At 50.4% G+C, this 279,345-nt stretch overlaps 11 protein-coding genes, 1 long non-coding RNA gene and 1 pseudogene across 20 annotated transcripts; 9 read left to right on the top strand and 4 right to left on the bottom strand.

Annotated features, from left to right (window-relative positions):
* The first annotated feature begins 24,297 nt into the window (after positions 1–24,297).
* LMNA (lamin A/C) lies at positions 24,298–42,563 on the top strand. The gene is made up of 12 exons (XM_061183312.1): positions 24,298–24,893; positions 36,293–36,449; positions 37,784–37,909; positions 38,170–38,340; positions 38,543–38,668; positions 39,217–39,437; positions 39,531–39,753; positions 40,184–40,291; positions 40,400–40,519; positions 40,950–41,039; positions 41,831–42,100; positions 42,376–42,563. The coding sequence occupies exons 1-12, from the start codon at positions 24,538–24,540 to the stop codon at positions 42,400–42,402; spliced, it is 1,995 nt and encodes a 664-aa protein (XP_061039295.1). The 5' UTR covers positions 24,298–24,537; the 3' UTR covers positions 42,403–42,563.
* An 11,444-nt stretch (positions 42,564–54,007) lies between these two features.
* On the top strand, positions 54,008–73,888 carry SEMA4A (semaphorin 4A). The gene is made up of 16 exons (XM_061185902.1): positions 54,008–54,048; positions 54,138–54,197; positions 56,470–56,640; positions 58,267–58,427; positions 60,008–60,070; positions 60,331–60,429; positions 60,661–60,766; positions 61,583–61,699; positions 62,077–62,201; positions 62,364–62,536; positions 63,593–63,743; positions 69,068–69,248; positions 71,449–71,567; positions 71,677–71,834; positions 72,116–72,216; positions 72,609–73,888. Exons 3-16 carry the CDS (start codon positions 56,499–56,501, stop codon positions 73,199–73,201), a joined length of 2,289 nt encoding a protein of 762 aa, XP_061041885.1. The 5' UTR covers positions 54,008–54,048; positions 54,138–54,197; positions 56,470–56,498; the 3' UTR covers positions 73,202–73,888.
* A 2,231-nt stretch (positions 73,889–76,119) lies between these two features.
* On the top strand, positions 76,120–76,582 carry LOC133088111 (large ribosomal subunit protein uL23-like; annotated as a pseudogene).
* A 6,423-nt stretch (positions 76,583–83,005) lies between these two features.
* Positions 83,006–103,472, top strand: SLC25A44 (solute carrier family 25 member 44). Of its 3 annotated transcripts, XM_061183308.1 has the most exons (5): positions 83,006–83,140; positions 84,567–84,753; positions 88,497–89,134; positions 97,341–97,468; positions 100,842–103,472. In XM_061183308.1, the coding sequence occupies exons 3-5, from the start codon at positions 88,510–88,512 to the stop codon at positions 101,031–101,033; spliced, it is 945 nt and encodes a 314-aa protein (XP_061039291.1). In that variant the 5' UTR covers positions 83,006–83,140; positions 84,567–84,753; positions 88,497–88,509; the 3' UTR covers positions 101,034–103,472. The 3 variants fall into 3 exon arrangements, with proteins under 3 accessions (XP_061039291.1, XP_061039290.1, XP_061039292.1); XM_061183307.1 differs by lacking the exon at positions 84,567–84,753; XM_061183309.1 differs by lacking the exons at positions 84,567–84,753; positions 100,842–103,472 and having other exon boundaries at positions 97,346–97,450.
* Positions 103,473–103,699: 227 nt separating this feature from the next.
* PMF1 (polyamine modulated factor 1) lies at positions 103,700–128,422 on the top strand. 3 transcript variants are annotated; one of them, XM_061183303.1, is made up of 5 exons: positions 103,700–103,860; positions 123,897–124,002; positions 124,757–124,857; positions 126,255–126,389; positions 127,906–128,422. In XM_061183303.1, the coding sequence occupies exons 1-5, from the start codon at positions 103,700–103,702 to the stop codon at positions 127,943–127,945; spliced, it is 543 nt and encodes a 180-aa protein (XP_061039286.1). In that variant the 3' UTR covers positions 127,946–128,422. The 3 variants fall into 3 exon arrangements, with proteins under 3 accessions (XP_061039286.1, XP_061039285.1, XP_061039288.1); XM_061183302.1 differs by having other exon boundaries at positions 126,194–126,389; XM_061183305.1 differs by lacking the exon at positions 103,700–103,860 and adding an exon at positions 120,534–120,616 and having other exon boundaries at positions 126,194–126,389.
* A 516-nt stretch (positions 128,423–128,938) lies between these two features.
* On the top strand, positions 128,939–131,201 carry BGLAP (bone gamma-carboxyglutamate protein). Its single transcript, XM_061183306.1, is given in 5 exon segments — positions 128,939–130,187; positions 130,446–130,484; positions 130,689–130,758; positions 130,912–131,029; positions 131,031–131,201. Coding segments are annotated over 5 exon segments (447 nt in total). The 5' UTR covers positions 128,939–130,123; the 3' UTR covers positions 131,187–131,201.
* Positions 131,202–131,839: 638 nt separating this feature from the next.
* On the bottom strand, positions 131,840–136,216 carry PAQR6 (progestin and adipoQ receptor family member 6). Its single transcript, XM_061185901.1, has 8 exons — positions 136,141–136,216; positions 134,637–134,712; positions 134,064–134,191; positions 133,726–133,931; positions 133,477–133,603; positions 132,987–133,083; positions 132,630–132,780; positions 131,840–132,292 (listed from the first exon to the last, which is right to left on the bottom strand). Exons 2-8 carry the CDS (start codon positions 134,685–134,687, stop codon positions 132,018–132,020), a joined length of 1,035 nt encoding a protein of 344 aa, XP_061041884.1. The 5' UTR covers positions 134,688–134,712; positions 136,141–136,216; the 3' UTR covers positions 131,840–132,017.
* A 1,102-nt stretch (positions 136,217–137,318) lies between these two features.
* Positions 137,319–165,719, bottom strand: SMG5 (SMG5 nonsense mediated mRNA decay factor). Of its 2 annotated transcripts, XM_061183310.1 has the most exons (22): positions 165,499–165,719; positions 161,065–161,163; positions 160,417–160,540; positions 159,894–160,050; positions 157,873–157,962; positions 156,827–156,916; positions 156,040–156,118; positions 152,601–152,726; positions 152,427–152,495; positions 151,756–151,964; positions 150,915–151,052; positions 150,151–150,750; positions 147,975–148,150; positions 146,726–146,801; positions 145,843–146,018; positions 144,640–144,798; positions 141,488–141,547; positions 140,922–141,081; positions 140,413–140,503; positions 139,510–139,584; positions 138,937–139,075; positions 137,319–138,755 (listed from the first exon to the last, which is right to left on the bottom strand). In XM_061183310.1, the coding sequence occupies exons 1-22, from the start codon at positions 165,570–165,572 to the stop codon at positions 138,672–138,674; spliced, it is 3,051 nt and encodes a 1,016-aa protein (XP_061039293.1). In that variant the 5' UTR covers positions 165,573–165,719; the 3' UTR covers positions 137,319–138,671. The 2 variants fall into 2 exon arrangements, with proteins under 2 accessions (XP_061039293.1, XP_061039294.1); XM_061183311.1 differs by lacking the exons at positions 137,319–138,755; positions 138,937–139,075; positions 139,510–139,584; positions 140,413–140,503 and having other exon boundaries at positions 140,994–141,081; positions 146,726–146,851.
* Positions 165,720–167,466: 1,747 nt separating this feature from the next.
* TMEM79 (transmembrane protein 79) lies at positions 167,467–172,484 on the top strand. The gene is made up of 4 exons (XM_061183301.1): positions 167,467–167,550; positions 168,342–169,143; positions 169,424–169,637; positions 172,087–172,484. Exons 2-4 carry the CDS (start codon positions 168,384–168,386, stop codon positions 172,298–172,300), a joined length of 1,188 nt encoding a protein of 395 aa, XP_061039284.1. The 5' UTR covers positions 167,467–167,550; positions 168,342–168,383; the 3' UTR covers positions 172,301–172,484.
* Positions 172,485–173,419: 935 nt separating this feature from the next.
* On the bottom strand, positions 173,420–176,380 carry GLMP (glycosylated lysosomal membrane protein). Of its 2 annotated transcripts, XM_061183299.1 has the most exons (6): positions 176,282–176,380; positions 175,513–175,770; positions 175,109–175,309; positions 174,766–174,984; positions 174,037–174,293; positions 173,420–173,922 (listed from the first exon to the last, which is right to left on the bottom strand). In XM_061183299.1, the coding sequence occupies exons 1-6, from the start codon at positions 176,357–176,359 to the stop codon at positions 173,757–173,759; spliced, it is 1,179 nt and encodes a 392-aa protein (XP_061039282.1). In that variant the 5' UTR covers positions 176,360–176,380; the 3' UTR covers positions 173,420–173,756. The 2 variants fall into 2 exon arrangements, with proteins under 2 accessions (XP_061039282.1, XP_061039283.1); XM_061183300.1 differs by lacking the exon at positions 174,037–174,293.
* A 7,283-nt stretch (positions 176,381–183,663) lies between these two features.
* On the bottom strand, positions 183,664–197,658 carry CCT3 (chaperonin containing TCP1 subunit 3). 2 transcript variants are annotated; one of them, XM_061183297.1, is made up of 14 exons: positions 197,505–197,658; positions 195,570–195,631; positions 194,809–194,859; positions 194,657–194,719; positions 193,863–193,959; positions 191,452–191,569; positions 189,850–190,036; positions 188,776–188,925; positions 187,874–188,006; positions 187,614–187,695; positions 186,159–186,339; positions 185,146–185,391; positions 184,739–184,870; positions 183,664–183,995 (listed from the first exon to the last, which is right to left on the bottom strand). In XM_061183297.1, exons 1-14 carry the CDS (start codon positions 197,533–197,535, stop codon positions 183,891–183,893), a joined length of 1,638 nt encoding a protein of 545 aa, XP_061039280.1. In that variant the 5' UTR covers positions 197,536–197,658; the 3' UTR covers positions 183,664–183,890. The 2 variants fall into 2 exon arrangements, with proteins under 2 accessions (XP_061039280.1, XP_061039281.1); XM_061183298.1 differs by having other exon boundaries at positions 189,859–190,036.
* A 186-nt stretch (positions 197,659–197,844) lies between these two features.
* On the top strand, positions 197,845–211,110 carry LOC133088109 (uncharacterized). 2 transcript variants are annotated; one of them, XR_009700492.1, is made up of 7 exons: positions 197,845–197,931; positions 202,219–202,341; positions 202,511–202,798; positions 203,291–203,332; positions 206,053–206,222; positions 208,759–208,810; positions 210,634–211,110. It is a non-coding gene; the product is annotated as an uncharacterized LOC133088109 (long non-coding RNA). The 2 variants fall into 2 exon arrangements; XR_009700491.1 differs by lacking the exon at positions 202,511–202,798.
* Positions 211,111–225,549: 14,439 nt separating this feature from the next.
* Positions 225,550–236,790, top strand: RHBG (Rh family B glycoprotein). Its single transcript, XM_061185900.1, has 10 exons — positions 225,550–225,800; positions 230,828–231,014; positions 231,514–231,664; positions 231,787–231,934; positions 233,611–233,777; positions 234,080–234,217; positions 234,301–234,434; positions 234,995–235,116; positions 236,118–236,191; positions 236,393–236,790. The coding sequence occupies exons 1-10, from the start codon at positions 225,614–225,616 to the stop codon at positions 236,459–236,461; spliced, it is 1,377 nt and encodes a 458-aa protein (XP_061041883.1). The 5' UTR covers positions 225,550–225,613; the 3' UTR covers positions 236,462–236,790.
* Positions 236,791–279,345: the final 42,555 nt, after the last annotated feature.

Here is a 279,345-nt window from a genome sequence, read left to right as displayed (position 1 = left end):
GGGGCGCGCCGGGGGCGCCCGGGGCATGCCGGGAGTTGTAGTTTCCCGCCCTCGGGGGCGCGGGGACGAATTCCTTGACCCGAGGAAGATATGGATGTGCCTTCGGTCTTTACCCGCGGCTGGGAGGCGAAGCTGGGGGTGGGATGGAAGTCAAGGTCCCTCATTTTTCCAAGAGGCGGGCACCAGGAGAGGAGTCAGTGTACAGAAACGGAACGTGTTGAAAAAAGGCTAATGGAATGTGCCCCTCTCCCAAGACGGGCTCCTTCCCGATCCGGGCTGGTCTTTGGTCCCTCTTTCTTATGGTAATGAGGTGGGGGCGAGAGGGCGGGGAGCGGTCCCGGCTGGGTCACTGCGGCTTTCTGTCGCTCTCTCTCTCTCTCTCGCTCTTTCTCCCCTCTTCCCCCTCCCTGCCGCGCTCCCTCTCCGCTCTCAGCTCCCCCCTCCCGCTCTCCCAGAGTCGATCCCGGCTCTGGGCCGCGGGGAGAGGTTCTCCGCAGAGCAGACAAAGCCCGCAGCCGCGATGCGGGGAGAACACGGCTCTGCGCGCTGGGGGGGCCGGGATGGGGTGCCGAGTTGGAGGGTGGGACCCCTTGGCAAAAGACGGGGTCCCCTCATCCCCAAGCGGCAAGCCATCCCCCCTCGTCCCCTCCCGCTCCCCCAGTCTCGGAGATCTGAGAGGCACCGACTGGGAGGTGAGTTAGTTAACATCCTTCTGATCAGTAGAGGGGAGCTGGGAGGGCTGTGGAGAGATGAAGTGAGGAGGATGAAGGGGTGGAGGGAGAGGAGAGAAGTGGGGGGACAGAGAGTGAGGAGGCAAGTAAGTCTTAAAGGCATGATGTGACTTAACAGTTTCGGGTGAGAGCCAGGAGCTTTGGGTGCGACAGAAGGAGGAAAGAGAGACTGGATGGAATGGAGACCCAGACTTCTTCAGGCCTGGGCCATACATATAGCTTGGGGGTGATCTTCACCATCATCCCACGTTGTCTCACCCACCTCTCCCCCATTGAAAACCCATTAATTAATTCAGCTCCTTTGACTCTGGAAATTTGGTGAAAGTAAAAATCAGTTTTTAAGGCATGAATTGGACAGTTGGGCACTTTTAGGGGAGTTTGTGGAAGTTGGAGTATAATGCAATCTTTTCTCCCCTTACCCCATAGCTTCAACATTTCTTTTGTTACCCTCTTTATGCCTGGGTCTTTCCCAGTAGGAGAAGGGATGGCACTGCAGCTTGAGGGCTTGAGGTCAGACTTTTAAGAACTTCCCAAAAGAGTTTTATAAGAATGGGTGGGTGAGCTACAGTGGTAAGGTGTCCTTTTCTGGAGTGCCTTGGAAACCAAAAATCTGAACTAGTTTGTGAGGTAAAGTCCTGCTTGGAGGCAGGGGAACAGAGGAGATGACCTCATAGACCAGGCACTGTGAGGCCGTGAGGGCTGAGCTGCAAGCCCTGTTCCCTAAACTGATTCTTGGAGAGAGTAAATTTGCACACCAATGGGAGGGTGGGAGCCTGGGTGGAGGATCTCAGGAGGGGTTGGGGGTTGGCACACTGCGCGGCTCTTGCTTCTTTGCCCGGCAGAAGATCCAGGGAAGGGGAGCCATGACTAAGAAACCCCGGAAGCCCCCGGAATTGGAGAGGGGTGCCCTCTGGATCGAGGATTTAACATAAAGTTAACAATAAACCTTCTTGGATTGGGCGCTCCCGCCTCTAAGCAAGAGTGGGCGAGGAAGAATTGGAGAGACATGGCCCTGTGGGAGTGGCTGTTTCCTGCTCTTGTCCCCTCTCCTTCTGCCCCAGGAACCTGGATTGGGGGAACCAGGAGCTATGGGGAAAGCCTCCTACTCTGTGGACCAGGTGACTGTTTTTCACATGAACAGAAATCACAAACAGTTGCATAGGATGGATTGTGTGCCAGGCCTTTTTGTCACCAGCTGGTCTGAGCATTCCTGTCCCCTCTGAAATGAGATTCCCCCTAGACACCCACTCCTGAATTGGCCCTGCTTCCACTTTCCTCCCCACTAAGCTAATTAAAGCAGGAGGTTAATGACCAAAGAAGCCTTGGGGGTTTGGCCAGGGAGGAAAACAAAGGACAGAAACAAGTGTGTGCGAGTGGGGAGGGGACAGCTGCTGAATGGGAAGGGACAGACTAAGGGGCAGGGTAGGGGAAGCGGCAGTCCCTGCTGGACCCCCACTCACTGATCCAACAAGGACTAATCAGCCCCCCTGGGTGTGTTCATGTACCATGGGTCCACCCTCAGGCTCCCACTGACTCCAAATAGCCAAGGTGAGAGAGGCAAACGTGAACCTGGCACCTGGAGGGCAGGATGTGTGTGTGAGCGCACTTAGGTCTGGGGCTTGGCTGTGCACATAGAGGCATGTGCCTGCAGATTGTGCGGGGTACGTCCACCCACGTTGGGGGGGGGGCCTGCCAGAGTGCCCAGTGGCAGCGGAGCCTGGCGATGGGCACCTTGAGGAGCCAGGTTCTCAGGAAGTTTTTTTTTTTTGGCTGCAGGATCTTAGTTCCCTGGCCAGGGATTGAACCCATGCCCTTGGCAGTAAAAGCTCGAGTCCTAACCACTGGACTGCCAGGGAATTCCCTCGGGAGGGGTTTTGATGAGTCCTTCCCTCACTCCCAGAGGCTGGTGCTGTCCTTTGTTCAGGGGACTCCCCTCCTCCACTGACATTTGTGTTGGCCAAGCTAAGTTTCTGTCCAGGGGCACTCCTTTTCCTCTCTCCCCCTGCCTGCCCATTCTAGAATTAGGCCCATGAGGGCTGAAGGCCTTACTTAAACAATTTTGCTTAGAAATAGGTAGCTATGCCCGCCCCGCCCCCCCAGCCCTCACTCTGCCCATGACCAGAAAGGTGTGTAGGTGGCATATCTCTCCCCTTCAGGACCTTGGAGGACAGGACTGTGGGTCTCATCTTTGTCATTGTCTCCCACCCTGGTCCCCCAGTACCTAGCACACGGCCCTGCCCAGAGCAGAAGCTCAGTAAGGGTGTAGTGAGTGTAACTGCGCATTCCAAGCTTCATGATGTAAGAGGAAGGAGCAGACCTCTGGAGCCAGACATGCTGGGTGTTAGTTCTGCCCCTTGAGCAGTCAATTACTGCTGAGCCTCGATTTCCTCATCTCTCAAATGGAAATAATAAGCCAAGTTCCTAGCACAGTGCCTGGCTCATTTAAGGTGTTCAGTCAATGTTAGTTTGGGGGCCCTGGTTGCTCTCCCCTGGCAATTGACTTTACCTAGACTGTGGTCTTCATTAATTAATTTTAATTCATTCATTCAGCTAACTACTTCCTATTGAGCTCTTAGGATGTGCCAGGCACTGGAGGAGATCCTGACCCACTGTGAGTCATTTGAAGATAGTTCTAGATCTAGACTTGCAGAAATAAGATCATCCCAAACAAACAGCAGATAAATCCAAAAATAATTCCTGTTGAGCACTGGAGTGCAGGTGAACTCTATACGTCTCTAGCACACACACAGCCTCAGGCCTGAGGAACAAAGGACCCTGTGGAGTCGTTGAGTTGGCTGTATGAGCGTGTGTGTCCATGTGCAAGTGTATCTGTGTGTGTGTGTGTACACACAGGTCTGGCTGCAAGGCAGGAAAGGTGACCCAGTTGAGAGTGGGATGGCCCAGAGCTCGAGTGGAGGCTGAAAGACAGGAGTGGGATGGGTGATCCAGACTGTGCTTATCTGTGTGTGGAGCTGTGTCCCTTTTCTTTTTCCAGCACACCTGGGCACCTATTATTGCTGTCAAGTACCAAGGGATGGGGCACAAACCTAACACCTGCCCCTCCCCTGCCCTATTCTCAGAGCCCCCAGGGAGGGAGGCAGACACAGGAGGCTACCACCAAGGTTGCCCTAGCAAGCTGGCTGGCCCTTATAGAGGTTATCTCAGCCATCTCCCTACTCCTCTCGGGATGCCTTCTCCATCTGTCTTAATCAGCTGAGCCTCCCCTCTCCTGTGCTTTATGGGGTTTATGTTTTCTTTTCTTAATACCCCTCCCTTATGGGAAGTCTACCTTGTGATCTAAACACCATTCTTCCTGCTGAGAGCGCAGCCAGTTTTCTCTCTGTTGCTCGAATACACTCAACTCATTAATTTCTTTCCTTCTTTCTTCCTTGCTTCCTTCCCTCCCTCCTTCCTCCCTTCCCTCCTTCCCTCCTTTCTTTCTTTTTCTTTCTTTCTTTCTTTCTTTCTCTCCCTCTCTCTCTCTCCCTTTCTTTCTTTTTCTTTCTCTTTCTCTTCCTTTCTTTCTTTCTTTCTCTCCCTCTCTCCCTTTCTTTCTTTCTTTCTTTCCGGCCACACCACACGGCTTGTAGGATCTTAGTTCCCCGACCAGGGATTGAACCCAGGCTATTGGCAGTGAGGCAGTGAGAACACGGAGTTAACCACTGGACCACCAGGGAATTCCCCTCAACTCATTAATTTCAATCAGTGACAATGTATTGGGTAAAATTCTCTAGGACACACAAAAGAAGTAACAGACTTGATCTCTGCCCTCAGCAAGACACAGAAACTAGCCTACATGACCCAGAGAACATGGACAAACAGGATTAAATGTGAGGGCAAAACAGTCTTTGGTATTTGGAGGGCTACAGAGATTGGAGAAGAGAGGAGGTCTCTCTGGGTCCTTCCACTGTTGTGGGCCCAATCTCCAAGGGCTTTGGACCTGGACAGACAAACACCTCTCTGCTCCTCCCCTGGGACCACTCCAGCACTCCCCCTAGCAGGTCCCCTGCACTCTCTGATTTCCCTAGGGAGAGCAGCTCAGAGGGGCTGGGGCAGAACTAGGGTCCCCCAGGACAGCTGGCTGACAGGGCCCCCCTGGGATTCAGGGCCGGACCCAGGTGTCCGGGAGGCAGGTGATACCAGAGTTGTGACAGTTGGTCCCCAGATTCCTCACCCAGTGGCGCCAGCTCTGGTTTCGGGCTGAGGCAAGGGAGGGGGAGGGGCACCTGGTGCCAGGCAGGGCTGGGTGTTCTCTTGGGGCAGGGAGAGGGAGGCAGTAAACATGCCCTTGCTAGGTTGTTGGGGAGGGATTTTCCCAGTGTCCTCTCTGTGCCAGGCACTGTACTGGATACTAACAGGGGATACTGAAGCATAAGACACAATCTGGCACAGGTGAATTAATGGATATAAAAGACTGTATAGAATGTCATAGGTGGACTAGAAACTGAATGAATGAATGAATAGGTTCACCAGTTATCTAATGGCCTTGTTTTACAGCGAGGAAGATTGAGGCCCAGAGAACTCAGGTCCTATGACTCTCTTGTGCCTTCTGTTCCATCATGCTTCCTTTTTCAGGAAAGGGAAGAGGAAGTTAGAGAGAGAGGGGTGGGAAGAGGGACTTTCCAATTCCTGAGTTCCCTTATTTCCAGGCTCTCTTCTTGGTGTTTACAGACTTGATCTCATTTAATCCTCTTCACAACTCTGTGAGGCCGGAATTGCCATCTCTGCTTAACATCAGGGACCTAAGGCTCAGAGAGGTTAAGTAACTTGCTCAGGTCACACAGCTGGTAAATGGACACTCCAGTGTTCAAAGCCAGATCTGTCTGACTCCAGAGCCTAGGACCCCAGAAGTGAACAGTGACACCCAGTGAGTAGTCTGGAGGCCGAGGAGAGAGTGATCACTGAAGTTGGACCAGGAGAGGCTTCCTGGATCTGGAGTCCCTGAAGTATGAGTGAAGTTCATTCAAAGGGAGAGGACTGGAGATTGATGTCAGAGGTGCCCAGGAGGCTTGCTGGTTGGGAAAGTGGCCTGATTGCCTGGATCCTGAGGAGCGCCAGGGACAGGTGGAGGAAAAGCACCTTTGAACTTTGGCCACGAGGTGGCGCTGCAGGCCAGCTACTGGGAGCGGCTCCAGCGTGGGCTTGCACACTAGGACCCAGAGGTTTCTTCCCTGCCAGTTAGGGATCCACGCCCAGTCCTGCCTCCTCAAGTGTCATCTCAAGCTTCCACCTTTCCCTTTTCTGGAGGGGCATCCACCAAGTGGGAGACAAGGAGGCTACCAGTCTATTCCTGACTAAGGACAAAAACCCAGGTGGCTGTGACCTGGGCATCCCCATGGTCTGACCAGCTCCCCAGGTCATCCTGAGCCACCTCCAGCTGCTTAAGACTGGTTCATGTCCAGTTGCCCTCCTGAGTCCCTGGCAGACACTGATCGGGGCCAGGCTAACCAAACAGACATTTGAGTACAACCGACCTGGGTCTGAAGCAGAATAATAATAAAACCTACCTAATAAGGAGTTAAAAAGTTTTCATCCAATAAACACATATTGAACACTTGCTGTGTCAGGCACTGTTCCAGGCATTGGAGATACATCATTGAACATGACAAAGTCCTTACTCTCATGGACCTGATATTATGTGGGGGAGGGGAGACAGAGTAAACAAGTATATCATGTAATTTCTGGTAGTGGTAATCACTGTGAGGAAAAACAAAGCAGGATTTGGGGGTAGAAAGGTGTGAGGTGGTTAATTTAGAAAGAATGGTCATGTTGTGAGAATTTAACTGGACATATATAAAGCACAGTGCCTGGCATTGAGTTAGCAATTGTTACTATTATTTTGTTCCCTTTGCTTCCGCCCTTCTCCATCCCCATGTTCCCCTTCCTCTGTCTCACATTCTCCCTGCTTTCTCCCAGTAGTCCCCCCAGGGAAAACAGGTGCTGGCTTGGAACCAGGAGTCCTGAGTTTTTAGTCCTGGCTCTGCCACAACAGTCCAAACCAGCTCTCCCCTCCCCCGCTTCTGGTAAATGACATCACCCTCCACCTGGTTGCTCAAGCCAGAAATCTGGAGCCATCTATCATCCCTGCCTTTTCCCTAACTTCCTCCCATCTAGTCCTTCAACCAATTCTGTCAACTACCCCTCAAAACACTTCCCAAATCCATCAACTTCCCACCTCCACTGCTACTCTCCTGATCCAAGCCATCATCCTCTCCTGCCTGCAGTAGTCTCTAGCTGGTCTCTCTCCTCCATTCTTGTCTCCCCTGACCCCTCCAATCCATTCTCCACATGGTGGCCAGAGAGATAATTTTTAAAAACCAAATATGATCATGAAACTCTCCTTAAAACACTGTATTGGCTCCCCATTGTCATTAGATCCAAGACCAAACTCCTTAGTGTGATTTAGAATATCCTTCCCATTCTGGCCCTTGCCCAGCGGTCAGCTGATCGTGCCCTCCCTCTCACCCTCCACTCCAGCTACATGAGCCCTCTTTCAGGGCTTTGAGCACACCATGTTCTGCCCATCATCCAGCTTTGGCCTGTGCTGTCCCATCTGCTGTTCCCTCACCCTTCACCTGGCTCATGCTGGTTCATCTTGTGGGACTCAAATTCCAGGTCACTTTCCCTGGGAAATCTCTCCCGGTCATTTTTGGATATCTCTTACCATTCATCACACTATATTGTAACTGTCCGTTTACATTTCTGTCTCCCCAAGTACCCTGGGAGCCCCTTGAGGACAGGGGCTGGCTCTAGTCCACTTCTGTATTCCCAGCTCCTGTGCCGGCACACAGTAGGTGCTCAATGTTTGCTGGTTGGAAGCTGCGTGTGCGTGCTCATCCATACTTCCCTCTTGAACAGCCTCTTCCCTTGACCCCCATACCCCACCAAATATTCAACTTCTCCCTCTGCTTTTCCACCATACCTCCTACCCTCCACACCCAGCTGCATCTCTCCCCTCCCCTCCCAAGCCCCACCCCTGGGCCCTCAGAGCCATCCCTCATCTGATCTCCAGAGGGGTGCCGTTTGCATGATGCTTGGCATATACCTTCACTGGGTTGGAACCAGGAGTCCTCCTCTTGCCAACGCCTAGTCCGGAACTCATTCACAGCAGGAACTCCATAATGGTGCTAATTCACTGGTGTGACTTCTGACTGATGGCTCAGAAGGGATCTCTAAGCATGTAAACCCCTCCCCTCAGTCACTGCTGGTAAAAGGAGTCTTGGACCCAGTAGGCCCTTGAGAGTGCAAAGAAGTACACATAGATCATGTGCTCCTGCCAGGTCTTCTCATTCCCCTATGCCTTTGCAGGTGCTATTCTCTCTGCCTCCAACCCTCTCTCCCCCATCATCTTGTCTATCTCCCACTCATCCTTCAGAGCTGAGCTCAGGAGTCATGTCCTCTGAGAGGCCTTCCTGACTGTGCTGATGGACTTCAGTGCTCCTCCTGAGTCTGCCGTGGCACCGGTACATACCCCTTTGGTGGTACTTAGCCCACAGTGCCGTCACAGCCAGTGTACATGTTCTGTATGCTACTCCAGACTTCAAGCTCCCCCAGGACAAGGGACATGTCTTCCCAAAGCCTAGCGGAGGGGGCACTCAATAAAAATTTATTAAGTGAATGATTAATTGAATGAGTAAGAGGAAGAAAATTACTGTGTGATACTGAATAAGTCACTCCCCATCTTTGGGCCTCAGTTTCGTCTTCTTTGAAGTAGGGACAGGAGAGGGTAGAACAGAGATGTGCTTGCACATGTTTAATAACAGGGGTGGGGTGGGGGGAAGTCCTGGTTTGTGGCAGTTGTCAATTTCCAAGGTGTAAATTCTCTCACCATGGCTGATTTCAATGTAAACAATGGGTTCTTACCAGCAGGCATAAGCTACCTCCAGCTCAGGACTACAGGTGGAGTGGCTTGGGCCAGAGGGACTTCAAGGCACTTTCTCATTCCAACATCCTTGCACAATGCCCCTTCTCCAGAGCCTGAGGGAGGTCAGGCTGTTCCCCAGTTGTATCCAGTTCCAGGACTTGGCCAGTTATACCCAGGCTGCCAGTTATACCCTTATTGCCAGTTTTCTAGAGGCGCTTCCATGCCCATTCCAGGTGGGTAACTATACATGTCTCTCCCAGGCAGCCTTCCCAGACTGCTCCAGACCTGTTGGTTGGCCCAAGCCCTGACATCAGACCTGTGCAGAGGGATTACCTACCCTGCTCTCCTGGTGTTTCTGGGTCCCACCTTCCCACACTGATGGGCTCCCTTAGAGCAGGGGCTGAGTCCAGTCTCAGTTTTTATCTTGCTGGACCTCTGACCTCTGACCCTGCTGGCCCCTCCTTCCTTCTCTATACCCTTTATTTCCTCCCCGGCTTTTCTCCTCCCTCCCTGGGTGCTCCTTTTCGGTCTCCTTTGCCCGTCTCTCCTCCTGTTTCCACAGGGCCAGTGATTTCCAGGCCTGTAGTTTCCTCCACCTGGAACACACTTTCTTCTCCCTTTCTGCCCAGCTATTCAAGCGGGAGCCCGTAGTGTCCTCCCCACCTGGGCTACAGGTGGGCAGGTGGCCTATTACCGGTGAGCTCTATGCAAATTACTTAATGTCTCTGAATTTGTTTTCCCCATCTATAAAATGAAGATAAGGGTAGCAATTACTTCATGGGATTGTTATGTGATTAGTGGCAAGAGGCATGTAAAGTACTGACATAGCGTCTAGTACACAGAAAGTGCTTAATAAATGTTGGTGATTATTATTCAGGACTTAGCTTGGTCACCCGTTACTCGGGGAACCGCAGCCTGGGTTAGGTGCCTGGTTCTCTGCCCCCGCCAACCCTCGCATCCCTAGCTGCACCTTTTGAGGCACTCATGACAGTTTAATTGCTTGTTCCGCTAGGACAAGAGCTATTTGGGGCACACAGATGGTAAATATCTGTGAATGAATGAATGAACGAATGATGTGGATGACTGTCTCTCCTGGCAGGACACAGCCAGGGCCTTCTGCCACTCAGGACTAGCCTGGGCACGCCCACCCGTGAGGAGGTGGGGCTGGTACCCCCGGGCCAGCAGGTGGCGCCAGCGCCCGTCAGTCTCTGTCCGTGGCCACCTCCCTTGCCCTCGCTGCTTTTACAACCCCACGCTAACGGAGTTTGAAATGGGCAGGAAAGGTGAGGTCCTGAGGCCCGCGGGGGCAGCCGGGGCTGAAGTTCAGTCATACGTCATGGGCAGACGTTTTTCCAGGAGGTGCCCAGACTAACTTGGCAGGGAAGGGAGTGGAGGCCGCTGGGGAAGAGGGCCCTGCTGAGGGGCTGTGGGCACAGATCCTGAAGTGGGGACAAGGTTGATGGTATCCTGGGGACATGAAATGAGAAGCGGTTCAATCAGTGAGTCAAAAGCTGAGATCTAGGAACCAGACACAGTGTGGGGGACAATGTGGTGAAATCAGTCAGTGAGAGAGGAAGAGGAGGTCTGGTTTCTATGACAATGGTAGTGTTTGTGGCAAGCTGGGGACTCCTGGGACCCCAGGGCCTGTGAACAGTGATTCTCCGCAGGAACGGGAAAGCTGCAGAGGGACTGGATGCTGGGGACCGGATGCCCTGTGGTTCCTTCTTGGTGCTCAGCACACGTTCTCCCAACCACAGCTCCCGAACCTGTGCTCTTTCAGGTGCTGCGAGGGGAGCTGAGCCCTGACAAGAGGCAGGCCCTGTGCTTCTCACCGTACATGCACATTTCACTTATTGCTCACAATGGCCCTCTGGAATTAGTGTTACCCCATTTTACAGAAGAGGAAATTGTCAGGCTGGCCAAGGGTGACACAAGTCGGACATGAGTGGTAGAGCCAGGATTGGAACCCAGGCTAGTCTGACTCTAACCATCCTGTGAAGACCCAGAGAGCAGAAAAAGAAGAACAGGGGCATGGAAGTTAGAGTGTGGCTAAGACCCAGGAGGAGACAGGAAGGGGCCCCTCCATCTCCCCCAGCCTCCCTGCCTGCTCTGCCCTGTGTGAATCCAACCCTGACAGGGAGGGAGCTTGGCAAAATGTACAGCCTGAGGTGGGCCAGAAACTGTGCATCCAGCCTGCCTCTCACTGTCCTCCAAGCCCAAGGAAGCAGGCCATAATTCTGGCCATGCAATTTCCCCTACCAATTTTCCTGTATCCTGGTCCTTGGGGCAGTAGTGTATGTGTGTGTGTGTGTGTGTGTGTGTGTGAGAGAGAGAGAGATCATCATGTTTGACCCCCTACTCTCCACTCCCAGCCCCTGCTAGAGCCTGGGAATTCCCAGCATCCTCCAGTCATTGTCAGGACAGTTTCATTCTTGTTTAGCCGTGGGGCCCCCACAATTTCAGTATGAAAGGGGGTATCCCTGTCTCATCCCCTAATGACATGCAAGAAGGAACTGTAGCTCTTCACCATCTCTTCCTCTGCAGCAGAAGGGATGGAGGTTGGAAGTGCCTTGGAAATCTTCCAGTCCAGTCCACTTGTTTTGCAGATGAGGAAACCGAGACCCATAGAAAGGAAGCAATTTCTCCAAGGTCACAGAGCAAATTAATGGAAGAGAGAACTAGATCCTCTGTCTTCTAAGTTCTGTGATCCCAGAAAGAACCTTCTTGAATTTGGCACTGGGTTCTTGGATCGGAGTCAGGCAGAGGAACAGAGGGAGGACAGCAGATTAAATGGGAAAACCTAACATAGTATATAGCCCGTGGAAAGAAGGTACACAACTCATGCCCCACCTGTCTACCATGTTACAACAGGAATGATAGTGGGGGGATCATCAGAAAGACTTATCACATATGTATGTCAGGGGGTAGAGGATCTTTGGTCAAAGTGGACTGCGTAATCTTTGGCAAATCACTTACCCTCTCTGAGCCCCAGTGATAATGTGGAGTACCCTACCTCCAGGGTTTTAGGGATGATGGATGGGATGGTGGGCAAGTTCTTATGAATTATGGGGTGACATGAATGTTCTTGGTTGTCAGGGAAGGCAAGTCATGTATAGTGGGACTGGAGACAGAGTCGCCCCGGAGTGCAGAGGTAGGGGATAAGCTGAGGTGCTTGACCCTTGATCCTTAGGAGAGCAAGGAAGCCATGTGAACTTTTCACATGCTCACTACAAGTAGCAATTCTCTTCCCTGGGGGCAGGGGGAGGTGGGCAGCAGGTTCCTGCAGACCCTGGGGGTGCCCAGAGGCTGTGGGAAGCTGAGGACTAATTAGCTCTCACTCCCTAATTGGACTTAATTGCCTGCTTGTGATCAGCAATTAGGAGGCTCCATCAATTAGCACAGGGAGGGTGATGGCTCAGCTGGGGCTGGTCAGGGCTCCCCTTCAGGAGGGGAGGGCGGCAGGCAGGTGGAAGTGTGGTCCCATGGGGAAGTTGCCTCACTGCCCAGGCCCTTACCACCCAGCCCCTTCTGCCCCTGTGAGGGAGGGGCCGGGAGCTTTCAGGCCTCCCACCTGGACTGTGGCTTCTCTGACCTCGGTTTACCCACTCTCACCGGCTTTCTGACTTGTGTCTAGAGGAGATGGCATCTGGCTGGGCCTGGCTCCGCCACTGGCTCCTTTGCAACTTTGGGGTTGAGAGTGTGCTCTTCCAAGCCAGGTCTCTGGGGTTTGAATCCCAGCTCCACCACTGATTGGTTGTGTGACCCTGGACCCACTGTGCTGTGTTTTCTCCCGCATAAAATGGAGCTGATAATAACAGTCCTTCCCATGCAGGGTCATGGTGAGGATCGGGTGAATAATGCACCTGCTCTATTTAGAACAGTGCCTGGCATCGTGAGCACTCAGTGTTAGCTGTTATTATAATCCCTACTCCAAACCTCAGCTTCTCCATCTGTTAAATGACAGACTGAAGTAGTGTTTACTGAAAAATGCCAGGGTCCCACCCTAGATGAATTATTGAATCAAAATACCCAAACTTTGGGTGCTGGCAGTTTTGAAAGCCCCCTCCCCCAAGCGATTTTGATGCCCAGTGAGGGTTGAGACCACAGGGTTCCCCCCAGCCATGACCCCTGAAAACCCTCGAATAAATCCCACCCCACCTTCACCCCCATTCTGGACAGCGGCTCCCTGTCCTGTGCCACACAGGACCCCCTGCATGGCCCTGGAGTTTCTGCCATTTGGTTGAGAGCCACCTGTGTGGCCAGAAGCCGGTCTCTCCCCACTCACTTGGACCAAGTCCCCTTCTATAAAATGAGAATAATGACCTTGCCCAGCTCAACTCCCAGGGCTGTCCAGAGGTAATGTTTCAAGAGTGATAGGACCTGCTGTAAATGTAGGCAATTATATTGTTCCTTCCCTCAGTAGACATTTATTGACGGCCTAGTATATAACCCATCTCCTTTACACACTGTGATGACAGAGTTATAAGCTCCTGGAGAGATTGGTCCTGAACCATCAGACAAGTCAGGTTCTTGGGCCAGTCTCTTTTTTTAGCTCCTGCTGGGTATCAAATGAGCCAATGAATGGAAAGAACCTAGAACAGGCCCTGTCACATAGCAACCGCTCTGTAAACAGTAGCCGTTGTTACTACTGGTATTGGGACTATGCCCTGGACTGGGTGTGGAGAGAGGCCTGGTTGCAGAGCGAGCACACGTAGAGCTCCGATACAGGGAGGCAGTGAGGGGCACGTGGGAGGAAGGCAGGGCTACAATTAGGTGCTGAAGAGCGGGGTGTGTGGACAAAGTAGAGGGAGGAGTTGAGCTTCGGGAGTGCTGGTTCAGGAGGGGGGTCTGTTGAGATGCTCGGCTCACATGTGAACAGAGAAACTTCTCTGTCCCAGGCACTGTGCTGGGTGCTGGGAATACAGGGGAGGGCCAGACCCACCCAGCCTCTACCCTCAAGGAGTTCCCCTAATGTGGGAAGACAGAGGCGAACACAGACAGTGTCAATTTCGTGTGACAGGAGATGTTGAGGGCTTAGCGGGGCACCTAACCCAGACTTAGTGGCACTTTTTAGCTGAGCCGGGAGGGTGAGGAGGAGTTGGTCAGAGGGCAAAGCATGTGCCAAGTCCAGGAAGGTTAGCTTAGAAGAAACGAGAGAGATCCGGATTGCTGGAATCTAGAGGGCAAGCAGTGAGGCTGGAGATAACAAGCAGAGCCTGGGCCACGGAGGGCTTTACAGGCTAGCTCAAGGAATTTGGACTTTATCCCAAATACAGTTTGGGAAGTGCTGTTAGTTTGAAGTCTTGTGGAAACATGCTGAGGTTTACATTTTGGAAAGATGGCTGCGGTTTAGGGAGGAGAAAGGATCAGAGCAGAGGCAAAGGTGGAAGCAGGAAGACTGGCCGGGAGGCTCCTGCAGTTACTCAGGCGAGGGCTGCTGGTAATCAGAGCCACGGAGCTGGGGAGTTCCCTTGCGGTCCAGTGGTTACGACTCCGTGCTCTCACTGCCGAGGGCCTGGGTTCGATCCCCGGTCGGGGAGCTAAATCCCACAGGCTGTGTGTTGTGGCCAAAAAACAAAACAAAACAAAACAAAACAAAAAGAACCACGGAGCTGGAGGCAGAATGGAGAGAGATTCTGGGTCCACAGAATGTGGGGGGTCACTGGCCAGGGGAGACAGAGGGGGTGAGGCTGAGGAAGGAGGAACAGAGTGGAGCTGGGGTGGTGTTGGGGAGACATGAAGAACTCCATCTGGGACATCCAAGGAGGGGTGGCAAGTGTGGAAGCTCGGGAATCACCCCTGACCTGGGAATCCTTGGAGGCCTCTTCCAAGAACTCTCTGGAGTGGAAGGGCCCCTCACCTATGGCCCAGTGCCAGGCTCCCCTTTCGCTGGCCTCTCCTGGACAGGCTGGGACTTCCTGGCCCAGAGACACCGTGTTGGGGCAGGCCTGCCTGGATCCTCTCCAGCCCAAAGGGAGAGAGGTACCCATGTGCCAGCTCCAGGACACATGTTTTGGGGAAAGAGCAGTGGAGGCAGTGCGTTCAGGGAGCTCCACTTCCTATCCCACCTTCCCGGGCCTCTGGCCTCTGCTGTGGCCCTGGGAACAGATTCCGAGGAGGAGGCCAGAAGGCGAGCTCTCTGGGCTTGGGCTACACAGGGCAGCAGGGTGCAGCGGCCACACTGCAGTTTCGGCAGTGGTTGTGTTAATGAATTCTCCTTCCTCCATTCACTTGAGCATCTAAGTGTTTGGAAGCTGAATTCTCCCTGACCCGAGGTGTTCCCAGTGGATGGATCACCGCACGCTTGTCTGCCCCAGGCCCCACGCTCATCTCCATTTCTAGACCCCTCCTGCGGAGCCTCTCTGCCTTCTTCAGCGTGCTCTTTGCCCTCCCTCATTAAGCGTGGTTTCTGTAGAATGTGATTTGAATTAACTCTTGGGAGAAAAATCACAGAAACCAGGAAAGGGGGGCCATGGGGAGGGGGCAGTGAGTCATGTTTCCGTGTGTATTTTTCAAACTTTCCAATGGGAGTTTGGAAAGCAACACTCTTTCGATTGCCAGCTTGGACCTGGCTCTCCAAGGGTCCCTCGGTCTGTTTCTATAGGGCTGTGCCCTGGCCCACCCTTCAGGTCGGCTTTGTTTCCTGGGATCTCAACCCCTTCTCCCTCTGGGCCGGCTCATGCTGTGGATGGGCTCGGGGAAGTCCCTCCCGGTGTGGAGTTTCAGTCTCGCCTCTGTGGTCATTTCACAGTGATGGCCCTCCATCTACCTCCATTTCAGGGTGGACCCATGGGGCCTGCAGCCACTCTGGCCAACCCTTCAGCCCTCAAGAACCTCCATCAGCACCAGGGAACCTGGGCTCCAAGAACCTCTTCTCTGCTGTGGCAGCTTCCTCTTTGTGTCCTTCCCTCCCATTTCTGCACCCCGATTTCCAAAGGGCCTGTGGCCGAGGGTGAGAACCCACTGACCCCCAGGGAGAAGCCCTGCAGAGCAAAGACCTCACCCTGAGGAGGTGGGTAAAGAAGAGAACCCCTCTTGTGTGCTGGGCCCTGAGCTGGGCCCTGGGCACATCTTCTGCCTTGGGAAGAGGTGTCAGGATGTCCATTTTGCATATGGAAACCGAAGCTCAGCCAGGGAAATGGATGGGAACCTTAAGGGTGGTGGGGAGGTCACCTCAATCCCTTCTTGCAGGCCCGGAGCCCTTTTACCCTCCCCCAAAGCTCCCATCTGCTGCTTCAGGGGTCCTGGCCTAGCTGTCCCTCTCCCCTGCCCCTCCCAGCTTCTGACTAATACTTCCTGGCGGCAGTTGTATGTCCTGCCCCCACTGTGCCCATGCCAGCGACAGCCCACATCACATGGGCCACATCTGGCTCCATTTGAACACACCCTCCCCTCCTTTGTCCCTCCCCCTCCTCTGCCCAGGCGCCAGATCAGGAAGGACCCCTGAGAACCTCTCTTCTCTGGATCCATCAGCCCTCCTTGCCTGCCCTTTCACAGCCTCTAAGGGAGTCACTCCTTCCCCTCCTTTCAGCCTCCTCATCCTCTCTTCCAGCCTCCACCCCCTGGACATCTTGACTCCATCCTTCAGCATCCCCTCCCTCACTGTATCCTGACTGCTTGGACCACCTCCCTCTCCAGCCCCCACTGAACAGCAGATTGGGAAGGGGAATTTTGCAAGGTTTGAGCCCCCAGAGCTGTCCTAGGGTGAGGGGAAGGCCGGGCAGCCCAGGGATTAAGTTGCCTCTAGCCCAGCCCTCTGTCCTGTTACCAGCGTGGGGCTGGGGCGGGGGGGACATTGGTAGAGGTGACTCCAAGATATGTGTGCATGGAGGGATATAGCCGAGCCTGCGTGGAGTGGGTGGAGGGCTGAGGGGAACGGTATGGCTCACCCCCTCTGTATGGCTCACCCTCTCTAAGTTGTCTTTTGTGAGAGATGGGAGGAGCCTGGAAGGCCCTCTAGCTACTGGCTTCCCTCCTCCTTCCTCCCTGCTTAGCAACTGTTGCTGGGTAAATATTTGCCCCACCAGGATCTGGGGCTGGAGAGCTGGCGTCCGCCTGGGCAGCTGCCCCTCTCCTCAGTTCCTGGGCCTCCCCTCTGCCCAGCTCTCCACTCCTTCTGGGCCCCCTGACCTGGACTCCAGATGTGATCTCCCCCACACTTACCTCAAAGCTCAGTTCTTCCTCCCTCACGGTAGACTTCTTCCCCAACCTTCTTCCTCTGCCCACTCTTATCTCTCCCCCATCCCCACTTAACCTCTGTGCTCAGCTCTCTCTGGTCCATCCTCCACCGCTGGTCCACTAAAGTGAGGCCCCACCTCTGAGCCAGACAAGTCCCTTGCCTCTACCCCACCACACCCCACCTGGACCCCAGCCTGGCTATCGCATCTGGTACATTGCTGGTGTTCACTGAGCCCCAGGACCTAACCTCCTCTGCTCTAACAAAAAATATGCCCCCACCCCTAAACCTTATCTGAGCTCCCCGAAGCTCCAGGCAGAGGGAGGAGAGGGGATGCGGGATGTTTTGATGGACACCCCGTCCGTCCTCCATTCCCAGGCCAGGCAGCTCCGCTTCAGGAAGCCAGCACCATTTTCACCTCCTCTGGGGGTGGCATGGAGGGAATCCTGGCCAAGAGGAAACAGATGCTCCCTTGGCCCCTCCCTGGGCAGCCTGAGGGCACACCAGCCTCAGTCCATGCATCCTGTCCCTCCCAGCCAGTCCCCTGCTGCCCACCCCTGCTCCCGTGGTTTCCCCATCACCTATCACTGTGATGAAGAGCCCCTCAGGGGTCGATGGCCAAAGTGAGGTGGGCTCTCAGCGTGCCCTGTGAGCTTTGGATTTACTGGACAAAGAGGGCAAATGGGGTGCTACTCTGGGGCAGACCTGTGGGCGGCTTAGGGATAGTGGGATGGGGAAATCTGGGAAGTTGGACCAAGGCAGGTCTAGAAATGAGGGGGGTTGGTCTGTATGATGTCCTAACTCCTCCCAGCTCTGAAGTTCTGGCTTCTAGGCAATGAATGATGAAGCACTGGCCCAAGGCAGTCCCTCCCCATCCCATGGGCCTCCCTCCAGGAGCTCCTGATCTTGGCAGAGATGCTGCCCATCCACCTGCCCCACCTGGCAGTCCCAGCCACTTCTCCAGAAAGTGCCCTTTGCTCCATCCACCCATCAGGAAATCTCCTGCAGATTAACCACCATTCTCCTTTTGAGAGTTCACTTTCCCAGTTGACCCCACTGGCGTGAGTGCTGGGGGTGGGGTGGGGTGGGTAGTCTTCAAAGCGGGCCCTGAGGAGCTTAGGAGCGGCAGGGGCTGGAGCCTCAGGGGGATTTATGGTGAAGGTAACAAAGGTGAAGCTCAGGGACCCTCAGTTGCACAGGCCTTTCCAGGACCCTCAGAGGAGTCTGCCCATGTTTGCACGTGGTCATATTTCTGTGTAAAATCTGTAAAAGATATTCTCATATTTTAGAAATAAAGCCTCCCCACAAAAATTGGATGAACACTTAGGGAGACCGATTGTCCGGTTTGCCAGGAATTGTCCCGGTTTGAGCACCGCAAGTCCCGTGTCCCTTGTCTTAGGAAACTCCTCAGTGCTCTGCAAACAGGACAGGTGGCCACTCCAGTTTCAGGCCCCACATTTGGTAACGTTTGGTCCTCACGTGGATGAGGGGAGGGGGACAGGGGATCCTCTTCTACCTCACTTTCTGCAAGTGTACCTGTGTGTAGGGCTTGGGGACCCTTTTCTCCAGCCCCAGTCCTGGAGTTGTGGAGCTTCTGTTTGTTTCCTTGGCAACAGGGAGAGGAAACCTCCATTTAGGAGACCCGGGAGGCCCCAGCAACCCCACACACAGAGACACACAGACTCACAGGCAGCCGCCCACACGCAGGCGCCTGCGTCAGCACTAGCCGTCAGCACTGCCCGCCTACGGGCCGGGGCGGGCGCTGGAGGGAGGAACAACCTAGTCGGAGCCCGAGTCACACTACAGCCCCAACTGATCTGCCGCTCCACATGGCTCCACCCATGTCTCCGGTGCCCTGCCCCTTCCCACTCCTACCTCCCCTCCCCCACCCTCACCAGGTGGGGAGGGGCCATAGCTGGGGGATGGAGAGGAGAGAGGAAGAGGTCACTGCCGAATTCCTCTTTGCGCCCTAGTCTGGTGTGTACTGTGGCAGTATTGTGTATTGTGGTGTGTATTGTGACAGTTCCGGAAACCTGAGGCTCACAGGTGGGGCGGCTCTCGTGGTCCAGTAGGGAGGGGGATGGGGTTTGGAATGTTGGGCAGGACCTCCCCGGCAGACTCTCCGGATTTTGCTGTTGGATTGGTCTCCTCGGGGCCTGGGCTGAAGAGAGGTGGGATGTAGTCAACCTGGAGGCAGACACCTGGGGTTTGGGGCCTGCTTCTGACACTTGTGGGCTGTGTGGCCTTGAGCAAATCAGTTAACCTGCCCAAGCCTCAATCTCCTCATCTGTATGATGGGGGTAATGGTGTTTGCTTTTTGCATCTCTAAGAGGTTGGCGAGGGTTACGGTAGTAATCTTAATTGTGAAAGGATCACACCTGGGAGACCTGCCCAGCCAGGTATGAGGTGTAAAGGGTTAGTTCTCTGTCCATCATCCAGCAGCCCCTTCTGGCCAGGCTGGAGCCCTGAAGGAAAAGAACCGCGCTCTGGCTTAGCAGCCAGCACCCCTACGTCACAGTGACGTTAATGCCGGTCTCTTGAGGTGGATTAGCCCCTCAAATAGGTCCAGGGTGCTGTCCTGTCTCCTGTGGTAGCATGCGATGGGGTCAGAGTGCTATTTCGGGGGTTCTGAGTGACATTGGGCAAATCTTTCCTCCTCTGGCCTTAGAAGCCACTTGTAAGAGAAGGGCTTATTCCCCAGAGCCCTGGGGGCCTCTTGGGAGAGGCGCAAGGGATCACCAGGCAAGAGTCCCCAAATCTCCCTACTAGAGAGGCTCTGCCTCTGTCATTTAGTATCTTGGGCTTTTTGGGTGAGATTTCATTCGAATGAGGGGTTCTCTGTCTTTCCAAACGGCTGTCAAACACGCTCCTTCTAAGGGCCTTCCTGGCTGAACTAAGCTAAGCTAATTGCCCTGAGCCTGCATCGTTCCAACTAGCTGAGTCTGGGTAGGAAGAAGGCAGTCTAGTCAGCTGGGCTACCTTAGGTCAATTAGTCAACCTCTCGGAGTTTTGGGGTTTTGGTATATATTGATAAAATGCAGATAATAATACCTCCCTCATAAGGCTAAGGTGAAGATTAAGTGGGATCACCCACACACAGCCCCTAGCCCAGTGCCTGGTACATGGCAGTCACTTAAAGAACAGGCAAGTCCTTCCACTCTCAAGGTTATAATAATCACCTGTGCACAAGTGACTCAGCAGTTCAACAGGTGTTTAGTACTAGACCCTGTGATCAAAGAATGAATAAGACAGGGACCCTCCCTGAAGAACTCACTATAAAGGGATCCTCAAACCATGGCCTTGACTCTCCAAATTAGCCCCCACTCCCTAGACCCTCCTCCAAAGAGTTACCTCTTCCCACCCCTATGGGGGAGTATAACTGTCTCCCCAGTGGCCTAGGACCCATTCGAATCCTCCTCTCTCTCACTCCTACCTGTCCAGGATTATAACCGGGTGGGTAAGTGCTTGGCTTTCAGAGTCAGGTCCACCTGTATTACAATCCCAGTTCTGCTGCTTACCATATGAACTTAGATAAGTGGTTCTCAACTGGAGGTGATTTTGCCCCACAGGGGACATCGGCACTGTCTGAAGACTATTTTTAAAAAAAAATTTATTTATTTATTTGGCTGTGCCGGGTCTTAGTTGCGGCACGCGGGATCTTCGTTGCTGCGTAGAGGATCTTTAGTTGCGGCATGCGGGCTCTTTTAGTTGTGGCATGCGGGCTCTTTTTAGTTGCGGCATGCAGGACCTAGTTCCTTGATCAGGGATCGAACCTGGGCCACCTGCATTGGAAGTGTGGAGTCTTAACCACTGTACCTCCAGGGAAGTCCCCTTCTCTCCTTCTTGACCCCAGGCTTATCAAGCAGCAAGAATCCTCTCTCGCAGGCCCCATCCCTGAACCAGGCGGCTGCCTCCATCTCCCCCTTCTCTGGTCCTGGTCCTGCCTTTCCTCCCACACTTTCCTGCCTCACCTCTAGTGTCTCCCTGCTCAGCTCAGCTGTGCACCCTCCTCAGCTCTTTCCCGCTTCAGCACCTCTACACAGACTTCCTCCCTGCACCAGTCCACCCCTACTCCTCCCACACGTCCCGACAAAGTGCCATGAGGTAGTGAAGTCCTGGACCTGGCTGCCTCGTCCAAGTTCTGAGCTCGGCCTGTTACTGTTTAGTTTTGGGAAAGTCAGCCTCAGCTGTGAAACAGGGAAATAATCTGCAGCCCATAAGGTGGTTTTGTGGAACGAAATTGAGAATGTATGTGAAAACATGCAACTATAAAGAGCGTCAAAGTGTAAGTTACCCAGTTTGTTGAGCATTATCCCACGTTATATTTTATTTTCATAGCACTTAACCACCTTCTAGCAAACTATAATTTTGTCTTTTATTTATGGACCATCTCCCTCCACTAGGACGTCAGCCTCATGAGGGTAGGGATTTTTGTCTGTTTTATTCACTGCTGTCTCCCAGTGTCTAGCTCAGTGCCTGGCACACAGTAGGTGTTCAATAAATGTTTGTTGGATGAGTGAATTCACTATCTATGTATAAGGCACTTCTGTAAAGCCCGAAATCTACCTCCTCCAAGAAGCCTCCCTTTAAATGCATGTTACTTAATCATTGCAGCATCCCCATGCTGCAATGGGGAAACTGAGGCTGAAAGAAAAGAAATAACTTGCCCAAAGTCAGTCACCTGAAAAAGTGGCAGGACCAGATGCATTTGTTCATTTAAGAAACACTGAACACCTCCAGTATGCCAGGCTCTGGGCCAAATGTTAGGGACACAGATGGCCAGGATTTGGTCCCTCCTGTCCCTCACAGCACTTTTGGGAGGCAGGGTCAGAGGAAGGCCCAGGATGCTATGGGAACAGAGGAGGGTCCCCCTCCAAGGTCATTGGTCTTCAAGACAAGTGCCCCTCCACTGCCCAAACCACCCCTTGGACTCAACTATATTCTGATATCACTTATTAATGTTCCAGCTCCCAGCTTCTGGGATCCATTTGGAATTCATTATCCAGTTAAGGGTTCTATGCTGCTCTTTAACCACTTGTGCTTGGTTTTGCCTTGCCCTCTGTTTTCCCTACCAGTGGGCAATTCCCTTGAGAGCAAACATAGTAGCTCAGCCCCCATGTCTTTGATAGCCACACTACCCATGTTACAGATGAGGGAACCAAGGCCCAGAGAATTCAGTAGCAGACCTGTCATCACATAGCAAGTGAGAGATAAGATTGGAACCTGGTCTCCACCCAGTCACAACTCCCCCCAATCCTCACCCCCAGCAGGCTCCGCTCCTCTGGACCTGGCCTTCCCTGCTTTCTCCTGCTTCTTCTGGGACTGGTGATCTACACCTGGCAGCAAGAGAGCAGATGATGACATTTGGGATTCAGAGTTAGGATTGAATATTCAAGATAAAGTCCCTTTGAAGTTCACGTTTAGGATTGAGGCCATTGTGGTGGTGGTAAGGTGGGGGGACCCTTTGTAAAGGACCTAGAGTGAAATTTAGGGTGAGTTCCCCCCCTTCTTTCTCCTGCCTCTTTTCTCCAAAGATGGGGAGGTCTGGGCTAGGAAGGGTTAAGTGTGGTTTTGCTTCCCCAGCCAGGAGGGGAAGCCAGGCCAGGCAGGGACTGGGGGCGGGGGTGAGGGGGGGCGGGGGGACGCTCAGTGGAGTGGGGGCTAAGGCAGTGGGAACAGCCAGTGTCCCGCATGTTTCATTGGCACACCCACCCCGCCTCTGCTTTTGGTTTGGAGAGCACAAGAGGGAGAAAGAGAACAAGGCTTTTTGTTTTGTCTGGGAAGCTGAAGGTGAGTGCCATGCCCTGGGGGAGACAGCTGCAAGGAGGGGAAGCCATATCCTGAGTCCCTCAACTGGGTGCATCCTGGATACTCACCACACTGCCAGTCACCCCCCTAGAGATGGGAACCTAAGCATCCCCTTCCCGGTTCCTCTCCCTGAATACTCAAGAGTCCCTGCCTTAATCCCACTCCAGCCCCTTGTCCCTCTGAAGCCAGCTCCAGAACCCAGAACAGAGGACCTGTCCAGCTCTGCTTCTCTTGCGTATCCTGATATCCTGGAGCTGTAGGAGTCAGCAACATAATTTAATTTCCCCAGCTGCTCATCAGAGAATAAGCTGTGGAGGCCACAGGGGCAGGGCAGGAAAGCACATGGGTTCTGGAGCCTCAGCCACTGCCACCTATTAGGATGAGATGGTTGGTGGGGCCAGGGCCAGGATAAGGGGAGGGGAGTAGAAGGTTGATTAAAGGGGTCTTTGGTGAGTCCTGAGGATGGAAGCTCCAGAGCCTGGGGTGGGGAAGCCTGGGGACTTGGGTGATCCTGTTTTGTGACAAGGCCTGGCCCCTCCCCAGAGCCAGTGGCAAAGCAGACCTGGCCAGAGAGGAATGTAGAGATAAGTGCAGTGCTGGCCCTGCAGCCAGCAAGGTTGTGGGAGTCTTTGCTGTCCCTACCTCCCACCACCCCTTCTCTGGCTGAAACCGGGATAGAGACCCAACATTGGCTGTCCAGCCCCCAGCCCTGCTCCCCCTTTCAGGCCCCTCTGGGAACCACAAAAATCTGGGACCTGGTGTCCTGGCAATGTGATGAATGCATGCACAGCTCTGGTATCTGTTTTAAATTATCCATTAAAATAAGTACAGTCCTGGAAAAAAAAATAAGTACAGTCCTGGAGTTGGTGGGGTGGGGTGAGGAGTAGAAAGGGACTGAAGGGGGAGGAACCCAAGGCAGGCTCTTTTTCCAATTGCTTGAATCCAAAGGAAAGGGGCAGGAGATGGGCAGTGCCTGGGTCCAATTCTTGGCCTTCTCTGGGGCCTGTGGCTTGTTCCTTGGGTCTAAGACCCAATGGTTGGTTTTGAAGGCAGATTAAATTGGGGCAGAAGATAGGAAAAGAGCGACTCCAAACTCCTGGTCCCCACCCCAAGTTTGAGGGTGTAAAAGGAACTCAGGATCCAGAACTTTGCTGCAGCCCTCCCTCCAACCACCCCAGGGAACCCAGGCATTCTTCCCCACCCCACCCTGGCATCCTGAGATGCAGCTTTGAATGGACTGCCCACATGTGGGGGGGGGGCGTGGGGTAGGGGTGACTCACTATCACTATGGGGAGGAAAGGGGGAGCCAGTGGTGGAAGATGAGTGAGTCACCCTGATGGTCACCAGCCTTAGCCCTCCCCCTACTTTCCTGGATCTGCCTGCCTGGCACCCTCCCTTGCTTTACACCCACTTTCCCTCTCTCCCCCGCCCTTTGCCCACCCACCCTCACCCCTTGGCTCTGCCCTCTACCCCCGAAGGCCTGAGGCAGTGGGGGCAAGCTTGCAGCTTGGAGCGCTGAGCAGATAGGGACCTAGACGCGAGCTTCAGCTAAGCCTTGGGCACGCGGGGGTGCGCGAGAGAGGGTGGAGCCCTACTCCGCCACCACCGCCGGGTGGTCCTCTCCCCTCCTCACCCCTCCCGCCCCCCCAACCCCCCGTGGGTATGCGACGGCCCCTTTAAGAGCAGTGGCCCCTCCTCCCATTCCCTAGACCTATTAGAGCCTTTGCCCGGGCGCCGGTGACTCAGAGTGATCGCGGGAGCGCCGCATCCATACCGGCCAACCCAGATCCCGAGGTCGGACAGCGCCCGGCCCAGATCCCCACGCCTGCCAGGAGCCAGACGAGAGCCAGCCAGCCGGCCGGCGCGCTCCCACCCCGAGCAGTCTCTGTCCTTCGGCCCGAGCCCCTTGCCCTTCCCGGGACCTCTGCCCCGCGGGCAGCGTTGCCACCCTGCCGGCCATGGAGACCCCGTCCCAGCGGCGCGCCACCCGCAGTGGGGCGCAGGCCGGCTCCACACCGCTGTCGCCCACCCGCATCACCCGGCTGCAGGAGAAGGAGGACCTGCAGGAGCTCAATGACCGCTTGGCGGTCTACATCGACCGTGTGCGCTCGCTGGAGACGGAGAACGCAGGTCTGCGCCTTCGCATCACCGAGTCTGAGGAGGTGGTCAGCCGCGAAGTGTCCGGCATCAAGGCCGCCTACGAGGCAGAGCTCGGGGATGCCCGCAAGACCCTCGACTCGGTGGCCAAGGAGCGCGCCCGCCTGCAGCTGGAGCTGAGCAAAGTGCGCGAGGAGTTCAAGGAGCTCAAGGCACGGTGAGTGCGCCCAGGTGGCGGCGTGGGGCCGGGAGAGGCGCAGAGAGGGCGGGCAGACTGTCGCCCTTGCCGAGCTCCAGGCGGCTGATAACTTTGCGTTATAGTCTCCTCCCTCACCGGAACCGCCCCCAGCGGGTGACTGGCAGTGCCAAGGGAAGTTGTCAGGACAGAGAAGGGAGGGATCTCTGGGAGAGGGTAGGATATATAAGGTAACGGCGCAGGCAGCAGGGCCAAGTAGGAGCTGGTGGCAGGTCCACATTCTGTCAGGGTGGGATTTGCCAGTCATTTGGGGCCTGGGGGAGAGTCTTGGGCAAAGCGGAAATGGCCCTGCCAGGTCTAAGAAATCTGGGCACCCAGGACACTTTGGAGTGGGTGAAAGGGTCCTGTTAGAACTTTCTTGGCAGGCTTGGCACTGTGCCAACTTTGCCCAGCCTGGCTCTGAACACATGACACCCACTAAGACAGAGCTCCCAAGCTGGCAGATGTCCAGTGGTTCTGGAGAGAGGTCACCAAAGCAGGGTGACCCCCTTTTTCCCCTGCTGGGGCATGGCGATGGCCCCCTCGGCACGACCCTTACCTGGGTTCTCTCTAAGAGTTGGGAAGCTCTCCTTCACTCTCTACCTGTCTGGGACCTTCCCTGGACTCTGACAGGCCCACCAAAGAGCTCCAGGAGAGCGGCTTCCCCACAGCTCTCACAGCCCTTGGCCTGCTTGGCCCAGGAATGCAAGGGAGGGAGGGAGACAGAGGGCAGAGGCTCCCAGCTCAGGAAGTTGTGCTATGCCCAGGTCTGCCTCCCCCCTTCCCCACCTCCCCCCATCCCACCCTCACCCTCTGCCTGGAGTCTTCGAGGGTTGGGGGCTTGTCGCTCCCTGCCTCCCTCCTTGGGGTGAGCCGCTTTCATTTTCCCAGCCAAGCTGAGCAGCCTTTGCTCTGGCCCGTCCTCTCAGCTGCTGACTTTTTGTTGTTGTTGTTGTTCTTTGCCTTGTTCAACTACCAGAATACAGTGACATTTTTGAAATCCAGCCGTTGGAAGCTTCAGGCCACTCCTACCTTACCCATCCCTGCCCCACTCTACCGCACCCTACTTGGCTCCTCCCTCTTTTCTAAAAAGGCCTTTGGAGCTGGGAAGTTTAGGCCCTCTTCAGCTCCCCAAGAATTTGTTTTCTATGAAGACCTCAGCCAAAGAGCACTAAAGGTGCTTGGAGATCCCTGGCTGGGGTGGGGTATGGTTTGACTTTCCTTCTTTCCCTTGGCATCATCTTCTCCAGACTCATGCTCTTCTCAGGACCTCTGTGTATTCTGTGCTCTTTATACCCCTTCGCGAGCCCCTAGCCCCAGGCACGGTGGGTATGGCAGATCCATCATCCCCTCGTGAAGATTAGATGGAAATTGAAATTGTGTGGAGAGGCAGGGTGACTTGCCTGCCGCCCCCCACTCTGGCTGTGGCTTGTGGGGATCTCAGTTCCCTGGCCAGACCAGGGATCGAACCCGGGCCGTGGCAGTGAAAGCCCAGAATCCTAACCACTAGGCCACCAGGGAACTCAGGGTAACTTTATTTCTGTTGAAAGGGATCACTGCTGTCATTGTCCACTAGTGATATGCATAACTTAGTTAGCAGGACAGACAGGAGGCAAGCTAGGGGAGTCCCAGAGAATTAGTGTTCTAAACTAGTCCACTCAACTACCAAACTGCTACCTTGCAGATCCCTGTGAAGGGCATTGTTAGCAGATCTTTTTCTGGGGAAGGCGTTGATCAGGGAACAGAACAAGTGGAGTCTATGGTCTCTCGCTAACCCAGCCACGCCAGTCTGTCTCCTCTGCCTCCTGGTGCAGCTGTCCGGGCCTGGGACACCAGGCGGGTGTGCACGCACGTGGGGCAGGGCCGGGGGTGGTGTGTGTACTTGTTATATTTAGCCACCTGCCTCTCCTCTCCCCCACTCATCCTGGCTGGGGAGGCTGGGCTTCCGGAAAAGGAAAAGGGGGGGGTGGGTTTGCACACCTGGATCCTAGGCTGATGAGAGGCAGGGTGGAGACAAAGAGGGCTCAGATTGGGGTTTCTGTCCTGTTCTATGTCCTCAGTGGGAGGAGCAAGGATTTGTTGCTCCCTTTTGCGTCTGCTGTGCTCAGGGTGAGGTGCGGAGTAGAATGAAGAATTTGGGAGAGGAAGAAAGGCATTGTCCTAACTCCTCCCACTAAAGCCTAGAGAGAAGGTGTTGCCTGGTTTAATGTTTAGTTAGAGCTCAGAGTTCAGGGCCAGGCTTTGGGTTGGGATGCAGAGCTTTCTGTAAGATCTTGTGGGAATCCCTGGCCCAGCCTGGGTACCTTGACCACACCCAGGGGTTTGGGGCACCCTCTCATCAGGCTGGGTTACAGGCTGCAAGCAGAAACACTACCCCCACCCACAAACACATACACACATCCTCTCAATTCTGGAGCCCCAGGGATTTGGACACCTAAGTGCGGGAAGAATGAGGAGGTTAAAAGCATCAGGGAAGGCCTGCCTGGGGTCCAGGCTTGGAACTAGGCCCCACCCCAAGCAGGACAGCTGGGTGGATGACTCAGATGCTGCCCCCCTCTCTCCCACCCTGGTGGCTTTACAAGAGACAGCAAGAGACAGGGTGGAGACAGCAGATGTCTTAAAGGGAGGGATGGGGGCCTGAATGTCTGCATCTTCTGCTCCCCGCTCCCCACTGCATCCTGGGACCCTTTTCTACCTCCTTCCTAAAGTTGTTCTGGTGGTGGTCTGGAACCGGGACTCCTGACAGGCAGTATGCACAAGTAGTTCGAGAGTTGAGTCTAGAGTTTTGGGCTTGGGCTGCGGGACGGTGCCAGGGTCTGTGTCTTCCCACGCGGAACTGGTGGAGGAAGGCTGAGTCAGAAGTGGGGAGATCCCAGCCCCACAAAGCAGAAGCGTCTCTTCCCCCGCAGACAAGGCCTGGGTGCTCGACGACTTCCTGAATTGCCCGCCTTTTGCGGCCCTGGTTGGCACAGGCAGGGACCTGCCAGGCCCAGGTTCATCCAAGCTCTCATCAGGATAAGAAAAGCAAAAGCCAGAGAGGTGCAGAGGCTTGTGCCATGTCACACAGCAAGGGAGTGACAGGTCAGGACTTGAGCACAGGCCTTCTGATTCTTAGTTATGTGCTCGTACCATTAAACCTTAATTCTCTAGCTTAGGGGACAGGCTGGAGGATCTGGAAGGCAGGTTGGCATGACTGAGGCGCACTCCTGCAGTCTGGAGATTCTGCTCTGGGACCAGTGTTGTCTTAACGTTCTGCTGTCCTGCAGGGCCTGTTAACACTTGATCAATAGCGTTTGCCACATCCCATGCCTGGAAAGACCCAGGACCCTGCCAGGCCATGGATCATGAGACAGAGCTCAGGGAGGCTGGTGTTCCTGTCTTGAGACTGTCTTGGGACTTGTCATGGAAATTGTCTACCTGGATCTGCAGGAGGCTGTGCCCTTTGGCAGATACATAAGGATAACAGGGACGGAGGCCTTCGAGGACACCTGGGCCCCAGTCCTCACCTGAGGGAGCTCCTGGTGTCATCTCTTCCCCCACCCCCACCCTGAAGTCCACATTCTTATTCAAACGGAAAAAAGAAGGTACAGCTAACCCTGGGGGCTGAGCAGTAAGTACTTAAGGAGCCCAAGAGAAACAAGAAAGACAGTAATTCCTGCCAGGGCCCCTGATTGCCTTCCCACGATTGATGCCCCTGGCCTGCCCGGCCGGCACATCCCCTGGCCTCCAGGAATCTGAGACTTACTCTTGCATGGGACGTGCCCATTGTCCCCACTCCCAGTCCCACCCCCAGTGATTCAGTAGCTCAGTGTCAGGGCTGAAGGCAGGGACAGCTGTGGGGACAACTGGTAGGAGACGCCTTTACCTACCAACTGTGCCCTGTGCTCCCCCTCCCTTGCCTCCCTCCTCCCCAGGCCCTGACCACCTCTAGCAGCTGCAGCAGGCAAGACCAGGTCTGGCTCAGAGGCCCAGGGCAGTTCATTCCACTCTCACCTCCCTGAGCCCCACCCTGTGTACTGAAGATGACACAGGCCAAGCTCTAATATTCTTGGAGATAGCAGGAAAGAGGTTCTTTGGGGAAGGTTGCAGCATCTCCTACCGCTTAACAAGAGGCAAGTTGGTCCACCAACAAAATGACAGGTAGCAGGAGGCAGCGGAAACAGCCCTGGCCCTTGGTGTCCTTAGTTCTAGGCTTGGCCCTGCCGCTAAATTGCTGTGTGACCTTGAGCAAATCACCCCCCATCTCTGGATTTCCCTAGCTATAAAAGAAAGGGGTTAGGGCCGAAGGTCTCCAGAGATCCCTCCGGTTCCAAAGTAGTACAATGACCCACAAAGTGAGAAAACAGTCCTCTAAAATACCACGCTATAAGTATGAAAATCGAATATAATTAATAACCAATGCTATTCACAATAGAAATATTTCCCACAAGCTTGGAATTAAAAGTACTAACACCCTCCTCTCTTTCTCAGAGAAAGTTTGTGAGAAACAGTTAACTATTATGGCATTACATCCTTGGCTTATGCTTTGTTTTTACTGCTAGTAGAAAAGGACACTACATTTTTAATGTGTCTCCCTTCAGGACATGTCATGTAGGCAGTATCATGCAGGAGAGGGAGAGTCCCATGGACCTGTGTTGGGGAAGAAGGGAGGCTCTGGGTCAGGCAGGACTGTTACCTTAGTGCTGGCCAGGATTAGACAGCATGAGCCCGGAATCAGACGGAGGTGCAGGGGTGACCTTGAACTGCCCATCTTCTATCCTTCCTGCACCCGCAACCTGAGGCTGGGCTGTGAGGAAGTCTTGGCCCTTAACAATCTCTCAAGGAAGGGGACAGTTTGGGAAGGAGGCGGGGCAGGGTGCGTGGGGGCAGGAGCTCCCCCTGCCCGTTTGTGGGAGAGGAAGCTTGAATCCTGCCTGTCGAAACCAGGAATAATTCTGGCTGGAATCCCAGGCCCAGCAGAGGAGCTGAGTCACAGTAGAGGGCAGAGTAGAGAGTGGACGGGAGACCCTGAACTTGTCCAGTCAGAGAAGAAAAGGCAGAGGGATGGCCTTTTATTGAAAACTATGCTTGGTGTTCTTGTTAAGTGGCAGCAAGAGGGATGAGGGTCTGAATCAGACGAGGGACAGATGGAGGGGAGCAGATCACAGGAGTCCCTTTAGGGACTGGCTCAGGGGAGTTAGAGACCCTTAATGTCAAGGGTCCCAGACCTGGGCAGTTGAGAGGGGGCTGTTTGGGATTGCCAAGGCACCTCCTTCCTCCTCCCGAAGCTCCAACGCTGCCACCCTCTGCTGGCTGGGAGAGAGCATTGCATCTTCCCAGGCTGGAGCTGGAATGCAGTGGTATCAGAACTCCTCGGCCCTCCCCCATTTCCTCTCTCCATCTTGGGGTGCGGCTCCCACCCCCTTCCCGCTGTTGTCAGGGTTAATAACCATGAGCTACCAGGTGGAGGGTTAATACGTCCTAAGAAGGGACTGCTGAGTCGCCTTCTTGTAGGGATCCCCTAAATGTCCCACCTTTTGGCCAGTGGCCTCCCTCCCTCCCACCTCCAGGACATCCTACCTCTTCCCAGGCCTTCCATCTCCCCTCCATGCCCCTACTTCTTTTGGTCTGTCCCCAGGCCTCAGCCCTGCATTTTTATGACAACACAGGAATAATTTCTGGAGAAACAGGCCAGGAAGAAGGAAAGTGGAGTTTGGCACGGGACCTGGAGGGAGCGGTTGGTCAAGAAGCCCGCTGCCTGTTGTCCAGGACCCCAGTGCCCTGGCCTCTGGCCGCAGGCCTCTCCTGCCTCTGCACAATGCCACGTTGATACACCCAGCAGCTGTGACTCAGGCCTGGCCCCCTGCCAGTCCCAGCGCCTCTGCTGGAGTTGCGTCTGAACGTGTCAACAGGCCTCCTGTCCCCCTTCTCAGCACCAGTTTCCCCATCCCAACCCTCCCTCTGCTTGGAATTAGACCTGGCTTTGTCTGGGGCGAAGACAGCTGGGAGCCTGGTGGCTCTGGAAGGGGATCTGAGGACCCTCAGACACCGAGCATATGTAGCAGGTGTCACGCCCAAGGGAGGCGTGCGGAAGCAGAGCCGTGCCTGCTGTGGGTGCATGTGCCTGTGTGGGGAGGCCCATGCACCCACATACTGGGGGTCGACCTCTACCATGTGCTTTCCAGGTGCAAGACATTCAGAACTTCACAGGGTGGCGTTTGGGGGAGGCTCAAGGGGCTTCTAAGTCCCTGGAACACCTGCCCCCCTCAGTTCCTCTCTTCAAGGTCTCCTTTCCAGAGAGGGCTGGTGCCTTGAATGCCAGAGTGGGGAACCAGATGTCCCAGCCTATCCATGTCCTGCCCATACCTGAAAGTGATGGCAGACCCACAGACCAGCCAAGAACCCAAGCAGTGGTTACTTTTGGGGGTGGGGGACCGTCGAACTTCATGGCTCCACACACAGCTGTGGGAGCAGCTGTTTGAGGGCTGTTTCACTAAGTCTCTGTATCATCACCCTCAGACTGGGGTGGCTCCCAGCAATTGAGCAGAAGTCGAAGTGTATTCCAGGCTCTCTTCCTGGGTGTCTCTGTCTACTTTCTGCGCCCCCTGTGTGTGTCATGCCATTTTCTGTGTCTGTCTCCATCTGTTGTGAGTGTCCTCAGGTGACCGGGTGGGCAGGGTTTTAGGGTCTGAGCCTGCTCTTCTCCAGGCCTCGGTTTCCCCATCTGTAAAAGGGCAGGAGTTGGTCCAGGAGGAGGTCCCCCTAGAAGCCTTGAGCTCCTCCTAGTCTCAGGGCATTTGGGGACATACAGAAAAAGCCCCGAGACACACTTATTACTGGAAAGAGAATAAACCAGCAGATAAAACAACAGCTGAACGCACTTGGAAGAGGAGAGAGGGCTGGGACTGGATCTGGAGGCGCAGGGCTGAGGCGGGGCTCAAACGGAACTGGGGGCGTGGATTTGGATAGGTGGAGGGAGGGAAGGATACATTTCAGTGGGGGGAGCTGCTGGAACAAAAGGAGGAACGTGCGGCCGGCTTGGGGTGGCCGTTGGAGACGCCCCATCACCTGGCAGGGAGTCAGCCTGGGCAGAGGTCTAGACCCCTGGGAGGAGAGGGGAGAACTCTCGCCAAGCCAGGGGGGCTGGGACTCACTGCTCTGCGCCCAGCCCTGCTCTGCCCTACCCAGCCACAGGGGGCTCCCTTTCCTGTGAGGCAGGAGACGCTCGGGGGCTCAGGGCCCTTTGTGCGCCTGCCTCCCCTCCCCCTCCTCCCGTCTCCGACCCGCGGCGATGGGGAACTCGGAGGGCCGGTGAGGCTAGGGCGTGGCCAGTGAGGGGACAGGGGCGGGTCTGAGGGAGCCCCGGCTGGGCTGGTCCGGCTCCTCCACCACCCCCTTGGCCATCTGCCCCTCCCACTTCTTATTTTTAGCCCCAGCCCGTTGTCGCTGCTCCTCTTGTCTCTTCCTCAGCCCAGCGGAGGAAATGGGGGCCTCTCCCTCAGGCCTAGCAAGTTGCTCCCGGCAAGCGGGCCCAAACAGGCCTGCGGCCGGCCCTGGCTTCCATATCTGGCATCCGAGCTGGGCTGAGGAGGGTGACTCAGCGGGCGGGTCAGCGCCTGGCCCAGTGCCCATCTCAGCCCCTTTGCTGTGCTGCGTGCCTTTCTTCCCCCCCCCCCCGCACTCCCCCCACCCGCCAGGGCAGCCCCCAGAGTCCTGGCCTGCAGTGGCCCTGGAGCCTGGCTTCCCTATCCCACCAGCCAGCCTCAGCGTAACAGAGCCCCAGCCTGGGGCCACACACGCGCCAGCTCCCAGGTCTCATTTCTACCTTATTCTTTTCCTCTCTGCTCCCCTGCCCTCCCCCACCCCACTCTTCCCTCCTTCTGCGATCAGATTTGCCAGACGTGGGAAGAGTTAGAAACAGGATGCCCAGCCCTTCTTGCCTCATGAGCCTGATGGGATGGAGCCACTCCTGTGCGGGAGGAGCCTGGCGGATGGGAGGGAGAAGCTGGCAACCCACTGGCATGGCACGGGGCCTGGGGCAGGACGTGGGTAAAGCCAGGGTCTCCCCTGTGAGCACCAGAGGATTTCCCGACCCCTGCCAGGGTATTGTGTGCTTGAGGATGAGTCACCTGTGGAGCCCCTGGTTCCCACCCTTCCAGCTCCCCTTGCCTGCCCCACCCTGTCCTAGCTGTGGGGCAGCAGTCAGCATGTGCCCGGCTTTCCCACCGCCAACCCCCAGTGGACTCAGGCACTGGCAGCAGCACCACTCTGGGGCTGAACGCCTGGCCGGTGTCTGCTTGGGGTCCCTGCTAGGGCTGAAGACCCCAACTAGGGAAGAAATGGCATTTGGAGCTGGTGGTCAGGCAAGAATGGGGAGGAGGTTGGAGAGGCACTGGGTTCCGCACTGCCACCCCCAGCCATCTCTTGGGGAGTGCTTGTGGCTCCCTGGCCACAGAGCTCCTGAGGTGTGAGTCATGAGCCCATGGGTGATAGCAGCTGCTTCCCCACAGAGGGGAGCTCCCCAAACACGGCTGAGAAAACCACAAAGGCTCTTCCTTGCTTCCCTCTCTTTGCTTGGGGTTTCCCTCATCTGCAGGGTGTGTCTTAGTCCTTTCATCACATGTCTTTTAAGCGCTAATCAAAGCCTCCAAGAGGGGAAGGAAAATCGCCCCCTTAATTTCTCTGGAGGCCATTATAGCACGGGAGGTGGAGCAGTGCAGCAGTGATTTCCGGCTCTGCTCCCGACTTGCTGCAGGACCCTGGAGGGACCCTGGACGTAGCTCTCTGTGCCTGTTTCCTCAATCACGTAGTATTAGCACCTATCTCAGTAGGGAAGCTGTGGAGATTAAGTGAGTTAATATTATAATATTTAGAGCAGTGTCTTGTACGCAATTAGGTGTGTTTACTGTCATTATATGATTATTAGTATTAGTCTGAGTATTAGTATTAATATTAGTATTACTACCACCCCACCTTTGGGAACAGTAGGAACTGAAGAGGTTATACTGAAGGACAAAATCCTGCAGTTGTCAGGCTGTGAGCCCCCGAGGGCAGGGACCATGCAGCTCCGTTGTTTTCCTCTGTCAGTGCTGCGTTGCACTGCCACAGGAAAGGTATTTCCAAGGAGAACTTCTGAAGTTCCTCTTCTGGTGTCTGAGGAGGCCAGGGAGGCGGGACTAGGGAAGAGACACCCTTGAGATGCCTTCTGAAAGCATCACGGCGCTCCTTCCTGCTTCTCCCAGCTCAGGCTGGCTGGATCTGGGAGCCCTCTTTCTCCTGCTGGCTTCTCTGCTCTCTCTAGACCTGTGGCTTAGGAGGAGGATGAGGGGGAGGAGGGAGGGGAGGGGGAGGAGGAGGAGTCCTGATCAGCAGCCAGAATTGACTATGACCGCCCCCCCCCCCAGTCTCCATAGCTGCTTGCTGTGCTTGACACTGGGTCACTCACCTTCCTCCTCTGTGCCTCAGTTTCCTCATCTGTACAAGGAGGGGGTTAAGCTGAACATATGCTCAGCTCCTTCTAGTTCTCTAAATTCTGAAAGCCTCCCAGGATGGCCAGCTGCAGCCGTTAGCCTGCAGGGTAGAGAGGCCTCTTGGCTGGGAAGTCCCTGCCAACATTGGAGTCAGCCCAAGGGGCTCGGAATCTATGTCTGCTGCATCGCTTCGCTTTACCAGCGGTTTTTCTTCTTTTTCCCTCCTCCCCCTGCAGCTGCCTCAGCTTCGGAAAAGTTCTGAAGTCATGGAAAGTTGGGGCTATGCTCCCAGCCAGGGGCTGGGCCGGATGGCAGCCAAAACCTGAGCTGGGTTTTGACTTTATTTTTAGCTTTTCTGGCTGAGACGGAGGAGGGGAGACATCCTCCAGATCTGGAAGGGCCTCTTTTCACAGGAGACAGACACTGTTGCATTAAACAGCTTGTTCTGAGATGGGGCCAGAGGCCTGGACAGAGCAAGCGTGCAGGCTGGGGGTGCTCCCCCCAGGTCTTCGGGTCCTTCCCCTGCCTGTCTGGGCGTTGCTCTGTCCCCCTCCCAGTGGAGCCCAGTTGGAGGGGAGGTGACTCCTGTTTGAAATCTAAGCTGGTGGCAGGAGAACACCGGCTCAGTCTCGGGCCCTCCCTCCAGAGCTGCCTCCAGTCTAGCCTTCTCCATCCTGCTTCACAGTGAATTGTTGGGTCTCCTGGAGCTGAGGGCTTTGGTGGCAGGAGAAAAATGTTGGCAGGGCCACTTTTCTCCTTTCCAGGATAGAATTTTTTCCCCCTGCCCACGTTTGGTTTTCCTTTTTTCCATCTGCCATGGTGGGTTCATGCTTGAAGTCTGATGAGTTACAGATGGCAACTGGGACCAGCCCCCTTGGCTCTTTCCTTCCACTCCCTGGGTCTAGTGGTTTCTCTCACCACGCATTGCTGAAGGGATCATTACAACTGAAAAGTTCTTGGGTTCCCCAGAGGTCTTTAAGAAAATAGGATCCCTCTATTTCTCTAGGTCACTCTCCAGCAAAAATCATCAGCGGCCCAGAAAGGGAAGGGAGGTGGCAGAGGCAACCCCTGTTTGGTTGGTTCTAGCTAAAGCTTTACCCAGTTTGAGGAGTGGGGAGGTTCAAGGCTGGAACCCAGATGGACCTGGAGGCCTGGGGGTCACATCTGGAGCCAGATGCTGAGGCCTGTGGTCGATGCGTCAGGCTCAGCATTCTCAGGCTCTAATGAGGCCCAGAGGGAGGGAGGCTGGAACCCCTGTGCTCTGCCCAGATCAGGGGACCCACACTGGGTCTGAGAAAGGGAAGGGTCAATACCATGCCTGGGTGTCCTCATCCCAGGTCTCCCTGAGCTTTAACCAGACTTTCTCTCCCAGCAGTCCCCGGTGTGTAAAAGGGACTAGGGGAGGTGACAGACACCTTTAGGTCTCAAACTGATAAGTGTTAGGGACACACAGACCCAAGGCCTAAGAGCCTGGCTGGCTGGGTACCCACAGGGAAGGAGGCTTGGCTGAATGGAAGGTGGGTGGAGCCGGGGGAGAAGGTTAAGGCCCTCTGTGGGAAGGGGCAGGAGACAAAGGTGGCTCTGTCTCTTTGGGAAGGAATGGGAGGGGAGAGAGGGAAAAGCATTCATCTCACGGGCTCGAGCTTTGCCCTTGGCCTCAGGCACGTTCCTGAGCACTGAGTCATGGGAAGGGTGGAGAAGCAGGAAGGGGGTTTTGGGGACCTTGGGGGAAGTGGGAGTCCAGCCCCAGAGGCAGGCAGATGCAAACAAACCAAAGCCAAGGATGCCCTCCCCTGGCAGTTTGAGGGATAGCAGAGCCAGGCCCCACAGCTGACCTCCCGGAACCTGACTTCTCCCTCTCCCTGGGGGACCTGGCTCTCTCTAGGAACACAGACTCCTCCTCTTAAACCCACTCTTCCCTGGCTTCTTTAGCAATACCAAGAAGGAGGGAGACTTGATGGCTGCCCAGGCCCGGCTCAAGGACCTGGAGGCTCTGCTCAACTCCAAGGAGGCCGCACTGAGCACTGCTCTCAGTGAGAAACGCACGCTGGAGGGCGAGCTGCATGACCTGCGGGGGCAAGTGGCCAAGGTGAGGCCCGCCCGTGATGCCACCTGACACCTGTCCCCCCTCCCCTGCCAAATGCACACTCACTCTTCCACCCCAGGCCCCCTCAGGAGGTGCCCGGTCTGACCTGTCACATGGCATCAGAGCCATTCCCACGTCCTACCATCATTGGCACCCATCCAGACCATATTGCATCCTCCTTTGCTGCCCATGGTGTCTAGCATGGTGAATTTAAAAGAATCCACAAGCCATTTCCATTTAACTTTGCAATGAATTGTGCCTGGCCCTGGATCCCTCCCGGTTTGGCCCTGCTGTGGAGAGCCATGACCTCTCTGGGAGGCAGGAGAGGATGTAGACTGTCCTCAGAGCCCTGATCGGGAGCTGATGGTCGATCACATACGGATGCATGTTCTCAGTGCTCAGCATGTAGACGATGGTCTTTATTTTCAAAACACTTTGCTATCTATTCTAACCTCTAATCGCTCATGTTACAAGCTAAGGAACAGAATTAAAGAAGCTGGCTTGTTCCCAATCTCACAGCCACATCTGCTCAGAGCAGGGCCAGGACTAGAGACAGTCACCAAGCTTCTGTCCTGGGCTCTCTTCCCTCCCAGGCCCTGCCGCCACGGTACACCGTGGAGAGACCAGGAGAAGCCAGCAGGTTGACAAGAAAACCAAGGCTGGGCCATTCTCCTCCCAGGTCCTGCCCCCAGCCCTTCCCAGCTGCACTGCCCAGCTTGTGCTTTCTAAGATGAAGATCTAAGACAGGTGCCCCCCTGCTCGAGCTTCAGAGGATCGTTTCGTGGCAGATAAGGGCGCGTCTCTCCATGATCAAGCCCCTGCCTTCCAGTCTGGCCACCTCTGCTGTCGCTCTACCCCCTGAGCCCTGTCCTTCAGGCTTCAGCAGTACTGAGCCTTCTGGAGATCCTGAAGTGCATGTGTGTGCCTTCATCCCTCTGTGCCTTTGCACTTGGCTTCTGTCTGCCCCACTCACCTGTCCTTCAGATCTCAGCCTCTTGGAGGCCTTCCCGGAAGCCCCCTCTACCACCCCAGGCACACTTCGGTTCCTTCCCTCATATTCCTTCTGTACTCTGGACACACTTCCTTTATAGCAATTGCTATGTTGTGCCAGAGAAAGGAGGCACTATCTTTTTTTTTCTTAGCACAGTACCTACCTAGAATCATTACTGTGAGGGAATAAATATATTATTACCTCTGTGGGTATCCAAGGCTCTCACTCCCCTAGACCTGTTTCTGCACATGTAAAGGGATATGCTGGACACAGCCCACTTCTCAGCTTCCTTCCAGCTCTGATGTCCTATGATCCCTCTCCCTGACCTCTGCCCCCTTCCTCTCAGCTGGAGGCAGCCCTGGGTGAGGCCAAGAAGCAACTTCAGGATGAGATGCTGCGGCGGGTAGATGCTGAGAACAGGCTGCAGACCCTGAAGGAGGAGCTGGACTTCCAGAAGAACATCTACAGCGAGGTGGGAACTGTGCCCTGCAGACCAGAGGACCAGGGCTGGGTGGTGACAGACGTCAGGGCTGGGGCTGGGGGATCAGCTGTGTGCAGAGCTCCCTGCCTGACTCCCTTGTACTAGTGGATGGGGAGTTGGGGGGTGGCCAGCCCCCAGGTTAAAGTGGGGCTTTACAGTGACTCCGTTCAGGATTAGGATTGGGCCGGGAACTTGGGTTTCATCCTTGAAGGACTAGTTCTGATTTTGGTCTCTGGGTCCAACCCTTCCAGGAGCTTCGTGAGACCAAGCGCCGCCATGAGACGCGCCTGGTGGAGATTGATAATGGGAAGCAGCGTGAGTTTGAGAGCCGGCTGGCGGATGCCCTGCAGGAGCTGCGGGCCCAGCACGAGGACCAGGTGGAACAGTACAAGAAGGAACTGGAGAAGACCTATTCTGCCAAGGTGCTCATTCTCCCGTGGCTCCCTTGCTGCCTCTGCCCCCAGCAGCCCTCCACCCGCCCACCCTGAGATGTCCTGTGGGAGATCAGGAGGACGGTGGCAGGAGCTCAGGGTACCCGGGACCTGAGGCTGCAGCAGTGATGCCCTTCTCAGGTCCCTCCCGCCTTTGGTCGCTGCAGCCCTAACCCTGTGTCCTCTCCTCCAGCTGGATAATGCCAGGCAGTCAGCCGAGAGGAACAGCAACCTGGTGGGGGCCGCCCACGAGGAGCTGCAGCAGTCCCGCGTCCGCATCGACAGCCTCTCCGCCCAGCTCAGCCAGCTCCAGAAGCAGGTGATGCCCCCACCCCGCCCCTCCCCCATCAGCCAATAGTCTGGGCAGGATGTCGGGTGGAAGTCCTGAGGAGGGGAGGGTAGTGGACAGAACATGCCCCCAGGACCGCAGGCTGAGTAAGAAGCCTAGGATTTGGAGTCAGATGACCTGTTTGCTGTTCCAGGACTACCTCTTATCTCGCCTGTAAGACCTTCGCTTCTCAGAGCCTTGGTTTTCCCATTTGAATATGGAGATCATTCTTATCCTCCCTAACTCCTAGATCTGCCACGAGACCCAGTGTGAGGTGTTAAAAGCATCAATATTCTTCTAGCTGGCTGTGCCACTTGTGGCAGAGGAAATAGGTTCTAGCCTCAGATTAAGAGATTTCAGTTGGATATTGAGAAGGACTCCCCAGTCATCGCCAGTCAGCCGAGGCCACATGAGAGCCATAAAAGGCTCTGATGGGAGCCTGGAGATCCTGGGGAGGATAGCTGGGTGTCCCCTGCCCCTTACGTCTCCATACTTGGGGCCCTTGGGAGCTCATCAGACCCCTGCCCCCTGTCACCCAGCTGGCGGCCAAGGAAGCAAAGCTGCGGGACCTGGAGGACTCGCTGGCCCGTGAGCGGGACACCAGCCGGCGGCTGCTGGCGGACAAGGAGCGGGAGATGGCGGAAATGCGGGCAAGGATGCAACAGCAGCTGGACGAGTACCAGGAGCTGCTGGACATCAAGCTGGCTCTGGACATGGAGATCCACGCCTACCGCAAGCTCCTGGAGGGCGAGGAGGAGAGGTGGGCTGTGCGGGAGTCGGGGAGGTGCTAGCGGCCGCCTCCGGCCTGCCACCGGCCTTGACTAGGCCCCCCACCCTGTCTCCCCTTCCGCAGGCTACGCCTGTCCCCCAGCCCCACCTCGCAGCGCAGCCGCGGCCGGGCCTCCTCCCACTCGTCCCAGACACAGAGTGGGGGCAGCATCGCCAAAAAGCGCAAGCTGGAGTCCACGGAGAGCCGCAGCAGCTTCTCCCAGCACGCTCGCACCAGCGGGCGCGTGGCCGTGGAGGAGGTGGATGAGGAGGGCAAGTTCGTACGCCTGCGCAACAAGTCCAATGAGGTAGTCCCCCAGGTTGGGTCTAAGAGAATGCATCCGGGTTAGGGAGAAAACCTGGAAAGTGAAGGGATGGAGTTTGCGGGGAGGGCCGTGCCTCCCATCAGAGGCAGACCAGGGCAGTGTGGGTATCTCCTCCGCACTCTCGTTCCAGTCCTGGCTCCAGGACTCATCGGTGGCAGTGAGACCTTCGGCAATTTATTTAACCTCTCAGAGCATCGGTTTCCTCATCTGCAAAATGGGCATAATAATAGTCCCTAACCCTTTGAATTCTTGGGAAGATGAAAGTACTGAGTGTGTTTGGCACAGCATAAGAGCCCATAGATGTACCTATTATTTATCCTTGAGGGGGAAGGCAGTGAGGGGCGGAATAGAGTGAGATAAACCCAAGAGCCTGAACGAGCCTCCCCCAACCTTCCCCTTTTCTCCCTGGCAGGACCAGTCCATGGGCAACTGGCAGATCAAGCGCCAGAATGGAGATGATCCCCTGCTGACCTACCGCTTCCCGCCAAAGTTCACTCTGAAGGCTGGTCAGGTGGTGACGGTGAGTGGCAGGGTGTTTGGGACTCTGGGGTGGCCTTGGGTGGGGATGGGTTGGCCTGAGGATGGGAGTGCTGGAGTGAGCACCCTTCTCTAATTCTCCCTCCCCCAGATCTGGGCTGCAGGAGCTGGGGCCACCCATAGCCCCCCTACCGACTTGGTGTGGAAGGCACAGAACACCTGGGGCTGCGGAAACAGCCTGCGCACGGCTCTCATCAACTCCACTGGGGAAGTGAGTATGCTGCAGGCTGGCCCCTTACTGGACAAAGCTCCCCTGATGGCCAAAGTAGGAGCCAGCTGCCCCCAACCCAAAGGGGCCAATTCAGGGCCACTTTCTCCCAGCTCTCCTGTGCAGTCCCAGGCCCCAAACTCTCCACCCAGTGTGCAGACCCAAAGCTGCCTCCCCCAGCAGCAGGAGGGGTGGAGGTTAGACAGTGAGGATTGTTAAGGCAGACCATGCTCCTACCCAGAGAGTTTGACAGTGTCACCCTGGGGTAGAAACAAGTTCCTTAGCTCCGGTACCCCAGAGGACAGAGTAAGCAGCAGGCTGGACAAAAGGCAGACCACTCGAAGGTTCTTAGGTGGTCACTGGGTTGGGTATGCTGCACACTCCTCCCCTGGCCCTGAGCCCCTAACCCCTGGGGCTCTCGTATCCCCGGCAGGAGGTGGCCATGCGCAAGCTGGTGCGCTCAGTGACTATGGTTGACGATGACGAGGATGAGGATGGAGATGACCTGCTCCATCATCACCATGTGAGTGGCAGCCGCCGCTGAGGCCAAGCCCACGCTGGGGCACCCAGCCAGGCCTGGGGACAGCCTCTCCCTGGCCACCCCGTGCCCAAAAAATCTTTTCATTAAAGAATGTTTTGGAACTTCACTTGCTGCCCTGGCTTTTCTTCTCTCTCCTCCCTATACCTTGAACAGGGAACCCAGGTGTCTGGGTTCCCTACTCTGGTAAGGAAGGGAGTGGAACTTTCTGATGCCATGGAGTCTTCCCATGGGAGCAGTGGACAAGGGTCTGGATTTGTCTCCTGGGACAGGGATGGGAGGACAGATGTGGGGCACCCAGCCCTGCCTCTCTCCCCCAATTTCTGTTGCATGCATCTCCTTTCTTGTCTCCTCCCCATTCCTGTCACCTGCATGGCCTCTCATCTCCCCGATTTTTCCTGGGAGAACAGTCTCTCTCACCCACCCCACTTCCCAATTAATTTTGCATGCCTGCTGCTCTACAAGCTTGCTCACTCTCTCTCCTTTCCCTCTTAAGGTCAGAGTAGCTAGGACAGAGTCAGAGCCACAACTCCCATTCCCTGTCTTCTGTCCCCAAGTCTTCCTGACCCTGCCCCCTTTCGTGTCCTCCCTTCCCAGCCCCGGCCCCCTAAGCCCTATCGCCCACCCGCCGTTAGGTTAGGTTAGGTTACTTGAGCGCAGAACCCCACCTTCCCGCCTGGCAACTGGGAGCCTGCAGCAGCGCGGAGCCTGGGTGTTGGGCCTGAGCAGTCAGTCTCAGACTCGCCGTCAGGCCTGAGCCTTGTCTCCCTCCTCAGGGCTCCCACGGCAGCAGCTCGGGGGACCCCGCCGAGTACAACCTGCGCTCGCGCACCGTGCTGTGCGGGACGTGCGGGCAGCCTGCAGACAAGGCGTCTGCCAGCAGCTCGGGAGCCCAGGTGGGCGGATCCATCTCCTCTGGCTCCTCCGCCTCCAGTGTCACAGTCACTCGCAGCTACCGCAGTGTGGGGGGCAGTGGGGGTGGCAGCTTCGGGGACAGCCTGGTCACCCGCTCCTACCTCCTGGGCAACTCCAGACCCCGAACCCAGGTGAGTTGTCCCTCTGCCTCCACACCCCCACAGGCAGGGGGCCCTGGTCCCTGAGGATTAGGGTGGCCCTGTGGGGGGAGAGCCTTCTCTTCCGCAGCCCGGGGGAGTGGGAGCCTCCTCCCCGAAGCCCAAGATCCTAGACGGTCGCTCCCGCGTCCTGCCCCTCCTGTCTGAGCCCCAGATTGGAGGGCAGGGGCGGGGCGGGGGGTAAGGGGAGGGAGGGTACCGGCCAGGTGCTGCCGCTCACACCTCTCCCCTTCTCTCTTCTCTCTTAGAACCCCCAGAACTGCAGCATCATGTAATCTGGGACCTGCCAGGCAGGGATGGGGGCGGAGGCCTCCTGCTTCCTCCTCACCTCATGCCCACCCCTGCCCTGCCCCTCCTGGGAAGGGGCTTGAAGCCAAAGAAAAATACCCCTTTGTTTTTTCTTCTATGTTTTTGTTTTTTTCTAAGAGAAGTTATTTTCTACAGTGGTTTTATACTGAAGGAAAAACATAAGCCCCCCCCAAAAGCGCATCTATCTCAATCCCCCCCTTTTTTTCCCTGCTTCTGGGAAGCTCCGTATCTGCCTTAAAACCAAAGAGGGAGCCAAGGGAAAGGGATGCTTTTTACAGAGCCTAGTTTCTTCTTTTCTGCCCTGCCTGCTGCCCCCATCCCGGGGACCCTGTGACATGGTGCCTGAGAGGCAGGTGTGGAGTCTTCTCCGCCAGCCTCCGAGGGAGTAGGGCTGAGCCAGGCCCCTGGGCCATCCCCCATCGTTCCACTACACCTGGCTGAGGCTCCTCCGCCTGCCCCGCCCCCAGTTCCCCCCTGCCCCCAGCCCCGGGATGACTTGATTCTCCCAGGTACCAGCTGCGCTTGCTTTTTATGTATGTTATTTAGACAAGAGATGGGAATGAGGTGGGAGGTAGAAGGAGGGTGAAGAAAGGTTAGAATGAGCCTGCCATCACCCAGCTTCAGAGCCAGGGGTGGGCTCTGCCCAGTCACTGGAGGTCGAGGTCAAGTGGGTGTAGGGGAGGAGGGAGAGGGAGGCTGACTAGAAAGGGGGAGAGCCTGCTGGGGCCCCACCACAGAGGAGGAAGATGAGGAAGGGTGGAGGGTGTGTGGCAGTGGATTTTGGCAAACACTAAGCCCCTTGCCTCCCATTTCCCATCTGCACCCCTTCTCTCCTCCCCAAATCAATACACTAGTTGTTTCTACCCCTGGCTGCTGTGGTGTCTGTCTTTGTTGGTGGGCGTCACTGTGTGTTCTGAGGGGCAGACAGACACACACAGACACACACAGACACACACACAAATGTCGCTCAGTCACCGCATCCTCACGCCACCCAGCCTTGCCCCTGCTCTAGGGGAGATGCGACAAGGCCCTCAGAGCTTCAGATGCACATCTTCAGATGCACATCAGCGGTGGCTGATGGGGAGAGGCTCTGACCTGAGCATTGTCCACCCAGTGCAGGGCTCTCTCTCCGTGAGTCCCTCAGAGAAGCAGAGCCCGAAGGAGAGCATTTCCTTCCAAGCTTTCTTCAACCAGCCAGCACTTAGCGAGCACCTTCTTCATGCTGCACCCTGAACTCAGCGTGAATACTGAGACATATGATGATATGGACCCAGTCTGAGGGTGGTGACATCTCAGGACCTGGGGCAAGGACAGATGGGGAGGAGGGAATAGAAGCCAGTGAGAGCAGCAGGAAAGGGGCAGAACTGACTTCGCAAACAAGCAGTTAATGTCCCTCTGCGCCACACTCCGTGCTCAGCTCAGGGACAGGGAAATGGACAAGACAGTGTGTTCAGTGTCCTCAGGGACCTTACAGTCCACTGGGAGCCAGGAAACGTGGACTGCTGTGGACAAAGGGACGTGTCAGGCGGAGTAGGAGCCTCAGAGAGGGAGGCCTATCATCTGGGGGAATGAGGAGCCCAGACTGAGGGAAAGGGCCCCAAACAGGGAAAATGAGCTCTAGGAACCAAACTTTCTCTGGCCCTTTATAAATTCCAAAGCATCTCTGTGCTATTTCATTTGACCCTCATACTGTCTTGACAGGTGGTTGTTGTCCCCTTTGCCCCTGGAAATGGGGACTCAGAGTTAACTCGACAAGACCACACAGCTAGTAGATGGCAGAGAACCCAGGGTCCTGGCTGCAGACCCCTACTTCTGTGACACTATTCTCCCCCTCTGAAAAGAAGATAGTGATGATAAAATATAAGTTTATATTCCCTGGGACAGAGGAGTTGAGCCTGCAGTCAAAAGTCAGTGAGAAGGGGCTTCCCTGGTGGCGCAGTGGTTAAGAATCTGCCTGCCAATGCAGGAGACACGGGTTCGAGCCCTGGTCTGGGAAGATTCCACATGCCGCGGAGCAATGAAGCCCATGCGCCACAACTACTGAGCTTGCGCTCTAGGGCCCGCGTGCCACAACTACTGAAGCCCACGCGCCTAGAGCCCATGCTCCACAGCAAGAGAAGCCACCGCAATGAGAAGCCCATGCACCGCAAGGAAGAGTAGCCCCTGCCCGCTCGATGCAACTAAAGAAAGCCCGCGTGCAGCAACGAAGACCCAACGCAGCCAAAAAAAATAGTCAGTGAGAAAAAGAGCATGTCTGGGTTTGTGGGAAAACGAATTGGAGAAAGCAAAATGAATGAGAGGAGAAAAGCCTCTTAAGTCCTGCTGGAAAGTTCTGGTTCCCCATGGGCTGAAACCAGGTGTCTCTGGGAAAGGGATGCTGAGAGGATGGGGCGTGGGCTTGAGGAAGCGGTCCCTTTATGAGGTGGGCAGCTTCGAAGAAGGAAACCCTTTCTCAGTCTCAGGCGAAGGCCTCAGGGGTCCCAAGTGGGTATGGCGTCTTGGGCATCATTGGAGTCCGGTGTCTCTTCTAAATGAGGGCGTCCACATGGACTTCCCAGGCTGGACACCTGGGGGCGCCAGAGGCCCACCCACGGTGTGGGCTCCCCCCGCCCAGCCCAGCCGGACCCCGATGGATGGCGCGGACTCTGAACATAGAAGGCTACGTGGGCACTGTGGGCTGGGAAACCCCAGGACCAGCCGGCAAGGTCCCGGCTCTTGAGGAGGGCAGAGCGATAAGGCAGGTCCGCAAAAGCTGTGGCAAGCCGACCATGCAGTCGAATTGGTAGCTACGACTCAGCCCAGCGGGTGCGTCGCACACGTGGTTACTTCACATGACACTCAGCGGACCACAAATGACTATTAAGAATTTTCTTGCTGTTAATAACATGTAACACATACTCTGTAGTAAAACGGAAAACACAGGTAATTACAAAGAAGAAAAAGATGTCATCCCTTTCAGTCACCCAGAGGCAACCCCGGGTGGATTTCCTTGAAGATTTTTTTTTTCCTGAACATATACTTATTGATAGTTTACATAGTTAAGGTCTCACCGTGGTTTAAACTTTGATTCTGCTTTTCTCAGTTAACATGCATAAGCACTTTCCAATGTTATTTCAAAATAACATTGACTTGGGACTTCCCTGGTGGCGCAATGGTTAAGAATCTGCCTGCCAATGCAGGGCACATGGGTTCAAGCCCTGGTCGGGGAAGATCCCGCATGCCGCGGAGCAACCGAACCCATGCCCCACAACTACTGAGCCTGCGCTCTAGAGCCCAAGAGCCACAACTACTGAGCCCTCGTGACACAACTACTGAAGCCCGCGCACCTAGAGCCCATGCTCCGCAACAAGAGAAGCCACTGCGAGAAGCCACTGCAAGGAGCCACTGCAAGGAGAAGCCTGCACACTGCAACGAAGAGTAGCCCCTGCTCGCCATAGCTAGAGAAAGCCTGCATGCAGCAACGAAGACCCAACACAGCCAAAAATAAATAAATAAAATAAGTAAATTTATTAAAAACAATAATAATAACATTGACTCTTTTCCTATCATGTAAGTAATACTTGGCCATTACAGAGAGGGTAGAACAAGAGAAAGAAAAAAATTATAATCATCTGTGCTGCCACTACTCAGGGGTAAACACTATGGACACTATGGGGGAAGGCCTTCAAGCATTTTTTTTTAAATTTTCAAATATATACATATATTTACAATTTTCTCCTGGCTCTTGTAAATAATGTGTCCTGGAACAGACATCTTTGCACACATCTCTGGGCATTTCCAAGAAATAAATTCCAAGAATGGGACTAGCTGAGACAAAGGTATACATGTTATAGAGGCCATTGATAATATTGTCAAGTGTCATCCAGAGAAACTGGGTCATTACCATTCTCACCTGCAGCAGAGCCCACTTTTTCCCAAACTCTTCCCAACACCAGGATTTTTGTCAGTTTTAATCTTTTCCATCTTGTTAGGAAAACAATTATAGTTCATTAGTGTTTCAAATTGCATTTCTTTGAAGAGAAGTTGAAACCTTTTTTCCATCCACATACATTGGTTTTTTGCATTTCTTCTGGTGTGCATAACATGTTTCTATCCCTTTTGCTCATCTTTCTATTGGCAAGATTATCTTTTTCATATTGGTTCTTAAGATAAGGGAGAAAGTTTTCCCTCTTAATTTTATCTATAGCTATTAAGTCATATGTTTTGCAAATGTATTGTGTTTTGCAGCCATTTTTAATGGCTGAATGAATATACACCACTTCATTTAACCACCCCCTCTGGACATTTAGATTAATTCTCAATTTTATGATTGTAAATAATGCTGCAGTGAATGTCTTGTCTTTAAATATTTCAGGTAGTTTCTTCGGATGGAATTCTGATGATTCCCCTGCTGACTGGTCTTTAAATTCATGAGCACGCACCCCTGGGACTCCCTCCCCTGCTATTCCTGTCCCTAGTGCAGTCATCCCTTTTCTCCAGATGACTATTTCATACCTGTCCTCTTTCTTCAGACTTCCCCTCCTCACTCTCAGCTGCTGATCTGCTTCCTCCTTCATTCCAAAAAGACTGCTTTTGCAAGGTCCCCATGACCTGCACGTTGCTAACCCAGCTGCCACTTCTCAGTCTTCATCTCCCTTGACCTTGTTTGTCACTGCTCAGCAGACATTGCTGAATCTTCCTCTTATCCCTGACCTCTGATGGATGGAGTGACCCAGGGCTCAATTCTTCTCTCCTCTGTCTATACTTAGGCCCTGAGAGACTTCCTCCAGGTGCATGGCTTTAAATACCATGCATATATTGGTGACTCTCAAGTTTATACCTTTAGCTCATTCCTTTGCCCTGAACACCCGCTTGACAGTCCAATGGTTCTCAAAGTTAACATGTCCAGAACCGATATGCTGATTTCTACACCTCCACTCCACTCTTATCTGCTCTGCCTATAATCTTCTCCACCTCAGCCAAGGACCACTCTTCTTTCCGGTTGCTCAGGCCAAAAACCCTGGAGTTTGTCTTTAACTCCTCTTGTCCTCTCATACCCCATGTTCAATCCATTAGTAAATCCTGCCAACTCCATCTTTAAGATATATCTGGAATCCAGTTCATTCTCACCACCACCACCATCTGTTGTCTGGGTTATGGCATTAGTTTCCTGCCCTTGCTCCATACACTTTATTCTCCACACAGCAGCGGAGTGGTCCTTTAATAGTTGGGTCATTCCTCTGCTCAGAACCCTCCAGAGCCTTCCCAAAGCACTCAGTGTAAAAGCCAAAGTCCTCTAAATGGCATGCAAAGCCAGGCATGACGACCCCTCCAGCTCGTCTCTCACCACTCTCCCTCGTGCTTACTCCACTTAAGCTGCAGTGACTGCCCATGTAATTCCTAGAACACACCAAGCACAAAGCACACGACTGCCTCAGGACATTTGCTCTAGTGGTTCCCTCTGCCTGGACCACTTTTCCCATCAAATATCTGCTTGCTTGTTCCCTCACTTTCTTCAGGTCTCTATTCAAATGTCACCACCTAATAAAGCCTTCCCTGACCAAATGTAATAAAATAGCATCCTCCTCCTCATTCTGAGCCACCTTCCCTGGTTTCTTTTTCTCCAGGGCACTTATCATCACTGGACATATTTCGTTTGTATATTTGTTCATTTTCTGTCTTCCGTACTGGAATACATACACCTGAGAATAGGTGTTTTTGTCTGTTTGAATCCCCAGTACCTAGTGCAGTGTCTGACAATATAGTAGGTGATTTATAAGTATTTGTAAATGCATAGACTCAGAAATAGACTCAGTGTGAGCACTTCTGCAGAACCTGAGACCTTTAGCCAAATTACCTCCGCAACGATAGGGGGCGGACTATTAGTGTTCCCGTTTTCAGTGAGGCAGCTGAGACCCAGAGAGAAGAGAGGTTTACCTGAAGTCACCCAGCTCACTGCTGGTGGAACCCAGGACTCCTGATCTTCAGAAAACGCTGTGGCAACTCAGAATACTGTGGGAGAACCCTGGAGGGCTTTACAGAGGAAGGGGTCCTTTTGTGGGGAGGGCATGGAAGATTTCTATCAGTTAGAAATGAGGAGAAATACCATCCCAGGTAGGGCATAGAGTCTAAACTGAAACTTGAGGAAAGCAGGGTCCAAGAGGACTGGGCGGAGCCTTCCCAGGCTGAAGGGATGAGAGGAGGTCTAGAGCACCAGTCAGGGAGTTTGAAATTAATTCCATGGGCACTGGGGAGCCAGGGGGGATTTTTGAGCAGAGCAGTGATATGAGAACTGAGGTTTACTGCTGGCTCACTGCTGTCTTTCAGTTTCCACTTCTCTTTCCCTCTACTTACACGTATCTCTCAGCTGCCCTCTGCCCATCCAGGGCCAGAAGTAACCGGTTAAGTCATTTTCCTTTTCTATGTCACCACCCTGACAGCTGATCAGGGAGTAGGAGAGGGAGGGGCTGAGCCAGGACCCTTTGTCTCTTAGCCTCCCCAGCACCTCAGTGACCCCTACCCAGGGAGGGGCGGAGGAAACAAGACTTAGAAAGTAGTTGAGAGGGGAAGGTGCCTCCTGCCCTCCCCCACCCTAAATTGACTCTGAGGTGCTGGCCTCCCCTCCCCCGCTGGGGCCAGGCCTCAGGCCCTTACAATCCTTGGGCTGATTCTCCGTGCTTAGTACCAGTCAGTGCCAGCTGGCAGCTCTCACCGGAGACTGAGGTGGCACGAATATGGGGAAGGGGGGAGGAAGTGGGCAAGGGCCCAAGGGGAATAGGGGCCAGGATTCGAAGAGGTGGTAGTCATAAGCTGGGTGGCCAAAATGGGGGTCATATGGGGGGAAGAAAGGGCTAGACTGAGGAGTCTGGGGGGTTCCAGGGGAATAGAGGATGTGTCAGGCCCCCTACTCTGGCCCTCCTGTCCCTGGCAAACCTAATCCTCTCCCCACCACCTACTTTCCTCTACACCTACCCCCTTAAGCTGCCCCTAGCTAATTCTCCTTGGTCCCTTTAAGAGCTGCCTGGGAACTGGGGCACTGGAGGGGGCTGGCAGGGCCCCCACCCCTCCCCCTGCCCTGCCCGCCTCTGCTCCGCCCCCTGCCCGGTACAGACTCTGCTGGAAGTCTTGGACGCCTGGGTTAGGGTCTCCACTGCTGGGCTGGGGGTAAGGCTTGAAAGTGGTGGGGAAGGGGGACCGTGGTCCCTGGGGTGGGATGGGGGGGCGCGGGATGTCAGTTTCCTAGCCCTATGGACATGGAATATCTGTGTGCCAACTTCAGTGGATAACGTAGGGGGCCCTCTGAGTGGTCCTCCGGCCTCAGACTGGGGGAAGGGTAGCCCCAGGGGTCTTGAGGGACAGAGCCTAGGGGGCAGGATGCCTGGGTTTCCTCACCCTTCACTCCCCCCATCTTATTTTCCTGGGACCCTCATTTGCTAACCTCCATCCAGCCACTTCCTGCCCTTCCTGCAATGAAAGACATAGGGCCCTGACGCCGTCTTCCCACAGATGGGGAAACTGAAGCTAAGCAAACCAGAGTAAATGGAATTGTGTGTGCCCCAGCAGGAGAAATGGACATTAGGCTGTAGAAAGGTTCTCCTTCCTTCTCTACCCCAGTGAACTAGACACAGGGGACTTGGGAGTCCAGCTTACCCCAGCAAAGTTCTAACTACAGCCACAGTCGCCACCGGAGACTAAGCCCCTGCTCCTTCGTCAAGACAACTTAGTTCCTGCCTGGAAGTTTTGATTTCCATATGTCAAAGCCAGGAGAGGTTCCCTGAAGCCCAGCTGGGTAACCTGGAATGAAGTGGAGCTGGGGGTAGGGGGCGGGGGCTGTAGACTCCCCCTACTTTACTCCCTTTTCAGAAATGGAAATGTAGTCCCTTCCAGTTCTGCCACAGAGACTGTGACCAATTCCCCTAAAAAGGAAAGAGATGGGGGCCAAGGACACCCCCGGGTGTAAAGTCTTTCTGCAGTCCAACCTGCCTGTTACAGCCCTAGCCCAGTTTCCTCTAATCCCTGCCACCTTGATTCCAAATCATTTCTTCCCCTCCTGCCCTGTGTCCCAGTCCTGGGGAAGAAGAGCCTGTAGGCACCCTCTGAGTTCCCAAGGGCCTTGGGCTGAGGGCACAGAGGATGGCATGTCAGGAAGTGGGGGGAAGTGGTAGCAGCTCTGCTCGGTCCACTTCTGCTTTCACCACAGGCCCTTCTTGCCCTGCCCCGGACAGAAATGCTCACCCATCACCCCAACCCAGACCTAACCTAAAGGGGAACCAGGTTTGGCCTGTGAAACTCTCTGCCCTGGGCCGGCACCAGCACACTCACTTCCTTCTTCCTAAAAATACTAAGTCTAGAGATAAGCCAAGCTGCTCCCAGGTAAGCTGGAAAGCCATCGTTTTACCTATGTGAATCAGAGAGGGCAAGTGCCCTGCCTATGATCACACAGCAAGTTATAGGTATCCAGGCCTGGGATCCAGGGCTCTTGCTCCCCAGTCCCATGGTACCTTTTCTCACAATCTTCCCACAGGCGGAGAGAGGCCAACCTGGAAGGGGCTTTTTGTTTTCCATTTCTTTTTTCCTTTTTGTTATTTTTGGCCACACGGCATGTGGGATCTTAGTTCCCCAGCCAGGGATCGAATCCACACCCCCTGCAGTGGAAGCATGGAGTCTTAACCACTGGACTGCCAGGGAAGTCCCCTGGAAGGGGCTTTTTCAACTCCTCATTTTACCAGTGAAGAAGTTGAGGCCCAGCGGGGACAGGAGGGAACTCTGGTAAACAGTGGCTCAGGATCAGGGCTGGAAGAGGACACCAGGCCCAGCTCCCAAAGCTTCCACCCAGACCCCTGCTTGCCTCACAGATGGGAAAGAATCCAGCTCAGGCTTGTCTCTTTTTATCCCTATCTCATCTGGACCTCTGGAAAGTCCTTCCTGAAGTCTTCCCTTCATCCCTCCTCTTATAGCACAAACCTTCTCCTAATAGGTCTCAGGGGGTTAGCCAAAGAAGGCTTCTGGCATCTTCTTGGTAAAGTGGCTTAGGAAGAAACGGCAGAACCTGAACCTGGCAATGGAGCCCTTGCCATGCAAGCCAGGATAATATCAATAGAAGAGGGCTTCTTAGGCTTCTTGACAGAGACCCTGTCTCTTGGCTTCTTTGCATAGATATTTGTGAGTTCATTTGCATCCTCATTGGCAAACTCAAAAATTTACCTGGGGTCAGGCGGACCAGCATCCAGGTGTGACCCCCTTACTTATACACAGTTCCCGAGAGAATGCGGAAAACACAGAGAAACTGACCATAAAGGAGAATTGGCCCCAACTGACCCCTGAACCCAGCTGGGGAACATTTGCACTGTGGTGCCTGCCTGACGGTGGGCAAGGGAGCTAAGCAAGGACCCCCAGGGGCTAGTGTGCCCCCTCCTGCCTCCCCCCACATCCGGAGCCCTGCCTCCTCCACACATGTGGATCCAGGAGCCGCAGAAGGTGGGGCGCAGGGGGACACTGGGTAGGAGGAGGAAGAATATGGGGAGATTCTAGTCCCTCCCACTTAGAGATGCGGTTGCCATGGTGACTGAGGACAAGTGAGGCGGGATGGGGTTGGGGATGGGGGGCGGGGGTGTGGCAGGGACGAAGGCACTGGGAGACAGGAAGCCTGGCATTCCAGGGGGAGGGAAACACGGAGGCATCTCCAAGCTCCAGGTAAGGGAGCGGGAGAGCTGACAGTTCAGAAAGGAGGGTGCGGGCCATTGTCTGGCGCTGGCTCTGCCCTGAGGAGGGGACAGAGAGAGGGGGTCGGGCCATTGTGTTCAGTACTCAGCTCAGTCTTCCAGCACTAGTCAGACGGAAGGAGGAAACCTAGGAGGCACTGGGTAAGGGGTTAGGGGGGACTGGGCTGGGTGGGCGGCAAGAAGGCTGGGAGACAGTGGGGATGGGAAGAGGTGGGGGGGATGCTGGGGGAGTAGAGGTTTGGCGATATCGCTAGTGCCTTAGACACAGTAGGCACTTAATAATTATAAGTTGATTTGACTTGCTTGTGATTGTAAAAAGAGGGTAACGAAGGGCAGGGCAGGTGGGGCTAAGAAGGAGAGCCAGGAAGCTGATGTTCCCCAGGACTGTGCTCTTCTGGGGCTGTCCCTGAAGCCAGAAGGGAGAGGTGGTGGGGGAAACTGGACCAGCTGGGTCATTGGCAAAGCCAGGAGTGGCTTCTCTCCTGGCTTCAGGAGCCCCTCCCTCAGTGAGGTAGCCATGCTCGCTCAGGGTGCAGAAGAGACGGAGTCCCTGGGGTGAGCATGGGGTAAGTGTGGGAGTGACATCCCCATCTCCCTTCCCACCTCCATCCCCACATCTACATCTCTATCCTGGGCTGAAAGCTGGCCAGAAAGGGGCTACTATTTGATGTAGTCTAGGGGCCGTGGGGGAGGAGTCCCCACTGGGGGGGTCAGGGTTGAACTCAACATTGTTGTCATGGGGGTCCCCAGGCTGGGCCCCAGGGCTGGGAGAGAAAGGAGTTGGGGAACTCCCACATTGGAGCTATGAAATGGCACGGCCCTTACAGCCTGGTCCTGAACCTCTGACCCCTTCCTACCACCACCCCACCTGAACTGCTGCCTGACTCCAACCTCAGCCAAGACACTTCGCCTCCCTGGCCTTGGTTTCCTGGTTTGTACAGTGAGGGGGTGGGACCCTGTCAGCTCTGAGCATTCTTGATGTTTTGGGCAGGACCTGCTACATCATTTGCAGGGCCCAGTGCGAAATGAAAGTGTGGAGCTCCTGGCACAAGATCAAGACTTTCAAGACGGCAGCAGCTGGGCATTAGACCGAGCGTGGGGACCTGCGTGACTGCGCAGGTCACATGCCCAGGAAGCCAGCCCTGGCTGTGGGCTCTGCAGGCTGCAGCAAGGGAGATGGCAGTGTAACTTGGGATCTGACTCCTGAGGCTCTGGTGCAAGACAAGCAGTGGTAGGGGCAGGGTGCCCTTCCTCCCCACCAGGCTCCTCCAGGGAACTAGACCAGAAGGCCCTTGTGGAGACAGGGGGTGGGACCTGTACCTGATGGCCTTTCTTCAGAGAGGTTTCTGTTTCCTCTTGAGTCAGGAATCACCCCAGAGGTACTGTTTCTTAGCCCATCGGAGCTAGAACTTGCCACCCCCCACCCTACACACTTGCCTTCTCCATCCAAGTGGCTCAGAGCTGAGTTTCCCAGACTAGGGCAGGAGTAGGACTCCTGAGAGACAGTGTAGCTAAGGGAGTCACTCTGGTATGAGGCAGATATGAGTTTAACTTGGCTTCTGGCTGTGTAACCTCCTTTGCCTCACTTTCATCATCTTTAAAATGGGATTATGGTGGTACCTAGCAGCTAAAATAGTTGGGTAGACCAAAGCCTGATAATGCAGACTTCATATTCACTGGAGAGGCTGGGGAAAAGGAGACTTGTTGCCAGAAGGAGAATTCCTGGGTCTCTGGAGAAGGAGGAACTCGGCTCAGGGCATTGAATCTAACACTTCCAGAGAGGCGGGGATAGGGTAAGGACTGGGAGGGTGGGGCTGGAACCTCCTCCCCCAGGCCCCACCCACCCTACCAGAGCTCCTCCCAGAGACCCAGAAAAGCCAATCTGTTAAAGCAGAGAGGCCCCAGAGCAGGGTAGGCTCCCACTCTGAGCTTGAGGTGGGGTCTGGGTGGGAGTTTCCCTTGATTCTGAGAGTCTACAAAATGTTCTCTGGGTGGCTTAGACCATGGCTTCTCCCAAGGATCTGGCAACAAGACTCCATGAGAGTCTGGGGAAGTCTTAGGTAAGTCTTGATAGAAACAGTTGTCAGGAGGGGTTTGGCTGAGGCCAGCCCTCAAGGAAATTGAGGGAAATTGAGGGAAAATGGGAGCAGAGGGAAAGGAAAGAAGGCTGAGCAGACTGATAAGAAATTCTTCTAAGGAGGAGCCTAGGCTGTCCCATCACCCTGTAGGCTTTGCTGTGGCAAGAGGGACGGAAGTTACACTACAGGAAGGACTTCCTGACCATGAGGAATGTGCATTTAAGAAGGAGGTGGGTTACTTATCGGAGTCAGATTAGCCCTGGGGTGTCTGTGCTCTTTAACCAGCAGTCAGCTGGGCTCAGGCTGAGTGTGCAGGAAACTACCCACTTTATAGGTCATGAAGCCCTTGGTGCTAGATGCCTTATTAACCCTGCATTATGAGGTTCCCCCTGGAGCCTTCAGGGAGGGGGTGAGCAGTCATCATCAGGTGTTTGGGTGCCCCAGAAGTATGTTCAAGCTCAGATGGGAAATTGTCTGGGTTTCCCACTGGCCTGATGCTGCCGTAAGAGTGTTGGAGATAAGACTACAGAAGGAATTTCCACAGCCAAGCCGTGGATAAGAGCCTAATGCAATTGTTTTATTTATTTATTAGAATTTTTTTTTTTAAATGGATTTCATTCTTTTTTTTTTTTTTTTTTAACTTTTGGGTTTATTTATTTATTTATTTATTTTATTTTTGGCTGTGTTGGGTCTTCGTTTCTGTGCGAGGGCTTTCTCCAGTTGCGGCGAGCGGGGGCCACTCTTCATCGCGGTGCGCGGGCCTCTCACTAACGCGGCCTCTCTTGTTGCGGAGCACAGGCTCCAGACGCGCAGGCTCAGTAGTTGTGGCTCACGGGCCTAGTTGCTCCGCGGCATGTGGGATCTTCCCAGACCAGGGCTCGAACCCGTGTCCCCTGCATTGGCAGGCAGATTCTCAACCACTGCGCCACCAGGGAAGCCCTATTTATTAGATTTTTTAAAGCCATTTTAAAAAATTGAAGTATAGTTAATTTACAGTGTTGTATTAGTTTCAAGTGTACAGCAAAGTGATAGTTATACATACATATATATATATATATATATATTCTTTTTCAGATTCTTTTCCATTATAGGTTATTACAAGATAATGAATATAGTTCCCTGTGCTATACAGTAGGTCCTTTCTGGCCTTTTAAACTTTCTGGATAGACGAGGTGAAAGAGATAGGTGTGCCTCCTTTTAGTCCCCTCCCAATCCACCAACTTCCGCCCAAGCCAGGGATCTGTCACAACTCGAGAGGTGGAAATTCTGGTTTCCCTTGCCCAGAGCTCCCAGTGCTGGCTTTGCCGCTGTGGGTACCTGGAGCGCCGCATGCCTGGCCCAGCCAGGCTGAGCCTCCTGTTCCCTGCCTCTGGGGCCTGGGAACCCCCCTTCTTCATTCTCTTGGATGGCACCCACGCCCAAGAGTCTGGACACCTAGGTTCTGCACTGTCTGGCTCAAGGGTGAGATGAGATGGGTGGCTGGGTGGGGGGTGGCAGTCCCAGGGGAGGATTATGCAGAGGCCCAGGGAGACAGACAGCAGCAGCACAAGGACCAGGGAGAGAGGGGGCAGCTACAGAGGCTGGGAGACAGCCAGCCACTCCCTGCCCTGGGCCACTTTCCGCAAGAGGCTGATAGCCAGCCCTCCAGGCTGGATTCCCATCTCCTCCCTGCAAGAAGAGGCCTGTAGGCCTGAGAGTCAGCGACCTAAGCCCAGCTGCGGAGAGATCAGAGCAGGCTGATTCAGACCTGGTCTGCTTTTTTGGGTCATCAGAGGGTAGGGCTGTGTACGAGGCCCTGGGTATCAACAGATCTGAAAGTGCCAGGAGAGTCAGGGCTGAAGAATCTATACTGTGAGTGCAGGAATCTGCTCCCCAGAAAGTTCCCTGCCCAGGACCAGGCATTGGTTTGGCCTCTGGGCTATGGGAGGAGGGAAGGCAAAGAGTAAACAGCAAGAAAGACTTCTCTGAGAGTAAGGTGAGAAAAGGCAAAGTGGGGCTATTGGTGCAAAGAGATCAGAAGGGCGGGATGGGGAACAGCTGGACTCCTACCCAGAGGGGAGAGTGAGGCGGGATGAGGCCTGTGGGATGATGGAAGTGAGACTCTCTAAGGGCACTCTGGAGAGGAAACTGGCCCGTCTCTCTAACATCCCCCCCACAATACACACTTCTGCTGCCTGGGGCTATCTGATTGGTTGCCAGGGAAGATGTGGTAAAGACTGCTCACCCAGAGAGTGGCGGGTGCCTGTTTCCCCAGAGCCGTCTGGTGACAGCCTCTGGCTGAGCATGGCCCTTCCAGCCCTGGGCCTGGACTCCTGGAGCCTCCTGGGCCTTTTCCTCTTCCAGCTGCTCCTGCTGCTTCTGCCACCACCGACGACCGCACGGGGTGACGGGCAGGGGCCCACACCCAGGGTCAAATACTACGCAGGTAAGTGTCTGATGATCAGGAAGTGTGGGGATGGCAACACCGGGCTGACTGAGAAAGGAGTGAATGATGAAACTCACCTGGGGCAGAGACTGAGGAAAGGGAAGTGAGGGGACCGGGGGGCCAGGGGCGTTGTGCCTTCTGGTTCTCCAGAGTTGGTGATTTTTCTTTCCCTCCTTAAATGTCACTGTTATCAAACTGGTCACCTCAAACCCGTAACTGCTTTCATGCCCTCAAGTGCCCCAAAGCCAAGGGCCCTGCCAGAAGAGCATCTGTGGGCCTGGTGACCCAGGACACACCAGGACACACAACTGCACAGATGATGCTGGACCACGTCATGCCCAGTACTGTGGACACCAAGAATACAAGAACTCAGTGTGGCCTGGCTGGGATACGGACCCTGGGACCCTTTAGGCACAGCTTGGCTGGTTTCTTACTGAGGGTGTGGTGACTGCTGGTCTTCCACCTCCAGGTAAAAGATTCAGGAAGGGACATGGGCCCTGTAGGAGTTGTAGGGGCAGTCTCCTGGGCACAGCTGTGTCTTTAGCATCTTTCTGGGGCAACGTGGTAAAGGAAATGCATGTTGCCCGTTGATGAAGGGGCCTCCTCTGTGTTGGGTGCTGAGATTACAACATAAACAGGACTCAGCCCCTGCCCTCAAAGTGCTGATGGTCCCAAGGGGAGGCAGATGAACAGACAACCACACTTTGGGGCGGTCAGTTCAGTTACAGAGGGGTGTATACAGTTCTGGGGAGGCCAGCCTCTCCAGCACCTTGCCACACGTTTCCCCAACTCCTCCTCTTGGTTGGTCCTAAGAGTCTCGGAGCCTCCAAAGGTAACAATTAGCTAGTCAGTCCTCTAACTAATGCAAAAGTACGAATGTGCTCATGAGAGAGGATTTCAGAAGCTCCTCCCCCCTTGCTGATATGCCAGGGGACCAGGCACACACGCCCCACCTCTGCCACACCACGGTGATGGGGAGACCTCAGGGAACCTCCCACAACCAGCTGGAATCCCATGCCCAGATGACATCTAGGCGCTTGCAGGAAACTTTGGAGAGAAATATTTCCTTTCTGTTCAGCCTATGGCAGTGATTCTTGTGGTGGAAATTTCCTGCAGTAGAGGCGGGGAGGAAAGTGGGGCTGGTGAGTGGGACCCCTACAACCCACAGCTACTCTGACACATAGTCCTATCTACATCTAGCTTTCCTGTCTGTGGCCGCCAACACCTTCCTGTCGTCTCTCGGCCTTCTGCCCTCCCCACGGGTGAGGACCAATGTGTCCTCCCCCCACCACAGCCCCCAGGCCTGGAAGAGCATCCATTGTACCTCACTTTATTTCCTGTCCCTTTGTCTGTCTCTTGGGTACGGGCCACCCTCCCCCAGCCCCAGTCTGTCATTACCCTGTCTCTGGCTGCCTTTCCTCTCTACTGTGAGCTCAACACACAAAGCTCCTATGGCTGCCAGCAGGGTGGGACGAAGCGGGGAGCTGCTGATGAAGAGTGGGTCCAGTTGCCAAGGTCTGGGGAGCACACTCTGCCAGCCCTTTTCTTCCCCTGATTTTATCTCAGAACTCAGCTGCTTGCCCACTGACTTCTCATCACTGTCTCCTTCTCATCACCTCTCAACAGGGGATGGACGCAGAGCTCTTAGCTTCTTCCATCAGAAGGGCCTCCAGGATTTTGACACTCTGCTCCTGAGTGGTGATGGAGACACTCTCTATGTGGGGGCTCGAGAGGCCATTCTGGCTTTGAATATCCAGGATCCAGGGGTACCAAGGCTGAAGAACATGGTGAGAGGCCAGGGGAAGGGCGTGGGCTGGGAGTGAGGAGGGGGCCGACAGCTGCCCTGCGCTTGGGCTTCTTACGCATGAATAACCACCCAATTTGCTGTTACCTATAATCAGCAACAATCAGCAATTCTTTTTTTTTTTTAATATTTATTTATTTTATTTTTTGGCTGCGTTGGGTCTTCGTTACAGCGTGCAGGCTTCTCTCTAGTTGTAGCCCGCGGGCTCCAGGGCACGTGGGCTCTGTAGTTGCGGCACGCGGGCTCTCTGGTTGTGGCTCGCGTGCTTAGTAGTTGTGGTGTGCAGGCTTAGTTGCCCTGTGGCATGTGGGATCTTAGTTCCCTGACCAGGGATTGAACCTGCGTCCCTGCATTGGAAGGCGGATTCTTAACCACTGGACCACCAGGGAAGTCCCCAACAATCAGCAATTCTTCGTAGAGACATATATATATGATCGGTATAACAGACAAGAAACACTATAGTGGCCTCACTGTTCATTGGTACCATGAATACTGGTTGAATAATATTAATTACTAAAATGGCTGATATGGAAATCATTGACACATGAGAGAAACATTGACTCAAATTATATCAATAATATGATATCCACCCACTGGTAGAAATCACTGAAGCTTCTGTGTTAAATTACAGTCACCCTACTCATGGGAACAACGTGAGGGAGAAAGGGAGAGGGAAGGAAAAAAGGGAGGGAGGGAGCTAGCAATTACTGAGCATCTCCATGGTTTGTTTTTCTGAATGTGTGGTCTGTGGGCCACCTGCACACATGGGATGCCAATTAAAAATACAGATTCTGGGCTTCCCTGGTGGCACAGTGGTTAAGAATCTGCCTGCCAATGCAGGAGACACGGGTTTGAGCCCTGGTCCGGGAAGATCCCACATGCCACGGAGCAACTAAGCCCATGCGCCACAACTACTGAGCCTGCGCTCTAGAGCCTGCGAGCCACAACTACTGAAGCCCGTGTGCCTAGAGCCCGTGCTCCGCAACAAGAGAAGCCACTGCAATGAGAAGCCTGTGTACTGCAAGGAAGAGTAGCCCCCGCTCCTCCCAACTAGAGAAAGCCCACATGCAGCAACGAAGACCCGACACAGCCAAAAATAATAAATAAATAATAAATATAATTTTTTAAAAATACAGATTCTCTGAGGTGTGAGGAACTGACATTTTTAACAATTTCCCCAGGAAATGTGGTGTTTTTTTTGCCAACTGCTGCTTTTATACCATGCATGGCATTAGGTCCTTTACATATGCTACCTAGTTGTGCCCTCCAGAAGCCTGTGCAATTGACCAAGATCACTCAACCAGTAAGTGGCTGAGTCTAGATTCAAACTCAGGTCTGATTCCATAGGCCATGTTCTACTATGGAGCTGTGTCCTAATGAATAACAGTATCATCAGAGTAATAGCCAGGGTCACAAAGTGAGGTTATTATAGCCCACCAGCATGTAACTAATCACTATGCCTGCTGGTGATTTCACATCAGAGCCAAGGTGGGGATGGTAGGTCAGAGCTGGAGCTGAAGACCTCATTCCCTTTATCTCCCCTTTCCCAATGCCCCACTTCAGATACCCTGGCCAGCCAGTGACCGAAAAAAGAGTGAATGTGCCTTTAAGAAGAAGAGCAATGAGGTAAGTAGAGGTGGAGATACTGGGGCTCTGGTAGAGAACCCTGGTGTCCCTAGACCATCACTGGATGATCCCAGGTTGGGCAGGCAGCAGAGGATGCTTGTTTGCATGATAATTGCCTGCATCATGTTCTATAAAGACAGACAGGGACTGCCTCAGCATTGCCCAGTCCTTCTCCCTACTAGGGAGTGAGGGAGCAGCCTCTGGGGGCCCAGGAGTTTGGGGCAAGTGCCCTGGAGGCCTGAATTCTCTATCTCCCCCAGACACAGTGTTTCAACTTTATTCGTGTCCTGGTCTCCTTCAATGCCACCCATCTCTACGCCTGTGGCACCTTCGCCTTCAGCCCTGCTTGTACCTTCATTGTGAGTTATCTGGCACCAGCTCTCAGGCCCCAAGCATCCCTCCTCACGTCTACTCCCAGCTCATCCTCTGCAGCTCTGGAAAACTCTGGTTTTCCAGACGCAGGACCCTTGTGAGCTTCCTGGCCCCAGACCAATTTTCCTCTACATCCCCTCCCCTTCCTCCCTCACACCCCTCCTTTCCCAGACATGAGACTCTGGCGTTCTGGCCCCCCAGCCACTCCCCCTCTCTAGGAACGCCAAGATTCCAACCTGTTGCCCATCTCGGAGGACAAGGTTGTAGAGGGGAAAGGCCAAAGCCCCTTCGACCCCGCCCATAAGCACACGGCTGTCCTGGCAGGTGAGTATGAGGTTCCCTGGTCCATCCCAGCAACTGCTTTCCCTGGTCACTCTGTGACATATGGAATCTGACAATTTCCTGAAAAGCAGGGGACAGAGGGAGGAGAAGCCAGGAGGCTCGGAGCACAAAATCAGAGGGAGAATCAGATACCCCAAACACCAGCTCCTGCTGAAACTGCCACAAAGGAGGTGGAGCGAAATGGATATGGAGAGATGCACAGAGGCGGGAGGGTCCAGGAAGGGTCTCAGGCAGGGAAGAGGCCTGAGATTCAGTCATTTGTTCAACAAGTATGCTCTGTATGAATGCCCCCTCTGGTGGGCCAGGCATTGTGCTAGGGACTGTAGGGATTACAAAGAAGAAATCATGGTGCTGTGCCCTCCCGGTCACAAACCATTACAGACTCCCCACCCTGGCTTCCTGAAGGCGGTGGACTTTGAGTGGGACCTTGAAAGATAGGTAGATGGGCAGGGAAGGTGTTCCATGAAGAAAAGGGTAGGACTTAAGGTACGGAAACAAAACAAAGCCGTCTTTGGGCAACAATGAGTGATTCTAACTGGCAAGTGGTTTAGCTGGGCATAGGAGGGAGGAGCCAGAGAAAAGTGCCAAAACACTGAAGGCCATAAGGTTGGCCATTCCCTGTGGGCAGAAGGACCTAAGAACGGTGCTCAGTGGGGGGCTGTGAGCTGGGCTTTGGGATTCCATAGGAAGGTGTAGAACACATGAAGGAGGCCAGAGGCTGATGTGAATGCTGACAGGTCTGAGGAGGGCAGGGGCACCCTCCAACTGATGAGGTCTCCCCTCCTCTCCCCACACTAGATGGGATGCTCTATTCCGGCACCATGAACAACTTCCTGGGCAGTGAGCCCATCCTGATGCGCACACTGGGATCCCAGCCTGTCCTCAAGACAGACAATTTCCTCCGCTGGCTGCAACGTAAGGACCTGAGCCCTACCCAGCACAGGTCTGGCCCCCTTCCCCAAGTCCCGGAGACCTGGCACCGTGAACTGCTGTTAATTCACTCAACTCTCGTTTGTTGAGGCATACAGTGTGCAAGGCAGTACTGTTCGGCATTGGCGGTACTGCAGGGAAGAAGACATAGCTCCCATCCTCTTGAAGCTTTCATCTTACATAAATAATTAAAGACGTACCAGTCGCTCCCCGCCCCCACCCCCCACCCATGGCTATGTCTCGACCAGCTGTGGGACCCGAGAGGTTGTGTCTCCTGTCCTCCAGAGCCAAGGGTTTTCACAAAGGGGAAGCCAGGGCATCCAGGTGCTCCATCTCTTAGCCCATCTGCCCCGCCCCTGCAGCGGACGCCTCCTTCGTGGCAGCCATCCCTTCGACCCACGTCGTCTACTTCTTCTTCGAGGAGACAGCCAGCGAGTTTGAGTTCTTCGAGAAGCTCCACACATCCCGGGTGGCCAGAGTCTGCAAGGTCTGCGGCCTGGGCGGGAGGCGGGGCTGGATGTGGAGGAGCCAATGGGGAGATGGCAGAGGCGGGGCTGAGCGCTTAGGGACCAATGGGAGTGAGGGGCGGGGAAGAGGGTGAGGTCACGTGGGGGCAGGGGGCGTCCCCTGACTCCTCCAGTGCACCTAGAACGACGTGGGCGGCGAAAAGCTGCTGCAGAAGAAGTGGACCACCTTCTTGAAGGCCCAGCTACTCTGCGCCCAGCCGGGGCAGCTGCCCTTCAACGTCATCCGTCACGCTGTCCTGCTGGCAGACAATTCCTCCACCGATCCCTATGTCTACGCTGTCTTCACCTCTCAGTGGTGAGCAGCCAGGCGGGAACGTGGCGGCTGGAAGCGGGATTACGGGTCAGCACCCCTGTTGCCCTGGCCCGCCAGGGAGGGTAGGAACTGATGTGAGCCGAGCACATACTCCACACTTCACATACGAAGGCATTTGATCGTCACCATCTCCCAGGAATTTGACTCATGCCCTTAGTGTAGATGGGAAAAATAAAGCTCAGAAAGGTTCTTATTAGTTTATATCCTGCCTGGTTCCAAAAAGGATAGGAGGCAGCTTACAAAAGGCAAACATTAAAATAAAATCAAATCCATGAGGAAATGGAAATAAAAGGAGAATAAGGGAACCCAGGGATCCGGTCAGCACATTACACATGTGCTTTACAAATGTGCATTACAAATGTGCAGTCCTGGGATGTCGGCACAAATTTAACTCTGAGCTTCCTAATGGTCAGAGCAAAGAGTGAAACACCACCAGCGACATAAGATAAAAATACAGTCATTGCTTAGAGGCTGAGAAAGTTTAACTTACTTGCTGTGGTTTGGTATCTGCTGACAATATGTCAGGTATGAAAGACATCTGTTGTAAGCAGGGTCTGGTATCTATGGCATCCAGAACCGAGAATATGGTGTATGTCACAGGTTAAAGAGAACAAGAGAGACCTTTTGTCTCCACAGACCAAGGCTGAAGGAATAAAAATCGTTGTAGTCAGGCTCTGGTTGGTTATCTGAGGACCAGAAATACATGGGATCCCCAAGGAGTAATACTTCATCTGGAGCCTGTTGGGGAGCTGGTTATACTGCCCCTCCCATAGGGGCCCAGTCTGGGCAGGCCAGGCAGGAGACACCCCAAGGCATGAGCCCCATTTAATTCTCATTAAAGATAATCACACCTCAGATCCTAAGATGGGCTAGAGTCTGGGGCTCTCCTAGCCCTTATCACCACAGCTGGGGCCTGACCCAGCCCTTCATCCTCCTGCCCGTCTGGGGTTTCTCACCAAGGGTGGGCCAGGGCTGGAAGGGGAGTTTCCTGGTATAGCAGAGGAGGTTACAGACAATGTCCCCTTTGGCTTTCTCCAGGCAGGTTGGTGGGACCAGGAGCTCTGCTGTCTGTGCTTTCTCACTCAAGGACATCAAGCATGTCTTTGAGGGGAAGTATAAGGAATTGAACAAAGAGACTTCACGCTGGACTACTTACGGGTTCCCTGATATCAGTCCTCGGCCAGGCAGCGTGAGTACTACCCACCCCACTGAGCAAACTCTGCCTCCCCAGACACATAATATGCATGTCAAAGTACCTATCACGGCATAATAAATGCCCAATAAATGCTAGTGTTCCCCGCACCCCCAGGTCCTGTCTGCTCAGATATTCACCCATTCTGGCTGCCCACATTCCACATGTGTCCAACCCCATCCTAAACACAGAGCAGCACCCCTTCACCCCAGCTGAGTGCACCCCAAATACCTGGGTATATCACTAAGGAAACAAGGGAGCACGGGCTGTGCGAAGGACTGTCTTGGGCATCTTCACCTGCATTTCTTATTTAACTTTTGTTTTTTGATCAGAGTGTATATGTACAGCATTTAAACAATCATATAGATTTACATGGTTGGTTACAAAAAACAGCCCTGTTTCCTATCCTCAGCACTTTTTCCTCTCTAGAGACAACCACCTTCAACTCTTTTAGCTGATTCTTTTGACATTTATCTCTAAATCTTGAAATACTTTTCTTGCTACTTCTTGATGTTTCAGTGTCAGGCAGTGTCTATTGAATTCCCATTCTGGATGGTGAGGATTTAACCATGTCCCCCACCCTCACTCAGCGATGTGCTGGAACTGGCTTGCAGCAACTAGCAAGAACCCTTTGTGCATCTCTTTACAAATCCGAGTTCAGTGACAATACATTGATAGCTTGAAATCAGCCATGGTGGGAATAATACATCATGGAAGTCAGCAAACACTTCAAATCAGAGGTCCCCCCGCTCATCGTTCCCCAGAGCTGCCTTATCAACACACCACTGCACCCACCCCTCATCTCCCAACATTGTTTTACAGTAATTTTGGTTAGATCAATATTTATATTATGATTCATTATTCACAACTGAGCCAGGTAGTAAGCCATGATTATTTTTCCTTTTTGCATAATTTAAAATTTTTCCCTGGGGTTAGTAATTATCTTGATTATTATTATTATTTTTTTGCTTTGTTTTCTAAGCTCTTATCTTTAATTCAACCCCAAACTCTTCCTCAGTTATCTGAATCTCTTTTAAAAACAGATCCATTAGGTATTCTAAGAGTTTCGTCTTCCCGGAGATCCTTCCTATCTGCTGCAGTCTGTACTACATCTACATCTTAACTACATCCGGGACACAACTGCCATCCTGGAATCTCCCTTCCTCATCATTCTGGGCATTCCCTTTGCCACTTTCTTGTGAAAATCTGGTGGTTCTTGCATCCCACAACTTCCTCTCTTTTCTTTTTTTTCACTATCTTATTTTAGTGGAGATTCCCAGAAAGGGATACATGGCAGGTAAATTTTTTTGAGACCTTGAATGTCTGAATATGTCTTTATTCTACATTCACATTTGATAGTTTGCCTAGGTGTATCTAATTCGAGACTAGAAATAATTTTCCTTCCAAACTTTGAAGGCTTCCTCTATTATCTTCTAGCTTCCAGTGCTGCTGTTGAGAAGTCTAAAGCTATTCTGATCCCCAACTCTTTGAATGTCACCTGGTTTTTTTTTTTCTCACTGGAACCTTGTAGTACCTTTTTTGTGTCGCTGGTTGTTTTGAAATTTCATGGTATTGTGCCTTGATGATATCTGTTCGTTCATTGTCTGGACATTCAATTTGCCCCTTAAGCCTGGAATTTTAGTTCTTTCAGTTCTAAGAAGTTTTCTTGAACTATTTCCTCCTGTTCCCTTTTCATTCAACAAATATTTTTTGAGGCCACCTGTCACTGTTGTAGGCACTGGGGATATAGCAGTGAACAAAACAGACAAAAGTCTCTTTCCTCATGGAGCTGACATTCTAATGTCAGAATGTTTTTTCACTTCTTTCTGGACCTCCTGGACTAGTCCTCTACCTTTTAAAATCCTTTAAAAGATTTTTTCCATGTCTTTGGTTTTGTTCTACTTTCTGAGAGAGTATCTCAATTTTATCTTCTGATCCTTCTATCAGATTTTAAATTTCTGCTATCAGGTATTTAATTTACTAGATTTTTTGAGCTTTGAATATGTCTTTTATAAACATGTTCCATTATAGAGAATTTTAAATATATAAAAAGTGGACAGAATAGTGTAATGGACCTCCGTACACCCATCAGCCAGCTTTAACTCATAGCCAATCAAACTGTTTCATCTATACCCCACCCACTTCTCCTCTTATTATTTTGAAGCAAATTCTGGTCATTGTATCATTTCATCTGTATTAGTTTCCTATGGCTGCCAAAACAAATTACCACAAAAGTGGTGGTGTGAAACAACAGAAATTTATTCTTTCACGGTTCTGGAGGCCAGGTGTTTGAAATCAAAGTGTCAGAAGGGTTGGTTCCTTCTAGAGGCTCTGAGGGAGAATCTATTCTATGCCTCGCTCTGAGCTTCTGGTTGGCTGCTGGAAACCCTTGGTGTTCCTTGCCTTGTAGGCACATCACTCCAATCTCTGCCTCTGTCATCACTTTGCCTTATCTCTGTATGTCTCCTCCACTTCTCTTATACAGACACTTATTGGATTTAGAGCCCATTGTAATCCAGAATGAGTCATCTTTTTTAAAAAAATATTTTATTTATTTATTTATTTATTTGGCTGCATTGGGTCTTAGTTGCAGCATGCGGGATCTTTCATCGCGTTGCGCAGGCTTCTCTCTAGTTGTGGCGTGTGGGTTTTCTCTTCTCTAGTTGTGGCGCACAGGCCCCAGGGCGTGTGGGCTCTGTAGTTGTGGCGCGCAGGCTTAGCTGCCCCGCGGCATGTGGGAACCTAGTTCCCCGACCAGGGATCGAACCCACGTCCCTTGCATTAGAAGGCGGATTCTTTACCACTGGACCACTAGGAAAGTCCCCAGAATGAGTCATCTTGAGATTTTTAATTATGTATACAAAGACGCTTTCTGCAAATAAAGTCACATTCACAGGTTTTAGATGGACATGTCTTTTGGGGGACTACCATTCATCCCATTACCTCTCCATAAATATTTTAGTATGTATCTCCAAAGGATAAGGGCTTTGAAAACAACAACAACATAGCCATAGTACCATTATCACACCAAAAAATTAATAATAGTTCCTTAATCTAATATGCATTTAGTGTTCAAATTTCTAATAGTCTCACAGATATCATAAGGGTTTTTAAAAAATATTGTTTGTTTATTGGAGTCAAAATCCAAATAAGATCTGTAAATTTGGATTGGTTGTTCTTTTCAGTCTCTTTTAGTCTGTATGTTCCCTTTCCAACTTCTTTTTTTCTCTTGCAATTTATTTGTTGTGTAGAATTTTCCACTGTCTGGATCTTGATTTTGCATCTCTGTGATGGAGTTTAAGTATTTTCTGTAAATTGGTTGGTGTTTGGATCTACAGACGTAATCAGATTAAAGTTTGATTTTCGGGAGCAAAACTACCTCATAGTGGTAGTGTGGTCTTCTTTCAGGAAGTATGTAATCTCTGGCCACACTCTTTGAAATAAGAACTCCTCTTTTGTAGCATTATGTTCTTGTTTCATGGGTATACTATCTTCATAATTATCTCTCTTAAGATAATAATGATACTTTGCTGTGGTTTTCTTTTCTCTGAATCATTTCTGTTTCCTCTTAGGTTTTTATTTATTCATTTTTTCCATTTCCTTGTTTTGATCTCTTTCATGTTCATGGTTTCACTCACATATCTGGTAATCCTTGGTTATCTACTCATATTTAAGAGGGAGGGGACCATGAAGCTGTTTGGAAACTCTGCACCCTGGGCATGACTTGGCAACTTGAGCTCCGTGATAGCTCCACAGAGGATGGTCTGTCTGGACTGCTTTGTTGGGGACCTTCAATGTCAATATCTTTAAGTCTTTCCTCTTGGACCTCTAGTCAGTTTTCCTGGAGTAGATTCTTCCAGTCTTCTGCCTGGAGGGAGATGGTCTGGCTCCTGGTGTCTGGGAGCCATGGGGAAAGAGGGCTGGGTGTGGGGGAAGAGTCTCAGCAGGTACTGTGTCTACTTGGATTTAATCCCCTGCTTTCATGGTGGTGTCACCCATCTCTGCTGTACTCCATTCAGAGTCCCTCTGTCTTACCCTCTCCAGAGAATAAACCTCCAGTTTGGGGCTAGGGTATGGAAGGGACAGTCACTCAGTGGCATGGAGCTGGGAGGAAATCTGCCTGCTTCTTAAAGAGACTTTCAAATAATCTTCGTTATTCAGCCCCTCCTTTACCCCATTTCCAGAGGTGACTGGGGCCACTAATCCATGAACTTCAGGAATTCTGCCTTATAAATCAGATAGTTTGGGGTTATCCCTGGGCTGGCTTAAGAAGATTCTTTTATCCTGCTAAGTCTTTTCCTATTTGTTCATTTGCTTTCCACCTTCCAAAATGTGGCTGCTTTTGCCTCCTCTCCTGTTCTCCCCATCCCTGTAGGTTTGTGTCTTTAAAAAAAAAAAAAAAATCCCTTTGGGAGGAAGTGAGAGTAAGTGCATATGCTCATTCTGGCATCAAAATGAAATACAGATGTTATTACATCACTTTACAGATGAGGAAGTTGGAACTCATAGAGGTGGGGTAACTTGTCTGAGGACGTATCTTGTAGGTGACAGAGCTGGGGCTGGTGTTAAGACAGTGCTCTTGGAAATGGAGGACAAGAATCGTGACCAAAGATCAGGACACAGGTGTCCCAAAGCCACAGTATGCTGGTGTTGGCAAGTCCTTTCGAGAACAGCCGGTCCAACCCCCTCATTTTATGAGTAAGAAAAAGAAGGCCCAGAATGGAGAAGGGACTCTCCCAGAGTCACGCATCAAATTCATGCCACACCATGATGAGAAGCACTCCCTGTTCACCACCCCTTTCTGTGACATCATTCATTCAATTACTGACTCAGCGAACATTTATTGGGCACCAACTGTGTGCCAGGTCCTGTGTTAAGCCTGGGCTTACAGACATGAGTTCAAGGTGGTCCTCGTCTGCAAGGGACCCTCACTCTACTTCCTGCTGGTGGCCAGGCATCCTTGGTGAAGGTGATGATGGAGGAAAATAATGACAGCTAATGTTTATGAAATACTTACTTTATGCCAAGCACTGTTCTAATTACTTTTCATGTATTGGTGCATTGCATCCTCACAGCAAGCCTGTGATGTATTGGTAATAGGCCCATTACCCTGTTAAGGAACCTCAGGCATGCTGAATTCAGAGGCTGGAATTCAAAGCCAGGCAGTTCCGGAGTCCAGCTTTAATCCCCATCCTGAAATGAGGACTGCCAAGAGGAAAGGAGGCAAAGGATATTAGCCAAGGGGGAGGGAGGGAGGGAAGACGCAATGGGTGAGTTGAAGGAAGGAGAAAGCTGACCTGATCTGCCTCCTCCCCCTTCAGTGCTCGGAGAGCCCCTCCTCTGATAAAGCCTTGACCTTCATGAAGGACCATTTCCTGATGGATGAGCCGGTGGTGGGGACACCCCTGCTGGTGAAGTCTGGTGTGGAGTACACACGGCTTGCGGTGGAGACAGCCCAGGGCATTGACGGGAATAGCCATCTGGTCATGTACCTGGGCACCAGTGAGTAAAGGGCTGAAGGCCACCCCTCAGGGGACCAGAGCAGGGACTGCAACTTGGGTTGAGGAGGGAAACCTTTGAGTTCATTCACTCAGGCATTCATTCAACACATGTTTTCTGAGCACCTACTTTGTGCCTGGCACCCTGCTAGGCTCTGAAAATACAGTGGGAGAACAAAACAGCCCTGTCCCTACCTTCTCTGAGCTTTCAGTCTGGTGGGGGACAGAAACATGCAGGGCTTTGGTGACCTTAGCAAGAACTGTTTGTCTTATGGGGAAGACATGCTAGAGAGGTGAAGAGTGAGGGAGGATAGAGGGGGAGCTGGAAACAGTGAGAGTAGAGATCACAGATCATGCTTCAGGAAGCTTGGCTGTGAAGGGGAAGAGGGGAGGGGGAGGTAACTGGAGGAGGGCGTGGGATCCAGCCAGCAATCTTTTTAAAGATGGGAAAGATCGTCAGGATCCAGTAGAGAGGGAGATGGCGAAGAGATGGGCAGGCGAGGGGCTAAATGGCAGGTGAAGTTGCAGAGGCAGCAGGAAGCCTGGTTCTAGAACCAGGTGGAGGGACTGGTCGTGAGTGGGGGAGGTACAGACCTCTGCTGGGATGGGAGTGAAGGAGTAGAAGGGGGGATAAGACTGGACGGGGGAATGTATAGACTTGTGGGGGAAATGGGCAAGAAGTAGAGGGAGCTCTTTTGTGAAGGCTTTTGTGTTTTCTACGAAGTAGGAGGACACAAGGTCATGAGCGGGGCTGGGGTGGGGGGCGGAGATTGAGAGGTAGAAAAGGTGGGAGGTTTGAGGAGAGAGGAATAGATTGAAATATTCATTGTAGAGAGAAGGAGAGGGACTTCCCTAGTGACGCAGTGGTTAACAATCCGCCTGCCAATGCAGGGGACACGGGTTCGATCCCTGGTCCAGGAAGATCCCACGTGCCGCAGAGCAACTAAGCCCGTGCACCACAGCTACTGAGCCTGCGCTCTAGAGCCCGCGAGCCACAACTACTGAGCCCGTGCTCCTAGAGCCCGTGCTCCGCAACAAGAGAAGCCACCACAATGAGAAGCCCGCGCACCACAATGAAGAGTAGCCCCCGCTCGCTGCAACTAGAGAAAGTCTGAGCGCAGCAACGAAGACCCAATGCAGCCAAAAATAAATAAATTTATTAAAAAAAAAAAAAAGAAAGAAGGAGAGACAGTCTGCGGGGGAGATGGGGAAGATTGCCAAGCATATATTATATTGAGGGCCTGGCTGAGGTGGATGCCCTTGAGCTTTAGTGGAAGAAACCCATCAGGTTCATTCATTCTTTTAGGACATCAGCTGTGCATATATTGGGTATACAATAGAGAACAAAACAGACAAAAATCTAGCTCCTTTTTGGAGTGCGTGGGGACAGACAATAAACATACTGAGGAGTCAATTACTTGGTACATTATGAGATTAGAAAATAAACAGAGCAGTGTGTGGTCAGGAATGCCAGTTGGGGTGGTAGTAATTTTTAAAAGGGTGGTCAAGGGGCTTCCCTGGTGGCGCAGTGGTTAAGAATCCGCCTGTCAATGCAAGGGTCACGGGTTTGAGCCCTGGCCCGGGAAGATCCCACATGCCGCGGAGCAACTAAGCCCGTGCGCCACAACTACTGAGCCTGAGCTCTAGAGCCCGCGAGCCACAACTACTGAGCCCGTATGCCACAGCTACTGAAGCCCACGTGCCTAGAGTCCGTGCTCCGCAACAAGAGAAGCCACCGCAATGAGAAGCCCGCACACAGCAATGAAGACCCTACACAGCCAAAAATAAATAAATTAATTAATTTTAAAAAAAAGAAAGTGTGGTAAGGGTAGAACTCACTGAAGTGCCTTTGAGTAGAGACACTTGATGGAGGTGAGGGAGGCTGGTGACGTGATTTTCTACAGAAGTGCTCAGCAGTCCACTGCCCCATGTCCATGGAGAAAGGGGACGGTTGGGTTCCTCCAGGCATGGAGTTTTATCAGGCAGTTGCAAAGGAAGGGCCGAGAGGCAAGGGATTTCCAGCCATTTACAAGCAAGCTCCATCTCCAAGGCATAGAGGGAAACGGTCTGACAGATCTGTGTCCAGTGCACACTTCAGAAGGAACTTTCTGACAGCTGCGGAAGCCATCTGGAGTCAGAGAGGGAGCATGAGAGGGGTGTGTAGATGGGGTCAGACAATTTCAGCTCTCTCTGTCTCTTCACAGGCACAGGGTCCCTCCACAAGGCTGTGGTGAGTGGGGACAAGAACGCTTATCTGGTGGAGGAGATCCAGCTGTTCCCTGACCCTGAGCCTGTTCGCAACCTGCAGCTGGCCCCCACCCAGGTGGGAAGGGGCCTGACCCTCAGATGGCCTTCTAGTGGGGCAGGCCTTGGGTGCTGGGTCCTTCCTAGGTGTGGCAAGGACGCCCTGACACTCTCCATCTCTCTTCCAGGGCGCAGTGTTTGCAGGCTTCTCAGGAGGCATCTGGAGGGTTCCCCGAGCCAACTGTAGTGTCTACGAGAGCTGTGTGGACTGTGTCCTTGCCCGGGACCCTCACTGTGCCTGGGACCCGGAGTCCCAAATCTGCCGCCTCCTGCCCACCACCATCCCGTGAGTGCCAGTTACCCAGCTTATGGTCTTCCTCTTTCCAGGTGCTACTAACACATTCCCTGTAAGATTCCCCTGGCCTGTGGGGGGCTCCTCCAGGGATGGAGTTGCACCAGGCAGTTTTGAGCTGCTCCAGCCCACCCTGGGCTTCTCTTACCCTCCTCTCTGTTCTACCTAGTCTCCCAGACCCACTTTCTTCCCTCCTGCACTTCACTCTCTTGCTCCCTCCTCCTCCCACTCTTGTCTGTTTCAAGGGATAATTTTTGCTTTCCCTGCCTTCTCAGGAAGTCCTGGAAGCAGGACATGGAGCGTGGGAACCCAGAGTGGGCATGTGCCAATGGCCCCGTGGGCAGGAGCGGAAGGCCTCGGAGCAGCCCCCAAATCAGTGAGTGTGGGACCAGGGGAGGCACAAAGGCTCGGGAGGACTTCTGGGAGGGGGTGGGCATTTCTGCCTCAGTTTCTCCCCCAGCACCTGCCTGGCTTGAGACCTGAATACCCAGAGTTGGAATGGATTGGGATGTAGGCTGTCGGGAGGAGGGATAGGAATTCTAAGCTGGGATTCAGGATTGGGGTTGAAGTTGCTTCTGGTGTCAGAGTTGGAGTCAGATGGACTGGGGAGGTTAGTATAGGGCCCAGACTGGAGATAGGAAAGGGGTCAGAGTTGAGTTTAGGAGTTGAAATAGAAGTTGGAGGTGGGAGTTGGGGCCCACATGTCGGGTAGAGACTCCCTCCTGCCTGCTGTCTCCTTAACCTTTGGCCCCTTTCCCTTACCTACAGTTAAAGAAGTCCTGGCTGTCCCCAACTCCATCCTGGAGCTTCCCTGCCCCCATCTCTCAGCTCTGGCCTCTTACCACTGGAGTCACGGCACAGCAGCGATCCCGGACGTCTCTTCCACAGTCTACCGTGGCTCCCTCTTGCTGCTACTGCGAGATGGGGTGGGGGGTCTCTATCAGTGCTGGGCCACTGAGAATGACTTCTCATACCCTGTGGTCTCCTACTGGGTGGACAGTCAGGACCAACCCCTGGCCTTGGATCCTGAACTGGCGGGCATTCCCCGGGAACGCATGGAGGCCCCGCTGACCACAGTCGGTGGTGGGGCTGCCCTGGCTGCCCCGCGGTCCTACTGGCCCCACTTCCTCACCGTCACTGTACTCCTTGCCTTAGTGCTTTCAGGAGCCCTCATCCTCCTCCTCGCCTCCCCTTTGGGGGCACTCCGAGCCCGGGGCAAGGTCCAAGGCTGTGGGACCCTGCCCCTCGGGGAGAAGGCCCCATTGAGCAGGGAGCAGTGCCTCCAACCCCCCAAGGAATGCAGGACCTCTGCCAGTGATGTGGACGCCGACAACAACCTCCAGGGCACTGAGGTGGCTTAAACTCTGGGTACAAGCTGGAGCTGTCGGGTAGGGCAGGGCGCCTGGCCATGCTCGCTGGGGGTACCGGGAGCAGTGCAGCCCTGACTAGGGTGGGAGTAGCACAAAAGACCACCTTCCTCCCACAAGAGGACCTTCTCCGCCACTCTGTGCCACCGATAGCACTCAGTGGGGCTGGGCACAGCGGCCTGACTCCCCTATGGGACTCCCTTCTACCAAGCATGTGGCCTCTCTAATGGGGGCTGCCCCAGACCTGGACCTAGGCTATGATAGGAGGGCCTAGAGAGGATCCTTCAGTTCTGGCCATTCCAGGACCTTCCAGAAACATACTGCTACAGGAGACCCTAGAACACCAAACACCTAAGCAACTGTAAGATAGCACACCACACCTGGAGACTCCATTCTAAAAGCAGCTGCCACCTTGGACACCAACACTCCCCTCTCCCAAGGCTCTCCAGGACTCTGCAGGGAGCTGCTCCCTTCCTGCTCCCCTTATCAACTCAACCCGGGAGGTCTTTCCTAAAGTCTCACCTCCTTCCATCTTGCTTCAGTTGGGGTAGATTTAACCCCTTCTGGCCTGGCTAGAACACAGGGGTAATCTGAGCCTTGTTCACTCCTTTTCCCTGGCTGACCCCTGGACCCCTTTCCTCTCCCCTCTCCTTTGTTTTGGGATTCAAAAACCACTTGTCGCAGACAGTTTATTTTTTATTAAAAAGACAAAGCTTATGACTGGTGCTGTTTTTGTCGGGGCAGAGTGCTCCAGCCGAGGACCGCGGGAGGTAAGGGGAGCAGGCAGTCCGAGGACATTAGTAGGTTTGTGGGGTGATTGTTCTCTCCAACTCCAAACCACCTCCTTTACCCTGCCAGCTCCCTCCCAGCCCCCAGCCAGCCCCACAGCCCTTTCTTCCACTCCAGGCACTGCTAGAGAGTGCCTGCAACTCTGCCTTTGGGGCCAACACACGTCTGTGTGTCTGCCAGCCAGGCAGCACCTCATCCATCACGGACTCCGTGCCGCAGCCCCACAGTTGCTGTCCCCAGCTGTCCCACACTTCTCTTGGCTCCTCCTCAGCCCCCCTTTCCCACTGCAAGCTGTTGGTTTCAACTCTTGGTGGATTGAATTTATAGCAAGACTGTGCAGTCACCCCCATCCTGGCCACATCCTTCCCAATATCTGACAAACACTCTGTCCACGCCCCCTTATCACCTTCCCCCTCTCCCTCCTGTCACGAAGGCACATGTCCCTCCTCCAACCAAGGCTAACAGGTGCATTTGCCCCTTCCGCTGTGCCAAGACCCCCTGCATCGCCCTCCCCACTTTATTACTCCCTCATCGTTAATCTCCCTTCTTCCACCCACAAGTGTGCTAGGTGCTCTCTGTACCAAAAAAGAAAACAAAGCAATAATCCTTCCCACAGCTCCGCCCTTTCAGTCTACCCCCTCCACCCTCACTAACTCTTTCTTTCCTGTTACCACCAAACACCAGGCAGGGTCCCTTCTTGCTTTCCCCCACCCCACCCCCAGTGTCGCCCTCACCCTCTTTAATGCCCTGTGGTCTGTCTGGCTTTTCCCCCACCTCTCTGCTCAGATGACTCTCCACGATTTCCCAGAAGCCCCCCACTGGCCTTGACCTCTGTGCAGTCTTTACATCTTGGCCATACTATTCTTCTTACAACTCCCTTCTACTATGGCTTTTTCTTAAAAAAAAAAAATTTTTTTTTTAAATTTTCAATTGTGGTAAAAAGCACATGGTGATATAAAATTTATCTCCTTAACCATACAGTTTAAGCATACAGTTCAGTATGTTAACTATATTCACATCGTTGTATAACAGATCTCTAGAACTTTTTCATCTTGCGAACCTGAAAGTTGATGTCCATCAAACACCATTCCTCCTCCTCCCAACCCCTGGCAACTTTCTGTCTATTAGTCTGACTACTTTAGGTGCCTCATATAATCATATAGTATTTGGCCTTTTGTGACTGGTTTATTTCACTCACCATACTGTCCTCAAGGTTCATCCATGTTGCTGTATATGACAGGGTTTTCTTCCTTTTTTGAGGCTGATGAATATTCCATTGTATCTATAGACTACAATTTCTTTATCCATTTGTTTGCTGATGGACATTTGGGTGGTTTTCACTTCTTCACCATTGTGAATAATGCTGCAATGAACATGGGTGTGCAAATATCTCAAGATCCTGTCTGCTAGGGCTCCTTCATTGGCGTTATTTGGCTTCTCTTGGTATTTCTCCCCTTCTGGTTCCTTTTCTTCCTCCCATTACCCAATGCACTTTTACCCTGAGGCTTGGCTTTCACTGTTCCAAGCACCCTTTCCAGACCTTCTCTCTTGTGGCTCCCCATGACCTCTAGGCCAACGGCTGTGGAGTAGTGGAAAGGGAATGAGGCCAGGGTTGAGCTCCTGGGGCCTTTGTCTGCTGTTTATAGGCTTGGACAGCTCTTCCTGTCTGCACCTCAATTTCTTCACCTCTCAGAGGGAAAGGATGCACAGGAAACTTCCTGCTTTAAGCATTATGGATCCCTCACTGTCAAATACATAGCTCCAGAGCTGAGCTTTCTCCTGTGCTCCAACCAGTGCAAGGACAAGCCTGCTGGACGTCTTTATCCAGGTGACCCAAAGGCTCCCAGAACACCTATTCTCTGTTTCCCTTCTCAGCCTCCCACCAACATCACTCTGGAATGTACTCTTTCCTCAGCCTCCCACCAACATCACTCTGGAATGTACTCTTTCTCATCTCCCTCTAAGGTATAATTTAGAGGCTATCTCCTCCGTGCCATCTTCCCAGCCTGCCCCAGTCCTGGCTGATTAGTCTTCTCTAAGATTTCCCCAGCACTCACTGTCTGCATCACTCATGAGGTACTTAGACCCAACCATAAAAATGTAAAACACAGCTTTTCAGGAAGATGGCGCTGAAGGCGAAGAAGTAAGCCCCTGCCCCTCCCAAAGCCGAAGCCAAAGCAAAGTCTTTAAAGGCCAAGAAAGCAGTGTTGAAAGGCGTCCACAGCCACAAAAAAAGAATGTCTGACGTAATCTACCTTCCAACGGCCCAAAACACTGTGGCTCAGGAAGCATCCCAAATATCCTCGGAAGAGCGCCTTTCAGAGAAACAAGCTTGACCATTATGCCATCATCAAGCACCTAGTCAGCCATGAAGAAGATTGAAGACAACAACACATTGGTGTTCAATGTGGATGTCAAGGCCAACAAGTACCAGATTAAACAGGCTGTGAAGAAGCTCTAGGACATTGATGTGGCCAAGGTCAACACCCTGATAAGGCCTGATGGAGAGAAAAATGCATATGTTCGACTGGCTCGTGACTATGATGCTTTGGATGTTGCCAACAAAATTGGGATCATCTAAACTGAGTCCAGCTGGCTAATTTTAAATATAAAAGTTTTCAGTATATATATAAAAAAAGAATGTAAAACACAGAAGGGAATGGCACAAGCAGTTACCCCTGCTGGACTCTCAACATCCTGGGGGCAGGAGGTATCTCAATCCCATCTCCACAGCCTAAAGCATGAGGCACTATGCTCAAGTGAGAGGAGGCACCTGGGAAATGCTTACTGTTTATGAGAGCAAAACCTTGGTCAGTCTCATCCTACCTGACTTCTCTGCAGCCTTTGACACTGGTGACAATTCCTTCTTGTAACACTTATGCTTTGGTCTCTGGCTGCAGTGCTCTTGCTTACCTTCCTAGCTCTCTGGCCACTGCTCCTCAGGTCTTTTAAGCACTTCTCTTTTCTTATTTCCCTTGAAAATTCCCCTTGGACAATATCTTCCATGCCTATTGCTTCCACTCTCACCTCTCAACCAAGGATGCCCATTTATTCATTCAGCAAACATGCACAAAGTACTTGCTATGGTTCAGAATCTGGCCTAGGGACTTCCCCGGCGGTCCAGTGGTTGGGACTCTGTGCTTCCACTGCACGGGGCTCAGGTTTGATCCCTGGTCAAGGAACTAAGATCCTGCATGCCAGTGCAGCATGCCCACCCCCGCCCCGACCAAAAATAAAAAAGAATCTGGCCTAGACAGCTGGGGAGAAACCTGAATCAGACCTGCTTCCTACCCTCACAATCTGGCAGTAGGGACGGACTAGCAACAGTCAGAGCCCAGGGTGGGGTGGGGAAGAGGTATCGTGGGGGACAGAGTATTGCAAGCTCAGGCTTCCTGTCTCCCCCTCTAGCTACTGGTTACAGCCACCTGGATACACCACAACCATCTCTAATGCAACGTGTCCCCAGCTGAATTTATCAACCCTTTCAAACCTGCTTGCCCTCCCTTGTTCCCCATGCTAGTTAACCACACTGCGATGGAGAAGCTTGGGACCTCTTCTCTCTCACCCCCTCCACATTTAGTGGGCCACCAGTCTCATCTCCTCTTCCTCCTCCCTCTCCCTGGAATTCCTCAGCACCTCTCCATTCCCACAGGCCCAGATCACTGACCATGACGGCCAGAGCTGACCCCTGACCAGTCTCTGCCACCTTCTCCTGCTCCCATCCTGCATTCCACTCTCCGATGAAGGGTAGTTTACTTAAAAAAAACCAAAACAAACAAACAAAAAAACCTGCCTAAAACTCCAAATGGCTTTTCATTAAATCCAGAATTAAAAAAATGAAAACCCCTTGGTATGGCATGGCTTGCCTCCAGCTCCTCCATCCACATCTAGGCACTACTTGTAAATCCTGAGCCCCTCTGTACAGCTTTCTGGAAAGCTTTATTGAGTGCCTAGCTCTATTCCAGGCCTTGTGACACAGAGATGAATAGACAGTCTGCGTAGAGGAAGCAACAGTGAGGTTCTTTGGGCATGCTGTGTCTCCCATCTAGAATAGCATCTTCTCTGTGGGTTCTTCTCTATCCTCCCATGCAGAGTTAGTGACCTATGCACACTTCAGTATAACCCTTTTCATACAGTGCTGCTTTTTCATTGTGTTTCTGTGAGCCTGGCGTATGGTAAGCGCTCTCTCAATGCTGAAATCCATTCATTTATTCAACAAATATTTACTGAACACCTACTATGTGACAGGCACTGTTGGGTGCTGAGGCCAGATCAGTGAACAAAACAGACACTATTCTTGCCATCACAGAGCCTACATTCTAGTGTAGGAGAGAGATAAATAAGTAAAATAAATAAGGTACTTTATAAACAACTTTTTTTTTTTTTTGGCTGTGCGGCTTGCAGGATCTTCCCCAACTGGGCCGCAGCTGTGAAAGCCCAGAATCCTAACCACTAGGCCACCAGGGAACTTCTGATAGGGTACTTTATTTTTTAAAAAATATTTATTTATTTGGCTGCATTGGGTCTTAGTTGCAGCATGTGGGATCTTTGTGGTGGCATGTGGGCTCTTCATTGCGGCACACGGGCTCTCTAGTTGTGGCACGCTGGCTCAGTAGTTGCAGTGCGTGGGCTTAGTTGCCCCACAGATATGGGATCTTAGTTCCCCAACCAGGGATCGAACCCACGTCCCCTGCATTGGAAGGTGGATTCTTAACCATTGGACCACCAGGGAAGTCCCCCGATAGAGTACTTTAAATAGAGATGTGTTACGGAGAAAAAAATTTGAGTTGGAGAAAGAAGGTTGAGAGTGGAAGGAGCGTTTACAAGCTTAAATAGGGGATTCAGAGTAGGTCTCATTGATAAGATGATGTTTGAACAATGAAACAATGCAGTAAGTGAAAGTAGGAGCTATGTGGATGCCTGCAGAAAGAGCTTCTAGGCAGAAGCAACAGCCAATGCAAAGGCCTTGAGGCAGGAATGAGAATAGTAGATGAAATGAGAAGGATGCTGTGTGTGCATGGGGGAAGATTGTAGGACCCTGTAGGCCACTGTAGAGACTTTGGCCTTTACTGTGAATAAATGGGGGAGCCATTGGAGGATTTTGAACAGAGGAGGGACATGATCTGACTCAAAATTTAAAAGTATCACTCTGGCTGCTTTATTGTGATTGGTACATAGCAGAAGCAAGGGTGGAAGCAAAGAAACCAGTGAGGAAGCTACTGGAATAATCCAGGTGATAGATGATGGTGGCTCAGATTAGGGTGTTAGTATGTTGGTGATGGGAAGTGGTCAAGCTCTGAACATTAAAAAAATTTTTTTTAATTGAAGTATAGTTGATTTACAATGTTGTGTTAATTTCTACTGTACAGCAAAGTGATTCAGTTATACATATACATACATTCTTTTTCATATTCTTTTCCATTATGGTTTATCACAAGATGTTGAATATAGTTCCCTGTGCTGTACAGTAGGACCTTGTTGTTTATCCATTCTATATACAGTAGTTTGCATCTACTAATCCCAAACTCCCACTCCATCCTCTCCCCACCCCCCCAGCAACCACAAGTCTGTTCTCTACGTCTGTGAGTCTGTTTCTTTTTCGTAGATACATTCATTTGTGACATATTTTAGATTCCACATATAAGTGATATCATGTGGTATTTGTCTTTCTCTGTCTGCCTTACTTCACTTAGTATGATAATCTCTAGTTGCATCCATGTTGCTGCAAATGGCATTATTTTGTTCTTTTTTATGGCTGAGTAATATTCCATTGTATATATGTACCACATCTTCTTTATCCATTCATCTGTCTATGGACATTTAGGTTGGCTAATTATAAATAGTGCAATGAACATTGGGGTGAATGTATCTTTTCGAATTATAGTTTCCTCCAGATATATGCCCAGAAATAGGATTACAGGATCATATGGCAACTTTATTTTTAGTTTTTTGAGGAATGTCCATACTGTTTCCCATAGTGGATGTGCCAATTTACATTCCCACCAGCAGTGTAGCAGGGCTCCCTTTTCTCCACACCCTCTCCAGCATTTGTTATTTGTGGACTTTTTAATGATAGCCATTCTGAGTGGTGTGAGGTGGTACCTCACTGTAGTTTTGATTTGCATTTCTTTAGTAATTAGCGGTGTTGAGCATCTTTTCATATGCTTATTGGCCATCTGTATGTCTTCTTTGAAGAAATGTCTATTTAGGTCTTCTGCTCATTTTTTGACTGGATTTTTTTTTAATTAATTAATTAATTAATTAATTAATTAATTATTTTTGGCTGCATTGGGTCTTCGTTGCTGCACGTAGGCTTCCTCTAGTTGTGGCGAGCGGGGGCTACTCTTCGTTGCAGTGCGCGGGCTTCTCATTGTTGTGGCTTCTCTCGTTGTGGAGCACGTGCTCTAGGCGCACGGGCTTCAGTAGTTGTGGCATGCGGGCTCAGTAGTTGTGGCTCGTGGGCTCTAGAGCGCAGACTCAGTAGTTGTGGCACACGGGCTTAGTTGCTCCGCGGCATGTGGGATCTTCCTAGACCAGGGCTCGAACCCGTGTCCCCTGCATTGGCAGGCGGATTCTTAATCACTGTGCCACCAGGGAAGCCCTATTTATTATTTTTTACCATTTAAAAATCGAAGTATAGTTAATTTACAATGTTGTGTTAGTTTCAGGCGTACAGCAAAGTGATTCATATATATATATATATATATATATATATATATATTCTTTTTCAGATTCTTTTCCATTGTAGGTTATTATAAGATATTGAATATAGTTCCCTGTGCTATTCAGTAGGTCCTTGTTTTTTATCTATTTTATACATAGCAGTGTTAATCCCAAACTCTTAATTTATCTCTCCCCCGACCCCGGCCATGGTGAAGTCTTTTTTTTTTTTTAATTAATTAATTAATTTATTTATTGGCTGTGTTGGGTCTTCGTTGCTGCGAGCGGGCTTTCTCTAGTTGTGGTGAGCGGGTGCTACTCTTCGTTGCGGTGCGCAGGCTTCTCATTGTCGTGGCTTCTCTTGTTGCGGAGCACGGGCTCTAGGCATACAGGCTTCAGTGGTTGTGGCATGTGGGCTCAGAAGTTGTGGCTTGTGGGCTCTAGAGCGCAGGCTCAGTAGTTGTGGCACACAGGCTTAGTTGCTCTGCAGCATGTGGGATGTTCCCAGACCAGGGCTCGAACACGTGTCTCCTGCCTTGGCAGGTGGATTCTTAACCACTGCGCCACCAGGGAAGCCCCATGCTGAAGTCTTGATGCAGAATTTCTTCCCAGAGAAACCTTAGTGTTGCTCCAAACGCCTTTCAACTAACTGGATGAGGCCCACCCACATTATCAAGGTAATCTTTACTTAAAGTCAGCTGATTGTGGATGTTAACCACACCTACAAAATACCTTCACAGCAACACCTATTAGTGAATAACTAGTTACTATAGCCCTAGCCAGATTGACATAAAACTAACTTTCACACTAAGTTTGAAATGTCCATTAGATATTTTGAGGCAATTGTCAGTACAAATCTGTTGTTCAGGAGGGATCTTTCCTAGAGGTATCAAATTCTTTAATTGTAGTAAAATACACATAACATAAAATTTACTATTAGTGATATTTAGCCATTCACAGTGCTGTACAATCATTACCACTATCTAGGTCCAGAACACTTTCATCACTCCAAACGGACACTCTGTACTAATTAAGCAGTCACTCCCCACTCTTCCTCCCCCCAGTCCTTGGCAACCACTAATCCACTTACCTGCTTTTTGTCTGTATAGATTTGTCTGTTCTTCATATTTCATCTAAATGGAATTACACAATATGTGACTGTTGTGTTTGGCTTATTTCATTTAGCATAATGGTTTCAAAATTTATCCACATTATAGTATGTACCCATATTTCATTCCTTTTTTTGTTTGTTTTTTTATTCACTGTGTAATATCCCATTGTATGGGTATACCACCGTTTGTTTCTACTTTTTGGCTATAGTGAAGAGTGCTGCTGTGAACATTTGTGTACAAGTTTTTGTTTGAACACCTGTTTTCAACTCTTTTGGGTATATATTCAGAGCGAAATTGCTTGGTCATATAGTAATTTTGCTTAACATATTGAGGAACAACCAAACTGTTCCCACAGCAGCTGCATCATTGTACATTCCCACCAGCAATGTCTGAGGGTTCCAATTTTTCCACATCCTTGCTAACACTTGTTACTTTCTAGGTTCTTGTTTGCTTGCTTGCTTGCTTTAATTTTAGCCATCCTCGTGGGTGTGAAGTGGGATCTCATGGTTTGATTTGTTTTTCCCTAATGATATTGAACATCTTTTCATGTGCTTTTTGGTCACCTTTTTTGAAGAAACATCTGTTCAAGTCCTTTGCCCATTTAAAAAAATTGGGTTGTTTGTCTTTTTGTTTGTTGAGTTGTAGAAATATCTATTTTGAAATGAATCTCCACCCCCAGCCTCCCAGTCCCTTATTTAAAAGGCTCTGCCTCTTCTTTTAAATCCATGTATAAGCAGATAGTTTTAGAGCTGGAAGAGACCACTCCACCTCCAGGATGTTCCCTATTCCTGCAGTTTTCTGAGTTCCCAAACCTTAAAATTGGTTGTCTAAACTTAGTCCTTCCTGCTGCACACTGGCCTCTGTTTTGGCTCTGTAGATGAGAAAAATTACACAAAAATTTACAGATTAGATTTGAATTTAAGGATTCCAATAAATCGGAAACACAAGGTGACCCATTTAGAACAAGATCTTCAAGAAGCGCCGGGTGACTTTTAATTTCCAAGAATTAGAAAGAAAACGCATGCGCTGTAGAGCTAAGGGCATGTCGAAGCCAATGAAGGCGTGGCCTCTGCCCGAATTCAAGATGGTTCCCAGGACCTTCCACCCTTGCTGCGGGGGCGGGGCGAGAGGCTAAAGGCTCAGAACGCCATTGGTGGAGTTGCACATCGTTCATCCCCGCCCCCCGCAGGGGGCGGGAGTGACAAAGTCCCAATTTCCGGTTCCGTCAGTACCGGGAGCCCGGTCGAGATGGAGGAAGATGCGACCGGAGGCCATCAGTCGCCAGAAACAGAGGATAGCGTGGGAGCTGCGGTCTAGAGGTCCGCGCTTGGAGTTCACCTCAGACGGGGCGGAACCGCCCTGATCTGAGAAGGTAAGAAACCACCGGCTTGGGGTGCCTGAGGACTAAGGTCTCCGAGGACCTGGACCTGTCAGGGAGGCAGCGGGTGTCTGCAGTGCCCGGCTGCAATTCAGTGGGAGCCCGCCACGCAGTTTGGGGTATGAGGGGCGACTCCAACGAGTCATCTCTTCTTGTCGGAGGAGCATGAGTTTCGCTGACAGCGAAAGAAGCATGGCGAGAGGCATGGCGAGGCGGCATCTCGGGGGCCAGGACAGAAGCAGCTTAAAGGGGGTGTCATGTGTAGTAGGTGAAGAGGATTGTCATGTGGTGTCTGTCATGAGGGATCACGTGGGCACCTATGGAAGACCGAAGGAAGGCTGGGTGGAAATCGCTTCATGCCCCAGAGGGGAGGTTGTCTTGAAAGGAGAGGTTGGAGGCATGCCCGGGAACTTCCCTAAGGAAATGCATATTCATTAGGACAGGTGGGCAAGCATGTAAATATATTCACATTCATGTGGTAGATAGCTCCCAGGATGCAAAGCCTTGATGCAGTTGCAGTAAGAAGTACAGAGGAACAGAAGGAGGAAGCAAAGATGTTGTTTGCAGCACAGAAGTGGGGACCAAACCCCACGGATGTCTTGTCAGGAGTTGTAGGTGGCTATTTGATTTGGGGGGGGGTTGTTGACTGAAAAGATTTGAATGAGTCTAGAAGTCATCACTGAGCCCAGTCCTGGTGACAAGTTAGGATGGAGTCAGAGGGCTACTAACCTAGTCATAATGGTCCTGGACTCCTAGAGTAGTTGTTATCGTTGTTATAATACTGACAATCCTTAATATTTAAGGCAATACTTTCCAAACTCTGATATATGTATTAACCACCCAGAGATCTTGTGAACATGTTGGTTCTTATTCAGCAGGTCTATGGAGCATCCTGAAATTCTGTATTTCTAACAAGCTCCCAGATTATGCCCATGCTGCTGGTCTGTGCACCACTCTGAGTAGCAAAGATTTAGAGCAGCACTGTGCAGTAGAGCTTTCTGCAATGATAGAAGTGCTTTGCTGTTAACAAAGTGCTTTCACACGTTAGCTCATGTGAGTTGCACCACAGTGACATAGCTATGGCAGGCTTTATTAGCCCCATTTCACAGATGAGGAAACTGAATTTCAAAGAAGTGACTTGGTTCCAATCCTACTAGTAGGTAATGGAAGTGGAACTCAGACTTGGATCTGCTGACTACTAGTGTTCTTTTCATCGAATGACCTTACATTCCAGGTGACATTGCCTTGTCCTGAACCAGAATCTTATCTCAGAACCTAGTGAACAGTCTGGTGTGGTTTTTCTGGTACAGGGAGAGGGGAAGTGGAGAGGAGGTATACCTACTTGGGCCAGTTTGTCCCTTTCCTCTGATGGGCTCAGCAGTGGGGGTTCTGCCTCTGACATCTCATTTGATGATTTCAGGACATCCTGGGTCATCTGTTGGGTCTCCATATGAAGCACTTTAACCTTTGTGTCTAAGCTGTGTTAAAAGATGGGGGAAAATTCAGAATTGGAGCCATGCACACAAATAAGGATCTGGGAAGGAGCCATAAAGAAGCTGGGCTGATTGAATTGGAAGAAAGGAAAGCTGAAGGAAGTGAGCATACAGGTATCTGCATGGAGGATTTTCCAGAGGGTGAAACACAAGGAACTGGTTTTGATATTTCAGCGGGAAGTTTGGAGGTTAAATAACAAGGAGCATGTTGAGATCCCAACTTTTAGGAGCAACCCACCTTTCAAAGGGATAGAGGGGTTGGGTGCAGTGCCTTCCCCTTCAACTGTAGAGGCTCAGCCCTCTGTGGCATGACCCTTAGTGGCTTCTTCTGTCACCATGGCAATGGTAGAAATTACCTGCTTTGGCCGTGGAGAGTCCTCCCTTCTTTCTGGGAATTTAAAATAGACTGGCACATGTGAGAGATGGAGGAAAGTGGGGAAATGGGGCACTGGGTGCTGCTGTAGGATTTCTCATCAGGAGTTGTTGGCACTCTGTCATTCAGTTTGATAAGTTGAGACAGTGCCCACAAAACCAGGTCCTAGAACAGAGTCCTTCGTGGCTCTGGCTCTCTGCCCTGCTCAGCACACAGTATCCATGAGCTGAGCAGGAGGCCTTGCTTGAGCCCTGCCGTATTTGTCCTGTGATGACAACAGGCCTGCCCAGCCACTCAGCTCAGTCACTCCACAAGCACGCTGGGAAAGCAGAGGCAGCTCTTGGTTTCAATGGAACAAAGCCGAGAGAAATCCCTGGGCATCTGCTGCCAGGAGCTTATGCTTAACCCTTGGGTGACTGGCAGTCATGAGGGCATTAATTCTGCCTCCCAAGGGTGGGAATGACCTGGCTTTATACTGAACAGAGTGATTTGTGCTGGAATGCCTCAACTCCCATGGAGTAGAGGGCATGATGGAGTAGAGGAGCAAACTTGGCTCATATCCTGCCTCCGCTAACCAGCTGTGTGACCTTGGGCCTGTTCCTTTTAACCTATTTGTTGTACCTCAATTTCCTCATTTAGCAGAAGTGTCTTAACTGTGTAGAGGTTAAGTTGTAAGGATTACTTGAGGTAATAGGTGTTCAGTAAATCCTAGTGTCTCTCTCTCTTCTCCTCCTCTCTCAGTGGAAATGGACACATAACTTTGGGACCCTGGATGCCAAACACCCTGTTTGTCAGTGATACAGTGACCCCTTTCTCTTGAAGGGCCTTAAAGGAGAAGATTGCCGCACTGGACTTGATGGGTGTCCTGGGCTGAGGCTGGAGTGCCCACAGCAAGTGGCACATCAGTGTTCCAGGGGTTCTCCTCCTAGAACCCCATCTCTAGCTCATTTTCCATGGCCTAGAGTCTCTGTTCTGGTCAACCCAGTTGTTTCAAGCCATTGTTTCCTCCCTTTCACTGTCCACGTGTATTCCTCCATTCAAGCTGCTTTGTCCTCCTCCAGGAAGCCTGTCTTGGTTACATGTGCCTCACCCATGCCTCACCTTGAAGCTGAGGTTTTCCCTCAGCTCACATGTACTCAGTTTGCACTGCACATATCTTATACTTTAGTGAAAGTGATGCAGTCCAGCTCAGGAAATTCCAAAAAGCTAACCTTGCTTCCGCACTGATGTATATGGTAAACCAAGAGCTACTTAGGCTGGTTGGGACCTTTGGTTGGGGAAGGTGGTTGAGGATGAACTCTGGTTATACACTTGACATGAGATTTGTCAAGGCATTGGTGCTGGGACTGCCTGTGTAGAACATTTCACCTCTCTAGAGTTGTCCTTTTGATGTGGCCACCTCCTTTCCCATCCCTTAAGGATTTCTCTCAGAGCTTAGGGAGCCCCTGATTTCCTGCTTCCTGGACTTTAACTTCCCACTTTCCCCTTCTGGCTGAAAATGTCCAGTATCCTACACAGGAGCACATTACATTGTCACTATGTGTATGTCCAATATATGATGTCCTCTCATTTGACATTTCTTTTTTTTTTTTTAAATTAGTTATTCATTTATTTAATTTTTGGCTGCATTGGGTCTTCACTGCTGCACGCCGGTTTTCTCTAGTTGCTGAGAGCGGGGGCTACTCTTTGTTGCGGTGCACGGGCTTCTCATTGTGGTGGCTTCTCTTGTTGCAGAGCACGGGCTCTAGGCACATGGGCTTCAGTAGTTGTGGCACACGGGCTTCAGTAGTTGTGGCTCGAGGGCTCTAGAGCACAGGCTCAGTAGTTGTGGTGCACGGGCTTAGTTGCTCTGCGGCATGTGGGATCTTCCCAGACCAGGGCTCGAACCCATGTCCCCTGCATTGGCAGGCGGATTCTTTCTTTCTTTTTTTTTTTTTTAATTATTTTATTTTATTTTATTTATTTTTGGCTATGTTGGGTCTTCGTTGCTGCATGCGGGCTTTCTCTAGTTGGGGCGAGTGGGGGCTACACTTCATTGCGGTGCGCGGGCTTCTCATTGTGGTGGCTTCTCTTGTTGTGGAGCACGGGCTCTAGGCGCGCGGACTTCAGTAGTTGCGGCATGCGGGCTCAGTAGTTGTGGTGCACAGGCTCAGTAGTTGTGGCACACAGGCTTAGCTGCTCTGTGGCATGTGGGATCTTCCTGGACCAGGGCTCGAACCAGTGTCCCCTGCATTGGCAGGCGGATTCTTAACCACTGTGACACCAGGGAAGCCCCTCATTTGACATTTCTTAAGTTGAAAGCTCCTGATTTTATACAGTTATTACAGTTGTAAGCTTATTAGTTTTGTTTGAAACTTTAGTCAGTGGATACACTTAACATGAGGACCACATGTACATTAATTTGCCCTGGTTTCTTTATCTCTGTGTCTTACATCCATTCCCCAGAGGGATACTGTGTCCCCTTGAAGAGACTGAGTTTCTCAAAGGCAGAGTCTCTATATCTTTTCTGTCACTTGAATCTCCCGTCATTACCTAGGGGCTGAGGTTATTATTTATATGCTTGGGGATGAAAGAGGCCAAGCATGTTCTCTACCCTGTAGTTAAGACTCTTCAGGGAAACTGCTTAGCTCTCAGGTGGTTCTCTTCTTTCTCTAGAGTGAGTTATCTAATAACCAAAGAGGACTCTGACCTTTGGCTTGTTCCTAAATTTCTAACTCCTTTCATTAGAAGGAAGGGAGGTGGGGGGGGTGCCTGTGGAGTGAAAGCCCCACTTGCCTTCTTCCTCGCACTTTCTTCTAATGCAGACTGGAGAAAGTGTAAGTGTAGTGAGTGTGGGTCAGGAGGAGCTCAGAGGGGCCAGCACAGGAAACCAGAAATAAAGTAAGGTGAGTCAGCTGGTAAATGGTGGTAAAAGAGGCACCGTGCTGAGGCTCAAAGGCCCAAGGCCGAAGGCCATGCCTCCTCAGTAGGCCCAGGAGCGTCAGAAATGGAGCACTTCCCTTTAGCCTTTAGGAATCTCCAGAATGTCACTTAGTGACATCCCATTAGCCCACTTAAAGGCCAGGTGGTTGGTTTGCCCACAGCATCCTGAGCTGTCTGGGTGAGCTAGAGAAGGAAAAGGAGAATGGGCCATGACACCAGGGCCTGGGCAGAGGCAGAGAGACCAGAATAGATGATCTGATAAGCTGGGGGTAGGGAGCTGAGGTGGGAGTGGGCCCACGGGAGTGAGGTGAGAAACAATTTTCAGAAGAGGGGTCCTGAATTGGGACAGACCGGTAAAGGAGAGAGAAGAGGGCACTATCCCGATCCATGAAGGAAGAATCAGGCAGGGGTTGGCAGAGCCAGACTGGGTGAAGTCTAAACTTTTGAGAAGTGAGTACCCCAGGAGCTGAAGCCTGAGAATGGGGTTTCAGAGCCCATCCAGGAGGGGAAAGTGCAAATTCTGATCTCCTTCACATTCCCTCCACCCTGCTCAAATCCCCAGGTCTCCAGGCACAATGGAGGACAAACGTAACATCCAGATCATCGAGTGGGAACACCTGGACAAGAAGAAGTTCTACGTGTTTGGTGTGGCAATGACAATGATGATCCGTGTCAGCGTCTACCCATTCACCCTCATCCGCACTCGCTTGCAGGTTCAGAAAGGCAAGAGCCTCTACCATGGGACCTTTGATGCCTTCATCAAGATCCTACGGGCAGATGGTGTGACTGGCCTCTACCGGGGGTTCCTGGTCAACACTTTCACCCTCATATCTGGCCAGTGCTATGTTACCACTTATGAGCTCACCCGGAAGTTTGTAGCTGACTACAGCCAGAGCAACACAGTCAAGTCACTGGTGGCCGGTGGCTCGGCCTCTCTCGTGGCTCAGAGCATCACGGTGCCCATTGATGTGGTCTCCCAGCACCTGATGATGCAGCGCAAGGGTGAGAAAACGGGCCGCTTCCAAGTGCGAGGGAATCCAGAGGGACCAGGGGTAGTTGCCTTTGGCCAAACCAAGGACATCATCAGGCAGATCCTGCGGGCTGATGGACTTCGTGGCTTCTACCGGGGCTACGTGGCTTCGCTGCTTACTTACATCCCAAACAGTGCTGTCTGGTGGCCCTTCTACCACTTCTATGCAGGTGAGCAGGGACCAGGAGGGTGGGGGTGGAGGATGGTTACTAATGGACAGAGATGCTGTTGCTCTGTGCGTGTTGGAGTGAGGGATTTAATGGGAGACTGGACCATTCATACAGCAAACATTTGAATCCAGGAGGATTCAGAGATGAGTAAGACGTGGTTCTTCCCTTCAAGGAGCTAATATTATAGTGGAGGGAATCAGACAAGTAAAGTATATGACTGTAGGACATAGAGTATGTTCTCGATGCATCAGGATCAACTAAGGTTAGTGGAATATTGGCAGAGAATCTTAAGGTGGGGAGGGACAAAATCCATAGGATTTAAAGATGAAAGCAATGGGTAACGGTGAGCTTTTGAGTTGGATGCCTTTCCTTACTATTTTTTTTTTTACATTTTTTTCTTTTTTTAAAAAATTAATTTATTTATTTTATTTATTTATTTTTGGCTGCGTTGGGTCTTCGTTGCTGCGCATGGGCCTTCTCTAGTTGCAGCGAGCAGGGGCTATTCTTCACTGCGGTGCGCGGGCTTTTCATTGCGGTGGCTTCTCTTGTTGCAGAGCACAGGCTCTAGGTGCGCGGGCTTCAGTAGTTGTGGCACGTGGGCTCAGTAGTTGTGGCTCACGGGCTCTAGAGCGCAGGCTCAGTAGTTGCGGCGCACGGGCTTAGTTGCTCCGCGGCATGTGGGATCTTCCCGGACCAAGGCTTGAAGCCCTGTCCCCTGCATTGGCAGGCGGATTCTTAACCACTGCGCCACCGGGGAAGCCCCTTCTTTTTTTTTAAATAGATTTATTTTATTTGTTTATTGGCTGCGTTGGGTCTTCCCTTGCTGTGCGCGGGCTTTCTCTAGTTGCCATGAGTGGGGGCTACTCTTCATTGCGGTGTGAGGGCTTCTCATTGCAGTGGCTTCTCTTGTTTCAGAGCACAGGCTCTAGGCGTGCAGGCTTCAGTAGTTGTGGTGCACAGGCTTAGTTGCTCCGCGGCATGTGGGATCTTCCCGGACCAGGGCTCGAACCCATGTCCCGTGCATTGGCAGGCGGATTCTTAACCACTGCGCCACCAGGGAAGCCCCTACTTACTATTTTTAAATTAAGTTCAAGGGACTTCCCTGGTGGTTCAGTGGGTAAGACTCTGCACTCCCAATGCTAGAGGGCCTGGATTCGATCCCTGGTTGGGGAACTAGATCCCGCATGCGTGCCGCAACTAAGAGTCCGCATGCCACAACTAAAGATCCTGCACACCGCAACAGGGATCCCTCATGCCGCAACTAAGACCTGGTGCAGCCAAAATAAATAAATAAATATTTAAATTAAGTTCAAGGTGTGATACAATCTTGAACCTCTCTACTCCTGTAATGTATTTTTGTTCACAAGGCATTACTTGTTAAGTATTTCCCAGAAATGGGATTTCTAGGTCAAAAGATAACATTTTTGAGGGCCTCAATAAACATACTGCCAGATTTCCTTCTGAAAGGGCAAAGCACATTGTCAAGAGCAGGACCTGTGTGTGCCTGCTACCCTGCAATATCTGTAGCTTTGGGTAACTACCAAACGCCAGTTAGGGCAGCCTGTGCTTGCAGCCTCCCAAATCCCTGCTGCTGGCTCCTAAGCCTTGGCAGTAGGCATTCTGTCCCATCCCACCTGGAACTTTTCTGACCAAATTGTAATGACTTCCTAACCTATAATCACCTTGTTTCTATGTCACTGTACTTTTCTGGTTCTTTTCTTTTTTTTTTAAGATTTATTTATTATTTATTTATTTTATTTATCATTTTTGGCTGCGTTGGGTCTTAGTTGCGGCACGCGGGATCTTCGTTGCAGCACGCAGGATGTTTTTCTTGCGGCGCGCGGTCTCTTCATCGTGTCACGCAGGCTTCTCTAGGTGTGGCATGCGGGTTTTCTCTTCTCTAGCTGTGGTGTGCAGGCTCCAGGGTGCATGGGCTCTGTAGTTTGCGGCATGCAGGCTCTAGTTGAGGCACGCGAGCTCAGTAGTTGTGGCGCGGGCTTAGTTGCCCCGTGGCATGTGGGATCTTAGTTCCCTGACCAGGGATCAAACCTGCGTCCCCTGCATTGTAGGGCAGATTCTTTACCACTGGACCACCAGGGAAGTCCCCCTTCTATTTTTCTAATTGTACTTTTTTTTTTTTTTGGTAGCTCTGTCTCTTCTTGTGTTTAACACAGTCTTTCATCTGGAGTATTTGGTAAAATTCAGATACGTGGACTCCACCTCGACCCTTTGTATCAGATTCTTTGGGAATGGATGCTGGCAATCTTAATGTTAGAGAAACTTCCTAGGAAACGTGAGCATTTTCTCTGGAGTCTGTCCTCACTCCTGTTTCCTCATTTGATTTCATTTACAGTTAGAGTTGTCCTTTTCTAATATGTCCAAAATTTCTATTTCTGTTCCCAAACTTACCTGTCCAGAGCTCTGGACAGACATCCTGACTGTTGGACCTTTTGACCTGGAGGCATGCACTTACATCTGAAATTTTTTTCAATTAACTATTTTACTTCTTTTTTTTAAGAAATCTCCATTTTAATTTTAATTAATTAATTAATTAATTTATGGCTGTGTTGGGTCTTCGTTTCTGTGTGAGAGCTTTCTCTAGTTGCGGCAAGTGGGGGACACTCTTCATCGCGGTGCACGGGCCTCTCACTATCGCGGCCTCTCTTGTTGCGGAGCACAGGCTCCAGATGCGCAGGCTCAGTAGTTGTGGCTTACGGGCCCAGCCGCTCTGCGGCATGTGGGATCTTCCCAGACCAGGGCTCGAACCCGTGTCCCCTGCATTGGCAGGCGGATTCTCAACCACTGCGCCACCAGGGAAGCCCCAATTAACTATTTTTCATCCCAAGCTGGCTTTCTCTTCTGACTCACTTTCATGTGTCAGTGGCCATGTTATTCTCCAAATCACTGAGACTGAGGCCTTGGGCATAGTGCTTGGCCCCTTTTCCTTGTCCCCACATCTAGTCCTGGTGACCCTGGAATGTCTTGTCCAACTTTCTCTCCATTCCCACTGCCTTTCCTGGAAACCATGCTCTGTCCCTACCCTCTTGGACTGTTGCATCAGCCTTCTAGCTGTTCCAAGTCTCTTCCTTCCTATCTACACACAAGTCCCTAATGGATTAACTTTATTTATTTATTTTTTTAAATTTATTTATTTATTTATTTTTGGCTGCTTTGGGCCTTCGTTGCTCCGCGTGGGCTTTCTCTTGTTGTGGTGAGTGGGGGCTACTCTTCATTGCGGTGTGCGGGCTTCTCATTGCGGTGTGCGGGCTTCTCATTGCGGTGGCTTCTCTTGTTGCAGGGCACGGGCTCTAGGCGCGAGGGCTTCAGTAGTTGTGGCTCGTGGGCTCTAGAACACAGGCTCAGTAGTTGTGGCGCACGGGCTTAAGTTGCTCCACGGCATGTGGGATCTTACCGGACCAGGGCTCGAACCCGTGTCCCCTGCATTGGCAGGTGTATTCTTAACCACTGTGCCACCAGGGAAGTCCCCCTAATGGATTAACTTTAAACTCTGGTTGTGATGTTCAGTAGCTCCCACTGCTTACTCAGTAAAATCCAAACTCTTCAGCCTGGCTTCACCTTCCCTTTTCGGTGAAACATCCTGCTGTTTCCCTATGTATAGTCTATGCTGCAGCCAGACCAGTTCACATACCATTCCTCCACCGTGCATCATCTTTCCCACCTCTGCTGTGTTCATATCCCTCTGCTAGATGCCGTCCAGGTCCACTTACCCTGGTGAAATCATGACTCATTGCCTCCTCTCCCACCCTCTCCATGTAGCTCTCAACTCAGAAATGATCTTTCCCTCCTTTCAACCCCCATGACATTGCTTCAGTCTTAAGACAGTTAGAACATTTGCCTTGATGTTATTTGTATGTGCCTATCTCTTCTATTATTTGCACAGGTTCTTCTTTTTTCTTAACGCTTTTTTTCCCCCAGCTTTATTTTGATATAATTGACTGGAAAGTTTCTTGGAAGGGGGTGGAAACTAACATTTACTGAATACCCACTGTGTGCCACACTCTGTGACACTGTGTGTCTCAGGGTCTGGTGAATTGTAAGTGCTCAGTAAATATTTGTTGAGAGAGTAGACTGGTTTTTGTCACTCCATTTTGCTTAAAATCTACCAATGCTGCCTTATGGGTATTTACAATAAAATCTAATGCTTCTCACGGTCAATACAGGTCTATGTGATCTGGTCCCTGTCTGCTTCTCCAGCCCCATCTTGTGCTCCTCTCCCCTTACTCACTCTGGTCCATTCTCACTGCCCTTCTCTCAGTTCCTGAGACACACCAAGCTCTGTTCTCACCTCAAGGCCTTTGCAGATACTGTTCTTTCTGCCTGGAATACCCTTTCCCCTGTTGTTTGTGTGTCTGGGTCCTTCTCATGCTTCAAGCCTCAGCGTACATGCCATCTTTGCAAAGAAGACTTCTTTTTTTTTAAAATTAATTAACTAATTAATTTGTAAATTTTTGGCTGCGTTGGGTCTTTGTTGCTGCGCGCGGGCTTTCTCTAGTTGCGGAGAGCGGGGGCTACTCTTCATTGCGGTGTGCGGGCTTCTCATTGCGGTGGCTTATCATGTTGTGGAGCACGGGCTCTAGGTGCACAGACTTCAGTAGTTGTGGCACACAGGCTTCAGTAGTTGTGGCTCGCAGGCACTAGAGCACAGGCTCAGTAGCTGTGGCGCACGGGCTTCGTTGCTCTGTGACATGTGGGATCTTCCCAGACTAGGGATCGAACCCGTGTCCCCTGCACTGGCAGGTGGATTCTTAACCACTGCGCCACCAGGGAAGTCCCAAGAAGACTTCTTTACCCAGTTGGAAAGAGGGCTTTTCTTGTTTTCTTTTTTTAATTTATTTATTTTTAAATTTTATTTATTTATTTATTTTGGCTGTGTTGGGTCTTCATTGCTGCGTGCAGGCTTTTCTCTGGTTGCGGCGAGGGGGGCTACTTTTCATTGTGGTGCTCGGGCTTCTCATTGTGGTGGCTTCTCTGGTTGTGGAGCACAGGCTCTAGGCGCGTGGGCTTCAGTAGCTGTGGCACGTGGGCTCAGTAGTTGTGGCTCATGGGCTCTAGAGCACAGGCTCAGTAGTAGTGGCGCACAGGCTTAGTTGCTCCGCGGCATGTGGGATCTTGCCAGACCAGGGCTTGAACCCGTGTCCCCTGCACTGGCAGGTGGATTCTTAACCACTGTGCCACCAGGGAAGCCCTGTTTTCTTTTGTAGCACCTTATTTTCCTTAATAGCACTTGTCATAATTTGCAATTATTTTATCCCCAATTTCCACCCAGCTCCTTAATTAGACTGTAAGTTCCATGAAGGCATTTTCCTGTTCATTTCTCTGTTTTATGTCTAGTGCTTTCACGGTGCCTGGCATATAGTAAGCATTAAATAAATACTTATATTACTTGTCCGAAGTCATTTAGCCAGGAAGGACTTTAACCAAGTCAACCTGGGTTTATCTTCTGCCTTGCAGATAATAGATGCCCAATAAATGCTTGTTGAATGAATAATGGAGAAGGAAAGCCATGGGGCTCTTTCCTCCACCCTCTTGCCTTTGTTTTTTCATCCTCTTCCTAAACCCCAGAAAAATGGCATGTGTGCATGATTAGAATTGGGATCTGAATCCCACTGCAGCTTGCAGGCCTGGACCAAGGCAGACAGATCCAAGGAGGCTGGCAGTACCAGTCCAGATGCTGCCTTCCAGTGGCTGTGAAATGTTTACTTCTCAGGAGCAACAAGACACCCTTGAGGCGGAGCCACCAGTTCACTTTGTTTCTTTCTGTATGCTGACCTTGGGGAAGAAAGTGATTAGAAATCCAGGGGAGAGGTGGTTCTGGTAGGGCTTAAGGAATTCTGTCATGCCTTCAGACTTGGAAGCCCTCTCTTCTGTCCTGCCAACCTCCACCCTCCTACTTGTTTCCTAATCTTTAGTTGCCTGGCCGTAAATTACCAAAACTAGGAGCATGAGAAAAAAAAAATTATTATTTTTTTAAATCGAAGTATAGTTGATGTATAATAGTTTATAAATTACAGGTGTACAATATAGTGATTCACAATTTTTAAACGTTATACTCCATTTATAGTTATTACAAAATATTTGCTATATTCCCTGTGTTGTATAATATATCCTTGTAGCTTGTTTGTACTTCTTAATCCCCTACCCCTATATTGCTCCTCCCCCCAAGAAAAAATTCTTAAAGGTATTATGGTGACTGAATTGTACAGAGAAAACTGAGAGGGAATCTTGGAGATGATAAATCTATTTTACATCCAGTCGCACTCAGAGTAAAAGCCAAAGTCCATGCAATGGCTTCAGGGCCCTACCTCTTAGACCTCATCTACTGTTCTTTCCCTCATTCATTTGGCTGCAGGCATACTGGCCTTGCTGCCAAAGACCTCAGGCCTGCTCATGCCTCAGGGCCTTTGCATAGGATGTTACCTCTGCTTGGAAAGTTCTCCCCACAGATCGATAAGGCTTATACTATCCTTTAGGGCTTTGCTTAAACTTCACCTTCTACCCTTTCTGCCCTTGGCATTCCTTATCTCCCTTTCCTGCTTTATTTTTTTCTATAATTAGCACACATCATGTCTGACGTAGCTGTATATTTTGCTTTTGATTTATTTATTGTCTGTTTTCCCCTACTAGAATGTAAGTTTCATAAGGGCAAGGATTTGAGGCTCTTTTATTCACTGTTGTATCTTTAGAACCCAAGGTGACTGGCTGATGGTAATCACTCAATAAATCTTTGTTGAATAAATGAACGAACTCTTGTCTCTTACCTCCAGAGAGGGAAAAGCAAAATAATTCAACTGCAGGTGAACTTCCTAGTGACACTGGGATTGGGTGAATCTGGGTATTATTCCATCTTCTTCATCAGCATTTTGAAAAATGAATTTTCCTTTCTTTTTTTTTTTAAATTTATTTATTTATTTATTTTTGGCTGTGTTGGGTCTTTGTTGCTGCGCGCGGGCTTTCTCTAGTTGCGGCGAGTGGGGGCTACTCTTCCTTGTGGTGCGCCAGCTTCTCATTGCGGTGGCTTCCCTTGTTGCGGAGCACGGGCTCTAGGCACGTGGGCTTCAGCAGTTGTGGCACGCGGTCTCAGTAGTTGTGGTTTGCGGACTCTAGAGCTCAGGCTCAGTAGTCGTGGCGCACGGGCTTATTTGCTCCACTGCATGTGGGATCTTCCCGGTCCAGGGCTCGAACCCGTGTCCCTTGTATTGGCAGGCAGATTCTTAACCACTGTGCCACCAGGGAAGTCCAATTTTCCTTTCTTGATATAGGCTGAAGAAAAGTTTTCACTGTAGGATATGATTTTCTCTTTTAATTGTAATTGTTTTTATTTTTTGAAACATTCACATGGTTCAAAATTCAAAAGGTAGGAAAGGGTATGCAGTGAAAACACTCCTCACCTACCACAGTCACCCAGCTTCCTTCCTTAAAGACAATCAGTGTTACCAATTTTTAATGTATCTTACCAGTTATCTAGTGCACGTATAAGAAAATATGTGGTGTGTGCTTTTCTAGCCAGTGAGTTGTGAAAAGTAGAGCATAAGCATAAGAGTTTTACATCAGGAGTGATTTCTGAAAGGAGTCAGCAAGCAAAGAGGTTTTGAAATCCCCTTCTCCAGAGGAATTTTGTCCTGTGCAAAATGACTTCTGGAAGGGGCCTGAGATTTAAAAATTTTTGTTGGTTCAGGGCTTCCCTGGTGGCGCAGTGGTTAAGAATCCGCCTGCCAATGCAGGGGACACCGGTTTGAGCCCTGGTCCAGGAAGATCCCACATGCCAGGGAGCAACTAAGCCTGTGCGCCACAACTACTGAGCCTGTGCTCTAGAGCCTGCGAGCCACAACTACTGAGCCCGTGTGCCACAATTACTGAAGCCTGCATGCCTAGAGCCCGTGCTCCGCAACGAGAAGCCACTGCAACGAGAAGCCCGCGCACTGCAATGAAGAGTAGCCCCCACTCGCCACAACTAGAGAAAGCCCGCGTGCAGCAACGAAGACCCAGTGCAGCCAAAAATAAATAAATTTATTAAAAAAAATTTTTTGTTGTTGTTGGTTTAGATGGAAGCAAAGATGGGAGTTATAGGGTCTAAGGTGGCTAAGGATGGAGGGTTTGTCATCGTTGGGCCAACTTGTAGAAAAGGTTTGGGGGCGCATGGGGTGGAACCTCATGTCTTGAGAAATTATCTTTCCCTTGATTCCAGAGCAGCTCTCGTCCCTCTGCCCTAAGGAGTGCCCTCACATCGTCTTTCAAGCCATCTCGGGGCCTCTGGCTGCAGCCACTGCTTCCATCCTCACCAATCCCATGGATGTCATCCGAACCCGAGTACAGGTAAGACCAGTCTTCTCCCCTACCCTGCTCCCAGATAAACCATTAGAAGTGTGATCCTCAGGCCCTCAAGTGTATCCTGACCTCTTTGTGTCATGGCCCTCTAGTCTAGCCAGCCTTCTCCTGGTCATCCAAGCCTCTTCCTTGTGGTTATGCTTACCATCTACAGAAACCAGCTGAGCACTTTGAATCACCTAGAATGTTTCTGTCATCCTGTCTGCTACCTTGCATGCCTCTACTCCTTTCCTTGCCCATGCCTCTAGGAATTCTTACTGCTTTCTTCTAGGCTTTCATCATAATAGCGTAGCCTATCAACCACCTTTTCCTTACCTTGTAGCTTTGTGGTTATTAGAAATATGATTTTAGTTAATTTCGTAAGTCCATCTAGCTTCTCCACTTGGCTATGTGCTCTCTACAGTGAAAATGACTGTCCTTGAACAGGTTTCACAGATTGTTCTGTGTGGACTCAGCACAAACACAGACAAAGCCCTGGGTGGTGGTGTCCAGAAATTATAGTCCCTGTCTTTAGTCAGCTTAATGACAATTTCACAGCCCCGAGTCCAAGGAAGTAGAATCTGAATGATGATGTATAATATACACGTGGTAGGTTTTGCTGTATAAAGCTTTAGGTGGAGGGACTTACCTGGTGGTCCAGTGGGTAAGACTCCGCGTTTCCAATGCAAGGGGCCTGGGTTCGATCCTTGGTCGGGGAATTAGATCCCACATGCATGCTGCAACTAAGAAGCCCGCATGCCACAACTAAGAAGCCCGCATGCCGCAACTAAGACCCAGTGCAGCCAAAAAAAAAAAATAAATAATAATAAAATTTAAAAATAAATAATAATAAAAGAAAATAAATAATCATTAAATAAATAAATATTTTTAAAAAAGCTTTAGGTGGAGAGAATGGGGGAATTTTAATATCTGATTTGGGTAACTTAAGAGGACAGCTGTCCAGGAGAGTGGGGTCATTGAGTTACAGTGAGAAGGAGAGGGAAGGAAAATAACCTTAGCAGATGGAGGTGAAGTCAGCTTCCCTGATACCAGGATGTTGGGATGGAGGTGGCTGGTAAATCTAGGTACAGTTGACTCTTGAACAATATGGAGTTTAGGAGCACTGACACTCCGCACAGTTGAAAATTCAAGTATAACTTGGCCCTCTGAATCTGTGGTTCGCCATCCACAGATCGCATAGTACTGTAGTGTTTTTTTTTTTTTTAAGTATAAATAAAAATGAATTTTTACTTAAATCATTTTGGTATAGATTATAGTCAAATATATTTAAACACATTGTGGGTAATATAAGCAGGCAGTTCAATTTTAAATTCAATTTTTTAGGTAGTAACTCTGCTACCTATGTACAATTTTGATGTATTTCCAGAGAAGTAAAATAATCTCTTTAAATTTAATGCTAGCATAAGCATGGAATTCTTAAATTAACCAAGTGTGTACTTTAGAGAAACAGGAATATATCTTGACATGTTTAGAGAGATATGCAATCCATAAAGGTTAAATAGCAATGGTAAAGTCTTCCCGGTTATTATATTTATTTAATTTATTTATTTTTAAAATTTTTATTGGGTACTGTAGTGTTACTTGTTACTACTGAAAAAAAAAAAACTGCATATCTGTGGACCCATGCAGCTCAAACCCGTGTTGTTTGAGGGTCAGCTGTGTATTGGTCCCTAGGAAAGCATGCGCCCCCTCCACGACCCACAAGTTTGAAAATGAGTGGCATCTGATTGGTTTGCAAATAATAAAGTGTATAGGTTCCATCCTTATTCTCTCCTGAGCCTTGTTCTGGGTGTTCCATGAGGAGATTCAAGGGAAAGGACAGGTCCTTACTTTGAGGAGTTCCCAGGCTGGAAGAGACAGCACATATGAGGACCAGGGCCATAGCTAAAAAAGCCCTTGACGTGGCTGTGGATAAGTGGAGGATTAGGGGAGCACAGGTGGTCAGAGGAAGAAGGGAAAGACGGAATGTGGAGGAGGGCGCTAAAGGAGGCAGAGAGGAATGGGGAGACGTTCTTAGTCAGAGATGGGACCACCTTGTGAATAGAGGGAAGTATAACAAGGAGTGTGTCTGTCCTGCATTGGCTGAAGGTATGAAGGGGGTAATCTCTAAAAGTGTAATTTGGTGGCAGGTATGGGGGTGGGGGGGGAAGAAGAGGGCAGGACTATTAAGAAAAAAGAGAAAAAAGATTCCAGTATGATAGGGAAGACAGGTCACAGGGTGTGTGGGAGATGACAGGGTTGGAGGGGGAGGACTCTAGCCATGGGGCTTCAGAGGGATTGAGATGATCAGAATCAAAATCACTGGTAGAGAGAGCTGAGACAGGCTGGGACCTGGGCCCCTTTGCTGCAGTGCTGCAGTGCTTGCACCTGGACACACCTCTCCTCGAGCAACAGAATACAAAGAAACTATATGGGACTAAAAACAACTGCGTGCATGCCCAGTTGGGGCAAATTCTGGACCCAAAAGAAACAAAGAAACCAAAAAACCCAACTGCCACTTTTGAAGTGCGGGGAGCAAAAGCAGGGTACTGTGCATGCTCCCTGCACACACCACCACCTAAGGGGCAGCAAAATACCTAAGCTACCCCTCTGGCCGGCCACCCCTCTGGCCCGACTCCTGGGCACACCCCTACCCTCACCCCATATAAGACCTAAGCCACCCCTCTGCCCCAACTCCTGGACACACCCTTACCCTCACCCCATATAAGAAACAAGCTTACCCCCCCTTTGGGGAGTGAGCCAGCAAAGGAAGCTGTTGTTTGTTCTTGCTCCCCTCTCGTGCAGCAGGGGCCCCAATAAAGCCTTGTCTGACTTTCTTGTCTGGCCTCTAGTCAATTTCTGTTGCTTCCGGAAGGCCAAGAACCCTGGTCCGTAACAGAGCTGCAGAGGCCCTTAGAGGTGATTTAATCCAGCCTCCCTGAGACCAGAGAGAAGCACCTGGTCCAAAGACTCATCACTATGTAGTTTATCTAATGATATTGATTATAACTAACATTATTGAATACTTAACTGTCTGCCAGGCACTGTTCTCAGCATTTACAAGTATTCTTTTGTTTGCTTCGTAGAACAACCACACAGGGTAGGTATTATCATTACTATTTTATATTTGAGGAAACGGGTGCAAAGTGTTAAGTAAAGTACCTGAGATTATGCTGTTAGTAAACTGCGGAGCAGAATTCATACCAGGCAGTCTGGCACCAGAGCCCATACTCAGTCACTGTGCTGAACTGTCCCGCAGAAGCAGAGTCCAGCCCTCTGACTCGCAAGTCTAATTCTTTCCACTTTAGCCTAAGGCAGAGGGAGATTGGGTAGAGGGGCTTTGACTGCAGACCGTCGTCCTCCAATGCATTGACTTTTCCAGGTTGAGGGCAAGAACTCCATCATCCTGACCTTCCGACAGCTGATGGCAGAAGAGGGGCCTTGGGGCCTCATGAAAGGCCTCTCCGCCAGAATCATCTCAGCCACGCCCTCAACCATTGTCATTGTGGTGGGCTACGAGAGCCTCAAGAAACTCAGCCTCCGACCTGAGCTGGTGGACTCAAGACACTGGTAACCAGTGATGGGGAGAGAAGCCTGCTGTTTCCCACACTACTCTGGGTCGGGGGCAGAGAGGAGAGGGTAGCACCCTCTTCAGGTGCCCCACCACGTACCGAGTCCGGCCCTGGGTCAAGGACAGAGACTTTGAACTGCTCTTGCTGAAGAGGCTCCACGCCTGGATCCCCTGCTCTCATTATTTTTAAATTTTCTTGCCAAACTGGGCTCACTCATTCAGTACAGGTACTGTCCTGCCCTAAGGAAATCCACTCTCCCTGCCAATCCCACTCCATCCATCCCCTGCCAACCCATCTCTGCCTTCCCCCTCCATCTGTGTCCCTGAGATCCTGAGAAGAGCTGCACATAGAACTTGCTTACTACCACTGGTTCTTCCTCTTGGGCTTTCAGCCCAGATTCCAAGCAGTTGCCATCAGCCCTTTCCTGCTTCATCTCTTAGGCTTGCTTATTTTTATTTTGGGACTGAGCTGCCCACCAGACTACTCTGCTTTTCCCTGCCACTGGGGGCAAGGTGCCAGGCACTTTTGCACAGGGAGTGGGAGCAGCAAAAACCTCTGGTTCTCCAGAGCACTCATCCTCTCTTTGGAGAGTTATTAGGTTGGGGAGAAATGTTGATACTTTATTTTGTGTGTGTATTTTTCTGTGAACCAGGCTACTGTCTTAGTCCTGCTAAAGCACCAATCCTGCAGTCAGAGCCCACCCCTTCCTCAGACAGGTGGAAAAATATCATGTAGCTTTTCCCTCAATCCCAGTTATCTATCCCTCCCAGTCCCTTCAGTCCCAGCAGCCCCAGGATATATAAGCTGTTTTTTTCTTCTGGCCCAGATGACTACAGTGGTGGGCACAGCTCTAAATAGATCAGACTGTCTGGCACACACTGGACTTGGAACATTACCCTGAAAAGTCTGGTTGAGAGAGTAGTTGGTTTGGAAAGTGACAGGAGGATATGTGTGCCCTAGCGCATCTCCCTCGACCAGCTGAGCCAAACCTAGGAGAGGGCAGTGGAGGTTCTCAGCCCCAGGCAGTCATGACACACATATATACCCCAATCACTTGGACTCACAGAAACAGATGTTGTCTCACAATGGGAATCTCTGAGATGTGGAACTGTTTGTGTTTTTCTTCTCTCCGATCTGAGGAGTCATCCTGGTCATGGTACCCTCTGGAGGGATGCTTGGAGGCGGGTAAAGGGCGGGTCAGGAACTCACCCAATACCAGGACCACTGCATTTACCAGCCTGATACTGCCGAGATGATCTGTTGAAGCTCTCAGGAGCTAGATGATGAGTGCTCCTTCCCTGCCTCATCCTTCCCCCACAACACACACCTCCTCTACCAAGCTTGTGTTGCAGGTGAGGAGAGGTGCAGTAAATGGAATGAGAAGAAGGCATATCAAACCCTGCACTTTTACTTGAGACATCTGGCTTGGATGACCCTTCAAACTTTCTTATTGGTCCCACCCCCTGGGAGAGGCCATGGTGCCAATTTGAAAGGTGCTAGCTACCTGAAGCCTTGATATTTCTTATGGCTGCCCCACATTCTATCCCCCAGGCAAGATCAGAATCTGAATTCTCTACCTTCACCACCACCACTGCCCATCTTGGGCTCTATCTTTGAGGGTTATTTTCTCTTTCACTTATTTTTATTTTTGTCTGTCCCTTCTTGCACTTTGTCAAGAGTCCTCCAATTTCTATTCACAAATGGTCATCCAAAGGGTTGGGCCCACAGATCATTCTGAATCTTCCTGCCTCTCAGTCACTCCTTTACCCTAAGAACCACCAACATAAAAGAAGCCAGGGGTCCCTCCTTTCTCTTTAAACTCATCCTAGTGAGACCTATGGAGGTTAGTTTTCTCAGCTCCACACCTTCCCGTCCCTAGAGTCTTGTCTTCAGTCCTTCCCCACCATTGCAAAGTGGGTAAAGTATCATGGACAGGAGGTAGTCTCCTGCTTCTCATGTCTTAGGTTGTTTCCATCCCAGACTCCTCCAGACTCTTTCTTCTATTTTCTTGTACAGTATTTCCGTCTTTCACCTGTTTCCTCTCTCTCTCTCTCTGTCACACACACAGTTTTAAAGGATGATGGGCATTTACTAAAAGGGACCCCTGGCCCCTACTTTCCCATCTAATATTTTAGGGACTGGGATTCGGTTTGGTTAAAATGTCTTGGTGGGGGTGGGAGAGTGGGCTTCCATTTTCCCAGGACCATGGATCTGGACCAATTGGAATTTTTAATGTATTGGTCTGTAGCCAAAATTGGAAGAAACTTTCGGAAGACTGGGCAAGACGGGAAACCTGATGGGAGTATTTAAGGACAGGGGAATAAAGTGCAGATGCAGTTAACATTTGATAAAGTGGACTCGTGAATATTAACAACGAACATTGACTGTTGCACTGTATGAAGTCTCCGAAGTGTAATTAAACGTTTTTATTGAGTCCTTCAGCTTTGCGCTTATTTTGCACGCTTGCCGAGAAAGTATGATACGTAAGTGTATCGTTCTTGTATTAATATGTGTGTAACCCTCCGCCTCCGGCAGTTTCCCCTCCCCGCGGCTCGGTGATAGACATTCGCTGTTTCCAATCGGAAGCGCGCAATGCCGGGAACGGCCAATCGGGGGCTTCGGTGGGCGGAGCGGCCGGGCCAGTTAGCTTTGGCGGTTCTATTTCAACATGGCCGAAGCGAGCGGCGTCAACGTAGGCAGCGGCTGTGAGGAAAAAGGGCCTGAGGAATTGTCTCAGGAATCTGCGCGCCCCGGCACTACCATCTCGAGGGTGAAGCTTTTTGACACCATGGTGGACACTTTCCTCCAGAAGTTGGTCGCTGCTGGGAGGTAAGGTGGAGGAAGTGAGGCTGAGTGCCAATCTCGCAGTAGGTTGAGGTGGGCGAGAGGCAAAAAGAGGAATTGTCCCGCCAGAGTCTAAACCCCGCGAGACCAGGACGGCCCCAGAGGAACCAGCCCAGTCACGTGGGTCTGGGTTATTGATTGGCAGTCTTATTCTACCCTCAATTCCTAAGCCTCCGGAAGTCACGTGATGTTTACTAATACAGGTAATGTGGAGCACATTTAGGACAAGTAGCTACTCCTTCCAGTAAGCCTAGTTTTTTTTTTTAAATAATGGATGCACTTATAAATTTATTTATTTTATTTATTTTTGTCTGTGTTGGGTCTTAGTTGCTGCCTGCGGGCTTCCTCTAGTTGCCACGAGTCCCGGCTGCTCTTCATTGTGGTGCGCAGGCTCTCATTGTGGTGGTTTCTCTCGTTGTGGAGCAGGGGCTCTAGGCGCACGGGCTTCAGTAGTTGCAGCATGTAGGCTCAGTAGTTGTGGCTCGCGGGCTCTAGAGCGCAGGCTCAGTAGTAGTGGCGCAGGGGCTTAGTTGCTCCGTGGCATGTGGGATCTTCCCGGACCAGGGCTTGAACCGGTGTCCCCTGCAATGGCAGGCAGATTCTTAACCACTGCACCATCAGTGAAGTCCCCAGTAAGCCTAGTTTTGATTATAGGTGGTTGAGAGGAAAGACACAGGCTTTGGAGTTAGATTTAGGGTTCAAGTCATGGCCCAACTTAAAGTGAGCGAGACTTAACTGCTCTGTGCCTCTGTTACTCATAAATAAAATGGGAACAATAGTACTTTTCTCATAGGGTCGGTCTTTCTGAGGTTTAAATGAGTAAATACTCGGAAGGCTCTTAGAACAGTGCCGGCTACGTAGAAAGCATTAGACTTCTAGCTGTTATTATGGAAATAGTAATAACCTTCTTCACTGGGTGGTTGTGAGGACTAAATGTATTACCATAGAAAGAAACACTTCCTCTCTTGATTTCTGCTTTATATGAACAATATTCTAACAATGCTGTTGACCTGAATTGTTGGACACTTTAATCAATAGAAATTGATAAGAGGCCAGAGGAGAAATTCAGGGAAGGCTTTACTGAGACTCATGCTGCTGCATGAGAGAGTGAAAACAAGTTACAGGTGTCCTTGCTCATTTTTCTGAGGGGGAGTGAGCTGGTCCCTTAAATGGGGTGAGGGTAGGGGTGGATCCATTGGTCCGCTGGAGAGGTGGCTTAGGTGGTCTGCCCACCCCCTCAGTGATGCTGTGTGCAGGGATCATGTGCAGTACCCTGATTTTTCTCCTGACACCTCGAAAGTGACAGTTGGCTTTTTGGTCTTTTTGTATCTTGATCAGGATTTGCACCAACTGTGCATGTATGTAGTTATTTTTAGTCCCTTATAGTTACTTTGTATTCTGTTGTTTGAGGAGACATTTGCCTAGGTGCAAGCACTGCAGCAAAGCGTCCCAGGTCCCAGCCTGTCACAACAGTATTGGACACTTTAAAGGAAGAGTTTTGTCCATGGTCCCATACCCCAGAACATTAATGCTGAAACACTGTTATCAGAACTTTAAGGGGTTTGACCACAGCCTGTTTTCCATCCACCCTCTATGTCCCCACTACCCCTGTTCTTTGACATCATCAAGACTCTCATCTGCTCCCTATTTCCTTCCCTCCTGGCTTTAGGACTTTACCTTTCCTACAAAAACCTTATGATACATCTCTTCACTCACTGATTCACTCAGCAAATATTTGAATGACTATTCTGTTCCAGGCACTGTGTCAGGTGCTGGGGATATGATAAAGCAGACAAGGCCCCTGTCTTACATTCGGTGGGTAGAGACATGAAGTAAACAAAATAATCACAGAGTTTGGTAAGGTAATGAACGAGCAACTTGAGGGAAAGGAAAACACTAGATAGGATAGTTAGGGGATTCCACTCTGAGGAAGTGATATTGATAAAAGAATAAGAGGGAACCAGCTTTTCAAAGAACTAGAGAAAAAGCTTATAGGAAGGAAGGACAGCTTGTGCAAAGGTCCTGAAATGGTCAGGGCGTTCTAGGAACTGGCAGAGTGAGAGTAAAATCAGAGGAGGCCGCACAGGCAGGTGACAGCCTTATCAAGCAGGACCTAGTTTCCATAGTAATAAATTTGATAAAATAATTTGTAATCATTTTTATGGGCCATTCATGACACACCATCATTTTATGTCCAGGCAAGATCTCTCCATTGATTGATTGATTGGCTTTCCCTTACTCATTCTTACCCTCCTCTCTCCTCCCCACAGGCCCTGCTTTCTGTTGGCTATATGTCCTCCATTTATTCATGTACAAATGTTTTTTGGACATCTCCGGTGTCTCAGGCTCTGTTTTAGGAGCTGGAGATACAGCAGTGATCAAGATAGGAAGGTCCCTGCTCTCGTGGAATAGACTTTCTTGTGCCATAAAGAAAAATAAATCAGCGTGAAGGAACAGAGAGCAATGGGAAAGGGGTCTGGGTTAGCGTGGGTGCAGGGAGGTGACATTTGAATAAGTTTGCATCCTTGTAAAGTGTGTTGTTTTGTCTGTGTGTTTTTTTTTTAATTTATTTATTTTTGGTTGCGTTGGGTCTTCGTTGCTGCGTGAGGGCTTTCTGTAGTTGAGGTGAGCGGGGGGCTACTCTTCCTTGTGGTGCATGGGCTTCTCATTGTTGCGGAGCACGGGCTCTAGGTGCACGGGCTTCAGTAGTTGTGGCCCATGGGCTCTAGAGTGCAGGCTCAGTAGTTCTGGCTCATGGGCTTAGTTGCTCCACAGCATGTGGGATCTTCCCGGACCAGGGCTCCAACCCATGTCCCCTGCATTGGCAGGCGGATTCTTAACCACTGCGCCACCAGGGAAGTACCCTGTCTGTGTATGTTTTAAATTTATGTGAATGATAGTTGTGCTGTATATGTCTTTTTTCACTTAATAGACTTTATTTTTAAAGATCTAACCATATACTATAAATGCATATGGTTCAGAGCTCTCAGTGCTGCTTGTCATTTCATGATATGCATCCAGCACTTACCCATTCCCTATCATGGCACCTGGTTGCTTCCAGCTCCCTCCACAAATTATGCCAGGGTACATCCCCTCACAGACTAGTGCTAGAATTTCTCTGAGGTATATAATGGATTGGAATCACGGGATCCAAGGGTTTATATCTACCTATGTTTTGTCAGATTGCTTTCCAGAAAAGCTGTTCCTTTCTCCTGTGTCCTCACCATCACTGGGTATCTACCATTCTAATATTTGCTATTCTGAAGGTGTGAAAGGGGTATTTCATTATTATTTTAATTTGCACATTTCTAATTCCTCATAGGTGTGGGCAATTCCTTATATACCTCATTAGTCATTTGGCTTCCTTTTCTCTGAACTGCCTACTTATTTTCTGCAGTTTTTTTTTTTTTGGACCTATTTTTTTTTTAATTGGGTTTTTTATCTTGATGATTTGCTGGAGTTCCTGGTATAGTCTAGATATCAATCCTTTGTCTGTTTCAGACTGAAGAGGAAATAGCTATCTCTATTAGATGTTAACTTTGTCTATGATGTCCTTTGAGTAACAGAAATCCTTAATTAAATAAAAAAATTACACAGATTTTAGTTGCTTACACTTTACGCCAGGAAGATGAAGCAGAAAAAGAAATGTAGTCATCCCAGGGGACCTTCTCCCAAGCAGTATGGATATTCATGACTCTTCTCAAACTTTGCACTAACTCCGCATCCTTCAAACAGTCATAATAAATTGCTAAGTATTGCCTAATCAATTTGTATTTTAAAACCCTTAATTTTCATGTAATTCATGTTTTTCATTTTATGGCTTGTGCTTTTGAGGTCTTGTTTACAGAGGCTATACCGACGCCCAGGTCACAAAGATAATCTCCAGTGTTTTCTCCTATTGGCTATTTTATCATTTTACTCTCTACTCTAAATCTGTGATCTGTCTGGATTCAGGTGTAAAGTGGTAGTCTCAGTCAGTCTTATTTTTTTTGTTTTCCCAATCATTGTCAACTAAACAGTTCGTTCGTCCCCATTGCTTTAGGGAGCCCCTTTTATCGTATGGCAGGTCCCTCCGCCTATTGTGTCCCTGGGTCTCTCTTCTGCCCCAGATCTATTCACCTGTCTTTGTGCCAGTGCATATGGGTTCTTAATACCAAACCTTTGTAGGAAACCTTAAGTCTGGTACAGCAAGTCCCTCTTCTCTCTTCGCTTTAGAATTGACCCAGCTATTTGAGAACCTTGATTTTTTCCTTGTAAACTTTAGAATGAATTTTTCTGGATCCTCAAAACATTCAGCTGCAATTTTTGGTATGTATTTTTGGCAAATTAAGGAAGTCCCTGTCTCATTCTAGTTTTCTGAGAATTATTAAAAAGATCATGATTCGGTGTTGAACTTATCAAATGTTTTCTTCCCCAGTTAAGAAGATCGTATAATTTTTCTTTAGTTCATTAACGTTGATGATCTACATTGGTAGATTTTATGGAAGTTAAGCTATCTTTGCATTCTTGGAATAAATCTAGTTAATTATGATGCATTTAAAAAATACAGTTGGATTTAGTTAGATCAGTGTTTGTGTGCTATAAGTGAAATGGGCCTATAGTTTCTTTTTCTTTCACTGTCCTTATCAGCTTATAGAACCAAAGATATATTAGCCACATATATCCCTCTTCAGGAACGATTTATATAAAATCAGGATTATCTAGTCCTCAAAAGTTTGGAAGAACTCATTTACGTCTAGAACTTTCTGGGGTTGTCGAGGACTGCCAGTATTATGTTAAAGAGCAATGATGCAGTAGGCATCTTTGTTTTGTCCTCAAAGTGTCCCCATAGTGTTTGTTGCAGATTTTTGGTGTTTCTGTTTCTTTAATGGCTACAATTCTGTTTAGATGTTATTTCTTCTTTTGACAGATTTGCCATTTTACAGGTTCCCCCCCAGAAATTTGTCTCTTTCACCTGTTATATTTTATTAACTTGTAACTGTTTGAACTGTTTTAAATTATTAATTTAATTTTCATTATTTCCCTTTTTTCCATCATATGCTGTTTATTTTGGACTTTATGTAGCCAGAGTTCTATCTTATTAATCTTTTTAAAGAATCAGCCTTTTTTTTTTTTTTTTAATTTCTGTGTTTTGAGGTTACTGTTGGTCTCTTTGTCTTTGTATCTATCCTTATTTTTTAAAATTTATTTAGATTTATTTTATTAGTCTCTTCACAAATTCTTTCTTCCTTTCTTTCTTCTTTTTTTTTTCTTGGCGGCGCCATGCAGGTTGCAGGATCTCAGTTCTCAGACCAGGGATTGAACCCAGGCCACGGCAGTGAAAGCCTGGAATCCTAACCACTAGGACACCAGGGAACAGCTCCAAAATTCTTGAGTTGAACATTTAACTCTTCTTTTTCAATCGTTTTTGTTTTCTGAAAAATGTGTTTAAAACCATAAATTTTCATATAATTACTGCTTTTGCTGGTTTCTACAAATTCTTATATCTAATATTTTCATAGTCATTTATGTTTTTAAATTGAGATTTAATTCATATACCATAAAATTCACCTTTTAATGAGTGAAATTAGTATATTCAAAAAGTTGTGGAACCATCACCATTATCTAATTCCAGAACATTCTTTTCACTCCAGAAACGTTGTACAGTATTCATTAGCAGTCACTTCCCATTTCTCATCCCAATCTCCCAGCTCCTGGTAACCATTATCTACTTTCTGTCTGTATGGATTTGCTTTTTCTGGGCATTTTATATAAATGGAACCATATAACATGTGGTCTTATGTGTCTGGCTTCTTACACTTAGCTTAATGATTTCAGGGTTCATCCGTGTTATAGTATATATGAGTACTTCACTCCTTTTTATGACTGAGTAATAATTCCATTGTATGGATATACCATATTTCATTTATCCATTCATCAGTTGATAGACATTTGGAGTTGTTTTTACTTTTTATTGTCTGTTATGAGTAATGCTGTTATAAACATCTGTGAACAAGTGTTTTCAGTTCTCTTGGGGATATACATAGAAGTGAAAATGCTGGAGTGTATAGTAATTCTATGTTTAACTTTTTCAGGAATTGCCAAACTATTGTCCAAAGCAAGTGTACCAATTTACATTTACACCGGCAGTTTATGAGGGTTCTGATTTCTCCACATCCTCACCAATACTTGTTAGGTCTGTCTTTTTAATTACGGCCAATAGTCATCCTAGTGGGTGTAAATTGGTATCTTATAGCATCTTGGATTTGCCTTTTCCTAATGATTAATGATGCTGAGCATATTTCATGTGCTTATTGACCATTTGTGTATCGTCTTTGGAGAAATGTCTATTCAAATTCATTGCTCATTTAAAAAAAATTTTTTTATTTATTTATTTTTATTTGTGCCGGCTCTTGCAGCAGGTGGGCTCCTTAGTTGCAGCAGGCAGGCTCCTTAGTTGTGACTCGAGGTCTCCTTAGTTGTGGCTCACTGGCTCCTTAGTTGCTGCACGTGGGCTGCTTAGTTGTGGCAGGCAGGCTCCTCAGTTGCAGCTTGCCAGCTCCTTAGTTGCGACAGACGGGCTCCTTAGTTGTGGCATGCGAACTCTCTTAGTTGCGGCATGCATGTGGGATCTAGTTCCCTGACCAGGGATCGAACCCAGGCCCCCTGCATTGGGAGTGTGGAGTCTTAACCACTGCGCCACCAGGAAAGTCCCTCATTGCTCATTTTCTAATTGGGTTATTTGTCGTTTTATTGTTAACTTGTAAGAATTCTAATTTTGAGAAGTCCAATTTAGATTACTTATTTATTAATTTTATTTATTTAGGTTAAAAATTGAGAAGAGTTGTTTCTTTGGTTGCTTGGGCTTTTAGTGTCATATTTAAGAAAACATTGTGTAATGCGAGGTCATGAAGATTTACACCTATATTTTCTTCTATATAGTTTTTTTTTTTTTTTTTTTTGGTTTGAAATGAGTAGGTTGTTCAGCCCCAGAACTCCTAGAATTCATGATCAGTTTTTCTGGGTTTTTTTGTCTGACTTTTTATGGAGAGAGTTCTTTTTTTTTTTTTTTATAATGAAACTCTAGGAGTTAAGCCAGCATTTTATTTATTTATTTATTTTTGGCTGTGTTGGGTCTTCGTTTCTGTGCAAGGGCTTTCTCCAGTTGCAGCAAGCGGGGCCACTCTTCATCGCGGTGCGCGGGCCCCTCACCGTCGCGGCCCCTCTTGTTGCGGGGCACAGGCTCCAGACGCGCAGGCTCAGCAGTTGTGGCTCACGGGCCCAGCTGCTCCGCGGCATATGGGATCCTCCCAGACCAGGGCGCGAACCCGCGTCCCCTGCATTGGCAGGCAGACTCAACCACTGCGCCACCAGGGAAGCCCCTTCATAGTTTTAGCTCTTACATTTAGGTCTTTGATCCATTTTGAGTTAGTTTTTGTATGATATGAGAAAGAGGTCCAATTTCATTTTTTTACATATGGGCATCGTCATTTAATTTTATGTACTTTGTAATTTTCCTTACCATTTCCTCTTTAACCCAATGATTATTTAGTAGTATGTCATTTGGTTTCCAGACATGTAATTTTTTAAAAGTTTTCCTTTTGTTGCAATTTCTAATTTTATAGCATTATGGTGAAATAACACATTTTGTGTGATGCTTATTGTTTGGGAATTTTTGACACTGGCTCTATATGGCTAAGTCTATGGGCAGTTTTTGTCAGTGTTCCATGTACGCTTGAAAAGAGTGCAGTTTCTGTTTCTTGGGTGTAGAATTCTATACTTATTTATTAGTTTGAGCTTTTAAATTTTATTATTAAAATATTTTAGGAATTCCCTGGCAGTCCAGTGGTTAGGACTCCATGCTTCCACTGCAGGGGGCACGGGTTTGATCCCTGGTCCGGGAACTAAGATCCCGCATGCCATGAGGCGTGGCCAAAAAATACATATATATATATATATATATTTTTTATATGCTCATTTAAAAAATCTTCTTGATTGAGCCATTCATTTCTTTTTTAAAATCTCCCATCACAATTGTTTATATCTATTTTTCCCCATAGTCTATCTTTGTTGCATTATATAGAGAGGTTATTATTTTTACTAGACGCAAGGGAGTTTATTATTCTAAGAGAAATGGAAAGCCATTGATGTGTTTTAAGTCGTGACTGATCTTTTTTTTTTTTTTTTTTTGCGTGTGTGGGAGATGGCTCTCCACTGGCTTAAAAATCTGTTTATTTGAAATGCTCTGAATACAGTGACTGATCTTTAAAAGGTACTCACTGCTGTGCAGATGATCGATTGTTGGTAGGATTCTTTTAAGGTCTTTCTAGGCTTCTAGACTCTGAGTTTTTGAGACCCCAGCCCACATCATGACAAATTTATTTATTTATTTAAATTTATTTATTTACTTATTTATTTTTGGCTGTGTTGGGTCTTCGTTGCTGCGTGCGGGCTTTCTCTAATTGTGGCGAGCAGGGGCTACTCTTCGTTGTGGTGCACGGGCTTCTCATTGGGGTGGCTTCTCGTTGCGGAGCACAGGCTCTAGGGCACGTGGGCTTCAGTAGTTGTGGCATGCAGGCTCTAGAGCAGAGGCTCAGTAGTTGTGCATGGGCCTAGTTGCTCCACAGCCTGTGGGATCTTCCTGGACCAGGGATCAAACCTGTGTCCCCCGCACTGGCAGGCGGATTCTTAACCGCTGGACCACCAAGGAAGTCGGACAAATATATTTAAAAAGCATCTAGTATCTTGACTGAGGTGGTGGTTACACATGTGATAAAGATACACAGGGGCTTGCCTGGTGGCGCAGTGGATAAGAATCCACCTGCCAATGCAGGGGACACAGGTTCGGTCCCTGGTCTGGGAAGATCCCACATGCCGCGGAGCAACTAAGCCCGTTGCCACAACTACTGAACCTGCACTCTAGAGCCCGCGATCCACAACTACTGAAGCCCGTGTGCCTAGAGCCTGTGCTCCGCAACAAGAGAAGCCACCACAATGAGAAGCCCGTGCACCGCAACGAAGAGTAGCCCCTGCTTGCTGCAACTAGAGAAAGCCCGGGCGCAGCAACGAAGACCCAACGCAACCAAAAATAAATTAAAAAAAAAAAAAAAAAGAAAAGAAGATGAACACACACAAACAAATGTATGTGTAACTGTTGAAATCTGAATGAGTTCTGTGGATTGTACCAATGTCAGCTTCTTGGTTTTTGTTTTTGTTTTTTTTTAGCTTCTTGGTTTTGATATTGTTCTGTAGTTGTGTAAGATGTTAATAACATTGGGGAGGATACATTTCTTTGCAGCTTCGTACAAATCTATAATTATTTCAAAAAAGTTCAAAAAAGTTTACATACAAAAAATATTCATCATAGCTCCATGTTCAGTGGAAAATAGTTGAAAACCACCAAAAATGTCCAATATTTGAAGAATGTGGTTACGTAAATATAATAACTATCTAATAAAATACTACGGGGACTTCCCTGGTGGTGCACTGGTTAAGAATCCGCCTGCCAATGGAGGGGACATGGGTTCGATCCCTGGTCTGGGAAGATCCCACATGCCGCGGAGCAACTAAGCCTGTGTGCCACAACTGCTGAGCCTGTGCTCTAGAGACCGCGAGCCACAACTACTGAGCCCACGCGCCCTGGAGGCCATGCTCCGCAACAAGAGAAGCCACCGCAATGAGAAGCCTGCGCACCGCAAGGAAGAGTAGCCCCCACTCACCACAACTAAAGAAAGCCCGCGCGCAGCGAAGACCCAACACAGCCAAAAATAAATATAAATAAATACATTTTTTTTTAAAAGCTTAAAAAAAAAAGAATGGATTGGAGGGGAAGATGAGGGAAAGGGGAACTCCAAGAGGATGCTGACTCTTCATGATGGTGGTTTAGTGGAGGGTTTTACCATCTACTGAGATGGGGAAGAAACACTCCCCGCTGAGAGCTGGGGGAGAGAAATGGGTCTGGGGTTGGAAATCAAGACGTCTTTTTGGATAGGTTCAGTTGGAGATGCAAGGCAGCCACACTTCTGTTTCACAGCTCTTTTGCTCCCTCATCCGTCCAGCCCACTGACTGTCAAACCGAACTTCAGTATCCTGTCTGCACTCCTCTGCCCCTACACTCAGCCTCTGAGCAGCACTGTAGAGTCTCACCCATGGTGGAAAATGGTGCCTCCACAAAGTCATGTTCTTGGAATTCATGTGGGCCCTCAGTGAGCCCATGATCCTCATGTCTCCAGCCAGTTCTCTTGCCCTTCTCCACAGTAGCTATTTAAAATCTTCATCATGTCCCTCAGGCCCTTCCCCTGCTCTGCTCCCTGTACCCTCTCAGTGAAAATGACCCCAACACCTGGTTCATCGAGAGAATTGAGACCACCAGGCAGGAGTTTATACATTTACAAATTTGGCTGAGAGATGCCCAATCTTGCATCCTCCTAGCGACCTCCCCATCAATTTCCTTCCCTTTACATCCCAGGTTGTGGCTTTGGGTCTCTGCATTCCCAGGTTCTAGTTCTCCATCTCCAGTTTTTTCCTCAGCTTAGGGCAATTTGCCACCATTCCCCTAAAACCTTCCTTTCAAGGTCACTAATAACTCTGTTGCTAAATATTTTGGATATTTTTTCATCTTTAACCTACTTGCTTTCCTTGCAGCATTTGACTGTTAACCACTTCTCTGTCCTTGATATTTCTCTCTTAGCTTGCAACACCATTCTCTGTCCCTTTACCTCACTAGTTGCTCCTTCTTGGGCTCTTCTTTCTCCACTTGTTCCTTAAATGTGTGAATATTGCCCTTTCCTTACTTCACCTACACATGTTCATGATCACATCGCATTTGATATCTTGCAGCTGCTGAAAGTCCTTTGTGACTGTTCATTGCTCCTTACCATGGCTTCCAAGGCCCCACATGTTCTAGCCCCTGCCTACTTCTTGTTCCCCTCTCTAACTATACTTGGTCATACTAACCTCCTAATTTCCTAGAATGTCAAGAGCTTTCCCACCTCAGGGCATTTGCACTTGTTGTTTGCTCTGCCAGAAATGGTTTTCCTCCATCTCTTCCCTGACCTTCTCTAAAGCCACCTTTCTCCCCTGGTTATTCTTTATCATGGCACCATATTTTATTCCTTCATAGCACTTATCACAGTATATAGTTCTACTGTCTGCCTGTTTGTTTGTGGTCTATCTTCCCCACATAAAACGTAAGGTCCTTGAGGACAGGATCTTATCTGTCTTGTTCACCACTCTCTACTCATTGCTTATTATGGTGCCTGGCACATAGTAGACATTCAATAAATAGTTTTGGAATAAATGAGGGTTCCCAAGACACATCTTCCTCCTGAGCATCAGACCTCTATCTCTAACAGTCTACTACTAGAAATCTCCACTTGGTGTCCCTCAGAACATTAAGTTCAGCAAAACAGGATTTCTCCTCCCTCTGTGGTCCCAAACTTGGTTGAAGATACCACCATCTACTCATTCTCTAGGCCAGAGATTTGGGAGTCCTCATTGACCGCTTACTTCCAGTCAGCCACCAAGCCCTGTTCGTTCCAGCCTGTCTCCTCAGTGTCCTCTGCATCCTTGTGCAAATGCTTTAGTTCAGGCCCTCACTATCTCTCATAGGATTGTTGCACCAGCTTCCAAAATGGCTCTCCAGCTTCAGTCCTGCCCCCTCCAGTCTACAGCTCAGATTTGAGCATGTCTTTCTCCTGCTTAATTGGCTCAGGGTTGCTTCCAGAATCAAATGTCAGCTCCTTAGCTTAGTGTAAAAGGCCATTAACTCCTTGGCCCCTCCTGTCTCTCTAGCCATGGTCAGAACCATGGGTATGCAGCATATGCACACTTGCGTGCAGGTGCAAACACACACGCACATAAGCTCTTCTGCATTGAGTGCTGCACTGTCCCCCCACCCTTGCCACCTGCTCTTTCCACTTACTGCTTCTCGCTAGAACGGCCTTCCCCTCGTTTGGTTAAGTAGGAACTTATGGCTGGTTTCCACATAGAAAGGGCTCAGTAAAATGTCATGTATGAATACAGACTTTTAAAATGTATCCAAATACTTGACCCTCTCCCAAGTCATTAGAAGTCCTCAATCCCAAAGACCAAGTATTTATACCGAGGACAGGAATCTTTACATAGTAAAAGCTAGTTTATTCACATGTCATTTATCCAAATGGATATTTTAAACTGCAGGTTGGTTTTCCCTACAACTCAGCATATTTTTCACATTCATGTTAGCTTAACTAGGGGGGCAAATTATATGATGCACTCCAGAGTGACTGGAAGATTATTGGCCTTGCTGGGCTATCAGATCTCACAGACCCACAACCCTGTCTTCAGTTAGGGTGTCTTCCTTTCATTGGATCGGCTGACGCAAAGACGCCTGAATCTGTCCTTTCTCAGGCTTCAGAACATAGAAACGTGGCCATGTTGGAACTTACCATTTGCGACCTCTCCCTTGTCCTCTGAAAAGGATTCTTTTCTGTGCTTACAGCCTCCTGGACCTTCTGAGAAACAGCTATTCTCTTAAAGCAAGCAGATGAGGCTTTCTATGTTTTGTTATAAATCAGGACCCGCCAAGAGAGGCAGTTGGTTAGAGTTGGTGTTGGTGGGGTCCCGGTTGAAGTTAGCACTGTTTGGGGTACCCATGGCACCTGGCAGCTGTGCCACATGTGTTGTCAGTGCCGGGGGGGCTGAAGGGAGTGAGAGGTGATTGACAGTTCCTAAGTTCTTAGATGCCAGACTGGTCCAGTGCCTGTCCTGGTCCAGTCTTGCAGCCTGAGATGTGCTGCAGAGTGTGATTTGTGTAAACTGACTTAAAGCCTACGTCTGACAATGACCAAGGAAGGAGAGCTGATTGCATTTGTACATGAACTGGTAGAGTTTTGAACTAGTGGCAGAGACTGTTGGTGTTCATAGGAAACAGTTTTTCACAGGAAAAAGAGTGGTTTGATATATAAAATGTTCCGATTAAATAAGTGTTTCAGAAATATCTCACCCTCTTTGAATGTGCAGATGATGCGTGCTACTGGCAGTGATTAGTTTCTGAAGTGTGGGTATGACTCACCAGACTGTGGTGTGCGGCTTCAGCCCCATCATGCTGATTCTCTCTTCTTTGTGTGTTTCCAGATCATCTACCTCGCTCTATCCCCACTGCGTCTGCCTTGCTCAAGTCGGCAGTTACCTCAGCTGTGCCTCCTGAGTCTACCTTCACATAGCAGCCGGAGGGAGCTTCTAACATATAAATATGATCTTGTCCCACCCCTGCTTAAAACCCTTTTCTAGCTCTTCCCATCATGATACGGTCTAGACTGTATGTGTCTGGCCTACCAGCCTGCAGACTGTGTGTCTTGGAGGCCAAGGCACCTGATCCAGAGCAGATGGTTCCACCATGTCCCAACTCTGTGACCTTGGACAAGCTTCTCTCTGCCTCAGCATTCGCATCTGAAAAATGGGCATGGTGATAATAGACCCTACTTCATAGAGTTATCGTGAGGACTAAGTGAGTTACTCCATGTAGAGTGCTTAGACCAGTGCCTGGTTCTAGTCAGTGCTCAGTACACATTTCCTGTTATTACATCTTCATACACAGGTATGCCTGTGCACTCTTCAGCTGCGCTGCCAGGACCTTCTGTCCTCTGACCGACTCCTGCTGCTCTCATAGGTCTCAGACGTTGCTTCCTCCAGGGAGCCCTTGTTGGTTGCATCACTTGCAAATATTTTCTCCCGGTTCGTAGGTTGTCTTTTCATTTTGTTTATGGTTTCCTTGGCTGTGCAAAAGCTTGTAAGTTTGATTAGGTCCCATTTGTTTATTTTTGCTTTGATTTCTATTGCCTTGGGAGGCTGGCCTAAGAAAACATTGGTACAATTTATGTCAGAGAATGTTTTGCCTATGTTTTCTTCTAGGAGTTTTATGGTGTCAGGTCTTATATTTTAAGTCTTTAAGCCATTTTGAGTTTATTTTTGTGTATGGTGTGAGGGAATGTTCTAACTTAATTGATTTACATGTGGCTGACCTCTTATTTTCATCAAAGAACACTTTTTTTTAAAATTAATTTTATTTATTTATTTATTTATTTATTATTTATTGGCTGTGTTGGGTCTTCGTTTCTGTGCGAGGGCTTTCTTTAGTTGCGGCAAGTGGGGGCCACTCTTCATCACGGTGCACGGGCCTCTCACTATCGCGGCCTCTCTTGTTGCGGAGCACAGGCTCCAGACGCGCAGGCTCAGTAGTTGTGGCTCATGGGCCTAGTTGCTCCGCGGCATGTGGGATACCCCCAGACCAGGGCTCGAACCCGTGTCCCCTGCATTAGCAGGCAGATTCTCAGCCACCGTGCCACCAGGGAAGCCAAGGAACACTTCTGTTTTCTTTTCCCCCTCTTGCTTTCTCAGTCCTGGAGCCGAGAAAGGGGGAAGGGGGAAAGACCAAACAGAGAAACCCCTTCCCTTCCCTCCCCTCCCCTCCCCTCCCCTCCCTTCCCTTTTCTCTGCTTTCTTTTTTTTAAATAAATTTATTTATTTATTTATTTATTTATGGCTGTGTTGGGTCTTTGTTGCTGTGCACGGGCTCTCTCTAGTTGCGGCGAGCGAGGGCTACTCTTCGTTGCAGTGTGTGGGCTTCTCATTGCAGTGGCTTCTCTTGTTGCAGAGCACAGACTCTAGGGTGCGCGGGCTTCAGTAGTTGTGGCTCGCAGGCTCTAGAGCGCAGGCTCAGTAGTTGTGGCACATAGGCTTAGTTGCTCCGCAGCATATGGGATCTTCCCCGACCAGGGCTTGAACCCGTGTCCCCTGCATTGGCAGGAGGATTCTTAACCCCTGCTCCACCAGGGAAGTTCGAGAAACATTTCTTAATGAAACAGGGCAGCTGTACAGGTGGTGGTTGGAGGGTGGAGAGCATGAATTTCTGTCACTGCGCTCCCCAGCTTCTATCCCCAGCTTCTATCCGTCTTGGTCTGTCTTTGGCCTCCCCTCCTTTACTGGTCGGAAACGCCAGTTCTCACCCGCCCTCTGGCGGACAGTCTGTGGAACAGGCGTTCAGTCGAGCAGCAAGCCGGTTACCATGGAGAAGGAAGGCAAGCCAGGGCTTCCTTAGCACTAGTACCCGTGTTTACTTGTCTGTGCCTCTGTCTTTCCATTCCTACACAATTTATCTGCGTATATAAACTGACACATTGACTAGCCACCAGAGTTTGATTCTGGCCTTAAGTACTTTAAGTTAAACTTGTGTGATAACTCAGTTTACAATGAGTTTTTAGTGCAGTAAAAGACATGCTTTATCAGTGAGTTCAAAAACAGTGATGGTATCTCAGATATTGCACAAGAAGTATTTAAGAGAAAAAAATAGGTTAAAATCAGTTAATGTAGTCATCTCTGTTTTGAAACAGTAAATGCAGCTTTTAAAAGTTACTTTCATTGATGACAAATGTGGCCCTTTTCGTGGGACCACAGCATAGCCTTTTCTTTGTAGTGGGGGCCAATGGGTTCTTCCTGCACATGCAGTTGCAACCAAGATGCATTTACTAAGCCCCTGCCTTCTGCAGACTTCTCAACCCTGGGAAGCCAAGTTACTGACTGTGTTCTACACTTCTCAGGGGGTGGTGAGGACTGTTCCTTTGAGAATAGTAATAATAATTGTAGCTAACATGGAGCATTTCCGGGTGTGCTCTGCACTGTACTAAGTATTTATATATGTAACCTCATTTAATCCTCACAGTAATTTTGTGACTTATGGATAGTTATTATCTCCATTTGACAAAAGAGGAAACTGATGCTTCTAAAGGTAAAGAAGTTGTCCAGGATCACTCAGCTGATGAAGGGTAGAGGTAGGATTTGAACCTAGGCAAAAGGACAGGCAGTCTTTAGAGCCGTACACTTACCCAGCACAAAGCTGGATGGCCCCTTGTGTACCCTTGGAAGGCCGAGGCCAGGAGACCGTTCCAGCAGAGGGCAAAGGGGGGCTTGGCAGAGAGGCTATTGGGGATGCTCTGTGAAGAGGACTGCTCTGTCCAAGTAGCCCAGGCCCTGGTACCCTGGGGTCCAGGGTAGGGGAGGTGGCTGGGAATGGACCAAGCCTGAGGCCATGCAGCCCAGGTCTCAGCTCAGCCCCAGTCGCCTGGTCTACAGCATGTCTTGAGTGTGCTATGTATCTAACACTGTTCTGGGTACCCTGGAAATCCCAGCGCCATTGCAGATGGCGTCCCTATCCACAAAGATAATAGAGTTTACATGAGAAGATAAAAGTTGACATTTGGATGGGGTGGCAATGAATGTTTTCTGAAATGCATCACTTTTCCTGTTTCTCTGTGAATGTATGTTTTTGCGAAATTCACAAGGGCATTCACAGCATTCCCAAGTCTGCATTGTCTCTCAAGAAAGGAATCCCTGGGGGCTGGGGAGAGAGGGAATTGCATGAAGGTGATCAAAAGATACAAACTTCCAGTTATAAGATAAATAAGTACTAGGGATGTAACGTACAACTTGATGACTACAGTTAACACTGCTGTATGGTATATGTGAAAGCTGTTAAGAAAGTAGATCCTACGAGTTCTCATGACAAGGAAAATCCTTTTTTTTTCTTTCTTTTTTTTTGTTTATATTTGAGATGATGGATATTAACTAAACTTATTGTGGTAATCATTTACCAATATATGTAAGTCAAATCATTATGCTGTATACCTTAAACTTACAGGGTGCTGTATGTCAATTATGTCTCAATGAAACTAGAAGAAAAGAAACCTAAATGTCCATCGATAGATGAATGGATAAAGAAGATATGGTAAATATATACAATGGAATATTACTCAGCCATAAAAAGAAATGAAATTGGGTCATTTGTAGAGATGTGGATGGACGTAGAGTCTGTCATGTAGAGTGAAGTAAGTCAGAAAAACTAATATCGTATATTAATGCATATATGTGGAATCTAGAAAAATGGTACAGGTGAATATATTTGCAGGGCAGGAGTAGAAATGCAGACGTACAGAACGGACGTGTGGACACAGTGGGGGAAGGGGAGGGTAGGATGAATTGGGAGATTAGGTTTGACATAAATACACTACCATGTGTAAAACAGACAGCTAGTGGGAACCCGCTGTATAGCACAGGGAGCTCAACTCAGTGCTCTGTGATGACCTAGATGGGTGGGATGGGGGGGAGGGAGGTCCAAGAGGGAGGGGATAAATGTATACATATAGCTGATTCACTTCACTGTACAGCAGAAACTAACACAACATTGTAAAGCAATTATACTCCAATAAAAAAAGAAAAGAAAAGAAAAGAAATCACTTTCCTCCGGGCCTCCAACCTGGCTGTTCTCCCTCCATGTCCTTGGAGCATATGTTTCCCATCTTGTGTGTTTGTAACAGTGTGCATGTTTCTGGGTCCTTCACTTTCACTGAAGTCTCAGATCCCAAAGGGGACACCAGAAGGGTTGACGGGCAGCACCGGTGGGCAGAATTATCCTCACCCCTGCCCTGGGCCCTGTCTGCTGCCAGCCGCCTGAACTGGGTGGAGATGCACCCAGCTCAGATGCGCCTGGTGAGTGGGCTGGGAGGAGGAATAGGATCTCCCGTGTTTGAGCCAAACCCATTTCAAGCCACAATTACCCGGTTTCAATTCCAGTTGTGCTTTGTCAGGCGTCATGTATCCCTCCACATTCCTCCATGTAGCCACAGACTGCGTGGCTCGTGGGGCCAGTGGCAAAACAAGATGTCTGGGGCTCTGCTGCGGGTTGAAATGATGCCTGTCATCTTTGTATTGTCCTTTTGGTACCTAGGTTTAGCCTCCAAGAGGTACTGATATCGAATGTGTACCCTCAGAAGGATGGGAGACTGTCACCCTTACCCAGAGGTGTGCTGGTAGGTGCGTACAGCCAGCTCTCCTGAAATAAAGCCCTGGCTTGCAGCGTTTGCCAGTTTCTGAGGTGCAAATACTCCTAAGCTTACCAGCGTAGCATCACTACACACAGTAGAGAAGAGATGGGCAGCAGCACACCTGTTTCCACAGATCGAGACCATAGATGGAAACAGCTTCCAGAGCAGAGTAAAATGTGTAGAATGATTAGGAAGTCATATGTTTTGAGCAGTTATTATCTTTTTTTTAAAAAATAAATTTATTTATTTAATTTATTTATTTTTGGCTGCGTTGGGTCTTCGTTGCTGCGTGTGGGCTTTCTCTAGTTGCGGCGAGCGGGGGCTACTCTTTGTTGCAGTGCGCGGGCTTCTCATTGTGGTGGCTTCTCTTGTTGCGGAGCACAGGCTCTAGGTGCGCGGGCTTCAGTAGTTGTAGCACGTGGGCTCAGTAGTTGTGGCTCGCGGGCTCTAGAGCGCCGGCTCAGTAGTTGTGGCACACGGGCTTAGTTGCTCCGCGGCATGTGGGATCTTCCCGGACCAGGGCTCGAACCCATGTCCCCTGCACTCGCAGGCGGATTCTTAACCACTGCCCCACCAGGGAAGTCCCGGTACCTTTGTTTTTAATATAATTTATTGTAACTTTGTATAATTTAATTTTCAGTAATGGCTGTGTTTAACAACTGGCTCACAGATTTCCTGGAAATTTAACGGTTGTCTCTTGCAAGCCACTGTGAGCTGGCCTCAGCACACCACTGCTCTCACACTGCACCTGTTTCAGAAGACATTGTTTTGGGGGTAGGAATTGGGCCAGGAGGCCCAAAGAGCCATGAGAAAGGGAGGACCCAGTAGTGACTCCCTGGGTGTGGTGGGGGCTATGCATGGGGTTCCAGGTACCTAACCCCCTGTTTGTCCAGAGCCCAGCAGCCTGGCCCACATGGCTGAGGGGTATCTGGGCCCATAGCGAAGTATCAGGGTGGGTTTTTTGTGTTCCAGGACTCCTCCTCAGACACTTTTTGCAGGTCCCTTGAATGTTGCTTCATCAGAGAGGGCTTCACTGACCACCTCCACACTTAGAGGTGATCCCCATGGTACACCCTCTCAGCCCCATGACCCTGGTCCTTTTCCTTCCAGGCACTCTCCACAAGTAATCTTCTCCACATTCACATGTGAGTTTCTTTGTTTGCTGCCATCTCTTCCTCTACTGGAAGCTCTAGGAGGGCCGTGCCAGTCTCACTGACCCGGAGCACCCAGCACATAGCAGGTGCTCAGTGAATACTTGTGGAGGGGAAGGGCCTGAGAGAGCAGGCTGAGAGACACGCACAAAAACGAGGAGGGAGAGGAGACAGCCATTTACCTTATTTGAGTTTCTTTTTCCAAGAAGAACAAGCCGTTGGGAGTGTACTGGGTACCCTTTGACCTTTCCAGCTACAAGGGGTGTATCTGCTGCCAAGTGACAGAGACCTGATTTTAAATGGCGTGAACAATAAGAGAAATCCATTAGCTCACTAACAAGAAGCCCCAAGGTAGGGTTGCTCCAGGTGGGCGTTTTCAGCAGCTTGATGATGTTCTGAGAGACCCGAGTTCTTTCCCTCTTTCTGCTCTGCCTCCTTAGGGTAGAAACTGTGCTCTCAGACCAGGCCCTCTGTGGTTGCCGGGAGCTAGAGGCATCACCTGGATATAGTCATTCCCTATAGACATCAGTTCCTTCCTGTGTGGCTCTTTTTAGGAGTAAGGAAACCTCTCCCAGAGACCACATGTCCTGTCCTAACGCAGCCCTGCAAGGGGACTAGAATGACCAGAGATTCTCAAAGTGGAGTGCCCAGACCAGCAGCACCAGCAGCACCTTGGAGCTTGTTCAAAACTGAGCGGGTGGGGCCCAGCGATCTGAGTTTTAACAAGCTCTCCTGGTGATTTGGTGCTTGGTAAGGTCAAGTTTAAGAACCACGGCTGGCCTAATTGTGACCCACCCTTCAGAGGGAGACACCTGAACTCAACTGGGGCTCTGCTGAGAGGAAGTGGGGAGACTGGTGGGGCTGAGCCATCCTCAGAGACTGGAGCTGCAGATGAGACACTTTGCATCCACTGCCTTTCACCAGCGCCATGAAGAAGACAAGGCTCAGAGTCCTGTGATGAGGGGCAGGGCTGCCCAGGCAAGAGCCAATGACTCTGAACCCCCCAACCTTTGCCTTCTCTCCTTCCCCCCAGCTACCAGAGATTCACTGACTATTACAAGTGCTTCTACCAGTTGCAGCCTGAGATGACACAGCGCATCTATGACAAGTTTGTAACTCAGTTGCAGACATCTATCCAGGTGAGTGGCAAGAAGCCCAGCAGGTACTATTGGCTCGGGTCCTGCCTCCAGATCGTCAGCCCCCTGAAGGCAGGGACCCTGCCCTCAGCCCCTCTCTACCCTCAGTCCCCAAAACTGTCCTCTGTGCCCCCAGGCTGCAGTGGCCATCATCCGTTCCCTCCAAATGACAGGGGTGTCTTGAATGCCCCTTCTCTTTGCCCTGTGTTGTAATGGAGTTTATAGTTGTTGTCCCACCTGACCTTGTGAGCTCAGCGAGGGCACGCCTGGGTCTACTCCTCCGTGTTCCTCCAGCACCTGGTGCAAAGCCTGGCACAGAGGAGGCACTTAGCAAATTGTTGAATTCATTGGAACTGCATACCGGAGGGGATACAGAAAAGGACAGGATTCCATTCCTGTCTTTAAGTAACTGTGATCCCTCTCGGGAGTTTAACTTCCATGCTGTCACACTCCAGGATGGGCTTCGTTAAGCATCAGAATGTGTGTGCTGTCCGCAAAGGGTGCTCAGCTGTGGGGGCAACAGCAGGGATGCAGCCTTCAGAGATGATGTGCAGGAGGAGAGGCTTGCTGCAGGCTCTTTTTAAATGTATTCTATTTTATACTTTATTTTCTTAATTATAAAAGTCACATGTAGAAACGTTGGAATGTTTGTATAAAGACAGAACTTAAATTAGCTAAAATTTTACTAAGTGCCATTAGTAGTTCAGCATATGGAATTGTCTGGTATTACTATAGCTCTTTCCTCTTTTCTCTTCAGGAGGAAATCTCTGAAATCAAAGCGGAGGGAAACCTGGAAGCTGTCCTGAATGCGCTGGATGCGATTGTGGAAGAAAGCAAGGACTGCAAGGAGCCGGCTTGGTGAGAAGGGTGATGCCTGCTCCCCCGGCCACGGGAGGGCTCGCGGGGAAAGAGGCAGCATTTCACCATCTTGAAGGAGCTTTTCTGATGGACCCATATGCATGAGACTCTGGGCTCTCAGCCCCTGAGAGGACCTTGTGACAGGGACAGGTGGAGAGGACCAACACCAAACAGTGACCCCGAACAGAGAGACAAATGCATAGCCCCTCTGAGGGAGGAGAGCTGGGGGCAAGCGCATGTTGTCCAGGGGGTTGAGGTGACTGGGATGAGAGAAATCTTCCCGGGGAGCTCATTTCAGGACCCATCTGGCCTGCAAGAGAGAGGGTAGAGGGAGTGGGATGAGGCACAATAGCGAGGTTTGGAGTCTTATGTCGATTAGTCTGTCCCAGGCATCTGGTTTTTATTCATTTGTTCATTCAACAAATACTTAGAAGCACTTACTATACGCCTAATACTGTTCTAGATGCCAGAGATTCAGCAGTGACTAAGACACGAAAGACCTTCTCTCCTGGAGCTGTCATTCCAGTGGGCAGCCCTGCTGCCAGGTTGTTCTGGGCAGGATGGAGAAGGAGGCCCTGGGGACAGGAGTGGAGAGTTGAGGCCACCGAGATGGCGAGTGGCCTGAGCTCCTGCCTCCTGCCTCCATTCCCTGCCGGAGTAGAATCCTAGGTCAGGAGGAGTAAAAACCGTTTTTGTGCTTTTCAATTTTCTAATGCTTTGTGACATTCATAACTTAAGAGAATTAACTTTTATAACTGAGAAAGAATTTTTAAAGAACCTACAGTGGCTTCTACCCCACTGCCCATCAGAACTGACCTATCTCCCCACTCTGGGCACTCAGAACCCCCTAAACTCTTGCCTCCTCAGACCTATCTTTCCTTTATCTTCTCACATTAGCCAGCCAGGGCCTCTTGGGGTCTGGGCCTGCTCTCAGGCCGCCACCTTCCCCCCATCTCTCCAGCTCACAGTCCCATGGTGTGGATGCACCAGCAAGGCACATGGTCACAAGGACCGAGGAAAGTCATCTCTAGCCCTGGAGGTTTACAGCTGGAGGGAGTGTCTGTGGATGAGGAGGAGGGCTAAGGTGCGGGTTGGTGAGAAGAGGAGAGATGGGTTCCTGGGAGCTGAAGCTAAGGGACAAGGGGTTAGCGTTCCCCTCAGGAGCAGGAGCCATGCGGTTGGGTCTTGGGAGTGAGAGAGACCACAGGAGAGGCCTCGAAAGCCAGCCCAGCTTGAGGCTGAAGGTGGGAATGCCACTGACTGGGTTTGGAAGGAGAAGCCTTACCGCACACGACGACTCCCTGTCCCCACCCCTGCACCCCCTGCGGCCCTGCAGGCGCCCTAGCGGGATCCCAGAGAAAGACCTGCGCAGCGCTGTGATGCCCTACTTTCTGCAGCAGCGGGACGCCCTGCAGCGCCGTGTGCAGAAACAGGAGGCCGAGAACAGGCAGCTGGCAGATGCCGTCCTGGCCGGGCGCAGGCAGGTGGAGGAGCTGCAGCTGCAGGGCCAGGCCCGGCAGCAGGCCTGGCAGGTGAGTGTCCCGGCCCTGCCCTCAGGCACGTGCTCCCCTGCTGCAGCCGAGGAGAAAACGGGCCCAGAGAGGGCAAGTGACTTGCCCAGGGATGGCTCCTCCATGTCAGGGTCAGGGTTAATCCTCTGTAGCCATGGTGGTTCTGCTCCACATGACCACTGCCCAGTACCTTTAAAATGTGTACATTAGAATGACTTCTAGAGCCGTCAACATACCTGAAACATCCTCCATGCAACAAATATGTGTCCTTTGAGGGTGAACTTAATTTCTGAAAGTGGCCCACAGTCACTTGGGGCCAAGTTGGTGAATAAGGGGGAAGAGAGTAATCAGGCTGGGTGACGCAGATAGCACACGTGGCTACAGAGTGATGAGATGGATTTTCTCGCCGGCTCAAAATGTAGTTCCAAAAGAGGGTTTTTAGTGGGGCTTGAACGGTGGCCCATTATTGGGTTCTCTTCATCACTTAGATGTCCAACTTAAGTTTACCTGTGGCCACTCGACAGCTCCCTTCCTGGGGCAGAGCCTCCTGTTCCCGAGGGGAATAAGTCCCCAGATCCATGGCTCTCAGGTCCCCTGGTCTCCTTCCCAAGACCAGTCGGGGCAATCTGAAGGCCCTGCCCCAGCCTCAGCAAGGCCCCAAGCCTCAGGGAGGCGGCAGCAGGAGAAAGGCTGGTGCCTTGCGCTGCTTCCTCTTACCTTCACCCCCTCAGCCTCCTCCTGTAACACACTGGCCCTGGGGGTGTGTAGTCTAGTGTAGTGTAGTGCAGTGGCCCAGGCTCTACACAGCAGACACCCAGGTGGTATAACCGAGGCCCCAGCCTAGCGCCGTCTACTGGGACAGGTTCCACAGTTGAGAGTTGTGTCTCGGGTACTCTCGGGGCTGCCTTGCTGAGTCCTCCGGCTGCTCTGCCATTGGTGCTTCATCACCATGAGGCCAAGGGTCACTCCCCTGTCTAGGCTTTGGCTTCCAGATTGGCCAAATAGTGATCCCCAACGCCCTGCCAGCTCTGACATTCAGTGCTTCTATTCTAAGAGGAAGAAGGAAGTCCCCTGCTCTTATAGCCACACCTCTCCCATTACAGCTACAGATGCTAACCATTGTTTGAAGTGGGTCAGCTGGATTGAGTGTTCAGTGCTGAGCCCTGTGTGGGCTCAAAGAGCCCTTTTTCACTACAATTCCCATGTCTGTAGCCCAGCTGAAAGTCCACTTAATTTAAGAAAGTTTCTCTGCTAGAAATCTCCGGTGAGGTCAGAGGATTGGGGGACACTTAAGGGGCCCTTTTTGAAAATCGGCTCTGCTCTGGGGGGCCCAGCCTAGGTGGCCATGGCACCCAGCCTGCCATAAACAACTGCTGAGTGGGGCGGATTTCCTAATATGCCCTGCTGGGCCTGTGATATGAGTTACAGACCCCTTATCATCCTGGGGGAAACCCAGGCCTGGAGTCAAGGACAGTGGAGGGAAAGGGTTTGGATTTTCTCATCTCCCAGTCTGTCTGTTCTCTCTCATTGATGTCAGGCTCTACACAGAGAACAGAAGGAGCTGGTGGCCGTGCTGAGGGAGCCTGAGTGAGGAGGAGAGGGCCCGGCCCAGGAGCAGAGGGCAGTCAAGGTCAAGGGCCTGTGGTCCAGGATGCTGGGCCTGAGTGAGCTGCCTCCAAGAACAGTCCCTAAGCAGTGATGGAATTTGCCGGAGAAGGAGGCCTCAGCTGTCTCCACTGCCGTTGTGCCTCTGGGGTTCCCTTGGGGTCAAAAACACACACTACCTTCAGATTCCTCCCTGTTTTCTTCTAACTTTAGGATTCTTGGCCAGCTCCTGCCTTGGGAATTAGGCACCATGCTTCCTCTCCTTTAGGTTCAGGCCAACCCCCCACCCTACCCCCATCACACATATCGCCTATTCCTGAGCCCTCCCTAGGACCTGGCTTGGGGGATCTGTATTCAGTTTCCACTGATTGCCCCCTTGCTGGCCAGCCCAAGGGCCCTTGCCATGTTCTCCCCACATCCGCAAATAAACTTCCTCCACTACACTGTAATCTGTGAGGATGCTCCCTCTGCCTGGGCCTCTCCCAGGACTCTCCTGGGCCAAGATCCCACCCTGGACTCCAGAGTCCTGGCTCCAATCGAGGCCCCGGTTGCAGGGGTCCGAGAGCCTCCAGGCTGGGGTGGGTTGGTGGGGGGTGTATCTGACCATCATGTATGGAAGGGCAGTGAAGCCCCTTGTCACAGAAACCAGGAGCCTTGGGTTCCCTGAGGCCAGGACAAGCTGCTGGGGGGGTGTCACTCTGTCCAACTGCGCCTGCCCTTCTCTTTGCCTTGGGTTGATTCTGAGAGGCTCTATGGTGGGCCTCCCTAGGTGTTTGTTTGCGCCTGGTGAGTGCGCGAACATGGAGCAAGTGGGCCCTCCAAAGGCTGGGACTTTGTCCTCTGGCTTCTCACAACCCCCTCTTCCCCAGCCAGGGCCACAGGGCATCAGGAGTGACTTAGCCAAAGGCAGGGTGGGTGTTTCCTCCAGACTGGAGGGTGAAGGGGGTGGGTATGGGTGGGGGCAGAACTTTCTTCCCTGGCGAGGGCTTCACCCTAACTCTGTAGAGAGAGGCCTGGTTGGGTCTGTCTAGGAGCAGCGGGGACACTCGGGAAGATGGCAGGGTGGTCCCTGATCATCAACCCCACCCCCCCAAATTGAGCCTAGTGGCTCCTCTCTCCTCCTGGACACACCCAAACATCCAGCCACCGGCCGTGGGGTGGAGGCAGCAGTGCTTCGTCTGGCAGGTCTCCGCCTGGTGAGTGGGTGGTGGGTGAGGACGCCCTCCCTCTTCTCCAGGCTGCGCTGAGGCAGAAGTGGCTTCAGGCGCGGGGGGGGCTTCTCAGGCTGAATGTTCTGCCCCTCGGAGGACAGGTCCCCAAGCTTGTTGGCAATGGGGAGGCTGTGAGGGCAGGAAAAGGATCGGGGTGGGGCGGTCAGGAGCTCAGAGGTGCGAGGGGCATGGGGAAGGGGGTTCCCACCTCATTGCCCACCTGGCCAGTCGCAGACAGAAGGGCTGTCCTTACCTCATGCCTGGCCACACGTGTGTTGGCTTTTGGCTCTCGGCCCTATGCTGCCCCAACCCCTTCCCCCGTCCCGAGGCTCAGGGCCTGAGCAGAGTCGAGCCGCCCCCATGCCAGGCCTGCTGTTGAGGTCTCTCTGGGGCAGGAGCCCTCGGGGTGAATGAGGGCATTGGCCCTCCCTCCCTGAGTTTGGCTCCTGCCCACAGGGCTGACGGTGGAAATCAGCCTGTGAGAGGCTGTAGCCCAGCTCTGTGCAAATCTATTTTGGACCTCTGGGCCCCCCTTCCTCTCTAGGCTCCCCCTCCTACCCCTCCCGGTCTGCCCCGCTGGTGCTCAAACTGAGGCTGGGGCTCCGAGGGAGAGTGAGTAGGGGCTGGGGGACCTGGGGCGACCCCCTTGAGGAGGGGCTGGGGACCTTGTCTGGAGGCTGGCAATCTTGGACTGAGGCCCACCTTCCTCCATCACTCCCAGGGGCCTGCCCAGGCAGCCGCAGCTCCAACCACAACATCCTTTGGGGTTTGGCCTAGGCGGATGACCCCCAAATAGCCCTGGTAGATTCCCCCAAGACCCGCCCGCACCCTTGCCTCTGGGGCACAGCCCAGAGAGTATAAAACAGCGCTGGAGGCTGGGAGGGGCAGACCAATTGAGTCCTGAGCAGCAGCCCTAGCGCAGCCGCTGACAGACACACCATGAGACCCCTCATGTTCCTCGCCCTACTGGCCCTGGCCACACTCTGCCTCGCTGGCCGGGCAGGTGAGTGCCCCTACCCCTGCCCCAGCCCGCGGGAGCTGCGAGGGGAAAGCACCATGGCCTCACCTCTCCTCACCCCTTCCACTGGCAGTCCCTGTTGGCAGTCTAACCACCTTTCTGTGGGCTCAGTCCATTTGCCCCCACTGCTGTCCTTGTGGAGGGAGAGGAGGGAAGAGCAAGCTGCCAGAGAGGAGAGGAGAGGGGAGGAGAGGGAGAGCCCTAGGGATGAGCAGGGGTGAACTGGGCTCCTTTTTTTTGCAGATGCAAAGCCCAGGGATGAGGAGTCTGGCAAAGGTGCAGGTATGAGGCAGGGCCTGATGGGAAGCTGTGCCCTGTATCACTCAGTGGTGCTGCCCACTCCCAGCACCCCTGTCTCACCCTGGTCCCCTCAGTCCCATTCTCCCCTCCTGCCCCCTCCCATCTGGCTCTCAGGAAGGCCAGCCTACTCCCCACCTTGTCCACCCAAACTCGGAGTCACCTGACCCCTGACCCTCTGCTCCACAGCCTTTGTGTCCAAGCAGGAGGGCAGCGAGGTGGTGAAGAGACTCAGGCGCTACCTGGATCATGGGCTGGGGTGAGAGAAAAGGAGGTGCTGGGCCAGGGCCCTGCATCTCCAGGATGGGCTGGGAGGAGCGACCGCTGTGGGAGGACTCTGGAGCCCCAAGTGCAGTGGGAGGAGGGGCGGGCATTTTGCATGGAGGCTGATGCCAGTGTGTTGGGCTCTCAGAGCCCCAGCCCCCTACCCAGATCCGCTGGAGCCCAGGAGGGAGGTGTGTGAGCTCAACCCCGCCTGTGACGAGCTGGCTGACCACATTGGCTTCCAGGAGGCCTATCGGCGCTTCTACGGCACAGCCTAGAGCTCTCAGCCCTGCCGGCCTGGCTGGCAGCCCCCAGCTCTGGCTCCTCTCCGGGACCCCTCCCCCTCCCCTCGCCCTGACCTCCCTGCCCGGCACGTGTGAGATCCCAGCAGCTGGGAGCGTCATCCCAGCTGCTCCAGAATAAACTCCAGAAGAGGAACTGGTGGGGCTGTGATTCTTTGTCCATCTATGGAGTGTGAGGAGGAGGTATTGGGAGGATGGGGAGTGGAGAGGAGGTTTTACCTTTTTCAGTCCCAGAAAGTGCTTCCCAAAATCTGTTGTTGAGTTATTTATTTAACCCTGCCTCAGTCCAGAAGCATTGAAGGTGGCTTCCTGAAGTCTAAATAGGGTTCTCCTCTCTAGCCCAGCACCCTCCCCCACCTCAACCCACTGCCGCATCCGTGACACACCCAAACAGACCAGATCCCAAAGGCCTGAACGCCTGGAGTACACGGCTGTGACCAGGACAGACAGCCTCGTCGCCGTAGGCAAAGAGCTTCCGGTAGACGGTACTGCCTGGTTTGGGGGTGGGGGCAGTAGCGGGCCTGCCAGCCTGGTTAATAAGCATTCAGGATGGGCCTGGGTTAGTCATGTTAGTTCTTGCCTGGGCTGAGCAGAAACTCCAGGAGCACCAGAGATGGGACCAGATGAAAGGGCCCAACACCTCCCCATCCCAGCCTTCGATGGTGGGTGGGGCAGCTCCAGCCTGGACACACGCACCTCCCCTCTCAGACCCTCAGCACTTCCCCCAGCCCCATCAAGAGCACCCTCCCCGACCCTCCTGCTCTCTACCAGCCCCCCAGCCCCTCTCCGCTCCTCTGCCTTATGATCTCCGCACTCTCTCCTCAGCCACTCCTCTTGGTTCCAGGCTCAGAAGTGCCCCCATCTTATCAGGCCTGGGTCTGGGCTCCTCCCCAGCACGGGGCAGGGGGGCCTGGCCTCTGCTTCCCTCCAAGGCAGGCTCAGAGCTGGGGCCTCACTGTAGTTTGGCCTTTGTATTCCCCTCCAGCGGGCCACCCTGCAGCAGGGGGCACGCACTGGGAGCCCGAAATAGGGAAGCTGTGAAAGCAGTGATGATGAGCAGGTTCCCGGCCACCGCCAAGCCCAGTGTGGCCACTGTGCCCGCCAGGCCCAGCGGCGGTTCCTGCATGGCCAGCCAGGCTCGGCGAGATCCCATATCAGCCAGCACCGCCTCCAGCTGGAAGTGCGTGCCCATCACTGCACAGATGTGGAATAGCTGGTGGCTGTGGCCTGTGGGGAGGATGGGCGGGTGAGGGCACATACCCCATCCCCAGGGCTGCCCCAACTCATCCTGTGACCCATGGTGAGCACCACATCCTCTGGGCCTGCTACTCCCCTAAAACTGGGAATAAGAAACCCAATTCCCAGAGTTATTGGCAAGAGTGAGTGAGCTGCTGTGCACAGAGCCCCTGGCCTACAGGCTGCTGGTTTTGTTGTTATCTGAGGACTGGGGCTGGGCCTGGACCCTGAGGGCCCTGCCAGGAATACTCTCCTTTACTCAGTTCACTCTGTGCTCTGGGGAGCCGTCTCCCCATCCTCTCCTGGGCCAGGCCAGGTCTGCTCTCACCGATGTAATCAAAGCGTCCTGGTGCCAGCCGCTCAGGCAGGTGGGAGGCAAAGAGGAAGCCAGTGAGCAACGCGCAGAAGAGGTGGTAGCCGTGGCTGGTGCTCAGTGCTTCCTGCCCACAGCTGTGGCCCCTGCCCCAGCACAGTCCGAGCTGGCAAAGGAAAAGCAGGGTTGACGAGGAGGGGCTTTGGGGGTGGACATCATGTGTCTGGGATCTGGTGAGGATGAGGAGGGGGAGGGCACAGCTGGACTGGGTGCTGGGCTAGGAGGGTGGGCGGCAGGGCTGAGTCAGGGATCGAGGGGGCAGGGCTGGGAGTGGGCACTGTGAGGGTCAGGACAGGAAAGCAGGAGCCTTACCCGATAGAAGAGTGGGAGGTTGTCGAACAGAAAGGGATAGGTGAAGGCGGCGGTGCGGAGGATCTTACTGAGCACAGGGCTTTCTAGCTCGGGGAACCTGGGAGGCGGGGGTGAAAGGCTGGTCACCATCCTTACGCTGGGGTGGGGGTCAGAGTAGGGCAGGGGACCTTTGGCCAAGATGGAATGTCAGTGTAGCTTAGTGGCTGTGAAAGCCCTTAGGCCACATGACTCCTCTGTAAGTGACAACAGCTGTTAGACGGGGATAGACACCTGCCTCTTAGGTGGCTGTGAGAGTTAGAGACAGCGCAGGGATGGTGCTGGTGCACAGGGTCTGGGCACAGTAAGTCCTCAATAAACGGTCCCATGGTTACCAATGTTGTTCAAGAGCAGTGAACCGCAGGCACAACCCAGCGGTCCTGGGTGTCCAAGTGTTTGTGGGTGCCCTGTCCTGTCCCTCCGCCTTCCCCTTCACCACTGGCCGAGAACCCACCGGGAGTAGCAGGAGAGGCCGGTGCACAGGAAAGAATTGAGTGCGGCGGCGGGCACAAATAGCTGGTGCAGGCGGCTGTGCAGCCAGGAGGCCGGCATGGAGTAGGCGGCATAGGGGAAGGCGCAGCCTGGCGGGGGGCGGGGCGGGAGCTGAGGCCCCGCGCCAGAGACCCCGCGCCACACCCCCGCCCCGCCCCGGAACGCTCCCGCCCCCCCTGCCCACCGCTCCGGCCTCCGCCGCGGGGCTCACCCAGGCTGTAGAGGCTGAGCGCGCCGTAGTCCAGGAAGTAGCAGATGTGACGCGCGCGGGGTGACATGGAGCTGAAGGTGTGCGCGCAGCACGACGCAAACGGGTAGAGGCAGGCGGGCAGCAGGAAGACGAGCAGCGGCCAGTGGTAGGGCTCCGACCGGAAGCCCTGGCCTCCCGCCAGCGCCAGGAGGCGCCACAGGAAGTACCTGCGGCGGGCACGTGCTCAGGCCACCGGACCCCCAGCGACTCCCAGTGCAGCCCGCGGGCCCGGACGGTCCCGGTCCGCCTGAGTACCCCCTTGAGCTCGAGGCCCAAGCCTGGGACAGAGCCTCCCTCACCAGGTGGGCAGGAAGTGAGTCCAGATGTTGACGGTCTCGTTGGTCATCTGGAAGGAGCTGAGGACACAGTCCAAGGCCGAGCTGGTGGGGCGGCGGTAGCCAGACATGATACCATCTTCCCAGAACACCTGGGGTTGTGGGGGGCAGGGAGAGGAGAGGAGTCACTGTGTCCCACCCTTTCTCTCCAAGGGACTTCACTGTATCCCACCCTTTCTCTGGAAGCAGGGTTGAAGGGAATGGGCTGGAGATCACAAAGGCCCCAAAGTCAAACTAAATCCAACCCCATCTCACCACAGGTTCCAGTACCCAGAGAGCAGGTGAGAAACAGAAGAGGCAGAGTAAGGGGACAAGATAGGATGGACACAGGGTGCTCTGAGGAAGGCGACTCTGGATAAAGGAGTGTTCTGGGCTCTAGGGAGCCGGTCACAAGCCTGTTCCTTAGAGAACAGAAGAGTCCCACACTGAAATGGCAGGGATAAGAGTTAGCCTAGAGCAGGGACTTCTGCACTTGCAAAAAGAGAAGAAACTGCCCCAGCCAGTCCCCTGAGAAGTAGGAGTTGGTGAATCCCTCACCCTGGGGACCTGGTGGACGCGAAGGAGTTGGGGCAGCTTGAGACTGAGCATGGTGGCCCGGCACCTCCACGTTGACCTAGAGACAAAGGGCAGGGGGGAATTAGGTATCTGCCCCCATCCACAGGTCCCTTTTCGCCCAGGTCCAGGCTGGACCTGGTCACTGAGTCCCAGGGTAGGCTGTGTACACAGGCATGCATGCGGGTGGCAGCTGGCCACCAAGCTGCTTCCTTCAGGTCAGGGGAGGCTGGCCCAGCTTCCCCAGTGGTCATAACCCCAACCCCTCCCCAGCCTCGCCTGTGGGCTATTTAGTTCCCCCATTGAGAGGGGCTGGTCAGCCTCAACTCAGCAAGGAGTGGAGGGTCCTCCTCAGCCAGAAGGCTGCCTCAGTAACCCTGGACCCTGGAGCCAGGTCCCCAACCCCCAATTTTTGTCTCAGAAGAACCCTGACTTACGGAGGACAGCACAGAGAGAGCCTAAGCACACACCACCACCGCCACTGCCAGCACCAGAAAGCCCCTTGGCTCACAGTGCCTGGGCTGAGCACAGAAAACTTAGGGTGCTCAGGGAGAATTCTTGGAGAGGCCAGATGCCTACCGGTGGGACAAGGAATTAGGGGGATGCCTGGCTCTTCTCTGAAGACTACACTTGTGCCCCGGGGGGCATTGGGGTCCCTGCCCGTCCTGAGCCCCGGCCCCTCAGCCTCAGACCTGTGCGCTGCCTCCGGGTGGCCACAGCTTTGCTGCCCCTCCCGCCTCTCAGGCCGCCTCTCCCAGGCACATTCCTTGGCACAAGTGGATGGCCTGGGCCACCGGGGCGGGTGGAACTGCCCCGGGAGGAGGGAGAACAGGACACTCCTCCCACCTCTCCAGGCCAAAACTTACCAGCCCCGCCCCACGCCTCTTCCTGTCATCGCTTTGCCTACTCTCTGTGTGCATGTTTGCTCCGCACGCACTCTGGGCCCTCACATCGCCAGCCTGAACCCCAAGCCTCTGTTCCTGTCTTTCAACATTTGGGAGCCCTCTGCCCTTGAGCTGGGGGCTGGGGACCCCGCTGGGCACAAGGCCGACCTGGTCCCTAGTCCCTGCACCCTGGCTGAGATTTGATAGATGACCCCGGGAATTCCCTGGCGGTCCAGTGGTTAGGACTCTGTGCTTTCACTGCCGAGGGCCTGGGTTTGGTCCCGGGTCGGGGAGCCAAGATCCCACTACCACAAGCCTTGGGGCACAGCCAAAAAAAAAAAACTGAGCTAGATGACCCCTCCAGGAAGTGGGATGGAGGTATTCTAACCTATCCCGAGTGCGGCCCAGCTGCCTGGGGGAGGGGTGGACCAGGACGATGCTGGCGTCTAGCTCCCCTCAGGGTCCCTTCCCTCAGCACTGGGGTTCAGAGGTCTCTGAAGTAGTTTGTGCTGTAGCCGTGGAAATGGGGGAGGGGCCGGCCGGAGCAGGCAAGTGGCCTCTAGTTCCCCAGAATGGGCGTCTTGGCCCCAGGTGAGCTTCCTTACCCAGAGTTTGATGGGCGCTCCTAAGCTGGTGGGTCGGCAGGCCCCGGGCTCCACGGGTGGAGTCCCTGCCTCTTGCCAGCCGGGCCAATGGGAGGGAGAAGAGAGTGGCGGGAGGGAGAAGAGAGTGGCGGGCAGGCGGGCCAGGCCTGGGCGGGGAGTGGGAGACAAAAGGGAGCCAGAGAACAATCCCAGCCTTGTCCAGCCTCCAGGGAGCAGTGCAGGGTGGCCCAGCCCCATTAGCAGGCAGCTCACTCGGGCTCCAGCACACAGCCAGCCCCTCCAGCTTGACCCCACCCCACTGAGAGCAGACTGGCTGGAAGAGGCCAGGGCCCTAGCCAGGATGCAGCCAGGGTGGTGCAGAGCGCCCCCCTCAGACCAGGCTGCCCCACGTCTCCAGGGTTCCAGGCTCTCCCAGGAGCTGAGGGTGGCTCTGCCTTAAGCTGGGCAGAGGAATCCAAACCCTGAATTTGAATTCTCCAAAACCTCTTCTCACTGTGCTTCGCTGCCTCTCAGCGCCTGGTGCTGGACAGAATCCAGAGCAAATGCATTTGGTAAATGTTGGTTCAACCACGAGGGGTTCACCAAGCTTCTCCACTCCCCAGACACACTTGAGGTGTCAGTCCTTGCGGAGGGATGGGGTTGAAGACTCAGAGGCTGGTTTCAAGGTTTACCCTCACCTCTCCTTTGAGGAAGTTTCTCCCTGATTCAGAGGACCCAGATGAAAACTGCAAACCACCCCCAGGGAGCACTGTAGCCTTCAAAATAGTTGACCCTTGAACATAGGTTTGCACTGCATTTATATGCAGATTTCTTTCACTAAATATGTACTCAATACTACACGGTCCCCAGTTGGTTGAATCGTGGATGCGGAACTGCAGATACAGAGGGCGGACTGTAAAATCAAGTGCAGATTTTTGCTTGCATAGGGGTCAGCGCCCTAAAACCGCACATTGTTCAGGATCATCTGTATACTGTTTTCACCTATCACCCTTGTGAAGGCAGCAGCTCAGTTCAATGAACTTCACATCTATCAAAACCATCTCTGGAGTTTGTGCTCCAACTGCTGGTTTCTTGCTTCAACTGGGCCACCTCAAAGAAACCTTTCCAAACTGCCATTTCAGCATGTAATCTCCAATGTCCCAATAAAATTGTACAGAAAGGCACCAGGAGACAGGGAGTGGGCTTCTGGGGGTCTTTATTAAGTGATGCTTTAGTCTCAGTCTCTGCCAGGGACTGGAAGTGGGGGTGATCCCACTCCCCCCAGGTTGTCCCAGACTTGCTATCTTAGAGGAAGAAGGCAGGAAGCCTGTTCTCCTCCGAGAACAGTCTGGGAAGCTAGGCTAGCGCTGGGGTGGGGAACAGCAGAGCTGAGATCCCCGACCCTCAACCCCCAGCCCGAGCTGTATGTGCAGCCCGAGGGGGAGGGGCCGAGGCAATCCTGGCCAAAGCCTCCCACACTCAGCCCCACTCTTGCTGCTCCACTCACTGCCCTGAGCTATTCATGATCTCTGCTCTCACATTCACCTCAACACTCCAGAAGCTAGCCCCATGCTCAGCTCCTCCAGGCCTTTAGTCCCGGGGAAGGACAAAAGTAGGGAAGCCCATCAGGGCAGAGGGTCCCTGGCCGGGCAGCTTCAAGGGGCCTCTCCTTTCTGCTATCCATCCGAACACAGGCCCCTCCCTAGATAGTAAGGGGGGTTGTGGCCTCAAACTTCACCCCCCTCTCCTCTTACTGGCATCCCACTCTGTCCCAGCACAGCAGCCCAGAGCACAAAGCGCAGTGACCATGGGGCTGGTGGGCACACAAGCCCTCACTGGCATATAGGCGAGACTGCCTGCAGCCGTCGTGGGCCTGCTCCCTGCCCTGGAAGCTAGACGAAGGGAGGCAGAAAACAGAAGTGGGGCAATGGGTGTGCAGCCCCTGCAGCAGGAGGAGGGGATCTAAGCCCTGCCCTGCTATTGGTGCAGGCAGCTCCAGGCCCCTCTTCCTTAAGAGTCCCCAAGGCTCCAGAGCTGCCCAGCCCCTGCAAAGGGAGATGAGAAGGGGATGGGTGCTCCTCGAGGAGAGGAAGGGTCTGCAGAGAACCACCCAGACACCTGGTGTTACCCAACTCTACCCCCAGGCCCAGAGGGCCCAAACTCCTGGCACCAACCACCCTGCGTCTGTGAGGAAGAAGGGCCCCTTCTGCTGTCCCTTCCCCTCAGAGGTCCAGGAACCACTCCAACGAAACGCAGACACCCGTGCCTGCCACCTGCCCCTGGGGAAAGCGGGGGGGCTGAGGCAGGAAGGCTGGCTAGGGGCCCACAGGCCTCTCCTGCTCCAAGCACTTTCCTTGCTTTCCTGACGTCGTCTTGGCAACCCTCCCAGCTGGCTCCTGGGCCCTCCCTGCAGCCTGTGTGCAGCTGGGCTTCCTTCCTGTGTGCGTGCGTGAGTCTGCGTGTGGTGGGGTGACTACAGGTGGTGGTCCTGGCTGCCAGGGAGGGCAGGAGAGATCTGGAGTCAGCCCCGCTGCAGGGCCTGGGGGTCGGTCTCAACCAATCTCCTTCCACTGCTTGTAGAAGTCCAGAACATTCTTGATGTCCACACTGGCATGTGCAGCGGCCTGCAAGGCTGCCTGTAGAATTGAGGGGAGGACAAATGGAGGAGGGCCTGACCTCCCAAACTCTGGGACAAGTCGTTGAGGGGCTGGGGAAGGGGTGATGGAAGAGGAAAAGGGCAGCTGTCTGGTCTGAGGGAGTCGACTCCGGTACCTCTTCCCCATTCCACACTCTGCCAAACATCACCCCGTGACCCACCTGCATAGGGCCTGAGAGCGTGCTGGGGTTGTCCAGTGGAAGGCCTGTGATGATGGTCACCATGCCACTCGGGTCCTCCTCACCTGCCCCCTGGGCCAGAGTCAGCTGTTTGCAGCTGTCCAGGATCTTATAGAGCGTCCTGGTGGGAACAGGGGGAAGGCGGGCCAAGCCCCAGCATTAGCACAGCCTGAACACCAGATCTCCAGGGCACAGGGGGGAGCTGGGGGTGAGGAGGGCACCAGGAGAGAGCGAGAGAAGCCAGGCAGCCCAGAGCAGTGGGTCCTGGAAGCTGGCCCTGGAGGACATGTTACAGGGACTGGGCAAAGGTTCAATGAGTGAGGAAGCTGAGCCCAAGGATCTCAGGGCCACGGGGGCTCAGATGCTGGAGCAACTTCTCACTCCATCTAAGGTGAGACCTGCAGGAGGCCTCTGGCAGAATGAGCCTGGCCCCGCGCTGGTCCTGCTGCCTGTTACAGAATTCTCCGGCCCCGTCCCTCTGTCCTGGGGAGTGCCCACAGAGAAGCAAGGCAGGCAGCCTATCTGAGGTTCTAGGGGTGGGGGCTGAAATTTTACCAGGCATCTGCATCCTGCCTCTTCAGCTTATGCCGCTCAAAGCTCTTCCCCACCTCTTTCTGGCAGCGAATGTACCTGCAAGGGAGACGAGAGAGTGAAGGTTGGGGGCAGGGGACAAAGCGGGCCATTGTGGCACAGGGGACCCAGTTTTATGGGGGAGGGGCACGTCTCCCACATCACAGGTCTGTTTGGAGTCATTTTGAAGTGGCTTCCTAGCTGCTGAGCCCAGCTTGCTTTTCCTCCTGATAACATCAATTCTTTGGTTCCTCCCTGGAGAGGAGCTGGGAGGGGAGAAGCAGCACATGCTTTTCAAGTCAGTGCTTCTGGAGACAAGGTCCAAACAAGCAGGCTTTGTGCAGCTTTCTGACCAGGCAAGGACAGATGCAGAGGAGGGGTAGACCAGCCAGCAGAGAAAGGGGAGCTTTCTGCCTCTTCCCTACACCCAGTGTCTAGTCCTTTTCTGGCCCCAAAGGCCAGAAGGAAGGGCCTGTGCTGGGCTGAGCACCTATACACTGCCATCTGTCCCCCCAGCCCCGTGGGAAGCCCCTGGGCAGCACTGATGAAGGCACTCCCACCCTGGTCAACCTGATCACCTAAAGCAGGAGAACCTCCTGCAAAGGAGTCCACAGCTTGGAGGTGGGGGCTTTTTCCCCTCTCCCTGGTCACAGTGATCTCATGTTTGCCCCAGAGGTAGATGGACAGCAGGTCACTGTTCCCCAACAGGGCTCCTGGCTCCTCCAATCGCTGTCTATTTCAGCACCTAAGACCCTGACTTCTAATTATGTCTTCGGCCTCCCTCACCAGGCAGTGAGCCAACTGTGAGCAGGGACCACGTGTCTGACACGAGGAACACACGCGTTTGTTGTCTGGGCTCAGCACAGGTCCAGCCAGGTCTGCACTCACCTGTTCCCTTTTTTAAACTCTGCCTCCAGGTATCGGATCCCATCCCGGGCCCCGGGGTGTTCCTTCTTCAGCAAATCCAGGCCATCGATCACTGGCGGGCAAGATGCGGGTGGGGGAGACAAAACAGATGAGCTCAGGCTGTCGTGACATGGGGCTCTGCAGAAGCATCTGCACTCACTCCAGGACACACTGCAGGAAAAGGGACCGTAGCTCCTACAGGAATCCTGAAGTTCTTTCAAAGACTGACCTTCTGCCAACAACGTATTTGGCAACTTACCAACTGCTTTCACTTAGATTTTCTCATCTGTTTCTCCCAACCATCTCGTGAGTCAGGGTTTAACAGGGATTGTCATGCCCACTTCGCAGATGAAATGACTGAAGTTCAGAGAGGTGGCAGGACTTGACCAAGGCCACTGTGTGTAAACTGGGCCCCAAGTAAGGGTCTCTCAATCCCAAGCCAGATTCTCTTTTAGCCACACTCTCTGCCCCCACCTCTCCAATATATTTACCTGTCCTTGGGATGATGACAATGAAGCGGCCACTGGTGGCCAGCTGGCGGATGACAGGGAGGTGGTGGCAAAGGGCTTGGGTGTCGGGGACGAGGTAGGGAGACATTGCTGACTGGGCCTTGGGCTGCTGCAGGCTCCCTTCCAGCTGAGAGACCTCGAGCTGTTGAGAGAAGGCAGAGTGGGTGGAGCTGCGTGCAGCCTGGGCAGGGGAAGAATGGTACCCAAGGTGGCTCTTATGGGGCTCCTCCTGCTGCCAATGGGAACAAGGGACCCCTTCGACGAATGGCCTCATAGGAAAAGTAGACAGAAACAAGGGTTAAAGGAAAGAGGAAGAGAAAGAGAAGGAAAAGAGACAGAAGTGAAGGCAGAAGGGAGCACGAAAGCGCAGTGACAAGTCAGCAGTTGGAAGGCAGTCTAGGAGGCTGGGAGGGTAGCCAGCGCAAGGTGGAGAGCCACAGCGGGCAGAACAGGGGCTGAAGCTGGAGGGCTGAGGACGGACGTGCCAGGGGGGCTTTAGGCAATAACCAGATCAAGAGCAGAGGGAGCGCGGGGCCCCAACTTCTTACCTGAAGTCGTAGCTGGGCCATGTCTCTCATTAGCCTGTTCCGCCGAGCTTCCTCCTGTGCCTGCAAGGGGAGAATACCAGGTGCTAAGCTTGGGACAAGCAGCTGGGGGAATATTCCTTTCTCCAGTGATCAAGAAGACCAAAAGGGATTCCTGGGGTCTGAAATAGGTACGGCCTCGTATAAAGTCAGCTCTCTATCACTCCTGCTAAGTGAGGGGAAGGGAGGCGTGGGAGAAAAAATATCCCTCCTGTGTCATCTGAACACGTTCCATTAGCAGCCCACAGAAGCTCACGCCTCCCGGGGAGAGAGGGAGGGGATGGCACCTGTCTGTGTCTCAGGGTTCCACCTCTGCTCCTCTCAATCCATCCTCCCTCCCAGGGGATACCATCTATGCACCCCTTCGCTTTCTATCATCATCCACTTGCCAACTTCTTCCAAAATCTGCAGCTTCAGCCCAGACCTGACCACTCCTGAGTTCCAGACGTACATACCCAAATGCCTACTTGACAGCCCAACCTGCTTCTCAGAACCTGCTTCTCATCCTCTAGTGTTCCCCAGCTTGCTAAGTAAACCACCATCTGCCAAGTCAGAAAGCTAGCTGGCTTTGACTTTTCCCTCTCTTTCAGCCCCAGAAGTTATCAGCCTCCCAGTCCTGTCAACTGTACCTCCTAAAAAATCATTCACATCCCTCTGCATCCCTCCATCTTCAACGTGCAACCCTGGTCTAAGCCAGTACCTCCCACCTTGACTATTATAACCACCTTCTTTTTGGTCTCTGCCTCCAGCCCAATTCATTTTCTCTGCCTACAACCAAGGCAATCTTTCAAAAACCATCTGCTGTCCACCATGGCCCTGACTAAAAGTCCTGTGATGGTTTTCCTTTGTCTTCTAGATGAAGTCCACAAATTCCTTAGTATGGTCTAAAGATGGAGACTTATTCTAAAAGACATGGGGAGCCACTGAAGGCTCTTTGACGAGCAAACTGGCATCATCAGAGTGATGCTTTAAAATATTAATCTGGAATGTATAATCTCATCCTAATCATAAGACACCAGACAAAGCCAAGTGAGGAACATTCTACAAAACAACTGAACAATACTCCTTAGAACTGTCAAGATTATAAAAGACAAGGAAAGGGACTTCCCTGGTGATGCGGTGGTTAAGACTCTGGACTCCCAATGCAGGGGGCCTAGGTTCGATCCCTGGTCAGGGAACTAGATCCCACACGCATGCCACAACTAAGGAGCTCGCCTGACTCAACTAAGACCCGGCGCAACCAAATAAATAAATAAATATTAAAAAAAAAAAAAAGACATGGAAAGACTGAGGAGACATTAAAACAATCAAACGTAATGTGGGATTCTGAAAAAGAAAATAGACATTTACAGGAAAACTAGTGAAATCTGAATAAAGTCTATAGTTAACACGACTGTACCAATCCTAACTTCTTAGTTTTGATAATTATACTATGGTTATGAAGTGTCCACCTCTTACCCGCCTGCGGAGTGTCCCCTTCGAGAAACTCTGGTAGAGAAAGCAAAGAAGGGAGGCAGAAGACCAGACCCATTGGGAAAGAGGGGTCCCTAAACCAGGCAGACACTAGAGCCCAGAGAGTAGGAGCAGCGCCCCGCCTGGCTTGCAGAGAAGCTAAGCTCCCACAGCAGCTTAGAACAAGGACAAGAGCCTGGTCTTTCCAATTCCAGAGCCCTGGCTCTGCCACCGATACCTCCTCCTTTGTCATTCTGCGCTTCCTCGTCTATAAAATGAGGCTGCAAGCACCCACCTCACAGGGCTGTTACAGGGTTAAATGAGATGTCACATGCAAAGCAGCTTTGCACATGGAAAACTCTCGATAAATGATGGGAGATAGCAATATGACAAGGACCACGCTGCTGCTGCCAGGGGATAAACCCCTTGGGGTGGAAACGTGACTCAGGCAGAGCAGGAGGCAGTCCCAGCAGGCAGTGTGGCCTGGGTCCACCGTGGCCTGTGGTGTCTAGCACCACACCAGAGGGGCTTTCAAGTATTCCGTGCCCCCAGGAGTCGTCTTTGGGAGCTTTAGGCCAGAGGAAATGCCTGCAAACACTCTAACATTTTTCAAAGCTGTGTGACTTTCCCATAATTATTTTTGTAACCCCCTGTGTTTTCCCCTACGCAACAGCAATGAAAGTCTTAACACAAAAGGTTAGTTTTTAACAAAACGTGCTTGCTTTTAAGGCAGCAAGGAGGGGGGTTTCTGGGGAGACTGTGCCCCTTCCCATCCACAGGAAGGGGGTGCTCAGAGGTCGGGGAGCCTGGGGCTGGGGAAAGGAAGAACATGGGGGAGGAGACTGGCTTGAGATGAAGAAGAACCCCTGGGCTTGCCAAGACACGTGGGCCGTGCTTCCCGCGCCAGACACCACCCCCCCAAATGTACTGGTGCCACTTAGCTGGGGCGGACAACACGCCCAGGGTTGTGCAGGCCCCACTAAAGAACCCACAGTCTTGCTCACAAAGTATTAGCCTCACAAGAGAAAAGCCTGTCTTGTTTGCTGCTGTAACCCTCACGCCTAGGATACTGACGGGTCTGGCACAAAGCAGATTCTCATTAAATATTTGTGGAATGAATGACTGACTGGAAAAGAGGTAACACAGGCTACCTCCTACTCTTTGGGGCTTCTGTGGGATGGGAGGGTTCCTGCATGGTGTCTGATGCCAGGATCCCTCCATTCCTCAGTCTTCATCCCTCGAAAAGGGAAGGGAAAGGAGCATTTTGCTGAGCACACATACTCCACAGCACACACTCCATAATGCAAAGTGCAAAGTGCCTGCCATTCACTATCATTCCACAGTCACAGCAACCCCATAAAGCTGATTCAACTATTCCTGTGTAACCGATGAGGAAACAGAATTAGCAAGGTTAAGTGACTTGCTCAATTCAGACTAGGAGGTGACAGAGATGGCCCTCAATCCCCAGTCAGTCTACATACAGGCCCGGTGCCAGGCTGCCCCTGCTCAAAGCAACTCTCACTCCCTATCAGCCCTCAGTTCCCTCCCCAGGCTCAGTCTCCCCGGCCCCAATGCCCAGGTTCTTCAGTCGAGGACCACCAGTGTGTCTGAGCCTCTGACCCTGGGTTTCTCAGTGAGCCCGTGGGAGGGGAGGCCTGACTCACCATGCGGAACTGGGCCTGGGCCTGCTGCAGCAGGCTCTCCTGCTCAGACTGGGTGATGCTGACGAAGATGCCAACCTCTGGGTTGAACTGCAGGATGCTGCCTTGCAGGCGGGCAACGAAGTGGCCAAAGCTGCGGATGCAGCAGATGCGCACGACCGTCTGTGAGGAGACATGGGAGGCGGCCCGGCTGAGCAGGGCCCTCCAGGCCCGCTGGCCCCCGGCTCCTCCCCTCCGCTGTCCCTGCCAGCCCAGCCAACTCAGCAACATGGGCTCCCTCGTAAGGCCTGTGGTCTGTGGGGTGGAAAAGAGGAGCGCCGAGGCGCAGGGCCTCTAGCTACTGGAAAAGGAGTGAGCAAGTAGGGCGAGGAAACTCCCAGAAGGACTAGAGAAGCAGGACTCAGGGCTGAGAAGAAAGAGACAAGGACACAGGCTGGGAGTGACAAGACCTGGGTTCTTATGCCATCTTTCTCTGGGTCTCAGATCCTAACGTGTAAAATGAAAGGACAAACTAGATCACCATTTCCAACTTATGTTTTTGGTCAGCAAAATCCTTCTTTCCCCATCAAACAAAAATCTTATCTAGAATGCTAAAATATAAAACAGACTATCAAGCCAAGCTGGAGAAGGAGGAACCAACGCGGGGGTGGGGGTGGTGTCTGTGTGTGTGTGTGTGTGTGTGTTTGTGTGTGTGTGTGTGTTTGTGTTGGGGACGGGGGCTGGGACGCCTGTCCTCTTGGCTTCCCTTTGCTGCCCCCAAGACGGCCCACGTGGTGACACAGATTCAAGGGTGAAAGTCACTGGACTAAATGGGTAGCACATTCCCTTCCAGCTCCAACTTTCTGACTGTTTGCTGGTCAGCTTAGAGGAGGCTGGGCTCAGAAGAGAAAAGAGACCAATAGAGATTTCAAAGCCCTAATAATTTACTTGTTTTGTCCTCTCCAAAAGGTGGAGAAAGGGGAAGGAGGCTTGTTCTACAAAGGGAGACACTACCAACAGCAGACCTGTGGAAGGACATCCTGCCAAGAAGGAAAGGAAGTCCAAATGGTTCACCGAGTGAAAAAGGACTCACAGCTGCAGCCCCAGGGACATGCTCCCTGTCTGGATGGAAGGGGTGCCTGCCCGCCCCCTCCAGCCCTGAGCCCCTGCTTTGCTACTGAGTCTGATGAACAACAGAGCTTGTGGCGTGAGAAATGATATCCTCACCTCTTCTGAGGTGCTGAGCAAGAGCCGATCCGTTTCAAAGTTAAAGCGTCTGTGGGCAGCCCGGAGGGGAGGCAGGTTGCGAAGTGCCATGTCCTCTGGGAGCAGCAAGCTAGACGGGAGGTCAGGCAGTTCACAACCTTCAAGAAGATCCTGGACCTCAGGACACAGGACCAGGCCTGGGGAGAAAGAGGACACATGAGACCACCTGCCCTGTGGGAGCCCCCAGTCAGAGGGACACAGTCCTTCCTCAGAGGCTGGGAGGCAGGACATACTCCTCGGACACAAGGTGGGGAGCGGTGGGGGGAGGAAAGGGGAGATGGGTGCACAGGGCCGTCAGGCAGAGCTTTAGGAGACCAGAGCTGGGAGGGTTAGAGGACCGCTCAGACTGGGACGGCCCCCTGACAGAGGCACAATCACACTAGGATGGATGTGAGAGGAGGAGCTCTGGAAGAAGGAATGGATTGCCCTTGGGTGAGTCCAGAGGTAGGAGAAGGTGATTTCCAGCTGGAAGGTGGCAGGAGGGGATGAACCAGACAGATGGGCTCTGAAGGTCAAGGTCAATTCTCAATGAGGAAGGCATCGGTGCCACACCAGTGACTGGGGCTGGCTCACAGGCTCCCCTCACTCTGCTCTTGCCACTCCACTGCCTTCCCCAGGGAGCACACTCCCTGGTGGACCAGGCCACCTGCCCACAGTGGGGCAGTGTTGGGGCAGGAAACCAGAGAGGCCCAGACCACAATGACTGCTGTGTGTTAGGGAGGCTAGGCAGTGAATCCCATTAACCTCCTTACCCTAAGGGCCAGGTTACCAGGAAGGGGGAGGCGGGCTTTGTGGGGCCAGTGAGGGAGAGAGAGAGGGAGGACAGTGCCAGGGACTCACTCACCAGACTCTTGGAGTTCACCAGCAGCTGGCAACAGATTAAGCAACACAGACAGGCGGTTCCACAGACTTTGAGAGCTCTTGAGGGAGAGAGAGAAGAGGAAGGCTTCAGCTGGGGCGGTGCTGGAGGCTGGCAGTGAACAAGAAAAGCACTATATCTGGGGGGTCTGGGGCTATGGTCACAGGCCTAGAAGCGTTTGGGAGAAAAATTAACAAAAGAGGCCAAGGGGGGCTCACGGAGGACTTGGAAAACAGGGAGGAATGAAGAAGGGGACCATGAAGCCTCACTGAACTTCATCAACCGCTGAAGGCTTCATGAAAAGGGAAGGCGTGAAACCACAGGAGAAACCCTCTGGATCTTGGTAGTGGAAAAAGCTAGAGCGTTGGAGGAAGCTTCTCCCTGTCTAGCACAAACTTTTCCTTTCAGCCCTCCACGTGCCCACACTGGGCCGCCTCTCTGGGGATGTGACCTGCACCCCCATCTTCACCGCACGGCCCTCGAAGACGAACAATGACTAACTGCTGTCATCAGGCGCAAGCACGTGCCCAAGGTCGTGCCTGGCCCTGACCTACACTCCCTCATCTAGGGAAGAGGGCCACCTGCAGGGAAAAGGGTCTTCCACAGCAGGCAGGTGTGCTACTGGAATAAAGCAACACTGAAGAAAAGCCTCAGGGCACTGGAGGCTCAAGATTAAGACTCTGAACCTGAGAAAGGAAGGAAGAGGTCACAATCACACCAACCAGTCTCCATGGCAGCCCGCCTCTGACACCACTCGCTCCAGCTACAGGACTCTCTTTAAGCTGTTTCTCTGCTCACAACACCTGCACCTTGTCTGAACATCCTGTCACTTCCCAGTCTCATCTCTCTTGTCACTACTCAGTGCTCTCTCCTTTCTCTGGACTCCGGTGTTCACCTATCCAGGTTAGCCCTTGAACACATACTGCCATAGACATTACTCATAATGGCAGGCATTATGCCTGGCGCTGGGGACACAAAGCAGAATAAGCAGTGCTCTCATTTTCCCAGTCCACAAAATTTGTATCCCAGCCCAGGCCACAGGCTCTGTGAGGGCAAAGGTCATGCCTAATCCTTGGCCCGTAAAAAGCACTTGGAGCCAGCACAGAGCAGGTGCCTGACAATAACTTTTGTCTTGACCAGCCCACCTGAGGGGATTCCCACACCCCATCCCGGCTGGCGCCCTCCCCTAACACCTCGGGACCTGACGGAGAGCAGTGGGAGTGGAGTGACACACCTGCGCACACACAATGATGAGGTCGGGGTTAGTCCGTAGCCAGTCCAGGAAGACTTTCACAGCAGGAAGCAGGCCTTCGGCCATCAGGACTTGCAACTTCTCCTGGATGCTGCGCTCATTCCGACAGGAGCGCCCACTAGACTCACTTCCCTCCGACTCAGAGCCCTCTTCAGAGGCTGGGGGTGGGTGACAGAGAACCAGGATAAGCGACTAGTAGGCACATGGCAACAGGCTTCGGCTCTGTGGGGGGAGCATGCCCCAACCTGCTTGGACTCTTCTGAAGAATTCTGATGTGAGAAGAGAGGAATCAGGCCCCTGCCTAACTTTTCTAGGCCCACTAACTGGTTGTTTTTAAGCCAAGAACCTGGTGCCTTTTTTTTTTTTTTTTTTTTTTAACTTTTTGGGTTTTATTTATTTATTTATGGCTGTGTTGGGTCTTCGTTTCTGTGCGAGGGCTTTCTCTAGTTGCGGCAAGCGGGGGCCACTCTTCATCGTGGTGTGCGGGCCTCTCATTATCGCGGCCTCTCCCGCTGCAGAGCACAGGCTCCAGACGCGCAGGCTCAGTAATTGTGGCTCACGGGCCTAGTCGCTCCGCGGCATGTGGGATCTTCCCAGACCAGGGCTCGAACCCGCGTCCCCCGCACCGGCAGGCAGACTCCCAACCACTGCACCACCAGGGAAGCCCCCCTGGTGCCTTTTAAAATACGAGCTAAGGGGCTTCCCTGGTGGCGCAGTGGTTAAGAATCTGCCTGCCAATGCAGGGGACATGGGTTCGAGCCCTGGTCCGGGAAGATCCCACATGCCGCGGAGCAACTAAGCCCGTGCGCCACAACTACTGAGCTTGCACTCTAGAGCCCACGTGCCCCAACTACTGAAGCCCGCGTGCCCCAGAGCCCGTGCTCTGCAGCAACAGAAGCTACCGCAATGAGAAGCCCGTGCACTACAACGAAAGAGTAGCCCCTGCTCACCGCAACTAGAGAAAGCCCGTGCACAGCAACGAAGACCCAACGCAGCCAAAAATAAATAAATAAAATAAATAAATTTAAAAAAAAAACAAACGAGCTAATTTGTGAGGTCTACAGCTACTCACTCAACTGATATTTATGATGTGCCTATACTGTGCAAAAGGCAGGGCAGACAGAAGTGAGCTACAGGTGGGGAGAAAAGGGGTACAGAATTAAAAGAACTACTTCCAACTCCTAGCTCTTCAAGTTTGCAGGTTAGAACACTAAGTAGTTCACACTCCAACTCTGAGCATCAGCTTCCTCATTTCTTTTGTTCATTCTAAGTCCCAACCATGTGCCAAGCACTGTGTTAGGTAATGAAAATACAGCGACAGACAAAACATGGACTGCCCTGCCCTCAAGAGGCTCGTGGTATTGCAGGGGACGGACAGACAAGTCAACGGACAATGTCACTTGAGTGGGAAAAGGCTGGAAGTTGCCGAGGTGCAGAGTCTACAGGAGCTCACGAGAAGCCTACCCTTGGAGGAATCCCAGACCAAGTGACTTTTAAGCTAAAATCTAGAGTGAGAATTAGCCAAGCAATAGGCTCGGGGCAAGGGAGGAAAAGTACGTTCCAGACCAAAGGAGCACTGTGCACAGAAGCCTGGAGGTAAAGAACAGAATTTAGAATACGGATGATAACTCTTCCACCACAAGACTGCTGTGAAAATTAGATAAGACCCCCCAAAAAATCCAACTTAGTGCTTGGCATAGAGTAGATGCCGCAAATGTTCACTGCTGCTGCTGACCAGGTGCGCCCTTTGCACCTCAGGGGAAGACCCTCAGGAGAAAAGTCTCATTCTAATCCACCTGCCCTGGTGGGTGCTGGTTTTTCTAGCTTCCAGGAGCCCTGGTAGGACCTGGGATGGCACGGGAGGGAGTTACAGCTGCAGTGCTGTGTGGGGAGTAAAGCCCCAAACCCACGGGGCAACGTGGGAGTGGGAGGAGAATAAGACCACGAAATCAGCTGGGAGCTGAGAATAAGGAAGTGAGCAGCAGAGGGGATTCCCAGGAAAAAACTCCAGGCCACACTACAGGCAGAAGCCAAAAGCAAAGCAGTGAGGGTGGGGATGAGAGGTACTCAAACAGAGAAAAAAGTGGCCCCTCTCAGATGAATGCCGATGGTATGGAGGTGAGGACCAGAGCAAGATGATGAAGAGAGGCCCAAGTACCTGGCTCTGAGGGCTTGTCCACATCCCCATTGACACAGGGCCTGCGGCTGGCCAAGGTGGGAGCTTCGGTGGTGGGCTGGAGGAGCAGGTTGCTGAAGGTGGGGGCCAGTCGGAAGCAGCGTTTAGTCTGGAACATCTGGGTGGACATGGCTTGTAGATTGCTGGCAATGCTGGCCTCACTGGTGCCCAGTGGGCCGTTGAGGGATTCAGGAGCCTCTGACCTGGCCCGAGGTGGCTCCAGGGCTGGGGACCGTGTCCCTTCCTCGTCCTCCATATCTTCCAGGTCTGATCGGGACTCTTGGCTGTTCATTTCTGAATCTGTCTCGGCATCAAAGGCCGTTCCCCCACCTTCAAGGCTCTTGTCGGAGCCACTGTCTGAGCCCTCACTGGCCCGGGCTGAGTCATGGCTCGAGTCTGAGTCAAAGCCTTCACTCAGGTCACTGTCATCACCAGCTTTGGGTGGGTGGCGCCGGCGGCGGAGGCAGGAGAGGCGGGAGAACTTCCGGCTCTTTCTGACCTCGCCATCTTGAGATGCTGCAGGAGGAGGCTCAGGACCCGGCTCCTCCTCCTTCTCCAAGGGTTCCTTGGACTCTGGTTCATCTGTGGAAAGAGGATGGTCAGGTGGGGCCTAGGGACAAACCGGAACGAGGACACTGGCAGGTGCTCTTTGACAGCACCTCCCCCGCCACACCTGTGTTCCCCTCCCACGATCCCCACGCCCCATGCTAACCTTTCCACAGTCACAACCTCCCCCGTGCCTGCACCTGTGCCATCACTCTGGAATGCCGGGACAGGATTCTCGCCCTCTTCCAGCTCAGCTTGCAGCCGTATGTTGACATGATTGACAAGGTGGGAGAAGAGGGCCAGGGTGAAGGCAATGGCTGCACTGTACTGCTTGGATCCTAAAACCAGGAAAGCCAGCATTAGGGGCCCAGGGCCCTGAAGAGGAGTAGGCTCCATTAATTCCAACCTCATCTCACCTGTTCTCAACCCTTCCAAGGATCCAACTACCTCTGAAAACTTCCTCTAAGGTAAAAAAAGACTTCTCAGGTCTCTTCACTCTCATCCTGTAATGTGGAATGTGCCAGCTCATCCTGCTTCCTCATGTAAGCTCATGGATGCTCTTGTCCCATCTCATCCTCCCTGGCTTTGATGCCTTCACGCAAGCGTCTCCCCATATGCCCCAAGCATCTTCGCACCCAGCCCTGCCTCTCCCTCCCTTCCATCCAACTTTGCTCTACATACACCTCCGGCAGAAAGGTTTCCAGAACTGCCTAACTGCCCCCACCCCCAGCAAGTCTGAATTCCATCTGGATCATCAGCTAAGCATCTCAACCACTGTGTCTGCCTGGGTCCTGGCCAAGGGTACGTGTGTTTGTGGGTGCAGGGGGGTGGAGGGGATGGGAATACGCTGTTGCCTTTGTTCATTCACTAGGAGCTTCTTTAGGGCAGGGTTCCTTGCCCCTCTCTCCCACAGCCAGGCAGCGACACAGGTAGTGAAGGGACTGCTTGTGGAAGCAAGTTTATGGATAAGGAGCTGCAGAAAAGGGTAGTGAGGATCCCAGAAGCCAGTCGGGGAGAAATGAGGGACAGAGGGAGAGTTACCTGCTCTCTTCAAGCTGTGCACACCCATAAGGCAGATGATGACCATTTGAAAGATGAGAAGGTCCGGGAGGAAAGCATATCCACTCTCATACTCCTCCTCATCCTCACTGGCCAGGCTGAGGTTGGGTGAGGAGGGCAGGTAGAAGAGACAGAGGTTGAAGTCCTCCAGGACTGACTGGCAAAGTGATGTCAGCTCTGAGTCCACAGAGCTATGGAAGGGCAGGATAACAGGGGAGGTCAGTGATGGGGGCTGGGGCAGGCAAAAAGAGTTGGGAATACAGGATTCAGAGAAAAGACCACAGGATCCTTAGGGGAGACTTCAGAAAGAGGAGCAGGGGGAATCAGCGCTGGCTGGTCTCCAAAGCAAACAGAATAACACAGGAAGGGCAGACACGCAGTGGAAGGGATGTGGGTAGGCTTCCCATTCGGCCATTCCTTCAACATCTAGTAAGCACCCACTGTGCCAGAGGGTAAGCCACCCAGAGAATGGGCACAGAACCTAGGGTGAGACAGTGAGGGATGCCAAGAAAGGACTAACCAGCTAAAGAATTTCCAATCAAAAGGCAGAATTCACCAGCCCACTCCCTCCTCTTCAAGTCCCCTGCCATAAAGAAGCCATCGTGGATGGGGCTCACAGGACACAGTTCTTGCTCACACTCTCTTCCACTCACCTGCTTTTGGGCTGCAGGAGGCTTTGCAGATACATAAAGTTCACCAGCAACCTCTTAATGTCTTTACATCTGAAATGAGAGGAGCCCAAGGTAAATGGTGAACAGCTCCAGAGTTCCTAAGGTCCTACTACACCAACTGCAGAAAGACCCCCTCTTCCCACAGGCCCCACTCACCGCTTCTTGCTGGGAGAGAGCTTCCGAGTCTCGCACTTCTTCAGCTGGTGGTACATTTTGGCTGCCTTGTCATACAGCCGCTTGAGGTTCCCATAGGCCCCCTCAAAGGACACTTCCGACTGGATGCTGAAGGAGACAGAGGTGAGCTACTGAGTGTTGGCAGAGGCAGAGGTGGAGAGGGGAAATGTCAGTCTTCCAGGGATTTAGGGAGCACTGTTTGTAGTCAATACAGGCTGCCCCCAGCCTCCCCTTCCATGTATGTACTCAGGGTGAAAGCTATCTTTCCTAATAAAATACACACATACAACTTCCAGATTAATCAGAGTAATGATGACGTCTGCATCTCCTCTGTATCTAGAAATGGGACAATTAATCCCACTCAATGTTACAAACTTAACTTAGTTACCATCCCTGAAATACACTATCCTTCATCTTTCTTAAAACACACAGCACTTAATAGGTAGCATTTAACAAGCATTTACTATGTGCAAGGATATTTACATACACTACTTCAGTTAATCCTCACGACATTCATTCAAATGCAAATATGTACTGAGCACCCCACTCTGTGTCAGGCACTGTACCCTACTATTGTGCACATTTACAGATGAGGAAATAAAGCCTGAGAGATCAAATATAATGCAAAGGTCACATAGCGGACTTCCCTGGTGGCGCAGTGGTTAAGAATCCGCCTGCCAATGCAGGGGACATGGGTTCGAGCCCTGGTCTGGGAAGATCCCACATGCCGCGGAGCAACTAAGCCCGTGCGCTACAACTACTGAGTCTGCGCTCTAGAGCCCACAAGCCACAACTACTGAGCCCGTGTGCCACAACTACTGAAGCCCGGGTGCCTAGAGCCCGTGCTCCCCAACAAGAGAAGCCACCGCAATGAGAACCCGTGCACTGCAACAAAGAGTAGCCCCCGCTCACCACAACTAGAGAAAAGCCCACACGAGGCAACGAAGACCCAACGTGGCAATCAATCAATCAATAAAACAATGGTCACATAGCTAAAACATAGTAGAGCTGAGTCTCCAACCCAAGTCTGTCTTACCACAAAGCCTATGAACTTAACAGCATGCTATACTTTTTAAAAAATGTCTTGTTTTTTGAAACGTCTTTTAATTACAAAAAGCAGTGATAGAAAAGAAGAAATACACGTCAGTGGTGAATATAGCTACAAATTCTTTGATACTCCTTCCACTGAGAAGTGGGTTCTGTGTCACCTCCCCTTAAATCTTGGCAGGGGGTGAGGGTGGGAGACAACGACTATGCAACTGCTTTGACCAAGAGAATGATGTAGGAGTGACTCCACCAGTTGCCAGGCCCAGGCCTTAAGAGATTGGCAGACCCTACTTCCAAGTTTCTTGGGTCATTATTTGCTGTTGGAGCCCTGAGCCACTATGTAAGAAGTCCATCTACCCTGAGGAAGATACCACATGGAGAGGCCCTGAGACTATATGGAGAGGGAGAGGGGTCCAGATGAACCAACCCTCCAGACATATCAGACCCCCAAATCAGCCAAATACCACTGACTGACCCTAGACAATGCCACCAGGAGGAGAACTGCCAAACTGAGCCCTAGCCAAATGCCTAACCCACAAACCATGAGATATAATTGTTTAAGCATAGTAGAGGAGGACCTTATTTGGCACCTCCCAAACCTGGGTGTGCTTGGCTCTCTTTGAAAGTGATTCACCCTAAATCATGATTATGAATGTGATGAGGGATCCAGGACAAGTAAGGGGGGCATTCCCTGGAAGGCACACAAGGAATGGGAAAGATGCAGTGGGACGTTATAAACCTGGTAATCATATTCAAGAATGAATACACAAATAACAAAGGCTGGACAGGGTGTGGAGAAAAGGGAACCCTCCTACACTATTGGTGGGAATGTAAATTGGTGCAGCCGCTATGGAAAACAGTATGGAGGTTCCTCAAAAAACTAAAAATAGAGTTGCCATATGATCCAGCAATCCCACTCCTAGGCATATATCCAGACAAAACTATAATTCAAAAAGATACATGCACCCCTATGTTCATAGCAGCACTATTTTTAATAGCCAAGACATGGAAACAACCTAAATGTCCATTTACAGATGAATGGATAAAGATGTGATACATATATATATACAATGAAATATTACTCAGCCATAAAAAGAATGAAATAGTGTCGTCTGCAGCAACATGGATGGAACTAGAAATTATCACACTAAGTGAAGTAAGTCAGAGAAAGACAAATACCATATGATATCACCTATATGTGGAATCCAAAATATGACACAAATGAGCTTATCTACGAAACGGGAACAGTCTCACAGACATAGAAAACAGACTTGTGGTTGCCAAGGGGGAAGTGGGGGTGGAGGAGGGATGGAGTGGGAGTTTGGGGTTAGCAGATGCAAACTATTATATACATATAGAATGGATAAACAACAAGGTCCTACTGTATAGCACAGGGAACTATATTCAGTATCCTGTGATAAACCATAATGCAAAAGAATATAAAGGAGAATGTATATATATGTATAACTGAATCACTTGGCTGTACAGCAGAAATTAACACAACATTGTAAATCAACTATATTTCAATTAAAAAAAAAAATGAATACAGGTGATGGGAGGCCAGTCTGTAGTGATCTACTAAAGGAACAGGGCAAATATTTGTTGATACCGGAAACAGGTTTCCTTGACCAGGAAGGCAGAATTAGGTTATTTTACTTTACACCTTAGTAGCTGACCATTTAAGCTATGAAGACCACCCTTATTCCCTTTAGGCTTTGAAGCCCAATTCACTATATAACTTCTTCTGAGATAGATTTGGCTTCTCAAGTAGACTTTGGCCCTGATTAGGTGGCAACAGTGAGTTTCCTGGCAGTTTATGTCTCACTAAAACTTAACCAATGGCATTCTCATTTACCTGTCAGTCTCATGTGCATTTGGTTATGGTGACTTAGTAACCTAAGCCTAATCAACTTTGGGTGCCCTGAAAAAATTGTTTTTTCATTCTAAGAGCTAAGTGTGAGATCCAGGGAAGCAGTGATCCACCCTGTTAAACTTGTCCCCCCCATGCTGTCATCTCTGTCACCTCAAGACACTGAAGCTCTACAGTTCTGAAGTTCTTGTCGGAGGCTACTTTGGTACCATTTTATCAACTATATCAAATTTATTTCCTTCTTCAGGAAGGCAGCAATCCTGTTATTTTTCATGATAGCAGACAGCTACTTCAGCTGCCCAAGTATCTACAAGTCCAGGTGGCTGTGTGAAAAGCAGCACAGCTGCGTCAGGATGCCCCTGAGAGAAGGGACCCCCTCAATCTTAGCATTCTCCTATCTATCTCACCCAGGAGCTAGAAAAGGGAGAAAGGGAAGAGAGAAAACAAAGCAGGAATTGTGCAGACATGAAAGTAGGGCTGGGGAAAGAGCTGGCAAATACTCACCAACGCAGGTAGCAATACATGGCTTCCACATTATAGTACTTGCTGCCGGCAAGGGTGCCCAGCTGGTTGAAGGGCATTCCTGGAGGGAAAGAGAAGTCAGTCTGTAGCCATAATACTCACCGAAAGCTGCAAGGCCCAACCCACGTTAAGCATCAGAGAACTCATGGGGAGAACAGTGGGTCTGCAGGCGACACTGGTGTCTCAGGTGATCAGCAGCTTAATCTTGCTCCTCCAGGGCGTTATCTATTCTAGAGTCACTTCCTATCAGTCTAAGCCCACCTGGACCACCAGGGATTTCAGCACTGATGGGTGCCATTCCTTCAGCAGCAGCTGTGCCTCTTCCAATGCTGACTGAACTCCATGGAGCCCTCTCCTCTATCCCAGCTCAGTCTCTCACCTCTGAGTTCTCCTTCCTACATGCTAACCCCCATCTTTCCCTGTAATGGAGCCTTATCCCTTCCCTCACTGTGCCTCCGTGGGGGCAGCTGAAGCACGGTCTCCTCTTTCTACAGAAACCTCAGGGACAGGGAAGCCATCTTCTCTCTCCCTCTTCTTCTGCCTCCTTCCTTCTTAGTTCAAGACTTTCCCATTTCTCTTCTCCTTCCACCATCTTCTGAGTGTGTGTTACAAGGGGCAGAATGCAGAACCAAGGTGAAGAATGAAAGAATTGAGAGTGGGTGGGAAGGACCTAGGGGGAAGTGAGTATGGCCTGCCTGCCATCTCAACATTGTCTTCCTCTTGGAAAATGCTGCTGGGTTGGGAGGCCCCAGTGGGGGGGTCCACTTACCAATCTGGGGAGCCACTGACAGGGCTTGGTAGTAAAATCTCTCAGCTAGCAGCTCAGTGTCTACGCCAGCTAATTCATTCTGATATCGTGCTGCAGGAGGGAGAGGAGGAAAAGAAATACAATGATTCCGTGTTTCAGAAAAACCTCCCCTCATCTGGGAGTCTACTCTGGAGAACTGTAGTAAGAGCCCGGGAGGAAGATACCTGAGCTAGAAGGCAGGCTGCTTGGGTCTCTGGCACAGTCTTAAGTCTGCATGACTATGGGCAAATTGTTCAACTCTCTCTTCCTTGCTGGTAGGTCCAAAATGTAAAGAATATTTAGTGTTTGTAAAGTAAAGAGGCTCTTCTTGATTATCTCTTCCCAATGAAGGGGCTGCAGCATATATAAATGCTTGAAAAGACTTCTGATATTTGGTTCTGGAATTCAACTGCTCAGTTCTAGAGAGAAGACACTACTAATGACACTTGGTCAATCTACTGTGAAACAGCTGATTCTCTCTGTGCCCCCTGCCTATAAAGGGTCCAGGAGTGGGATGGAGGCAGGGAGACGAGCCTCAGATCAATAAAGGATAATGCATCTGACAGCCACACACTGGCAGCCTAATGACAGAACCTTTGTCTATCAGGACTAGAGACCCAGGGGCCATAAAGCAAGAGAGTACTTTTCCATTCTGAGAAACATATTTCAGGCAGGTAAGTCCTCCCTGAGGTCTAACTGCAATTCCTCTAGGAATCCATGAAGAGAAAACCCCAAAGGAGAAAGACATCAAATTAAAATCTTCCTAACCCACCAATGAAACCAGGTTATCACCCTGACTTTCTTAAAGTGCAAAGACATTTTCCTTCTTCGTGTATTCACCATCCTTTTTGACTCATGCACGAACAGTGAAAAGAAGGAAACACTGTAAACAGACTGGAGGGGAAAAGTTATCAGAGGCCAAACTGCTCCTCCTGCTCTCCAATCACGTAAAGGGTGGTACCAACAAGAGCAGTCGGAGCCTGTCTCGTAGCCCAAAACAGAGAAAAATGAAAGGTTCGGATTCTTACACAAATCCCCCAGGTACACTAGACATCGGTGGCATGCCATCTGTGCCCAATCCATCTCCTTCCCTGAGGCAGACACTGGCTTCTTGCATCCTGAGAAAGAGAAAGAGAGAGAGAGAGAGAGAGAGAGATGTTTATAAGCCCATTCCTCTGTCCTTACCTATGGGGAAACACCTTTCCTAGGTGGAGAAAGGAAATAAAGAATCCAGGGCTAGTTTTAGAACACGGCCTTTTGGGGCAGAGAAGACACCCATCTAGGACACAGATAGAGACACAGGCTCACAGGTAGACAGAGGTAGGGACACAGAAACTCATAGGCAGGAGTCATTCACAAGACAGAAAGGAACTAGAACAGATGGGCTATGGTCCTCAACCTAGGACAGCTCCCTGGGGGAAGGTCATGTGAAAGGTCATCATAGGAAGGCTTTTAGAAAGAAGAGGTGAGGCTCAAGTGTCAGTACAGTTGTGGGTGCCTTGGGTAGCAGCTCCCCACCTAAAGGTAAAAGGTTCGGGTAAAGATGGGAAACTTGCCCAGGAAGAATGGCATTTGAATGAGGTCAAGGTAAATGCTCCTGGCTTCTGCCTGGTGGGAGGTCCATAGAGAAGGCAGCCTATGGAGAGTCTATCCATGAGGGAAATGAGGTCATCTTGCCTGACCTGAGGACTGGTGGTGGCCAGAGCCAAATATGCATGGGCTCTCTCCTCTCCCTTCACCCAGGCAGCCTTGTAACTTCAAAGAGCTTCAGCTACTTGGCAGGCAGTTTTCCCATGTGCCAGGTACTGTTCTAAGTGTATTAAAATATCAACTTAAGTAATCCTCAAAGCAACCGCATGAGGTAGTTACTCTTGTTACTTCCATTTTACAGTTAAAGAAATCAAAGTTGCACAGCAGGTAAGTGACAGAGCCAGGATTCAACTGGCAGCCTGGCTACAGAGACCATCCTCCTATCCGTTCCACTTTGCAGCCACTCTCCTGGGTGTGTAGCTCCCATTCTGAGCAGCCCTTCCTAATATTTTTTATAGAGACATCGCTGAGTTGGCTGAATAAGAAATATCAATATGGAGAAAAACTAAAATGGTTTGGGGAACTGACCCTTTGAAATAAGGGTTCTTAATCTTTGTTTAAGCTATGGACCCCTCTGGCAATCTGGTATAACACCTATAAATGTTGCCTTGGATTAATGTTATTTTGTTTTGTTTTGTTTTGTTTTGTTTTTGGCTGCGCCGCGCATCTTGCAGGATTTTAGTTCCCCAAACAGGGATTGAACCCGGGGTCCCAGCAGTGAGAGTGCCAAGTCCTAACCACTGGACTGCCAGGGAATTCCCCATTGTTTTGTTTTTAAATGTTTTTAAATGTACAAAATACAGTGCTCTGCTTCTGACCAGAGAATGCTGCCACATAGGGGTGCAGGCACAACCTCCATCTCTGACCCAGAATGTCTTTGTCCTGGTGAGGGAAGGGGCATGGGGCTGGGGGAGGGTAGGGGGTATAGAGAGCAAGGGGAGTTGGAGGAAGAGGGAAGGAGCTCTAAAGGACAGCTGAACTGAAGAGAAAACCACCATAGCTGCCAGTACCTCAGAAGGCCAAAAAGAGATTTGCACTATCTTGAAAGAATGTCCATGATTTCCCCAACATTTCTAAAAACTTTAATACTTTCATCAAATACTAGGAAACAATCTCTAAAGTTAAAAGAAATGCCAGCCAAATTCAACTGGAAGAAAAAAAATGCTATTAATAACCTCTTCCAGTGCCAGACCTACTCTAGATCATTCCATTCCCTCCCCGACTCGCCATCGGTCTACAATCCCAGACTGAAGAGGTATCTCTCTCTCTTTCCTTAAGCTCTTTACCCCAAGTCATACGCTTGTTTGGATAAATCCAAATTTCATGAAGCATTTGTAGGTCTTCTAGAATCCTCTCTGCCTGGCTGGGTCACAAGGTACATGGATCCTGAGGGATAAGAAGGCCAGAAGTAGAAGCATATGAACTTGCTCCTCGAGCCCACCTTTCAGGTTTCACTGACCTATGAGGGGGTCGGTGACATGGGTCCAGTCGATGCAGCACTGCAGTTCTAGCTGGTAGTGGGACTGGATATAAAGAAGGAGATGCTGGTAGAAGCCAATACCAGCGACCAGGTGTGTCCTGTAGGCACATTCCAAGGTGCTCCGGCTGTGGATATGCTGGAGATTGGGAAAGGGAAGGGGCTAGCTAAGCAACAAGATCAGAATTCTGCTCCCCCATCCCTAATCATATTCATCTCCCTGAAGAAATAAACTTACCTTCTTGGCTCTGGAACTTTATCCACATCTCCTCTCACTCACATGTTACCCCTATACCCTTAGATCTACTTCTCTGGTCTCCCCATCTGGGATCAGGCTCCCCTCCTTCCCTGATCCTAATTCCATATGACTCCCTCCCTTTCTGCTATCTCTTCCTTGGTTTCCCTATCTACAACCATACTCTGGCCCACTTGCCTAGCTGTCCTTTTCTTCCTTAGCTTCCCCTCTTTAGACAAACATCTTGCCAAGATCTTGACCTCCCCTTACCTTTTTGTTAGTCTTGATAAGCTGGATAACTTCGTAGTACACCTTTCTCCACAGCAGCTCCTCAGCCTTCCTCCCATAGTCCACCGGGTGCAGGAACATAAGCTTGACGCAGAGCTCACGCAGCCTGGGAGGGTGTAGAGGAGCGCATGAGAGGGACTGCCCATCCCTTGGTGAGGGACACAAGAACTGAGGACAAGAAGGCATTTGCCAACACCCCGACTGACAAATCTCTGTGCCTCCCAATAGACATCCAGGGTCAGTCAGTAGGACCCAAGACAACAGCAGTCCTGGAAGGTAGTGGGAGCCCCAAAAGACAGAGGCAGGAGCAATAAGAATTTTAATAATCTTCATTTCTTTCCCTGCACCTTTCTCTCCTTTTTACTCTGCCTCTGTATCTCCTCTTTCTTTCCTTCATTATGCAGTATGGCCAACTCCTCCAACTCAAACACCATTCTAATGGTGTTAGATGTAGAAGCTGCAGAGAGTGAGGGATCCCCTCTCCCTCTTAGGAAGGCTAGAGACGTCATACCCCATTATTGTACCATGAGGTCAGGAGATAAAAGAGAACACGTGTCTATATGTGACAGGGTTTCAGGTGGAAAGGAATAAAGAAACTGTAAGAATGTGTAGTTTAGAGTCTCAGCTTACTTGTTCCTCAGGCTAATGTTCTCTGGTTTGAACACTTCTTGATAAGCGGTTTTGTTGCAAAGGATGAGGTCAAGTCGATGCACAGCCTCCACCACGGCCCTGCAGGGAAACATAGGCAAAGAGCCCCTGAGCCATGTGTATGGTCCACCTATGATGCTGGAACACTGATCACAGAGGAAAAGCTAAAGAATTTGGGGTGGGGAAACCAAATGGCTGCAGACTGAGCTCCGTACAAAACAAGATGAACACAGTCTCCATCCTGATACAGCAGTTCCCTCAGGAGACATCTGACAATGCTGAAGACATTTTTGATTGTCACTACCTGGGGGAGGGGAAGAAGAGGCACTGCTATTGGCACTTACTGTGTGCTGCTAGACACCCCACAATACATGGGACAGTCTACCACCATAACTACCCTGCCCCAACTGTCAACAGTGTCAAGGTAGAGAAACTCTGTGATATGGGAAGGTAGACTCTCTCAATGGAAAGAGCATAGGCTGTGATGCCAGGCAAAACATCTAGGGTTTGAACCTGGCTGTGTCTTACTAACTCTATAACTTTGGGCAAAATTACCTACCTCGGGCTTCCCTGGTGGCACAGTGGTTAAGAATCCGCCTGCCAATGCAGTGAACACGGGTTCGAGCCCTGGTCCGGGAAGATCCCATATGCCATGGAGCAACTAAGCCCGTGCGCCACAACTACTGAGCCTGCCCTCTAGATCCCGCGAGCCACAACTACGGAGCCTGTGAGCCACAACTACTGAAGCCCGCGCGCCCAGAGCCCGTGCTCCGCAACAAGAGAAGCCGCCACAATGAGAAGCCCGCGCACCACAATGAAGAGCAGCCCCCACTCACCGCAACCAGAGAAAGCCCACGCGCAGCAACGAAGACCCAACGCAGCCAAAAATAAATAAATAAATTTATTAAAAAAAAAAAAAAAATTACCTACCTCTTTAAGCCTTAGTTACCACATCCATAAAAATGGAAATAACAGCAGTTACCTCAAAGGGCTGTTGTGAGGATTAAATGAAATAATTTATATACAGCACTGGTATACAGTAGGCATTCAATAAATATCGGTGGAATGAATAAATTATTATTATGCAAAGGCTTATTATCTCTGACATAAAGGAAAGGCATTCCTAATATAAAATTCTGCTTTGGAATAATGGGGTAAGAGAAAGGGGGAGGGTGTCCCTAAACTGCTTAGTTATAAGGTCTCCTGGATCCTGCTGAAGGAACTGTTTCTTTAATATAAAGTGTAGGCTCTGGAACCAGACAGCCTGGGTTCAAATCCTAGCTCTACTTTTTACCAGCTATGTGGTTCTGGGTAAAAAAATCTAACTTCTGGGACTTCCCTGGTGGTCCAGTGGTAAAGAATCTGCCTTCCAATGCAGGGGACGTGGGTTCGATCCCTGGTCGGGGAACTAAGATCCCACATGCCACGGGGCAACTAAGCCTGCGTGCCTCAACTAGAGAGCCCGCGTGCTGCAAACTACAGAGCCCACGTGCCCTGGAGCTCGCGCACCACAACTAGAGAGAGAAAATCCACACGCCACAACTAGAGAGAAGCCCGCATGCCGCAATGAAAGATCCCGCATGCCTCAACGAAGATCCCGCGTGCCGCAGCTAAGACCCAATGCAGCCAAAAAAAAAAACCCTTAAAAAAAATCTAACTTCCTTATGTGTCAGTTCTCTCATCTATAAAATGGGGTTAATATCATCATCTACTTTGTGAGGGTTAAATTAGCTAATATATAAAGCACTTGTAACAGGGCCTTGTACACAGTAAGTACCAAAAAATGTTAGTCTTCATCCTGAGGAAGATATTCCAGACCCTAAGAGAAAAGTTCAAGGAAACTCTACAATGGATGGCCAAGAGGTGCCTAGGTAAGTATCATCTCTGGAAGGGTAAAACCCAGAGGACAGACAGCAGCTGTGAGAACAGGTGAATCAGGCACAGCTCTGGACACAAAACAACCAAAAAACAGGGAGTGATGATTCCTAAAACAGTCCAAAATTGTTTCAGAATACTGAAACATGCTCCTGGGCCGGGGAAAGTGGGCCACAGCAGGCTAGCATCTTGTGGTGGCTCAGGTGGTACACCACTAAAAGCTGTCCTGTACAGGGCGAAGTGACCGCCAACACCCAGCTGAGTGGGTGGGATGGTAATCAAGGCCTTCTCACAGGCAATCTTAAGAGCCCAGCATTTCTCCAAACACCTCCTGGGCTGCCTAGAGATGGAAGCCAAGCTCTTTCAGCCATCCTGGACCTCAATGCCAAGGGCAGCACCAGGCAGCCACCAGTGATATGCCAGCTTAGTCCCCAGGAAAGGGCTTTTAACTTCAGTGCCATGCACAGATGTAAGGAGGCTGTGTGTTTAAGTATTTTTATGGACAGGCCCCAGAGCTTTCCTTAGATTCTCAATTCAAAAAGGTTAGTAACCACTACTCAAGGAAGTTCTAATTGCAAACTCTTAAACCTGAGAGGTCTCCGCACTTTCTTCTACATTTCCCATCAGACCCTAAGCTCCTCCACTAAATTGTAATCTCCTTTAGAACAAAAACTACAAACACCAGTCTTGTGTCTCATTCACTATTGTAATCCTAGGCCTAGAACAGTGTTAAAAAAGAAAAATATGTTTTAAAAAAACAGTTAAAATTGGCCTAATTAACTGGTGCTTGTGTCCCTTCCAGCATCCCTTTTCCAGCTGCCTTTTCTGAGGGGCTTAAAACATTTCAGAATTTCATTTCTGTAAACAGACTGTGGGAATTTCCCAAATTTACTGAAGGTCGGATGACAGTTACATAGTCTAACAACATATTTACCTTGGGCCGAGAAATCAGACCTTCCTCCCCCAGTTCTTCCCACCAATCAACACTGCTATAATAAATAATAAAAAGAGATCCGCTGCCTCAAATTTCCATCCTGCCCAAAGCCAACAACACACAATTACCAGCAGAGATACCCACATGCACACATGTAAGCCACACATGCAAACATATTAGCTTAAGTCAGTCAGTTCTGTGAGGGCAGTGGCTTGAGAAAAAACAAGATTTGTGAATGATTAGAAGGATGACCAGAGCCATTTCCAAAAGCTGGAGACAAGTAAGGAATCTTGCAAGCACTGCCCACGCTCTGTCTGACAGGCAGCACTGACACTCGGCAGCATGACAAGGCACACGTGCCATCCCAGCCAACTGCTCACCCACCTGGAGACTGCTTGGGGCAGCCCACAGTGAGCACCCAGGGGCTGATAGATTGGATCACTTTTCTATTTTTGGATCAGCCTATACTCCCCTCTGCCTTCTGGCTTAGGAAGCCAGAGCAGGCAGGATGCCTACTCAAGGGTGGAAAAGACAACATGTTCTTGACTCTTTCACTGTCAAGATGAGGCCCATGGCTCTGAAGCTGGTCTTCTCATGCAAACACCTCTGGTTCTATAGAGCCTGAGCCGAATGAAAACCCCAAACCCTACTCCCTATTAGAAAGCAGAAAACTCAATTTGGTCTCTATGCTTCAACCTATTTTGATCCAGTTCAAGAGCCCATGTTTCAGTTGCCCCACACAAAAAATCCTCGACTCGGGACAGGAGGAGCTCACTCAGGATGGGAAGAGCTCATACTGGCCTGTTCCCAACAGAGGGCTGAAAGGCTGAAGATGTTGAGGAGTGTGAGTGGCACTGTGGAAATCAGAAACCAGGAATGGAAGTTGCCTGGCAAGAGACTGTAGTCATGAGGCTGGAAGGAAGGCAGAACTCAGGAGTCCCCAGGTGCCCTGAAATGGGCTCCTATGACCTAAGAACATTCTGGACTCAAAGTCCTTCACCGCCCTTCCAGTCCAACACAAATAGTCTTCCAGCCTCTTTCTTTTCATTCCGATTCCCAAAACCTAGAGCCATAAGGGACCTCAAAGCCTATCAAATCCAAATCTCTCCTTTTAAGGATGAGAAAACTGAGGCCCAAGGTTAAACTGTGAGAGAATGGCAAAGCAAGGAGCTGAACCTGGCTCTCTTGATTTCAGTCCAGGGCTCTTCCCTGTAAGTCCTTACAGGGTTCTAAGCACCATTCCCTTCCGGGTTTTTCTCCCATATGTGACCCCACCCTCACCTTCCCAACCCCTGCAGTCCCCAATTCCCACCTTCTTACCCCAAATCCTCAAAACTCGGTGCCCGCCCCAAGCTCACTGCGGCAAGTATCCCTCCACGTGCTTCCCTCCCAACCTCCCACCGACCCACCCACCCACCCAATTCCTTCTTCTTTCAGCTCAATCCCGGGTTACGGGGCCCCGCCCCTTCTGCGCCCTCCAAAATTGCACCCCCCCTCCCTCGCCCGCACCCCAGCCCGGCACCAGAGCCCGCCCGCCCGGGAGGCCCCGCCCCTCGCGGTCCCCCCACTTCCCTTGGCGACTGCACTCACGCCCCGGCCCGTCTCACCGGTAAAGCCGCTTAGTGTGGAGGACCTTTGCTTCGGGCTCGCTGCTCTCCCCTGTGGGGGGGCCTTGGCTCATGGTGCTCGGGACAGGGGGCGGCTCCCGGTCACAGATCCCCGCCACCTACCGCTACCGCCACCACTGCCGACTCCGGCCGTAGCCGCAGCCGCCACCGCCGCCGGCCCTGCTCGGCCGCCATAGCTGCGAGACGGCTGCCCGCGACAGCTCCTCCTCCGCCTGCCAAATCTCGCGATAGCAGCTGGAAGTTGCGGGCCAGTGGCCTGCCGCTACCAAATCTCGCGAAACTCGTTTTCCCTCCCGGGAAGTTGCCAGAACTAACTCTGGGCAGCATGGCCTCTTTCTGGCTTCTGCAAGCCCTTGCGAAAAACTTTATTGACAAAGCTGCCAGAGAACGGGGGAACCGAGGCTAAGCTGGATCAGGGCAGATGGACTCACAGCTAGGAGCTTGACTTTGCTTTGTCCGACGGTGGTCATTTGGTCCATCCTTCTGCCCGCACCCCCCACCCCCGCCCCATCTGAGCCGAGCCTCTTTCAGATTACTAGTTAGGGTGATTCCAATTCTCCCTTTTCCCCTATTATTTAAACAAACAAAAAACGTGTATGTGAAAATTTTCTTGGAAAGAGTCAAGCATAGCATAAGAGTAAGGCCCTCCAATACAGGACTCTTGTACAGGCACCTCGGCCCTTCAGCTCCCGCACTCCAACCCAAAGATTTCCACTTGGATGTTCATCTCTCACCAGTACAGCAAACATTTATTGAACACCTGCTGTCTTCCAGTCACAATGCTGGGTTCTGGAGACACAGAGATGAGCAATCCAGACACTGTCCCTGCCCTCACAAAGCTCAAATAACTTCAGGGGAAAAGATCCACAGGACTGAGAAGGTACACCCGTAAGCGGTTCTGCCCCCGGAAAGATCACCTTGGATTCCAATTGCTTTCTTAAACCTTAAACCTAGCCTAAAAGGCAAGGTGTTCAGGGGACCTGTGTACCGCTGTAATGGGAACATAAATTCCTTTTCCAGCCACCGACCTTCTTTCTGTACCTGAAACAACCTGTCTTTCCCACTTGTTGGCCTTTCACTTGCTGTTTCTCTGCTTGGAACACTCGTTCTCCTGATTTCCCATCAGGTCTCAGCTCAAATATCATTTTGGCAAAGAGGTTTGCCCTACTGAAATTGTCATATTGGTTTAGTTGCTAGGCTTCTTTATTATCTGTTATCCCAAAAGAACAAGCTCTTTAAGCGCAGAGACTTTTTTTTTTTTTTTTTGGCCGCGTGGGGTCTTTGTTGCTGCACGTGGGCTTTCTGGCTTTATCTAGTTGCGGCGAGCGGGGCCACTCTTCCAGGGGCTACTCTTCGTTGTGGTGCACGGGCTTCTTATTGCGGTGGCTTCTCTTGTTGTGGATCACAGGTTCTAGGCGCGCAGGCTCTAGAGCACAGGCTCAGTAGTTGTGGCACACAGGCTTAGTCGCTCCGTAGCATCTGGGCTCTTCCCCGACCAGAGATAGAACCCGTGCACGCTGCATTGGCAGGCGGACTCTTAACCACTGCGCCACCAGGGAAGTCCCAAGCACAGACACTTTGCCTGTCATCTTGTTCTTTCCTGTGTCTGTGCCTAGCTAATAATAGGTGCTCAATAAATATTGAATGAATAAGTGTAGAAATTCAACCTCTTTTGGGTATCCCAGTCTACTCCAAGCACCCTCTGATGCTCAAACCCACTTCTTCCTCCTTTGCTTTCCTGTGCTGGGGGTTCCTATGCATCCCATGTTGCTAGAACACACACTTACCCCTATGATCAGCTGCACCCCCACTTTCAGAAAGGATGAAAGTCCTCCTTTAATGCTTTTTCTGTCGGCAGATTCAGCAGGGCGGGGCCTGCCCCTTTAAACTGGGCCCCACCTGCTCTGGTCAGACTGGTTTGGAGACACAGGTAAAGGGAGGGAGACTGAGAGGAATACTCGCAGAGCCAGCAGGAAGCTGGGCAGCTCCTTCCCGGACGCTGGGGACCCTCCACCTCTCTCCAGATGGAAAGTAAGTGGGTGTCATGGGTCCAAACACTAAGGGTTAGGAGATCCTTGAGGAGGTGGAGAGAGGGGAATCAGCCCCAACCAGAAGCAGTGAGATGGAGGGCAGCAGGGAGGGAAGAAAGACCAGAGAGGAGGCATGGGAAACAGCCTTGATTAGACTTAGAGGTCAGAATGAACAGACCCAGGCCCTCCGGAGACGTTGTGGGTGGGTTACTGAGAAGTTTGGAAACTGACCAGGTATCCAGATTGGAGACAAAAGAACAGGATGCACTGCTATTGCCAGCTCCTTGGGACAGATCTCTTGGCAAATCATTGGTATCAGTTGCCAGGAGAGTTCCATTTGGGGATCTGCAGGGGAATAGGAGGTGTGGAAGTGAAGGGGCAGCTTCTCTGTCCACAGAAGATCCTTAGCGGGAATAAAATCCTTGGCAAAATTCTAGACCTCTCCTTTTCCACCCATTCCTGCATTAGGGTGGCCATGACCCCAGGGGTTTTGGTGGAGGGGGTAGAAGGTGTGGGTGGCGGCTGGCTGAGGCCACAGCTGCCAGCGCCTGTGCCCCCTGACTCACCCTCTCCTGCTGATTAGCATTTGATGTCGAAAGGGTGCCTCCATTTCGGCTCTCACTTCCCTCCTGCCTCCCTCTGTTTCAACACCTTCCTCCGGACCATGTTCTCCCTAAGGTCCCAGAAAGGACTAAAGCCCACGAGGCCAGCTGCCCTGGAGACTTCCAGTTCTGTCAACCCCTCCTGAGGGCCAGAGGACGGCAGCTTCTGACAGAACTTTACTCCCTCCAGGGTGACATGACCTGCGGTAGACCCCAGAAGTGAAGCCCCAGGATGACAGAACCCGAGACCCTGGCCCTGCTGGAAGTGAAGGGGCCCGAGGCCCTGGAGAAGAGCCCACCCCAGGCTTTGGTCCCCAATGGCCGGAAGCTGGAAGGGGAAGATGGGGTTGAGTCCCCTGGAGCTGAGTCCTCCAGAGCGGGATCTTCAGCTGGGTCTCCCACAGCCGGAGAGGGGACGGAGGATGGTCTAGACAGCACAGTAAGTGAGGCTGCCACCTTGCCCTGGGGGACTGGCCCCCAGCCCAGTGCCCCGTTCTCAGATCCCCCTGGCTGGAGGAACATTGAGCCTGAGCCCCTTGAGTCAGAGCCACCCACCAAGCTAGAGGAGTTGCCCGAAGATGACGCCAGCCTGCTGCCCGAGAAGGTGGCCCGGGCCTTCGTGCCCATCGACCTACAGTGCATTGAGCAGCGGCCCCAGGAAGACCTCATTGTGTGCTGTGAGGCCAGTGAGGGTGAGCACCGCCAGACATTCCTGCCCACCCGGGCCACCCACCCTGAGCCCCCGGAGCGCAAGTGGGCCGAGGCAGTGGTGAGGCCGCCTGGGTACTCCTGTGGGTGCTGCAGGGGATGTGGAGGCCATGAGGGGCTGTGGGCCATGGCCTCGGTGGGAGCCGCCCTCATCCTCTTCCCCTGCCTGCTCTATGGGGCATATGCCTTCCTGCCCTTCGATGCCCCGCGCCTGCCGACCATGAGTTCCCGCCTCATCTACACGCTGCGCTGCGGGGTCTTTGCCACCTTCCCCATTGTACTGGGTGAGCCTGGGCCCTGCAAGAAGGGAGGGGGCATGTGGGAGCTGGGCTGGAGGGCAGGGCCTCCCTGGCTTGGGGAGCAGGAGAGTTTCCCTTCACTAGACCTGGACCCTCAGGGCCTCCCACACCCTGTCACCCCTGTGTGCCCACCTCCTCCCAGGACCACCTCAGCCCCACCCACGGTGCAGAGTCCATGCCCATGAGCTCTCTGCTATGAACCCTGCCCCCAGCTTCCTGCCTGCCGCTCCTCTCCTGACCCTATGTGTCCTCCAACCCGACCCAGGGATCCTGGTGTACGGGCTGAGCCTGTTGTGCTTTTCTGCCCTGCGGCCCTTTGGGGAGCCATGGCGGGAGGTGGAGATCCACCGGCGATATGTGGCCCAGTCGGTCCAGCTCTTCATCCTCTACTTCTTCAACCTGGCCGTGCTTTCCACCTACCTGCCCCAAGATACCCTCAAACTGCTGCCTCTGCTCACTGGTCTCTTTGCCATCTCCCGGTGAGTTGGGGCCGGGGGTGGGGCAGAGGGAGGTGCTGGTGCTCAAGAGACCCAGGCATCTGAATGTCTGGGGAGCCAGGGAGCTTTCTGGACTCTGCATCAGCCCGAATGTGCACCCCGGAAAGTTGAGTCACTTTCTTGCTTGCACTTTACCTCACCTGGTAGCAGGTGATCAGCTCGTATGTCTTTCATAAGATACATGTATCAACCTAGAACTGGAAGGGCTTTCAGGTGTCACCTAGACCAACCTCCCACCCATTGCAGCCACTCCTCTGTGGCACTCTGGTCAGGTGGCCATTGGCTGAACATTGGTTGAACAGCCCCTGTGACCAAGTGCTTAGTTCTTTATAAGGCAGTCTTGTTTCATTTTTCAAAAGTCCTAATTATTAGAAAGTCCTTTTTTATATTGTGCTAAAAACTGCTGCCCTGAACTCTGACCTCTGTAGTTGCCTAGACAAATTCAGATCTTTGACAACAGCTCTCAATTCCCCCACTCCAACACTCTGCTTCCCCAGTGTTTACTTTGCTAAATGGCCCTGGTCCCTTCACTATCCTGTGTCCTTCCCTCGAGGCAGGAAATTCTCCTGCTTGTCAAATGGGAGGGATGGGGGCTGGTCAAGGGTATTGTCCTGTTCATACAAGCCAAGGCCACATAGGTCTCATGGCAGCCTCATTACTCTGCTTTCATTTAGAATTTGTAGGCACCTGAAATCCTTAGGGGTGTTTTCATGTGAACTACTGTTAACCCAGAAGGCACCTTTGAATTTCTGAAGCCAAATGCAGGCCTTTCCATTTTTTCCCCTAATACATTTCCTTTTGTTATTTTCCATATAGCATTCCAGGTAGCTTTAACTGCTAAAGCATTCTTCTTATTTAGCTTAAATCTGTCTTCCTGTCACTTCTGACTGTAGTCTAGTGGTCATTTGTCCCACCAGCCTCCTGACCATCATGCAGCCCTGCAAGTTCTCCCAGTAGATGTTTCCCAAGATAAATATGTTCCTGCTCATGTAACTCAACCTCCCATCTCCCTCTCGGGGAATGCTGGTCTCAGACAGAAGTTGGTTTAAGCACCAAGAATCATCAGGGAGCTAAAGGACCAGCAATTGTCTGGTCCATCTTACCCATTTTACAGAGAGAAAGTGACTACAGATTGGGGGAGAAGAGTCGCGTAGGTCAGTCAGCAGCAGAGGCAGGACTAGAACCCAGGTCCCTTCCTTCTCTCATCCAGGGTCCTTCTTCTCTACCATGGGCAAGTTACTTAAGTATTTTGTGCCTCAGTTTCATCATCTGTAAAATGGAGTTATTGTGAAGATTAAGTTAGTTAATTCATGTAGAGTGCTTGCAATAGTCTAGTACTTGGTAAGTGTTCACTAAATGTGAACTTTTATATTATTATTAAGCTATGCTGCCTCCTGGTGCAGTAGAGAATCAGCAGTTACTCTTTCCTCCATTTCCCAGGTAAAAAAATAGAGACATCACAATTTTGTAATAAGTGATCCTTCATATATTAAGAGGAAGCTGCTGCCCTCCCGCCACTGAGGAGTGTGTATTTTGAATGGATCTTCCAAGAGGGGAAATTTGGTTGTGCTTAGTCCGTCCCTCTGGGCTTCAAGCTCTCTTGAAGCTGGTTTCCTTACTCTCTTCTTTCCCTCAGCCCCTCTAAAATGGCAGGAGACGGGGTGATGAACAGGCATGGGTTCAAACCATGGTTTTACTATTTCCCCAATGTGTGACTTTGGACCAGTCTTACTTAACCCTTTTGGAATCTTAGTTTCTTCATCTGCAAAACGGGAAGTAAATACAATGGAATGTACTGCAGCTGTGAAATAATGAAGCTGTTTATATACTAATATAACACAATCTCCAAGATACATTAAATGAGGGAAAAAAAATCAATGTGCAGAACAATCTCTATATTTAGTATGCTACCAAACGTCCAAAAAAAAAAGGGAAAAGGAAAACATAAATCTTTTCACTCATATGTACAGAAAACATCACGATGTACAAGAAACCATAATATTGGATGTCTGGGGTGGGAGTGGAACAGAGGGGAGAAGGTGAAGGACGAGAATAGGGTATCTGGGAATCAGTAAAGGAAGACATTTTACTATGCTCACTGGTACCTTTGAATTTTGAATCATGTAAATGTATACTGCCTACTCAAAAATTTTTAATTAAAATTTGAAAAGTAAACAAAGAGGGAGGTGAATAATATACACACTTCATAGAGATGTGGGGGTCTAAATTAAATTAAACAGTGCCCCTAAAGTAATTGGTACCATGCCTGGCACATGGTAAGTACATAAACACTGGCTGTCTTTAGAGGTATCAGTTGTGCTGACCAACACCCATCTGCTGCCTTCACTTTGTATTCTCCCCATCATCAGCCTGTTGCCAGTTAGCTCATGTACTCCCCTCAAGGAAAGCCCGATCTTTTCTTGCTTCCCAGGCTGATATACTGGCTGACCTTTGCCGTGGGCCGCTCCTTCCGAGGCTTTGGCTACGGCCTGACATTCCTGCCCCTGCTGTCCATGCTGGTGTGGAACCTCTACTATATGTTCGTGGTGGAGCCCGAACGCATGCTCACTGCCTCCGAGAGCCGCCTGGACTACCCTGACCACGCCCGCTCGGCCTCAGACCACAGGCCTCGCTCCTGGGGCTAAGCCGCCCCACCCCTTTGCTCCCAGCCCTGGTACCTGGGTGGGATGAACCCACCTACTGCCCCGACATGGGTCCCATCCAATCAGAGCCTGGACTGTCCCCTGCTCTCCGAGTTGGGGCACTCCCCTTCACCTTTGGAGCCTGGGACAATTAGGCAGGAGGGACTCAGACATTCTTTCAGGGAAAGAGGTGGACAGCCATGTTCCTTAAGGATGCTGAGGGCACAGGACCAGGAGCAGAGGCATGGTTCCTTCCTGAGCAGCCTCCCACCACTGCCACTAGGGCCCACAATGGCTGGACTCTGCTCCACTGCCCAGCCTCCTGTGAGGCAGCCAGCAGAGCCACAGCCAAAACTCTGACCATTTCTGTGCTGGGTGTCTAAGCAGAGGGCCTCAAAGAGACTAGAAACCTTGCCCATGCCTAAAGGTAATGGCTGGGCATCAGATCAAATAGGACGTTCACGTTTGGTGAAAACCTTCCTGGGGACCTGGGTTCAGGACCCTCCATGACTGGCCATATAGGCTCTTGAGCCTCAGTCAAGTCAATTACAGCTGTCCCAATCCAGTGTGGCTGCCTCCTCCCTTCCAACCCTTTAGGTCCCTGTAACCTTGCACCTCCAAACTTCCCAGAAGTCATACCTCTCTCATGGGAAGAGGAGCAGACAGGGAAACCTGCCTCCCAAGAGGCATGTGTGTGTGTGTGTGTGTGTGTGGGCATGTGTGTGTATGTGTGTGGGGGGGGCGTGTGTGTGTGTGTGTGTGTGCGCGCGCACCCATACCTGTGGTGGCTGGGAGTGGTTGGAAGACATAGTGGTTGATGTTAACCCCATATGAATGTGTGTGTAACAATAAACAACTACCACTGTCTTCCTTGGCTCTTCCTTCGTGTGTGCGCCCTCGTCTCAAGTGTCCCTTCCTTGTTGGATTCAGACTGCACCAGAGACCTCCCAGCTCCGCGTGCTGAAGAGTGGCTGGCAGGAGCCTGGTCCCATGGCAAGGGAGAGAACTGGGCCTGGGGAAGAACTGGTGCTGCAAACAAGAAATTGCCTTCCATGCCCACCTCCAGCCCTCTCATTCCCTGGAACCAGACCCAGCAACACTCACACACTGAGAGACAAGCCCTGGGGAAAAACTTAGTCTATTTCATGCCCTCCAGGGTAGCAGACAAGTCAGAAGCCCTCTCATTTAGGCCTGTGAGTCCCATTCAAGGGAAATGGGGGGTGGAGGGGCGGGGAGGCAACGCTGAGGGGACCCTCCCTCTAGCAATCACTCTGTCCCTGGTGCCTCCTCAAAGTTTGAAGGAAGCCCCACCTGGGTCCGCAGGAAGTTGAGGCTGGTCTCTGAGGTTCTGCAGAAAAGCAAGATGGGAAAAGGGAGCAGCTGGCTGGTAATACTGACCCTCAAACCTGCAGACCAGCAAGGCAGGTCCAGTAATGTCCTTCCCTCTAGAGAGCAGGCCTCAATTTATAGGCTGGTATTCTGAGTACCACTTGTGGCCCAGCAGCAGAAACACGCCTCCTGCCAGCAGCATGAGCGCTGGAGCACCCAGGGCCACTGCCACGATGCCTAGGACTAGCGAGGACAAGGCATCTACTGGAGGGGTGCCCACACCCAGGAGCATGGACCTAGAGCAAGCAGAGTGAGAAAGAGAGGTGAGCAGGCTTAGGAGGGAAGGCCGAGAGGCCCAACCCTCCTCCACTTCGACCTCCCAAACCCTTGGCCCAGGCCCTGACTCTCACCAGCTGAGGTAGTGTTGGTCCCAGTAGCCAGGGCCTGTGGAAGCCCCAAATGTCAGATTGAAGGCACAGAAGTTGTTCAGGGACCCAAAGAAGGCTCGGACAATGGGTGACTGGGGGAGAAGGTATGCCAAGGTGGGGTAAAGAGGGGAAGCTTGGCAGGGCATGGCTGATTCCCGGCCCCCCTGCTTCTGGGAGAAAGCCACTGGTCGCCACTGCATGAAGCCTGATGGGAGGGAGCCCCATAGCAGCTGGTCCAACTGGGGAGAAAGGCAAACAGGCAGGATGAGGAGGACCAGTGGTGCCCGACCTTTCTGTTCCCCCACCCTTTCCCAGCCTCCGTCTGTCACGAGTTGTCCTGAATCCTAGGCCTGGTTCTAGAACTCACAGGCTGTTTGCATCAATCTCTCCTCTGTAGAAAGGGGAGCTGGACTGGATGGCACTGGGTCCTTTTCCAGCCTCAACACTCAGCAAGCCGGCACTCAGCTCCCTCCTTTGGACCCCCGGGCCTTTGCAAATCCCATCTGTCAGAGCACTAGTCACACTGTACCGCCTTCCCTCTGGCTTCTCCACTGAGAGCAGAGACTGGGTTAAATTCATTAGCACAGTGCCCAGCACTTAAAGGAGCTGAATAAAGTGTTGCTAAATGGTAAATGGTTGAATGACTCTCTGAGGTCCTAATGGGGTCCCCCTTCACCCCACACCCATCTGCTTCTCTGCTGGAAGCCTGACCTGGAAGACGGCAGGTGCATATTCATCATCGATGGAGTGCTGCTCCTGCACTGAGGGGCAGTCAGGGCCATGGCCCAACGTGGCTACCTCCAGCCCAAACAAGGAGTGGTTTCCCCGGGGAGAGGCCCCAACCAGGTCCACCTCTAGCTGGCAGGTGTCCGCTGTGTGCAGGAGGCGAGGGGGTTGGGCTGGTCGGCCAGATCTGGAGAAGGCCTGAACCTAGGATGGAAGAGGCATGGGAGGTGTGGGAAGCAGGTGGATGCCTGTGTTTGAAGGTGACCCCCATCATTAACTCCCACCCTCGTAAACCAGCCTTTTGAGTTCTGATTCCCCATACCCTTACCCTGAAGGCCAGGCTGCCATTGGCAAAAGCCCCAGTGGGGTCATGAATGGGGTGGCCTCGAAATGTGGCGCTCAGGGTGGCAGGATCCAATGAGTCAGTGATGTTGTCCCAGGAGAAATCGGCCAAGGAGTATGGGGGATATGATTTTCCTGGAGGCTTGGCGGCTGCATCGGATGTGTTGGTGCTGTCAAACTCAAACAGCTGGCGGGTGGGGGTGGGGAAGGATTAGGCTTGCCTGAGTCCAGCTTTCTCCTGAATCACCACCACCCCCTGTTCACTGGCCCCACCCCAGGCTCTCATACCTGACTTTACTTCACCTACCCCCAGTCTTCAGTTTCTCCCTCTAACTCAAATGAACCCTCTCCTCTGCACTCTTCCCCTTGGTTCTCCCCCAACCTCCTCACCCTGGTAAAGACAAGGGCAGAAGAAAATTGGATGCTCTCCTTGGGGAGCACCATGAGGCCCCCGTCAGGCTCAGAGGAAATCAGGAGGGTCCAGTTGACACGCAGGGTGCTGTTGGGGGTGTTGGTGGCCACCAGCAGCACGGCTGGAGGTCCCAGGCTGCTCCACACATAGTGCAGGGTGGAAGTGGCACCCACTGCCTGGATATGAAGCAGGTTCTGGGAAGGGTCCAGCCAGTCAGAGATGACCTTCAGAGACACCTGGAACATGGAGCAGTGGAGGGTCAAGTGAACAGGATCAGGAAGAGACACAGGGCAAAGAAGTTTGGGGATAAGGAGAGGGGCCTTGGAAAATGATGGGGAAAGGGTGGGACCTTGGGGGCCTAGGCAAGAGGAATGCTTGTGGGAGCTAACAGAACCTTGTTGTAAGGGGCAGAGGTGGGGTGGAGGAGAGGTGGGTAGAGCCAGAACTGCCTTGACCCTGGTGGAGAGATCAGGGCACAGGGCTAAGAGGAAGAAAAAGATCCAACACTTGCTTGGACCTGGCTCACTCAGGGCTAAGTCAGGTCCAGGTTTCACCGGAAGACAGGAAGCCCTCACATCCACCCTACTCCACAATCCTGTCCCGTGACCCACGGCTGCTCCGACCCCCAGTTTGAAAAAACTCTTTCGTCAATGCAAGCACGCTCCACCCCCACCAATTGTTTGCCCTAGATTCCAACCACCCTTCAAGGTAGCATATCCTGAAACACCTATTGCTCTAGCCCCTCACCTGGCGGGTCTCCTCCCCCAGAAGGCCAAACGGAGCTGCTGTCAGAAGTAGACTCAGGAGGAGCACGGGGCTCCTCATAGCTTCTCAGGCAGTCCCGACTTCAGAGGGCGGAAGAGACGCTGAAATCATGTGACTCACAGATTCAGCTGATCTCTTTAAAGGGCGGGACCATCACAACAGTTCTTAAAGAGACCGCCTCCCTTAACCCAGATTTGTGAGTGAGAATAGAATCAGAAAGGTTAGGAGTTCGTCATCCCCAACTGACCTGGCAAGCAAGTCATCCCAGGCTAGATCTGCAGACATACTCCCAACCTCTCCTACCCAACTGGTCCCGCTAAAGTTACCTATAAGCAGGCATGATGTCTGGATTCAACATCCAAATGTAATCTATAGAATGACTCTGTGGCAGGGAAGGCACAGAGAAGAATTTGAAGGAATTCGATGGGAGAGATAACACACCTCAGAGGGTTCTTTTTGTCAATTTTTAATATTTATTGAGCCCCCAGCTATGCAGGTCCTTATCCTGGAAGAGCTCACAATTTTATTGTGGAGAAAAGAAACCTCAGAAAACAGGACATGAAAGTGATACATAATTGTCATAGGAGGGAGTTCATGTCTGGCTGAATGAATGCACTTTTTATTTTTCTTGTTTTTTTTCTTTAATTTTTAAATTTTATTTATTTTTTGGCTGCGTTGGGTCTTTGTTGCTGCGCGCGGTCTTTCTCTAGTTGCGGCAAGTGGGGGCTAATCTTCATTGCAGTGCACGGGCTTCTCACTGCGGTGGCTTCTCTTGTTGCGGAGCACGGGCTCTAGGCGCATGGGCTTCATTGCGACGCGTGGGCCCTAGAGCGCACAGGCTTCAGTAGTTGCAGCACGTGGGCTCAGTAGTTGTGGTGCACAGGCTTAGTTGTTCTGCGGCATGTGGGATCTTCCCGGACCAGGGATCGAACCCGTGTCCCCTGTATTGGCAGGCGGATTCTTAACCACTGCACCACCTGGGAAGTCCTTTCTTGTTTTGTTTTGTTTTGTTGTTTGTTTGTTTGTTTTGCTTAATCCTAAAATCATTTTGGCTAATAAAAAATGCATACAGTACAATATTCATAAGGTACCAAAGGGTACCATCCCTATTCCCCAGCAACCTGGGTCCTTCCTTGAGACAACCACTATTATCAGTTTCTCATGTGTCCTTCATAAAATATTCTATGCATGCTCAAGTGTATGTTTTGTTTTGTTTTTTTGGCCACGCCATGTGGCATGTGGGATCTTAGTTCCCCGACCAGGGATTGAACCCGTGCCCCCTGCAGTGGAAGTGCAGTCTTAACCACTGGACTGCCAGGGAAGTCCCTCAAGTGTGTGTGTGTGTGTGTGTGTGTGTGTGTGCACACTTGATAATACATATATACATATACATATATATACACATATACATATGTATAATAAGATACAATGGAATCCACTGTTCTGCAGTTTGTTTTTTCACTTATATATTGAGGAATGTTCTGTATCAATGCACTTGGAGTTGTCTCATTCTCCAGTCTTTCATTGCAGGGGGGACGTTCCATGGGTATATTTAGCCAGAACCTTGATAGTATCCAACATTTTGCTATGGCAAACAACACTGAAAGGAATATCCCTGTATGAAAAGCATTTCATACATATTTGTAACCAAATCTATAGGATAAATACCCAGGAGTAGAATTGCCCAGTCAAGTTGCCCTCTATGAGGTTCATCAATTGACACTCAAACCATGTTTGAGAGCCCACTTCCACCACACCCTGGCAAGTGCTTACCAAACTTAATTTGCATTTCCCTATGAATAAGGTTAAACATCTCTTCATGTTTTATTAGTCATTTATTTTTTGCTTCTCTGGAGCTATTTATACCCTTTGCCTATTTTTCTGAGGCCCTATCTTCTTAATGGTCAAGTTCTAAAAGTTCAAGGAAATCAACTCTTGTACTGTTGCAAACATCATCCTCCCTCTCCCATTTGTTCTTTTTTTGCCATGCAAATATTCTATGTAGTTACATTTATTATTTTTCCCCACTCTGATAAGTATTTATTTATTTACTTACTTACTTACAGCCACACTGTGCAACTTGCAGGATCTTAGTTCCCTGACCAGGGATGGAACCCGTGCCCTTGGTAGTGAAAGCGCAGAGTCCTAACCACTGGATTGCCAGGGAATTCCCCTGGTAAGTATGTTTTTAAATCTCATGTCTTCTTCTAGTACTCTTATATTTAAATCTTTCAGTTGCCTGGAATTAATTTTGCTGTAATAAACGAAGAAAGGATCCAATTTCATTTTTTCCCCCAAATGGCTACTCTAGGATAAACTCAAGTTTCCTTAAAAACTTTCATTTTTCTGGCCTTACTACCCAAAGCAATCTACAGATTTAATGCGATCCCTATCAAATTACCCATGACATTTTTCACAGAACTAGAACAAATAATCCTAAAATGTATATGGAACCATAAAAGACCCAGAATTGCCAAAGCAATCCTTAGGAAAAAGAACAAAGCAGGAGGCATAGCCCTCCCAGACTTCAGACAATACTACAAAGCTACAGTAATCAAAACAGTGTGGTATTGGACTTCCCTGGCAGTCCAGTGGTTAAGATTCCATGCTTCCACTGCAGGGGGCGGGGGTTCAGTCCCTGGTTGGGGAACTAAGATCCCACAAGCTGTGCAGTATGGCCAAAAAATTAAAAAAAAAAAAAAGAAAACAGCGTGGTATTGGCACAAAAACAGACATATGGATCAATGGAACAGAATAGAGAGCCCAGAAATAAACCCACACACCTATAGATAATTAATCTTTGACAAAGGAGGCAAGAACATACAATGGGGAAAACACAGTATCTTCAGCAAGTGGTATTGGAAAAGTTAGATAGCCACGTGTAAATCAATGAAGTTAGAACACACCCTCACACCATACTCAAAAAAAAACCTCAAAATGGCTTAAGACTTAAATATAAGACATGACACCATAAAAGTCTTAGAAGAGAACATAGGCAAAACATTCTCTGACATAAATTGTACCAATGTTTTCTTAGGTCAGTCTCCCAAGGCAATAGAAATAAAAGCAAAAATAAACAAATGGGACCTAATCAAACTTACAAGCTTCTGTACAAAGGAAACCATAAACAAAACGAAAAGACAACCTATGTACTGGGGGAAAATATCTGCAAATGATGCAACCAACAAGGGATTAATTTCCAAAATATACAAACAGCTCATACAACTCCATAACAAAAAAAACAAACAACCCAATTGAAAAATGGGCAGAAGACCTAAATAGACATTCCTCCAAAGAAGACATACAGATGGCCAATAGGCAGATGAAAAGATGCTCATCATCGCTAATTATTAAAGAAATGCAAATCAAAACTACAGTAGGGCTTCCCTGGTGGCGCAGTGGTTGAGAATCTGCCTGCCAATGCAAGAGATACGGGTTCGAGCCCTGGTCTGGGAAGATCCCACATGCCGCGGAGCAACTGGGCCCATGAGCCACAATTACTGAGCCTGCGCGTCTGGAGCCTGTGCTCCGCAACGAGAGGCCGCGATAGTGAGAGGCCTGCGCACCGCGATGAAGAGTGGCCCCCGCTTGCCACAACTGGAGAAAGCCCTTGCACAGAAACAAAGACCCAACACAGCCATAAATAAAAAAAAAAAAAAAAAAAAAAAAAAAAAAAAAAAAACTACAGTAAATCAACCATACTGCAATAAAAATTAACTATACATAAAGAAAAACCTACAATGAGGTACCACCTCACACCAGTCAGAATGGCCATCATTAAAAAGTTTACAAGGGCACTTTCCTGGTGGTCCAGTGGTTAAGACTCCGTGCTTCCACTGCAGGCAGCACAGGTTCGATCCCTGGTTGGGGAACTAAGATCCCGCACATCGCAGTGCGGCTAGAAAAAAGAAAAAGGAAAAAAGAAAAAAAAGTCTACAAATAATAAATGTTGGAGAGGGGGTGGAGAAAAGAGAACCCTCTTACACTGTTGGTGGGAATAGAAATTGGTGCAGCCACTATGGGAAACAGTATGGAGGTTCCTCAAAAAACTGAAAATAGAGTTGCCATGTGATCCAGCAATCCCACTACTGGACATACACCCAAACGAAACTATAATTTAAAAAGATACATGCACCCCCTATAGCAGGACTATTTACAATTGCCAAGACATGGAAACAACCTAAATGTCCATCAACAGATGAATGGATAAACAAGATGTGGTATACACACACACACACACACACACACACACACACACAGGAATATTACCCATAAAAAAGAATGAAATAGTGCCACTTGCAGCAACATGGATGGACCTAGAGATTACCATACTAAGCGAAGTAAGTCAGAAAAAGACAAGTACCATATGATATCACTTACATGTGGAATCTAAAATACAACACAGGACTTCCCTGGTGGTCCAGTGGTTAAGAATCTGTGCTTCCACTGCAGGGGGCATGGGTTCGATCCCTGGTCAGGGAAATAAGATCCCGCATGCTGTGCGGTGTGGCCAAAAAAGAAAGAAAAAAACACACAAATGAACATATCTACGGAACAGAAACAGACTCACAGACATAGAGAACAGACTTGTGGTTGTTAGTTAAGGGGTGGGGGTCGGGGAGGGAAGGATTGGGAGTTTGGGATTAGCATATGCATACTATTACATACAGAATGGATAAACAAGGTCCTACTGTATATAGCACAAGGAACTACATTCATTATCCTGTGATAAGCCAGAATGGAAAAGAATACGAAAAAGATATGTCACTTTGCTGTACAACAGAAGCAGCCACATAGCACAGGCAGATCAGCTTGGTGCTTTGTGACCACCTAGAGGGGTGGGACAGGGAGGGTGGGAGGGAGATGCAAAAGGGAGGAGATATGGGGATATATGTATATGTATAGTTGATTCACTTTGTTATAAAGCAGAAACTAACACACCATTGTAAAGCAATTATATTTCAATAAAGATGTTAAAAAAAAAAACATTTACAGAGAAGTTATAATGCCATGAGAAAATGCCTCTGACCCTAATGCTAAGTGAAACTAACAGATGAAAAAAATGTTCTATATGTGTTGAGCTTTTTCTGTTCCTATTTTTTCTTTTTTCTTTTTCAATAAATAAAGTTGCACAGAAATAACACTGGAAGTAAAGATAACAAAATATTAACAGTGGTTGGATTCAGATAAAGGGGCTTTGGATTCTTTAGAAAATCATTTCTATTTTTCTGTATTTAATAAATATTCTTTTGGAACTTTAAAAAAATTGTAAATCAACTATACTTCAATAAAACTTAAAAAAAAAACTTTCACTTTTCCTGAGAAAAAAAGTACTTGTACCCTCTGAGGTTATCAACTCTGGACTTGACAAGCAAGGATATAAGCAAGAGTCTTGGCTGAGTTCAAAGGGTTTCAGTAAATAGGAATTCAAGTCTCCCCACCACCCCCAATACACCACTTTAGGGGGGGGCGGGGTGTGGAATGGGACTTAGTTGAATCCAGGAATTTGACAGGGAAGAACCATGACAAAGTCAAGGTGGCAGCAAAGTTGTGTTCATGGAATCACTTAGAGTTCATGCAGGCAACAAAGTGGCTTGGGTAGCCTTTAATCACTGTTAAATTTAGGCTTTGAACAGCACAAAGGGGCTTTGAAAGCTAGACTGAAGAGTACAGATTGATCTAACATGCCAGGAGGAATTTTCATAGGTTCAGGAGACATTGTAAGTCTTAAAGAAGAAAGAGGCACTGATGACAGCAGGGAAGACTACTATGTACAATTATCCAAGTGCTTAACCATTACAGCTGAAACCAGAATGGACCCAGAAAGGTGTTAAGGAACAAATGGGAGGCAATTCCTCCCTCCGTAACTTCTCAGATCTTTCAAGCACTACTTCTTCAAGATCTTTTTATTTACTTGAGAATTAACTCATCTTTCTTTAAGGTCTTAAAGCTCTAAGGGAATTAACACTGCAAGTAAAGACACAGGGATTTCAGCAAAATATAGGTAGGCTTATTTCAGAGCCTCTCATTGAAGAGAAAAAGCTGAAGACTTTTTTTTTTTTTAATTTTATTTTTGGCCACGTTGGGTCTTCATTACTGTGTGAGGGCTTCCTCTAGTTGCAGCGAGCACGGTCTTCCCATTGCGGTGGCTTCTCTTATTGTGGAGCACAGGTTCTATGCACACGGGCTCAGCAGTTGTGGCTTGTGGCTCTAGAGTGCAGGCTCAGTAGTTGTGGTGCACCACCCGTGTCCCCTGCACTGGCAGGTGGACTCTTAACCACTGTGCCACCAGGGAAGTCCCAAGCTGGACTTTAGACTGGGTTAAGCAGGAAGCTGAATACTAGGCATGAACAGAGCAGAGTCTCCAGCGGCCCTTTTCCACAGCACACCTCTGTTCAGGCAGCACAGCCAGCTGTAAATGCACTTATAGAGCCAGACTGCCTACACAGGAATTCTAGGTCTGCCATTTATCAGCTTTGGGACCCTTGGACAAGCTACTTTATGCTTTGGATTCCCCATCATAAAATGGGGTTATTACCTATCTTATAGGGTCCTTTTGAGGATATGCAAAGTGAACAGAACATATCTATTATACAATAGGCAATGTGTGCTAGCTATTATTATTCTACCTAGTATTCAACTTAGTAACACTAAGTCCCGTGGTCAGGGAGGAGACAGTCTGATTGCATGAGTCATGAGGACAAAGGGGACAGTGGAAGGCCCAGAGGAAGGACTCTAAAGAAATCAAAGGCTAGCCCCACCTAGCTTCCAGCGTCTCAGGGCCACTACAAGATTTTTTTTTGCCTTGATAAAAACAAAGCACAAAATGGGACTTACATCTTTTGTTTCTGCTTACAGGGAAAGCAGAGGTCCTACTGTGACACAAGCATGCCAGGAAAATAAGCCAGCAAGCCAAAATAGACTGGAATCAAGAAGAACACTGGGAGAGGGCAGAGAAAAAGAATTCTAGGTATGATAGGAAGGATTCTGAAAAGTTACAGGATACAGTACAGAAACAGATGCTCTATGTTCTTTAGGATAAATGCCTGAGCCCTAGCACATAGTGGGTGTTGCTCTACATACAACCACATACAAGGAACACCCATGGTTTGGACAGGTTCTTCCTGTTCTTTGAGTGGTGAATGCAAGGCGGTATGTTTTTAAGCTTTGCAATATCATGCTTTGAACTCCAAGAGCCTTCCCAACCAGCATCTACTGAGAAGTCTGAAGAATACCCTCTCAAGGAGGCAAAGATACTGAATGACCTCATTCCCATCTCTCTTCCCAGTAAGGTTTTCTGCCTCCTCCCTCCTTGCCAGGAGGCAGAGATATGACCCAAGGTTGAAAAACAAATAACCACCATCTCAAATGACTTAGATTTAATCATCGGAAGCAAACTAAATGGAAAGCTTACAATAGAGAAGAATTACATGTCAGTGCCTTTTGCAAACTGAGCTGGGACAGAAAGGGACTGGGGCTGCCCCTCAACCCGATCCCTTCCAAACAAAGACATCCACAGTGTCCCTGGCAGTCTGGCTCAGGGAAGGGGGAGACTGTTGGCTCTGTGCGTTGAGGTCGCCTTGCCCACCGCTCACTCCTGGCCAGCATCAGGAGCCCCTCCTTGCTGGCTCTGGTCATCACCCTTTTTTTTGTGGCCTGATACGATGTCATCAATCCGCAGCAGTAGAACTGCCGTCTAGGAGAAAAACCACAGCCCCAAAGAGGTTAGCAAAGAAGGGAAGGACACCTGTTTTCTTTTAGACGTATTACCTAGCTCCTCCTATATAATTACCATTTTATCTGTAAATCTACCCTTTCAGAGTCTTGAATGTAAAATGCAGTTCTCCATAAGCAAGGGATGCAGCCTGTGCTACGTTACCTTGCCTTTTTTTTTTTTCTTTTTCTTTTGGCCATGCTACACAGCTTGTGGGATTTTAGTTCCCCAACCAGAGACTGAACCCGGGCCCTCAGCAGTGAGAGAACGGAGTCCTAACCAATGGACTGCCAGGGAATTCCCTACCTTTTTTTTTAAAATTAAAAATATTTATTTATTTATTTTTGGCTGCACCGGGTCTTAGCTGCAGCATGCGAGACCTTCTTAGTTGTGGCATGTGGACTTCTTAGTTGCAGCATGCGAACTTCTTAGTTGTAGCATGCGAAGTCTTAGTTGCGGCATGCATGCGGGATCTAGTTTCCCGACCAGGGATCGAACCCGAGCCCCCTGCATTGACAGCACAGAGTCTTACCCACTGCACCAGGGAAGTCCCCCTATCTTGCTTTTTAAATGGGCTAAATATAAGTAGGGGGATAGAATTCCTTGGGAGATCTTTTGGGGAATACTCTGCCTTCTATCCCCCCCCTCCTCAAGACTGGACCAAACACACTGTTTTCTGGTTATCCGGAAATAAACAGCACAGCATATGTCTTAGAGTGCCTCACCTCCACTGCTGTCTTATACGTTTGCAGCTTTACAGCCAATGGTTCCCAGATGCCCAGTTCTTTCATGTCCACCAAAGTACCTGTCTCACCATTTACGCCCCAGGTCTCACAATTCTCCTGAGTGTGCTTGGCCTATAGTTGGAACAAGCATAAATAATTAAAGGGGAAAATACTAGGAACAAGTAAGCTGACAGAGACCATTACATAAAAATCAAATACACTGCACTGATAAGGTAGGGATAAGAGGAAACGGCAACGACAACAAACAAATCAAAAATTAAGAAAGAGAAGAGATTTTAAGGGAACAAGCTACCAGGAGAACCTGGAAAGACAGACATGAACTACCCTCTTAGGCCAAACACAGCTTTTCCTACCCCATCAAGAGAAGAGCACGGAAAGGAACTCACCCGAAGGGAGGTAAGTAGACGGATGGTGCTGGCCCCACAGTTTTGAATAAGGGTACGAGGGATGACCTCTAGGGCTTGGGCAACAGCCCGATATGGCCATTGTTCCACACCAGTCATGGCCTTGGATTTTTCTGTCAAGGCATGAGCCACAGCCATCTCAGAAGCCCCACCCCCAGGCACCAGCTGAGGGTCCAGGAGAACATTGCGGCACACCTGCATGGCATCCTGGAGGTTGCGTTCTACTTCCTTGGGAAAGCAAACAAAGAGTATAAAGCCAAAGCTTGATGACTCAAGGACAAATCAGAAGCACCAAACGACTTCCTGACTGCCAAGTTTGGTAAACCACCAAGGAGGGCAAACTAAGAAAGGTCCTTCAAACCTTTTGGGCAGGGCAGATGCTACTAACTCTGGAAAAACACATTAACTACAACTGCAACAAGGCCAGGGGGAATGTGGTGTCACTCTGGGATGTTAGGCTTTTGTCCATTGTGCTCGACAGACCTATAACCCTACTCTGTCCTGTCTAGCTGTGTACTCCAGGAGGCTGCACAGTGTAGTGGAAACTCTCTACTTACTAGCTATATGCCTTTGGTAAATTACTTAACCTCACTAAGGAAAAAAAAAGTAATATTTATAATTTCAACTTAAAAAACAAGGAAACAGTGGTTGCTAGTGGATGGGGAAACGATGAGTCATTGTTCAATGGGTATAGTGTCTCAATTTTTTGAGATAAAAAAGTTCTGAAGATCTGTTGCATGTGAATATGAATACACTTAAAACTGCTGTAACTATACACTTAAAAATGATTCAGATGATAAATTTTACATTAAAAACATTTTAAACCATGATTAAAAATAAAAATATTAAAAAAAAAAAAGAAGAGAGAGATTTGTGGCTTCAGATGGCAATTAAATAACTATAAATGGGCAACAGGATGATTTTAGGCCCTCTGGGAAACTCTCAAGAAATGGAATGACCTAGATCATTCAGTCACACTTCCAAGGCTGACTCACCGAGAGAATCTCTTTGCTGGCCCCCCGGAGGAGAATGGTGCAGGCCTTGGGGTCTCTGCACTCAGTGATGAATGTAAAGTACTCATCTCCAATTTTCTTGATTTCCAACAGGCCTGCCCCTGTCCCAACATCTTCTTCTCTCAGTTCCTCTGGTCGGCTGGCTATCCGGCCCCCACAGGCTCTATTGATTAGATGGGGAGAAGGGGGACAGGGAGAAGACCAGATGATGTCAATACTTTTACTCATCTTCCTGGTCCTTAGGGTCTGTGGTGGGGTGTAAGGGTTAAGGGCCAAAGTGGACTGCTAACAACATTTCTACCTAACTCGAGACGTCTTGGTTGCCGGTGAAATAGATTTCCAAATATGTAGGTGAAGTTTCCTTAAACTAATGTGGCTTTATAAGTGAAAGTGTGCATACCTAAGGCAACTACTGTAACGAGATACAGGTTAATTCAAAGTATACTTAGTGGACCCTAAAATTTGGACAAATGAATTCTTATGCATATCTGACCATGTGTATAACACATAATGGTCATTTCTAGATAGAACTCATCCTATAATGCCCAGTTAGATCTCAAGGTCAATAACAGGACTGTACTAAAGACAATGTAAAGGTCAAGCAAGAAATAAGGTGATTAAGTACATAAGTATATGTCTTACCCCGTTTTAATGAATGTAGGGCTAATTTTTTATTTGTCACTTTTTCCCCACTCATGGGCATATAGAATCAACTATGTATATGTATGTATGCCAAGCCATTTCAGAGCAAGCGTTTTAAGTATAAAATTGGATTTGGATCTATGGCATATTATGTGATGTAGAATAGACTTACCTTTAAAAAAAAAATTACTCTTAAAAATAGATGGTATCTGAGCCTACATATTCGTGCTGAAGTAGTGAGTGCAATCTAAGGTTGCATTAACAGCAGCTGAGGATCCAATCAAGGTAATTGTTGGATCTGCTATATTCTGAGCTAGTTAAAACAGACTGATCTGAAATGGACCCCTACACCAAGGTAGTGATCATAGATGTCTAAGCATAAGCTGTTCACTACTGGTTAGGAGCAGTAGAGTCTCATGCAGCAGATAACTGTTACTCTAGATAGAGAACTTCTTCTTCTTCAAATATTTATTTACTTACTTGGCTGCGCTGGGTCTTAGTTGCAGCATGCAGGAACTTTAGTTGTGGCATGTGGGATCTAGTTCCCTGACCAGGGATCGAACCCAGGCCCCCTGCATTGGGAGCACGGAGTCCTAGCCACTAGACCACCAGGAAGTCCCTAGACAGAGGACTTCTGAAGAGGGCAGATGGCTAAACCCAGGTTATTTCCATCTGTAAATAATTTGGCTGGCTTTATCCTATGCTAAACTTTTTCAGATAAGGATGACTACATTATGAAGCTACAAAATAAAAACACATGGGAAGGAGAATCTTATTTTTACCTGGCCTACTCACCTAGCAATGCGATTATTGTCTGTCTTCCGGACTCTGCGGATGGCTGTGATATTGGCCCGCATGAGGTAGTGCTGAGCTAAATCTGCAAGAATAGAGGTGTCAAGCTGGAAACCAGAAACCCTGGGTTCTGAACAGGTTTTATCCTCCACATACCCTAACCATCACGTTAATTATGTTCAGTGTATGACAACATGCGAGGAAAAAAATCACCGACCCTCTTCTACCACAACAATAGTCTGGAAAAATGAATGTAGTCCTACCTGAGATGCCCTTTTCTGTGATGACCACGTCTGGCTTCAGATGGATAATGTCCTCACAGAGCTGCTGAATGTACTCTTCTTCCATTTGGAGGATTCGGGTGAAGTCTTCCTCTCGTGTGATCTCAATGTCAGTCTATGTGGTGAAGAAAAGTCACTCTGAATTAAAAATTTTGGATTGGTGAAGCTCTTTAGGGTCATCCCAACTACTATACTCCCTCCATCCAGCACTCTCATGTATCCCAGAAAGCATGAGTTAGAATAAGCCACGACCCAACACCTCTATAAGCCACTTTAGCTCCAGCAGTCATCTAGTTTAACCCCATTTAATTATAAAGCAACTGGAATGCAAAGTCACAATGCAATTAGTGGGGTTTGGCTAAGGTCTCTAGCCACTTAGTTCAATGTTTCCTCTGACCTGTCAGTGTGCATGGTAACTCAGGGTCTTAATTCTTCTCACTAATGAATCGATTCTTGTTCCCAACCACTGTTTGATAAGCTTCAATTACTTTGTTTTATCCAAGGGTGATGGAGCCTTGTGAGCTTCCTGCCCTCTGGAAATTCTTTGGCACTTCAAAGCTCAATTAACTCCTACTCTATGTTCTACTGATGCATTAGGAAAGGTGGCATGATAGTGTGGAATTGAAGCCGAACAGAGCTGGGTTCAAATTCTGATTTCGCCAATACCAGCTGTGTTCCTCAAGCAATTAACCTAACTTCTCTGAGGTGTAGATCCCTCATCTGTAAAATGGAAGTCAGTATCATCTGCTGTAAAGGGTAGTTGTAAGAATCAGAGATTACTTGTAAAGGTCACAGAGTAGGCATGTAACAAACACTTTTTATTTCCCTTGTCCATATTAACAGATTCTTACATCAAATTTAAGGAATAGGGCCAGGGACATTACCTGGCTTTCTCCTTTCTTGTATTCCAGAGAAGAATCCAGCAGCACGATGCGAGGGTTCTTGATATAGCGCCGCATCCGCGGATGGGTCACATCCTTGTTAATCATGACTCCACGTAACACACACGAGTCTTCAATGATGCCGCCAGGTATCTGAGCAAAAGAACCACTTCAATCCACAACCAGGAGACAATTTCTCAACTCCCTGCCCAAACATTCATCTTTCCCAAATGACCACCATTTCAGATTTTTAAAGTATCTTTTTTCCATGAACCTCTAAAACAACTACAGTTGCAATCACACTTCTTTCTCTCTAGGAAGCACATCAATCTTAGACCATGATACACAATTTGAAGGTTGGCTGAGACAGAAATTCAGTGACTGACAAAGATTTAAAGGGGCACAGGGACTTCCCTGGTGGTCCAGTGGGTAAGACTCCGCACTCCCAATGCAGGGGGCCTGGGTTTGATCCCTGGTCAGGGAACTAGATCCCACATGTGGCAACTAAAAGATCCTTCATGCTGCAATGAGGATCCCGTGTGCCGCAATTAACACCTGGCCCAGCCGAATGAATGCATGAATGAATGAGAGAATCACGCAATACTTCTTAAAAAAAAAAAGGACGGAGATCTCTACTTCCTGAAAGATATTTCCATGAATTTTAGACATAGGGCTCCATCTACTGGCCACAAGATATTAATGCTACTTTAAAATCTTAAATTAATAAAGATGGAGAAAGCATTCTGGGGCTTATTAGCGCTATGCTGTAGAGCCCTTGTTTATTTCCTGACCCAGTGGCTGATATGTACGCAAATGCACAAATACAGACACAAAAATAAGCCTTTCTCTTGCCCCTGTAGACCTTGTGTAGGGACAGCAGTGAAGCTAACAGAATTATTTCAGATACCTCTTTGGCACCCTCTTTTTCAAGTTTTTGTTTTCCAGGTAGCAAATACTCTTCTTCCTGGTTCTAATAATAAAAATATCTTGCTCTGATTTAAACTTATTTCCTCCACAAGTGTGATGACTCATGCTAGGAAATAATTTGTCTCCAAAGTACACACTCAAAGAGTTTACCTTTTCTACCTTTGCGTATTTCTTGATGTCAATCTCCTTCCGACCGTTCTCCTCAAACTGTACAGTTTTGACAGCATCCAGGGCAATGTTGCAAGCCAAAGAAGACCACCGACTGATTACTTTGGTGGTAATGGAGCTGTTGATGATGTTCAGCATGGCATCTCGGTTACTGGTGTCAACAGGGGTACTGGAGAAAAGAAAAACGAATAATATGCTCAGTGGGATCTTGGATGTTTAAGGAAGTCCTCATCTATATCTTAATGACTATAATAGTGGGCCAACAGGCAGAACAAGGGGAATCTGTTCCTTTGTAGGAAACTCAGTGTTATCAAGAAGTAACTTTGTCCACCCTCTGCCTTTTAGCAAGATTACAATTAACCCATCCCTGAAAGGTGTCTCAAATCCCTGAGTAATCTGCTCTCATGTCTGACAACTCTCCACACTTACAGAGTTTACAGTAAAATAATTTCTTTACCTTCTGCTCCAACCAAATAAACTCTATTACTTTCACAACTTGGGTCAAGACACATTTTACCTTTGAAACCTCATCCTATAAGTAACAAATTCTGAGAGCTCCTCTGGAGAATCACCATCGGTCTGTGCTATCCATTTGGACACCTGATTCTATTTTACCTAGCATCATAATACATGGTGCGCCACAGTGCTTTTATGTGTTTAGTCTCCTCTAACGAGATTACAAATTTGTACATGGCAAGACTATCTAGAATCATAAGTTGTAAGAGACCTTGGATACCATCTTGTCCAAATTTTCATACTGCTGAAATCCCTTTTATTAACACAGTAAGACACACAATAAGCAATCATTAAATAGTTGAATTATGTATTTTAGGGAAAAAGCAATAGCTCCAAAAATATTATCTAAGATATACAGGCAGTTATTGCTTGATAAAAAGAAAAACACTAATGATTCAGCTCCAAATATTCAATAAATCCTTTGTGTACTCTACATTCTTACAAAGCTTACTTCATAAAAATGTTTTAAATCAAGCACCTCCTTCTGTAAGAGTGCTAGACAGATATTATCATATACTTTGTTTCTTAACAGCAGGAAGTACAATACAAAGCTCACCAAATTGCTAGGTATTTGTGTACCCGACAACCTAAGGATATGAGTAGAAAATTATAGGTTTTAATTAATTAATTAAAAATAAATTTATTTAAATAACTGATTTATTTTTGGCTGCGCTGGGTCTTCGTTGCTGCGCGTGGGCTTTCTCTACTTGTGGTGTGTGGGCTTCTCACTGTGGTAGCTTCTCTTGTTGCGGAGCACAGGCTCCAGGTGCGCAGGCTTCAGTAGCTGTGGCTCGCGGGCTCTAGAGCGCAGGCTCAGTAGTTGTGGTTCATGGGCTTAGTTGCTCCATGGCATGTGGGATCTTCCCGGACCAGGGCTCGAACCCGTGTCCCCTGCATTGGCAGGCAGATTCTCAACCACTGCGCCACCAGGGAAGCCCTCTAAAAACTTAATACCAGGGTATAAACTACTGGTGATGTGCTCGGCCTTCCTTTACCATCTAAGAACAGATTAGTTTTCCAGGCCTCCCATAGTTGACACTACCCATTTCTGGTCCCCACCTCCAGTACCTTATTTTCTTAAGGGTGCTGATCATATCGTCCAGAGCCCTGCGGTAAGCACTGATCACCACTGTTGGGTGCATCTGCTGCTCTAGGAAGTGCTCAGCCACAGACAGCATCTCCCCTGCTGAAAAAAGATACATACACCATAACATTTTGAAAAGTACCTGGATATCAAGGCAACTTCATTATGCTTCTAAACATACCTGCTCTTTTTTCTAAAGTAGGTTTCCCCAAAGTATGCAAATACTATTCCAGATTTTATACTTTGTACAAGCAAATTCGGAAAAAAAAAAATTCTCATCAGATATATTTTAAATGATCAAAGATTGATCCCAGGGTTTACTTATTCTTGTGATCTAACTAAATATTTGTTCCCAGTTTCCTAAACAAATGGTAAACATTTTCCCGAAGACTCTAAAAGAGAAAGAAAAATAAAGGAAAATTGACTTGCTTATTATTATTTCAATACCTAGGATGTAGTCAAACTGCTGGTACTGAAAACAAAAAAACCCACAAAACTTTATACCTGGAAGAATACCCATAAAAATTTACAAAATTTACCCTCTGGAAGAGGGGTTATTGGTAAAACGTCCCTTCCTTTTAAAAACTGTCCTTACTTTCTAATTCTAATTAACACACACACACACACAAAAGCTTGTTTCTAAAAAAAGTTTTAAAGAGGAAAAACCATTATTTTGGTCAAAAAAGGACCTTTTGCACAAAGGGCTTGTACTACCAGGTCCACTGATACTAATTTTTAAAATGTACACAAATGTGTAAAAGTTCACATGTATACTCTTTGGCATGTGCTCAAATGTTTGATTTCAATACTTTAGAATTCCTAAGTGACCATCATGTATATTAAAAGAAAGATAATCAAATATTTTGAAACATGCTCTAATAAGTTAACTTAGAAAAGACTATACCCTGTTAAAGAAGAAATCAGAACAGTATCACAGAAGAAAGATATCTTCAGAAATGGCAGTTTTGGTTTTTTAAAAGATACCTAAGTCTAAGAAACCTAGACTCATGGATACTTAACCTACTTAATATCTCCAGGAGATTTAACTAAGATTACCAGCTAGAAAATTCTGCCTGATACCTAAAGGTCATCTTCTACCCAAATAAGTGAAAAAGCATATGGAGTCTTACCTACTTCTTTCATCCTCCAAGTTTCAGTACAGAACTAGCCATATGTAATTAATCCTCAATCCACAAAAGAACTGGATCTAAAGATGTGATTAGTTGGTGGTGACTCAAGCAAATTTCCACCCAACTCACCATTCTCAAAATGCAGTACAAAGGCATTTAAAAATTAATTTTTAAAAAGTTCATATTATAATAATTTTGTTAAGGATTCTATTTTTAGGCCTGTGGGCCAACACTATAAATTGGCATCTCCTAACTGAAAATAGTTTTTTCCTCAATTCCTGAAAACATATTGCTACAGATTTTCATTTTTTTAAATTAATTAATTTTTTAATTTTTATTTTTGGCCGTGCCACACGGCTTGTGGGATCTTAGTTCCCCGACCGGGGATCGAACCCGCCCCCTCGGCAGTGAAAAAGTGTGGAGCTCTAACCACTGGACCACCGGGGAATTCCCATTTTACACATGTAAACAAGTGTCCTTTACGTGGTATATTTAGTGGCATGTTTTCCACATTTTTTGCGCATTTTCTTGTTGATTTCACAGTTTAAAATGGCCTAAGTATAGTCCTAAAGTACTATCTAGTTTTCCTACGTGCAAGAAAGCTGTAATGTGCCCTGTAGAGACAATAACTTACTACATAAGCTTTGTTCAAGCATAAGTTATAGTGCTACTGGGCATGAGTCCAGTGTTAATGAATCAACAATATATATAAATAAAGTGTCTTTAAAACAAACAAATAAAACATAAAACATATATATTTATGCATTGATAAATATGTGACTGGAGGCTTGAGGAACCTAACCCCATACTCCCCCCGGAGTGATGGTTTAGTATTCACTAATTCAGTGTTTGTGGTGACTTTATAGAATATAACTTATTGTGAGTATGACAATGGACTGTATTTTATTCAATCAGATTTGCAAAGCTCATCCTACACCATGACGAACATTTTATGCTCAGTTGGAGAGAATACACAGAAAATTAGCAAAAAGTTCTTTAAACATTTATAATTAGTGGATTGGTAAAAATGTTCTTCTTAAAATATGACTCAGGGGACTTCTTTGGCGGTCTAGTGGTTAAGACTCCATACTTTCACTGCAGGGGGTGCGGCGGGTTCCATCTCTAGTCAGGGCACTAAGATCCCGCATGCCACGCGTTGCAGTCAAAACAAAACAAAACAAAACAAAAAGCTCTGACGTTATTTCTGGCAAAAATCTTAATGTTTCAATCTAATTTTCCTTAACAACCTTCCATTCTTTTCTTACCAAGAATAATTACAGATGTGGTCCCATCTCCAACCTCTTCATCCTGTGTCCGGCTAATTTCAATCATGGACTTGGCTGCGGGATGCTGTACTTGAATCTGAAAGAAAGACCTCTTAACCCATTCTGCTTGGTCCTAACTCTTGAGCTTCTTGCTTCCACACTTACTCCCTTTTATTGTTTTACCACAGCTTTAAAGATTAAAAGTGGCCCCTAAAATATCTAAGTAAAACACCTTTCCAAGTCTTTTTCTTTTGGGGGAAAAATGCATTAGGACAACTTAACTACTGAAGTTTCTTGAGAACAGAACAGTACCTTTTAGCTTATTTATTGGGAACACCATTGTTGTGGATGAATTGTGTCCTCTGAAAGAACATGTTGATGTCTCATCCCCTGAAAACTATATTTGGAAATAGGGTCTTTGCAGATGTAACCAAGTTAAGATGAGGTCATAGGGGTAATCAAGGTACGCTCTAAACCCAACCACTGGTGTCCTTATGAGACACACAAGAAAATGCCATATGACAGAAGGAGAGTTTATAAGCCAAGGAATGTGGTCAAGCATCAGAAGCTATAAGAGGAAGGGTTCTTCCCTAGAGCCTTCAGAAGGAGCATGGCACTGCTGACACCTTGAGTTTGGACCGCCAGCCTCCAGTCCATGTGAATAAATTTCTGTTGTTTCAAGTCACACAGTCTGTGGTAATTTGCTACAGCAGCCCAAAAAAGCTAATCATTATTTACATTATCTCTTTATGTGTCCTTTATAAAATGTTAGAAAGCAAAACGAAAAGTCAAACCTCTCGAAGAATAGCATTGCCATCATTGGTCATCACAATGCCTCCCATTGGGTCCAAAAGCATCTAGGACAAAAGCAGAAGTTATATTTAAGTGTCCCAGAAAACAGAAAGGGAAAATCTGTAGTCGAAGTTTCAGTATGAGATAAGCCTACCTTCATCATAGACTTGGGTCCCAAACATGTTCGGATGACATCTGCAATAGTCTATGGAAAGAAAATACAAAACATATAAGCACAAATCAGAAGATGGTGAGTGTGTTAGGGGAAGAGGCGTGAGTAACCCACAGAGCCAGTGTTTTAACAAGGACACTTCTAAAGTAGGGTTGGTGACCACTTTAAATACAGCACGCCACATGGCTAGATTCTGTTCTTTGCTTTTTCCGCTTTGGGAATGTTTTCTGGATGCAGAAAGAAATAACTTTTCACAAGGAAAAAAAGGGACATGGCTCCCAGAGCTTCAGTTTCTCAGCAGTCCAGATAACTGAAAGTCCACGTATTTGTATTTCTTTCCATGATAGTAGCCTCCACCCCATGCTAATTAGATCTAGGGCTGTTTCATTCTTTCATTCAAAAGATATTTACTGAATACCTATCCAGGATCTACACTGAGTACTAGGAATACAAAAGAGAATTAATACAGTTCTTCCCTTCAACTAACTCAGTCTAGTATGGGAGACAAACACAAACAGAATATTATGAGACAATATACAGCAATAGAATATGCACAAGTTAATATGAGAAGACCATTAGGCCTAGCTCAGAGAGGGAAGGCTTCCTTCTCCTTACCACCGAGACGGAAATGTCCTGAAGGAAGGGAAGTCAACTTTTCCTCTGCCTAATTGCAAACAAATACAGAAATACTAGGGAAGGCAGCTACAGGCAAACTACTATAAACAACTTAAAAGATGTGCTACCTTGGCAGCATTGATGTTTCCAGATTGAACTTTTCTTCCAGATTCACGCTTTGTGTTCTGGCCTAAAATAGATAAAAACAAAAGGCAACAGCCCAGGATTGCCCCACTGTATATAAGCTATTTATTCCCCAATCTTTGAAAACAAAAACACACCCAGGTTTCATGATGTATATACGGATTAAAGCTTATCAACCTGTACTCTTTAAATATGTGCAGCTTATTGTATGTCAATTATACCTCGACAAACTGTTAAAAAGTAAACATATATACTTATGGCTACTTACTTCTTTATTTACTTCAACCCCTGGTATACAAAGAAACAATCCATAAAGCTTCAACTTTGGAATCTTGGTCATCACTTTCCCTCTAGCCAAACATTCATGTATTTACAGCAAGAATTCATAACCTGAGATCTGAGATCCATGAGATTCTCAAAGGGCTGGTGTCTCTAAAAAGCATCAATCTCTCCTTTACGTAAAAAGGGAGTCTGGGGGTTCATATTCTCATACTTGGATATGGGGAATCATACTGACAGTCTCAGCATAATTACTGATAGTGCCCCCCACTGTGCTGTGGAATGAGAACACACACTCAAGTGTCTGGGTTTGCCAAGTGTCACTTCATGCTTGGACATAACCAGAATGCCTCAGTTACCCATTTACCATTAGAAAGAGCTGACTACGTATTTTAATAAGGAGCCTAACTGGATACAGCCACTAATGCCAGAGATTAACGTGGACCTCCAAAGGGCTGCACAATGCACCACTCAGTCACCCCAGGGCCCTCTCAATGAGAGACAAGCCAATGACTATAACTGAACCTACGTAATGTCTCACTCCTCTCTCCAAATTATATTTTCCCTACAATTTGCTGTAAAATTTTCGATCCAGTCCCATCAAATCTAAACACAATTCTCAGGATTTAGATTCCTATTTCAGGCAGTGATAACTAAAATCCTGCATGGACCTTTCTAATGGATTCATCAGAAAAAATAGGGTTTTTTTCTGGGTTAAGTGAATTCTTGTCTGAAAACAGTTATTTTCCAGGTAGAGACAAAATAGATAAAATCTTGGAATAGCATTCTCTACAAAGAAGATGGTGAGGGAGGGAAAATGGCTAGTCAGGCATCTCAGGTGCTCTTGCAAATAAGATACGGAAGTTACACAGGTTGGAAACATACCAAGGGAAGACAAGGGAAGTGGGACTCGTAAGTAAGGAAACAAATCTGGGATGTTCCCGAAGGGTAAAGAGAACCAATCGAGGAATCTGGGAAAACTCAGCTGGTAAGTGGGAAAGATTACAACGGAGAGGACACTTGAGGGAATAATTACATCCAACCCAGACCAGTGAGGGAAGCAGAGTTACTTCGTGAACAGGGGTTGACTAACAGAAATTCAAGAGGACGGCTACCGAAAAGGAAGTGGCCAAGGATACCACTCGCTGTTTGCCAGACCCTCTTTTAAACAGCTGTATCTCCTTATCTCATTTAAGCCTCACAATCCTATGAGAAAATACTGTTAACCCTAATAACAAAGATGGAGCCATTTTTAATCAAGCAGTTTGGCCGAGGCCACACCGTTACTAAGGGATGAGCCAAGATTATAAAACTAGGCCAAACTAAAAAACCTTTATTCATTCAGCTACACACTGAAAATCGCTCAAGGAAGAGTTCAAGGGCGGGGGTTGGGGGTGAAGAACGGAACGCCGTTCCGTTCAACAGGCTCGGCGACAGGAAGGTCAGTTTACATTTGCCAAGACAGGGGAATGGGTTAAGAGAAGAGAGGAAAACGGGAGAAGGGGCTTCCAAAATTAACGACTGGAAGGCTCAGTGGCCGGACCTGAGCGGGACTGGGCTGGGGCAAGGCTGTAAAGTGCGGAAAAAGAGGGGTGGTGAAGGGGGGGGGGTGTCCCTTCCCCGGCTTTCCCACAACTCACTAAGCACGAGTACCGGACGATGGCCCATCATGGCGGCGCGATGCAGAGCCGGGTACCCAGAGCTGGGGGAACCCGCAGAACCTTCTGGAGAGAGAGAACCAGCGAAGCCCAGAAAACGCTGCCTCCACAGCGCTCACACGCAAACCCGCTACTCTCCGGGTCGCCACCAATCACCGCACCCACCTCACTGACCGGCACGCACACAGACCAATTGACATTCTTAGCACCGCCCCCTACGTAAGAACGCAGGGAAAGCTAGATAGAGAGGGCACAGGCGCTTGCGCAATAGGGTGGCCGCTCCCGGCCGCGTGCAGCGCGAACCTCTGCGCAAGCGCCAAGGCTCGGGCAGTTGGCCGGCATGCCACTGCGCATGTGTATCAACTACAAGGGTGGTTGCTGGGGTTGAGGCTTTCGATTAACACCGCAGGTGAGGTCCTTAAACTCTTGCGTCTCAGCTCCTCTCGGGTCCCGAAGGTCAAGAAAGGCGTGACAGTTTCCACGCTTTCGTTCCAGCCTTAGCAACCGGGAGGGATAGAGGGGCGGGGCTTAAACCGGCAGTTGCGGGAAGACCTGGCCGGTTTGATGCGGGGTGAAATGGGAGTTGTAGTCCGATCGGACTGGGCTGGGCGGTAACTGTTCTTTCGGGCACGCTGGGAATTGTGGTTTATTGTTTCTGACTCGTTGCTGTGCGTGGACCTTTACCTTCTTAGGCAAATGTGTTCTGCTGAGGCTGTGAGCGGTACCGGAGGGTGATGGCTTACTTTTTCCCCGAGTTATCCTATCTAAAACACTTTTTCAAGTGTTCCCTGTAGTGCTCTCAGATTTTCTTTCTCCACGCCCATTCCCTCCTCTGCCCTCCTCATCTCCCGGTGCATTAGAGATGTTGGGGAGCCAGAGTTTTTAAATTACCTTACAAGACAGGAAAAGGACGGATATTACAGAAATTAAAACGATGAGAGAACACAGAATATTTGCCCGTTCATAGGAGACTCTTAAGGTTTGGGCATGGTTACAGTACTATTTTGTCCAGGAAAAAAGGCTGCAGTACTACTAGAAACATGTTTTCCAAACTAATGAAAGGGCTGTGAGACCAAGATCAATTCAAGAACAATTACTTATATTTGGCCATGAGATAGAACAGTACACCCTTTCACATTTTTTCCTCCCCAAATTGGAACAGCCTGAGCTCTGCTGGGGAGAACTTATGAAGTTGTTAATAGTAAAATAATAGCATGGGTTGTCGGTGGTCATGTGATTCTTTCCCAGGCACCACACCCGTTGGTGTTCAGATGGAGCAGCATTCTAGACATCCTACTAACAGAAGAGGTGTGTGTCAGAGGCCCTGCTTCCTCTCCCTTAAAACCAGGCCTCCTTAATTGCTCAGCTTTTGGGAAAATGAAGCTAGTTGTATGTATGTTTTTTCCTGTTACTTATTTAATTGGAAAGTATTTGTATTTGCTCTGCATTTCCCACTAAATGGGAACATTCCTGTATTCCCAGTGGCTAGAACTGAATCTGTTAAATAATAGATGCTCAATAATTTTTTAAATATATTTTAATAAATTTTTAAATTTATTTTTGGCTACTTTGGGTCTTAATTGCTGCGGACAGGCTTTCTCTAGTTGGTGGTGAGCGGTGGCTGCTCTTCGTTGCCGTGCGCGGGCTTCTCATTGCCGTGGCTTCTCTTGTTGTGGAGCAGGGACTCTAGGCACGCGGGCTTCAGTAGTTGTGGCACACGGGCTCTAGAGCGCAGGCTCAGTAGTTGTGGCGCACGGGCTTAGCTGCTCTGTGGCATGTGGGATCTTCCCCGACCAGGGCTTGAGCCTGTGTCCCCTGCATTGGCAGACGGATTCTTAACCACTGTGCCAACAGGAAAGTCCCAGATGCTCAATAATTATATGTTGAATGAATATATTAATTATTACTTTGTATCTCCTCTTAATACTTAGAACAGAAGACATATTGTTGGCTAGAGTGAACAGATACTCAGACTGAGTGGGACAGTCCCACTGGTGGCCAGGGAAGTGCCTGAGACCATCTGACTCCAGAGCCTATTCACTTAACTGTTAGGTGGGGTAGATTACTTTATCTGAGAGGCCTGCTCTGTCATAACTTGAACATAAATGAACTAGCTCTTTTCACAGATTATATTGTGCAATGGTAAGGAGCATGACTTTGGAGTCTATAGGCCTGGATTTGATTCCGCCATTGCCACATACTAATTGTGGAATCTTGAGCAAATTTCCTAACTTAAGTTTTCTCAAAAAAAGTGGATAAAGCTACCTACTTCATAGGGTCATTATGAGAAATGTATAAGATACTGTATGTAAATCACCTTTTATTATTTTCTCTGTTCTGCTTCCTTTGGCTGCTCCCCAACCTCATCCTCTATTATACATTGTCTAGTCAGAAATATGGTTCCTTTAGTATGGATTGTGTGTAACATACTCTTCAAACCTTACAGTTCAGTAGAAAATGCATCCTCATACACCTAGGAAGGGCCCAAATTAGAAGTGCATTTGCATGGAAGTTCACAAATTTTTCAAATGGTGAGAAGAATCTTGAGGCCTGAGTTTCACCTTCTAGCTCCTTACCATGCTGAGTGAGCCATCAAATGAGATGATGACTCTGGAGCAGGAGCGAGGAGAAGATGGAAGACCTACAGTAGGGCTCAGAAAAATCCACAAACCCAGGGCAAAAAAAATGGATTTCCCTCACCAAGAGTAACTGATGGTGCTTGATCACTTAATGACTGTCTAAACTGCAATACTGTCAGTTCCATGAGAATAGCAACCATGTCTGTTTAGCTCACTGTGGTATCTTCAGTGGCTGATACATGTAAGCACTTAACTGTCTCTTATGTGTATGAATGAATGAATTCAATTTTTTATCCTTTTTTGATCTCATTATGATAGTGAATAATGGATTCCCCACTGTCTCAACCCCTTTAATTCTTTCATAGAACCAGCTGCTCTGCCTTTCCATCCATTGCTCCTCTGTCTACTTTGCCACTTCCTTTTCATCTTCCAAACTCCTGAGGAGGAGTTCCCCAAAGGTCCAGTTTTCTCTCACAGTTTTTGACCTTGGAGAGCTAATGTATTTTTGCAGTTCCTTCATCACCTCTTTGTGACTGGCCTGGCAGTTTGACCTTTCACCTGAGCTCAGTGCCTTCTCTCTGGCTGTTTTTCTAGGCATTTCTATTTGGACTGTCTTGTCTCACCTCAGATCCAATATGTCCAAAATGTGATTTATGTTAATATGACATTACCCCAACTCAGATTCCCTTGAGTGAGAAAGGAAATTCAGAGGCTTGTGCAATTGGGAGGTTGCTGAGGTAGTCAGAGAACAGGAAGAAGAGCTACCAGTACCACAGGAACTGGAACTGGGGATTCAGTGCCTGTAGCTATCTGCCCATCTCTCCATCTTTCTCCTGCACTCTCTCCTCTCTAATCTCTTGCTTGTATCTGCTTCTCATAGCATGCTAGCCAAATTCAGTAGCTTTCATTGACCCCAAATTTACATCTTCCCAGCATAGCAAATCAGAGGAAAGCAAGCTTTGACACAGAATCTATATATCAATCCCAAGGAATGACTGGCCCAGTTTGCCTCATGTGCTTATCCCTTCAATCAGTCACAGTTGCCAAGGGAGATAGGAAACCATGATTGCCCTGTATTGGGTCACATGCCTTTTCCCGTTGGAATATGGAGAGGGGCCTGATGTATGTATGACCTGGAATCTGGGGAAAGAGTAGTTTTCCAGAGCAAGGGTTGCTCAGTAGACAGAAATAACATATGTCTCCTATAGGACTCATGGTTTTCTCCCTACAAATCAAATTTTCCTTCTAACGTAACTATTTTTGCCTAAGGTAATCTGTTTTCCCCTTTGAGAACTTCCATGTCCAACCCATTTTAATCCCAGTGGATTAATTAAAGTAAAAATTTTATCATATTTTCTAATCCTGAAAGGCTCAGTGACTTTCTGAGAAAGTCTCAGATTTGCTATTGGAAAGGGTCTTCCATGACCCATTCTGCTTTCCCACTCTCCACCCTCTAATTCTGGCCACTTTCTTAGGGCTCCTCATCCTTCTAGCCATATTCTTGCTTCCTTGCCTTTGCTCACGCCATCTTTTTTTTCTCCCACTTGAAATATCTTTTCCACTTATCCAAAGCTTCCTGTTTTCAAGGTCCAATAAATATCCTCCACCTGCCTGGAGTCTCCTTTGACTGTTGTACTCATATTGATATCTTACCCCATTTCAAAAACATTCATTTTTACATTTAATCACATCTTAGTGTAACTAAAAGATAAAAGGACTTACTTTCACCCGAGACTGTCAGACTCATTGTTTATGTCCTATGTTGTTATATCACCATTTCACCAGTGTCTGATTCGTCTCCCTAAGTAGGTGTTAAACACCTAAGAAACCATGTCTTAGATGTCTTGTGTATGCCCTAACATTCAGCACAGTAGTCAGCATGTAGCACAGATCAATAAGAACTTGCAGAATATAAGCAAATTAGATTTTAGCTTATCCCAACCCTGCCTGGTTTCCCTTAGTCCCACTATGGTTTCTCTTTTGTCTTATATAACTTTCTTTGAAGATATTCAGGCCAGGGTCTCAGCACTTGCATTCATAGACCAGACGCAGGGATCTAATTAGGCTGTCCCTTGTCAGAATGAACTCTGACTTAATTGCCTCTGATTTTGTTCTAGCCAAAGAGGAAGGTAATGCTGTGCCTCTTTGTTGAGCCAAACCCACCCCCAGCTTTATTAATCTTCAAGCAAGTTCCCCACCAGCCACTTGCCTGAAAATCCCGGCAACAAAGCTGTCCTCAGGTAAGGAAGGATGCAGGGTGGATTTCCCAAATGGACTCAGCAGGGGGAAAGGTTGTATGGAGGAGGTGGCTGGAGCTGGCTGAAAATTTTATTGCTTGCTAGTAATGTTAGTTGAAAAGTGGCCAAGGAAGGAAATAGTAACAGTTAGCTCAGTTTCTTTGCATTTCAGTTATTCATCCTCCCATGGCGAAATCAGTGGGTATTTAGCATACCTGTGGGAAGCCAAACAGCGCACTAGACAGTCATGAGTCCTGTTTTTGAGGACCTCAGAGTTTAACAAAGAAGTCAAGACCAATAAATACACAAACAGTGGATAAATAACTACCAAGGTTAACTAAGAGCTGGATGCGGATAATGTAGTTGAAAACATTAGAAAAAGAATTGATTTCAGCGAGACTGGTCAAAGTTAGACAACAGGAAGAACTTCGGATCACTGCTGATGACCTTACTATGTCAGGTAAGAAGAATGCTGAGGCATCCCCTGAGCTCTTGAAAGGGAAGTTAGGCCTCACTCTCAGACCATTTCATTCAGTCATCAAATATTTGTTGAACACTTACGCGCCAGGTACTGTTCTAGGTGCTGGGGACACAATAGTGAACAAATCAGACAAAAATCTATGCCTTCCTGGAGCTTACATTCTAGAAGGGGGATTACATAACTAATTACAATTAAAAACAATTACGTAACTAATTACAAAATATGCCAAATAATCATAAGTACTAAGGGAAAAATAAAGCAAGAGAGTGGGTAATAAGTTCCAGTGGATTGGTTTCAAATAGGGTGGCCAGGTAGGCTTCATGGAGAAGGTGACAGCTGAGCACAGCTGCATCTGGGTTGAGTTGTGCCCAGAAAGATTAGAGCGGTCATCTTATTAGAGCCCTTCCCACCTCAGTACAATTATAAAATCTCTCTTTTGTCTCCTTTGCACCTCCATTGCTCTTCCTTCAGGAATTGACCACAAGCCCAAGGAATGCCTAGGACTCCTAGAATGTATGTATGCCAGTCTCCAGCTTGAGACCCAGCTTGCCCAACAACAGATGGCTATTTTTGAAAATTTACAAGCATCCATGACACAACTGGCTCCTGGGAGAGAAAGCCAGAACTCTTCTCTCCCAACCTTATCTTGCAATCTGTTGTTAAATCACCTGCCCCAATTTAGTAAATGAATTGTGGAACAAAGTTATTGTGTATGTTTTCCCTACTCTCTTCCCAGTAAACCCTTGGTGGAATCTGGGCATATATATTCTACAAGTGGTTGGTTAGTTCACAGGTTCATAGTAAGTGCTCATTGAGTGCAAAGCACTATACAAGGCACGTGGGGATACATATTACAGAAGAGAGAGTTTTGGGGGATTTACTATCTAACGAGGCAGATAAGAAAAAAAATTCATTGTAAAATTTAGTGGTACTCTGAGGGGGAATGGAAGTTCGGAGATAGAGGTTAGTAGGATACTGGACCAATCGTGGAATCTTGCTGGAGGAAGTGGTGCCACTTGATGAAGGAGCTGCATTGGATGGCATGGACAGATGAAGTAAGGTAGTTCCATGTCAGTTGGGAAGCTTGGACAAAGACCTAGAGGTAGGAGAATAAGTCATCAAAAATTAGGATAAGAGAGTTTTTTATGCCCAGAATATAAGATATGAGGCACAATGTAGAGCAGCTGAGAACAGACAGAGCAGCTTTCCCTGGGGAATTATTCCGGTAACAACTGTTAGAAGCTCTGATTTTCATTCTTTTTTAAAAAAATTTATTTTATTTATTTATTTATTTTTGGCTGCGTTGGGTCTTTGTTGCTGCATACGGGCTTTCTCTAGCTGCGGTGAACAGGGGCTACTCTTCGTTGCGGTGCACGGTCTTCTCATTGCAGTGGCTTCTCTTGTTGCACAGCACGGGCTCTAGGTGCGCGGGCTTTCGTAGTTGTGGCTCACGGGCTCTAGAGTGCAGGCTCAGTAGCTGTTGCACACGGGCTTAGGTGCTCCGTGGCATGTGGGATCTTCCCGGACCAGGGCTTGAACCCGTGTCCCCTGCATTGGCAGGCAGATTCTTAATCACTGTGCCACCAGGGAAGTCCCAGCTCTGATTTTATTTGAAGCACTAGAGAGCAATTGGAGGCTTTCAAATAGCAGCAAGGCACATATAATGGGTAGAACATTTTGGGGTGAAGGGAGAATGGAAGTGGAGAGGCCTACACTAATTAATAATAGTAATCTGATACAAAACTACCAGGGTCTGGATAAAGGGTTTAGAAATAAAGACAGGCAATGGGTAAATCTGAGCTAAATTACAGAGAAGGACTAGTCTTGAGCTTGAAACACCAAGAGACTGCATCCTGAAATTTCTAAGTTGGGAAGTCAGTTTAGCTTTAATGAGGGTTTAAGTCCAGCCATAAGTTTCAGTGTTTGAGAAGGGGACACCTGAGTTTGGCTTAGCCATTTGAGCCACATTAGTCACCACTTTCTTTTACAGATGTGTTGGCAAATTATTCTTGAGATTGAGACTGGGTCCTTTTTCCAGAGGTTTATTTTCCCGTGGAATGTGGAGAAGATGAAAGGAGAGTTAGGCTTGAAAACAGAGATGAGGAGGAAGTGAGAAAGCAGAGATTGAGAAGAGGACTTCACATTGGCTTCAACTCTTTGAAGGGTTTTTCAGAGAGACTTCTTTATTCTGTATAATTAAAGAGGACTGAGCAGGAATAAGGCTGAAATGAAGCTTGAGAAATTGGGGTTGGGCATTGAAAAAATTCTGATTAAGCTATTATCCATGGAGAAAGAGAAAGAAATAATTTAAATAATTTTACAAAGATATTTGTGGATAAGTTTAGACCAAACTGCTTGGAAAAAGGAAGGATAAGTTATGTCTGGAAGTATGTTTATTTCATCATCTCATCCTCATCAAAATGCAATTTTTTTGAACAATTTTTTTTCATTTTTTAACATTTTTTTCATTTTTATTTTATTTTTTTAACTTTTTTTTTTCATTTTTATTTTTATTTATTTATTTTTTGGCCGTGTTGGGTCTTCGTTGCTGCGTGTGGGCTTTCTCTAGTTGTGGCAAGCAGGGGCTACTCTTCGTTGTGGTGTGCGGGCTTCTCATTGCAGTGGCTTCTCTTGTTGCGGAGCACGGGCTCTAGGCGCATGGCCTTCAGTAGTTGCAGCACGTGGGCTCAGTAGTTGCAGCACGCGGGCTCTAGGGCACGCAGGCCTCAGTAGTTGTGGCTCACAGGCCCTAGAGCACATGCTCAGTAGTTGTGGTGCATGGGCTTAATTGTTCTGTGGCATGTGGGATCTTCCCGGACCAGGGCTCGAACCCGTGTACCCTGCAGTGGCAGGTGGATTCTTAACCACTGCGCCACCAGGGGAGTCCCCAGAATGCAATTTTTGAATAAAGTCTGAATGGGGTCCCCTCTTCCCTTAGCCAGTGATCTCTCCATTCACACTTAAAATTTAAGAGTCATGCTCCCACTAGAATGGCTGTCATCAAGAAGACAAAAGACAACAGTTGCTGGTGAGGATGTGGTGACAAGGGAACCCTTATATCCTGTTGGTGGGAATGTAAATTGGTCCAGCCACTATGGAAAACAATATGGAGATTCCTAAAAAAATTAAAAATATATCTGCCATATGATCCAGCATTCTACTACTGGATATATACCCAAAGGAAATGAAAACAGTATTTCGAAGAGATAAATGCACTTCCATGTTTATTGCAGTATTTGCAATAGCCAAGGTATGGAAACAACCTAAATGCCCATCAGAGGATGAATGGATAAAAACGATGTGGTATGTATACACAATGGAATATTATTCAGCCATGAGAAGAGAGGATATCCTGCCATTTGTGGCAACATGGATAGACCTTGAGCACATTATGCTAAGTGAGGTAAGTCAGATAGAGAAAGACAAGTACTGTATGATATCACTTATATGTGGAATCTAAAAAAGTCAAACAATAAAGAAAAGCAAAGTAAAATGGTAGTTTTCAGGGGATGGGGGTGGGGGGATAAAAAAGTAATGTTGTTTAAGGGTACAAACTTGCAACAAGTAGTAAATAAGCCATAGTCTTTTTTTATAAATTTATTTATTTTATTTATTTATTTTTGGCTGTGTTGGGTCTTTGTTGCTGCGTGCAGGGCTTTCTCTAGCTGCGGTGAGCGGAGGCCACTCTTTGTTGCGGTGCGTGGGCCTCTCACTGCGGTGGCTTCTCTCGTTGCGGAGCACAGGCTCCAGGCACACGGGCTTCAGTAGTTGTGGCACGTGGGCTCAGTAGTTGTAAGCCATAGTCTTAATGCACCATATAATGAATTTAGACAACAATATTGTACTATAATTATGTAATGTGGTAAGTATCACTACAACAGCAATTATATTACAAAACATAAATATATCAAAATAACACATTGTATACCTTAAATATACACAATGTTATTTGTCAAATATATTCAATAAAAAAGTTTATAGTCACGCTTAATGAAAACATATTCCATGTTCATGGATAGGAAGACTCTACCTTTTTTTTTTTTTTTGGTCCGCACTGCCCAGCATGCAGGATCTTAGTTCCCTGACCAGGGATGGAACCCACACCCCCTGCAGTGGAAGCACGGACTCTTAACCACTGACCGCCAGGGAAGTCCCAAGGAAGACTCAACCTTGTAAAGATGTCGGTTCTTCCTGCCACTGCAATGAGAAGCCTGCACACCGCAATGAAGAGTAGCTCCCTCTCGCCGCAACTAGAGAAAGCCCGTGCGCAGCAACAAAGAGCCAACACAGCCAAAAAGAAAAAGAAAAAAACGACAAATTGTACTGCCAGGGATAAAGAGGAACATTTCATAATGATAGATGGGTTAGGATAAAATGTTATATTCAAGCAATGGAGTGCTACTTAGCAATAAAAAGGAACAAACTACTGATACATTCAACAACATGAATGAATCTCAAAAACATTACATTAAGTGATAGGCATCTTGCAGAAAAGAGCACACATTGTACCATTCCATTTATTTGAAGCTCTAGAACACACAATATTAATATATGATGGAAAAAAACTAAAAACAACAGTTGCCTCTGGGGATGGAGTGGGAATGAGAATTGACTGGGAAGGGGCAGAGGGAACTTTCTGGTTGATGGCTCTATATTTTGATATAGGGTTTGGGTTACACAAATGTATGCATTTGTCAAAACTCATCAAATGGTACACTTAAGATTTGTGCGTTTCATCGGATGTAAATTTTACCTTAAGGAGAAACTGTAGGGGCTTCCCTGGTGGTGCAGTGGTTGAGAATCCACCTGCCAATGCAGGGGACACGGGTTCGAGCCCTGGTCTGGGAAGATCCCACATGCCGCGGAGCCACTGGGCCCGTGAGCCACAACTACTGAGCCTGCGCGTCTGGAGCCTGTGCTCTGCAACAAGAGACGCCGCGATAGTGAGAGACCCGCGCACCGTGATGAAGAGTGGCCCCCGCTTGCCGCAACTAGAGAAAGCCCTCGCACAGAAACGAAGACCCAACACAGCCAAAAATAAATAAATAAATTAATTAATTAAAAAAAAAGAAACTGTAAACAAATATTGACCTCTAGTTAATGATATGCATACAGAAGGTTTAGGGGTGAAGTATACTGATGTCTGCAACTCACTCTGAAATGCATCAAAAAAAAAATAGATGGAAAGATGGATAGATAATTATGGGACAAATAGAATAAAATGTTATGGTTGAGTTTAGGTATTGGTTATCCATGAGTTTTCACTGGAAAAATTTCAACTATAATATATGTTTGAATATTTTCATAATAAAATGTTGAAAATAAGGGTCCTCATGTTTAGAGATACATACAGAAACATATACAGATGATGTCTGTGGTTTGCCTCGAAAGAACCTTGGTAGAGGGGCCTGGGTTGGGGTGTGGATGAAATAAAATTGATCATAGGTGGTTAATTGTCTTATCTGGGTGATAGGTACTTGAGACTCCAGGATAAATTCATCAATGGAATTGTTTTAAAAATGAGGTGTTTTACAGCATCACTGCATTCTTCATGATGAGATAATCCTAAAAATGATAACATTTGTTGTTCCTTTTTTCTTCATTTCTTCATTCATTCATTTACTGGGTGCCTCTCATGTGGCAGGCACTGATCCTGGAGCTTGGGATAGAGCAGTGGACAGAACAAAGTCTCCATCTCATGGAGTTTTCATTTTAGTGCAGGGAGACTGACAGTAAGAAAACAAGTAAATACATAGTTATGTTGGATGACAATAAGAACTATTAAAATATAGTGTAGTACACAGTTCTGCAAATGGGGCCAGGGACTCCTGAGTGTTCCTAAAACCCTTTTAGGGGATCCTTGAGGTCAAGACAATTTTTGTAGTAAGTAATACTAAGACATTATTTGCCTTCATTCTCATTCTCTCATGTGTATACAGTGGGGTTTTCCAGAGGCTACATGGATGTGACATCACAACAGATTGGATACAGGTATGAGAATCCAGTTATTTTTCTATTAAGCCAGACATTAAAGAGATTTGTAAAAATGTAAATAGTGCTCTTGCTAATTTTGTTTTGGATATTATAGTTATTTTTATTAAAAATATTTGTTAACATGAGGTTGCTATTGTTTTTAAATGAATACATGAATATTTTTAAATGTTCTAATCTCTAACAAAGTAAATATAGAGAGATATAACCCATATAAACAAAAGCTGTTTGGGGTCCTCAATTTTTAAGAGTGTAAAGGGGTCCTGAAACCAACATTGTGAAAACCCTTGGTGTAGTGTAATGGGGGGAAGGGGGAGATCGTGGGAGGTAAGGGAAGCCTTACTGATAAAGTAGCATTTGAGCAGAGACCTGAAGGTAGAGAGGGAATGAGCCATATAGGAGTAGAACATTCCAGGCCAAGGGAACAGAAAGTGCAAAGGCCATGAGGCATGCCTGGAATTCTGGAAGAACAAACAGGTCAAGATATTTGCAATGGCATGACTGCAAGGAAGAGTGGAAGGAGGTGAGATCAGAGAGGTGATGAGAATCCCAGATGATGTGTAGGGCATTGCAGGATATTTTAAGGACTTTGGCTTTTTTTTTTTTTTTTTTTTAATTTATTTATTTTTGGCTGCGTTGGGTCTTCCTTGATGCGCGCAGGCTTTCTCTAGTTGCAGCGAGCGGGGACTACTGTTCGTTGCGGTGCGCGGGCTTCTCATTGCAGTGGCTTCTGTTGTTGTGGAGCACAGGCTCTAGGCGCTCGGGCTTCAGTAGTTGTGGCGCAAGGGCTTCAGTAGTTGTGGCACGTGGGCTCTAGAGCGCAGGCTCTGTAGTTGTGGCTCACGGGCTTAGTTGCTCCGCGGCATGTGGGATCTTCCCGGACCAGGGATCGAACCTGTGTCCCCTGCATTGGCAGGCAGATTCTTATCCACTGTGCCACCAGGGAAGCCCAGGACTTTGGCTTTTACTCTGAGTGAAATGGGAAACCATTGGAGGATTGTGAAGAGTCATGTGATCAGAAATACATTTATTTTGACAGGGTGACTCTAGCTCCTCTGTTGAGAATAGATTGTATAGAGGCAAGGGAGGAGGAGGAGGTTATTTTAATAATCCGAGCAAGAGGTGAAGGCGGCTTGGACCAGGGTCGTAGCTACGGAGGTGGTGAAAAACGTTTAGAGTCTGAATATATTTTGAAGGTATAGGTCTCAGGATTTGGTGATGGATGGATATGATGTATGAGAGAAAGAGAAGTCAAGGATGACGATAGATTTTTGACCTGAACAGCTGGAATGATAGAGTTGTCATTTATGGGATGGAGAAGCCTGGGGGAGGAATAGGAAGGGGTGGATGCAGAAGCAAGGTTCTGACTGTGTTAGATTTGTGATGCTTGTTATGTATTTAAGTGGAAATGTCCACCAGGCCGTTAGATACATGACTTAAATTCAGGGGGGAGGCTTGGGAGGAGATAAAAATTCCTTAGACATCAGTATATTAATGATATTGAAAGCCACAAAACTGGAGGAGATCACCTAGAGAATGAAGAGGCAGAGAATAGAGCTCTGGGCACCACAAGGCTAAGAGTTCCATGAGAGGAAGAGCTACTCTCAGGGTCTGCTGTCCTTAGCTTTGATTGGAAAGGCTAAGGTAGTGTTAGATGAAAACATCTTCAAGGATGAAAGAGCCAAATTACCCTTCTTTCACTGTTAGGAACATAATTTGATTACTAGAAACAAAAGTTACTTTAATTATTTTCCCAAATTTTCCACCAATATTTGCTTTCCCGTACTTCCTTGTCTCTGATTTTCCAATCTTTCTCCTTCCAGGCCCCGATCAACCAGCCAAGCCATTCACCACTACCATCCAGAACTCCATGTATACTCGACCTCAGGCCACTTCTGCCATACAAAGTAAACGACTGACTAGGTGCGATGCTCAAGGCTCTGGTCCGGGAAGGATCTCCCTCCATGGTGTCCTTTAAGGCCACCCCTGAGTAAGGCTGTGATACAGCAGCAGCCCATTTACAGCTAACCCCAGTGTATCATGTTGACCCATCTCTGGACCAGACTGAGTTGTTGTTTTTAACTTTGATTTACAGAGAATTTAGAACATACACATAAGTAAATAGAATAGTATATGAACTCCCATCTATCCCTAACTCAGGCTTAACCATGGCCATTCATTTCCCCTCTCATGATATTTTAAACAAGTTGCATACATTACATAATTTCACTGTAAATATTTTAGTATGTATCACTAAAAGATAAATGCTTTTGAAAAACGACATTATTATTACACTTGAAAATAGCAATAATACCTTAATATCAAATATATAGGAAGTGTTCAAAATCAGACCTGAGTTTTTGTTCCTCTGTCAGTTGGTCTTGGAAAGTTTCCCATGAGGCCATAGATATGAGTTGAGGGAAAAGCACTGGAGCAAAGGACATAGACAGTCTGGACCACCAGTTGGTGTAATTAGCATGGGTCTTTTGGATCTGCTCAGGCCTAATCCCCAATATGCCATTTTCCCATTGTACAATGGATTGCTGCTGTGCCCTCCCAATCTTATGACTCAATGGATCTGATAATACCCAGTCAAGATGAGTAGCTATGGATGAATAGTCACTCAATGTCCCATAGTCAGTGCTGGGTCTGTGCTCAAGCCCTATAGCCCATTTTTCAAATGATAACATTCTTTTTCACAGTAGGCGGAGTTTGGCTCCAGAACCCTGAGTCTGTGTTACAGCCCTCCTATTGGGGCTTTTTAGAGACTCTCTACAATGTTCTAATCCACTGTAGAGACCTTTGGATTCATTGTGTTTTTTTTGTGTCATGTGGCTTTAGTGGCAGGACAGCTTCAATCCTATCCTGGACATGCCATAGAGCTCTCTCTTGCTTTGAACCCCACTCAAAACTGATAGCCCTTCAGGTCACCTAATAAATGGTTTGGAGCAATATTCCCATGTGTGGGATATGTTGCCTCCAAAATCTAAAGAGTTCTGCCAGTTACCATTCTTCTTAGTGGTAAGGGATACAAAATGCAACTATTTGTCATTCACTTTAGGGGAGATGTTCTGGCATACCTCAGATTATTGGATCCCTAAAAATTTCTTCAATGTTGCAGTGTTGGAGGACAGAGGGAATGAAAAGCACCCACCAAACTGAGAAGGCATCTTGAGACTGAAAAACGAGGCAGCTCCATATAATCAGTGGATCAGTGGGTGGGATTGGGATCGAGCTGCTTTCCATACCGCAGAGGGGCCATTGGGATAATTTTATAGTTAACCTAGGCTATGGGGGTAGGTGCTTGGAAACAGGACGTACATTCCTAAGTTAAGATTTGTGAATGGGTAACTAGTCCTGTGGGCACTGGGAATACGTCAGGGAAGATTTTTCATCATTGTTTGGGGACTAACAGAGCATAGAGGCTACCTAGTCCGAATGATTATTAGGCAATATCTATTAACTACAAAGCCCTTGATGACAGAGAAGTGATTCACTGCACACTACAGTCCTGGGTAGGGTCAGCGAAAGGTCAGGAGAAACTGTAAGGGCCCAAGATGGCATCAGTCACACTAACAGCCACACAGTCAGGAGCCTGAATCTTCTAGTCTTACTAAACTACTTACCACTTCATGATCATCAAGTCCAATTAGTAAATCATCAATAGAGTGGACTGGCATATGTTGGGCAGCGTGTCAAGACAATTGAGTTCCCTGCAGACTCAGGAGAGATAGCATGATCTTAGGGTGAGACAGTGATGGTGTACTGCTGTCCTTCTTATATAAAGGCAAATTGCTTTAAACCATCCTTACCAAGGAGGATAGAGAACACACTTGCCAGACCAATAGTCACATATCAATGCTAGAAGCTGGCCAGTAAATATACCACATTCAGTATGGCAGCTATGATTGGGGCTACCATGTGGTTAAATTTATGGTAACCCATTATCATCCACTCTGTTTGGCTTCTGCAGGAGCCAGACAAATGAATAGTATATGAACCCTTATGTATCCATCACTTTATCCCAACAAAACTACCATCCCTGTATCCTTTAAGTATTTGATGGTGGTGCTAATCTCTGCAAGGGGAGAGGGTTGCTTCTGCTGACCTGGAGTGTTCAGATGAAGCTGGAGGTTCAGAATTCTCAGGTTCATGCGCACAGATGTCTCTTCCAGGTCTTTGAGTCTTACTCTTTTCCTATCAGGGTCCTGACTTTGATATAGGAGACCTGTTGGTGCTGTGCGTTCAGTCTCCTTTGCTGTTCTGCTACCCTCAGTTAGATCCCGTATCTGATTTTCTCACTGTCTGCCCTGCAACTTAGATGAGAGTCTCCTTAGACATTGCCAAAGAGGCTCTCTGACTTTCGTGGTATGCCTTGAGTTGTTAGTTGGTTGACCTGAGCCTATAATTTTCTTTTTTTTGAAGACTTCCAAAGCAGTTAAAAGCCAGCCAACCCTTATAATTACCATTGCCCCCATGCCATTAAAGGGTCATAGCTATCACAAATGCCAGCACTTCACCTTTTACCACATCCCAGTCCACCACGGGTGAGAATCTTAGTTATTTGATGCTATAATACACCAGGAATTACCAACAATGGAATCCTTTTTGCCATCTGACTAAAAAGTGATCCGGCTCCAAAATCCCATCCTGATAGTCTTCATTCTAGTCTGGAACCAGTTGTTTTAGCTAGTTTCTCCCAAAAGCAAAGCCTGAATCAAGTGTTTTCATGCAGGTAGTTTATTTGGGAATGCGATCCAGAGAGAAGGTATGCAGAACAAGCGGAGTGGACAGGGAAGAAGGGAAAGATGATGTAAAGATGCATCATTCAGTTGGCCACCACTACAGGTGACTCATGCTCAATCCCACAGGACCTTTTGAGGAGCCTCATGAAATGGATCTCAGAACCATTTCTGAGAAATGAAATGAAATGAAAAGAGGTAATGAAAAGGGGAAATGTATCTATTGGCTCCTGACCCCTGCTGGACAAGAGTGCCCCACTATTGGTAACTCCCTGTCTTAATCAGTCTAGGATGCTATAACAAAGTACCATAGTGGTGATCATTTTGTAATGTATAAAGATACCGAGGGAATTCCCTGGCAGTCCAGTGGTTAGGACTCCATGCTCTCAGTGCCGAGGGCCTGGGTTCCACCCGTGGTCAGAGAACTAAGATCCTGCAAGTCACACGGCGTGGCAAAAAAACAAAACAAAACAAAATAAAATAAAATACAAATCGAATCACTATGTTGTACACCTGAAACTAATATAATATTGTAAGTCAGTTATACTTCAATAAACAAACAAAAAACAAAAAAACAAAGTACCGTATACTGAGTGGCTTATAAATAACAAATTTAATCTCATAGTTCTGGAGGCTGGAAGTCTAAGATCAGGGTGCCAGCCTGGTCGAGTTCTGGTGAGGGTCCTCTTCCAACTTCTTGTATCCTCTCGTGGTGAAAAGAGGGTGATAGAGCTCTCTGGGGTCCCTTTTTAAGAGCACTAATCCCGTTCATGGAGGCTCCACCCAATGTCCCACCTCCTAATACCATCACATTGAGGGGGTAGAGTTTAGAGTTTCAGTTTCAACTTAGAGTTTCAGTTTCAGTTTAGAATTTTGGGAGGCTACATTCAGTCCCTAGCACCCCCATGCTTCCAGTTTGCACATGCATAAGTCTTTGTAGGTTCTTGCAAAGAAGCCCCAGGGCAATAAATGGGAGGGGTGGCACAGATTCCAAGGAGAGACACTGAGAGGTTGTACCTGCACTTAGCTGGTTGAAGCTTGTATGAAACTGTCACCGCAGCATTAGGTGGAGCAAGAGGTAGGGTCCAGAGAATTTACAGAATAGGTGCCTGTTATAACACGTGATAGTGCCTTTGGGACATCCTCATGACAGTGTCTCAGAGGGAATTGCACAGAGGGGTATGGGAGAAGGAAAATGGCTGGTGTGCCTGAGCGGCATTCCCCCAGTGTCCTTCTCCTCCTGGCTTTCCTCTCAATGGGGCTGAGATTTCACTAACTACTGTTCTTCTTCCTTCTTACCTGACTGTATCCTAGAGATCCTAGATTTTGCCATTACTTCCTCTCCAGGGCTTGATTCCTTTTTGGGTTCTGGGGCCTTTCTAATTGCTCTGAGGCCAAGAGAAAGGCCCGGAGAAAAATCTCTGAGTGGAGCCTGGGTCCCTCCTTCTCTTCTACACTGGGGCAGAGGGGGTGGGGTGGAATTGACGGATGGAAACCCTGGGATCCTCACAGCCTTCTAGTCTCATCCAGAACCTCCAGCACGGAGTGCTAAACTACCTCCCTGCAAATAAGCCCTCTGCTGTGGGCTTCCTCTGACACAGGGTTTTGGTTTTCCCTTCCCTTTACCACTGACACATTGGCATTTTTCCACTGAATGAACAGTGGTGCCCGGACTGACATCTGCTCAAGCCTGCTTTGCCACCACTTTCTTCTCTGGGTGAGCTGGGCCAACTCTTGCCTGGTAGGTCCTTCCCTCTGTGTACTGACACTGACTCCTGGGGATGGGATGAAAACCAAGGGGATGGCAGGGTCCCATAAGTGAAGACCTCATAAAGCAGACAGTAGGGTCCTAAGGACTCAAGTAGTAGATTTTCTGAGACAGGAGGTGATGGGTGCATCTGATTCAAGGACCACTGTTTGCTGCCAAACTGAACACTTACTGAAAAAGTCTGAAGATAGGTAGTTTTTGGTTTGGATTTTTCACAAAGTGAGACACTAACAAAGAAGTGAAACCATTCTGTGATCTCAGGTTTGACTGGTTTGACTGGTTTGTTCTCTAAGCAGGTTAAACCATGAACACACATCCTTGGTGAAGAGGGTAAGCCATTATCGACCTTTGTTTCCCTGAGGTTCTGAGACTCTTAGAGCTAGAAAAGACCTGAAAGTTCCCCAAATGTCGGCGTGCATCAGAATCACCCAGAGGGCTTGTTCTGTGCAGACTGCTGGCCCCGCACCTGGAGTTTCTGATTCGGTAGGTCTGGGGAAGATCCTGAGAGCTCTCCTTTCTTTCTTTCATTTATTTATTTAATTTTGGCTGCATTGAGTCTTTGTTGCTGTGCGCGGGCTTCCTCTCGTTGCAGCGAGCAGGGGCTACTCCTCGTTGCGGTGCACGGGCTTCTCATTGCGGTGGCTTCTCTTGTTGTGGAGCACGGGCTCTAGGCGCCCGGGCTTCAGTAGTTGTGGCACGTGGGCTCAGTAGTTGTGGCACACGGGCTTAGCTGCTCCACGGCATGTGGGGGTCTTCCCGGACCAGGGGTCAAACCCGTGTCCCCTGCACTGGCAGGCGGATTCTTAACCCCTGCGCCACCAGGGAATTCCCAACCTCTCCCTTCTAACAAGCTCCCCGGTGGCAGGGGGCTGATGTGCTGGTCTAGATCAGCGATCCTCAACTCTGGCTACGCATTGAAATTGTCTGGAGAGCTTTAAAAGAAAAATACTGGTGCTGAGACTCCACCCAAACCTATTAAATCAAAGTCTCTGGGGGTGGAGGCAGGCACTGGTATTTTTTCAGAGTTTCTTCCCCAACCCAAATGATTCAGAGGGACACTCATCCAGTGTCTCCACCAGGCCAGCATCGTTCACTTGAGGGAGTGGTTGCTGCCATATGGGGTCTCTCACAATCATCTGCTGAGCCTTTTCAACTTTCCCGCAGTGGCTCTGGTGAGTGTGCTTTAGGTCCCCTACCCCTCTGTGTCTATGATTCTCCCGCCAGGAATTACCCAGCTTCCAGCCCAGCTGCAGGAAGCCCCGTCTCCTCCCAGGGCAGCAGGCCTGGGTGCTAGAAGGCTCTTGTAGCTAAACCTGGATCTGACTCCTACAGCTTTCTCCAAGCACTTAGTAAGCCAATTCCATGGTGAAGACAGGAACCAATAGTGCCGTCCCCAGCCCCCGCAACCTAAGATCTCCATTGCCCAGATAAAGCAGCCCCAGTTCCTGTAACACCCTCCTGTGGTTTTCATCTGAACCTGCCTCTCTGTTTATTGCTCATCTCAGATGTGGCAGTTCTAACTGAATCCGGAACTTCAGGTGTGTCCAGAGCTTGTAAAAATGAATATCGGAAGGGGAGACTCAGAACCCTGGAGGAGTTCTCTGGAAGCATTTCCCCAAGACACTCCTCCACCCCACTGGCCCAGCTTCTCCCTTCCTGAACTCAGGATCTTCTGGGTTTTGTCATCGGATATTTGCAAACCACTTGGCAGGAGTTTGATGCCGTCAGACCACCAGTTTCAAGTAGTGACACATTTTATTATTATTATTATTTTTTGTCCACGTGGTGCGGCTTTCGGGATCTTAGTTCCCCAACCTGGGATTGAACCGGGCCACGGCAGCGAAAACGCCGAGTCCTAACCGCTGGACCTCCAGGGAATTCCCAGTAGTGACACATTTTAAAACAATACAGTTAAAAAGAACTTTAGTAAGTTTCACATTAGTGAAAAATCAGGGGTTTTTTGTTCCTGTTCTTGGCAGCTTTTCCCGTTGCTGTATGACCAATGCATAGAATAGTGCCTGGCACATAGCTGGCTCTCAGTAGCCATTTGCTGCATATTTAAATGGCTAATAAAATGAAATACTTAAATGGATAAATATTTATTGAATGAGTAAGTGGGAAGGATAATACTGTTTACAAACTGATCTGGCTAAGAAGATAGGATGGTGAAGAGCACACTGAGAGCCAGCCAGGGAACCCAGCCCAGCCAACAGGGCAGGGTCCCCCTCTTTCCTGTCCACCATCGCTGCCCACGGCCACAGAGATGGAGGGGTGCGGCCTGCCCCCTCCATGGGAGCTAACCCGCTACTGGCTTGAGCTGTGAGTGCTGGAGCTGCAAGCCTAGGGTGAAGGTGTTGGCAGAGGAAGGTGGGGACTGGTGTGATGACTTAGCTCCATTGCCAGCTGACCAGCTGTCTCAGGGTGGAGGGCCTGGCAGAGGAAGCAGTAGGGAAGGGCAGGCCCTCAAGGATGGAGATCTGGAAAGGACTCCCTGCAGCGGGAAAGGACTCACCCTGGTGGAGTCAAAGTCCTGTCTCCTTTCAGCCCAACATTTCAGTCAGGAATTGGGTGTGGGGACCATGCCATGCCCAGTAGAGGGGTTGCCCTCAAGGTGGCCCAGTCCAGAGAAGGGGTGGAGGTATAAATCCCAACGGGGCATCCAGCACTCTAATTTGGGGAGCACACGGCAAGGAGCCCAAAGGCAGGGAATCATACTTGAGGTGGGCCTTGAAGGTGAAGTCCTGTTTTAGTTGAAGAAGGGGCACGCGGGTAAGAGCCCGAACTAATTACCCGCCGGAACTAAAGTACAGAGTCTGGAAAGCGAATCTCTTAGCCTGGGGGGAGAAACAGGCTGCATTTGGGAGGGGTCTTCTCGGTTCCCTGCTGGAGATGGGCTCGCCACCAGTGGCTCAGGTCAAAAACCTGGGTACCATCCTTGACTCGTATATTAGTCAGCTCAGGTTGCCATAACAAAACACCATAGACTGGGTGTTTCAACAACAGAACTTTATTTTCTCACAGTTCCGGAAGCTGGAAGTCTGAGGTCAGGGTGCCAGCATGATCTGTTTCTGGTGAGAGCTCTCTTCCTGACTTGCAATCAGCCACCTTCTTGCTGTTGTCCTCACCTGGCAGAGAGGGCGAGAGTGAAAGCGAGAGCGAAAGAGGTGGGGGGAGCTCTCTGGTGTCTCTGCTGATAAGGGCACTGATCCCATCATGAGGGGGCCACTCTCATGACCTCATCTAAACCTAATTATCTTCCAAAGACCCCGTCTCCAAATACAATCACCCTGGGGGTTAGCATTTTGACATATGACTTTAAGGGCACACAATTCGGTCCATAGCGACTCCTTTCTCTCTCACCTCATATCCAATCCTTCGGTAAACCTTGTCAGTTCTACCTTCCAAATATTGGGCTGACCAAAAAGTTCGTTGGGGTTTTTCGTAAGACGTTAAAGAAAAACCGGAACGAACTTTTGGGCCAACCCAATACGTCCAGAATCGACTGCTTTCTGCACTGTTACTGCTACCGTCAGCTCTTGCCTGGATTGCAGCAGTGGCCTCTGGACTGGTTACCTGCTCCCCAGGCAGCCAGAGGGATCCTTTAAAATAATACATCAGATCATATTATTTCTCTGCTCTTGACCCCTCAAATTGCTCCCTATTATCCTTACGGTAAGGTCCAAACTCCTCACCAGGGCCTTGAGCCCTCCGTGTGCTGGCCCCCGCTACCCCTCCTGCACTGCCCCATTGCTCACTGGGCTCTTGCCACACTCCTTGCTGTTCCACCTCAGGGGCAGTGCATTTGCTGTTCCCTCAGCCTATCAGTCTGTAAGATCCCCTCTTACTTCCTTCCATCCCTCCTGAGGCCTTCCCTAGCAATCCAGCCTAGCAGCACCCCTGTCACTCTATCCTCTAGCCCAGCTTTGTTTTCTTCAACAAACCTCTCGTGACATCTTATGTATCTATCTGTGTGTGTTTATTGTGTGTCTCCCCCACTAGAACAGCATCTCCATGAGGGCAAGGACAATGTCTATTTGTTCACTGCCAGGTCCTCAGGGTTGAAAGCAGGGCCTGCTTGACCTTGCAATGCATGGCTCAATAAATAGCTACGAAATGAACGGCTGAATGGTCATGACCTTGCTTAACAGAATTAAGAGACTCAGATCCCACATTCTCCTCTGTGTCTCAGGAGCTTGGTACGCTGGCGGGGCTGCAGAAGGGAGATCAGAGCAGACAGCCCACGTCCCTAGATGTGCCCCAGGGAGGCTGAACCTGATCACAGCCCAGTCTGATCGCTCTTCTGCAGCTCTTGTCAAACCTTATGGAACCATCTTACCACCTCCATCCCGGCTGCTTCAGGCCCGGGGCAGAGAAGATGTGCTTCCAACCTTTACAACTGTCCTGGGTTGTATGTAAAGAATATTTCTATCCAACTGCTCCCTTTCCAGAGAAAAGAGGTGTTCATCACAAAGTGTCACTCACTTTTGGGGAGGGGAGGATGGGACTGGCCTAGGAGAGCAAGGGTCCAACACCAGGATGCCTGAACAACAGCTCCTGGCAGAGGGAGGTAGTAGGGCTTGAGCCGGCTTTCCTGGCTTGTCCAGGGCAGAGTGTAGTTTTGGTTGGTTTGGTGGTGGCAGCAGAATCCTTAGGAGAACTGAGGAAGGGAAGCTGGGGTGGGGATGTGGCTTCTTATCTCCCCACTCCCTTTAACTGCTGTCACCTCCACCTGACCCATTTCTAGATGCAATTCCACTGCACCCTAGGTTCCCTCCTGGCTTTTCTCTCTCTCTCCCTTTTTTTTTTTTTTTTTTTTTTGCCTGTGCCACATGGATTGTGGGATCTTAGTTCCCCGACCAGGGATGGAACCCTGGCCCTTGCAGTGAGGGCTGAGTCCTAATCACTGGACCACCAGGGAAGTCCCCCCTGGCTTTTCTCTTAAGTGGCTCCAGTCAGGCACTTGAGAATTAACTGAACACAATTATATTTTTAAAACTAAGGACTGAGGGACTTCCCTGGCTGTAAGTGCTGATCAACAGTCACAACCATGGCTGTACTATTGAAGGCGTACTACATGTCACGTGATTTGTGGGCGTTAATCCTCACAACAACCCCTGTGGGGTTATTAGTATTATTATCTCCATGTAACAGATGAGGAAACTGAGGTTCAAGGCATGGTAAGCAACTTCTCCAAAATCTCTTTTGGACAGAGCTGGGACTCTGACCTCTGTCCCTCTCATTCTGAGGCCACGCTCTCACCTTCTGCTCTTTGCTGTCTTTCGAAACTTTTACTGGTCAGGAGTTGATCACAGACCCCCAACAGGATCGCAAGAATTGCACCACTGAAGCAGAGCTGCTGTCAGGCCTTGGTAACTGAGACTACATCTCATCCATCTTGGCATCCTGAGAACAGAGCATGATTCTGCTCTGTTTGATGGTGATGGAGCGTGGAGGACATTCCTCCAGAATCTAGCACGTAGCGTAGCACCTGGCACATAGCAGGAATGCAAACAACATGTATTACATGAATGGAAAACATTTTAATTGGATATCACTACCTTCTGACAAACTTTTTTCCCAAGATATTGTCATTTTCATTTTACAGATGAAGAAACCTTAACAAACACAAGTAATCTGATTCTGGCAATCTTTTACATGGAAGTTATTTTGGTGAGCCTCTGGGGACAGAAAGCCATATTTGATTTTTACCATTGGCTGTATGTAAACACAACAATATTTTGTATGGTGCCACTGTGGCTGTGGTTTTGGGGAAAAATTGAGGTCTGGGGTTTTCCACCCCCAGAAAGTGGGTGCTGAGGAGTTCTCTAGTATAGCTTCTTTTTCTATTTTCATACCAGACTGTTAGACAAAAAGGAATCCCTCTGCTCCACCTTACCTGTGAAATTAGGCCAGATCTCAAGGTAAGCATCACTTCCTCTGGGAAGCCTTTGCTGATCACCCCCAGCATGAGTTGCGTCCCCATAGGACCTGTCTTCCCCACTATCACCCTTGGCAATGCGATTGCCTGCTGATTCACCTGCATCCCCCCCAGATAGACCTCCCACCCCCACCCAGGGATATATCTCGTTCCACTGGATCTCCAGCCCCTAGCACCATGTCTGGCACACAGTAGGTGCTCAATATGTTTGTTGAATGAATGAAGGCTCTGCCTTCTCCCAAATCTCCTCTATTCAAGAGTTGTTGTGTCACAGGGGCTGCTGGTCTGATGGCCCTTTCTGAATATGCTTGTCCTAGGCCCCAGACTCTGCTGGTCACGGCCTCCAGCCGATGACAGGAAAACACATCAAGACTGTGTCTGCCCCCTCCATCCTTTCCTGTCCCCAGAGGCGCATGTGCCCGTAGTATGTTGGAGTCAGCAACCCATTTGCCCTCTCTGCTCAGCCAATCAGAACAATAATAACCATATCTGTTGACTGCTTATGAAAATGCCAACGCTCTACATCAATTATTTGTAATCTTTATAACACTTCCACAAAGGGAATATTATTACTCCTATAGATAAGGAAACTGAGACTCAGAGCTCAACAATTTGCTGAGGTCATAACAGCAAAGATGTATTGAATGAATGAAGGAATGAACAAACAAGTGTCTTACTGATTCTGGTGCTTTGCTGCTTTTCTCTTTTGTTCCCCATAAACACTGGGGATAGCTCGATGGAGCAAAAGGAGCCAATTGGCTTTGGGGATCCCTGAGCCAAGAAAGCAGGGAGTAGGGAGGAGGTGACCCCAGTAGAGAACAGCTCCAAGCAACCCCGAGTTACTCAGTAATCCAAACCCTGGTCCCCGTGGACAGCCTGGCCAGGCTGGGCCAGGGCAAGCAGCAGACTCCAGTTCCCCTTGGCCACCCTCAAGTGCCCAGCTGGTCACAGCTGGAAACTGGAGATGCAAGGTCAAAGATTGGGCAGACCCCAGGCCAGGCAGGATGGGAGCTGGTGACTGAGTTTGGGCTCTGAGAGGAGGTCAGGGGTGGAGAAAGGGGTGAGAGGTGAAGTCCCCCCATTCCATCAGAGTTTTCAGGGCCAGAGAAGGCAGGAGGAAGGGCCAGGGGCCCTGACAGCACTTGGCAATCCAAAAGAAAACCATGGACTGAGATTCTCCATAGTGGGTAGTGGGCCAGGGGAGCCCTCACAGGTGTAGGCCTGCCAGGAGAGCCCTCAGAAGGGGCGGGTGGGCCAGGGGGACCCTCAAAAGGGGAGGACTGTCAGGGTCTTGCTCTCTGCTGGACCAGGGGTGATACCAGATGGTACCCATTAGTTGTTCACATACCAAGATCCTCCTATAAAGATGGTATTTAGCAGTTCCCCAAAGGTCTCCAAGTATGCCCTCAAGAGGTTGGCCCAGCTATCCTGGCCCTTCCAGGGGGCTCCCTCTAGACCTCCCACAATCCAACAAATAAAGGGTTAACACCTGCCAGGTCTGGAGGCATCCAGGACCCAACCATGTTACACGTGTGACTAGAACCTCAGGTCACAGCCTCAGGACCTGGCTTAGGGTTGACACTAAGTGAATATTCGTTGAATAAATGAATGAGCAACAGAGGAGAGGGAAAATCAAAGATTCAGAGGAATTCAGAGAGACTACGAGAGACAACAGGTGAATAGAGATGGAGGAGGCTGGCATCAGGGTGGAGGCTCCCAGAAGATGCTGGGAAGGCCCAGCTCACTCCTTCTTTCTCTCTCGCATTCTGCTGCTTTTGAAGACTCTCCCCCTTAAGGGCCTGTCCAGTCCCTGCCTGTGCAACCCAGGGCAACCCCCGCTCCCAAACAGGGCTCAGGAAGCAGGCTGAACCTTTGGGGCAGAAGGCTGGACCTGGGAGGATACCCCAGATGCTGAATTATCTGAGAATCATTATCCAAAGGCTGCTGACCAGACATCTTCTCCTCCCCCACCTCCTCCCCCTGCCCCACCACCTGCAGAGGAGCTAGAAAACAGCCATCCTGCTGACCAAGAAGTGAGAGAGAGTCTCGGGGCCAGGGGCCACCGAAGGCCAGAGAGGCTTCTCAGCCTGGTAGAGCAGTGCTATCAGAGGCAGCTACCACCCTCCCAAGCCTGCTTGGCTGGGCACCTAGAATCCAACTGTCCCCCAGAGCCCATGCTGGGCCAGAGGCTCAGGCCCCTGAGGGGAGGTAGGGAGGAGGTGAACTGGGGAGAGGGCAGAAGGGGAAGCAAGGAGGAGGGTCAGGGACTCCTGTCACTCCTCTCCCTTCCAATTCCTGAGAAGGGGCAACCCCCAGTCCTAGGAGGAGCCCTACCCTGCATCAGTTCTGGGCAGTGGCTGGTCCCTATGGGCCTAGGCCACATCCCCTGAGAATGGCAGCTCTTCCTTCAGGCCGGGGTCTGAGGCATCTTTGCAAATACCCACAAGTCCCTCCCACACATCAACCCCCTCAGACAGCTGGGGCTAGGCTACAGGCAGTGTAGACAGAGGGCCTTCCCCACCACCAGCTCCACTGACCTTCACGTTTTCTTCTTTGAAGCCCCTTGTGGCCTCTGGGTGTCAGAACCAATAATGTGAGGGTCCTCCATCTGTTTAGAGGTCTCCAGGGGCCCAGCACCCACTGGGTAGAGGCCACGTACCTCCGCCTGCTGATACCCACCCCTGGCCTCAGCTCCTGAGCACCCTGAACGTGCACACGGTTTCTGCTTATGTGGGTCCCCTTCTTGAAACATCTCCTCTTCTTTCTTCACTTACTCAGTTTCTAGGTTGTCCTTCCAGGCTGCCTGCAGACACCACCTCCCAGGAAGCAATTCTCCATCTTTGTCCCCTCCCTCATCCCCACTCCTGTGGGTTCTGCAGCCTCTCCTCTAGGCCCCCAGAGCCTCTGTGATTCCCAGGGTCACACATTTACCCCAGTGGTAATTCAGTTCTCTCCTAAGTGTCTCTCTCCCAACTGGACAGTGGCTCCTGGAGGGAGGGGTCATCTGGTTCATCTCGGAAGCCTGGGTCACAGTAAGTGCTCAATTAACAGCTGTCTCCTCGCTGTCTATCTACCAGGACCCCGGCGGATGCAGATCTTGCTTGTGTAACAAGGGTCTCTTGACTCTTAACTGAGAAGACCCTCCTGCCATCTAGCTTCCCTTCTTTCCAGCTGCTGGGGCAGCCCAGACCCTCTCATATCCACACTGGACGTGCAGGGAACCCAAGTGTCAGTTGGCCCCTGCCCAGCCTGCTCGCAGGTCCAGCCTTCTTTTTTTTTTTTTTTTTTAATTAAATTTATTTATTTTATTTATTTATTTTTGGCTGTGTTGGGTATTCGTTGCTGTGTGCGGGCTTTCTCTAGTTGTGGCGAGCGGGGGCTACTCTTCATTGTGGTGCGCGGGTTTCTCATTGCGGGGGCTTCTCTTGTTGCGGAGCACGGGCTCTAGGCGCATGGGCTTCAGTAGTTGTGGCTCGCGGGCTCTAGAGCACAGGCTCAGTAGCTGTGGCGCACGGGCTTAGTTGCTCCGCGGCATGTGGGATCTTCCCGGACCAGGGCTCGAACCCGTGTCCCCTGCATTGGCAGGCGGATTCTTAACCACTGCGCCACCAGGGAAGCCCAGGTCCAGCCTTCTGACCTAGAAGTGTGGTGGGATGCAGACACGGGTGAGGAGGCTGAGGCTTGGGAGTGGGGTAAGGAACTCAACTGTTGAGGCTCAGACCTCCCCGGCCAGGTTAATCATCAACGCCTAGAGAGCCGGCTCTTCTTTATCTCCGTTCTCCATCGCCTTTTCAGTTGGGCAAAAGATTGAGTAATCCCTCTCTTCTCTCTTGTATTAACCCTGGAGGGGCTCGGCCAGGGAAGTCTGAGCCTATTAATAAGGCCGCTTATTCTTTGGGAAACACTCTCTAACACCATGTTTGAGGGGGCGGTTGCCCTCCCTTCTTCCCCCCCCCCCCGCACCGCCCCCTGCGGTCCCGCAGCTGCGCCCCAGCAGGCAGAACATAGGGCGCCTTTCCAGGGTCATTTCCAAGGACCTGTCCCAACCGGAACGGCGCCAGGGTCAGCTGGCCCGAAGGAAAGAGGACTTGGGGGTATGAACGCCCCATCGCCTCCCACTCCTTGCCCCACCTCAGGCCTGCGACGCCGCCCACCCTTCCCCGCCTCCCGGGCTGGAGCCAGGAACTGTGGGCAGGTAAGCCTCCTTGTGGGCGGGGCCTGGCTCCAGTGGGCGGGGCCTGGCTCGAGTGAAACCTGCCCGGCCTGCCCGGCCTGCCCGGCCTGCCCGGTGAGTGTCTCCCAGGGCCGCGCGCCAGGAGCCCTAACCGGAGCCGGAGACTCGCAGCCTCTATCCCATGGCCGGGTCTCCCCGCCGCACCGCGGGCCGGCGACTGCAGCTGCCCCTGCTGTGCCTCCTCCTCCAGGGCGCCACCGCCATCCTCTTTGCGGTCTTTGTCCGCTACAACCATGAAACCAACGCTGCCCTCTGGCACTGGCGCAACCACAGTAACGCCGACAATGAATTTTACTTTCGCTACCCAAGTGAGTGCGGGTGAGGGCGCGGGGGGAGCTAAGGCCCTAAGCTCCCCCGATGTCTTGGCAGGGAGCACTTGGATGCCCAGATCTAAGGTGCCCCAGATTTATAATAACACCCTTTCACTAGCGTCTGCCACGTTCCAGGTATTATGCTGAGGGCGGCACATGCATTTTTTCTCCTTTAGTCTATGAAGTAGGCAAAGATGGGGAAACTGAGGCTCAGAGAGGTTAGATGGCTGGTTCAAGGTCTTGCTGTCAGAATTGAGGGAGCTGGGATTTGAACCCAGATCTGAAGCCCCAGCTTTACCTACTCTCTTGTTGGCCTAGTTGGGCTTTGCTGGGCTGTTCAGAGACTTTGCCTTTCCTGGGGCCTCCACCCTGACCACAGGGAAAAAATCCTCTGGGCAGGGGAGGTATGGAGTGGGGCGCAGGAGGCAGTGATGGTATTAGCTGTGAAGGCAGCCAAGACTAGTGGACTGAGACATTTCTTCCCCAGTCCCCCAAAGCTGGTCCTTCCAGAGCCAGAGAGAAAATGATGTAACTATCCACCAGCCAATCACAGAGTAGCAGCTCCCCAGCCCTGCTTAGGAGGCAAGGCAGGGTCATTAGCCCATTTCACCCAGGAGGAAGCTGAGGCTCAAAGGGGTTGTGATTTGTTCATGAGCACCTACCATGTGAGTGACAGAGCTGGAACTAGGACTCGGCCATCCTCAGCTCCTAGCACCACAGCTCACCTGCCTGCTGACAAGGCCCAGGAAGGAGAAGGTTAAGCCCCTGCCCCCTGTTGTGGACAGAGCCTCTCCCTCAAGATTTGGGACCCAACCTTGTGACTCAGGCCCTGGGCAGCTGGGACCAGATCTCCCAGACTTCATCACAAATGTTTGACCAGGTCTCTAAGCCTCAGTTTTCCCCACCTGAGCAATGGGGAGAAAGATGCTTCAGTTTGAAGGATACACATTCAAACGAGGCCCAGAATGTGAGAGTCTGCTATAAAAATCCCAGGCTGTTATTACCCTACTTTCTGTATGCAGAGCTGGCAGCAGTTTGTCCCTACCTGACCCTCTCCCAGCCCCAACCCCAGCAAAATAACAAAATGAAGCTCACAATGCTGAGGATAGAGAGGGTGAGGTGGAGGCTTGGACCTGGGCATAAAGTGCCAGAATACCGGCCATCCTAGGCAGAGGGGGGGGCTACAGCTCCTCCCTCCCCACATTTCACCCCAATTCTGGCTGCATGAGGTGAGCCATGGATGCTGGAATCAAAGCCAGAGCCACAGAGCTGGGATGGCAGACTCTTGGGGTCATACATTTGTCTACAGAGATGGGGAGTTGGGCAGGGACAGTCCACGGGCTGAGAGAAGTAAGCTCTTGTTCTAGGGTCTGAGCTGGCTGCCTGCCATGAAACCCCATTTGCTTCTCCCATGGGCCTCACTCAAGGCCTCCAAGCCCTGTTTGCTTCACAGTCCTCCCTGAAACCCCCAACCTCTCATCCCTCTGCTACAATGGTAGGCTCTCCTGGATGCACAGTTTTCTGTCCCTGGATTGCAATAAGAGGAATAGCAGTGGGAATCCTATCTGTTTTTCTGCACTAGGTTTCTATCCCTGTGGACTTGGGACCCTGGTGCAGGGATGGGTTGGGGAGGAGGGAGGTGTGAGGTCCCTGGAGCCTGGGACTTTGATGAGCCAAGTCTTCACCTATCCCTGTGTCCAAGAGAAGTGGTCAGGGCCAGAGGATGGTGTAGCCACTGCCCTTTGATTTGGGAGATGAAAGAGAGTTTTGCCGATGTTGTTTAGCTGTGGGACTAGCCAATGCCAAGTGCATGGCTGCTCTGAATGTCTGTCTGTTATCTCTATAGGAAGCGCCTTTAGCGTTCATCTGGTCCACTCCTCTCAGATGTGGAGAGAGAGCCAGAGAGGTCATGTGACTGCCCAAGATCACACAGCAAGTTAGCCAGCCTAGAACCGGGTCTCTTGACTCCCCATCTGCAGACTTTCCCCCACATTACAAACCTCTTATCCTATGAGGCAAGTAATGGAAAATAAGAAAGAGGGGGAAAACTAACACAACATGTAAAGCAACTATACTCCAATAAAAAAAAAAAAAAGAAAGAAAGAAGGGGAAAGACTAGGGAAAAAGACTAGGCATACAGGGGACACAGAAGCAAGATGAGAAAGGGTTCTAAGACAAAATATGGACAGGTTCTTTTTTATATATCTCTGAGACCTGACTTGCAGGGAGAGGGATTTAGGACAAATGGAATCAGGATTTTCTTGAGGTGGGGGCAGGGGGAAGTGATTGGGACCAGAGTGGTTTGTGACTTTTCTAGGAGAATACAGCCCTATCTGCCCTCTTAAAGGCACGTGGGGGTAGAGTGGTGGGGGGAGTTGGCCTCCCCAGCTTACCACTCCCTTTTTCCTGCTTCTCACATTTTATATCCCCACTTTACAGATGAGGAAACTGAGGCTTAGAGAGGTTAAGTGGCTTGTCCAAGGTCACACGGTGAGAAGTGGACGAGGGAGGTGCTGGAATTTAAATCCAGCTCTGTTAGATGCTAAAGCCCCAGCTTTAACTGTCCCCTTGTCCCACAGTCTGACCTTGTTCAGGAGTCATCTGGTGCGGTTGGGGAGGGGCAGTAAGGGAAGGAGGGAGGGTGATAGGTGCCCCTAGAGGGCTTTTATCTTCTCTCCAACCAAAGGTGCATGGGTTTGGTGGGGGTGAGGATGTGATGGAAAACAGGCTCCATCCTGCCCAACCCAGGGATCCCCTGACGGGAATGTTGAGGGGTCATCTCGTCTATACTCCTGCCTCCAGCTGGAATAGCCCCTTACCCACCACAGTCCATGGAGAATGTCTGTGTGGAATGTTCCACAGAGTGGAATGAGTAAAGGAGATTTCTTGATTTTTAGACTCCAGGTGAAAGGCCAAGGGATTGAGTTTTGATTCCAAACAAACCCGGGGTGGGAGATGTAAATATTATTGCCATTTAAGACAAGTTCTGGAGCATTTTCGGCATGAAATGGGCATGACCCAGCCCCCTTTGTTGTTTTGCTATCCTTGGGCAAAAGAACAGACATGGCACCCCCTTTACTGTTTGCACAAGGAGAAAACAAGTCAGGCCGTGAGGCTAAAAGAACTTAGGCTTGGGGCTGAGTTCTAAAAGATACCTCTCCTTTTCTGTTGGGTTTTAAGATCTGAGAGGGAAGAGAGATCTGGGTGATTTGGGGAGTGAGCAGGGCTGGAAAAGTGGCACAGTGGTGGGGACATTTAGTGAGGCCAGTGGACCTCCAGACCCTCACCCCCTTGGCCACTGGGGCTGGCAGCTGAGCTGTAGACCTCCAGTTCCAACATGCACCCAACCCTCTGCCAGGGGCTTGCAAACTCATTTCCTATCAGCCTATACACAACACACACACACACACACACACACAAAAGCATAAAAATTTGCTTCTCTCAAAGTTATTGATTACATTCTAAAGTTCAGTAATAAATTTTTGGCTTGTTGGTGCTTCACCTTTAAACAAAAAAGGAGATTGTGATTTTCTTTCTTTGTGATCTGCCTCTTTCTACAAGAGACGAGGTCATTTACAACAAAAACGTGTGAATAAGAAAAGAAAAGTATAAAAGCAGTACACAAATAATGAACACTGTGAAGGCCTACAGTTGTTATAGTTGAAATTCCAATGTAGCTCTGAGCTTCCAGGCAGCCAGGAAAAAGGGGTAATATGGTCAGGTATGTGTTCTCATCAGAATCAAGGAAGCCTCACAAATGTGATTCTTCGATCCTTTGATGGCTGTCCTTCACCGACAGCTCTACATTCCCAGAGCCTGATGCATGACTGCTTAGTAAACATCTATCACATGAATGAGGGAAAGCAAACCGGTTCCTGGTTCCTCAGGGGAAATGACATTTCCTAGTACTAAGTTCCAGGAGAAATTTCTCACATGGAGCTATGAAAGGAGAGTTTATGGTCATGGTTGACCCTGTTTCTCAGTAAGTTATTTCCAACAAATGCAGTAATGCACTCAAGTGTTTCTCTAGTATTTCTCAAAGCCAAAGATAGCACAGCATTATGGGTACGTAGACCCAAGACAAAGGAAACAGGACCAGATGCACTGGCTGAACATCATACTAGGTTGTGTTTCAAACCCTATTTACAAGTAGGTGGGGGGAGGGGTACAGGACAAACTAATACAAAAGCAAATTGTTGTATTTATCTCATGTTCACTATTACTGTTTAATATTTTAGATTTTTTTACACAGAATAGAAAGCAAACAGAAAAGACGCCAAATCTCCCTGCCCAGAAACCCCACTGACACTTAAAAAAATTCAAGTGATTCATCTATAAAATTAAAACATTCAAAGTATAGAAAGAAACAAACTATAGGGTAAAATCCTCCTTCCCGGAGTGGCCATATTGCATACCTCCAGGGGGCATTATTTGCACCGGAGTCGTACAGCTCAGCAGCCCTGCCCCCTCCCTTCAATTTCTTTTTCCTGAGATAATCTCTGTTAACAATTTAAAGTTATTTTTGTAAATTAATTTATAAAATTTAAAATCCTGAAAATGGAGAGGTATAGATTCTGAACTATGAGGAATGGAGGGTAGACATCAAGAAGGACTTCCGACAGAAAGGGAAAATTGAAGAAAAGCCGGAAGGGGAAGAGAATTTCCAGCACAGAGGGCAGGGACTGCGCCAGGAAAGAACACAGGAAAGGTTGGACTTCTCGCTGGTTGTAAGCGACCCAGGGATAGGGCAAATGAGTGGGGCAGAGAAGAGAGCGGAAGACTCTACTCTCTTGCTCTGACATGGCGACGGCAGGGATGGTCTGGGTCCCACTGCTCCAAGCTGGCCAGCTCTGCATGGGGGACCCAGGCTGGGAGGCCGGCCATGCCCAGGGAGTTTTATAGGCTCGGCTCCAGCCTCAAGGCGGCCCTGGCTGGTGAGAGCTGGGGGCGCTGGCAGGATGGCTGATTGGTGGATGGGTGGCAGCCTGAGCAGCCCTGAATGCCCCCCCCCCTCACCCCTGCAGGCTTCCAGGATGTGCACACCATGATCTTCGTGGGCTTCGGCTTCCTCATGGTCTTCCTGCAGCGCTACGGCTTCAGCAGCGTGGGCTTCACCTTCCTCTTGGCCGCCTTTGCCCTGCAGTGGTCCACACTCGTCCAGGGGTTCTTCCACTCCTTCCACGGTGGCCACATCCATGTAGGCGTAGAGAGGTGGGCAGTGGCGGCCACCCTGGCTCCCCTCAGGTCTACCTGGGAGGCCCCTGTCCAAGGGACCCAGCTCAAACCCAGTCCTTCAAGTCTGCTCCCTGACCCAGGTTTTTGACCCATCAGTTGATTTCTTTTAGGTGCCCTGCCTGTTCTGTTGCCTAATTTCTTCTCCCATCCTCGAGCCCCCACCTCCCCATTTCTTTAGGCCCCTTATTACCCAAGAGATGTTGGGAGGATAGATAGTGTAATGGAAAAGGGCAGGGTTCAGAGGAGCTCTTGATTCAAGATCTGGTTCTTCCACCTGTCGTGGGCTTTGTTTGCTGAGTCCCAGAACCTCCCTGAGACTCTGTTTCCGCATCCACAAAAAAGGCGAGGTGATACCTTCCTGCCTACCAGGGAAGAGCTTAGATGGGTAGGCTCATTGCCTCCTCCCCTCCCCACACCCCCCCAGGGCTGCCCTCGCTTCCAGCCCCCTCTCACCCTCCCCATCCCAACCCCCCAGCATGATCAATGCTGACTTCTGCGCTGGGGCTGTGCTTATCTCCTTTGGTGCCATACTGGGCAAGACTGGGCCGGCTCAGCTGCTGCTCATGGCCCTGCTGGAGGTGGTGCTATTTGGCCTCAACGAGTTTGTGCTCCTTAGTCTCCTCGGGGTGAGTCTGGATGGGGATGGGGTGAGGAGTGGGGGTGGGCAGGGCCAGGCCCTGAGCAGGGAGGGAGTCGGGTAGGGGTAGGGGCGAGGGGCTGCCCCTCCACCTCAGCTCCACCTCCCCAGGTGAAGGATGCAGGAGGTTCCATGACTATTCACACTTTTGGTGCCTACTTCGGGCTGGTCCTCTCCAGGGTCCTCTATAGGCCCCAGCTGGAGAAAAGCAAGCATCGCCAGGGCTCCGTCTACCATTCGGACCTCTTTGCCATGATTGGTGAGGCCTGCTGAGGTGTGGTGGGTACGGGGCCGATTCATCTCCAGGCCTGGTCTTGGGGTGCCACCTAGAATCCTTGGGGTTCTGGCTGGGAACTCCCTTCCAACTCAGATTCTTCCATCAGAGCCCCAGGAATCCGTGCTCACTATTCTCAGTTGTTTTATGACAGGTTCTTAGAACTCAGCACTGGGGTATGCACATGCCCTGAGATCCATCCCAGGGGCCTTTCTCAATGGAAGTCTGATGGCATCAATCTCTGTTAAAGGCATCCAGGGCCCCCACTACTGACAGACAGTTAGAAACCGGACTCCTCAGCCTGGCACACCCACCCCTGCAGGATCTTGGCCGCTGCTCGCCCCCTTCCCCCCTCCCCACTCACTCTCCCCGCGCGCTCTCTCTAGCCAGACTCAGCTTCTCCCCATCTCTAACCTCCAGACTTTTGTCCCTGGGGCTGCGTCCCCCCTCCTGAGGTCATGTCCTCTCAGGAGATTTCCTGGAAGCCCCTGCACTCTCAAGGGGGAGAAGGAGAGGTCGTAGGTCACGCCTGCGAGCAGTAGGGTCTGACCTGCAAGCCCCGTCATCACCACCTGTTTCATTTAAGCGCATACCTCCGCCTTGGCCTCTTCTCCTCTCTCTTTGTTCACTAATGAGTCAGGAAAGGAAATCCGTATTTTATGTTCTTGAAGGTAGTATTGAGTAGTGACCGAAGTGCCCGTTCTTACATTAAAAAGAGACTGGTTTTGTATTTCTTGCTCACATCTGGGTTTGCTGTGAAATAGAGCATGTGGAACCCTAGGTCAGCTGAGGCCTCCTTGCCCTTTGAGACGCAGATAAGTTTAGCTTGAAGTCCAAAGGCCTCCCCAAGATGTCTGTGCGTGCTTTCCTGCGAGGCTTACATTCTCAGATCTCCTCTGCCTCCCAGCTCCTTCCAGACAGGAAAACTGGCCTCTTCCTTGATTCCTCCCAAAACTCTTCTCTGAAGACGCATGTGTATGTGTGGTAGATTTTAATCAGACTGTGGAGGTGCAGAAGTTACATCGCAACCCAAGGACCACTCAGGACTAAGGGGCAGTCTCTCAAGCCTCTTTGCTTTGCTGACCCTACCCTACGGGGTCCCCAAAGGGAGGCTCCCCTTCACCTGCCCTTGGCCCCTCCCCCTCTCCCTCCAGGACTGACCTGGGAACCGCAGGCACGGCATATGGAGCTCCCAGTCCTTACCCCAGATGCACAGGCCCAGCCCATCGGTGCTCATGGCAGGGCCCACCCTCTCCAGGGGGCAGTTGAGGTTATAAAATAAATGATTTTCCTCTTATGTATATCAAGTACCAGATTAGTGCCTGACATGTGGTGCCCTTTGCCTTTTTTTCTTTCCTTTTCTGATACTTAAAAAATCTCAACCCCCTGTGGTTTTCAATCAAGTAGCTCCCTTTTGTGCCAGTACCCTGTGATAGCTACCATTTGTTGAACATTTAGTACTGGCTAGGCCATGCGCTATGCACTTCGTATGTATCACCTCATTTAGTTCTCACTTTATAAAGTAGGTATCACTATCCCCACTTTACAGATGAGAAAACTGAGGCTGCTGAGAGTAGGTGACTTCAGTGCAGTTACACAGCTTGTACATTGTGGGGAAGTCACCTCCTTCCTCTCATTCTGCCTGCCTGCCCACCATTTAGGGACCATCTTCCTATGGATCTTCTGGCCTAGTTTCAACTCTGCACCCACTACGCTGGGGGATGGGCAGCATCGGACGGCTCTCAACACGTACTACTCCTTGACTGCCAGCACCCTTAGCACCTTCGCCTTGTCAGCCCTTGTCGGGAGGGATGGGCGGCTGGACATGGTATGGGGGAGAGGCTTGGGAGAGGCAGAGGGATGGACTGGGAGGCGGGGGAGAGATCGGAGACCCTGCAAGGCGGATTCTCCAGGGGAACAGGTAAGGGCACAGGCACAGGGGGCTCCATCTGCACTGGAGGCATTGGTTCGGAGCATGAGGTGATGATAGGATAGCAGGAGAGTTAGAGGGTTAGATGGTGGGGGAACTTCAGAAGCAGTAGGCGCCACTGTGGTGGGCGGGGTTGGGTTGGGTATGGGTGTGACGATCTGAAAGGGCCTCCAATGCCTTGTTCTTCTGTGCTCCCTTAGGTCCACGTCCAGAATGCCGCACTGGCCGGAGGGGTTGTGGTGGGGACATCGGCTGAAATGATGCTGACACCCTTTGGGGCTCTGGTAGCTGGCTTCCTGGCTGGGACCGTCTCCACACTGGGGTACAAGTTCTTCACGGTACAGATGCCTCTTGGGCCCTGGGCAGAACAGGGGGTCTTCTGGGGGCACACGAGACTCATTATTGGTGTCCTGTTCTCCAGCCCATCCTTGAGTCAAAACTCAAAGTCCAAGACACATGTGGTGTCCACAACCTCCATGGGATGCCTGGGGTCCTGGGAGCGCTCTTGGGGGTCCTTGTGGCTGGGCTGGCCACCCATGAAGCTTACGGAGATGGGTAAGTTCTCCCCACCCTCACCCCCCATCCCCAGTGGAATCGATATCCCCCTGGAACTAAGTCCCTCACTCTCTTTCTCCTTTTGTGAACCAACAAGAAAAAGCTGTCTATTTTCTTTCATTCATTCATTCATTCCTCTGCCTCCTGGGAGCTGAAGAAACTGGGGTGTACAAGACTGGGGACTGCCCTCTTGGTCCTCACTCAAGTGCAGCAGAAGGTCATTGAACAAGTGATTTCAATAGTGTTATTACTAAAGGGTCAGATAAGAGATACTGACCCTTAGGATAGATTTTTGCACATCAGGGCTCAGAAGAGAGGGCAGGCAAAAGTGACCCTCAAAGTGAGCCTTGAAAGGTGTGAGGGTGTTGCTGGCACACGGGAGGTGGGAGGGTGTTCCAGGCTATGGGCCTGACTGGAGCAAAGGCCCGGAGGTGACTCAGCCTGGCAGCTCCCTTGAGGCCCTTTTGGCCGCTGCAGGAAGAGGTGCAGTGCACTGATGCACTGACCAGCCCTGGCTCCGTGCTCCGTCCCTGTCTCCCCACACTCTCCCCTCCCTGCAGCCTAGAGAGCGTGTTTCCGCTCCTAGCCAAGGGCCAGCGCAGCGCCAAGTCTCAGGCCATGCACCAGCTCTTCGGACTGTTTGTCACACTGATATTTGCCTCTGTGGGTGGGAGCCTTGGAGGTGAGTGACCTTGGCTGGGGGGGGTGGAGGGGCGTTGGCAGGAGCTCCAGGGAGGGCAGAAGACAGAGGAGGGGGTTTCTCTGGAGGAAGGGCCATTGCATCCCATCCCCCTGCCATTCATTTACTCACAGATATCTGTTGAGCGCCTACTTTGTGCCAGGTGCAGGGTGGGGTTGTACATTTAAGGGGTAACTTCCTCCAGATAAGTAGGACCAAGGGTACTTGCTCCCTTCTGGTGCCAAGGGAAGGTGGGAAGCCTGCTAGGGGCTGACAGATCCCTCTCCTCTGTGGCTTCCCTGTGCTGCTCCCTCTACCCACTAGAGGGCAGCCCAACCTCAGGCTGAGGCCCTGAGGCGTGTGGGGCAGGGGCAGGGAAGGAAGAGGCCTGCCTGGCTCATCACTAGACTGGAGCACAAAAACCTTCCACAGAGGCAGCCTGCCCACTGATGCCAGGTCAGGCAGTCCTTCCTGGTATCTGGCCTTAGTCCTTTTGGCCTTCAGAATAAAACGTCTGATTGAGTATCCCCACCCTCCTGCTCCTACCCTGAGATTTTCATTCTCAAACAAGGTTCAGCTCATTCATTCATTCATTTAATTACTTATTTACTCAATAAACACTTTCTGCACCCCTCCTGGATAGGCGGCCACAGAAGGCTTATGAGCTGTGGTTCATGACAGACTCACTATTTGGTCCGTTCCCAACTGTGCCAACTTGAATAAGTTATTTAACTTCTTTAAGCCTTGGCCCCCTTCTCTGTAACAGAGGGATCCTATTCATCTTGCAGGGCTGCTGTGGTTGCTTAAGGAGGGCAATGCTTGTCAAGCACTTTGCATAGGGCCTAGCAAAAGTTGGTGCTCGATAAATACCGCTGTGATTTGCCTGTGCCAGGCATCACGTTGACCTCATGCCTCCTGGCTCCTCTGTGCCTGGTGGTATTGAGTGGCAATCTCCCCCATGGGGGTGGCAAAAAGCCTCAGACATGATCCCCTACTGCCACCAGGGCTCCTGCTGAGGCTGCCCTTCTTGGACTCCCCGCCAGACTCCCAGTGCTACGAGGACCAGATTTACTGGGAGGTGAGATGTGGCTGCAGCCCCTCAGGCCCATAGGGCTCTCTCACCCTCCAACCTTCCCTTCCCTGCCGCACCTCCTCTGATCCAACCCGCCTCTTTCCTTCCTCCCTTGCTCCTTCTCCTCTGGCATCCCCCCCCCCCCAGCTGTGGTCTCCAGCCCCCTGGAGCTGCCCCTTCACCTGCTCCTCCATCCTTGCCCTCCAGGTGCCTGGGGAGCATGAGGATTTAGCCCAGGGACCTCTGAGGGCAGAGGAACCGGAGACTCGGGCCTAACTTGCTTCCAGGCCTTGAAAGGACTCGCTCCTTTTAGAAGATGATGGCTGGCTACTGTTGGGAAGCTTTTCTTTTCTAGTTCCCATCACTTCTGCTGCAAGAAAGAAGACAGGAGCCGGAAGGAGCCTCCTTACCATAGGCAGCATTGGGGGAGGGGCAGTAACTAGCGTGGTGAGGGGAGAGCCTCACACAGCCCCACCCCACCGCCCCACGCCCTGCAAGTGAGGCACTCAAGTGACTGCTGACCCACTGGACCAGCATCACTCTGTTACAGTGAAGCCTGAGCCAGGGCCTGGCTCCCTGAGGGTGATAAATACCGCGGTCACCAAGGACTCTCACTCCTTTTTTTGTGCACTGGGAATTTGGGGGGCTCCTCCTACCATCTAACTCACAATGTTGGAACCTCGGGTGAGAAAGGACCTTAGTGGTGACAGTATCCTGCCTCCCTGGGTCCATGGAACTCCCCCTAGGATGCCGTGTTCTGCTAGGTGGATGCCCAGACTGGGCTTACCTGCCTCCAGAGACAGGGAGCTCATTCTCCTCCAGCAAGTCTGTGTTTGTTATAGGACAGCTCAGGCTGCTGCAGAGCTCTTCCTATTCCAGAATGGCTGCCACTCTGACCCTCAACTTGGGTGGCCTCTGAACAGAGTAGGAAGAAGGCCTCTGCTGGGACTAAGAGGGGCAAAAGGAGTTCTTTGCCACTAACTCCTCAGAAGCTGGAAGCAGCCAGCCCCCAGGCACCAACTTATGTCCCTGTCCCGAGTCTGAGGAGTGGGGACTAGGAAGGGCAAATGAGTTGCTGCAGAGAATGGGGCTTCCATCAGCCTGAAGCCATCTGACCACCAGAGGGTGCTCCAGACCCAGCAGAGGAAGATGTGGCCTTTCTTGCCCCTCCATCCTCTACCAAGAATGGGAAGTCCTTCCTACAGCCTAACGGCATCCCTGTCTGCTTCAGCTCTGGTCCTCACTATTCATGCCACAAGAATTTTTTGAGCTCCCAGTCCCTACCACATGTCATTCCAGATCTCTCATTCAACAGAGAATCCATCCTCCCAGTAGACCAGAGCTCCTTTCCCAACCCCGAAGTACTGGGACTCCCCTCTGCCCTCTCCTGCTCTTCCCCAGGCTTATGGCAGGAGTGAGCATGACTAGAGACCTCTTCCTCAAAACCAAAACCCATGCACACCTAGGAACCCAAGGAGGGATTTCTGAGGCTTAGTTCTGGGACAGGGGCAAAAGGTGCTCCCACGAGGCTCCATCCTCACTGTAGCTGAAGCGACTGAGTCTGGCTGGGGAAAGAGGTCAAGCACAGAGCTGAGGAAAAGCTGAGGAACAAGGAGGGCGGTTGAGAGAGAAGTGCCCCATGGGAACCACCCCTGCCCATGTGGCCCAAATATATTTGGTATATCCCTCCCCTTGAGCTCCCCTCCTTCCTCCACAGCCTCCCCTGATCATTGCTGGCTGGGGTAGGTATGTTGGAGGGACATCCTTGTGCTGAGGCAGGATGACTGCTGAGATTGCAAAAAGGTACCCTGTCCTGTCAGCCCCTGCTGGGAGGGAGTCTGGGCAAGCAGAGGCCCATCCCCCATTTCACCCTGCAGAGCCATCGCTCTGCCTCTGCATGGATCCAGGTACAGCCAGCTGACCTGTTCTGCCCCTGAGCTCCCTGAGCAGTCCTCAAACAGAGATCTGAAAGACTTATAGGAACGGAGAGACTTAAGGATAAGACCCTCCCTGCCCTTGCTTATCCTGGGTGGGAAAGGCTACGAGTATTCATTTACTACGCATACCACCACCATTTTCCCACTTGATCCTTTCCTTCTACTCTGGTTCTTTCTTGACCACAACCAAATCTCCTCCAGGCTTGACAAAAAGGGGCTGCTCTAGCCTAGGCTGGTCATCGCTCCCATCTCAATCCAGGGAGGCTTCCTGGAGAAGTGACAACTGAACCCTCCCTGGGAGAGGGCAATTACCCAGCCAGCTTCTAAGGGAGGAAAGGCTACAGTTCCTAGGGTGGCCCACCAAGAGATCCCTGAGAAAGGGTTATGGCTGCCCGACAAGAGATGGCCCTGAATATCCCCTAACCAGATAGTTCAGGCTCCATCACCCCCATAAAGCCTCTCATGGCCTGGGAGACGCTGCTGAGCTCTACTACAAGATCCAGCACCCTGGCTTCATGGCTCAGGGGACTCTGTCCTGGACTGAACTCTTCTAAACCAGGCCCTTGGTTTTTCCCTCTGCATTTGCTCCTCTCCCTCCCCCAGCTTTTCCTGTAGTGCCTAGCACCCTGGTGGGCAGTCCATAGATTGTTCAGTCCAAATGATGGACTGAGCCATCATTACTGGTTTGGGTATGGGGGTGATCGTCCCATTACTGCTTTCAGGCAGGGAGCTCAGAGGGCAGGAAAGACAGGTATCCTTGGAGCCTCTCTGCTGCACCAAGACTGAGCCCCTCCCCCATCTTTCCTGTAGCCCCTGGCTCAGCACCATTGGTTCCCCACACGGTGGCCCATCCATTCAGGCTGGGTCGACAGGGTGACAATGAGCAGGTCAAGGAGATGGCGGGGACAGGGGCCAAGGGGGCTCCTTCCTCACCCCTTCAGGACAATGAGGCCTCTGCCCCTCAGGGACAGCCCCTCTGATCACCACCATTATCACTCTCAATGCAGGACAATCAGACACTTGCCCACTCATGAACTCCGTCTGTCCAGCCCCAGTGCCTGAGCTCTGGGGACAATGATGGACGAGGACACTGGGCCCCTGCTCGCCTCCCAGGGCCCCACTGATGGGGAAGATTGGCTGCGCTGGGGTCAGTGTCAAGCCAGCAGAGCCAGAGGCATTAGGGAAGGGTTTCTGGAGGTGGAGCTGTACCGGGCTTGGCACAAGTATGTGTGGGTGACAACAGAGCTTCCTACCCAGACATCTGGCTGGGAGGTCCAAGGTTCCCCACGCACCTCAGGGTGCTTCTGTGCCTGTGTGGCCAGAGCCCCCTGGGCCAGGAGCTAGGAGTTTCTCCTCTGACCTCTGGAGGACCTGGCGCCCTGAACCTGCGTAGCCTGGGGAAGGCCCGAGATGCCCCGCTATTGGGATTCAAATCACGGCGCATGGTGGCCCCAGCTCAGGGAGGAATTAGACACGGCGTGGGTGTCCGAAGTGGGGGTCGGTGGCAGCCCCGGGACAGACTAACTCGGCAGCCGCGTTCCCCCCCCACCTCACCCCGATATTTCTCTCCCACCGTCAAGATCTCCCCCGCCCGGCTCTGCGCGCCCCGTCTCCTTTGTCTGGTCCTCCCGCCCGCTCCCAGCCGGGTCCTCCGCGCCGCCCCGCGCGCCCCGGCCCGTGCGCCCGCCGCCGCTGCCGCCGCCGCCCGGGAACAATGCGGGCCAATGTCTCCGGGCGGGCGAGCGGGCTATGCAAATGTCCAACGGCCTGTGAGAATCCCCCTCTGCCGCCGCCCCGGCTTCCACCGCCTGAAAGGGGCTGGCGGCCAGGCCCGGGGTGGGGGAGGCCATCCCTGCATAGGGATGAGCTGTCTTCCCGGAGCGCCCGCCCGGGACAGAGCGCTATTGTTTCTGTGCCGCCGTCTGATCGCCGATCGGAGTTCGCCAGCCCGGGGAGGAAGGAAGAAGGCGACCCAAACCAGGCCTTGGGGCCAAGGAGGGGTGGTCACCTGTTCCCTCCATACCTACTCCTCTCCCCAGAGAGCCTTGACTTTGGGGTCAGACCTCGGTGGGCCCCCAACTGGGCTCCCCAACTCACACAAATCAGTTCATTTCTGAGCCTCGTCTCTTGGAGGTTAAACCTAGCCTATCGCTGATGCTCTTCCCATCCTCCCTACCTGTTAACTGCCCTCTCCATCTCCATCCATTTTTTCACATTACATTGACCAGAGGTGTCTCTGGAGCCAGTTCCCTTCCAGAACCTTGAGGGAATACTCATGGTTTCCTCAAAGCAGGTTACTGGACAGAGATGCCCCCAAGGGATCCTCTGTGACTCATGAGCCCCAGGCCCAGTCCAGGCCTCCTTCCTGCTTCCTTCTGCTGCCACCACCAGTTAAGAAGGCCCACCGTTTACTGGGAGAAACCCTAGCTATGCAGGACTGAAAGAAACTTCTCCAGTGATGTAGAGGTGTGGGGGAGTGGTTTGCCACAGAAAGTCCCCTCCCACGAGTGAAACGTGCATCCCTCTGCCCCCAGCCCAGGAGCTTGTGCCCATCTAACAGATGGTATTGGCCCAACACTGGATAGTAGACAAGGGACTCTATGCTGGAAGCAGAGTCCATTCTAGCTGGGAACTTGACCTCTGCACTTGGGTGCTTACGGGCTGAGCTCCAGTAACTGGGCTTTCGACTCTGCAAGGTGCAGGACCTGATTCCACCTTTCCTAAACTCCCACACAGGCTCATGATCAAGGGCTGATGCCACTCAGGTGGGAGCTCTTTCAGAAATGGTGCCTGGGCCCTTGAAACAATGATGCTTCTCAGACTCACTCATAAGGTTTTCGGGGCAAAATCAATCAGGGCAACAGCAAAATGGGAACTGTCCCAGGAAGTCCAGGTTTTCAGTTGCAGTAAGGCAGGAGAGAGTTGAGTGGGGAGAGGAGGGAGAAGATGCTGGTAGGGCAGGCAGTCTTCCGGGAAGCAGGGGTTCTAGTGCTGCCTCAGAGGCCTGTTCATTTCTGGTTTGGCCCAGGCTTTCACCAAGACGGAGCTCTTCCTTCTGTCCTCCTGGCCTCTGTGATGATCCAGGTACAACATGCATGGCAACTCCATTCTGGGGAGGTGGACGTGCAGTGCGGGCAGTGGAGCCTGGCCTCCTGGGATAGCATTTGGGAGACAGATAAGAGGAAAGTTGGGGTCAGGGGATGTGGTCTGGGAGCTGAGGCAGTTCATGGTGCCAGGGAAGCAGCCAGAGTTCTGTCCACCCCCACTCCCCACCTTTGGAAGTGGGCCCTCCTCCAACTCCTCACTGGGTCTCTGCTCCAACCTGGAACCCTCCAAAACATTCTGACCTGGGGCTGCCCAGCCTCATGGAAACTCCTCCAGGGACCCCAAAAGCCACATCTGAAAGAAGCCAAATCCAGGCCCCCGTACGTCTCCACACATGGCTAGAGGCTCCACCCGCCTGAGCCCCAGAACACATCCTTCCTCCCAAGACCCTCCCTCTTCTCTTCCAGGACATTTGCAGGTGGTCCCCAGAAGAGGTTGGACCAGAGATACCTGCTCTGAAGGGGGCCCTCTCTCTCTTTGGCCTGGATTTCTGGAGCTCTCTGGGCCTGCTCTGGATGGTCTTTGGAAGGTCCCTGGGCAGGACCCAAGCAGACCCATCTTGGCTCTGAGGCTGAGAGAGGAAGTGGGCTTTGTTGTGCTGGGGCATCGGCTGGATTCTTAAATTCGCTTTTCCCACCCTACTCGTCTTGGCAGGGGAGCCCTCAGCTGGAGAAGCTGCCCCCCCCAACCCTAGTGTCCCCTCCTTCCCAGCTCAGCACCATCCATCTCCGTCTCCCCAGAGCAAGGAATGTGGCTCCAGGACACTGTGGGGCTTGTTCCCAATCCCCTTCTAGCTCATTTCACTTGGGCTTTTACAGGCTCGCCTTCATCCCACAGGCTGCTGTCTGGGTTCTGGCTCTGACGGCACAGACAGCGATCTCCCCTCCTCCCTGCGATTCCTCACGCTTCATCTTGTCCCAACACCATCTGAGGAGGCTGCGCCGTGGGGGGTCAAGGAACCCTGGTGTGGGAGCCGGTGGGGGCAGGGTCCCCCTTCTTCCCAGCCCTCCAGCCACTCAGCTGGCCTCTGCTGTAGCTCGACCCTACAGCTGCACGGTATCTGCAAGCTATGCACAGGGTCTGCAAGCCATCCATCCCCTTGCTCGCGTTCCTGTCCGTGCCCCGCAATCCTCGATTATTGGTGGAATTAGTACCGGGCTTCTTGTTGGCAGTTGCTAATTAAGACCATTTGTAAACGTGGTTATTAATGCTGCAGAGGGCTGCAGCCGCCAGCATCTATCACCCGCACCACTGGTGAGGTGCTGGCTCTGGGATGGCTCCCGCCTGCCTCCATTTTGCCCCACCAGGCTTCAGGTCTTCGAGGCAAGGGTTGGTGGGTACAGAAGTTCAGAGGGGGTTTAGCTGAGCCTTCCAGAGAAACAGAGGGGCCGCCTTCACTCCAGGGTGCCCCCAAACTGGAACCGTGAGTGTGTGTGTTGGTGGGGGAGGGGGAGGGCACTGTGTGAGCCACATGCTGCCAGTATCTTTCTTCCCCAGAATGTTCAGGGCTGGGTCAGGATGGAGCTCATGAAGACTCTAGGGAGAGCTTGGGCCATCCCCTAACGTGCACCTCTGCTCTCCAGCAACCCAAATACCGGCTTTGCCTTAAGCCAGGTGAGGGGGACTATTTCAGTGAGACACTCCATATAAAAGGGGGTGATGCATCCGAGTGGAGCATTTACCTCACAGTTGCTGAGTACCTACCAGGTGCCAGGCCTTAGGGATCCTCTCATAAATAAATCACCCCTTCCAGGGGACTGTCCCAAATCCCTCCAGACTGGCTGAGGTCTGCCTCCTCTGTAGACCCCCTCACCCCCTTTCACACTTCAGCCAGCCTCACAGTGTGTTGTAACGAGCTATTCATTTTTACCTGCTCACCCCCACTGGACCATGCGTTGCGCAAGGACAGCGGCTGTATGTTGCTTACTGCAAACAGTAAAAGGCTTTGTTGATTCAGGCTTCCCGCCCCGCTCCCTCCTCTCTGACCTCCAGCCTTGGGCTTCCAGAGCAGAATGTGTGGCGTGGAGCCTCTGGCCCATTTTGCCTCAGTTGGACCCAGTCAGCCAGGACTCGGAGGAGGTGGTATGTGGCCTGGCATGCAGGGCTGGGCCTCTCAGGGGCCTTCCAAGGGAGCCGGTCCGCTCTCAGCAGGCCTGTCTGGGCTTCCCCTCCAGCCCAGCCTGGCCGCTGCACCCCTCCCTATCCACCCATGTCCGGAGAAGTGGCCCAAGGCGGCTCAGGAGAGCTTGGGAAGGGACCCTCCCCCATACACCTGCTCTTCCCCATTCTTCTCCATGTGGACTTTACTGTCTTGACTCTTTCCTGCAGCTTTTGAAGGAAGGATCCACCAAGACTTTAGTGTCCCCCAATCCAGGAAAAGAGAAGAGGAAAAAGAAGTCCTGGAAACAAAACCCCTCCAACAACCTTAAAGTAGGAGAGATTGGTTGGAAGGCTTTTAATCCCTTAATCCCTCTCAGATGGGCCTTGAGACGTTAATGATTTTCCTAATTATTCCCTCCCATTTTCCCATCGCTCTGTAAGGACTTTCGAGAGGAGTGAAATTCCGAGTGAGCGGGTGTGGGATGAATGGTGGGCCCACCTCCCCCCAGATCAAGCCCAGAGTCCAGGCGGCTGGGGAGGTGGGGGAAGTCCAGGAGCACTCCAGCTGGGGGCTAGGGCTTCCCTGCCACTGACACCCGTGTGCAAGGCGGGCCTGGGACAATGGGGCTGTCGGGGGCTGCCTGAGAGGGCCAGGTGTGGGGCTGGGGTCCCCTCAGTGTGAATGGCCCATTATCCTGCCTAGAGGATGGGAGTGGAGGGTCTCTTTGTGTCCCCCAGGAAAGGCCCCTCTGGGTGATAATCACCCTGGGAGGGAGGTGGAGGTGGTGATAAGGGTCTTTAGAGGGGGCCAAGCCTCCTCAGAGAACAGTTGGCCATCCAGGCCTTTGGCCCTTCCCTTGTTTCCAACAGCCTGGGATCCTGTGGCCCATCCATGGGGGTGGGGGTGAGGGGGAGGCCAGCAGACATGGCCTAGCTCTGAGCTCAAGCCCCCTCCCCATCACCGTAGCCTGCTAGACTAAATTTGGGGGTAACCTTCTGCAGGAAACCACCCCCAGACACCCTTCCCAACCCCCACCTAGTCTTGGGTACCCTGGGGCCTTGCCTCACCTCCACCAAGACACTGAGTTTCTGAGAGTAGACCTTGATCCTGGCGTGTTGCTCTACTTTATAAAACACTCGCAGAGATTCTCATCCCACTTCTACAAACTCCCTGTGGGGTGAGGGCATCAGCCTCATTTCACAGATGACAAAACTGAGTTTCAGAGCAGTTAAGGGACTCGTGTGAGTTTACACAGCCAGTAGAGGCAAAGCTGAGATTAGAGCCTGATCTTCCAATCCTAGGCACAGGGCTTTTGCACTTGCTCCCTCTGCCTGGAATGCTCACCTCCCTAATGACCACGTGGCTGGCTTCCTCATCTCCTTTGGTCTTTGCTCAAATCACATCCTCCATGAAAGGAGAAGTCTGGGGTTTGCTTCAAAGTGACACGGGAGGTGGGGGGAGAGTAGGTGGAGGTGTAGATGGAACAAGACTGGCAGTTGTTGAAGCTGGATGAGGGGTAGATGGGGGTTCATTAGATTAGTCTATTTATTTTTGCATCTATTTAACATTTTCCACAAGAAAAGTTTGGACAAAATCTGGCCTTCCGGAAGCACCTTATTTTAAGTTGAATTCACCACCCCAACTCCAGCCCTTATGTTCCCTTTCCCTTCCTATTTTTCTTCAGATCATTCATCAGCATCTCTACATATTTTGAGTGTTTGTTTGGATTCATGTTGGTCTCCCACACTAGCCTCACGAGGCCTGAGGTCCTGGGGTCTGTTGGTGCGGGCTGGTGCCCTGGCACACAGAGCAGCACCTGGCACTTAGGGGCGCTTTGTCCATACTAGCGAAGGCCCGGATGACCTGGGTTTGTGGCTGAAGGCTCTTGGCCAAGCCGCCTTGAAGCAGAGAAAAGGCGGCCCATCGGCTTGGGTTTCTGGCCTGTGGGGTCCTTCAGCACCTGGAGCCACAGCCGGAGGGTCCTTCCCAGCGCCCCCCAGCCTGGGCTAAGCCCCTAAGTGTCCCATTATGTACCATTCACTTCTCACTTTGTCGGGCCCGTCCGCAGCCGCTGCGTCCTTTTGTCAGAGGGGCCTGGGAGTGCGAGGGGCTATTACCACAAGGCCTCATTATTCCCAGCCAGAGCAATAATGATGAGTCCCTTCCCCAGGCTAGCACATTTTGCAGGGTCCCTCCCATTTAATAACTATAATAACAGCCACCATTTATGAGCCCCCACTTCGTGCCCCGCCGCGCCAAGCACTTTACATACATTATCTCATTTAATCCCCCCAACAGCTCTGACAAATAGCTACTGTTTGTATCCCCATTTTTCAGATAAGAATGCTAAGACTGGGTGCCCAGAGCTCCTTTATCCTCAGCTCAGCCATACAGGGGGAGGAAGAGCAGGGATACACCCATGCCCCAGATGGGACAAGGAGGCACAGAGATGGGAGGTGGCCAGGGAGAGAGCACACAGCAGATAGCGCGGCCCACGGCTGGGGCTGGGCAGCAAGCGTCCCTCGGGCATGCGCAGAAGAGGGCGGGCAGCTGCCCCCAGACCTCTCCAGGAGAGAGCAGCCAGGCTCTCTGTATGTTCACAGGGGCAGCTGCTGGCTCGGGGAGGTTCAGTGACTTGCCCTGTGCAAGGCTAGTGAGAATCCAGGGGCTCTGCCCTCAATGCCCACGCGATAGGGAGGGGGCGCTTCCGCTCTCTGGGCCAACACTGAAATGCTCTTAGAGGACCAAGCGGAGTGTGGGGCACAGGGACCAGGCCCTGGGAGGAGGCAGGAGCAGGGTGGGAGAAGGGGGAGGTAGAGAGAAGGAACTGAAATTGCACTGTTTCCTCCCCAGTGAGGAGTCTCAGGGGTTCTCTTATGCTCTGGCCTTTGGGGTTAAACACTGTCCTTCCCAAGCCTTCAAAAAAGATGCAGTAATTATTATTTTAAATTAGGTTTATTTCTGAATAATAATTTCTTCACTTTTTAAAATGTTAATTTTATTTATTTATTTATTTGTTTGTTTATTTATTTGAGGCTTCCCTGGTGGCGCAGTGGTTAAGAATCCGCCTGCCAATGCAGGGGACACGGGTTCGAGCCCTGGTCCGCGAACATCCCACATGCCGTGGGGCAACTAAGCCTGTGCGCCACAGCTACTGAGCCTGTGCTCTAGAGCCCGTGCTCCGCAACAAGAGAAGCCACTGCCATGAGAAGCCCGCACACTGCAACGAAGAGTAGCACCCCCCCCCCAGCAACTAGAGAAAGCCCGCACAACAAAGACCAACGCAGCCAAAAAAATAATAATAATAATTTATTTGTCCACGTGGCATATGGGATTTAAGTTCCCTGACCAGGGATCGAACCCATGCCCCCTGCAGTGGAAGCGAGGAGTCTTAACCACTGGACCACCAGGGAGGTCCCCAGTAATTTCTTCACTTTAAGGGCACAAAACTTTAGAGGCCCGAAAGGGTGTACCGCACACTAAAGTTTCCCTCCTGCATCCGGGTCTCCACCACCCAGTTCCCATCCCAGAGGCAACTAATGTTCCTGGTCTCCCCTGTATCCTCCCAGAGCTGCTCAGACATTTAGTTATAAAAGTAAACACCGGCCCCTCACCAGGCCATTCATCTGTTTCCTAAATGTGTGGTAAGCACCTTCTCAGCCAGGCTCTAGGCGGCCAGAGAGAACCCTTACCTCTTAGGGGATCTAGGGGTTGCAGGGGAGAGGAAGATCTCTCAGAAGGGCAGAAACGGAGCAGAAGGGATGGCTTTCCAAGGAGAGGGAACAGCATATGCAAAGGCTTAGCGGTGTGATACCTGATGTGTGTCCAGGTCCCTAGTGTGCCTTCTGCATGAGAGGCAGGAGGGGGTCTGCACCACCTCGGTCAGGCTGGCCTCCCAGAGTCCGGGGTCTTTGGGCTACAATCTGCATGCTCTTGCCCCTCAGCCTGAGGTCTCTCAGAGTCTAGAGAGGGTTTGTTCATCTGTCCCTTCCTAGAAAGGAGCCACCCCTGGCCAGTGGGACCCCTGGCGTCTGCTTAGCCAGGGGGCTGGGCCCAGCTCTAGTCCCGAGGGGAAGACCTACTTCACCATGGTTGTGAGGGTGAAATCAGTTTATAGAGTGTTTTGTACAATGCTCGACACAGAGTATGTTTGCAGTTCGTGTTGGCGTTGTAACTGTTCCCAGGACACCCTAACCATCCCCGTCTCAATGTCCCCTCTCTGTGGGAACGTAAGTATCCTCTTTGCTCACTCCTGGCCCCCCAGATTCTTCTCCAGGCCTCCCAGAGCTCCACTGAGCAGCAGCCTTCCCCTTGGTTTCTCAGGGAGAGCAGCAGGGGGAGGCCCGCCGGGGCACAGGACCCTGTGAGCTGAGGTGTTCACAGTGGAGAGAAAGACTGCCCCTCCTGGCCCCTCAACTCCGCCTCTTCTCACCCACCCTCCTTTAAAAGGAACCCACCCCCACTCATTACCGAGCCCCAGCAGCCAGGCCCCGGCTAAAGCCCTGGCTAAAGGCAGCAATTAGATCGTTAGCACCAGCCCCAACCCACCTGCTTGGAGTCCCTCAAACGCATTTTAATTATAATCCCTTAATCTCCCTCAGATGGCGAGGCTGGCTCTAGGGCTTTTGCCCCAAATAGCCCCTTCCCTCTCTCTCTTCCTCCAATTAAGGGGTCCTCTCAGCAGAGAGCCCCTCTCCCAGCTAAAGGCCTCCCCGCCTGGGAGCAGCCGCCTCACGGGCTCTGTCGCCCTCTCTATGGGAAGTGGCCCCAGATGGCCGGCTGGTCCGCCTGAAGTTCCCATGTGTGTGGCTGAGCCCCCTCGGATTATATGCCTCCTGCCTGGGCACGAGCTGAGATGCTTGGGACCACTTGTCTCTCCCTTGGTCTCCTCCTGTCCTGGTTTCTTTGTGTCCTCCGGGTAGCATCTCCCCCTGGCCCTTTCACAATGACTTCTATTTTCCTGTCAACCCATCCATGCCACCCTGTCCGGGCCAGCTGTCTCCTTGACAATTCCATCCAGGAGCAGCCAGGTTCTGTCACAGGTGGAACTGAGGCCAGGGCCCTGACAGGACATCGCCTGGTGGCAGCGCTATAGTGACCTCCAGTTGACCTCAGCAGAGTGCAGCCTTGCCCTCCTGCCCCACATTGCCCATCAGGGCTCCGAGACCCTCCGCCACGTAGGGGCTGGCAGAACATCGGGCGGCCTCTGTCCCTGAGCTCTGAGCAGGGCAGAGGCAGAGGGAGGGACAGGATGACCCAGCATGTGGCCCTGTCTGAAGCTGAGCCTGGATGAAGCTCTTTCCTGGGAAAGTTCTGTCACTAATTGACTTGCAAATGCCTTGTTTGTCCCCAGATTCATAATTAGTGCTAAGGATTTCTAGGGCCCCATCCCGGAGGGGGCCTTTTTTGGGGCAGCCTGTTCCTCTCCCCTCTCTGAGGTCGGCCGGGCCGGGGGTGGGCAGAGCCGGGCACCGGTGCCCAGCTGCCGTCCAGCGTTCCCACGGCTCTGGTGCCAGCATGTGAAAGGCGAGGTGCGGGGGGCGCGGGGGCTGGGGCTCCCCGCCATCCTTCAGCCGGGACCAGGGCCAAAGCCCTGAGGCTCCAGGAAACGCCAGAGCTGGGGAGCGGGCAGTGGCAGTGGGTGGGGGCCGGCTGGCACCCCCAGGAAGGAGAGCCCAGCCGGTGCCTGGGCTGGCATTGGCCGAGCCTCCAGCACGATGAACGGGCCAACAAGGGGCCTCTCTTCCCCACGGCTTCCCCACAAAGCCCTTGGCTACACCATGGGATGTGGGGGACCAGGGGCCACCAAAGGAAGAGGAGAGGCTATTCTCCAAGACGCCCCGACTCCCAGCCTCTGCATTCCCAGGAAGGGGCCCTGGGCTGGGGGCCCAGTGCCTTGGGTTCAGGCCCAGCTTGGACCTGGATCTGCTGAGTGAGGAGGGCAACCCTCCCAATCCCTGTGGGCCTCAGTTTCTCCCACTGTGTTATCCCTGGCGTCCTTCCCAGCCCTGATGTCCCCCTCCCGGCTTCTGCCCACTCAGCTACCCTCACAGCCACACCCTACCTTCCACCGCCAGTTCCCAGTCCTCAGCAGGCCCTCTCTGGGCCTGAGACCCAGCCAGACCTCCCCTCAGCGGGTAGCAGCACTCCTCACTCAGGCACAGCCTCCCAACCCCTAAGGCCCTTCAGTTCCCCTCAGGTTAGGAGGAGCGGCTTGCCAGAAGGGAGGAGTAAGGAGATCCTAAGCTGTGGCTGCCTGCCATGGAGTCAGACAGCCCAGGGCCCTGCCATTTGCAAACTGTGTGACCTGGACCTGTCAGTCTGTCTGGGCCTCATCTGTGAAAGGCCTCACAGGGTTATCACCGGGAATAGTGAGACAGTGAGTGGAAGACACTCCATGTGGGACCTGGCACAAAGTGGATACTCAATCGAAGTTTTTTTTTCCTGCCTCCCTTTCAAAGCTTTCTGCAGTCTGCCTGCGTTTCTGGGTGACTGAGATGTTCTTTCACAGTCCACCCCCATCTTTTTTGCCTGGCTCTCTCAGCAGCCCCTCTATATTCCTCATTTCCTCTACAGTTCATTTCACAGGACTGGCCATTTTCCTTTGGTAAGTTCTTCCCGAAGTCTAACCTTCTATTGCAGGTTGCTCCTCCCCAGGCCTGGCCTCTTTGCAGGCTGCCCTGCACCTGGGGCCCTGAGGGAAGGGGGTAGGGATGGGCTCTATGGTAACCCTGAGAAGAGAATGCCCTCTTTCCTCATCTGCATACAGACGGTCTCATTTGCATACAGACAGGCCTCATCTGCATATGCTCAGTGGGACTCTGAGAGCAGATTCTTAAGTGTCTGCCTGGACCCTCCCAGCCCAGTCCTGGCATCCCTGTTGAGGGAGGGGTCCCTCCGCACCCCTTCTGCCCCTGTCTGGGTCTGGGTCTTTCTGTTTCCAAAAGGCAGCCCACCCTCTGTGGCTCCTCTCCCACCTGCTGTCACTAGTGTCCGGCTTTCTTTTCCTGTGCTCAGATAAGTCCTTCCTCCCACCTCCTCCTGCCGCCCCAGCTCCTTCACCAGGAGCCTCCCTTCCAAGCCAGGAGGCCAGGCCACTAATGGAGGCAGAGGGCTGCTTTTCCCTGCCCAGGCCCCCCAACATCCAGAGGGTAAGGAAGCCATAGAGGGTTGATGCTTAGCCTCCAGGGTCCAAACAAAAGCAGGGGGAGGGGGAGGGCAGACCTGGGCAACTTCCTTCTTGCTGATCCCAGGCCAGACCCTGTCTCCATTCACCCCTCCTCCTCTGGGGGCTGACCCCAGGGCTGCAATGGGTCCTTGCAAGGCTGCGCAGTGGGAAGGATCCTGAAAGGAGGTCTGGGGACTTCAGAAGCACTTGCCTGACCTGGTGAGCCCAGGCTCCACCCCTTAAATATGCCAGATTGTGATACAAATGGAACTGCCTTTTCCTGGGTGCATCCTTGGCCTCAGTCAGCCCTCCTAGACCCTGTCCTTGTGGAGGATCCTGGGGCTCCTTGGAATGTAGGTTAGGGGAGCTTGGAATTCTCCTCATGGGCCTCCACCATGCTGAGGACCCTGGACACAGCCCTTCCCCTCTCTGGCCTCAGTTTCCTCTGTAAAATGAGGAGCTGGGCTAGACCAGGTGGCTCTTAAGGCATTCCTTCTTCCTGGAAATCATGCCCAGGTGCCTAGCCAGCATTCTGTATGCAATTTTAGCAGATGCAAGGATCCCCTGTGGTTCATCTTGACCTGAGGCTAAGAACCCTGGTCTAGAGGAGCTAAAAATGCTGTGGTCAGTGTTTAAATGGAAGGGGAGGGGTGTGTAGACATACGTGCTTGGATGCGCAGAGTATCTCAGGGAGGACATAGGCATCAGTGGTTGCCTCTTGGGAGAGGAGGTGGGTGGCTGGGAACAGGGGAGGGTAAGAGGCACACTTTCCCTCTTGTGCTGTTGGAATTGAACCGTGTGTATTATCTTAAGCCTTTTTATTTAGAAAAATCCCAGGATTCCAGCTATAGTTCCATGGAGGGATTGTTGTTAGATGGGAGGAAGGACTTTTTAGGGAGTGGTAGAAGGCTTAAAAGGAGCTGGCACTCTGGACTCTGCTAACACTTTCCAGCAGGAACTCTCTAGAGATTGGAGGGGGGGGGCGCTATCTTTTGGGGGAGCATGTTTTACACAGGTGTGTTATGGGGGAAATGAGGCCAAGAGCACAGCTCCTTCTTGCTGTGGTTCCCCTGCTCCCTCAGGTTCCCTCCCAGGTATTGTTGGGAAGTCCTACCTGCTGTCTAACCTGAATCCCTCTTGTTAGGCATATTCATCCCCTTCTGCCTCTACTGAGGGTGGACAGAGAGGAAGCAGGAGTGGGTGGCCCTGTGAAGCAGGGATGCTCTTTCTCTCTGGTCTGTTCAAACTCTGGAGGACATTTCTAAGGATGTGTCCCTTTGTGGCTGAGACAGAGGGCCATCCAGTGACCTCCCACACAGGCACTCTGGGGGAGCAACCTCACCCTCTCCCATCCTCTTGGTCCTTGGGGTGGTACCTAGGGGCCTCCTTGGCTGGGAGCATCAGCCCACTGCTCTGAGTTGGGACTGACCAGATCATGGATGGTGTTCCCAGGGGCCTTGGGGTGGCTCAGAGAGGTGGAAGGAGCCAAGATCTTTCCTCCCCAACCCACCCCCCACAGGTGGGAGTTCCGTCTTAGTGAGGCGTCCCCCTTTTGTTGCAATGGTGGCTTTTATAGCATTGGTCTCTTAGAGGGAGCCCGGTACTGCCCTCCTCTCATTTAGCCCCTCCCCTGCCCAGGTACATCCACTACCACTAGTACTGTTGTTCAGTATTCAAGAGTCTTTATTAGACAGGAGATGGGACTTCCATCTCAGAGGAATCTCAGCTCAGACAACACAAGAGAGACCAGGACAGGTGGGACGGACAGCTTGTAGACCTGGGAGCAATGGTGAAGCAAAGTCTTATCCCAGGTGGCTCCAGGTACAGTGGGCTGCCCAGGCTGGAGGCTAGGGCCTCCCCACTTCTCTCTGGCTCAAAGGCTTCTTGAAAGAGCTCTTCAACTTGCTAGAGTTTAGCCTTATCTTTCAGTCAATCGGGACGGCTTCTGAGAGGGAACCCAAGCCAGCTGGGTGAAGTAGGTTCTTCTTTTTGGTCTGAAAAGAAAAAAAATGTCAAGATTGAAAAAGGTTCTCTTTGGATGGAGACCTTAGCAGGAGGCAGAGGGCAAGCATCCAGTGGCCAGGAAAGGCGAGAGACCGGGGAGGGCTCCATGTAAAAGGGGGCCACCATGACAATGGATGAGTCTAGGAACGTCTTCTAGGTGCTCTACGCAGGGCCATGGCAGGGGTTGTGTGTGTGGAGGGGGAGGCAGAGAGGGCATGCCCAGGGCAGGAACTCAGATCCCAAACAGGTGAGAGGCTAGGCGGTGGCCCAAGGGACTTGCTTCAGGAAGACAGAAAGCATATTTCCTTGGCTAGGGACAAACCTGGGAAGATTTTGTTGACTTCTACAGCTCCCATGGCCTCTTCCCCAGTCCTGCCTTTTTTTTTTTTTTTAATGTATTTATTTATTTCTGGCTGTGTTGGGTTTTCGTTGCTGCGAGCAGGCTTTCTCTAGTTGTGGTGAGCGGGGGCTACTCTTCGTTGTGGTGCGCAGGCTTCTCATTGCGGTGGCTTCTCTTGTTGTGGAGCATGGGCTCTAGGCGCACGGGCTTCAGTAGTTGTGACACGCGGGCTCAGTAGTTGTGGCTCGCGGGCTCTAGAGTGCAGGCTCAGTAGTTGTGGCGCACGGGCTTAGTTGCTGCGCGGCATGTGGGATCTTCCCGGATCAGGGCTCAAACCCGTGTCCCCTGCATTGGCAGGCAGATTCTTAACCACTGTGCCACCAGGGAAGTCCCCCCAGTCCTGTCTTTAACCTGCAAGGACTGTTTCAGCATTCCTCAGACTTCACTCCTGCACCTGAGAAGGAGCGCCCCTTCCTCCCCTGAGAACATGCAGAGAAGGCCCCCTGCCCATCTGGTCGTCTCTCCTCTCAGTCCCTCCGATTGTGTTTGGAACATGTTCTGCAGGAAGTCAGAACAGGGGAGGGACACAGAATATGCTTTGGGAGCCACCAAGTCCCATTTGAAGCCCAGCCCAACTTACTAGTCCTATGACTTGGGGCTCTGATTATGCCTTTGTAAAGTGGGGACAGTATCACCCAGTTTTCAGGACCGTTGGAAGATTAACTGAGACAATGGCTAGGAAAGGGCTTACACAAGCAAGTGGGTGCCAGATCAAGGTTAGTCCCTTCCTTCCTGGGGTGGAGGGAAGTTGTGCCTAGGAAAGAATAAAATCAATAGGGGCTACACAGAAATCAGGTGTCAGAAGCACAGCTGTGGGCACAGCATTCCTTTCCTGCCCCACCCGGCGTTGGGAGCCCCCAAAGTTCACCTCACCCGACTTCTCCAACGGCTTTAAAATCTGAGAAGAGAATTTCAGAAAGAGGAGGGGATCTAGGCCACACCGCTGCGCTGCCCAACTCTGCTCAGATCAGTGTCACCTTCCTCCTACCTAGACTCTCAGACTTTCCAGACTTGCCTCCTTCCTCCCTGTCCCACCTCCTCCTTCCCTTCCCTGCCCCCAACCCCACCTTTGCCAGTCCCTAACCTTGACCTTGACCATACTATGGAGGGGTGGGGATGGGAGGTCTGCCTCACCCATCAAACTGGAAGCTCCCCAAAGGTAAGGACTCAGTCTCCCTCAAACCTGGGCTCCTTGAGGCCTGTGTCCCTGACCCCCTCTGGCCCTACTCCCAGCCTGGGCTGGCTCCCAGAGGCCCCGAGGTGAGCCAGCTGCCCCTCAGTGCCCACTAAGTCTGTTAGCCTCTCCCTCCACAGCTCCCTTTCCCTTCCTTGCTCCAGATCCTCAGCCCGTCTGGGAACCCTGCTAGCCCCAGGCTGGCTGGATTTGGGGAACAGCAGAGGAAACTGGTGTCTCTCGGGGCCTGGGAAGGGGTGGTAGATGAAGCCCAGCGCAGGGCCCTCCCCTGGGTGGGGGAGGAGGAGTCCAGATGGAACAGTCTCCGCCTGGTACACCCTCCCAGCTCCAGACAGAGGGAGCATCTCCTAGCAACCGTACAGTAGCAGGGGGCTGGGAAGAGGGTGGGGGCTGGGAAAGCGGGGCGGAGAACAGTGATATCGTAAATTATCCCTAGCCCCTCCCTGCCAGCCCACCCTTCCTCAGTTGAGAATGGCCTCCTTTCTCTCTCCACCTGCTCCTCATTCAGGATTCCCTTGCAAAGCTGGCCCCGGCACAGTGCCCCTTAGAGATGCCCCTCTAGCTCAAGGTGACCATTCTCAGCCTTCTGCTTGAGCTACAGAGGGAGGGAATTCTTACCCTCCCAGGATCTCTCAGGGACCCTGCTGGAACGTCCCCAGTGGCTGGAGGGGGAGACTGCCTTCCACCCCCATTGCACCCGAGCTAGAAGACTATCACTTGCCAGTGGTCTCTGGCTCCTGCCTCTTTCTTTGGGTGGGGATGGGGGCAAGGAAGGGAAATTTCAAAGCATTTGTGACACTGACTCCACTTCTCTAAACAAAAGCTTTTGGACTTGGGACCTCCAAGTCTTTAAGGGGCACTTGGGCCTGTCACCAATCTGGCCAAGTCTCAGTTTCCCTATCCCAACAGCTGGAGTCCAGGAAGCTCAATAAAGTGACTAAAGCTGGGTGGCAGTTCCTTCCTTACCTCTCAAATTAGCCATGTCAAGCCAAGGGTCAAAGAACTGGTACTTCAGTAGTACAGATCTTGGTTAGACACTGGAAAGGACTTCCCAAGACAGCAGTAAGCAAGATCATGGAATTTCCTGGTTGGAGAGAGGAAAAGTCTGTCAAAGAAACAGGAAACTGAGTGGGAACCTCTTAAATTTTGCCTCATTAATGCTTTCTTATCCATGTTAAATAACACATAGAGAGCATTTAGCAGAGCCTGACATATAGTAAGCCTTCGTTTTGGCTATTTTTAAAAATCATATATTAATATGATTTTTTATTGGATGGATATCAAGAGGAGGGATAAATCCCCTGGAGACCTATCTCCCATCCTCCAGGAACCCCATGGGAAAATCCAGATATGAGATAGTGCCCCAAGTACAAGATGGCAGCCAATTGCCATGGTAACAGAAGAAGAAGGAGTCTGGTTGGTTGCGGGGGCAGTGCCGGGAAGCCAGCTGGTGCCAGATGGACAAACCCAGCAGAAGGTAGCCCCAGCTGGGTGAAGCTCATGACCCTGTGCCCAGGGCTCTCCCTCCATATGCCAGCCTCAGCCTGTCCCTTCCCTCCAGGCCTAAAGGCTCCATTGCTATCTGTGGGGATTCCTCCTCGAGACTCTTGTTTGTACAACAAGGGATGACTGCTTAGAGACAAAAGACCCTCCTGCTCAAAGTCTCCCTGGCCCACCAGCCGAGAGATCTAAACTGGTCTGAATTTGGCTCACTCCTGACGGTGCTGAGGAACCTTAAAATCAGGGACTTGGGAGGGTCCTAAGTGGCAAGGCTCGGAGGTACCACTTTGTACACATTCAGTGGAGGGTCACAATGTCCGGCTAAGTTTCCCTCTGGAGAGCACTGAGATGAGGGAGCAGAGTGGGTTAGGGCCATGAAGGGAACTCGAGCTTCACTCCACCCCTCCTCTCTTCCCGGAATGGCTGGACAGTATTTACACAGGGCCAGTGGGAAGTTCTTCCTGAGAAGGATGAAAGAAGCTGTGGTCATGGAGTCCATTTCACCACATAGTTGTTAAAAACAAGTGCTTCCCAAACCTGTCTCAGCAAGATGCTCACCTGCTTGAGATCAGAGAGCTCCAGCCAGTCCGCGGAGCCCAGCCACGCTTCCCAGGCAGGGCTTCATCACGTTTTGCACCCAGAGTCCCTTCACTCTCCTCCCCAGCAACCCACTCCCTCATTTCCAAACTCTGGAAGCCTTCCTCGATTGTCCCCATCTGCCTATCATGGCCCCTCTAACTCTGTGTCCCTCAGCATTTAGAATGGGCACTGGACATCTGCACACAGCCTTGAAAACACTTTCATCCACACTGACCTATATGATCCTCAGGATAACTGTGGAAGGAAGTTAGGATCCAAAGACGTTAAGTGACTTGCCTAAGGCCACCCAGCTAGTCAGGGAGGGAAGATAGAATTTGTATCTTGACCAGCCTGTCCTATTCCAGAGTTGAAAACCAAAACCTCCTTCTTTTGTTGTTCTTCCTATGGCCGGAGCCCCTCTATCAAATCTGTGAGCAACCTGCCAGCTGAGGTGTGTCCACTGTCATTCTACCGCTTCCAGTGCCCCAAATCCAAACTTTTATTAGCAGGGACGGTGTACCCAACGGAGGGTTGGAGGTAGGGGAGAAGGTCTACCCACACTGCCGATTAGCATAAGTGACACTGAGGCCAGGCAAGGAGAGAAACCTCCCCTGGGTGTGGAGACCAAGGGGACCTTGGACTCCTTTTTGGGCTCTGGTCAGTCTTGAATTTCCACCCTCCCAACATAGCCCTCCCTGGACGGGGAGCTCTGTGCAGAGCTGGAGGGGACTCTATGCTGGAGGGAGAGAGAGGCTCTGGGTGGGGCCAGCCGCAGAGGTACTATGGGAGGGCATGTACAGTTGGGGAACGGAGGCTGGACAGGCCTGGCAGGATCGGAGTTACACCTGGAAAGACATGGGGAGGGAGCAGGGGCAGAGCCTTGGTGCTGGAGGGGAGCCTGTCCTGGGAACGGCTCTACCATGGATGGCCTCACTGTGAGACCTGGCCAAATCTCAGCTTCTGTTTCCTTCGAGGACCTGGCTAAAGCTTGAGGCCACCCCTCACCCTCCCCTCCTCCAACCCCATTCCAGCCCACTCCCAGTGGGCCCTGGGAGCTAAGCCCCCGCACCTGACATGGTCACTTCCACAGCTACTCACAGAGAGGTCTTTGTGCAGAGGCTGCGCCTGGGGGAGGGGCGGTAGGCGGCACACCCACTTACATTCCACCCTAGTGGCCGGCAGTGGCATCGTCATCTCCTCAGCTGTCTCTCCAGCCTCTCACCCCTTCTCTAGGAAGAATCTCCTCAGAGCCTTGGCCCACCTCTGGACCCTCCCTTACCCCTTCTCCCACTCCCTCCTCCAGGAAGTTTCCAGGACTGAACTTCTCTGTTCTTCACTCCAGTCCCCAGAGGTCCATCTCCTGTCCTGACCTCAGGGCACTCACTGTGCTGGGGACCAACGTTGGCTTCTCCGCATCTCTTCCCAGGGAGCTCCCCTGAGCCTGCCCCGACCGTGCAGGTGTGTGTGTGGTAGAGAGGAGTGAGGGTGATTCTAGAGGGGGAGAGGCAGAGACCCTTCTTCAGGTGGCTCCCACTCCTTTCACATTCCTCTATTTGTTCAGAACCAGCCAAGAGCCAGTTAAGTATCTGGTTGGTGCGGGGCTCAGCAGGCAGCTATATTCGGGTTTCCCCCTTCATCCTGGGGGTGGTTATGTGCTGTCCCTGAGCCATACTCTGCACTCAGCACCTCTGAGGCTGTCAGCTAACTGCCCAGTACCCCTATCAAATCCAGTCTCCCTGGTGAAGCACATAAGGCTCCTAATAACGGAACTTCTGCCTCCATTTCCCATCTCCTCCCAGTCCAGACTCCCTCTGAGGGACACTCTAGTCGCCTGACACAGCATGCTCTTCCCTACCTCCTTGCCTTCACATATGCTGTCCACTCCCCACCACGCACTTCATCAGACTCCTTAGACTGTTAGCCCCTGCTTAACTTTTATCACTTTTATCCCCTTTATTTTATCACTTATCTTTTGGCCCCCTCCAGGAAGCCTTCCTTAACTCACCTAAGGTGTCCCAGGGCTCCGGCCCCCATGCTGCACAGCACCTTGTATAAGTCTTCAGGACAGCAGCCTTTACACTGTCTTGTAATTATTCGTGTCTGCCTCCCCCACCAGGCTGCTAGGCCCTCAAAGCAGCTTTGTATTCCACCTTCCTCTTCAACATAGCACCTGGCACACATAGTAGGCACCCAATAAATGCCTGTTCAGTGAATGAGCTGACATGGAGATATGGGTAAGGGAAAGGAAGGCATGGATGTGAGAAGCACTACTGAGGACGAAGTGATGGGTTCTGATGGGACTGATCTGGATGAAGGGGAAAGGAAGAAGGCAAATCCAGGATAATGCTCAGGATTTGCACCTGAGGACCTAGAAGTTTAATGATGCTATTGATAGAGGTGGGGAAGCAGGAATGTAGCGCAAGACTTAAAGCACAATGCTGAGGGAGTAAGCATCTAAATGCCCTCCCTATGTTTGGGGAATGACCATCTCATGAGTTTTGGAGGGAGGGTGTACTTATAAGCCACCACAGAAGCCAAAAGCACAGGTACTTTCCTTGGTTTCCTTGCAGCTAGGGCCTGGTCATGCGGTCCAGGCTTAGCCAATCAGATGCACCACTCCAGTCTGATCTGGGAGCTAATGACAGGACCACAGTAGTTAGGGTGCAAATCTGGAGTTTAGAGAAATGAGTGAGCGTTTTAATTCCAAATGATGGTTGAAATGATAAAAGTGAAAAGAGCATGAGTGGAAAGGGAAAACAAAAAAGAGCTGAAAGCAGAACCTTGGGAAACAATTCTGGCTGGAGAACTGATCTACCCAGAGGACTGAATGACTAGAACCCAGAATGAATAATCAGGGATATAACAGGGATATAATAATAATAATAATCAGGGATACAATCAGGGATATAATAATCAGGGATATAACAGAAGAACCAAAGGCCAAAGGAGAAGACATCAGTATGAAATGGATATCAGTAGTAAATGTTCCACAGAGGTCACCAGGCTTGAGCAAGGGCGATTGGGTCCAGTTGAAGAGTCTGTGTGAGAGGCTGGAGAGGGCACGGGTTTCACCAGTTATGAAGGTGGAAGCCAGACTGATGGGCTGAGGAGAGAAGACTTGGAACTTCACCTCAAGTACATAGCGAGCGGCCCTTCACAGACCCAGAGAAACTCTCAAACTGACAGATAATCCTGCCTGCCCACACCTTACCCTCTCCCCCTCCCCTTCCTGCTGATACTCCCACTTCTGATTCTTCCCGTATTTTTGTTTTACACTCTTCATAGTCCTCCAAGTTCTCTCACCACTGGCACCCATGAGAGGTCTGGAACTAAACTCAACACAGAGGCCTCCCTACCACCCCTGATCCTATGTGAGGTTCATGTCTCTTCTGGGGCTGCCATCCCTCATCTCTCCCGCCTTCCTTCTCTCCCCATCCTCTTCTCACAATTCCACTAGTAGGAAGACTCAACAATGTTCCTGGTCAGCCAGAAAGTCCTTGTTATGGTCTCACCTCCCTCCCTATCCACCAACCAAGGCTGGCTCTCAGCCCACACCTGTCAGAGGCGGCCATTTTATAGGCGCCAGCTACCTAAGATGGTGGCCTCCCTCTCTCCCTCTGCTTCCGTTCCCACAGCTTGCCTCCTACCCTTGCCCCCTTCTTTCTGAAGCCTGAGCCCAACAAGGTGGGGGGCCAGGCTAGGAAGCCAAGGCCGGAGGAAGCAAGACAAAAAAGGACAGAAAAGCCGGCCCCTTGGCATCTCTCTTTGGCATTTGAGTCTAGCATAGGGAGGGAGGGCAGAAGGGAAGAAAGAAAGTAGTGTGAGTTTTTATTTCTGTCTTCTTCCTGCCACCTCCCCCTCCAACACACACACTTTGATGAAAACAAAATCTCTCCCCTTTTCTCTCTTCTCCAACCCCCCTCCCCATTTTTCCTGGCTCCTACCAAGAGCCTCCTGGAATGCAAATGAGTTGTATTATGCAAATGTATGCAAATCAGGCTTAACAAGCGGAAGGAGGGGGCAGAATGCCTAATGAGTAATGGCGGAGGGTACAGATGGAGGGTGGCAGGAATGACCCCATCTTCTCTGTTCCCACAGCCTGGGGGCTTGCTAGGGGTAGTGAGGTGTCCTTTGCTTCTGGGAAAGAGTAGGTGAAGGCACCGTTGCTTCAGTTGAGAAGGCCTAGGATGGCCTTGGCTATAGGTGAGGAGAGACAGGAGAGCTTGGGGGGAGAGAGGGTTAAGTACAAGGGACTCACTTACACAACCTTGCCCATAGCCTCTGGATGTGCCAGCCTCCCTGCCTGTATGGTCTGCTGATGGCTGAACCTTCAGCTGAAAAGAGGGTGATGCTTATGCATGCCATGGCTTGTGCATCAGAAAGGAGGATTCCCAAGGGAAGATTCCCAACCAGACCCAGGTTCTTCCTGGGTGGGGGGGCGGTGCAAGCTGTCTCTCTTTGTGCTTTGGAAGGTGGGGGTTGGGGTGGTTGCCATGGTAACATAGCATGGAACACCCACCTCCCCAACATCCAGCCCCAGAGGACCTAGAGAGTTGGGGGCGATAATGGATTGACACCCCCTGATGCCCCCACCACCTGGCACTGCCAGCCGGAGATGGCGGCATCAAACCCTAGAAAGAATGGCCCCTTTGTTTCCAGGCTTGCGGTGTTGGGGGAGCAGGACTGGGCACACAGAAGGGCCTTTCCCAGGCCCCATTCCAGTTTGCGTGACTCTTGTTGGCCTCTGGAGACTCCTTGTGGACATCCACTGGTCTCTTTGCCCTGGCAGGTTGTTGCCCCCTTGCCTTTTCTCCCATGGGCTTATCAGCTACTGCTAGGTATGCCTTCCCCTGTGCTTCTCCCTGAGGCCTCCCTTCCCAGCCTTCTCAGACAGAGAGAGCAGTCAGTTCCATCTCTTCCTGGCTTGTGTGGACACCTCACATGCCCGGACATGCATCCTGTCCTTTTTTGTATGGGGGCAACCTGTGAACTCTACCTACCTGCAATAGGACTGCTCCACCCAACTCAGGCAGGGAGACTCCTTAAGGAGGTATCAGACACAATAAGCAGGGCCAGGCTGGAAACCAGGAGCCTGGATCTTAGCCTTTCCACTAACCAGCTGAGTGACCTTGGTCATACCTCTTCCACTCTCTTGGGAATCTGTAAAATGAGGGCTATAGAGCTGATGCTATCTAAGGCTCTACCTGATCCATGCACTCTGTATCTTACATGAGCTTAGGTTAAATTCTTCCTGAAATTTAACCCTCAACCTCCCTACTGCTGCAGCCCTCTCATTCAGACTCCCCAAAGTGGACAAACCCAGTTTCCTGGAGACGGAATGGCAACTGCCCTCAGCCTTTTCCTCTCCCTGAGACTCAACAGCTGCCTGCAAACAACTCCCAAAGATTAAAAATTCTAGAGTCTTTGATATATAACCGTGCAGACAGGATCTCCTCCTAATCCTCCCAAAGGGGGTCAGCACAGCCACCTCACTCACCGCCTGGGAGCTGTCCGTGGTGCTGGATACGGCTCTGGTGCCCTTGTGGAGGAAAGAGGGCGGGAGGGTGGTGGAGAACCCACCCACCCACCCCAGACGAGAAGCTAAAGGGAAGAGAAGCAGAAACATTTGGAAACAGCAAGGAAAGGGGCAGATGTATTTCTGAAGACAGTTTCTCCTCTCTGAAGATCTCCAAATAGCCAATACTACTTTGGGGGAGGAAGAGATCAAGAGCCAATGAAACTCTGAAACTCACACTCCTTCATCCCTAATGATTTAAGTGTCCCGGATTAGATCAGTCCTCATCCGGATCCTACTTGGAAATCCACAGGGAGATGGAGTCATAGTTTCTGCCCTTGGGGTAGAGCTCAGGTTGAAGTAGTGGACAGGTTACAGACTTCTAAATTCCATCCTAAATTCTAAGGCTCCTACGAGGAATTTAGTAAAAAAGATGAGGAAGATACACAATCTGCCTGATAGTATTATAGCTATTAGGAGCTTGGGGGGGCGGTGATAGAAAGGTAGGGAAAGTAAGAAAGGGTATGTGTGTGCCTGCTTGCATGTGCACAGGTGTGGTGTGTGTGTGTGTGTGTGTTTGTGTGTTTGTGTGTTTCCCAGGCAGAGAGATGAGCCTATATCAGTGGTTCTTAACCTTAACTGCACATTTAGAAACACCAACGGATCTTTTAAATGATACTGATGCCTAGGCTTCATTCTCAGGCACTCTGGGATACGCTGTACTCAAATATCAGTATTTTTCTAAAAGTTTCCTAGGTGATTTTAGTGCATAACCAAGTTGAGAATCACTGGTCTGGAAGAAAGCAAATAAGAAAAATTTCAGGGGTTAAGCCTGAGCAGCTGGAGGAAGAGGCAATGCTAGGCCCCCTGAAGAAGGGAATGAATAGGGAAGAGAAGGACAAACATATAACCTCCCCTCTCCTAGGAGTTCCCAATGGCCCCAAGCCTGGCCTGGAGACCGACTCAGGTGTTGGGCCTGTCTCTTCTGTGCTGTGGGAGCTCAAACCATTCCAAGGCAATGAGATGAACTTTCCCCCCACCCCAGTCCCTTGTGCAGAGACAGGGAATGGGTGCAATGACCCTGAGGGCGTGCTGTTCCCCTTCACCCAGAAGGTCCCCAGGGAGGCAGTTGTGGAAGGTAAACAGCAACAATGGTCTCTTTCAGTGTCCAGATTCCAACCCTTCAGTCCAATTAGCAGACACAGCAAACAGCAATTCAGCTGCCTTCAGCCGCTGTCATAACAAACTCAGAGCAGTCTTAATGGGGGGATTAGGGCAAGAGGAGGGGGGGGTGTCATTCTGAGCCCTGGGAGAGCCTGGGTGGCAAGGAAGGGTTCCCCTTTTTCTCTTACCTCTCTCCTATCTAAATATGCTCTGGCCCACACTTACCTTCCACAACCCTGCTCCTCATTCACCTCAAAGCTCTGAGAATGTTTTTATGGTTTTGTCTACTTTTTCCCTCCAATGATTTTAAAGCATTAACCTAAACTCATTTAACAACTAAGGAAGTTGGTACACCCTGCCTCTGAATGAGACAGTGTTATAACCACTCAAGATCTCTGAGGTCTCAGTAGCAAAGGAAGGAAGATGGAAAGGTCAAAGATCCCCAGAACATCACTGTGGAAAGGAGGTGAAGAAATAAATATCAGTATTCCAACTCCCAAACCTTGGGAAGTACAGACCTCAGAAGGACTTCCAGGTGTGGAAGAATGCAGAGGGGCCTGTGCTCTCTGGTGAGTTATCAACCTTGGGAATCAAGAGTCAGCAGTTGGGGGACTTCCCTGGTGGCACAGTGGCTAAGACTCCGCACTCCCAATGCAGGGGGCCCGGGTTCGATCCCTGGCCAGGGAACTAGATCCCACATGCATGCCGCAACTAACAGTTCTTATGCCACAACTAAGGAGCCCACATGCAGCAACTAAGACCCGGAACAACCAAATAAATAAATAAATATTAAAAAAAAAAAAGAGTCAGTGGTTGGGAAGGTGGGGAGTTGGGAGGCAAGAAGACAGAAAACACCCCCCCCCTTTTTCTTTTCTGGCTGCACTGCGCGGCATGTGGGATCTTAATTCCCAGACCAGGGATTGAATCTGCACCCCCTGCGTTGGAAGCGCGGAGTCTTAACCACTGGACCGCCAGGGAAGTCCCCGAAAACACCCTTTCTTAAAGTCATGCAGTGATGAAGAAAAGTCTGCGTACTGATAGACAGAACTCTCTTTGGTTCATTAATTATACCCACTACCTAACTGGTCCTTTAATTTAATAAACTCTTTTTAGTAACTCCAGAAGCTTAATAGAATAAATTTGGAATTATCATTTACACAGCCATACCTCTCTATTTACGTAAGTCAGTTTACCAATCTTAAGTACTCTTACCAATACATGGTAAGATCCATTAAGGAGAAAAAAATACAATGGTCATTCTGCCACGTGGACTCCAGCCACTTCCCTTAACAGGCTTCCCGGGGTCTGTTCCTCCTCTCCCCAGGCTTCAGACACTGCTTCCTCAGGTCCCAAGAGCCCCTCCTCAACTCCAAAGCTGAAAAGGAGGAGGAATTTTCTCAAGTTTAAGTGTTTTGAGATCCTCAGTCGAGAATATGCCAAAAAGCTGTCCTTTTTGCACTCTGAGATCAATCATATGCTTTCAAACAGTCGTTTCAAACTGTAGCCTTTAGCTACTCTGCAATCTAAGAATTACTCTTTACCTGTGGGTATCATAACATATAAGATCTTTTATATAGAATTCTTCATTTGCTCCATGTAACAACCCTGAGGATATAAATTCTTACCCCCACTGTACAAATATCTGATCTGAGGCTGGTTAATAATGGCACCTAAACATAGACCTTGGTTCAGTCACCTTTGCTCATTCTCTTTCATTCCCTAGCCTTTCTGATTGTGTTGATTCCTATTATTGTAAGGACCTTTCAACAAAATCTTTTTGATGCCTAGATTGGGAAAATTTTTTCCCAGGGTGAGGGTGTGAGTGAAAATGTAAAACTTGAGACAAATATTTAGAAGAAAATTTCCTTTGAACTCCTGGACTCAGAATTCAATAGGGGAGGGTATTGGGATAAAGGGCTGAGGAGAGAAATAGGTAAAGAACCTAGCTTAAAATTTGTTTTCCAGTAGGAATAGGTGGATGTAGCAAGATCCGAAGAACAGAACTAAAAATTCTTGGACACAGAAATGTGATGATACAAAAGAGAAATTGGTAAGTCCCTTCTGTGCCCCTTTCAACCCAGCCTCCACCCATCCCCATTCCATCGGTTCTCCTATTGGGTTTAGCTGGAGGAAGTGCTATCTGGTATAAAGGTTGGGGGAGGCAGAAGGCAGGACTCAGTGGTGTCACTGTGATGTCTGCATTTGGTAAAACCCCCCAGATCCCAGAGTGTCTCTTCCTCTAGTGGATTTATAGCTATATGTAGCCAGGAATCCCTAATCTCACATCTGAGCTTCCTACCCACCATGGATCACGCACATCCAATCTCATACCAGGTCACACATCACTCAGTTTCTCACCCTCATAAGCAGACATACACAGCCCACAAACACTGTCACCCATCATTCTCCTGACAACCCTATCCACACACCCACACACCGTATGTACGCATGAGGCAGACACAAACCCTCACTCCCACATCGCTCCTGCCTTCTATTCCCCCTTTCCATTGAGGTGCTTGTTTTGTAGGATGTAAACCCTCAACCCACCAGTGCCCTCAGGCCCTCTATTCTCCTTTGGAGATCCTGTGGTCAAACGCGTTAATGGGGTACAACAATAATAATATAAAGCCAAATGGTGTGGCTAATAATATAGGTTTGAAGTTTCCTGTGGATGAGCCTCAGCAGATCCCAAATACACATTTCCAGCTAACTACATGAAAAGTTAAAAAAAAAAAAAGTCAGCCCGTGCTCACAACCAGGCCTTGCATCTCACAGTGGGGTTTCCCTCTCCGCTGATGCACAGATTCCCTCCCTTCTTAGCTCATTCCCATCCCAGTCTACCTACCTCACCCTCTCTAGTCCTTCCCTCAGGCAAGCATGGTAGAGTAGAGAAGTAGAAAAAGTATTGGATTTGAAACCACTGAGTGACATTAGCAACTCATTTGAATGGGTAGCTCCTGTTTGTAAAATGCGGTTAGTAACAGCTACCTCACAGTGTTGGAGGATCAAAGGAAGGCACCTAGGCAGAGTGCTATTACTGGGAAATACGGTGTGGTGTTAGGGGTTAATAGTGCCTGCCCCAAACCCACTCCCTTTCTTCCTAATCCTGTCTCCAGCTGCACACCACCCCCCTCCAAAGAACCAGATTTCAAACAGCTGAAAAAAGCAAAAAGGCCGTTAATCTCTCTTTCCTCCAAACCTCAGAAGGAAGAAGACATAGGTACTCTGGACTCTCTGAAGCCCAATTGTTTTAGTTTGGATTCCCAAATATTTCTCCCACATAATATATAATTGAATCATAATCTTGTAGCTATAAAATCAGCTCCTGGGAGGAAATTTTAAATTTACACAGGCAAAGGGAGTCAGTACGAGGTCATTTGTCCAGTTCTCCTGCCCTCTTTTGACTCCTCACTGCCCTGCCCTGTGTTCTGGAATGTGGGGGTGGGGTGGGGGGATGGTGGGGAGTTGTCGGGATGGGGAGAGGTAATAAATGCAGAGGGGGCCCACTTCTAGTTTTGCTACAGTTACTTTTATTCTACCAAGTGACTAGACCATCCTCCACTCAACTGCACCTAAACACTCTTTTGCTTAAAATATTTAGGTCAGGCCAGATAAATGGATTCTTTTAGGAAAGGCTCTGATTAATCTCTCTAATTCTTTGCTTTCTCTGGGCAGCATAAATACCAAGCTACAAATTCCTTTGTGTTGGAGCTCCTTGAGGCCATTTGCTCTTGGAGATGATTTCCAAGACAGTGAGGATGGGGTGGGGAGGTAGGGTGTCCTGAAAGACCCCAACTCAACCCCTTTATTCAGTGAAGACAAAGCTGGCATGAGAAGCTTTTCAAGACATCAGATTCAGGTCCTGAGTGGGAAGGAGGAAAGAATATGAAAACAAGGGGGCTGAGATATACTCTGCACTCCGTCGCCCCGGAACCCAGGCTGGGCAAAAAGCTTCCCCAGCCACCCTGTCCTCTTTCTGAGCGACCCCGCCCCCACCCCCAGTACTTCCAGTCTACCTCCACTTATCTCCACTTTGCCATTCTCAGCTCCCGACCTAGCTGGATAGACTTACGTGGCTTCAGGGAGCCGATCAAAGAAAAGGCTAGCCTTCTCAGGTGACCTCCCCCAAACTCTCCCGCCCCAGCAATAGCTGTGAATAGCCTGCGGGAAGCTGTTCACCAGCGCCCACGGGAGAGGCCTGGGCCAGGAACCCCCGGCACCGTCCGGAATAACCCTACAACAAGATTTCAACAGATCTCTCCCTTGGAGCAGCTTCCCCGGCAGTGACCCAATCCGCAGACTGCCAGAAAAGGCCCCATCCCGAGAGGTAACCACAAAGCCCTTTCTTGCTACCCTCCACCCCCCGACTCGGCGGGGTAAGGTACTGCCTTGCGCCTGGCTATGGGGCTGCGACTCCTACCTGCGCGGACCGAAGTGGAGGGTGGAAAGTCGCCCCGACTGTTGCGGTCTTGAGGCCCGAGGGCCGCCGGGTCCTCTTCTCGCCTACCACGGCCCGTGGGTCCTCGCAGCTCTAGCCCCTCGCTTAGGCCTCCCCCGCCCGCCCGTGCCGCCAGCTTTCCCGGGGCCCCTCCGCGCAGTGTATGGGGTTATTTTTACTTTCGGTTATCTAGCTTTATGAAGACTCCACACCACTCATACAGCTAGATAACCAAAGATAACAACCAACCCCGCCTCCTGGCTGCCGTCGCCGCCTCTTCCACGCAGCCTCTCGGCTGCCGCTGCGGACGCCTGTATCGCCGAAGCATCTTGGTCGCCCGCCGATGGGGGTTGGGGAAAGGGTGCACTGGTAGAGGTGGGGGACGGAGAGAGAAACAGAGTCCAGGACGGAAAAAGACTCAGAGACACAGGGACACAGACATGACAGAGACCGAAAAAGGCGTGGAAGGGACGCGACGGCCGACGGTGTCGAAGTCCGGGAATCGCCCCCGGTTCCCCAAAGCTTGCGACGCCTCGTTTCCCGCTCCCCATTCGAGCCAGAAGCGAGAGAGTTCCGCTGGTCCCTGGGAGGAGGGACTCTCTGGCTTTTCGTGCCACACGGGAAGACTGCAGGGACCGAGGCAGAGGCCTCCCAAACCTCACGGGGTCTACATTGCCCTCTTTTGGAAGATCCAGGCGCATCCGATAGACTGAACCTTAGCTTTCAGCGGAACCCAAGCCTCCGTGTGGGGTCGTAGGGGGGAGGCGCGGAGCCGGCCCCCCCACAGCTTCCAACTCGCGAGGGCGGTGGAAGCGAAGCGGAGCTCATGCAGGGGAAAGAGCTGGATCCAAGCCTCCGACTAAAAGGGGGAGCGGGTAGCGAAATCCTGGGGGTAAAACCCCGGAGGTGTCCCAGAAGGAAACAGGAAAATCCTAGCAACCCAAAGGGGGTGGGAGGAGGCGACCCAGGGACTACCAAGCGAGTCTCTCTAGGAGAGAAGGAAAGGGCAGAGACACACCCGGGAAGGGATCCGAGAGAGCACCCACGAGATGGGGAAGAGGGAAGAAAGCGGAGGGCGGGCCGGAAAGGTGAGCCGAGTCCCGGGCTCCGCAGGACCCCCCAGAGAAATGGCTTTGTACAAAGAGGTCCAGAGTCACCCAGGGCTGTGAAAATGGCCGGGGGTCCGAAGCGAGAGGTGCCCTAGGGGTTGGTGGGGGTTCCGATCAGGAACGGGAATCGTCTAGGAGGTCCCGGGAGCCCTGAGGAGGGTGTGGGGCTCGGCCAGCCCTCCTAGTGGCGGAGGCGCCGGCACGCAGGATTCCGAGGCTCTAGCCCACCTCGTGTCCCGAGCCAGCCAGGCCACTTACATCGAGCCCAGTGTGCCCATCCGTGCTCTCCCGCGCTGTCCTCCCTGCACGTTCCCGCCCACGGAATGCCATTGCCCTGGGTCCGAGATGCCAGGGCCCAGCGGGCGCCGGGGTGGCGGCGCCCGCCGGGATCTCAGCCTCCGCCGAGCCAAGGCGAGCAGGGCAGAGCGGGCGTCACCTCCCTAGCTCCTTCCGTAGCTTCTGCCGCTGCTCTGACCCGGGCGCGCTCCGGCTCCGGACTTTTCATTCATCCTTTCACGCTCCCTCCCCAGGCGAGCCTGTGATTGGCTCCGCCGAGCCTGACGTCACCACCTCGTTCCCCCGCCGGCTCCGCCCCTCCCCCTTCCCAGGTTGAGCCGGAGCGCGCAATTGGGGCGCCCTCCCCCCGGGAGAATGGTGAGGGGGGGAGGAACTACTATGTCTGTGTGCTGATTCCCAGCCTTTTGCTGCATCCCCGAGACCTGCCGGCCATCTCCAATCCATTGCCATTTGTGCTTTTGCACTCCAACCTCACTCTTTTTGTAGGTTCTACATTTTCCATTTTGGCCCTAGGTGTATTGCACCAGGTCCAGGGCTCAATGATGGGAAAAGAGATCGGGTGACATCTCCTCAAAAAGAACCAGATGACTGGAGATTCTACCTCTACCTGCCTTCTCTCATCAGGATATTCTTTGTGCTTCTCGGATTCTGATCCCTCCCAGACTGTGATCTTAACCTTTTAGGATGGACGGGAACCTCCCTTGTTGGTTTTCAATCCAAAACAGTGAGGGAAAGATCCTGGAAGTTTGGGACTCCTATTGGGAGATGCAGGGTCTGAGCGAGGCTGGGCCTCCTTTTTCGCCGTGCAGAAATGAGAATATCTCTTGAACTTGTTCGCAGCACCAAAGTTCCAGGTAGGGGGGAGGCTGGGGATCCCAGCTGGCATTAGTCTGGGCAACACCTGCAGATTTGACCTAGCCCTGGAGGCCCTCGCTAGAGCTTTCTCTCCCTTCCCCCACCCCGTGCGCCTTCAACCGCGAACCCTGCACCCCCAACCCGGGTTCCATCTCCGGGTGTCTGGAGAGCCGGGGTCACAGGGAGAAAAATCACTCTCCAAGCAAGGTTTCAGGTTGCGGGCTTTCCCGACCCGGCTCCCCATGTGGCCGGGAGAATCAGAAGCGAATAATGCCGTGTCCCAACTCCCGGTGGCACACGCTGGTCCGCAGGCGGGATCCGGATTCTCCAAGACTGGCGGAGCCCTCTGAGATCGAGCTGCGGACCCCCATTTGAGCCGCTGTGACTGACAGGGAGCAGTTCTATTTCCTGGTGCCGAGTTACCCCATCCCTCCACCCACTCTCCTCTGGGCCCCTTTTCTAAAAAATCCTATGACTTGGACACCGGGAGCCAGTCCCTCTGCCTAATATGGGTTGGTTCCTATCACCAGGGATCCTACACCAACAGGGGTGCACTGGGTTTGGCCCAGTGTTTGGCCATCAGATCCAGCCAGGTGGTTTTATCTGCCCCAGGGTCCTGCCTCTGCATAGTCTAAGACAAAGCCCAGCCTGAATGCTATTTGCCTTGGTTAGATGCAAGCCGTGCCAGTGGGTTTCATCTGGTGCTCCCCTCAAAGACTGGAAAATGCATGAATAATTGCTGCATGATTGTGAGGTGGGGGGCACTTTGAAATAGGATAAAGCCCAGGGACCTGCGTTTCCCCACCACAGTGACAGTAGGGAGCTGAAACAGATGCCCTGATTTCCCCAGGTCTCAGGGCATTCTCAGGGCAGTGCTTGGCACACCTTTTCCCCCTCTGTCAGCCTCCATAGGGTCTCAAGGCCCCTACCCAAGGGAAAGGCTCTCTAGAAACTTCCACAGTGTCAATTCTTCACCTTCCCAGAACTGAGAGCACACCAGCCAATGGTGGGGTATAGCTGCAGAAAAGCAGAGTCCTCCCCACTCTCACAGGTAGACATACCCTACTGGTGTGCTGCTAAATGCATTCCCTACATACATCCCCCATGCCAGGCCCCAGAGAAACTATAGGTCTCTTCATGCCTACAGACCTCCTCAAATATTTTTCAGTGTACCACCTCACACCCCTTTATAGGATACCCAATATCCTCTAGACATTCCAGCAATCCTAAATAGGGCCTACACTTCTCCGAACACACCACCAACTTCCCCTACAAGTATTCACCCATTTGCCCTTCCACGAGATCCCTTAAAAGCACCCTAAACAAACCTTTCTGCCCCTGCATCCTACCCTCACCCAGCTCCTGGGGGCTGGGGCCAGCATGTGGGAAAGAGGCTGTCTTGCTAGCTAGCACACTCCCCTTTCTTCTCTGTCACTAATTTCCAACCAAGTTCCCTGCCCTCTGTGCGGCCCAAGCTTATCTCCACAATTCCTTACCCTGGCCCAGGCCATCCAGACAGCTTAGCAAGAAGCAGCTGGGATCAGCAGGAACCTCCCTTCCCCTTCAGCCACTGCTGTATTTTTGTTGGGGAGGGAGGAGGACAGAAACGGTTTTTTGTCCAGCAGAAACCCCCCAACCACACCCTTATTGCCCAAATTCAGACTCAACTGGAATTCCTCAAAAACCAAGGTCAGGACAGAAGTGGGTACATATCTAAATTTCCTCAAATAGTTAGACAAAGAACTAGATCCCCTTGTACCTTACTGTGGCTTTGGCTCCTACAGAGATACCTCAGTCTAAACAGAGTGTCCGAATATAAGGGGGGGGGCCACAAAAGAAAATGGAGATTATTCTAAGTTGTCCTGGCACTATCTACTTGGAATCCCCCTCTCTGCCTAGATTCCTGATGAAGTAATTTTTTGTTTAGTTTTGTCTGGGTGGACTTGACAACCTGATCTCCCACAGCTCCTGCTCGGGGATGACGATGAGTGGGGCATCGTCTTTATTCTAATGGAGATGGAACTGCAAGCCATGAAAGAAGCAGAAAACTCCCCACCATCATATTAACTGGAATTGGTTTGTATACCAAGCCATGTTGCTCCAGTTTCAAAAAAGAAACTAATTCAAGGGTAGCAAATGAGACAGCCCCTCAAGGGCAGAAGCGATTTCATACATTTTCGACTCTATGGTATCTAACACCATGCCTAAAACAAAGTGGGTGCCCGGTAACTGATGAATTAATTTATTTTAATTTTTATTTTATATTGGAGTATAGTTGATTAACAATGTTGTATTAGTTTCAGGTGTACAGCAAAGTGATTCAGTTATACATATTCATGTATTTATTCTTTTTCAAATTCTTTTCCCATTTAGGTTATTACAGAATACTGAGCAGAGTTCCCTGTGCTATGCAGTAGGTCCTTCAGTAACTGATGAATTAATAAAAGAATGTGTGTCTCTGTGAGTGTGTCTGCAAGTCTGAGTTTGCCTTCATGTGGATTGAGCCCATTGTGGATGCAGAGGGCGGGCATTGACAAAAGGTGTGTCTTGTGGGATCTGTGTATGGGGATGAGAGGGGAGTGTGGGGAGTTGTGTGTTGTGTGTTAGTGACTATTCCGCAGTTCCTTTGACCAGAAGGGACCCTTCTACTATGGAGAATTGGATACAGCAGACCAGAGAGAAGCTAACAGCTGGAGTAAAATGGGTGCATTAGACGCCCCTTGCGCTTGGCTAACCAGCCTCAGCCTCTCTAGGAAGGCCTCAGTTGGAGCAGAGCCCTCTGCTTCCAGCACACAGCAGATTCCGCTGCAGTGTTCTTAGAGCGATGGTCTGCAGACCCCACCCAAGTCCTTCCAGGAAAATTCTGGCGAACTGTGGAGAGAGCACACCAAATCCCTGGTGCTGATCTGAGTCTGTAAGTGTCTCAAATAGCCAAGGAGCATACATTCTTTGCCAGTGCCTGTCCCCACCCCCATCCCTACAGCCCTGATGCCCACCCATTGTCTGTGTCCCTGAAGAGGTCCATGTATAAAAAAACATGGCCTGAATTATGCTCTCTGGATGCAGCTTTTGGATGGATCTTTATAATTTGGGTCCCAAAATATATTTTGGCATCAAGCAACTCTCTTGAAATATTTAGGTAATTAAATAAAAAGCATATTTGTTCTTTGTTTCAATTATCAGGTTAATTTGCCTTGAAGATACAGATGGAAGCTGCATTTGGAAGAGGGTGGGTTCAGATATTTATTTCTGTCTTATAAGTGCATCATTATTGTGAACATCATCATACACTATTCTTTTGCTATAGAATATTTGCATTTTCTATGGGATAGCGACAAATAAAAGCAAGGATTCGCAGTAAAAAAAACATGGGGAAGCTGTGAAAAAAAAAATCTCTATATGGGCAGATGAGTTTAAAGGGCGTGGAGACATAATCTGGAAGATTTCATCCCTGGGGATACCACCCTTCGCTCCCCACAAAGTGTTTTTCTCCTCTTGAGAGGCCGGCCTGAAAATTCCTCAGGTCTATCTAAGCACTGCCTCTCTGCCTGCTCCCAATTCTGTCCTTGAACTCACACACCGCTCACTTGCTTGAGAGCCCTATGGAGTTGGAAAGGTGAGAACAAGGTGACAGAGGTGGTAGAGGGTTAGCCATCAGCAAATGGTCTCTTTGAGGGGCAAAAGCATGAGTGTGTAAGGGTGCTGTGTATGCACACTTGCACATGCACACACACAAACCTATCAACTAAGACAAATGCAATGACATATCTACAGATATTCCCAGCAGTACCACCTCCCAATGCTTGCACACCCTGGCACACACACCCACTCACAGCTGTTTAAGCTCTGCAGGTCCCCCTTCACCGCAACCCACACTCCTCTCCTTTCTCACCTCTATCACCCATGTGCAGATATCTCTGCTCCTCTGCAACCAACCACCTTCCCCTGTGTCAACTGGCCTCCATCTCTGCCCTCAGCAGCCTATGAGAGAGGGGGTAAAGAGTCCCCGGAATCCTCAGTGCCTCTCCTCTCTCTCACGGAACTGGGCGCAGGGTGGCCTTCATTCCTAAGTCTCCATGTTCCATTCCCATTATCAATGACTATACAAGTCTTACTACAATCAGAATAGACCGAAATCAGGGGCTGAAAGCTAGAAGAGACAGGGCATGGGGTAGAGAGGTGTAGGGAACAGGAGAAAACCCAGATGACTGCAGAGCCAGCTTCTTTCTCCATCCTCACCCCCAACACCACCATCAAAAACAAACAAACAAGAAAATAAATACCCCCAAAGCCAAAGGGGGGACACCTACGATGACACCAGAAACAAAGGAGACTGCTTCTTCTCGGATGCCCAGCTCCTGTCAAGGAGGAGAATACAAAGGTTAAAGTCTTTTGAGTGGCTCCAGTCTTCTCTCACTAACACCCCTGTCTCCCTGACACTCTCTCACCAACTCCTTTTCTCCTAGTCTTATGTTTTTAGGACCTAGACAGTCTAGGTTCCCCTCTTCAACTGCCAGAGCTCTGGGCTGCACAGGGAGATAGCTAAAAGAGAAAAGCTTAGACATGCAGGAAAGGCAGGGCCCCTGGCCTGAGCTTCTCCGGCTCCATCTTGACTGGACCACTCTAACCCAGGCCCATGCTCACAACCTCCTTCCACCTCCCTCCAAAACCTTACCGGCCCAGGGGTTTGAACTGAACCTGTGGAGATGCTGTGACCCTTCTGACTTAAAACTAGAGGAGTAATTCCCTGCCCAATGGCTACCATCCCCTCACAGATTCCTGCTGCTCATGGTATACGAGAAAGCATGCTCAAGATCGAATGAAGGGTCTGGGGTCAGATATACATTTTTGTCCATCTAGATGCAATGGCACTGTAAACTGTAAAGTGCTATCCACTTGAGATATTGTCAATCATATTGTGTCTCTAGCTTTCTTCCCCCTTCTTATCATTACCTATCTACCTATCATCTACCCATGCATATCACTAAGGATCCATAAAGACATATCCTGTAGCTATCAATTTCTCCCTCTCTCCTTCTCCTTCTCTTTCTCACATACACAAAAGATGTGAATACAAAGCAGTTTTCAAAAAAATTTTTAATGTTGGGTATGAAACTCAGTCTCAGTATTTTATAGTCTTACTTTCCCAGTATTTGCTTCAGGCTAAATTATGATTTTGAGGAATGACATGTATACCACAGGTAACCCAGCTCCCAAAATACTAAGAGAAGTGTATTTGTGTGTGTGTGTGTGTGTGTTGGGGTAAGTTGGTGATTCTTTCTACATCAAACTCAATTCCACAACGAATTCTTCCTCTTCTTCTTTTTTTTTTTTAAGTCAGGAAGATAACCTACCTAAATGCAGAGGAAATCAGAAAAAAAAAAGGAAGGCTGGGGAGCAGAGATAAGCCTTAAATCCAAGCCTGATTTCTAGGAGGGGTGTTTTGAATGCCCCCCTCCCCACTTCTAACACCCATGAATACCCACTTAACTCCCAGCCTCAGCTCTGCCAGCCCATCCATTTCATAAAGGGGTGTCTCAGTCTGAAATTATCTTCAGACCAAAGAGGGGGCCAACCTCAACCCCCAGCTTGATAGAAAATAAGCACAAGGACAGTTGGGGAGCCTAGGGTTCCTTCTCCCACCCTAATCAAAAAGCGTCATGGGGTCCCTGGAGCAGCTTACCTCTCCTTGCTGACCTCTGCCCTGCACTCCACCCTACCCCCCCACACACACACACAATGTCCTGGGGGACGTGGTGACAAGGACCACACCCCAGGAGGCGTGGAACATGTGTGTGCTTGTTCCGTGGCGGCAGCCTCAGCCTCTCCCAGAAACCTGGCCTCTGGGGTACCAGAAATAGCCTGGTGGCCTCTAGCCTCTGCGACCCCACAATGGTCCCAGCCTCTCTCCCAGAAAGCACCATGTGGGTGGGGACTGGGGATAAGAATAGTGCCTTCTTTCTATCTCCTCTGGCCCTTCTTAAAAAACAAGAAATTAAAAACACACCGTCAGATGGGTCGCATAAGGGCTGGAGCAGGGTTCTCTCCCCTTTTGAACCTAGGCATCTGCCCCCAATACCTCACTTGCCTTTAAGCTCCCCTCAGCCCCTTTCCCACCTCCCAGCTCATGAGAAAAGCAAGGAAAAAGGGGAATAAAATTAATCTAAATGCTATCAGTGTTTTTTCCTAATTCTGGTCTCCGCCTTTTTGGAGATGTGGCTCCTTCCCCAAACCACAATCACCCCAGTCCCTCAGACTTTGTCCGCCCCTGAAACCTGAAGTCTTTGGGGCAGAGAGGAATAAGAGTCAGAGCGAGGAAAGAAGGTCAGGACTCCAAATACAGAACCATTTTTTCTCTTCCCTCCCATCTCCACTACAATCTCCCTTCCTGCCTCTCCTCTGGTGCAAGCATTAAGATGTTGGCCCTGTCTGGTGGAGAGAAGGGAGGGGCGGATTAATAGGATCAGTAGCACCGTGACCCTAAAGCCCCCCTGAATCCCATTGACAAACTTAGTAAGCTGTCTCCCGGTTGGCCTGGGCTAGGGGAAGGAGGGGGACCAAGAGGCGCTCTGGGACGGCTGGGCAGGGACCTGCCTCAGCCCACCTCGATAGATAGAAGGGAGAAGCAAGAGATGAAATCCCAGTCTGCCAACTACTACTCACACACATGCCTCATCCCTTTTGGTCACCCTTAAATCTTTTATCAGCCTTTCTTTTCTGTGCTTATTGCACCCGCCTCCATTAGCCAGTGGGCAAAGTAGGAAGGTAGGGCGCCCTGACTGATTTTAGGGGATCCCTTCCCACCCCCAGCTCAGATGTCTGAGGGGCTAGGACCCTCCCGAAAGAATGGCCACTTACCCGGCTGCTGTGAGGAGGACATCCTGCTCGGGTGGCCCCTGCCGCTGGACTGCCTCTTTCTCCTGGCTCCTAGCCTCTTGTGGAGTGGAGGATGCAGCTCCGATGACGTAGCATCTGTCTATCCATTCAGGAATTTCGCTTGCTTCTCTCTTTCTTTCTCTTGCTGCGCTCCCTGGAAAGGCAGCAAAAAGGGGGTGCTGCCCCTGTCTGGAGACACCATCACCACCAGAATAACAACCCACTCTGATGAAGCCCCTCCTTCTCCCATCTAATGCCTGTCTGGGAAGGGGTCTTTGTCATCTTCACTCTTTCCCACCTCCTCCTACTGCCTTTTCTAACCTGAGGCAGGAAGAAGGGGCTAAGGAAAGCTATTGTTCCTCCAGGCCACCTTTATCCCCAAAGGAAGCAAGAGAAAGTGTGTGACAGAAATACCCTGTCCCCAGTCTCCTTCCCGTTCTAATTCACCTTCGAACTTGAGAGCGTGATTAAATGCTTGTGTCTAGGGTGGGGAGTGGAGTTGATACGGAGTGATAGAAAGAGGACACAGTTTGCCATTTGGAGGTTCAAAGTATTCCGGTCTCCCCTTCCCAAACCTCCCCCAGCTCTCTGTCCCTGTCAGCTCAACTAATCACAAATCCAGATCTTAGTTGTAAAAGAGAAAGTGACAGTCAGAAGATGAAGGCTGAGAGCTGGAGGGGTGCCCAAGTTGGGGGGGCAGTGAAGGCCAGCACTTGGAAGCCTAGACAAGAGAAGAGGAGGGGTGGGACCACAGATCCAAAGTGGGAGATAAATTATCTTGTTCTTAGAGGAGGGAGAGTGAGTTGGGGGTTGGTTTCCAGGGCTGGGGTCCCGATATTTGGTGGAAGCTGGGGCCCAGAATGGTACAATGGTCGGGTCTCTTTTCTCTCCCTCACCCCCACCCTCAGCCCCTCCCTCTTCTCCCTCCCTCTCTTCCTGGCCTGCATGGGAACTCAGTCTGAGCTCGACGTGACAGACAGCAGGCCTGCATGCTAATGAAGTTTGTCTCAAGTTCATTGTCAAAGCCCCCCCTTCCCCAAGGCCCCCTCCCCTCTTCTCTCATATACAAATCTCCCTCCAACTTTTGTCCCACAGACCTGGAGGCCACTTGAGTCTCTGCTGGCTCCCCTCTCTCACCCTCCCCCACTGCTTTCAGTCTCCCCTCTCCTCACCACCTCCCTCAGCTGGGGCGGGGGGCTCTCTTCTCCCTGGTGCCTTCCCAGCCACCTTCTGGCCTGGCCATCCCTAAGCTCTGAAAGGGGGATTCTGAGGGCAAAGGTCAGAGTCTATAGACCTGGTCCTTCTTTGCCTACCCCAAGGTAGGCAGACTTTGGGGAGGTGGGAGACGGTAACAGGCTGCCCCCAATCAAGGCTACCTGCTCCCCAATTCTCAGCCCTGTTCTGGCCCAGTCCCCCCATTCCAGCCTCAGCTTCCCCCTCCTCATTCCTCCCATTATGATTATTTTGCTCTCCCCTTGATTACATCTGCTTCACTAGCTCAGAAATAAAGATCCTTTGAGACTAATTTTGCACCCCCGCCCCCAGCTCCCCACCCCTTCCCTCCTCCTTCCCTCTGGACCAGGGCTCCCTTTAGCTCCTTTCTCACCGGCTGAAGACATTGAGTTCCTTGTCTAGGGAGCTGGGGGGTTGATGGGAGGGGGTGCCAGTGGAATGGAGGGGGGGTCTCTCCAACTCTGGGACGTGTCCAGCAATCCAAACCTGTCCTTCCTTTGTTCCTACAAATCTCTTCATACTGTCACCACCCTCTGGAGTCTGCCTTTCTCCCAGTAACCAAGGGATTGGGGAGGAAGGGGAGGAGGACCCTGAACTCACTCCACCCCTCAATTCCAGAGAAAGGAGGGAGGGGGAGAAAGGCAGAAAAAAATATAATCCCCCCCTCATTAGCCAGAAAGGAAGCTAAAGGGGATAATTATAATTAAAAGCAGACAGCTGTGGATTGCGTCTTTTATGTTCCTCCAGGCTTCCTCCCCACTTCTGCCACTATCACCCAAAAATCTGCACAACTCCATGAGCATCTTCCCCTTGGCTTCCTGAGAGAGGGAGTGTGCTAAGAGAGTGAGGCATGGGGGCAGATTTGGGGAAGGGGACTGCACTTCCTCTCCCATAGACAACATTTTCTTAAACATCTCAAAAGGCCTAGGACATGGAGATATCTTTTCCTATCCCCCAACCTGTACCCCAAAGCAAGGCCCTGTAGGAGGGGGGCATTCAGGAGATAACTAATTCAATAATTTGGGGAAATCTTTGATTTTCCTAATAAAATAGTAATAACTTATTCATAATGATACTAATTCTAAGAATTTAAATATAACCTAGAATGTTTTCTCATTCAGGCTTCTCTTTCCTCCTCCCTTGGAGTGGCCTTAAAACATAGGAGGGGTAACTAAAAGCCGGAATAGCTAGGATCTGTAAGGGAGAGTGTTATATCAAAGAAAAGCTCATAGATTTAGAGTACACAGAAATGCACACAGATACATACGTATACTCGATAATTTTCAGGGTGGTGTGGCTAGGCCTAGCTCTGCTATCCTATGTATTTATAGAACTTGATCATAGGCCAGAACAGCAGGGTAATTATAACAATATTAGCATATATGCAAATCAGGTAACCTATATACACTGAATGGAAGCAGATTATTATTTATTTCTCTCCCCCCACCCCCCCCCTCCTTCCCTGGTATCAGCTCTGGCTTCTCAGAGCTGCACACCAGCAATTATCTGACATTATAAGAGGGGGTTGTAGCCCTGGAGGAGGGGGCTGAGGGGAGTAGGACAAGAAAAAAAAACCTACAGGCGGGTTTTATCTCATTTTACTCAATGTTATTCTGGGAAGCCTAGGGAGGGGCTCAGTGAGAACCCTTTGAATTAACAAAGGGAGGGGGTACGGAGAGACAGA

This window comes from Eubalaena glacialis, chromosome 3, assembly GCF_028564815.1.
Source record: "Eubalaena glacialis isolate mEubGla1 chromosome 3, mEubGla1.1.hap2.+ XY, whole genome shotgun sequence".
NCBI lineage: Eukaryota > Metazoa > Chordata > Mammalia > Artiodactyla > Balaenidae > Eubalaena > Eubalaena glacialis.
The sequence above is the reverse complement of the archived record's forward strand: the minus strand, read 5'-3'. Positions and strand labels throughout refer to the sequence as shown.

Coding starts and splice junctions, on each gene's coding strand:
- LMNA (XM_061183312.1), top strand. CDS start 24,538: ATGGAGACCCCGTCCCAGCGGCGCGCCACCCGCAGTGGGGCGCAGGCC. Junction 24,894..36,292: donor TTCAAGGAGCTCAAGGCACG/GTGAGTGCGCCC, acceptor TGGCTTCTTTAG/CAATACCAAGAAGGAGGGAG. Junction 41,040..41,830: donor ACCTGCTCCATCATCACCAT/GTGAGTGGCAGC, acceptor CTCCCTCCTCAG/GGCTCCCACGGCAGCAGCTC.
- SEMA4A (XM_061185902.1), top strand. CDS start 56,499: ATGGCCCTTCCAGCCCTGGGCCTGGACTCCTGGAGCCTCCTGGGCCTT. Junction 56,641..58,266: donor CAGGGTCAAATACTACGCAG/GTAAGTGTCTGA, acceptor ACCTCTCAACAG/GGGATGGACGCAGAGCTCTT. Junction 60,430..60,660: donor GCCCTGCTTGTACCTTCATT/GTGAGTTATCTG, acceptor CCCCCTCTCTAG/GAACGCCAAGATTCCAACCT.
- SLC25A44 (XM_061183307.1), top strand. CDS start 88,510: ATGGAGGACAAACGTAACATCCAGATCATCGAGTGGGAACACCTGGAC. Junction 89,135..97,340: donor CTTCTACCACTTCTATGCAG/GTGAGCAGGGAC, acceptor CCTTGATTCCAG/AGCAGCTCTCGTCCCTCTGC. Junction 97,469..100,841: donor TCATCCGAACCCGAGTACAG/GTAAGACCAGTC, acceptor TGACTTTTCCAG/GTTGAGGGCAAGAACTCCAT.
- PMF1 (XM_061183302.1), top strand. CDS start 103,700: ATGGCCGAAGCGAGCGGCGTCAACGTAGGCAGCGGCTGTGAGGAAAAA. Junction 124,003..124,756: donor AGTTGCAGACATCTATCCAG/GTGAGTGGCAAG, acceptor TTTTCTCTTCAG/GAGGAAATCTCTGAAATCAA. Junction 124,858..126,193: donor GACTGCAAGGAGCCGGCTTG/GTGAGAAGGGTG, acceptor GCGGCCCTGCAG/GCGCCCTAGCGGGATCCCAG.
- PAQR6 (XM_061185901.1), bottom strand. CDS start 134,687: ATGCTCAGTCTCAAGCTGCCCCAACTCCTTCGCGTCCACCAGGTCCCC. Junction 134,192..134,636: donor GCGTCCACCAGGTCCCCAGG/GTGAGGGATTCA, acceptor CCACAACCCCAG/GTGTTCTGGGAAGATGGTAT. Junction 133,932..134,063: donor ACTCACTTCCTGCCCACCTG/GTGAGGGAGGCT, acceptor TGCCCGCCGCAG/GTACTTCCTGTGGCGCCTCC.
- SMG5 (XM_061183310.1), bottom strand. CDS start 165,572: ATGAGCCAAGGCCCCCCCACAGGGGAGAGCAGCGAGCCCGAAGCAAAG. Junction 141,548..144,639: donor CCCAGGCCCAGTTCCGCATG/GTGAGTCAGGCC, acceptor CTCCCCTTGCAG/GCACAGGAGGAAGCTCGGCG. Junction 139,585..140,412: donor GAGTTTAAAAAAGGGAACAG/GTGAGTGCAGAC, acceptor TCTCCCTTGCAG/GTACATTCGCTGCCAGAAAG.
- TMEM79 (XM_061183301.1), top strand. CDS start 168,384: ATGACAGAACCCGAGACCCTGGCCCTGCTGGAAGTGAAGGGGCCCGAG. Junction 169,144..169,423: donor CACCTTCCCCATTGTACTGG/GTGAGCCTGGGC, acceptor AACCCGACCCAG/GGATCCTGGTGTACGGGCTG. Junction 169,638..172,086: donor GGTCTCTTTGCCATCTCCCG/GTGAGTTGGGGC, acceptor CTTGCTTCCCAG/GCTGATATACTGGCTGACCT.
- GLMP (XM_061183299.1), bottom strand. CDS start 176,359: ATGAGGAGCCCCGTGCTCCTCCTGAGTCTACTTCTGACAGCAGCTCCG. Junction 175,310..175,512: donor CTGCCCTTGTCTTTACCAGG/GTGAGGAGGTTG, acceptor CCCACCCGCCAG/CTGTTTGAGTTTGACAGCAC. Junction 174,985..175,108: donor ATGGCAGCCTGGCCTTCAGG/GTAAGGGTATGG, acceptor CTTCCATCCTAG/GTTCAGGCCTTCTCCAGATC.
- CCT3 (XM_061183297.1), bottom strand. CDS start 197,535: ATGATGGGCCATCGTCCGGTACTCGTGCTTA. Junction 188,926..189,849: donor AATACGCAAAGGTAGAAAAG/GTAAACTCTTTG, acceptor TCTTTTGCTCAG/ATACCTGGCGGCATCATTGA. Junction 183,996..184,738: donor CGTATAAGACAGCAGTGGAG/GTGAGGCACTCT, acceptor TTTTTCTCCTAG/ACGGCAGTTCTACTGCTGCG.
- RHBG (XM_061185900.1), top strand. CDS start 225,614: ATGGCCGGGTCTCCCCGCCGCACCGCGGGCCGGCGACTGCAGCTGCCC. Junction 231,665..231,786: donor TGCTCCTTAGTCTCCTCGGG/GTGAGTCTGGAT, acceptor CCACCTCCCCAG/GTGAAGGATGCAGGAGGTTC. Junction 234,435..234,994: donor CATGAAGCTTACGGAGATGG/GTAAGTTCTCCC, acceptor CCCTCCCTGCAG/CCTAGAGAGCGTGTTTCCGC.